This window comes from Carcharodon carcharias, chromosome 25 (assembly GCF_017639515.1).
Source record: "Carcharodon carcharias isolate sCarCar2 chromosome 25, sCarCar2.pri, whole genome shotgun sequence".
In the NCBI taxonomy this organism is placed as follows: Eukaryota; Metazoa; Chordata; class Chondrichthyes; order Lamniformes; family Lamnidae; genus Carcharodon; species Carcharodon carcharias.
Window position 1 is genome coordinate 31,764,099 of NC_054491.1, and position 288,358 is coordinate 32,052,456.

The following is a 288,358-nucleotide window of genomic DNA, read 5'->3' on the forward strand; positions in this document are numbered from 1 at the left end:
AGAGTAATGTCAGGTGATGGGCCTTCTGAACAGAATGATACGTGAACCTTTGGGAATTTACCATTATTAGAGATGTAACTGCACATGTCAAGTAAGTCAACCAATAAGCAGACTAATGTTTGTTTGATAAAATAATGTGCTCAATCCAATACTGATGTGCAGGAATAAAACTATTTCCAATTGTGCTTTTAATTAGTGATGGTTAAGCAATGCTGAATGGAGGATTTACAGGCCCCGTGTATGTGAGAAAATGGGCAATCAAAGTTGTCCATTTTTAATAATTGTGTTTATTATACACAACATCTTTTCCACACTAGCTTCACTCTGTCAGTCTCCTTGTTAATCAGCCTAGTTAAGGGTTAATAACTAAGAACTATTGATCTCCCAGTAGTCATTGCTCTTGGCTAACTACTTTTGTGTTGCTGCATGAACTGTGACCTTCCAGAATTTCAATTAATTCCAGAAATCCCTGACATTGCAGTCAGAAAGTCAATGAAACAAAATAGATTTGAAAAAAAGACAAACACTGACAGACATAGTTGTTCAGTCAGTACCTGTAAAGGGAAAGAATGGGTTATGATGTCTTTGTGTGTTTTCAACTGTTGAGACAGCACGGAGAATCATATGCAAAAAGGATTCATGTCTATCCTCATTTCAGGTGCTGAATGAGGCATGACTCTTCATTCACAACATGGTTTAATGCACTCAGGGAAGTCAGACTCAGGAATATCTGGTAGATTAGAACTCCTTGATATGAAATGGAACAATGTCCTTCAGCCTCTGTGTGTGATCCAAAACCAAGCTGCAAGGTGGAGAACTGATAAGAAGGAGGAATAGTTGTGAGGAAAGGGTGTGTGGCCTATAGCAACCTATCACTAGGACCCTGGCAGGGAGTCAACCATTGAGGCCAGACCTTAGAATAAGTATTTGATGCAAATTGATACGTGGCATTGAAATTCGACATCTATAAGATTGAGTTTGCTAGCTCAGCACACCCTATTCTACGTATATTCTTCCACACTATCTACCATTTAACTGATACGGCAACTCGCAGAATGACATTATCAGGAGGTCAGGTATCAGAATGCCCCATGTGCTCATTCATGGTTAGGTCTGAGTCAAACAGCAAGCTGCTGCCAAAGCTCTGCATCTCTAACTGGTAGAACCACCATTTCTTATAAAATAATGTGGTTAAACCTATCTGTTGGGAAGATGAGATGCTTTCTATTCAGCTTCAGAAAATAGGACACCAAGAAGCTGAGCAATGCTTCATGGTAGTACGATTCCCTCCACCAGAAATCATACTTAAAGAGTCAGTCCCTATACCTCAGTTGTTGCCAACTTGTGTTTAAGGTTCTGGAATGTTTTGCTAAAAAGAGAGAGAGGGTATGGAGAGTTTTAGTTTCACCCCCGTAATCTTTTTTGCACCCGCTTCAATTTCTTCACATCCCTTTTATAATCTGGTGACTGTTTAGTTGAAGTCAGTGCATTCATTTACCATCCCCATGTATGTTTTACAAAATTAATATTTCCTCCATTTCCTGATCCAGAAATGGAAACAAAACCCAACCAAAAAAAACTACCAACAAATGAGTGAAAATCTATCATAAGAAGCCAACTGAAAGAAACTAATGTTCCTGTCTCTTCACACTCCACAGGCAGATGACCTTTAATTTCTGGTGTGATTGAGGGGGCAGTGCCACTGAGTATGACTTCTACCTGAAGACCAGGAATAACTGGGCAACATCAAAAGCCCCTCAGTTGTATTAAGGTGTACACAAAATGAAGCACTCACACATAGCAAGATCACTGTTTACCCAATTCCCCTGATCCCAACTGCCCAAATCCACCAGAGGAAACAATCACACCGTTTGAAAAACATTTGCCTGCTGCTTCACAAATTAGTCTAATTCACCTGGGTAGTTTGATGTATAAATCATAATTTAATATTTTGAAGTATTGTGATAAATACCCTGATGCAAACATCAAGAGCTGTGAGGTGAGGGAGACCTTTCCACAGAGATATTGAACAAAACAGTCTCAGGAGGTGTGATTAGTAAAGCTATATAGAAACTCGATTCTTCATCTTTCAGATTAACCAGAAAAAACATTTTGACAGTAAACCTTAATCTGGAGCTCCCCTGGTTGGGTAATTGCATCTGCCCTCAATCAAACTCCACACACAAATGCGCACATCTTGCACAAGTATACACGCATGCCCATAGACGTATGCACACCACACACTCATACAAAGAAAGCCATGCAAGAACACACACACACACACACACACACACACACACTCATCCAATAGATATCCTGGATGCAACCAGGGGAAATCAATGTCTTCAACTCCCTGGCTAACTGAAGCAGTGCTCACTGTCACTCTAGGTGGGACCAAATAACCCAGCACAGCCCATGGATAAAACTCTGGATTTCTCATTGTGTATTGCTCAGACACATGCCACCTGATAGAAGTTCTTCCAGAAAAATTAAGACCATAGCATTTGCAAAATTTCTAGTTTGGAACCCTTGAATGGGCCATATGTGGTTGTCTTCTGATTGATGATGGGCTTCTGCTTAGATTTGTAGTGAACTAAATACAAAATATTGACTGATAAATATTGTAATTAAACACAAATGGATTCCTATTCCAGCAGACACGATTTGTTCATTCTTCCTTGCTGTAGAGTAATCTGCACTTCTGGTCAAAGGCTGCCAATCTTCTAAAAGTATAATGGACTGCAAATAACAACAGGTCATGTCCGAGAGTAGTTCTGATCCAAATCACTTCTCACTTATTACTATTAAATTTGATTTTAATGTTTCAGACTTTGGGTGGAAATCCCAAGATGTAGAAGTCCAAATGAGCATTACACAAACCTGTAGTATATTTTAAATTTGAGTCTTGTTTTGGGAACCCCCACTTCATTGGGTAAATGTAGCCACTCAGATCATCTTCAACTATGAAGGACCAACACTACCCACCCAGCATCCACATACATATGCACGCAAAAATATACACACAGAGATACACATACTTTCCCCTCCCATACAGCTGGGGCAGGATTTTACCATCGGCGAGTGGGGCGGGGTCCGCTCGCCGACACATAAAATGACGCGAGGTGACATTGGGCGGAACTCCAGACGTCACCGCGCCCCATTTAAATCTTCAGGAAGGCGGGGACGCAGCAAAATCAGCTGCGCGCCCACTGATCTGTCAATGGCCAATTGAGGCCATTGACAGGACAAATAAAGTCATTAGTGGACCAGTCCAACCTTAAGGTTGGCGACAGGCCAGGAGCCCCGGTGGCAACTAGAAAAAACATGAAAACTCATCCACAGACAGGATGAGGTTACATGTAGGGTTTTAAAAATTTTAATAAAGTTTTTTTTGGAAATTATGTGCATGCCCCAACTCATGTGACATTGTCACATGTGGGGACATGTAAGGGATTTTTTTTTTCTATTTTTAATACTTTTGAAAGTAGAGGCTATCTCCCTGAGGCAGCACTTAGCATGTGCAAAAGAGTGCACTCTCAATTTTGGGATTCCCCGCAGCCTGCAGAGGGAGTGCACAGCGCTTCCCTGCGAACGTCACGCTGGGCGGGCCTTAATTGGCCCGGCCATGTAAAATGGTGCCACGCCTCGGATCGGGGGCGCCGATTGGAAGCATGCCTGCACGCGCCCGCCCATCAACTTCCCCTCCAATGATGGGAAAATTCTGCCCCTAGAGTCAGAAGCCAATTTTAACATTACTACTGCTGTTCTGGATTAGATCAGCTAAATTTACACAGACCAGTCATTGAACATGGGTGTTTTGTGGTATGTATGCCTGTATTAGTCTACAAAGATCAGTTCATAAATAACCTTTCAATAGAGGACAGATAAAGGGAAGATTTTGTTACAGTTATCTACAAAATCCCTTCACAAACCCACATACAGTGTCACTGCACCTAGTGATCTAAACAATCTTCTGCCCTTAATGTCAAAGAGGAAGACTGACCCAATAAAATAACCTCCTGTGACAGAAAGGTTCTGACAAACGCTAATTAAACAACTGTAACTGCTGGAAATTTGAAATAGAAGTAGGAAGTCCTGCAGGTACAGAGATGTTATTTGACATCAGAAGAGGAAAAGAAAATATGCCCAGTGAAGACATGTCCTCTTCATAACTTTAAGCATGGTCTGCATTCAGTACATAATTTACTGGAATTGTCTTTTACTTAAAAAATAGACACTAACATGGTGGCCAAAATGGCTGCTAAGGGTCAGGTGACTTTTGCAATTTCTGCAAAAAGGATTAAATCAGGTCTGAAAATGCCTCTGGAAAGTTCTCAAATGCAAATGGATTTCTCAGGTGCAATAGTACCATTCTTATGAGTTTAATGGAAGAGATCGAACAAATGATGGCTTGCCAGGTATGTTGGTGCCATGAGGTTGGAATATCAAATACAGTCTTCCAATGAACTGATCATTGCTGGAATGTTGATGGGTTGCCAATCGTTTCCCCCTTTTGTATCAACCCCTTATGTGGTCAAGGGAAGGCACTGAAACCCGCCATCATGTGACAAAAACCAGCTCAGATATCAAGTCCTTTATTATTCCAAGAACCAGAGAGAAACTGGTTAGTCAATCTCCATACACCACAGCTGTAAGACATTAACAGAAAAGGCAGTAGGCTCATGTCTATTTAAACCTGGAGACGGTTACATCTAAAAAGGTATCTCAATCTGATTTTATCCCAAGCCAATCTGTGAGGAAACTTGACCTCCTAATAAGAAGAAATTACCAGTGACTAACTTTCTGAGCAGCTGAATATCCATCTCTTCGAGGGAATCCCACAATAATCTCTAATGTGCAACTACAATAATTGAAACCATCTAAACTACCTTTTCAGAGTGAAAATGCCACCTTTGCTGGGCCCACAATGGCTGTTTTTCCTACAATGAACCAAACGCTTGAACTATTCCTTTGCCTACAACTTGTAAAAGCCCGATTCTCAGAAACAATGGGGCAGAATATTACATTCCACGGGTGGATGTGCACCCAACCTGATCAGATGTAAAATTGCACGTGATGGCATTGGGCTAGCAACCCAACATCATTGCGCACTCACATGACATTTCGCTCAGCAGATGTGCCCAGCAGTTGGAAGCACACCTGCCGACAATTAAGTGGGCAATTAAGCCCATTAACGGCACAATTGAGTGTGATTTTTCATGGCCCGTCCAACCTTATGGTTGGCAGGCGAGTAAATCGGCCAGGCAGCCTTTGCATTTTTGATGAAACCTCATGCAATGGTGGGATGAAATCTCCATCAGGAAATAAAATAATGAAAAATCCAAGGACAGCATTTTTATGAGGTAGGCTTTCAGGTGTTTGATTGTGCTGCCTGGATATATTTTGCAGCTTTTTTGTGTTTTATTTTAATATTTGAAGGTCAGCAGCTCCCTGAGGCTGTCTGCTTGCAGAGAGCTTTCTTGAATCGCTCACCCGTGCCCGTGTCGCTCTCCCTCTTCTCGTCCTCACCCCGGCAGCGCTGAGCTTTTCAGCATTAATTGGCCAGCCAGTGTGAAATCACGGTTGGGGGCTGATCGCTGTCAGGTGCCTGTTTCCTGACAGCTCCCAGGCCTGCCGATCACGCACGCCCAACGAGCGAAAAATTCAGACCCATATCTTTCATGTGTGTGTGTATGTATGTATGTGTGTGTGTGTGTGTGTGTGTGTATGTGCGTGTGTGTGTGTGTGTGTGTGTGTGTTTGTATGTATATATGTGCTTGAGTGATATAGTGTTTTGGCTTTCAGGGTTAATGCATGAATAAATAATCCTCTTTATTTAAACCCACAAAAGCTTGCTGCTGTTATTTAAATGGACCATACATCCAAGCGGCTAAGAAACACACACAACTTCCTCTCCAAAAACACTCTGATTGGGGAGAGTAAGGGAAAGGGTATATGAGATTCAGTTCTCTCCTAATCCTTTTCCATAACAAAAGGGTTAAAGTTTCAGGTGTGAGACACTTCCTGTGGATGAAAAATGATGGATAATAAAGGTACACCATAAAATAGAATAGAGAAAAATATAAAAGTGTGGAGACAATGGGCAGAATTGTTCCTGAATTGCACTAAGTGCTGTAGCAGCCATGGAAAATGACTTTTCACTCACCAGCCTCAATGGCGGGATTTGGCACCATATTGTCCGCTTCTTGCCTCATTAATTATGCAGCCACAGGAAATACACCATCTCACTGGCAGGCAGCCTTTGAATCACCCGCGATGCCTTACCTCATCGTATCCTCACTATGCGTGCCATATTTAAACTGCAGTCACGCACACAGTTCTCAATGCTTGCAGACCAGAACTGTTCCAGTGAAAACATGGCCCTGAAAACCAAGAAGAGTTCAGTGACCCATCACTAAACGCCTTTTGGAGGCTCACCGAGATGTCCTCCACCCCTGCTCTGGCCGCTGGAGGTCCAGCAATCTCACAACTCCAGCTTGGTCAGTGCCAGCGCTCCACAGAGGAGTCTGGCTATCCAGGGCAGAAAGAAGATGAATGATCTCATCCGTACTGCCAGGGTAAGGCAACCATCTCATCACTCTAAACTCACACACTCACAAGGCCATCACACATTCACTGGCATCTCACTCACTGTCAGCTCAAGGGGTATCACCATTCACTCTCTCACACACACCCTCACACCTCCATCCGGCCCCATCCTCTGGAGACTGCCTCCTCAGCCCTCACCACCTTCAATCCATTTGCACAGATGAACATGTGCCCCAACACACACACTGGGATTCCCTCCTTCCCCAGGATAGCCCTCACCCTGCAGCCTCTTCCCTTGCCTGAGGTGACTTCTTCCCCTTCCTCAAGCAAGCCCTAGCCCTGAATCCATTGAAAAGCCCCCTCCGCCTTACGGCTGATTTGGTAAGTAGAGACCTGCCAGTGAGCCCCCTAAAAGTGATGTAGTGCTGCCTGCGAAGCCTGGAGCTGATGACTGAGAATACTGCCTAAAGCAAGGTAGACAAACAAACCTCAAAATCCCAAGAGAAGCAGCTCACCAGGTGCACTTTACTTATGTACAGTTGTGAAACATGGCGGTGTGCAATCACATCAATGCAAGCTCACGATCTAGTGTGGGGATTCTTCCGGCAAGAAGGGCTTATAAGGAGATGCTAAAGTATTGAAATTAGGTTCCTGATGTGTGGCAGCGAGAAACGCGGCCTGCCATTGATGGGTGGAGCAGAAGATTGCAAACTAGTTTTATAATGACGAGAAACTGATTTTTACAATCTCCCGATATTTCCAGCACCCGCCTGCTATGATACCAGGTGCAAACGGGCACAGACGATTCTGCCTCATCCAAATAAAGAGGTTAATCGGTAGAGTTACCTAAGCATTGCTTTATAGAAAAGAGAGAGATCTGTTCAATGGCATAAAAGATCATCTTGGTGATAAGGAAGATGTGGATGATTTGAATTTATATTGTGCCTTTCACATCTCAGAACATCTAAACCACTTCCAAATCATAGAATTATTTTTTGAAAAATAATCAGCGCTGTTGATAAATTATTCTAGTTTGATTCATTTAAACTCAAATTAGGTAGATTCCTTCCAGAAAATAATATCATTAGGACGCAGTACATTTGTAATTTGAGACATGGCATGTTGTAAGTTTACAGGTGACTTTGGATCTATCATTCCCCAAAACTGGCATTTTCTTCATGTCATTTCTGGACCTGTTTGAATGTTTATTCTAGACTAATTGATAGGGTTTGACCCCAATGATGAGTCAACAACTCCATTATCAAAATATGTGACTACCAGGCTTATAGAAGGCAAGCTTGGCCTTTCTTCATCTAGCAATTCCTATGTAACCATGGCAGCCAGAGTTCAGAAGAGTGATGACTCACAAATAACCATCAAATGAATGACTGATTAATTTGTTTTTAGTGGTGTTGGTTGAGGGATGAATGTCAGCCAGGACATGAGGAGAAATCACTGTTCATTGAAAAAGAGAGATAATGAAAAGAATGTGCATAGCTAAGATGACAAAGAGCACAAGTAAAACCCAAAGAAGAAGAGGGAGCAAGGCAATGGGACAGGTGAAGAAATTGATTAATCTTAACTTTCATTTTTTAAATTTGTTCATGGAACATGGTCAGCACCATAAAGGCCAGTATTTATTGCCCATTCCTAATCGCCCTTGAAAAATTCTTGACCCACTAAGTCCCATGTGGTACAGTTACGGTGTTTCTCTGTCGTTTTTTTCAAATGGTGAAGGTTGACATTGGGTGGAATTTCCCCAGATTTGCACTAAGTGCGGTAGTGGGTGGGTAAAATGGATCCCTACCAGTGATAAAAATAGCAGGTTTTCACACCGTATCATCCCGAGCCCACCTCATTATTTATTCACTCCTGCAAAATACGCCGTTTCCATGGCGAGCGGGCTCTCATTCACCCATCCGCCATCACCCCACTGTTGCATCGTGCCAGCCACCATCTTTCAAAGACAGCTGCCAGCAAAGTGCTCATTGCCACCAGCTCACCACTGCTGCCTGGGACACATAGCCAGTAAAAAAAAAAAGACTGCAAACACCCTGCTTCAATGACGGATCCCTCGAGCGACTGCTGGATGCCGTGGAGGCCCACCAAGATGTGCTGTAACCCCGCTCTGGCTGCAGGATGGGTAGCAAAGTCACCAACCTGGCTTGGGAGGCAGTGGCGGTGGTGGTCAGCTCTGCAGAGGAGGACAGTCACCCAGTGCTGCAAAAGGATGAATGATCTCCTCAGTTCCGCCAGAGTAAGTCACTCTTTTCATCACTCCCAACTCAAACACTCACAAACACATCACACATCCTCAGGGTTCTCGCTCATTGCCAGTGCAAGGGACATCACAATTCACTCTTTCACACACACCATCACTGTCCTCGTCCCGACCATGGTACCACTCACCACCCACATGGGCCAGGCATACTCATAATCTGGCCCGGCAGGCATCCTGATACAAGCTCCCCACCTCTATCAGTGCAGGACAAACTGGCTTACAACATGAGGGAATGGTTGCAGACAAGTAGAGGGATGCCAGAGATCAAAGTTCTGACACTATTCGAAAGCAGAGCCATTCAGCTGGCCAGCGATGACGGGTACCAGCCCTGTGCTGACGGTGAGATCAGCGCTGCTCTACCAAGTGAGGATCCAGCAGTGCAACATCCATGAGACAACCATGCCATGAGTGACGTGTCCTCTTTCACAGGCCACTGCCATGCACTAATTATCTCCCCTCGCTTTTACAGGCACATCTGCCAAACAGGCGAGAGTCCATGACCCAGGGCCTCCAATCAAGCTCCGAAGAAACCTCTGAAGAAGAATCTGAAGGCACCCTCCCTGAAGTCCCATCACAGCGCTCACCTACACCCTCCACCAGCGCAGGGATACACACCTCGGTGGGCTCTAGCTTTAGAGTAGCCTCGGGATCACAATCTGGTGAGCGCGTCACACATTCTGATCCACAGCAAGCAGAGGCAGAGACTTCCTAGGTCCCTGGCATATGAAGGATGCTGAAGGCCAGAACATTGCTGAGTCCGAGTCAAATATCGAGCCTCTGAACTTGGCCATGTCACAGTTACTGGAACTGCAAAGGCAAGCTCAGGAATGTCGGGAAGGGATGTCCACTGCACTCATCAGATTGCAAGACATGATGGAGGAGTCTGTCCATCTTCAGGCTGAGGTGATAGCACCGGCATTGCAATGCACTGAGGTCAACACTGGCAGGATGGCGGCCACCATGGAGACCTTGGTCCAAGATGGCACTCCTGCACTGCTGCGCAGGCTTAACTGTATCACTGATGTCATAGTTGGCCTCCAACAGTGTGTACATGAGAGGAGTGCTGGGCAACTTGATCTCACTCCAGCTACCCCTTCAGCTCATGGAGTCAGCCAGGGGCCCTGAGCACCCATAGGGAGGAGGATCAGCAGGTGCACACTCCGGGGCCCAACCACCCAGATGACTCTGGCAGTGACCGGCCCGTCCGAACCCCCTCTTCCTGTCACCTCCACAGCTCCAGCTTCACAGGCTGAGGAGGGTGCCACTGCCGCACAGCAGGACCCTGAAAGCAGTCCAGGGCCCTCCAAGTCTCGGCCCTCCAGAAGATGTCTGCCAAAGTCATCACGGACAGGGCATCACAGTCAGCAGGCTGCCTCCACCTCTGCTGTCGATGTCCAAGAAGCACCAAGACATAGCGGAGGGTTAGGAAAATTAGGTAAAAGTAGTTACAGAGCCTGGTCACATGTGTTGATCACTCGTGCGTACTGTTCACTGTTGTCAATAAACATCTAAGAATGTTATACAAAAACAGAATTACCTGGAAAAACTCAGCAGGTCTGGCAGCATCGGCGGAGAAGAAAAGAGTTGACGTTTCGAGTCCTCATGACCCTTCGACAGAACTTGAGTTCGAGTCCAGGAAAGAGCTGAAATATAAGCTGGTTTAAAGTCCTTAAACCAGCTTATATTTCAGCTCTTTCCTGGACTCGAACTCAAGTTCTGTCGAAGGGTCATGAGGACTCGAAACGTCAACTCTTTTCTTCTCCGCCGATGCTGCCAGACCTGCTGAGTTTTTCCAGGTAATTCTGTTTTTGTTTTGGATTTCCAGCATCCGCAGTTTTTTTGTTTTTATCTCTAAGAATGTTATGTTGCCTGTGGCTCCTTGTCCTTGTTCATGCTACTCAGGTGTGAAACCTTTCTGCACAAGATAAAGGGCAGGTGTCTCAGTCCAGGGTCTCCTCCCTGTGCTCTGTGCAGCTTTCAGACCACAGTGATGGTCCAGCCTCAAACTCCCTGGAAACATTCCTGATGCCTGCACCTTGGCGGTGCTGGTCATTGCTCCCAGAATGTAGTGGGCAGGCACCACAGAGATCTCTCATTCTCTCAGTGTGCTCTCAGCACCTTTAAGGTGGAGCTGGCCCCCATCACATCAGCATCTGTGACCAGTGATGCTGTGCACCAGCTCCTGAAGGGCTGAGGTGCTGAAGGCAGACACAGCATCAGATGTGTCTAAAGTTTCATGGCTGCACCTCTGAGATGGCCCTGATCATGGAGTGCAAGCGAGCTGCCTTTGGCCAGACAGAAGTCAGGCATTCTCAGAGGCTATATAAAAATCTGTGCAGTATCCTCACTGCATGTTGTCAGCATCCTCCTGCGATCGAGCAACTATTAGGGCCTCCACTGCATCTCCATGACAGGAGTATTCTCACAGAGAGTATTGACACTGCCATAAGCCAGACTGGAGTCAAATGTTCACAACTGTGATGTGAGGATCTATGGGGACACCTCACTGCATGTCATCATCATCGTCCACAAATCTAGCAGCTATGAGGGGCTCCCGAGCCTGCCTGCCTTGCCTAGCCAGTGTGAGAGCAGAATGTAGTGGGCAGGCACCACAGAGTGGCACCAGCAGCTGAGCTGCGGAGAATGTTGCTGCTCATTCACCTCATTTCCCCCAAAGTGAAGGCCACCAAGTGCACGTCGCCTGCGTGCTGTAGTGAAACAGGTCGACTTGCTTTCCCACCAACATGGACGGACGATACGGCAGGGATCTAAGAGCTTGGCAGGACATCCTTTTAATTATATGCTAATGTATTACAATTAGCTCCCCGCCGACCGAAGGCGGGGAAATCAGCCCACTGTTGATGGGCTCAGCGGACGATCATGATCTGCCTTCATGAAGCAGGTCATGCCATATTTTCTGCAAACGCCACATATTGAGCCTGCCTCCAGCGGGCTGGGAAAATTCTGCCCGTTACCATGTAATTTATCTGGGAGAAGTAACTGAGGTGGAGAGCCTGGAAGTTCTTAGTTTGGAGGCACAGTGTGAAAGCAGAGTTGCCTTGCTTTAATGGTTAGATTTACTGCTGTTATAGTATCTCATGAAAAGCTAAAAGGCTTATAGAAACATACTTTGAAATATGTAATCCTGTCAATCAAACATTGCTGCTTACATTTAAAGGTTAAGAATATTCACATTCTGCATTTGGCTGTTCAGTTTATGTATAACAGAGTGTGCAATTAATATTAATGTTAACATGTTCTTCAATTACTCATTCCACATCCTGAATAAGACTTTGAATTTTCCTCTGTAATATTAGTGGCAAAAGGGTCAAAAGTTTGTTTAAAGTTCTTTTGTGTCTTGTTCTGAACAAGGCATTAACCTGTTTATTTAAAATGCAAGAAGATGAAAATGCATTTGTATTGCAGACAAGGAATTTCAACAGTTTGTGTTAGTACGTTCTTTGTTAGTATGGCACAGCACTCTTTTCAACACGACTCCAGGTTGAAAACAGAATACAATGGAGGAGATCGGTTAATGTGCAAGTTTCACCCTCTCTTCCTTGTATTGTCAAATGATTGGTAGGACGTGTGTAATCTGGGTTCCAGATTGCTGAAATTAAAGCAGACTTATTATTTATTAAAGACAAAATGAACCAGCACAAATTTGGTGAAGCGTTATAAATAAAAGATGAGATAAAACAAACATAACCAGTTGATAACAAAACAAAACAAATTCAAAACTCCTGTTTGAGCCTACGGAATGGATTTGATTTCAGGAGTTATTTATATTTTTCAGCTGCGCCCCATCACACGTACGAAAACACATCTAATCAGGCAAGAATTTTGATATCAAGGACATCTTGACAATGTACTTAGAAAATCATTGTATGATCAGAGATTGTGTTTGACAAATTTATTGGAATTTTTTGAGGATATAACTAGTAATGCAGCTAAAAGGGAATATGGATGTTGGATTTTCAAAAGCCTTTCAATAAGGGGCCAGACAAAAGATTAATAAGTACAATAAGAGCTCATGGAGCTGGGAATAACATATTAGCACGGATAGAGGATTGATTAACTGACAGGAAGCAAAGAGTAGGGATAAACAGAAAATGCTTGAGTTGGCAGACTGTGACAAGTGGACTGCCACAAGGATCAATGCTGGATACCCAGGTTTTTACAATCTATATTAATGACTTAGATGGAGATAGAGAAAGTAATAGATATAAGTTCACTGACAATATAAATAGAGTGGGGGGTGGGTGGGGAATGCAAGCTATGAAGAGGCCACAAAGAGGCTGAAAAGAAACATAGACAAGTTAAATGAGTGAGCAACAAGGTGGCAGGTGGAGTATTATGTGGGGAAGTGTGAAGTCGTAAGAAAAGAAAAGTCAAATATATTTACAAGGTGTAAAACTTGTAAATGTTGAGGTTCAGAGAGGCTTGGATTACTCATACAAGGAAAATAAAGTCAGCATGCAGGTAAAGCAAGCAATTAAAAGGCAAATAGCATGTTGGTGTTTCTTGCATTGGAGTAAAAGAATAAGGAAGTCTTTCCACAATTGTCTAGGGGTTTGGTGAGACCACACCTGGACTACTGTGCACAGTTATAGTCTCCGTAACTAAGGAAGGATATACTCGCATTGGAGGTAGTACAGCAAATTTTCACTAGGTTGGTTCCTGAGTTGAGAGTGTTGCCCTTTGGTGAGAGACTGAGTAAATCATTGAATATATTTAAGACTTAGATAGACAGATTTTTAGCCTCTCAGGCAATTAGAGGATATGGGGAGCAAGCAGATAAGTGGAGTTGAGGCTGAAAATCAGCCTTGATCGAATTAAATGGTGTAGCAGGTTTGAAGGGAAGAATGGTCTACTTCTGCTCCTATTTCTTATATTTCTATCTAAACATTGATAGAATTTCATTCTGCTGCCATTAAGAATTACTGCTGAATTCGACTAGTTCTGACACTCTGTTGTTACATTTTGATATTTACGACAGTAATAGGAAACTTTGCACAGTTCCAGTCTTGAACACGGGCTTCAACAAGACCTAATGGTTACACTCAGGAGGTGTAAACACCAGGCTAACATACTGCAAGTGGCTGATAGTAGGGGGGGTGGTCATGATGCTTTGCTGTGTGGGACAGGCCCAATGGATCAGCTGAGCCAAATTAGACACTTGCCAGAAAGGTTTTAGATCTCTGACTTTTTCAGGTTCTGCTGAAAGAACATCAACCATAGGAACAGGAGTAGACTATTTAGCTCCTCCAGTCTGTTCCACCATTCAGTGAGATCATGGCTAATCTGTGACCAAACTCCATTACGTTTTACCTCATGTCTCTTAATATGTAACTTCAAATGTTTTTCTTTCTCCGCAGACGTTGCCTGATTCCACATCATGACCTATGGCACCTATATCACTACTCACCACCACACTGATATCTTCCTTTATTAACAAAGCTACCCCACCTCCTTTTGCTTTTTGCCTATTTTTCCAAAATGTTGGATACCCTTGAATATTGAGTTCCCAGTCTTGGTCACCGTGCAACCAAGCCCCTGTAATAGCTATCAAGTCTATTCATTTATTTCTATTTGTGCCGTCAGCTCATCTATCTTGTTACAAATGCTGCGTGCACTCAGATAAATAGCCTTAAGATTTAACACTTTACCATTATTACTCATTCTAGTTCTAATTTCTGCTGCCCTCCTCTGCCTATATTTTCTGCATCTTCCTGTCACACTTTGATTATCGCTCGCCTCTTCAATACCCTGCACCTCTTCTCTCTCGTTTCTTTTTGATTTTTTAAAGTTCCATTCATTGAACCCTCCCTACTACCCCGTCACAAATTAGTTCAAAGTCCTATCTATAACTCTAGTTATATGATTCACGAGAAGACTGGTCCCAGCATGGTTCAAATTAGGCCTGTCCCAATGGAACTGCTCTCTCCCTCCTCAGTACTGGTGTCAGTGCCCCATGAAGCAGAACCCATTTATCCCACACCAATCTTTGGGGCATGCAATTACCTCTCTAATCTTATTTACCTCATGCCAATTTGCAAGTAGTTCAGGTAGTAGTACAGAGATTATTACCTTAGTGGTCCTGCTTTTTAATTTAGCCCCGAGCTGCCCGTAGTCCCTCAGCAGAACCTCTTTCCTAGTCCTACCTATGTCGTTGGTACCTATGTGGACCATGACAGCTGGATCCTTCCCCTCCAACTCCAAGTTATTCTCCAGCCCAGAAGAGATGTCCTTGACTTTGGCACCAGGTAGGCAACACAACCTTCAGGACTCTGTCTTTGCTGCAGAGAACAGTATCTATTCTCCTAACTATGCTATCCCCTATTACTACTGCATTTTTTTTCTCCTCCCACTTGAATGGTGCTCTGTACCATGGTGTTGTGGTCAGTTCACTCATCCTTCCTGCAGTCAGTGCCCTCACACTGGGAGCAAGAACCTCATACCTATTTGACAAGGTCACTGGCTGAGGCTCCTTCAAAGCTAAATTTTGGATCCCCATACCTGCCTTACTCACAGTCATACCCTCCTGTCCCTGACCACAGTCCAAATTTGATGTAATTCAACTAAGGGGTGTGACTGTCTCCTGAAACACAGTAACTCTCCCCCTCCCTGATGTGTTGCAGTGTCTGCAGCTCAGACTCCAGCTCATCAACCCTGAGCCAAAGTTCCTGGAGTAGCCAACACTTGCTGCAAATGTGGTCACCGTGGATTGCACTGATGTCCACCAGCATCCACATACTACAGCTGCAACACATCTCCTGCCCAGCCATCACTACTCCATTTAATTAATTAATTTGGATGTTAAATATTTTAAAAGTGAATTTATTAACTGTACTCTTAAGCTGTAATAATGCCTCCTGATTTAAACCACTTAGCTAATCAAAAGAGACATGAAAGAGATGTCCACCAATCACTACGTGTTTTCCTTTGACATCACACTTCGGCTCTGACAGGTAGAAACAGGTCCTCCTCTCACACTCTCCTCTAGGTACTGCTGATTGTCCTGTCCCAGGGTCCTCCTCTCACACTCTCCTCTAGGTGCTGCTGACTGCCTGTCCCAGGGTCCTCCTCTTGCACTCTCCTCTAGGTGCTGCTGACTGCCTGACAATGTTGCTAGACTAGTAATACAGAGGACCAGATCAATGCTATGGGGACATGGGTTCAAATCCCACCATGGTAGCTGGTAGAATTTAAACTTTATTAATAGATGTAGAATATAAATCTGGTCTCAGTAATAGTGACCTTGACAACTATCACTGATTACTGTAAAAACCCATCTGGTTCACTAATGTGCTTGCAGTTAGGGAGTTAGTAGGACTGCTACGATTAGCCTCAGTGCTTCTGGATCATAAAATACAACATTATCCAATATTCCTGCTCTTGAGCATCATTTGGTCACGACTAGAAATGGTTGTCACAAAGGTTGCAGGCTTGGGTATAATGAATCCTGCAGGTGGGTAACCTACTAACAATCACTTTAATATAAGTAAAGGCAAACTTTGGTAATGACCCTGGGGGCCCCCAGTAACTATAGTACTGTAAACCAGTTAGAAGCAGCAAATTAACAACAATAGTATCTGAAAAGGAAGAATGTGCAGGGTGATGGGGAATGGCACTAGATGAGTTGCTCAGTTGGAGAGCTGATGCAGACATGATGGGCCAAATGGTCATTTAGGAAGGAAATCTGCCATCCTTACCTGGCCTGACCTACAAACCCACTAACTCCAAACCCACAGCAGTGTGGTTGGCCCTTAACTGCCCTCTGAAATGGCCTCACAAGCCACTCAGTTCAAGGGCAGTCAGGGATGGGAAACAAATGCTGACCTTGCCAGTGATGCCTATATCCTACAAAAGAATTTTTAAAAGTAGAATTCTCTTCCAAAGGAGGCTGGGTCATTGAATATGTTGAAGGCTGAGTTAGACAGATTTTTCATTGGAAAGGGAGCCAGGGGTTATGTGGACAGTCAGGAAAGTGGTGTTAAGGCCACAGCTAAGTCAGCCATGATGTCATTGAATGGTGGAGCAGGCTTGAGGGGCCAAATGGCCTACTCCTGCTCCTATTTCTTGTGTTCTTACTCAAGGGTCTTGCGTTAGCTTGAGGTCATAAGGGGCATGATATAAATATTTTTTTAGATCAGTCTTCCACGGGTGATTTTCACATTCAGTCACTCCCTATGGACAATTCTTTATGCTTTAAATCACCAGCCTCTACAATAGGCCTTTGAATTTTCTACCCCATTTGCAATCTTTTACCTCACTCCTCTCAGTCCTTTATTCACTTTGCTCATTCTTAATTGATCTTCTTTCAATGATTTCTTCTTTGTTGCAGTGATGGGAGATGATGTTTTCTGGCTTCCTCACTTCTCAAGCAATCTCCTCCAATGGGCCAGTGTAGTCTTTCTGAAAAGACCGGAAAAGTTGTAAGCTTACAGTCAGGGTGTGAAAACTATGTGAATAAGTGTCGACAGGGTGGAATATCAATTTTGCCAGGATTCAGGCAAGGATTGTTCAGTGAGGAAGTTGAGCAGAAAATGAGAAGCGTGTGTCTCCAGTCACCCTTATCAGCCCGAGGCCAATGTACTTTATTAGTAGAAAGGAAAAGGTTGCTTACAGGACCCTTAGCAACATGCAGCCAATCAGCTTAGCCAATTGACCTGACATGATTTTCAGAACTATTAGGGATATGCAGTGTGAGACTGATAACGAAACACTAGGAGGTAGAATGGAAACTAATCAACAATTCATATTTTTCATATCTGTGGGGAAATAACACATTTCATGGCAATAACTTGCAAGAAAATGTGTTTCTGCTGGGCGAGATCGGCTGTTGAAAGCCCATTCTCCTGATAGTTCTGTAGGTTTGTACAATGAGTAGCTGAGTGCTTCCAAGTGTATCCCCTGAGCTAACTGCTTACAGTTAGGCAGTTAGTAGGAGTGCTATGATTAGCCTCAATGCAACTGGATCACAAAAGGTAACATTATCCAATGTTCCTGCTCTTAAGCATTATCTGGTAACAGCTGGAAATGGTGTGATGAAAATTGCAGGCTTGAGTATAATGAATCCTGCAGGTGGGTGGCCTAATAACATTCACTTTAATATAAATAAGGGCAACCATTGGTAATGATCCTTGGGGGACCCCCAGTGTCTGTAGTACTGTAGCCCACTAGCAAAAGAAAAAATAGCAGCAAAGTAGTAACAATAGTATCTGAAAAGGAAGAATGTACAGGGTGATGGGGAGCAAGCGGGGAATGGCACTCAATGAGTTGCTCATTCAGAGAGCAAGTGCAGACATGATGGGCCAAATGGCCTCCTTCTACACCGTAACAATTCTGTGAAATATCTCTGAACAGTAGGTTTGCTTGCAAGGATTGCCACTGCCTAACATCAGCATAGAATGTTCACTTAGAATAACTACCCTTCAAAAAGAGATGAATAAATAGTGACAAAACATCATGGTTCTGATTACTTTGTTATTGTCACTGGTTATTCATAGAACAGTAGGATTATAGATTGATAAAACACAAGAGAAGGCCATTCAAACCATCATGACTGTGCCGGATCATTGGTAGAGTTATTGAATTAATCACACTCCTCTCCTCTTTCCTCAGGTCTTCATTAAATTCTCTTTTGAATGTTGCTATTGAATCAGTTTCTATTATCCTTTCAGATAATGCATTTGTCATGAAGCTATTAATGTATATAATATTATTGCAAAATATTTTTCTTTTAAAATAGAGGTTTAGTCTGTGGGTGTGTCTTAATTGGATTAAAGACAGCTAGTCTGGGTGCTCTGATGTGTACAAGCTTTGATATGTATGAGAGATAGCATGTATTTGCATTTTCTGAATAGAGCATTCAAGAATTGGGGTGAAAATTACCACCTAGCTAGCAGATACCAAGCAATATGTTTATATTACTAATAAAATTGGTACTGTGGAAGAGGTTTTATTGTTAGGAAGGTTTAGAAGAGGCTGGTGATTCAATGAGAATTTACATTCAATAGGCAGTAGTAGGTAAAACATCAACAATTTTGTGTATGGAGGACAGAGGCAATGTGAGATCAAAAGGCTGCTGTAAGCCTCCAACTGTTGCCACAGGAACCAAAGTGAAAAGAGCCTCATTTTGAATTTGTAAGGTGAAAATGTTTTGCCTGGTGTTTGGTTAAGTCTATGAGTTACTGTTGCCTTAATGGAGATTAGTTTGGGAATTTGTTCAAAGTTATGATTGTAGTAATTTGAAGTCATGAGTAAATATATTTTAACCTGTGTAAATTAATAAAATGTTTCATTTAGTTTAATGTAAAACCTCGAGAACTGGTGGTCTAATTCCTGAATTTAGAGTCGCAACTCAAACATAACACTTAAAATTATAGTTTATGACAGTTGTTTAAAGTTTCCCTCTGGGAATTTTAAATAACTCATCTTTACAAACTACATAACACATTCCAGATCAACCAGTCTGCTGTGTAAAGAATTGTTTCCTCATGTCATCTCTGGTTCTTTTGCCAATCACCTTAAATCTGTACCTGCTGGTTATTGAGCTTCCTGCCACTCAAAAGTTCTACTTATGCACTCTATTAAAAAAAACATTCATGATTAAAAAAAAAATCTCATCTTACTTCACTGCTTTAAGGAGAAGAACTCCAGCTTCTCCAATCTCTCCACATGACTGAGCTCCTTCGCCCCTGGTTATTAACAATAGGTAATATTCTGAAAAGTATTTAACTTCAGATTTGACATGGCATTAATGGGTTTAATGAAGGGTAAAATTTAGAAATGTCATCACACGAGTGACAGGAGAATGAGTCGGTATGTCAAGGAGGTTCAGTTGGTTTCAACGAATTCTTAAATTAGCAACAATCTAAGTTCTGCAAAACCAGTTTAATTGTGGTTAGGTGATTGATTTGGAAACTTCTCTACTGTAGCTGAAATAGTTCTCTGGAACAAAAGCAAAATATTGCAGAGGCCAGAAATTTGAAATAAAAGCAGAACATGCTGGGAACGGTCCTCATATAAGTTCTGTCAATAGGTCATCAACCTGTTGACTGTGATTCTCCCTCCGCAGATGTTGGCAGACCTGCTGAATGTTTCCAGCATCTTCTGTTTTTATTTGTAATTCTCTAGAGCATGGACTACTTAGAGTTTGCAGCTGAAAAGTTTCACAATGTCGTAACAAAATTAGTATAACTTTAAATGCAATTTACCAACCAGGAGAGTTGGGTGGGTCAATGGAAATTATTTAAGGCATAGTAAATCCAATTTATAACTGCAACTACTGTGTTTTAGAATTCAGACCATTGTTGATTCAGGGGTTTGCTGAACCTCCAGAATCTATTCACTTTCCATCCTTGTACTCCTGCATAATGCTGAAAAATGTTGCCCTTCATTACGCTCAATAATGCCACATCTGAACCGTAATCTTGAGTTGGTTATTAACCATTTTCATTCACTGGGGGAAATGGTTTGCTGAAAGCCATATCAATGGTAATCCTATTGCACTTTCAGCATTTCTGTAGATACCAAACATGCAGCAACCAAAAGAAAACTATTCAGCATAAGTGTAAGGTATCACTAGCTAGCAGAAATAGGGGGAACTTTAATGAACATGATTGATGCAAAGGATATTTTAGCATAACTGTTGGAACCTATAGGGGCACAATTGGGCTGGCAGGCAAAATGGTTGCAGTGACTTCTGATCCTGCTGCTTGAAATCTGCTTGTTTGAGCAGACAAATTGGTGACTTGCAGAAAGGCAGCCATGTCCATATTGACATATGGAGGTTGGGCTCTAATGGCATCACTGAGGCCCAACTGCAATTTTTAAGCTGAGACCTGTGTGAGAAAACTGGGGTCAGAAAAAGCCCAGAGAAAGGAAAGCCATTTTTATCCTCTGGACCCAACAAACAAACCTTGAGTCTCCCCTGATATAAAGGTACAATGGTATCTGCTTCATCTATTCCCTGTGGCAAAAGATCCCTTGCCCAGATAGATCTCTACAGAAAGAAATTCCTCCTAAGGTCTCTCCTGAATCACTTGGTGATAATTCTTTATTGATGGTCTTTCATCGCTGGCTAATTAAGCAAAGGAAACAGTCTTTCTGTGTTCAAGCTAACAATCCTTTTCATAATTTTAAAAGCCTCCATTAAATCTCATCTTAGCCTCCTTTACGTAGTTGAAATAGTGTCTCATGCCTCTCCTTATAACTATAATTTCTCATTCCCAAAATCCAGAATTTAGGATCTGAGGGAGCAATGCCAGCAACAAAGCCAAGCTGGCAGAATTCAAAGTTTGCACACAATCTCTAACAATTCTTGTCACTTTAGTTCCCTCAAGGATCTAACCTTGGCCCCCACCTGTTTCTCATCTAAATGCTGTCCCCTCAGCAACATCATCCAAAAGCATAGCATTAGCTTTCCCATGTAAGCTATTGAAAACCAGCTCTACCTCATCCCCACTTCTCTCCCGACTCCTCGACTGTTGCTAAATTATCGGATAGCTTCTCCAGTGTCTAGTACTGGATAAGCAGAAATTTTCTCTAATTAAATATTAGGGAGACTGAAGGCATTTTTAGTCACACTCAAAAATCCATTCCCTAGCTACTGACTCCATCTTTCTCCCTGGCAACTGTCTGAGACTATACCAGACTGTTTGAAAGCTTGATGTCATACTTGAGTTGAGATGAGTTTCCGACCTCATATTTGCACCATCACTAAGAGCACCTATTTCAACCTCCATTACATCTCCCAACTTCACCCCTGCTTCAGCTTATCTGCTGCAGGAACCCTCATTCCTGCTTTTGTTACTGCTGGAGTTAATTATTTCAATGCTCTCCTGGCTGCTCTCCCACATTCTACCCTCTATAAACTTGATGTCATCCAAAATTCTGTTGGCCGTGTCTTGATTTGTACCAATCATCTATCACCCATGTGCCCTCTGACCTACACTGGTTTCCAGTCAAGCAACATTTTGATTTTAAAATCCTCATCTTTATTTTCAATCCATCCATTGCTTCACTCCTTCCTATATCTGTAATCTCCCCCAGTCCCACAACCTCCGAGATGTCATCCAATTCTAACCCCTTGTGCATTCTCAGTTTTAATCAACACTCCATTGGTGACAAGGTCTTCAGCTGCCTGGATCCTCAGCTCTGGAATCCTCCCTACACCTTTCTGTCTCCCTCCCTTGCTTTTTTTCCTTTTAGACACTCTTTAAAGCCTCTTTGACCAGACTTTTAGTTACATGATCTAAAACCTCTTTACATGGCCTGATGTCATATTTTGTTTTATAATGCTCCTGTAAAATGCCTTGGGACATTTCATTACATGAAAGGCGCTATATAAATATAAGTTGTTGATGATGATACTTTGTTTTGATTTTACCAAAGGGAAAAGTGATCGTGATATTGTGTCAGGAATCAATATCAATATTACACAACTTTTTAAAAAATTCATTCACGGGATGTGAGCATCCCTGGCTGAGCCAACATTTATTGCCCATCCCTAATTGCCCTTGAGAAGGTGGTGGTGAGCTGTCTTCTTGAACTGCTGCAGCCCATGTGGTGTGGGTACACCCACAGTGCTGTTAGGAAGGGAGTTCCAGGATTTTGACCCAGCAACAGTGAAGGAACAATGATATATTTCCAGGTCAGGATGGTGAGTGACTTGGAGGGGAACTTCCAGGTGGTGGTGTTCCCATCTATCTGTTGCCCTTGTCCTTCTAAATGATTATGGTTGTGAGTTCGGAAGTTGCTGTCGAAGGAACTTGGTGAATTCCTGGATTTTCTGGAAAGGTAAGTCTTGAGATTTTACATTTGGTGCTAAAACCACTGTTAAAACTGAAATCAATGCAATTTTTGAGTTTGTGAGATATAGCAAAGTACATTGTTGATTGAGAATTTCCTATTCATAATTGATGAGCCTCCTTCTTGAACTACTGCATGATGTAAGTATTCCCAAAGTGCTGTGAAGGGCATTGTTCCAGGGTATTGACCCAGCAACAATGAAAGAACAGTGATATATTTCCAAATCAGGATGGCATGTGACTTGGCGGGGAACTTATGGTGTTCCGATGCACTCGCTGCCTTTGCCCTTCTGGCAGTAGAGGAGGTGCTGTTGAAGAAGAATTGGAGAGTTGATGCAGTGTATCTTGAAGATGTTGAACTTCTTGAATGTTACTGGAGCTGCATTCATCCTGGGAAGTGAAGAGTTTTCCATCACACTCCTGACTTGTGCCTTGTAGAAGGAGGATTAGCTCTGGGGAGTCAGGGGATCAGTCACTCTGCAAATTACGCAGCTTCTAACTTTGCACTTCCAGCTACTGTATTTATGTGCTTGGCCGAGTTAAATCTCTGATCAATTGTGACTCCCAGTATATTGATAGTGGGATATTCAGGAACGATAATGCTGTTGAATATCAAGGGGAGGCAAATTGATTCTCTATTGTTGGAGATGGTCATTGTATGGCACTTGTGCCATGCAAATGTTACTTGCCATTTATCAGCCCAAACCTGGATGTTGACCAGGTTGTCCAGGCTTCATGCAGGCATGGGCTTCCTTGTTAACTGAGGGGTTGCGAATGGAGCTGCACACTGTTTAATGAACAGCTAACATCCCCATTCCTGACCTAACAATGGAGGGAAGGAGACTGATGAAGGATCTGAAGCTGGTTGGGTCTGGGGCATTACCCTGAGGAACTCCTGCAGCAATGTCCCAGGGCTGAGATGATTGGCCTCCACTAATCACAACTCATCATCCTTTGGACTAGGTATGCCCCCAAACAGTGGAAAGTTTTCCCCCTGATTCCCATTGACTTCAATTTTGCTAGGGCACCTCGATGCCACGCTTGGTCAAATGCCTTGATATCAAAAGCAGTCAAGTGTTGTCAGCTAACCAGCTTTAGTGACATGGGTAGAGGAACAATTGTTGCTCAGTGGAGGCTGCTCTTCTTCATATAGTGCATTTGTACTATATTAGCTTGTATCCTGTTTCTTATGGATTAACACAGGGAGTTCTCCACAAAAGTATTCTACATGGAGATGGAGTATGAGTTTGTTCAGCATTCAAGTATAACCTTTTGCAATCAGAAGTTCTACCCAGCGGTTCCATTCTACAGATCTTTGTTACCATTTTCTATCTTCTTGCACTAAACTGCCAAAAAAACATTTGCATCTATGGACAGCTATTGGTCCAATACTGAGTTGGTGTTTTATGTGCCAGCTTGTAAGCACTTGATTGAGGGTGACACTTCAGCTATCTACTTAAGGAACATTGTTTTATTGGAGGTGCCACCTTTCAGAGTAGATTTTCATTGGTCATCCACATCAATGCAGTTCTCAGCAAGAGCCTTTCAAAAGCAATCAGCAGTAGGTAACATAGCTGTTAGCTTCACTCTAACTCAGCAACACTGAGGCAACTTGTATTGTCCCTGGATTAATGTTTGCTAAATAGACATATGTCAGAGAAAAACATTTCTTTTACTTCACCGGGAGCATCTTCTAATGTAAATTCATCATAGCTAAAAGTATTCTCGTTGCAATCAATATTGACATTAAAACACAAAATGTCCACAGCAAGGAGAAATATTGACAAGTTCAGGAAATGTCACAAAATGTCACTGAGGAAAATACAACACATCATCAAAATAATCAATTTTGAATAGCATGTCAGCTTTGTGTGAATTTTCCAGTTCTTCACTAGAATTTATGTACAGTCTGCTCGTAACCTCAATTGTTTGAGTAATCAGACATTGAAATTGAAAGATAGGTTTTCTGTTTTGACAAAGCAGGCCTAAAGACCCAATTGGCCTACTCTCACTCCTATTTCTTCTGCTTTGTGTATGTCACAGCTCTGAGTCCTGAGGACTTGAACACAGTGATTTTTGTGCCTGCAAAAACAACCTTCCAGCCACCTCTGAAATTAGCTCTAGCTAATTAAATAATCATTGTGTGTGCCCAGCTCAGATTGGGCCTTTTGATTGGCCAGGCAAAGAGCACAAAGAATACTCAGGCAGCCAGCAGCAAAGAATTAAAGAAAAACTTGCATTTATATAGAAACTTTAACAACCACCAGATGTCTGAAAGCACTTTTACAGTTTTTCAAATGTAGAAACACAGCAAGTTGTGCAATTTGTGCACAGCAATGTGATAATGACCAGATAATCTATTTTTAAATTCATTCATGGGGTGTGGGCATCATTGGCTAGGCCAGCATTTATTGCCTATCCCAAATTGCCCTTGGGAAGATGGTAGTGAACTGTCTCCCTGAACCACTGCAGTCCCTGTGGTGTAGATACACCCACAGCGCTGTTAGGGAAGGAGTTTCAGCATTTTGACTTAGTGACAATGAAGGAACGGCGATATATTTCCAAGTTAGGATGGTGGGTGGCTTGGAGGGGAACTTCTGGATGTGGTGCTCCCTTATGTCTGCTACCCTTGTCCTAGATGATGGCAGTTGCGGGTTTGGAAGATGCTGTCTAAGGATTCTTGGTGAGTACATCTCGCAGATGGTACACACTGCTGCTACTGTGCGTTGGTGGTGGAGGGGGTGAATGTTTGTGGATGGGGTGCCAATCAAGTGGGCTGCTTTGTCCTGGATGGTGTCAAGCTTCTTGAATGTTGTTGGAGCTGCACTCAAGTGGTGACTATTCCATCACACTCCTGACTTCTGGCTTGCTAGTGGGGGATTGTGGGGATAGTAGGCGATGGCAATGCCATTGAATGTCAAGGGTTGATGGTTAGATACTTTCTTATTGGGGATGGCCTGGCATTTCTGTGACGTGAATGTTACTTGTTAATTATCAGCTCAAACCTGGAAATTGTCTAGATCTTGTTGCATTGGGCATGGACTGGTTCAGTATGTGAGGAGTTGTGAATGATGCTGAATATTGTGCAATCATTAGTGAACATTCTCACTTCTGACCTTATGATGGAAGGAAGGTCATTGATGAAGCAGCTGAAGATTGTTGGGCTGAGGATATAATCCTGCAGAACTCCTGCAGTGATGTCCTGGAACTGAGATGATTGACCTCCAACAACTACAACCATCTTCCTTTTGCTAGGTAAGACTCCAACCAGTGATGCGTTTATTACCTGATTCCCATTGACTCCAGTGTTGCTATGGCTCCTTGATGCCACACTCGGTCAAATGCCACCTTGATGTCAAGGACAGTCGCTCCCATTTCACCTCTGGAATTCAGCCTCTTTTGACCATGTTTGAACCAAGGTTGTAATGAGGTCAGAAGCCTAGTGACCCTGGCAGACCCCAAACTGAGCGTCAGTGAGTTGGTTATTGCTGAGCAAGTGCCCCTTGATAGCACTGTTGATGACCTCTTCCATTACTTTACTGATGATCGAGAGTAGACTGATGGAGTAGTAATTGGCCTGGTTGGATTTGTCCTGCTTGTGTACATGACATACCTGGGCAATTTTCCACATTGCCGGTAGATGCCAGTGTAGTAGCTGTACTGGAATAACTTGGCTAAGAGCGCAGCAACTTCTGGAGCACAAGTCTTAAGTGCTATTGCTGGAATATTGTCAGGGCCCATAGACTTTGCTGTATCCATTGCCTTCAGCTGTTTCTTGACATCACATGGAGTGAATCAAATTGGCTGAAGACTGGCATCTGTGATGCTGGGGACCTCCGGAAAAGGCTGAGATGGATCATCCACTAGGCCCTTCTGGCTGAAGATCATCGCAAATGCTTCAGTCTTATCTTTTGTGCTGATATGCCCAGCGCCCCCATCATTGTTGATGGGGATATTTCTGGAATCTCCTCCTCCAGTGAGCTGTTTAATTGTCCACCACCATTCATGACTGGATGATGCAGGACTGCAGAGCTTAGATCTGATCCATTGGTTGTGGAACTGTTTAGCTCTGTCTATCACTTGCTGCTTATGCTGCTTGGCATGCAAGTAGTCCTGTGTTGTAGCTTCACTAGGTTGACATCTCATTTTTAGGTATGCCTAGTGCTGCTCCTGGCATGTCCTCCTCTACTCTTCATTGAACCAGAGTTGATTCTCTGACTTGGTGGTAATGGTAGAGTGGGGGATATGCCAAGCCATGAAGTTACAGATTGTGATTGAGTACAATTCTGCTTCTACTATGCTCCATAGCGCCTCATGACTGCCCAATCTTGAGTTCCCAGGTCTGTTCAAAATCTATCCCATTTAGCATGGTGGTAATTCCCTACAACATGTTAGAGAGTATCCTCAATGTGAAGATGGGACTTTGTCTCCACAAGGACTGTACGGTGGTCACTCCTACCATCTATCATTGATGCATCTGCGACAGGCAGGTTGGTGAGGAAGAGGTGAAGTATGTTTAACCCGCTTTTTGGTTCCCTCACCACCTGCTGCAGACCCAGTCTAGCAGCTATGTCATTTAGGACTCAGCCAGCTCAGTCTGTAGTGGTTCTGCAGAGCCACTCTTGGTAATGGACATTGAAGCTCCCACTGAGTCTATATTCTGTGCCCTTGCCACCCTCAGTACTTCCTCCAAGTGGTTTTCAACATGTAGGAGTACTGATTCATCAGCTAGCAGGGAAGTGCACATGAAAGCAGCAGGGGGTTTCCTTGCCCATGTTTGACCTGATGCCATAAGGCTTCATGGGCTCTGTTGTTGATGTTGAGGACTCCCAGGGCAACTCCTTCCCAACTATATACCACTGTGCTGCCACTGCTGTTTGGTCTGCCCTGCTGGGACAGGACAGGACATATCTAGGGATGGTGATGGTGGTGTCTGGGACATGAGCTGTGAGGTATGATTCCATGCCCATGATTATGTCAGGCTGTTGCTTGGCTAGTCTATGAGACAGTTCTCCCAATTTTGGTACAAGCCCCCAGATGTTAGTAAGGAGGACTTTGCAGGGTTGACTGGGCTAAGTTTGCCATTGTCATTGCCGGTGCCTAGGCCAATGCTGGTTGTTTTTTTAAAAATTCATTCATGGGATTTGGGCGTCACTAGCTAGGCCAGCATTTATTGCACATCCCTTCTTCAGAGGGCGTTTTTTAAGAATCAACCATATTGTTGTGGGTCTGTAGTCACACGTCAGCCAGGCCTGGTAAAGATGGCAGATTCCCTTCCCTAAAGTTCATTAGTGAACCAGATGGGTTCTTACAACAATTACAATATTTTCATGGTCATCATTAGACTTTTAATTCCAGATTGTTATTGAATTCAAATTCCACCATCTGCTATGGTGGGATTAGATACCAGTTCTGCAGAGCATTACCCTGGGCCTCTGGATTACTAGTCCAGTGACATTATTACTACACCACCACTATTTTGATTAATGTTGACTGAGGGATGAATATTGGCCAGGACACTGGGAATTAATGCCCATGCTCTTATTTTAAATAGTTCCACAGGTTCTTTTATATTCACCTAAGAGGGCAGACAGAGCTTCATTTTAATGCCTCATCTAAAATACAGCACCTCCAATAGTGCAGAACTCCCTTAGAGAGCGCCTGCATAGAATTTTGTGCTCAAGTGGGACTTAAACCTAAAACCGTCTGACTCAGAAGTAAAAATGCCACTAACTGAGCAACAGCAGCAAGATCAAATGTAGTCTGGTTTGTTCCTCAAATCCAATCTCAAAAACAAACCTCCTACAACACCAATTTGACACTTTTCCCATTTTTTACAAAACATATCCTGAGGTTGTTCCACATCCAAATTAGAACTAGACTGAATCTCCTCAACAAAAACAAAAACAGAATTACCTGGAAAAACTCAGCAGGTCTGGCAAGCCAGACCTGCTGAGTTTTTCCAGGTAATTCTGTTTTTGTTTTTGTTTTGGATTTCCAGCATCCGCAGTTTTTTTGTTTTTAATCTCTGAATCTCCTCAAGCTGGTTTCCTGCTGCAGCCTCACAACCAAAGACAGGGAAGATTTTCATCCTCTAAATCTGAGCTGATTTTGAATTCTAGTCCCAGAGATGAAAAATCGCTGGGGTGAATTTCAATTCATAGCCACCCAGTTAGTCAGGAGCCTGAAATTTAAAATCCAGAAGTTCCTTGGCCATTTTGGTGCCCAAAGTCTCCCTGTGATAGCCAGGTGGGCCTCAAAACAAGTGAGAGCTCTTGTCGTCTTGAAAGAGCTGTAAATAAAACTGCTTAAAGGTACAAGTAGGAGCCCTATGGCAGATGTAGGATGCTGACTGTAAAGGTCAGATGTAAATGGAAGAAGAGTGCAACTTGTACACTCTGCTTGGCTCCACCGGTCGTTGAGAGGGGATTAACCAGTGGACACTTGGGGCTGCTCAAAGAATGGTCCAGGAAATTTGGAGTTTTCGTTGGCTGAATTTTATGCCCCCCTTCCCCCTTGTGACGGGGGCGGGTCCAGGGCCGGGAAATGCAGCATGCCATTCAAAATTCCATTGACTTCAGCGGACCAGAAAGTCCTTCTGGAGGGAGGGTCCATAAAATTCCGCCCTATATTTTTAGTCTCATACAAAACCCATTCTGGCTCATTGTTGCCCCCTTAGGTTTGACCAGTGTAGGAACCCACCAATTTTTGCCCCTTCCACAACCAGCAAGCTATAGAGTGACTCCAATTTGGTGTGTGTGGCTTGCCAGCATCATGTAAATGAGGCTCCATTTGGTTCAGGCTCACTCTGGCACGAGTGTGTCTGCAGAGATGTTCTGCTAACTCTGCACCTGTTCTGAGCAGAAGTCATATTTTTCAGCCATTGCCAAACCCAACTCAATGCCGTGTCTCCATGGCATGTGACAATTAGGGATATATGCCAGATGATATATGGTCTAATTAGATCACAATCTGTTCATTCTAAATCTTTGATACAATTCAGCTCTATGAGCCTCTTATAGGTTGCAATAGGATGTGATGAATGGAAGTGGCCAGCAATGCACATTAATTGCCTATTATATTATGTTAGAGAACCAAGCAAGGGCGAATAAACATCACTCTATATACAAGTGTCAATTAGTTATTGGAATTCTTACCCTGAGCCAATAGATGATGCATTCGAAGCACATTCCAGGATTTTAGTGCATACTGATGTTGACATTTGAATGCAGTGCAGAGGGGGTGCTTCATCCTCTAGAAGTAATACAGTTGGATCAGAATTAAACCTGATTTCCACCCTGCTTGTTTAGGGGGAGACAGTGGGTAATGGTAATTTTGCTGGACTAGTAATCCAGAGACCCATCTAATGCTCTGGGGGCATGGGTTCAAATCTCACCATGGCAGATGGTGGAATTTGAATTCAGCTAATAAATCTGAAATATATTCTCAGCGATGGTAATCATGAAACTATCATTGATTGACATAAGAACCATCTGGTTCACTAGTGTTCTTTTGGTAAGGAAATCTGCCATTCTTTCCTGGTCTAGTCTATATGTGACTCCAGACCCACAGCAATGTGGTTGACTCTTAACTGCCCTCTGAAATGGCCTAGCAACACTCAGTTCAAGGACAATTAAGGATGGGGAACAAATGCTGGCCTTTCCAGTGATGCCCACATCCCATGAAAGAATAAAGGGAAAGAAAAAGTAAGAAATCCCATAATGCTATCAGAAGAAGAACAGAGGCTTGGCCAACATTAATTTAACAACAGCAAGACAAATTAATTGACTTTTGATCTTTTTTTTCTTTTTGTAAGGCCTTGCTGTACACAAGTTGTCTGTTAAGTTTACCTACATAACAGCAGTGACATATTCCTTAGGTAATGCTTTTGAAGCACTTTAGGATGATCTGAGTATTTCACAGATGCTACCTAAATGCAGGTGTGTTTGTTCATTGTTTCTTCCTTGGTTCTTTCATCTCTGAAACCTTAAGATGATTAAACAAATAATCATTACAAAGTCTTATCCTCCTAATCATTTTTTTCGAGAATGTCCCTTCCTTAACTCTGTCAGTTCTTCCTTACTCATCAGAACCTCTGAGCTTCTAGATCACAAGAAACCTAATCTTTACTTCTTTGGTCTAACTTGCTTTTTTTAAATTATTTTCAAGATTTTGCCCTGTACTGTGAACCATGGCTGAAGTCTTTCATCTTGATTCCTTGTAATTTTTTTTAACTGAGTTAACTATATGAGCAAATGTATTGGGTAGTTTTATAAATATTCATAGCACAGAGTCAGGCCATCCTGTCCAACAAAGCCACTGTGTGTGTGTGTCTGTGTGTGTGTGTGTGTGTGTGTGTGTGTGTGTGTGTGTGTGTGTGTGTGTGTGTGTGTGTGTGTTTGTGTATGTGTGTATGTGTGTGAAGGGAGCAGGGAAATATTATATCACTGAGTATTCCTCAGGAATCACCATTGAATTATTACTAAGACTCACAATAAAAACTTAAGAAGTAGAAGCTACAGATGTCAAACCTTTTCTGGTTCAATGAAGAGTGCAGGAGAGCATGCCAGGAGCAGCACCAGAAGTACCTAAAATGAGTTGTCAACCTGGTGAAGCTATAACTCAGGACTACTTGCATGCCAAACAGCATAAGCAGTAGGTAACGGACAGAGTTAAGTGATTCCACAACCAATGGATCAGATCTAAGCTCTGCAGTCCTGCCACATCCAGCGATGAATGATGGTGGACAATTAAACAACTCACTGGAGAAGGAAGCTCCACAAATATCCCCATCCTTGACACCATCCAGGACAAAGCAGCCTGCTTGATTGGCACCTCATCCAAAAACATTCACCCCCTCCACCACCGACATACAGTAGCAGCAGTGTGTCCCATCTACAAGTTGCACTGTAGGAATTCATCAAGGCTCCTTCGACAGCACACTCCAAACCCATAACCACTACCACCTAGAAGGACAAGGGCAGCAGATAAATGGGTAGACCACCACTTGGATGTTGCCTTCCAAGTCACTCACCATCCTGACTTGGAAATATATCACTGTTGCTTCACTGTCGCTAGTCAAAAATCCTGGAACTCCCTTCCTAACAGCACTGTGCATGTACCTACAACAAATGGACTGCAGCGGTTCAAGGTGGCAATTCACCACCACCATCTCACAGGCAACTAGGGATGAGCAATAAATGTTGGCCCTGCCAGCAAAGTCCACATCCAATGAATGAATAGTATGAAAAAAAAATGCTCATGGCTGTTCTTCCATTTCAACTCCTCCGACTTGCACTTTCTCACTATCCCTTAATCCCCTTGTTATCCAAAAATTTATTGTGTTTTTAAAATGTTTCTATAAGTGGAAGTTGATTGATGAAAGAAAGCTGGTGAAGAGCAAGATGGACCAGGAAAAGAACATTGAGCATAGAAAGGAAGATAATAAGAAGTACAGAAGACTGTATAAAGCCATGAAGAAGAACTGCAGGAGAGACAAACAAGGCTGAATAGAGTTAAAAGGCAGGGAGGGAAAAGATGGAATAAATCAAAATGACTTCAAGATGCTGTGGAAGATCATAAACTGACTGGTACAAGAAGCAACACCAGCTTACTAATCAAGGCAAGAATGGCAGGACAGACACTATTGATGATGAGGAGCAGAGGGCAAGGTGGATGCAACACTTTCAGGATATCCTCAACCAGCCCAACCCCAGCTGAGTTTGATGACAACACCACACCACAACAGCTGAATGTCAATCTGGGAGAAATTTCCAGATCAGAGGTTCAAAGAGCCTGAAGAACAACAAGGTGTCGACGAGATACCAGCAGAGCTATTGAAACATGGCAAGAATACCATCAAAATAGAGCTCATGGATCACTTCAACAAGATCTGGACTGTGGAGGATACCCAGGAGATAAGAAGTAATCATCAAACTGCCAAAGAAAGGGAACCTCAGCGACTGCAACAACTGAAGGTACATAGTGCTGCTGTCACTACCTGGCAAGGTCTTCAGCACTGTGCTCCTCAATAGATTGAAAGCAGAATTAGACTGTATCCTTCATGAAGAACAGACAGATTTGCAAGGTGGTAGATCATGCAGCAAGTAGATCTTGATGCTCAGGGGCAATATAGATTTATAGCATTGTAAGCCACTCGTTAACAAATTCTTGGATTTCAAGAAATCTTTTGGTAGTATTCATCAGCAGTCACTCTGGTACATTGTAAGCCAGTACAGCATCCTAGTGCAGTAGGTTAACATCTTCAAAGCCTTATACTGTAAGTCCAGCTGCTGCATCAAGACCAGCATGGGCACCAGACTCCTTCAAGACCATCGCAGGAGTACGACAATGTTGCCTACTCTCCCCATTCACTTTCTTCTTGGTTATCGATTTCATCATGAGGAAGGCAATGGTGAGTGCATACTTTGGCATCCTATGGCAACACCACCGATTGACAAGCCAGGATTTCACAAATGACATTGCCTTGCTGGCTGAAGTATTATGCACACTCCACGACTTAGCCACCAGCATTGAGAGTAATGGCACCAAATGGTTGGTCTATGCATCAGCTGCAGGACAGTGACAGCTGGTCGGCAACAAAGGCCCTCATCACCATCGGGCAACAGAACATCGAGGATAAAAACAAAAAAACTGCGGATGCTGGAAATCCAAAACAAAAACAGAATTACCTGGAAAAACTCAGCAGGTCTGGCAGCATCGGCGGAGAAGAAAAGAGTTGACGTTTCGAGTCCTCATGACCCTTCGACAGAACTTGAGCTCGAGTCCAAGAAAGAGTTGAAATATAAGCTGGTTTAAGGTGTGTGGGGGGGTGCGGAGAGAGAGAGAGAGAGAGAAGTGGGGGGGGGTGTGGTTGTAGGTACAAACAAGCAGTGATAGAAGCAGATCATCAAAAGATGTCAACAACAATAGAACAAAAGAACACATAGGTGTTAAAGTTGGTGATATTATCTAAACGAATGTGCTAATTAAGAATGGATGGTAGGACACTCAAGGTATAGCTCTAGTGGGGGTGGGGAGAGCATAAAAGATTTTAAGATATTTAAAAATAATGGAAATAGGTGGGAAAAGAAAAATCTATATAAATTATTGGAAAAAAAAGGAAGGGGGAAACAGAAAGGGGGTGGGGATGGGGGAGGGAGCTCACGACTTAAAGTTGTTGAATTCAATATTCAGTCCGGAAGGCTGTAAAGTGCCTAGTCGGAAGATGAGGTGTTGTTCCTCCAGTTTGCGTTGGGCTTCACTGGAACAATGCAGCAAGCCAAGGACAGACATGTGGGCAAGAGACCAGGGTGGAGTGTTAAAATGGCAAGCGACAGGGAGGTTTGGGTCATTCTTGCAGACAGACCGCAAGTGTTCTGCAAAAAGGTTGCCCAGTTTACGTTTGGTCTCTCCAATGTAGAGGAGACCACATTGGGAGCAACGAATGCAGTAGACTAAGTTGGGGGAAATGCAAGTGAAATGCTGCTTCACTTGAAAGGAGTGTTTGGGCCCTTGGACGGTGAAGAGAGAGGAAGTGAAGGGGCAGGTGTTGCATCTTTTGCGTGGGCATGGGGTGGTGCCATAGGAGGGGGTTGAGGAGTAGGGGGTGATGGAGGAGTGGACCAGGGTGTCCCGGAGGGAGCGATCCCTATGGAATGCCGATAGGGGGGGTGAAGGGAAGATTTGTTTGGTGGTGGCATCATGCTGGAGTTGGCGGAAATGGCAGAGGATGATCCTTTGAATGCGGAGGCTGGTGGGGTGATAAGTGAGGACAAGGGGGACCCTATCATGTTTCTGGGAGGGAGGAGAAGGCGTGAGGGCGGATGCGCGGGAGATGGGCCGGACATGGTTGAGGGCCCTGTCAACGACCGTGGGTGGAAAACCTCGGTTAAGGAAGAAGGAGGACATGTCAGAGGAACTGTTTTTGAAGGTGGCATCATCGGAACAGATGCGACGGAGGCGAAGGAACTGAGAGAATGGGATGGAGTCCTTACAGGAAGCGGGGTGTGAGGCTGTAGTCGAGGTAGCTGTGGGAGTCGGTGGGTTTGTAATGTATATTGGTGGACAGTCTATCACCAGAGATTGTGACAGAGAGAAGGAAGGGAAGGGAAGTGTCAGAGATGGACCACGTGAAAATGATGGAGGGGTGGAAATTGGAAGCAAAATTAATAAATTTTTCCAAGTCCCGACGAGAGCATGAAGCGGCACCGAAGTAATCATCGATGTACCGGAGAAAGAGTTGTGGAAGGGGGCCGGAGTAGGACTGGAACAAGGAATGTTCCACATAACCCATAAAGAGACAGGCATAGCTGGGGCCCATGAGGGTACCCATAGCCACACCTTTTATTTGGAGGAGTTGAAGGAGAAATTGTTCAGCGTGAGAACAAGTTCAGCCAGACGGAGGAGAGTAGTGGTGGATGGGGATTGTTCGGGCCTCTGTTCGAGGAAGAAGCTAAGGGACCTCAGACCATCCTGGTGGGGGATGGAGGTGTAGAGGGATTGGACGTTCATGGTGAAGAGGAAGCAGTTGGGGCCAGGGAACTGGAAATTGTTGATGTGACGTGAGGTGTCAGAGGAATCACGGATGTAGGCGGGAAGGGACTGGACAAGGGGAGAGAGAAGGGAGTCAAGATAACGAGAAATGAGTTCTGTGGGGCAGGAGCAAGCTGAGACGATCGGTCTACCGGGGCAGTTCTGTTTGTGGATTTTGGGTAGGAGATAGAAGCGGGCCATCCGAGGTTGGGCGACTATCAGATTGGAAGCTGTGGGAGGAAGATCCCCAGAGGAGATGAAGTCAGTGACAGTCCTGGAAACAATGGCTTGATGTTCAGTGGTGGGGTCATGGTCCAGGGAGAGGTAGGAGGAAGTGTCTGCGAGTTGAGACTCAGCCTCTGCGAGGTAGAGGTCAGTGCGCCAGACAACAACAGCACCACCCTTGTCAGCAGGTTTGATGACAATGTCAGCGTTGGACCTGAGAGAATGTAGTGCAGTAAGTTCAGAGAGAGACAGGTTAGAATGGGTGAGAGGAGCAGAGAAATTGAGACGACTAATGTCGCGCCGACAGTTCTCAATGAAAAGATCAAGAGAAGGTACGAATCCAGAGGGAGGGGTCCAGGTGGAGGGAGAATATTGGAGGTGGGTAAAAGGATCCATTGAACGGGGAGAGGACTCCTGCCCAAAGAAGTGAGCCCGGAGACGAAGACGGCGGAAGAAGAGTTCAGCATCATGCCGAGCCTGAAATTCATTGAGGTGAGGGCGTAAGGGTATGAAACTAAGTCCTTTGCTGAGCACTGAACGTTCAGCACCGGAGAGGGGAAGATCAGGGGGTATAGTGAATACACGGCTGGGGCTGGGATTGGAAGATGGGGTGGGGACGGAGGGACAGGCAGGGGTGGAGGGTCCTAGATGGGTGTTGGTGTCGATGAGTTGTTGGAGCTTGCGTTCCTTAGCACTTGAGAGAAAGAGAAAAAGTTTCTTGTTGAGGCGTCGGATGAGCCGAAGAATAAAATGAAACTGGGGGCACGCGCAGCTTTGAAAAAGGGTACGGCGGTGCTGCTGGAGGGAGAGGTCGAGTGTGTTCATATGGTGGCGCATGGCACTGAGTGTGGATTTCAGAATGTGACGGGAACAGCAGTCCGAGAAACATTTTATGTCCCGGAGATACCTATAATCCTGGGTGGGTTCGAAACATGAGGGGTGGAATTTCAGTTGAAATCCACGTGGGGTAAGTCGGAGACGGAGACAGTCACTGAGAAAGGAGATATGGCTGTGAAAGAGGAGGTCGACTACTTCTGTCAACTACGAAGCAACATCTTCAGGGCGATATAAAGATCGACATCCACACATGAATTGACAAAGCAACAGTGGCTTTGGATGGTCTGGGCATCTAAAACGATCAATGCGGCCATTTCCATAGTAGCACCAACTGCAATCTGTGCCAGTGAGACATGGAAGAGAACAGAAAAAGTGTCACGTATGTTGGACGTCTTTCACCAGTGTAAGATTTTGGACATCACATGGAGGGACAAAATCACCAATGAAGAAATACTACAAAGAACTGGCCACAAGCGCTTGTGGGACATTGTGACAGATAGCTGACTGAGACTGACAAGATATGTATTTTACCTCCTGGACAAACAGTCCTTGATTGTGGCAGTAGAAAAGACATCACCAAATGGGGAAAGAAGGTAGGGCAAGCCAAAGAAGACCTGGTTGTTATGACAAAGCAGATGATGTGTGCCAGGTGTATTGAATCCTCAAGGGAAACTCGATCCCACTATCACAACGGTTTTGCAATTTGTATTTATTTTGAGATGCATGTCTTGAATTCAGTAGTAATAATTCCACCAAGACTTAGAGATTTTTTACAAAACAAAATTAAACATTTATTAACAAAACAAAATATGTCAAGCACATGTACAGGTCTATAAACTACTACTATAATAGCTCCTAAAACCCCTAATTAATCTGACTTCCAGTTACACTCCCGTTAAGGCAACAGTAAAACAAAAATAGATTTTAAACAGATTGAGGTAAGTCATCACAATACCCTGGACAGTAGAATTCAAAGTGGCTTTTCCCAGCTTCGGTTTCTATAGACAGCAGCTTAATGCACAAGCACTAGAGGCTTTTCACACTTCTGGTAGATCTTACAATGCTTTCCCTGACACATAGCCTCTTCTCCATTAATCATGTTTCTCCCTTATAATGCAAATTCTATTGTCCCAATATATCTTTGGAACTTTACTTTTCTCATTATAAAAGTCTCTTCGTGGTGCTCATATTATCAGTAACTTCTGGGAAAAATAACCATCCTGCATGGCCTAGCTTCTCTGGTCAGGTGAAATTCAAACTACCTTGATTTATCTCAAAATGCAAATTTTCTTCACCTCACATTCTAAAACATATTTACATATTTAGCATTTCAAACCTAGCTTCTTTTGATGTGTCAAAGCTTCTAGACCAGCTGTCTCCAATTCAATTAAATCCCACCCCCACCCACCCACCCACCCACACACACACACACACACACATACGCACAGATAAACTATCCAAACCCCACTATTATCCTACTTTTATAATAAATCACAATAATATTATGAGAATTATTATATTTTTGTGACACTGGTGAAGTACATTTAAGGAGGACTTTCAAGAGTGGGACAGGAACTGGGCTGAAGGGAACAAAATTGCAATGAACCGGGGGCCTTTGGCAGAGTCTTGCTGCCCATTGTCCTGCACTAAAGGAACTAAATCTAAGTTACAGATGGAGAAAAATTGCCTGAGGAAAGAGTTAAAGAAAGAAAATGAAAATAGGAATAATAATTAATGATGCAAGCTAAACCAGTTCTTGGGAATATGAGTTTACATGTCAGGAAATATTTCATCAGCATAATCATAGTACCAAAGACCATTAATTGTAAGGAAGTAAACAGTAGGTATGAAGCAACATGCTGAACAGTGGGAATCAGGTATGGCATGGCTACAAATTAGAAGCAATTAAGATCGGAAGCAGATGTGCAGGTGGATATACTGATGAGCAAACTAAGCAAAGTGAAGAGTTAGGAAAATGGTATGAGTTTTATAAAGGAGTACAGAAGAGGCTGTAAAGGCAAGGAACAGAAGTGCAGGAGAGTCACATAAACACTATAATTATAGAGAATTTGTAGCTTCCAGTATAATTGATGAGAGATTATTTCTCAATAACCCTGCAGTGATTGTATTGTTATGGCTGATTTGGTTGTGTGACGATGACCATTCATCAGGGGTGGAGGATGCACTGACAGTCAATGTCAGCATGGAAACAGACACAAAACCGAATGAAGCAGAAACTAAGGGAAAGGCACTGAAGCTGCAGGGAGGGTAATCTCAAGGTTCTTATAACAGTTATGAGCCTTTCAAGTTTCACCAGTTCTTGGAATTAATGATACCATTGAATACTTAGTGTTAGTTTGTTGCTTCAGATAGGCATTATTCTCTCTGCAATGTGCAAAAGTGGTATAAAACCACAATAATTTATGTAGTCAATTCCTGATCAGTGAATAATCCAGAATGCTACAGGGTTGTACTCACTTATCATGATTCACAGAGACACAATATAAGTAATTTACAATGATGTGATAGTAAATTATTGACAGCATCCCAGCAGGAGATAACATAGAGTAGACTGGTAAAATCTACAATGGAATATTTCTGTCTGGGTTCAGTGTGGAAAATGGAACATTTTTATTCTCCATTTCAGGCACCCATTGTCAGCATCAAAAACTCCTGGGTCATGTAAGGCACAATTAGATGCAGAATAAATGTTAATTCTCAAGCTCCACATTCAGATTAACTTGTCTCCAACTGCAGTGGTGGGATGTTTTGCATTTCCGCAGCAGCCAACTAGTCTCTGAAGGAAAGTGTTGATGCCAGTCGATGCCAAATAGGGGAAATGAATCATTCTGTGCCCATGCCCTCTAGGGACTGGACTGAGACGACCAACAAGGACAATTCTCACAGCCAACAGACGGAAGGATTTCATTCACAATCTGGTTTGAATCAGGTGCCAGAAGCTAGTGTAGTCACCCAAGATCCCATTTTCCAATTGTTAAACTAACAGATTCACTGTATTTTTAATGGACTTAATCAGCTCCAGCTCAATCACTTTTCCAGGAATATATATGCCAATGTGTATAGTGCTCTAGGGGGAATCAGAGTACCTTCCAATCTCTGGTGCCACTTGAAGCTTGGTAATTATAAGAGCCCAAGAAATATTTATAAAATACCCAACCCAGATATCATCATTGTAGCAATTGATGCAATTTTTGGGCTTCAGTTTCCTAGCTCAGAACCTCATGTGCTGCGAGTGCAGATTGAGAGTTTGGATGTGTGTCAGATTGACCACTGAAGATGAAAATTTGGTAAAAGTGAATGATTCACAATAGCCAAATTCAGAGTCAACCACTTGGATGTAGGACTGGAGTTAAGTCTATGACAGGCTAGGTCAAGACAGCGAACCAGTCAGATTTTAACAACAATTTGACAGCTCCATGGTCATTTTTACGAATATCATATTTCTATTTAAACAAAAATGAATTCAAGCTGCCTTAGGGGGATTTGAACTCATGTTCATCTGGTTACTAGTCCACACTACCAAATTGCTAGCTTTGTAACATTGCCACAACACTACCGTAGCACCAATTGCTGCCATTGACATTTCAATGCAGAAGGCAGCAGGAAAGCTAAGCAATGGTTCACTTGTTCTGTGTTTGATTATGTGAATCTGTTTACTTATTATGTTCACTGTGCTTGATTGGTTAAGCTTGGATGCAGACTCAAGGAAAAGAAAACAAGCTGCAGGAAGAGCTGGAAGCATGGAATGGACATTTTAAAGCGCTGTAAATAAAACCAGTTACAGACGTAGCAGCTAGTATAATCTCTGCATAGATCCAAAGATATAGAATACAAAAACAGGCAGGTTTTTTTTTTACCTTCATGCCTTGAAAGGGATAAATCAGTTGGGTCTTGGTACCTTGATTGTTTTCCAGTGACTGATGTTGGAAGAAGCCTGTGTGTGGCTGCTGGATGGGAAAAGTAACAAGCTGATTTAAACAGCTCACTGTGACTCACTGGGCAGAATCTTCAGGTCGGTGAGTGGGTGCAGGCCCCTCTTGCCAATGCATAGAGTGAAGTGCGGTGATGTCAGGCATGCACCCGGCATTACCACACGTCATTCAGATATTCAATTCAGCGGGCACACACCGGAGTTGGTGACGCACCCACCGAACTATCAGAGGCCTATTAATGCCATTTAAATTCCAATTGAAATAATTAATTGAGCCGCTCATCCAACCTTAAGATTCACGGGCAGGCGAAGAGCCCAGGCGGCCTTCGCATCGATCATGAAGCCTCATCCATGGGCGGGATGAGGTTCCATGAAGGTTTAAAAACATTAATAGAAATTTTTAATAAAATTCATAGACATGTCCCAGCTCACGTGACACTGTCACATGAGGGGACATGTCTTTAAATTTCTTTTTCCCCTTTATTAAAATTTTCAAAAATCTAACTAACCTCTCTGAGGCAGCATTGTGCCTCAATTAGGTTTCTATGCTCTTCCACGTGCATGTGCGAAAGAGCACAGACTCCAACTCAGCCTACTCCCCCCGCCCGCACAGGGAGCACACAGCACTTCTGGGCAGCATCACACTAGGTGGGCCTTAATTGGCCCGCCCACATAAAATGGCGGCATGCAGCCAATCGCAGGTGGCGATTGGCTGCACGCCCGCCCACACCTTCTCCCGCTCAACCCCCCTGACAGGGAGAAAATTCTCCCCACTGTCTCAGATGGCCTGACATGAAGAATGGTCTTCTAGACAAGATATCGGAGGGTGTCAAGCATTAACTATTCTTGGAACTGTACCCCTTATCAGAGATTTAAGGAGAAGAGAAAAACCATCAACCTTTTTGCATGCTGGTGTTGTTCTCTGATGTCAATGAGACAGCAACAGTCACAAATTTACATCAAGGGTTTTTATTTCTCAGACCAATTTCTCACATATTTTGCTAATTAAGTTTAATCAGGAGTCCAGCTTCTCATCAAGTATGATGTAATCAATGGTCATTAGAACACATTGTCGGGTCAAAGGTAAAAGACCTGATTTTAACACAGTGCAAGTGATTTGTTTTGAATAAGTTAAAATCCCACGCAAAACCTTCATTCTCAGACTTCCAGATCAGGAAATTCACCAATTAGCTGCTGGGGCACCATGACTGACCACAATCATCCTGGATTATAAGAAAGGGAAAGTCAGACAACACTCCTTCTCTTGATCATTATATGGAGTTCCTTCTGCAAATGTCTGTGAGAACATGCTGGGCTGTGAAATCCTCCAGTCAAATATCTCACCATCACTCAGTCTAGGTTCAGTTTGAGTGACCACCAGTTGAGCCGAAACCATCAGAGGCTGACCCTGTGCCTTTCAAACTGAGCTCTACCAAGGGAGTCAATGCTTTCAGTTGGGAGAAAACTGAGGGAGGAGAATGTAGCATAATAAAGTGCTCTGCAAAATGAAATTATTTTGTTTTCAAAAGTAAATTTATATTATTAGTTCAGGAAATTCTTGCTGAATGATGACCTGTACTATTAAGGTATTTTCTCAAATATTGTTAAATGTTCTTAACTGTGACTTATCTGTTCTTCTGACCCACAAAATGTTTAGGATATTATGAAGAGTGATTTACCTATGTTATGGACAAGAGTGGCCGTTAATTTAAACAGCCCTGATTTCTCCTTTTATTACCCGTCCATAAAGAGAAGGGTGATTTTGATTTGCTCCCCCCTCTATAAGCAGTGGACTATTTTTCAGTTTTGGTGTGGTCCAATTTCTATAATAACTCCACAGCAAACTTGAGATAGAGTAAACACAGAGGGTTAGTTTATTTGCACATACTCAAATGGGGGAGGAGAATTGCAGTATAGACCCCTGTGCATTCATACAATAAGAGAGGGATAGAGGAAACAAGATTTACAGAGGAAAGACCATAGAGAAAATAATTAATGTTTCACATGTGCCTAGAGTCCAGGATCAATGTCCAATGTGATTTTCCTTCTCAGAGGTCAGCAGGTTAAAAATTGATGCTGGATAATTCACTTTTCCAGTAGAGAAGACTTCCATGATGAAATAGGCATGCAGAGCTGAATTAGTCTTGAAGGCAATGGCACAGAATTTCAGACATTCCAGTGGAAACAGTGTAGATTGGGCGAGGCATTAAAATCTGGACAGAGCCCCTTTTCTACCCTTTCTACAATGGCAGACTGAGCTTTGCAGCTCCAGAAGGCAATATTATAGGTTTCACAAGTTGGTGGGGGGGTGGGGTGGGGTGGTGGTGTGAGAAGGGGTTTTGTCACATGACTCCCACCTCCCCATTTAGGCTTTGACAAAGGGTGTATATCCCTTTGCCTGGGTTCCTGAGATTGTTAAAGTTCCAATCATTAAGAATTTGAAAGGAAGGTTGCAGGGTCTTTTGTCCTAGCAGACTAATAGTCTCTGGTTGGCTAACCTGGGTCCTGAAGTGCAGATAGCATTGCTATAGTTCCCTTAGAATTTGGTCTCTGTAGCCCACAGGTGTCGTTAGGGTCGAAATTGCTCCTATTGTTCAAGCCTCACAGCCAGACATAGCTACAGTAATTTCAAAAAGTCTTTGTATAGTTCTTCATAAAAACTATAGAATGTGAGGCCTTAGCCCCATTACTCTTAATTCTTTCATTTTTCTCTTATTTCCTTTACTTAGCTTTTGAACTGCAGCTATTCAGGATCTTGCCATGAACATCTCCTCCTGACACAACTCTTGTATCTTTACTTGTCCCATTACTACTTCCTTTGGTCTTCACCACAAAACCTTTTGACATATAATCTCTTCCACCCTTCACCCCATGACAGCTCTTACATTTGGTTCTTTTCCCACCTTTCCCATTCCATTTGCTCGCAAAACCTATTCAAATCCTAACTTCTCCCAGTTTTGATGAAAGGTCACAGACCTGAAGCTCTGAACGCTTTCTCTCTCCACAGGTGCTGCCAGACCTGCAGAGTATTTCCAGTATTTATTTTGTTTTTATTACTAAATTCCAGGTTTATTTCTCCGTTTCTCTGATTGTATCATTTAACTCATCAATATCAGAGGGCAAAATAGCCGAACACTATTAGAAAAATAACTAACTGCATTTATATAGCACTTTAATGCAGAAAATAAGTCACCAAGTGCTTTACAGAAGCACAATCAGCCAAAATTTTGATGCTGTGCCAAGGAAAGACATCAGTAGGGTTGACCTTGGTTAAAGATGAGCTTTGAGATAGATCTTAAACAGGAAGAGGGAGGTGAAGATGCATGGGGACAGATTCCCAGACCTTCACATGAAGATGGCTAAAGGAAAGGCTGCTTGTGGTGAGACGAAAGGACTAGTGGATGTATAACGGACCAGAATTTTTACAGGTTATGTTTGAACCTTGGTTTGGAAAAGCTGACAATCACCCATTGATGCAGATATACACTCTGTATTCCAATTACAGAAAAGATAGAAAAGGGTAAAACTTTCATACCCAAAACAGCAAATTGATTCAATACCATCAGGCTCTGATAGAGCAATGGGGAGCCCAATTCGAAATTCACTATCGCTGTGGGGTTTTCCCAGGGATCAGGAAACTTAGCAGTGAAACTGAAGCTGGAGTTGTTGGCTCCATTAGGTAAGTGGATGTTTCAGCAGTCCATGTGGGCCTGAAGGAGCAGGAGTGCTTCCCCCCAGATTCTTCGAGGAAGCTTTTCATTCACCAGCTTCACCCCCAACCTCAACCCCCATGCAACCCTGACCCCCACCAAGCACTCTACTCCCACCAGCCCTCTTGATTATGGGCCTCTTCCCATCCCAGGGTTGTTAATGTCCCTGGCTGCGGCTCCTGCTGCTGATGTTCTCTCCCTCCTGCTGGTCAGTCTGCCTGTTTGGCTGGCTACCAGATAGAATACTGACCAATAAAATGTTAATGAGGTCCCAAAGTTAGAATCAGCTGGACCGCCATGTCTCCAGCCTTTCTGGGTTCTTTGGCCATTAACCATGTTAAATGGCTCCAAGCCAGATGGTGAAGTATGAAACTAGACATAGATCCTTTTCTTGAAAGTAGGTTTATTCACAGAATGCAGCATTAAGTTTCTCTGCTTCCTACCTACAAACCCCCAGTGATCCAGCAGTCCTTCTTTATATGTGTTCAAGACGCTTAATCAGTCAATACCCTCCACCTATTTATCTGTAACCTTAACTAAACAATTAACGTAACAATAACTGCGTACTTCCCTGTACACTCCATATAAATATTGGGGCCTACTTAGGTTTCCGAAACAATTTTGACCAATATCGAATCATGGAATCTTATGAAGGAGGCCATTGAGCCTGTCGATCTCACACTGGCTTTTCACAATTAACTAGGTCCACTCCCCTGCCATTTCCATGTGACCCTGAAAGTACTTTTCCCTTCATCTGCTTATCCCTTTTAAAGCCACAATTGGATTTGCCTTCCTCACCCTTTCAGGAGTAACCACTCGTGGTGTATCTTAAATTTTGGTCAGAAAATGATTGAGGTTGAAAGTGGGAGCATATCTACCTTCTCCCTGTCCTGTGAGTTGCTTTACTCCTTTCACCTTCCTAAATTTAGGAAGCGACTTTTCTGTGGTCGCATGGTAAGCACGTCTCTTCAGTCTGTGAATAAGCAACTATATAAAGTAGAGCTGGCTGTCACTGGCATTTTCATTAAGTTAAATTATACACAGATTAGTTCAGAGGACTGACTGCATAATGGGAGTCTAAACATTAAATGAAACTCGCAAAGTTGATGTAACCATGATTCAATTGTGAAAAGCAAAGTGTTGAGAAAGATGTTCACAGGTGAAATTCCATTTTGTGTTGCAGTTATGGAGCCATCATTTCTCCACGTGTCTGGATCCTTTTGGGAACTGCACTCTATTTAGAAATAAGCTCTTTTTATTCCAGGGTACCAATTGCAGTCCATAATATATTGCAAGCAGAACATCAATGCTAATGTGAAATTTACAGAACTATTTACTGTACAGAATTACTTTTAATCTGCTGTTAAGAAATATATTGTCAGCAATAATGCAGTGCCTTAGGAGGACCAGTGAGCAATTGGAAGCTGATGGATGCCTCCTTAACTGCTAACATAACATGAAGACATTTGACAACAGTGCTGCCTGCATGTTTCTTTTCTCCTTATTATCAAATGAGTGAAGCTTGCACAGTGATGGGTCCGAAATGGTTAACTTCTAGTTAGATTCTTACCTGCACTGAAGAAGCACGTCTCTGAAAGGGGAAAAATAATTCAGTTTTGCCACATTGCCGGCTGACGCCTACCTTTCCCCTGGAGGAGCAACAGCCTTTGTAACTCAACTTGATTTGCTGTTGCACACTGTTAATTATTTGGCTGCTGTGTTGGCTGAAAATACAAAACAGTGCTTAGCCAGCAATAAGAGGTCAAAGAAAAAAATTGAAGAAAAATAAATATATAAGTAACTGCATGTCAAAGAAATCTCCACAATAAGAGATTTCCAGTGTTCAATTCCCTCATGTTTGTGTATTATTGTTTTGAAAGACACATTATACACACTGCCACGGTGATGCATTTTCTGGCTTGCTTTCTGCAGCTCCTCAGTGAGTTCTGTCTGGTTGAACTCACTGTCAGGTGCCGGGGGCAGGAGAGGGTCTGCGATGTCATGAACCCCTTTTCTTTTGATGGATGTCCCTTGAGATGCCTGTTTGCTTAATTACGAGACATGGGAATGGATCAGCAACACAAAAGTGAAAAGCACCTTGATGTTTCCTGTGTCCTTGGTGTGTCATTCTTGAAGAAGATTCATCCGCAAAGGTCATGCATTCATTTCATTTCAGTCACCATATGCTCAAAACATGAACTGCTATAGAGCTGGCAGGTTCAGCTATGGGTTAAATAGAAGTTGAATGGAGCTGTCACACTGGATAGCTAATAATGCTATTGTTTTTAGGCTGGTCTTGCTTATTTTATGGAATCACTCCATGAGCTCCTTTCATCAGAATAAAAGAATTCTGCTGTATGCTAAGTCTCAATGGGCAAAGAGTGCTTAGAGCAAATGATATATAAATCTGCATGTTTGATCAATATGCAGTGGTATTAAAGTCAAGAAATCTTTTTGACCGGTAGCTGCAGCATAAATTTTCTGGCTGGATAGAATCATGGAGTCATTTACAGCAAAGAAGGCCATTCAGCCCACACCCACATGATGGGTTCTAATTCAGCCCACACCCACATGATGGGTTCTAATTCAGCCCACATCCACATGATGGGTTCTAATTCAGCCCACATCCACATGATGGGTTCTAATTCAGCCCACATCCACATGATGGGTTCTAATTCAGCCCACACCCACATGATGGGTTCTAATTCAGCCCACATCCACATGATGGGTTCTAATTCAGCCCACACCCACATGATGGGTCCTAATTCAGCCCACACCCACATGATGGGTTCTAATTCAGCCCACATCCACATGATCGGTTCTAATTCAGCCCACATCCACATGATGGGTTCTAATTTCTGCTGACTGACTGAGGTTGAAGACACATCAGATGGAGTCTTGGTGTTTCTCCACATGAAGAAAGGGAAACTGATAGGATGCATCTAGGGAGTCTGGACAGGAGGTCACCTGTCTGCCCTCTTGCTCAGAAATGGCACTCGAGGTAAGAGAGATGTGGACCACGACAGAATCTACTCGACTACGTGTCAACGGAGATGACAGTAAAGATGCTGCAGCAGGTTCCAATGGCAGAACAACAGAGAGGGGACAGATGGCACTCCTCCACCCGCCCCTCCCCGGAAACCACATCAACATAGGCAACCCGCAGCCATAAAGCACTGCAAAGATCATTAATGAGAGCCGAGTGGGACTTTTACCCCTCAGTGGGGCAGAAGTCCCACCCTCTGGAGCTGTCAGTCAGGAAGGCATCAGTGGCAGTTACCAGGGCTGCTGGTGAAAACAGGACAGCAAGGCCCTGGAGCAGTTAGGATTTAGGGAGAGGGGCAGTGGGCAGGGTGGGGGGCAGGTTTAACGGAGGGGGCGGGAGGAAAGAAGTGTTTTTCAGTCTAAGGCGGGGGCTGCCCCATGATCAGAAAAGGGCAGCCCCCAAAGAGTGACAGAGCCCTTTCTTCCCACCCTTTAAAGATTTCGGTTTAAAAATCGGCCTTCCTACTCCCACCCTGCTGCCCACGTCAAATGTTTTATGGCGTGAGCAGCATATTAACAAGTTCAGTAGGCTTGATAACAAGCCTCATTGACCCTTAATTGTTCATTTAAATATGGCAGCTAGGCTGCCGATTTCAGCACCTACCTGACAGCCATATTATGGGGGTGAGCTCGTGGGTGAGCAGGAAGGTGGTGGGATGGGCACCCACCTCATTTTACATGCCCCCCCCCACCCCTACAGGATGTGTGCCCGCTGGGGGCGCGTAAAAATTAGCCCTATGTCGCTGAGGTAGGGAGAAGATAAATTAGTTGGCATTCCAACTTCAAACCATTATCCTCTATTAGAAGGCACCAGAGGAGATATGGAGTGAAGATGCATTTCAGGTTCAGTTGTAGTAAATCTCATGACTGAATAATTTGTCAATACTCTCTTTATTCCTCACTTGCTAGTTCAGTTGATGGTTAGTGTTTAACAGACCAGAAAGTCACAAATTCAGTTGCCAGTTCATGTGGAGTCAATTGATGCGGCAGCCAGGGTGTAGAGCAAGTTGCACTTCCAGGTAACCAATGATCCCTGATGGGAGGTCATGCATGCATGAAGCATTGGGCAATATCAGGTTTGGGCTTAAGTGTAATGCCCCATATGTCAAAATAAAGTGTCAGTAATTGTATCAGTACTTACTAAGGAAGAGGGAGCTGAGACAATATTGGTAGAAGTGGAGATGGTAGAGGTAATAGATGGGGTGAAAATTGAGGGGCAGGAGATACTGAAAAGGCTGACTAGACGATCACAGTTGATGTTAATACTGGAAAATCAGAATCCAGAGTGAAACTTTGCTTAATAGATCCTAACTTTTTTTTTCAAAACCGTGGAGGTAAGTTACTGAACAAATTCACAGGAGTCTGTTGATGAATGTTTAACACAAAGAATAAAACATTTATTAAAAAGAAAAATGAACTATATTACACCAGACAAAAAAGGTTGGAAAGACCTCAATAGAAACAGAAGAAAATGATTAAAATATTCATTATTCCTTCAAACCTGCTATCTCTTCACAGATATCTGAATTCGGAAAGATAAAACAATTTACCATGGCTGAGGTTTTCCAGCCCTGTTGTGGAGGAACCCGCTGTGGGAGATTCGGCAGCCGAGCCAGAAGTCCATTGACTTTCGACGGGACTGGACAATCCCGGTAATGGGCGGGGCTGGAAAATCCTGCCCCATATCTATGTTATACTCTGATATTCAGGGTAAGTATGCAGTACATGTGTACCAACTGGTGAACTGTGGACAGACATACCGCACTCCAATGTAAAATCGCAGATGCGACCAAACAGATTCTATGGTTTAAACAACAAGCCACCCAGATGTGTGCTATATTGTGGCCAGCTGGTCTCACTGAAGCCCTGGGCGGTATATTCCATGCCCATTGGCATTGGGCATCATGGCAATATGACGAGAAGGCTGTAATTGGTTTCATACCATCGTGAAACCAATTTGCAATCATCCGCTCCGCCCATCAATGGCAGGCTACCTTTCCCACCAGCGGACATTAGGAACTTCAATTTAATACATCTGCATATCAGTATAAGCCTGGACTACTGGAACTATCCCCTCCCAAGTCAAACTTACCACCCACGTTGATGGGAAAACATGCCAGAAGAACACATCTTGACAAGTGTGACGTGCAGAAGTCAGGGCTTAGCATCAGGGCCTTTTTCAGATCTGGGACATCCGAGGAGCAGAAGATACTGGAGCCCTACAGCAACTGCACCCTGGGGGTACACACGTACCTCAGGCTTGGTGCATGTACATGGACATGGCTCGGCCGCAAGGCAGTTCACCAAACATGGAAGGTCATCATTGAGGGTCTGCATCGGAACATCAGAGTCCTGGTCGTGGTCTACTACAAATGATCATCGAGGGGGTGGAGAGGAAGGTCAAGCCGTGAGTGAGAGAAGAAGGTGTATCAAGGAGTGAGAGAGGAAGGCCTAGGTTTGACTTGGAGAGGAAAGTGTACTGGGAGGAGTGAGGTTGGGAGGGGGGGATCAATAATTTCGGGGGGGCGGAGGGGCCGAGGTTGAGGGGGGGGAACTACAGACGGAGGATGGTGTATGGGAGGAGAAAGCGGCAAGCAGGGAGGTAGATGTAAGGGGGCAGGGAGGTGTAAGGGAAGGAGCCAGGGGATGTGGGGGGGTTGGAAGGAGTTCAGAGAGGGGAAGGAGTCCAGGGGGGAGGAAGGATTCTGGGGGGAGGAATGAGTTTGCAGTGCAGGAGGAGTCAAGCGGGGAGAAGGAGTCCAAGGGGAGAGAAGGGTTAAGGGTGGAGGAAGGAGTAGGGATGGAGGAAGGAGTAAGGGGGTTGGGTGTCCAGATGAATGTGCAAGGGAGGGGTCTGTGGAGCCTACCTCCTGGGGAGCGAAATGGTAGGAGGGAATGGTGAGAATGAGAGAGGGCAGAATAAGCCAGTAGTGTTGGAGGATGTGGGTGTGACAGTAGCTGTAGGAGGGACGGCGACGGTGGTTTGTGGGAATCGGAGGCAAACACGGATCCTGGGGGGTGGGAAGGAGAACATTGGGGAGGTCGATGTGAATGGAGTGGGATTCTCAGCAAGGTAGGGAATGTGCCCATTCACCTGGACATTCCAGAAAGAAAAGGGTTCTGGCTGGTAGGTGATTGTGTGAAGGTGGAATGTGATGCCAAGGGTTCACAATGATGGGGGAAAGGACATGTGTGACTGGGGGAGGGGAAAGGATGGGGGAGCTAAAGACAAACTTCAGCAGTATTATTTTGTAAAATTGAAAGTGAACAGAGCCTCATGCTGGGAGGGAACAGGCGATGCATGGGAGTGTGATCAGTGTGTGTGTGGAGATGCAGGTCAGCAATGGACAACTGAAAGAGAACTCCAGCAGGCAGCATTGAAAATGCTCAGGACAGTGAGATGAGTCTTGGGAGAGGAAGAATCTGCTTATGTGGGAGTGTGCTTGCACGATGCTCGAAAGGCCCTGTCACACACATACTTCCCCCTCCAGAATCACTCATGAGCTGGCTGTGTGCAGCTGAACAGTTAGTGGAGAATTTGGGAAGTGGGGGTGGGGGTGGTGGATGCAGGGGGAGGATTTGTAAAGCCTGAAAGACATCACAACACTTTATTCAGTGAAAGTGAATATATTTTCAGATTATAAGGTGACAAAATGTGTTCACCTGAGCAACGAGTTCTAATCAGAATTTTTTAACTTTTCTAGGCTTACCGCTTCTTCTAGGCGCTGCCCTGACATCCGCAGCAGGGGTGGAGACAGCCTGTGCAATGGTTGGCCCTGTTGCCTCTGATGACTTCAGCGTGGGTCCTCTTTGCTTTGGCTGCCCACCTATGGGCCAGCTGCTCCCTCTGCTGTGACAGAGGACAAGGTTCAGGGGGTCAAAGGCAAAGGGGACTCGGAGGGAGAGGACAGCCTCTAAGATTCCTGAGTGCATGGCACAGGGGTGTCCAGCTGCTGCTCCTCCTCCCTTTGGGTGCCCGAGATCCCCAGCCTGAATCTTTGAGGGGAAGGAGCACTTGGAGGGATGTCGAGGTGCCCCATTTTCCTTCCACTTTGCCACTGCAGGAACCTACCCATGGCCACTGTAAAGGGAGTGCAGGTCAGCATGCATCTCCGCATTCTGCTGAACCAGGGTCTCCATGGTATCTGCCGTCCTTTCCACAGAGACCTCCAAACACGCACTTGTGGGCACCACTTCATCAGAGAGTGGGCAAACACACTGCTCCAACCCGTGAGCCACCCTGTTGTGGGCTTTCAACCCTGTTGTGGGCTTTCTGTTGTGGGCTTTCTGTTGTGGGCTTTCTGTGTGATGTTCCCCCGCCTTCTGCTGACTCTCCACAATGAGTTGGAAAGCCGAATCCAGAGGATCATCATCTGACTCAGACCTCACAGATACCCCATCTCCAGCAGTCCCCCAAGTGCTGGTTGCTCGGCTGAACCTGCCTCCTCCCACTGCAGACACGTGTCCATGCAGTGACCACCAGGTTATGAAACCAAGCCTGCTCTAGATCTAGGTCCCACCTAGAGGTGCGTGTCTCTGTGCTGGTGAAGGGTGTGGGTAAGTGCTGTGACGGTCTTCCAGGCTGCTTATTTCCAGCTCTTCAATGGTGGTGGTGAGGATTTGGATAGAGTTGAGGGGCTGAGGGTGTCAGTTGCATGGCAGAGCTCCCTGTGAACCAAACTAGAGATGATTAGCGTGTTTCAGCAGATTCAAAAAAGGAGGGTTAACACTCACTGTTGCATTGAGAGATGGTTGATGTGGTGCAGGATCCTCACATGGGTGTTCGCCGCCGAACACACCATCACTACAGGCAGGGTCCAAGTCCTCACCAGTCAGTCGATGGCGTGCTCCTCAAAGTGAGTGAGGAGCCTATTGAGAGCCATTCCACCCAGTCTGGGATCTCTCCCTGTTGCTTCGAACCAGCTTCTCCTGCATGAAAGCAGATGGAGAGAATGTGAGCAGGGCAAATGGCACTGCATGGAATGTTTGTGTGGAGAGCGGAGCCATGGACAGGATGAGGACATGAGCTCCAGAGGATATGAGCCTGATGGAGATGTGAGGGTGTGTGTGTGAGTTAGTGGTGTTCTCCCTTGAGGTGTGAGATTCCTGTGGATATGTGATTGGTTTGTGAGTGTGTGAGTTGAGTGTGATGAGAAGAGTGACTTACCCTGGTGGAATGGATGAAACCATTCATCCCCTTTTGGCACTGGGTGGCTGCTCTCTTTTGCAGGGCGTTGGCGCTGAACACTGCTTCCCATGCAGGATTGGTGACCTTGCTTGCTGGCCTTTGCCAGAGAGGGGATAGACGGCATCGTGGCATGCCTTCATGGAATCCAGAATGCATCCGCATCACTGAATTGATGGGGCTGCAGACTTCCTGCCTTTCAGGGCCATGTCTTCTGTACAGCAGTCCTGGGCTGGAAGAACTGAGAGGTGTGTGCATGGCTGTGTTTTAAATATGGTGCCCGACGTGAGGAAGCAGTGAGGGGACTGCGTGGTGGGTGAATCAAAGGCCACCTGCCAGCAAAATAGTGTGTTTTCCAGGAATGCATGATTAGTGAGGTGGGATTAGGATGATAGGGTGTGAAATCCTACCATTCCGGCCGGCAGGTAAAATGTCCTATTCCCGCCGCTACCGCACATAGTGCAAATCTGGGACGTTTCTGCTCTCTTGTCTTCCTCACAAGAGTTTCCAATCTCCATATTTGGAAACTCACCTTGGGATTCTCTCCAAACATTGATCCCGCCTGGATGGCTTCAACGAGAATCAACCGCCAGGGTTTCAATCTCGGCTTCTGAGATTCCTCCCCTCTGGATCTCTACGTACACTCAAGCTTCACATTCCAAGCACACTTTCAGATCTTCAGCCATGCCAAGCAGAACACCACTGCTCCAAAAGGGTACCTTTGCCCTTACGGCCCACAGCACGGAGTCACCAACCTTTGGCTGTCCTCTTAGATCTTTTGTCGATCCCAGTTTGCTTGAAGCTTGCTCCCTGCAGCTCTGTCTTTAATTTGGAGCCTATTTTTTGGCTTCTTACTTCTAACCTTAATTAACAAGACCGGTTTCAGATTCCTGTCCTTGTCACTTAACTCGGGACTTCCTTCTGGGACCTCTTTCTATCCGACTCCCTGATTTGGGACACTCTCTGCAATGGCACTCCTCTTCAGGTTGCCTGATCTCTGATTTCACGCCGCTTCACTTTTTTCCTCCCTTTTCTTCTGCCCATGTGCGCAGGGCCAGTTCCCAGCCTAAAGAATGTAAAAACCACTAACTGCCTATGTGTGGCCCCCCCTTTCCTAGCTGGCGCATGCGTGAAATCAACGAACTGTGCATGTGTGGCCATCTCCCAGCCGCACATGTGCAGGAGTCCTGAGGCCCACTGGGAACTATAGCCCCTGGCCTTCGAGCTCCTGATTTCCCACTGTTGATTAAGTTAAGTATCAGAGTTTGTCACATTATGTTTAGGGTAGGTAAGTCGCCTGGTCCAGATAGCTTACATCTCAGGTTGCTAAATGAAGTGGGAGTGGGGATAGTGGAAGGACTTCCCAAAATCTTCCAATTTTCCTTAGATACAGGGGACTGCCAGAGGTTTGGAGGATGATAAATGTGACACCCTTATTAAAGAGTGTAAGGCCAGTCCTAGTTACTACAGGCTAGTTAGTTTAGAATTAGTGGTGGATAAGATTTTAGAAACAATAATCAGGGATAAAAAAAACCAACAAGCATTTGGAGAGGCTGGAGTTAATTAAGAAGAGCAGCATGGATTTGCAAATGGTAGATTGTGCTTGACTAACTTAATTGTTGTTTCGATGAAGTAACAGAGAAGGTTGATGAAGGGAATGCAATGGATGTTGTCCATATGGAGTTTAAGAAAGCTTTTGATTAATTGCCCCATAAAAGGAATATGAGATTCAACATCAGCTTGTATAAAAAATTGGTTCTAGGACAGCAAAGGGCAAATTGTGGTAGGTGCTTATTTTTCAGACTGAAGGGTCAATGCCAGGACCACTGCTTTTTTGATATACCTAGTGACTTGGATATTTGAATATCTCCAACCAATGTTCTCTATGAATAAAACTCCCCTCCCTCTGAAGCATGGAATCGCCTTGTGAATTTGAAGATCACTCTTAAAATGTTATTGTGAATGTGAAACTTTCCAAGACAGTTATGCTTTAAAATGTCTCTTTTAACTTAAGGTAAAACAGAATATTCTGGAAAAGGTAGTCATACTAAACATCTTCCCAGTGACAGGCTCATCTGATCCGGGCGTCATGGGAAAAGAAACACAACTGAAACCTATTGAAAATCAAGTGACAATTTTCACATATTGATACAGAAAAAGTGGCAGTATCTTTCTGGAGACAGAGACACAGTACATGGAGAGAGAGAGAGAGAGAGAGACAAAAGTAGCTGAAGAGCAGAAAAAGGCTGTTTTTGTTTTAACAGTCAAACAGGATTCTCGTGAGAGCTGGATCTCTGTGTGAAAAGAAAAGGTGGGACTTTTGGAAGTTTAATGAACAGGAGTCACCAAGGTGAGCCTTCCTGGTGGAAATAGGCTATGGAATTATTCAGGCTGAATTGAACAATTTTTGAAGGGTACTGGAAAATTTGACCTGGTATGGCAGGGAGAAGTGAGCCTGCTGGAAATCTGGGAACAACTTTGAATTTAATCTTTAATGTTACATATCTGCCATAAGCGTGGCATTAAGTAAGAATATATTTTGGTTGTGTTAGTTAGTCAATGCGAAAGTGCCTTTTCTTTAGTTTTGTGTAGTATTTGCTTGTTAAGTATTGTTTAATCCATGTTGATTATTAATTTGTTACAGTAAAAACCTTAGAACGTGAAAACTTGTCCTTCAATTATTTCCATCACTGGAAAATTCATCTCTTCTTAAAAGTTACTGGTCTCTATAGGAATGGTTTTCTAAAGTTTTCTTCTGTTGTTTCCACAGTTTCAACTTTAGAATTTATTCAGAAACAATGTTTTGAAAAATCACATCCTCAAATCGTTAGAAGTTTAGTCTATCAAGATTGCAGTTGTGATAAATAGTTGCCGCTGTCTAATCCTCTTGGATCTTCTGCCAAGATGTCTCCAACGGAGCAGAAAATGATTATTCGTGACAGAGATACAACTGCTGAAAAAATTACAGCTACCTTGGAGAAAACCATGGAGACTATTTTTAATCCTCCAATTGCTCAACACAGAGAAATCTTAAAGGTATACACCTAGCTATGCTTTGGAGTTCCAATAGACAGTGCCCACTAATAATTCAAGGAGGGTGCCAGTTTCCTTCTTATGTATAGCTCTGTGTTCAGTTTTTAATTCAAATTTCTTATGGATTGAATCTACAGTGGTGCCAATACGTAATTAGGTTTGTTTCGTCAGTAGGCTTCATCCTCTACACAACTAAACTAGCTAGGTTTTTTTTTTGGTTCTGAAGCTATATTTTAAACAGGGTACTTCAGGAACTTTTAAAGGTGGGAAGTTATAGTAAACACTTTTATGAACTCAGCTCGCACATTTTGTCCAATCCACTTTAGGAAGGATGTGAAGACCTTGAAAACGGTGCAGGAGATTTACTAGAATTAATGCCCTCTTGAGGGTTTCCTCCCACTGTTGCTGGGCTTTTTTTCCCAGGTGGAGGAGGTTGATGCCAAAAGTGTCCAAGCCACCAAATGAAACCAGGTGACATCATGGTCGTGCTGGGTGGTGAGCGGATGCCATTTGTTCGAGCACCCTGTGTATTTGCCTCCTGCTTTTCCCCTCTCCCCCACTTAGCTGATTTGGATCCCCCAACCTCCTCACCAGGACCTGCTAGCCTAGCCCTGATGAGACAACTGGCTTACCTTCGTCCAGTCTCCAGGGCTCCTCTTCTTCAGGGCATTGCATGTTGTCCCCTGATTTCTCTTTCTCAGGCTTCTCTAGTAGATCTAATTGCCCCAGGTCTTTTCACATTTGCCACAACCTCCTGGAAGCTTTGGTGTCCCTTTCTCTGTAAGTTTAATTACATTGCTGGGATGCAAACGTTCCTGAGCAGTGCCCAATTTTCTTAATCCACATGCAGATTTCCTTCAAGCTTATGCTAACCTATGAACCGGACAATATCCCACCTTGACTGAGCCCACGCAAAGAGCAAGTTCTAACATGATTCTGCTATGCAAACATACAAACAAGCAGGTGTAGACCATTCAGCCTCTCGAGCCTGCTCCACCATTTAATAAGATCATGGCTGATCTGATAGTAACCTCAAATCTTCATCCCTGATAACCTATCACCCCCTTGCTTACCAAGAATCTATCCACCTCTGCCTTAAAAAAATATTCAAAGACTCTGCTTCCACTGCCTTTTCAAGAAGAGAGTTCCAAAGACTCACAATCTTCTGAGAGAAAAAAAATTGCCTCACCTCTGTTTTAAATGAGCGACCCCTTAATTTTAAACAGTGACCCCTAGCTCTAGATTCTCCCACATGAGGAAACATCCTCTCCACACCCAGCCTGTCAAGACCCCTCAGGGTCTTATATATTTCAATCAAGTCATCTTCTACTCTTCTAAACTCCAGTGGATACAAGCCTAGCTTGTCCAACCTTTCCTCATAGGACAACCCACCCATTCTTCTCTGGACAATGCACAACAGCTGGAAACCAAGGGGTAAATTTTTGTCTGTTCACTATTTAATGTAAATGTAAAATTCTCCACCTTCGCAAATACAAATGACTTTTTAAAATAAAAGCTCTACAGCACAGTGACCTTTGAATTGAAGATCATAAGCCCACAATACTGCAGAACAATAGCAGACACACTATTTGACTGTCTAGCTATGTGACAGCAATCAATGCCTCTTAAATAAAGCAACACATCAGACGCACATGTATATTTCAGTTCAGTTCAGTGTGATCATCACACTGATGATCCCATAGTTTTTCTTATCTGGGGATGGAGGAAATCAGAGTTTAGGTCATTGTAACAGCATCCAGCATCATTGTTTGTGGAGTCGGCAGGAGACTGTCAGCTGGACGTGCACAGGATTTTCACCTGCATGGTGGACTTCTGTCTCTGAGCTTTGTCCTGAGTGATTGTGTGACAGTGAGGCTGCTGTTCCCTGTGATGAGGGAGTGTTCTCAGTACTTTTCACTCTCTGTGTTGGCCGGCCTCTGAGAGGACACAGGTTCCCATGCTCCTATGACCTGAGGGATGGGACAAAAAAACAGGCTCATGGGACCCCAGCTGGCAGGAAAATATGCCCCATGTGACTGGGCTTTGCGAGAGGGAAGAGGTTATGGCACGGTTTTGAAATGGTGAACACAAAGATGGATCTGGGGGCGGGGATAAGAAAAAAGTTACCGTCGCTGCTTCAGTCATTTTAGAGGAACTGATTAACCAAAACCAACCATACAATTCACAGGCCTGTTACTGAGGGTTCAGTAACAGTGATTCTGGGGGATCCACACCATCAAGGCCGTCATGAGTAGAGCTGAGGAGGTCCTGAAGAAGTGCACCATTTTAGTGAAGACCATGTCCTTGAAACGTGCGTTGAGTGGGAGTTGCTGTTGGATGAGAATCAATGGCTCGCGCCAAGAAGAAAAGGAGCTGAAATTCTACCTGAGGAAGTTCAGAGCTTTGAAGGGATTTGTGGCTGAAATGGATGTCACATATACTCAGTGGGCTGCCCAGTAAACCTGTCAGCTCTAACGTTGTAGCATCTACTATTTAGTGTGTAATTTGTAATATATATTCACTGCAAATTTCCAATTAATTTATGTTTAATTTATGTTGATTTTGTTTTTATTATTAAGGTAAAGGTCATAACAAAAGGGAAATCTTGTTTTCCCATTAGGGCATTTGGTAAATTCGATTGTTTTCATTTACTGGTCTCCACGGGACTCATAACATTGCACATCTGTCAATGTCCATTCACAAAGTAGTGTGGAGAGGCCTCAGTTCCACAGCTGTCTTTCCTGTCATTCCCAGAAGGCATGTGGAGCATGGCCAGTTGTACAAACGTTGAGCCACATCTGGCTGATTCGCTGGTTAATATAGCCTGAAAGCAAATCTACATGTGGTGCCCACTTTGCTTGGATCAAGAAAATGGGTACTGCTCAGCAATGTGTGAATCCCAGCAATGTAATTAAATTTATAATTTCTATCCAGCACCCTAACGCTTGGGCTATTGCTCTATCTGGAACTTTCACTGGTTGCTATGTGCACTTTATATGGAAATCAGTTCCCTTCAGCATAATTTTTTTTGCTGAAATGTGCAATAATTATCAACCGTGTCATGATGTATGCCTAGTTTTAAGAAAAATCAATGAAGCTTAAATTACTACATATATATTTTTAAAATCTATTAGACCCAATGTAATTTCACCTAGAAAAGCACCATTATATGAAATCTGTTGCAGGATGAAATGAGATTTGTTTATTAAAGAACAAATGAGCATGCAACTACTTTTCTTCTTCACTCATTCTGCAATGGAACTGGTAAGTCATTAACCAACCAAGAACCCCCGCCCCCGGCATTTCCTTCAAGAATAATTCTCTCTACAAGTTAAAGGCACTTCTACATTGTTAGAAGTCATCCCAGGGAATTGTCACTCATACGCAGGTCTGCTTCTCTGCGCTCTGCTCTAATTTGGCTGAAAAACAAATCAAAAGAGCTTCATCCTGTCTGACCTTTCTGTCCTCAGCCTCCTACGCTGTTCCAATGAAGTTCAGTGAAAGCACATGGAACAATGCCTTTTGATGAGGCTTTTTACAGCCTTCCAGTCTGAACAATGACCATAATTTAAGATCATAACCACTGCTACCGTATCTTCGAACGGTCAGTATTAATTACCATTCTGTGCTTGCCATTTACAGCTCCTTGAGGCCTATCTTTTGGCTTTTTGCTTGTCCCATTACCACCCCTCTTTGCCTTATACCAGCATTCAATTTGTCACTTAATCTCTTCTACCTGCCACCCGGTCACGGACCTTACCTATTGTTCTTTCCTTCCCTCCCTCTTTTCTCTGCCTCTGTACTTGTGTAAAAACAGTTGCACCTCCAACTTCTTTCAGTCCTGATGAAAGGTCATTGACCTAAAACATTGGGCAGAGTCTTCGGGCCCCACCAGCAGTGGTAAGCATGGCAAGCGGGGAACCTTGATTTGGAGTGAGGCCAAAAATCGGTTTCCCGAAGTTGGGATAGACTGTCCGAGTTTTGCTCTTGGTCCTTAAAGGCAGGTTAAAGTCGAGTTTCCCAATAAACATGCATTAACAGGTCATGCATAGTCAATAAAAGGCCACCTCACCGGATTTATCTTCCACCAACTAATTACCAGCCAGTGGGAAATTAAAATGTTCACTTTTATGATTATATATATAAATGGTATGCACCTGGCAAGCTTCACTTTTTCCATGACTTTGAGGTCAGTAGATGCTGCTTTCACCTTTTTGCGGACTACTCACAACTAGACTCATGACTTGGGCGCTGGTAGCACAAGCTGTGTGAAGGCTGGAAGGGGGTCGTAGGGTGAAAAGATGGAGCAGGAGCTGGACCTGGGAGGGAAGCTAAGGGGGGAAGGGAGGAATGCTGTCCAGTTTCCCTTTAAATATGGTGTCCGGACCTTTGAGCCCATGAGGTAACGATGGGGTGGGCGACTTGCTGCCCGCTCCACCCATGAGGTTTGCCATGTTATGTATGGATGCTTAAGTAATAAGCTGAACAGCTTAAGATCCCGCATGTTCTGCTGCCCCACACCACCGTGTACCACCGCCCCACCCCCCACCCCCCCCACACACACACACACACACACACACCCACCAGCGGGAATCACTCCAACTTCCACGTCTGTCACTGAACTTAGACTTCAGAATAGGAGATTCTGCCGGTTATCACTGTTTCTCTTGCCACAGATGGTGCCTGACCTGCTGAGTAGTTCCAGAATGTTGTGGTTTTATTTCAGATTTGTGGCATTTACAATATTTTGCTTCTGTTTTAAAGTAGGTGTATTCAGTACTACTCTGCTATTGTTCAAATCATGGAATTGTATCGTACCTTTTTAAAATTCCAGTACTAAGTGAAGTGAAGGCTTGTGCATGCCAACAGAAAATTGACCATTGACCAAAGTGACTATTTTCTGATGGTCTCATGCTGTGCTGTGCTAACCATCATTTCCCTGTTGGAGACAATGTTTGACCTCACTACACAATCACTGGATCCTGTCTGGCCAGAGCTTTTCACATCATTGTAACAAACTAACACAAAGAGTGCTGATGACCAGTAGAGTGGGCTTGCAAAAGACATTGGCCCCGAGGAAATAATTAACATTAATTAACATACATACCAGGAATCATGCAATCAGAAAGTTACTTGATTCCAAACTGTACCTCTGCCACTGTTAATTAAGTTTCCTCATAATATTTGGCTGAGTAATTCCTTCAGGCTGTTATCATCACTTGCTGTTTGATTAAAATAAGGTGTCAGTTGTGGCTCAGTTGGTAACACGTTCGTCCCTGAGCCAGAATATTGATGGCTCTCCATGGATCTGAGCACAAAATCTAAGCTGACAGTTTAGTTCAGCACTCCCACAGTGCTGCATGGTTGTAGGTTCTGTCATTTGGATGAGGTGTTAAACCAAGACCCTGCATGCCCTCTCAGGTGGATGTAAAAGATGTCATGACACTATTTCAAAGAAGAGTGGAAGAGTTTTCCCCAGTGTTTTGGCCAATTTTTATCCTTCAACCAACATCATTAAAGCATCATTAATCATATTGTTGCTTCTTGCAAATTAATTGCCATGTTTCCTATATTACAAGAGTGACTAAACTTCAGAGGTGCTTTATTGCTTGTAAAGTGCTTTGGAATGTTTTGAAATCATGAAAGACTGCAAAAACTTAAGTTATATCTTCTGTTAGCAAATGTTCAAAATATCTAACTCTTTTACCAATGAAAATATTCGTTAATTTAATTCTAAATTAGTCATATGGAATAGTTAACAGTAGAATAAATAAAAGGTGCTATAACTTTTGGGGATTTTCTATTCTGGATGATTTTGGCTTTTACACTTTAGATCATGGGTAAGTCTCAACTCATATCTTTAAGTGTAAGTATCTTTATCTTGAGATCTATCTAAACTTTTGGCAATACAGAATGTCTGGGGTAAAAGCAGCAAGCATTATCTGGGAATTGCAGGACATACCTTATGCCTCTAAATGTTTCTCTTTCTAGACTTTAAAAGTGTCCGAACAACACATCAGACCTTGTTTTCAAACCTACAATGTCAAATAAACCTTTCTAAAAAATGAGCAAGTACACAAGGGATGTGTTATAGATACACGTTTACAGAAGACTTAAATTCACTTTTCAAGTGGACAAAATAATAAAGATCATGAACTCTAATAGCTTAGCTAACATTTTGTAAATAATGTTTAAAAATAGTGTTTCGGTTTCATATATCTGTCAGTACTGTGTTCACTGAATTAATTTAAATTATTTGAATTGCCCTTCCAGTCTGTAACCAATGATGCAATCAAAATAATGCTTTGTAAATATATTCGGTTTATTGCAACTGTTTCTATTGTGCACAGGGAATGAAACTGATAGCTGTTTAAATCAAATGGGACAGAAATCCTCTGTTTTTGTCACAAAAAAAAATGCAGATTTTGAAAATGAATATATAAGGTTAACTTTCTGCTTTGGTATTCCTGGAATAGCATGGCGCACACTGTGGTAACATGTCTGATAGTTAAACGCAGAGGATAAAACTGATGGGTAAAAAATCAGGCAGGTTGTGTGAGGTCTTAGTTGTGTACTGCCTTGCATTGAGAGCACAGGATTTCCTGTTATGTATGCTCTGCATTTTCTTTGAAGGAAGCTGTTGGTGAATATTTTCATGCATTGCTGTCCCTTCCTCTAACTTGATGGGACATTTGTAAGGATCACATGGCATAATAGGCTAAATTTGCTCGAGGTGGACAATCAAAATGGAATTTAGGCAGGCAAATTATGACCACAGAGATCAACGTCACTTCCTCTACTTAGAGAGTGAAATTAGGCTCTTTAGTGCTCAAGGGGACCCTTAAGGTTCTAAAATGGTACCCATGCGCACTGACCCATGCATACTTCTGACAGAAAGTGCATCAGAGAGCATTGATAAAGGAGTTAATGTGGGCACATTTATAAGTTTGCAGGGCATGCAGATCATGTCTATCAGTGCTGATTTGACACTAGCATCCCAACACAAAATTTAGACATTATTTGCATTCAAATGCACTCAGAAATGATCAGCAATCATTTGACATCAAAAGGTGATATTTGGAATGAGTTTAAACAGTCCTCAATTGCCATCTTCTGACATCAGTTGCCATCAAAAGTGCTCAAAAGATATTAGAAGCAATCACCAGCCATCAGAAGCAGTCATTAGCCGTGAAAAGTGATCATCAGGCAACAAGAGCGATCATTAAGCATCAAAGGCAATCTTTAAACCTCGCCCTCTCCACACACTTACCTATGCCCTCCCTCCCATTCCCATTCACTCACTCATGCCCTCCACCCCAACTTCACTCACTTACTCAAGCCCTCCCATCCCCAGTCAGCTCCACACATTCACTCATGCACCCTATCCCCACTCAATCACTCTTGCCCTCCCAACCCCTCTCAGCCTCAAATCACTAATCCCTTCCTCCTTCTCCACCCTCCTCCCAACCTGGATTTTGCTACCTTGCCCAAATGTGGAGAGCTCTCACCCCTCCCCCAACCCTTCCTACCATACCACTAACTTGGTTCTATGGCAAGCCAACTGCCACCAGACCTGGGACACTGGCTAGACCTCCAACTCCATCACTGACCCTGACCTGCAACATGGTTCCACAGCCCCACCCCAACCCCACATCTCTACCTGCTTTGTTCTCCTGTACTGGCTGATCCTCGTTCTGGAATCTGTACCCCAGTGTCTGTGAAACACACCCCTTTAAGAATCAGTATTTGTGGAACCTGAACCCAAGTGATGGAGAGTCAGCGTTTATGGGAGACGGACCCCAGTGAGGGTCATTGTGTGTGGACCCTGTACCCCAGTGATTGTCAGTGTCCATGTGGAAAGCATACCCTGGTGAGAGTCAGTGTGTGTGTGGAAGGTGTATCCCTGTGAGATTCAGTCTGTGTGTGGAACCCATACAGCAGTGAGAGTGAATTTATGCAAGAACCGTACCCCATTGAGCTTAGTGTCCATGGAACTTGTATTCTAGACAGTGTATGTTGGACTTAAAAGCTACTGAGAATGAATGCCTGTGGAATCCGTACCCCAGTGAGATTCAGTGTACGTGGGAACCCATAACCCAGTGAGTGTCAGTGTGTGCGCGAACACAAACCCCAGTGAGAATCAGTGAGTGTGAAACCCATACCTCAGTGAGAGTCAGTGTGTGTAGAACCTGTACCCCAGTGAGAGTCAGTGTGTGTAGAACCTGTACCCCAGTGAGAGTCAGTATGTGTGGGACCCATACCCCAGTGAGAGTCAGAGTCTGTGAAGCCTGTACCCCAGTGAGACTCATTGTGTGTGTGACCCATACCCTAGTGAAAGTCAGTGGGCAGAATTGTACCCCCGTTGGGAGGAAATTTGATGGGCGGGTGCATGCAGGTGCACTTCCAATCGGTGCCCTCGATCAGAGGTGCGGCACCATTTTACATGCTATGCGCTCCCTGTGTGGGCAGGGGGAATGCCTAAAATCGAGAGTGCGCTCTTTCGCGCATGCACATGAAAGAGCGTATTCATCTCCCTGAGGCTAAGCGCAGCCTCAGAGAGATCGGCTCTACATGTAAAAAAGATAAAAGTAGAAAAATAAAATTTCCCTTACAGGTCCCCTCAGTTGACAATGTCACATGAGTTGGGACATGGCCATAATTTTTACACAATCTTTATTAAAAAATTTTAAAGCCAACATGAAACCTCATCCCACCTGTGGATGAGGTTTTATGTTTTTACTAGTTGCCTCTGGGTCTCCTGACCTACCCACCAACGTTTAGGTTGGATGGGCAGATCCTTTAACTGCTTAATTGATCTTGTCAATGGCCTTAATTAGCCATTGACAGGTTGGCGGGCGCGCAGTTGATTTTGCTGTGCTCCCACCTTCCTGAAAATTTAAACTGGGCGCGGTGACGTCAGGAGTTCCCATGATGTTACCACACATTATTTTATGTGTTGGCAAGCAGGCCCCACCCCCCCCATTTTATGTGTGGGCAAGTGGGCCCCCCCCCCCACCCCACTCGCCAATGGTAAAATCCTGCCCATTGTGTGTGGAACCCATAACCCAGTGAGAGTCAGTAATGATGAGGAATACTAGGGGAAAGAAGTCACTAGTGGGAGTGGTCTACAGGCCCACGAACAGTAACCACAATGTTGGACAAAGTATACATGAAAAAATATCAGGATAAAGGTAATGAAGTTCCGGCAATAATCATGGGTGATTTTAATTTACATATAAACTGGAAAAATCAGATTGGCAGTCGTAACCTGGATGAGAAATTCATAGAATGCTTTTGAAATAGTTTTTTTTTAGAGCAGCACTTTCTGCAACAAACCAGAGAGCAGGTTATATTAGACTTTGTAGTGTGTAATGTGACAGGATCAATTAATGACCTCAGAGTAAAGACATCCCGAGGTAGCAATGACCACAATATGATTGAATTTTACATCCAATTTAAAAGGGAGAAGAGTGGGTCTAAGAATAGTATTTTAAATTTAAATAAGGGCAACTATGTGGGCACGAAAGCTGAGCTAGCTGAAGTGAACTGGGATACCAGGCTAGGGGATAGGTCACTAGAAAAGCAGTGGCCGACATTTAAGGGGATATTTCAGAATACTCAGAATAAATCTATTCCTACTATTAAGAAAAATTCTAAAGGGAGGATCCACTACCTCTGGTGAACTAATGAAGTTAGGGAAAGCATCAAACTTAAGGAAAAAGCACATAACTGCGCAAAGATGAGTGGCAGGTCATTATATAAAGAATGCAGAGAATGATTCAAAAGTTACTCCGGAAAAATAAATTCAAGTATGAGAGGAAGCTAGCTAGAAATGTAAAAATGGATAACAAGAGTTTTTACAGTAATTTAAAAAGGAAAAGAGTAAGTAAAGTGAGACAAAAACAAAAATTGCTGGAAAAACTCAGCAGGTCTGACAGCAACTGTGGAGAGAAAGACAGAGTTAACATTCCAAGTCCAGAAGAAATTTCATACGGACTCGAAACGTTAACTCTGTATTTCTCTCCACAGATGCTGTCAGACCTGCTGAGTTTTCCCAGCAATTTTTTTTGTTTGTTTCAGATTTCAAGCATCCGCGGTATTTTGCTTTTATCTAAGTAAAGTGAGTGCTGGTCCTCTGGGGAGTGAGAATGGGGAGTTAATAGTAGATTAGAAGGAAATGGCGGATGATATTAACAAATAGTTTGACTCTATCTTCACTATAGGTATACAAAAAGCATTCCAGTAATATCTGTAAATCAGGAGGTGGAAGGGAGAGGGGAGCTTGGTGAAATTACAATCACTAGGGAAGTAGTACTGAGCAAACTGATGGAGCTGCAGACTGACAAGGCTCCGGGTCCAGATGAACCTCATTCTTGGGTCTTAAAAGAGGTGGCTAATGAGGTAGTAGCTGCGTTGGTTTTAATTTTCCAAAATTCACTAGATTCTGGAAATATTCCATCAGATTGGAAAGTAGCAAATAAAACCCTTCTTTTCAGTAAGGGAGAGAAGCAGAAAACAGGAAATTATAGGCCAGTTAGCTTGACATCTGTCAGGGGGAAGGTGTTAGAATGGATCATTAAGGAGATTAAAGCTGGGAACTTAAAAAAAGTCAAGACAATCAGGAAGTGTCAGCATGGTTTTGTGAAAGTTAAATCATGTTTAACCAATTTACGAGAGTTGTTTGAAGGAGTAACATGCGCTCTGGATAAAGGGGAGCTTATAGACATGCTGTACTTGAATTTCCAAAAGGCATTTGATGAGGTGCCACCTCAAAAGTTATCATAGAAAATAAACGTACATGGTGCAGAGGGTAATATATTAGCATAGATCGAAGAATGACTTGCTAATAGAAAACAGGATGTGCATAAATGCCTGTTTGGCAGGATGTGATGAATGGAGTCCCACAGGGGTCTGTGTTGGGACCTCAAATTTTACAATTTACATCAATGACTTAGATGAGGGGAGTGAAGGCAAGGTAGCTAAATTTACAGGTGACACAAAGCTAGGTAGGAAAGTATGTTGTGAAGAAGACATAAGGAGTTTGCAGACGGATATAGATGGGTTGAGCGAGTAGGCAAAAATCTGGCAGATGGAGTATAATGTGGGAAAATGAGAAGTAGTTCACTTTGGCAGGAAGAATAAAAAAGCAGAGTGTTACTTAAATGAAAAACAACTGCAGAATTCCGAGGTGCAGAGGGATTTTGGTGTTTTAGTGAACGAGTCATAAGAAGTTAGTATGCAGGTTCAGCATGTTATCAAAAAGGCTAATGGAATGCTATCCCTTATTACGAGAGGAATTGAACATGAAAGTAAGGATGTTATGCTTTAGTTATACATGACATTGGTGAGACCACATCTGGAATACTGTGTGCAATCTTGGTCTCCTTATTTCTGGAAGAATGCAAAAGCATTAGAAGCAGTTCAAAGATTGATACCTGGAATGAACGGGTTGTCTTATGAGGATAGGTTGGACAAGCTGTGCTTGTTTCCATTGGAGTTTAGAAGAGTGAGAATGAGGGGTGACTTGATTGAAGTATATAAGATCCTGAATGGTCTTGACAAGGTGGATGTGGAAAGCATGTTTCCTCTTGTGGGTGAGTTCAGAACTAGGGGGTACGCTTTTAAAATTAGCGGTCACTCTTTTAGGACAGAGGTAAGGAGAATTTTTTTTCTCTGATGGTTGTGCGACTTAGGAACTCTGCCTTAGAAGGCAGTGGAAGCTAGGTCACTGAATATTTTTAAGGCAAAGGAAGATAGGTTCTTGTTAGGCGAGTTTATTGGAGGGAGATGGGAATGTGGAATTCGAAACACAAACAAATCAGCCATGTTCTTATTGAATGACGGAGCAGGCTTGAGGGACCAATGGCCTACTTCTACTCCTATTTCATGTGTTTGTATGTCAGTGTGTGTAGAACCCATACCCCATTAAGAGTCAAGCCACTCTCCCAGCACCTCGAGCTGGTTTGAGCTTTGCACCAGAGCTGGTTTTCCCAGGTCCCTAGCACGTCTGACATTTAAATCATTCATACAGGCGCCGCTTCCCATCTGTGCAAAGCTTTTGAGTCTCTGTTGAGAGTTTCATCCATAAGGGAGACCAGGTGAATGGATTTGCAGCATAAGGTTTATTCACTGTGCACCTGGGACTACACTGCTTGCTGTCACAGCCTGTTAATATCTAAGGAGTGAGCCAATATAGAAAACTCCTGTCATGTGTTGGTAGAAATTGATGAGGATCGATTGAACATGCTGATCTTTTGCATGAGTAGAGGAAGTTGAGGAATTGTGTGGAAGGGAGCCCTAACTCTGAGGACTAAGGTGACAAGAGCAGGAATCTCTAATGTACCCATTCACTTCTCCACCCTATCCTCACCTGAATTTAGCCACATTGCTTAGATACGGGTGAGCATCCACTCGTCCCTCCCCCCAACCCCCACCTCCCCCTCACTGGCCACCAACTCAGGCCTAACACCAACCACCTGCTGCCGACCTAGGTCCCTGGCTGTATCCCAGCCCACCGCCAACTCAGGCCTGCAGCATGAACCACCCTCCTGGTCCTGGCCCCGGCCCCAACTCCATGCACCCACCTGGTATGTGTTCTTGTCCAGGCCGCTCCTCACGGTGGCTGACTGTGAGCCCTGTTGTATGCATGCACAGATACCAAAGATGCTCAGGCAGCTGCAAAGGGGACCCTGAGCACTGCTCCCAGTCACTGCAGAAGGAATACAGGACAAATGAAGTCCCAGGAAGCCCATGCGCAGGACATGGGGCAGCAGAGCAAATTTCAGGAAATCTGGGACAATTCATCAACCATCACTCACCACGACTGCCATTTTGATCCACAGTCTTCACTCACCTTCCCACTGCTCCTCCAACCACAGGCTGCTTCTCTCCAAATGTGTTGTCAGCAACAAGCGCAGGAGAGGAGCAGCCTGTGATTGGAGGAGCAGCTCCTTACTGAATCTGTCACTTCCACTTAGGGGTGCAATTGTTCTCTGATTGGTAGCCACCCCCCCACCATCGTGATTGAATGTTCCAGGACTTCCTTGGGGCTTTTTTTGAATGCTGAAGCAAACTGCTTGTAACAAAAAACTAAAATCATGGAACATGTACTCGTGAATTAACTCCAAGTACATAACTCCAGTGCATTTTTCTCTTTGTGGAGTGGAATGAGGCATTATCAGCTGCATATGCTTGGATGGTCACTTATATACAGGGATTTACACCATACCATATTATTAATGTTATCAGACAGGATAAGGGACAAGCCCTGCCCCCAGCAATCAGGTGGGAAGTAATGGGAGCATGAGGAAGGGGAAATAGAGGAGGAGGAGATGGAGGTGGAAAAGGAGGAAGAGAGAGGGGAGCTGCAACCTAAAAATACTCCTTTCTGCCTGGGCTGGACATGAAAACTAATTCAAGTTCAACCCCAGTAGCTTTAAGTCCAATTCCTCAACAGATCCAGACTCTTTACTTTCCCTCTGTCACTGACCATTGCATTACCCTCGACAATGCAAAAATAAAAGCTAGCAAGTGATCCAAGTTTGTAAATTAAATTAAATAAACTAAATTGAGATAATCAGCCTGTACGTTCCTTTATTTCCTGTCTTAGAAACATAGAACCATAGAAAATAGGAGCCGGATCAGATCATTTGGCCCTTCAAGCCTGCTCCACCATTCAATATGACCATGGCTAATCCTCCACCTCAACACCATATCCCTGTGCTCTGCCCAGCAAGACTTTACCTGCCCTAGTGTTACCCTAATGCTACAGCATGGACAGTGGAATACCGCAAACTTTCAGGGGGGGGAGACCACAGATGGCCTTGAATGATTATCTGGATCGACCTTTGGTCTAGAAAACCCAGCTTCAAACTTCAGTATCTTGGCAAAGCCAGCAGCCTCCTGGGCTGGCTGGCTGACAGGCAACAGGAAAGGCAATGACAGAATGGGAGTGTTGGAAGAGATGGTAGCGTAGTGGTAATATCACTGGACTAGTGATCCACAGGCCCAGGTTAATACTCTGAGGACATAGCAGCTGGTGGAATTAAATTCAATTAACAAATCTGGATTTGAAAGATAGTTTAATTAATGGTGACCATGAAACTATTGTTGATTATCATAAAAATCCATCTGGTTCCCTTTAGGGAAGGAAATCTGGCATCATTGCTCAGTCTGACCTACAAGTGATGCCAGATCCACAACACTATGGATGAATCTGTCCTCCAAAATTGCCCAGCAAGGATACTTAGGAATGGGCAATAAATTCTGGCCTTGCCAGTGATGCCCACAACCCAGGAAAGAATTAATTTTTAAAAAATGAATGCTGTCGTCTGAGAGAGGACAGCAGGTTCATTCTCCATGGCATCACTACCAAGCTCGGGGGACGGTGCCTCAACTATCCTGGTAATATGTTGGAGCACAGGTTGTGGGACTGCTGTGAGAGCCTGGGAGCCCCTTTGCACACCGATATCCAGAGCCATGATAACATTGTTCTAAGTTCTCATTGCAGCACCCAGCGGTTGCAGTGTGTTCTGGAACGGAAACTGAGACATTGACCAGCAATGTTGCTTCCAAGAGTGTATTGCTGAATTCGGTCACAGGTTCCATGCTGGACAACTGGGAGTAAAGGCTGGTGCCAAATTGGTGCTGGACACCTCCATGCTCCTTGACATTGACCATAGGCTTTCTGCAAAGCTTCTCAATGCACCAAGCATTTCAATGTGCTTATCCATTATTGTTCTTTCTGCAGCTTGGCCCATCAACGTTCCCAGACTCAGCCCTCTGCAGTGAGTGACCTCTCTTTCTGGTAACTAGCACCTATGCTATCCTGCCTACTTGTGTCTGGTGCCTCATCACATGATGATACCTCCTCTGTGCTGTCCTCTGGACAAAAGCAGTGAAGGAGTCAAAAAATCAAAAGTAAATTTGTTAAATCCAGAAAGGAAAATAAGCACTGAAACACTAATAAACACTTGCTTTATTGATTGACTTCAATTGAACATAACATTGACTGTATGTGATGGGTCAGTGATGTATAATGACATGTCACTGGTGTATAATGGATAGTCAATGTTATTTAACAGGTGGCTGATGGTGTATAATGGGCAGTTGATGATGTTGGGGGGCGATTTTCATTGGAATCAAAACAGCCAAGCTTGATCATAGCCTCATCTTACATAAAGGTATTAATGGGAAGATATCCGGAAAAGTAATTCTGATTGATTTTTTCCCTCCAGGTCCATGAAGCACTGATGCCAGGTGAAGCATCCCCATTGATCAGCTTACAGGCCACAGACAAGACACTGAACCTTCTGGCCTGTATGGTGCATGGTAAAAAAAACTGCTGTGTTCTTCATGGGGTTAAACAACAAAGAGTGTGTGTATTATTTTTTACTGGATAATATGTACTCTCTTTTGTGCTGTGTGTTCTTCAATCTCATTACACTCAGCAATCTCCTGGGGTAAACTGCAAAATAATTTTGTCTAGTCTTGATAGTTGAATTGATGAGACAGAATACAAAAACTAGAGCTGGCAATTTCAAATGTGATTTATTTAATCTACACACCAAAGGATTCATTAAAGAAATAACTCACACAATAATGGGCTGTTTCCTCTTCACAATATGATCATTTGATAATGTAAATGACAGAATCCTGTGGCGTGCTGACAATATAGACAAATTATTATGGAGTTTATTTTATAATTGATATGTTTTTAAAAGAGGTTTGGGCTGAATGATGAATAATTTCGTTGACTACAGTTCGAACCACACAGGGATTGATTAATTGTTGCACTGTGGTAATAAACCATCTTTGTTCTGAAGTGCAGAGAGTGAGTTTGTAATGAATTGTGTTTGATATGTGATGATATGGCTGAAATCATGTTTATGAGCTTTGGAGTCACCTGCTGTGAATAACGTATCACTGCTGGTTTAAAGTAACTTGTGACTAAGGTCACACCACATCTCCCAATCTCAGACTGTGCAGTACAATGCACAGTTTGGAGACCAGAGTTATACAGCTAATTTACAAGTCCATCCTAGTCACTGTAAAGTCAATCAGAGGCAAATGTGTTGCCCTGCTTCCTACATCAGTTTTGTTTTTAACATTAAAGGTCAGAGGCAATGTAGATTGAAGTGATAAAATTACAGACACATTGATAGATTAAGTGAATGGGTGAAAATATGGCAGATGTGAGGTCATCTGCTCAAGACCTAAAAATGATAGAACAGGGCCCATTCTAAATGGTGAAAAACTAGAAGTAGTGATGGTCCAAAGAAATTTATAGGTTATAGCTGTATCTATATAAAGTTCTGGGCGTCATGTCTAGGAAGGATATATGACATAAGAGCACAGAAACATAAGAAATCGGAGCTGGAGTATCCCATTTGGACCTTCAAGCCTGACCTGCCATTCAATAAGATCAATCAGAACCTTGACCTCAACTGCACTTTCTTGCTACTTCCCCATAAACCTCCACAGTCCTATAGTTAAAAAACCTGTCTAATTCAGCCTTGAACATATTCAATGACTTAGCCTCCACAGCTCTCAGAATTCCAAAGACTAGCGACCCTCTGAGAGAAGAAATTGCTTCTAACCCACATCTTAAATGGGCAATCCCTGATTCTGAAGTTATGTTCCTCAGCTCTAACATCGCCCATGAGGGGAAACATCTCTCAACATCTTCCTGCGAAGCCCCCCTCCAAATCTTTTACACTTCAATAAGATCACATACCACATCTCTTATCTCCAATGAGTAAAGGCCCAACCTGCACCTCATAAGACAACCCTTTCATCCCAGGAATCAAGCTACTGAAAAAGGTTTCACTGAACTGATTCAAAATCCTTAAAGGGCTTGTCAGTGTTGATGCTAAAAGGATGTTTTCCCCAACTGGGGAAATCTAGAAAATGGGCCCACAGCCTCAGATTAAGGGTCAGCAAGTTAGGATGAGATGTGGAGAAATATCTTCACTCCTGTTGTGAATCTTTTTTAATGCTCTACCCCAGGGAGCTGTGGATGCTCAGGCCCTGAGTATATTCAAGACAGAGATTTATAGTTTATTGGACACTAAAAGCTTTGCAACTTGGTGACATTCAGTACTAGCACAACTTCTTGCCGCACTGGAGCATGTACAATGCTATCTGGTAATCGGAGACAACAGCCAGGATGGTGCATAAAGGTAGAGTCATACACAGATAATATCAAAGTCCAATGTGTATTCTTGCTGATGCTCTTGGCGGAATGGCCTTACTCTTACTGAATAATCCCATTAACAGTTTATGGTATATCTGCGGCATTCAATGCTCTTCATTCTAGCTCCTTGAGCTTGAGTGTCAGGTTAACCTCTTCAAATCTGACTTCTGACTTTTTCTTTTCCTGCTTGCTGCAGAGTTTTGCCTTGTCCTTCATTTTGATTTCACAGTCGGCCAAGTTCCTCTCTGGTGAAATCTCAACTTGGTTCCGTTCGGTAGTTGAGCTGCCCATGACTTTGTTATCTACTTGCACCTTGTAAAGTCAAAGAACAAAGAAAAGTACAGCACAGGAGCAGGCCCTTCGGCCCTCCAAACCTGCACCAATCATATTGCCTGTCAAACTAAAATATTTTGCACTTCCGGTGTCCGTATCCCTCTATTCCCATCCTATTCATTTATTTGTCAAGCTGCCTCTTAAACACCACTATTGTACCTGCTTCCACCACCTACTCTGGCAACAAATTCCAGACATTCACTATCCTCTGCGTAAAAAACTTGCCCCGCACATCTCCTCTAAAGTTTTCTCCTCTCACCTTAAATCTGTGTCCCCTAGTAATTGACTCTTACACCCTGGGAAAAAGCTTCTGACTATCTACTCTGTCCATGCCACTCATAATTTTGTAAACTTCGATCAAGTCGCCCCTCAATCTCCGTTGCTCTAGTGAGAACAAACCGAGTTTCTCCAACCTCTCCTCATAGCTAATAACCTCCAGACCAGGCAGCATCCTGGTAAACCTCCTCTGCACCCTCTCCAATGCCTCCATATCCTTCTGGTAATGTGGTACCAGAATTGCATGCAATTCCAAGTGTGGCCTAACCAAGGTTCTGTATAGCTGCAGCATGACTTCCCAGCTTTTATACTCAATACCCCGTCTGATGAAGGCAAGCATGCCATATGCCTTCTGACTATCTTAACCACCTGTGTTGCCATTTTCAATGACCTGTGGACCTGTACACCCAGATCCCTCTGCCCGTCGATGCACTTAAGGGTGCTGCCATTTACTGTATAATTCCTGCCTGTATTAGACCTTCCAAAATGCATTACCTCACATTTGTCTGGATTAAACTCCATCTGCCATTTCTCCGCCCAAGTCTCCAACCGATCTATATCCCGTTGTATCCTTTGACAATCCTCTTCACTATCTGCAACTCCTCCAACCTTAGTGTCGTCTGCAAACTTACTAATTAGCCCAGTTACATTTTCCTCCAAATTATTTATGTATACTACAAACAGCAAAGGTCCCAGCACTGATCCCTGCGGAACACCACTAGTCACAGCTCTCCATTCAAAAAAGCACCCTTCCACTGCTACCCTCTGTCTCCTATGACCAATCCAATTCTGTATCCACCTTGCCAGCTTACCTCTGATCCCGTGTGACTTTACCTTCTGTACCAGTCTGCCAAGAGGGACCTTGTCAAAGGCCTTACTGAAATCCATGTAGATAACATCCACTGCCCTTCCATCGTCGATCAACTTTGTCACTTCCTTGAAAAACTCGATCAAGTTAGTGAGACACGATCTCCCCTTCACAAAACCATGCTGCCTCTCACTAATATGCCCATTTGCTTCCGAATAGTAGTAAATCCTGTCACGAAGAATCTTCTCCAATAACTTCCCTACCACTGATTTAAGGCTCACCAGCCCGTAATTTCCTGGATTATCCCTGCTACCCTTCTTAAACAATGGAACAACATTGGAAATTCTCCAGTCCTCCGGGACCTCACCCGTAGCCAGTGAGGATACAAAGATTTCTGTCAAGGCCCCAGCAATCTCCACCCTTGCCTCGCTCAGTAGTCTGGGGTAGATCCCATCTGGCCCTGGGGACTTATCCACCTTAATATTCTTCAAGACGCCTAACACCTCCTCTTTTTAGATCTCAACATGTTCCAGGCTATCTACACACTCTTCCCTAGACAAATCAACTGCTAAGTCCTTCTCTTTGGTGAATACTAATGAGAAGTACCCATTTATTACCTTTCCCATTTCTTCTGGCTCCACACACAGATTCCCACCTCTGTCCCTGAGTGGGCCTACCCTTTCCCTGGTTACCCTCTTGCTTTTTACATATGTATAAAGGCCTTGGGATTTTCCTTAATCCTGGTTGCCAATGACTTTTCATGACCCCTTTTAGCCCTCCTGACTCCTTGCTTAAGTGTCTTCCTACTTTCTTTATATTCTCCACGAGCTTCATCTGTTCCCAGCCTTCTAGCTCTTATGAATGCTTCCCTTTTCTTTTTGACTAATCTCACAATATCCTTCGTTATCCAAGGTTCCTGAAACTTGCCATGCTTATCCTTCATCCTAGCAGGAACATGCCTGTCCTGAATTCTTATCAACTGACGTTTGAAAGCCCCCCACATGTCAGTTGTTGATTTGCCCTCAAACATCCGCCTCCAGTCTAGATTCCTCAGTTCCTGCCTAATATTGTTATAATTAGCCTTCCTACAATTAAGCACCTTAACCCGAGGACTCCTGTTATCCTTATCCACCAGTAGCTTGAAACTTACTGAATTATGGTCACTTTTCCCGAAATGCTCCCCTACTGAAACTTCGACCATCTGGCCGGGTTCATTCCCTAATACCAGATCCAGTATTGCCCCTTCCCTAGTTGGACTATCTACATATTATCTCAGGAAGCCCTCCTGGGTGCACCTTACAAATTCTGCACCATCCAAACCCCTAGTATTAAGTGATTCCCAGTCAATATAGGGAAAGTTAAAATCACCCACCACAACAACTCTATCGCTTTTACATCTTTCCAAAATCTGCCTACATAACTGTTCCTCAATCTCCCGCCGGCAATTGGGAGGCCTATAGTAAACCCCCAACATTGTGACTGCACCCTTCCTATTCCAGAGCTCTACCCATATTGCCTCGCTGCATGGTGTCCTCCTGTTGTACAGCTGTGATATTCCCCTTAACCAGCAGTGCAACTCCCCGACCTCCTCTACATCCCTCTCTATCCTGCCTGAAACATCTAAATCCTGGAACATTTATCTGCCAATCCTGTCCAACCTTCAACCAAGTCTCTGTAACAGCAATAATATCATAGTCCCAAGTATTAATCCAAGCTCTAAGCTCATCTGCCTTGCCTGTTATACTTCTCGCATTGAAACAAATGCATTTCAGACCCCTAGTCCTACTGTGTTCAGTAATTTCTCCCTACCTGCTCTTCCTCTTAGTCCTACTGGCCATATTCACTGGTTCCCAGTCCTTTATTTCACCTGCTGACCTATTGCTCTGGTTCCCACCCCTCTGCCATACTAGCTTAAACCCTCCTGAGTGACACCAGCAAACCTCGCAGCCAGGATATTGGTGCCCCTCCAGTTTAGATGCAACCCGTCCTTCTTGTACAGGTCCCACCTGCCCCGGAAGAGATCCCAATGATCCAGATATCGGAAACCCTCCCTCCTACACCATCTGTTCACCCATGTCTTTCGCTGCACTATCTTCCTATTTATAGACTCAGTGGCATGTGGCACAGGGAGTAATCCTGAGATTACAACCCTAGAGGTCCTGTTTTTTAACTTTCTGCCTAACTCCCTGACCTCCCACTGCAGGATCTCGTCACTCTTCCTGCCTATGTTGTTAGTACCGATGTGTACCACGACCTCTGGCTGTTCTCCCTCCTGCTTCAGAATGTCCAGTACCCGATCAGAGACATCCTGGACCCTGGCACCAGGGAGGAAACATACCATCCTGGTGTCTCTTTCATGACCACAGAAGCACCTATCTGAGCCCCTGACTATGGAGTCCCCTATGACAATGGCTCTTCTGTGCTTTGAACCCCTCCGCTGAACAACAGAGACAGCCGTGGTGCCACTGCTCTGGCTACTGCTGTTGTTTTCCCCTGATAGGCCATCCCCCCAACAGTATCCAAAATGGTATACCTGTTAGAGAGGGGGGACAGCCACAGGGGATTTCTGCACAGACTGCCTGCCCCTTCTAGCGGTCACCCATCTATCTGTCTGTACCTTGGGTATGACCACGTCTGCAAAACTCCTGTTTATGATGCTTTGCGCCACCTGAATGCTCCTAAGTGCATCCAACTGCTGCTCCAACTGATCCATGCGGGTCTGTGAGGAGCTGCAATTGGGTACACTTCCTGCAGATGTAGTTGTCTGGGACACTTGAAGCATCACAGATTTCCCACATCCCACAGGTGAAGCACTTCACCCCAGCAACTGCCATTTCTAGAACTATTTAATAAATTAATTTAAATCTAATAACTGCTTATTGACTCCTTATTAACTATACGTTCCCTAGGGTTAGATTTCTACTATAAATGCTAAATTCTAAGAACAGTAATCCTCTGCTTCTGGGGTCTAGATACCTTCTACTTATTAATTAAGTTTTTAATTTAAGTCCTATAACTTTTCCTTCCATTGAATCTTTTGATTCATTTAATGATTCTTCAGCTCTTCAGTCTCTTTCTTGTATCTCTTGGCTTCCTCCTGGAATATTGAACATTATTGAGACTTGTCTGCCAACTGTTTCTTCAGTTTGTTCAGAGTGGCACTAAATTCATTTTGTTTCTCTTCATGGTTTCCCAGTGCAACTAACTCTGAAATGAGGGATCCTTGCAGCATGTGGAGGTCCTAACTCATCCTGAAATACATTGTCATATTTCCTTAGCAGTTCAGGAGCTCCTCCTGTTTTCAGGTGAAGTACTTCAGAGCAGTCAAGCTTGACATTCTGTAACCAGTCTCGGCTCAGAAGACTAGGTCCTTCTCTTGTCACTATTATCGCTGGAAGCTGAGATGTTTATAAAAACAAAAAAACTGCGGATGCTGGAAATCCAAAACAAAAACAAAAACAGAATTACCTGGAAAAACTCAGCAGGTCTGGCAGCATCGGCGGAGAAGAAAAGAGTTGACATTTCGAGTCCTCATGGCCCTTCGACAGAACTTGAGTTCGAGTCCAAGGAAACGTCTTAGCTGAGATGTTTGTTGCCTACAAAACACTGGTGCTGTAGCAACGTCCTTTACCTGTATAAATTCTCCAGTGTACGTCTTCAATTTAGCAAATTGTCCACTCCAGATTCAGTGGCTGGGTAGCTTTATTTGGGTATTTAAATGTGTGCTCTCCCATCCCTGGCATTGAGGCTCCTGCATCCACTTCCATTATTAGTGGCTTCCCATAAACAATGGTAGGTTTGGTTTATACAGCAGTGACATTATACAGGGAATAGATGTTGGTATTGGCAGCTTCAGGTCCTGTTGTACATTTCAATTCAGTCACGTTGGTTTGCTGCCTTATGGGCTCTTTTGACTTGGCACTGCATTGACTTACTATGTGACTTTTCTTATGGCAGTAATGGCATTTGGCCTCCTTGAATCTGCAGGTGTCTGGTTCGTGGTCACCTCCACATCTATAACAAATTAACCTTTGAGTTGCTGCTAAAGTGTTTCTACTAGGCCTTTACATGTTTCTAAAAGCAGACTTTGCATCTCACTTCACTGCTGTGTCTCTGGTTTTTATGCCACATCCGACAGTAGGTTCCTACCCCAGATGAAGAACAGCACCATGTCATATGTGTTGCAAAGCCTGCAAGTCTCTCGTGGTACTTTCCATGGTGAGGGACATTTCCAGGGAGTGCTTCAAATTAATGTCGGCTTTTGCGAGTAAATGGTGCTGAGTGGTGTCGTTGTGAACTCCACAAACTAATCTGACCTGCAGTGTATCATTTAATGTGTCTCCAAAGCCACAGTCTTCTGTCAACTTCTTCAACTTTGCTATGGAGGTTGCGATGGATTCTCCAGGGGCCCTAACTCTGGAATTAAACTTAAACCGCTGCATTATTACGGATGGCTTGGGCTGGAAATGCGTTTTTCACGAGGGCCACTAATTCATTAAAGGACTTAAGAGTTGGGCATGTTCAGAGCCGTTGTCATGAAGATATTAATGTATATAATGTTGTTGGAAATTATTTTAAATTGGACTTGCAGTAGGGTCTGTGTCTGTGGGTATGAGTATGTGTGTCTTCATTGCATTAAAGCCAGATAGCCTGAGTGCTTTGGTGTATAATAGTTTTGAGATGTTAAACAGTAAGGTAGAGGGTACATTTGCATTTTGGTGAATAAACAATTAAAAGACTGGGGGTGAAATCTTGCACCTAGTTAGGAGACACCAAGCAATATGTTTATGTTACTAATAAAATTGGTACTATGAAAGGGGTTTAATTGTTAGGAGAGTTGGAGTCCAAAGGGCCTGGTAATACAATAAGAATTTGCATTCAAAGGAAATGCTAGGTATATACAGAAATGAGTTTTTTGTGTGAGTCAGAGGCATGTGAGATCGAAGCTGCCTGTAAGCCTACACCTGTGTGAAGGAACCAAATTGAAAGGAAACTCATTTTAAATTTGTAAGATAAAATGTACTTTGCCTGGTGTCTGTTTAACTCTATGCGTTATTGGTGAAGATTTACCTAATGGTGATTAATTTGGGAATGTTTTTACAAGTTATTATGGTAGTAATTTATAGACATGCATACGTGTTTAATTCCTTGTTAAGTTAATAAATGTTGAATGTAATTTATATAAAAATCCTCCGGAGGCTTGGTGGTTTCATTTCTGAATTCAGAGCTGCCTCTCAAACATACCAATTGAAAATATAGGTTAAGACAATTGTTTAAAGTTTCCCTCTGGGATTTTAAATAACTCAGCCTTTACCAACTGCTGTGTCATAACACCATCAGGCTGTGGCTGAGGTAGTATGTTGTGTTACCACATACACTCAGAAGGATTGCTTTCGGCTTTTCTTCCACGGTAATTTCGTTCGCTACAAAATAAACACCAAGGCGCACCACATGCTGGCTCCAGCCTTCCATAGTCGCATCGTAAGGATTGGTTCTGCTGTAGAGTGGCATAGCTGGTGAGTATTCTTTCCTTTTTTTTCTTAAGATTCGATGTACTCAAGTTATCAAGACAAGGTGCAGCGTCGGAGCTATTTTACCCTCGTCGCTAAATGTGATGACCTGGCGAACAGGAGAGGTTTCAACAAGAAACAGATAAACTTTATTACAGAGGGCTTTTCCAGATGCTACATGCTCGATCAGGACTCTCATCACGAAGCCCCACCGCTCCAGATTCACCCGCGCTTAGGGCTCATTGGTCGGCGCCTCCAAAAACATCATGTGACCCCTGATAGACTGCAGGAGAGGCTATACATTCAGTTACTGCACTAACCTGTTTTATTCTTTATGTTATAAAGAAGAAGAGAATCTGAAAAAAAGCAGTTCACTACAGCAAACTTTTTTCCTTCAGCACAACAGAGTAACCCAACTGACCTTGTACTTTAATTAATCCATTTTATCTCCTGAAGGAAGCTGCTGCAAATGGTTGTCCCTGCACATAATTCACACAAAACTCCAACAAATCTATATGATTTCATACCCTGTACCAGTGGTTCAGTTGATAGCATTCTTGCTTCTAAATTAAAAGATTGTGGATTTTTAGGCATAATCAAAAAGCATAATCTAGGCTGATGGTTTAACGCAATATTGAAATTCTGGTGTGTGATATTCGTAACAAAGTTATGCAGGCATTTGTGTGGAATTCTTCCCTTTCTGTCATAAGAACCTTTAATAAAACTGTGGGCAAAGAAATTTCACACCCACTCTACTAATATCCCAGAGCACAATTTCAACTCCCAAATGCTTTGCAACTTTTCAGCTCTTGCTTTTCTATAATCATGTACATGATGTATAATGTAAACAGATGAGGTTTCAGGACATATAAAGCAATTCTACGGTTCACTAATAGTGAGGGATTTTGTTAGCTCAATCTTCCATAACCAATCTAACCATTTACCAAAAACTAACATTTAAAAAGTACCTTTCACAAAATCTGGCTGTCCCAAAGCACTTAACAGTCACTTCTACAGTGTAGTTACTTTTGTAATGTAATGACATGTAGAATCTTGTTTGCATACAAGGTTCTGAGAGCAGCAGTGAGATGTATGACCAGATAGTTTGTTTGAGTGTTATTGCTTGAGATTTATGTGCTGGCCTGGGGACTGCATTTCATCAGAATGGGCAAATGGGACCTCTGTTTAATGTCTTAGAGTCATTGAGGTCTACAGCACAGAAAAAGGCCCTTTGGCCCATCGAGTCTGTGCCGGTCAAACAAGTACCTAACTATTCTAATCCTATTTTCCAGCACTAGACCCATAGCTTTGTCTGCCATGGCATCACAAGTGTACATCCAAATACTCCTTGATCACAGCTGGCACTCTTTCAATATTATGCTGAAGCATCAGCACAGGCTGAGCATGTTTCTGGGTTGAGTCTGGGATCCATAAACTTCAAACTCAAAAGTATGAGTGCTACTTCTAAGTTAAGGTTTAAAGGTTTATCCAGACTGAACTTGTGACTGTTTTTCTGATGTAGCATAAGATTGCCTCAAGAATACAGAGTGCCACTTCATATATGCAAAACACAGCTAAAGTTGTATGTTGACATGGTGGCACTGCCACATGGCGATGCATTGGGTCTGTGACATGGACTTGCGGATTGATAGTTCATGATAATGGTTCCTCTCCTGGACAATTCCAATCTCAGCTATCAAGTGGAAACGCTGGAGAGTTGCAAGGGCAGACCTCAATAGCTGCCAATTGCCTCTACTGGGAAATGCATGATGCCCGTTCACACCAAAAAATAATAACTATAATAGGTAGAAAAAAAGAGATAGGTTTACAAAAAAAATCATGAAAACCATGGGAAGAATCTTCAGCTGAGTGAGTGGGGGTGGGGCCCACTCGCCGAGGCGTAAAATGAGACACGGAGATGTTGTGTGTCCCGATGTCACCGCACATCATTTAGATTTTCAGTTTGGCGGGCATGCAGCTGAGTCGGCTTTGCACCTGCCGAACTGCCAAAGGCCTATTAAGGTCATTTAAATATCAATTAAACTAATGAACTGAGCTGTCTGTCCTACCTTAAGGTTGGTGGGCAGGCGAAGAGCCCAGGCGGCCTTCGCATTTTTCATGGAACCTCATCCACAGGCGGGATGAGGTTTCATGAACGTTTTTAAAGTGTTTTAAAAGTTTTTAATAAAATTAATGGGCATGTCCCAGCTCATGTGACAGTTTCATATGAGGGGACATGTCCTTAAAATTTTTTTTAACTTTAATCAATGTTTCAGAAGTGAAAGTAACCTCTGTGCCTCAGGGAGATTTCTGTGCTCTTTCGCGCACATTCCCGGCTCAGGGAACCCTCCTCCCCCGCCAACCGCCCCCCCGCCCCCCACCCCCCTCACCACCCCCCACCCCCCCCCCCCCCCCCCCACCCCCACCCACCACCACCCGCACATGGAGCATACAGCGCTTCTGGGTGTGCGTAACGCTGGGCGGGCCTTAATTGGTGCCCCTGCACAACCTCCACACCCCCCCCAACCAACAGAGGGAAAATTCTACCCCATGAGTGCTGAAACTTCATTAAAGAGCAGCCTTGGAAGAAATGCTGCATTCTACAAGTATTTAAACATAATCCTTTCAACATCCCTAGCTAATGGCCTTTGGAGCAGCAAAACTGCTGCATTAGTGAATGAGTTTCTCATTCATATGAAACTTTTCCTATTTAGCAAAGGCGTCAACTCATTACTAATGTGGCACAGGATGGCTTCAGCACCCCCTTACTCTGATTGTGACCCTCATACAGCTGAAGCCAGGACCTCAATTTGGCTATCAATATCAATAAACACAAATATTCAAAAAGATAAAAGGCAGTATTTAAGTGATACTGAATTTAATGTTAATTCACTCTAAATGTTTTTTTTAAAGGAGTACTAATCATGAAATGGTGCACATGAAGATCAGAGAATTCTATTGGGAATTAGCATCTGCTAGCTACCCAATCAAATTGGTTGACTTTAATTGAATATCTACTAATTAAGTAACAGTAAATTAGTATGCATAATACATGCTACATAATGAGGAATTCAAGATGAATCCAAAGTCAAATCCATCCACCTTGCAAATCATTTTCCATTTTGCCGCAATCCATGCAGAATATCTTATCACTCTTCATTCACAAACTGTGCAGCACCAGGTCAATAGATTTATTTCTGGCTGGTTCCAAATTCTATTTCTTCCCCCTCTCCTCACTACCTGTATCAATTACAGCATTACGCAAAAATCTAACCATCCAAATTTCTTCAATCAAGATCAATTATCCCAAATCAAAGATCATATTCAATCAATCTTCTCCAAATAAGATGTGGCTGAATATGTACCAGAGAGAAGTTAGAAAATTCTTCTACAACCAATAATGAGTCTGTCATCAGGTGCAGCTCACTTTTCTGTTATTCCTGCCCCAGAATAAAATAAACTGTGAGGTCACCCAAAACTAGGGGTCATTTCTATAAGATCGTCACCAATACATCCAATAGAGAATTCAAGGGGAACTTCTTTACCCAGAGAGCAATTAAAATGTGGTACTCACTAACACATTTAAGGTGAAACAAGAAAAACACATGAGGGAGAAAATAAGGTTATGTTAATAGGGTTAGATGTCGGGGCAGGGACAAGACTCATGTGGTGTATAAATACTGTGTGTACCAGTTGGGATGAGTGGGTTATTTTTGTGCTGTAAAAACTATGGAATTATATGTAAATTCAAGCTTAGCTAACCACTTCTGTGTTTAATCGTTTTCCAAATGCAATATTAACATAAGGGTGCTAAGCAGGTTGACTGAGAAAGCTGCAGAGTGAATAAAAAGTTCGCTCCTCTCTGCTTATGATTGGGATTACACATGCGCTTGTGTAATGAATGGGTTAATTTTGAATGAAGTTAGATATTTGGTAGATACTCATTTCTTCCCTATGTTGTGAGATGTTTCTCTCTGTCTTGGACTCCAGGCATGGGACTTGGTTTTCAGACAGACTGTAGACATGCTCTGATCTTTGCTTAACACTTGTTATTAGTACTACATCTGAACAGGTTACAGAGTAGGCACATAGCTCCTAGGCATCATTCCGACCTCTCTTATGAGAGCCTAACACATACTGGTGGCAGCTGTACATCATCATCTACGTCGTTCATTAGCATGTCCCATCTGTTAACCCTTTATACTACACCACCACCCCCCAAACATACTATCCAACTTTTTAACGATAACATATGCCTTTAACTAATTACATTGCTTTTTACAACTACAGATTCTAACCACTCCAGCTCCTACTCTTCCCCTCCCCAAGTCATATTGCGGGAGATTCAATCTCCTTCAGTGTTCTTGGTCCTCAGGGAAGATGTCTTGGAGACACAAGAGCTTTCTTCTGCATCTGGTAGTACATCATCATCTTCAGAATAGGGCAACACTTTATCAACAATGCTGGAAAGCTGAGTGTGGGTTTCAGGTTGACTAAGCCGTAAGGACAGCGAAGACCATTCAACAGAAGACTGATTCCAAAGAGAAGCCTGAAAAGAATCGAACTTTGGACCCTCTGAGACTAGAAGAGAAGAATGCTGGACACTCTGAGGAACTTGTTGCTCCCCCAAAGGACTCCCGGAAGAGTTTCTGAAGAGAAATGATCATCAACTCCAGCAAAGACTGTCACAGCTGTATATTCAATAGGAGTATCAAAGACTGAAAAGGCATTGAAGATCTGAGATTTCAATGAGCTTAGATGATGAAAGAAAAAACAACCAACTTCCTATAAGACTGCCAGAAAATAAGAAGAGATGATTTCCCAATAATTTTTCAGGAGGACCATCTACTTTCTGTAGGCAGTGGTAAGAGAGCCTTTCTCTCTGTATGAGGTTGCTCTACTATGGGCAATGGGAAGAATTGCTGAGAATATGGAGACAAGACAGCCTCGTCTTCTGTAAAGAGAGGAATTTAATGTAGATAATCAACTTTGGGACAAGATTGTTGTACAGGATTCTGCAGCTTCAGAAGTGCTAGAGATTCTGTTGCAGCTTCTGTGCTGACCTTGAACTCTGAAGGGAAAGAGGTTTTCAGCTGGACCTGAAGTATGGGTGTCAATTAACTTTCACCCTTGGAAGGTGCCAGCCCTTTAGCAGTGTGATCCTCTATGGACTCTGACTTGATTCAGGTAAGGCATTCTTTGCAGAAGACTCTTCGTGGACAACAGGAGATAAAGTAGGGAATACATTGGTAGATTCAATGGAGCTAAGATCAGAATGCTGTTCAGCCCCTGATTCTTCTAAAAAGACAAGAAATGGCATAAGGTGCATACACCAATGGGAAAGGCAAATCATTTTCTAGGACCTCAGCCTTCAAGAGGCCACTCAGAGCTGAAAGGGGTTCTTCCTCACCACTCTCTAGGAAGAGCCAATTCAGGTCCTGCAGATCTTCATGGGGATGGTCACCCCATCTTCTGCAGTGCCTCCTGTATCCACCACCATGAGTAACTGAGAGATTCGTAACTTCCTCATCTACACTAGGTCTAATGAATGGTGTTTCTGTGAAAGAAAGGAATGTACTGTCAAATGTATAAACTTCCTCAGCTTCTAAAGGCTGAAGTTCCACTGCTTCTAAATAAAAGGATGAAGATTATAGCATGAAAGACAATGAGTTGTCCAAATAGTAGTCATCAGCCGCTTGGTCTGGAATTCCTAGATGTATGCCAACATTGACACTCAACAGGGGTGCACATTCATTTTGAAGAAGACAGAGAGAATCAACAATCTGTCGCCCCTTGTAGCTAAGAGGATAATAATCTTGCCTTTGATGGGGAGGTTCTATGCCACCCGGACCTTGTTCCTCGAAATCCGATGGATGAAGTGAAGTGTCATTAGCTGAAGCCAGTTAAGGTCATCTGTTTATATGTTAACAGCAGCTCCAGTATCGATGTTAAAAGTAGTATTGAAGCCTTGAACTCTAACTGACCAGTAGTCTGGATGAAGACTATCTGTAGATTTGTCTTGTTCTTGACTTTCCATTTCTTGGAAGGAATGTGTTTCCTAAATATTCTGGTCTTTAAGTTTGATTAAAGTTACTGGATTTGCAGAAACATTTGAAATTTCCAGTTTTACCACACTGGAAGCATTTTGCAGCCCCTACTGGGCAGTCTTGGTGTCTATGCTGGGTTTTCATCCACAACGCAAGCATCTCCAAGCGGCTACCAGCATATTGGTTCCTACCCTTTCGGATGGTTTGACGGGCTTTTGTATGGGTGGGGCCACTGTCTGTGTCATGTGAGGCCTCAGACTCACCACGATTTATAGCCCGATTAAACGCTCAAATCTCGGCCTGTCTCACACACTGGACCACGTGATCATCTTTGGTCTGTGGAAAGTCAGAGAGTTTTTCATCCCAGACCCCCATGACTATGCAATCACAGATTAGCTCATCTTTCAGCACCCATATATGCAAGAACTACCTAAGCAATATAGGTCTGTTATAAATAAGTAAATCGATTCACCAGTTTGTTGCGGGCACCAGTTAAAACATGCTCGTTCAATTTACTAAATTTTGCTTCGGGCTAAAATAAGTGTCAAAGGCTTTAATAATGGAATCAAAGTCCATGTCAGATTCCTGCATACTCTGCCTTAGGGGAATGTCATCTGCTATTGGACCTACTGTATAAAGAAAGGAACAAACTTGAAGCTTTTGCTCCTTTCCATGAGGACCTGATGCTGCTCAGTACTGAAGAAAATGATGATTCCATAAATTCCACAGCTGGCCTCTCTGTGGCCCTCGAGGAAATCAAATGGGGATGGGGGGTGGTGGGGGGTGTGCAAGGGTAGGGACTGCTCACCAGGTATAGCCATTGTTACCTCTCTCCAGTTTGACTCATTCCTCTTGAAAATTTCTCGAGCTGTTTTCAAAGGTTTCTTCACTCTGTGCTTCCTTCAATAACGCTGACGTGTTTTTTTACATGATGCCTACACTTCTGCCAGCATGTTGTGAGAGGTGTCCTTCTGTCTTGAACTGTTGTCGTGGGATCTGGTTCTAAGACAGACTGCAGACTTCCTCTGGTTTCTGCTTAAGACTTGTTTATTAGTACTACATCTAAATAGGTTACAGAGTAGGCACATAGCTCCTTGGCATGATTCCAAACTCCCTCTCTCTAGTCTAACAAATGATTGGCTGATGTCAGTGGTATATCATCGTCTCCTTCATATGCATATCGCCTCTGTTAACTCCTCATACTACACTCTATCCCAACTTAATCTCCTAGAAGCGCTGAATTATGTTAGAGTTCAGCATCATATAGGATAAGTGACACAGAAACAGGCCGTTCAGCCCAATCAGCTCATGCTGGTGTTTATATTTGAGGTAAAGTTGAGTGCTATGTACCTTTAAGAGAATGTAATAAATTGACCACGTGACTATATCGACCAATTAATATACAGTGCGGGCTACTTGGGTAACTGTAAGTCTAGAGCTGGAGGTGATTGAAGGTGATCATTGTGTTGGCACTCTGTTCTTAATTCCAATAAACCACCAGGGTTTTTTAAGTAAATCGGTCTCTCTCAGCCTATGTTGTTTCAAGCACGAGTGTGTAGCTATCCAAAAGGGCAGCTTGCATTCGCAGGACAAAGCAAACCCGATAACCTGAAACATAAAAATGTTCCACTCCAGCCTTCTCCCATCTTTTCTCATCTAAATCTACAATCATAACCACCTATTAGATTTTCAAATGCTTATCTAGCTTCCCCTAAGTGCATCCATGCTATTCACTTCAAGCACTCCTTGTGGTAACAAATTCCATATTCTTACCACTCTTTGGGTAAAGAAGTTTCTTCTGAATAGCTTATTGGATATCTTATATTGATGGCCCCTAGTTATGCTTTTCCCCACAAGAGGACACATTCTTTCTGTATCCACTCTGTCAAAATTTTCATAACTTTAAAGACCTCAATTAGGTCACCTCTCAAACTTCTTTTTTAAAGAGACTGGAGACCCAGCCAGTCATTCCTTTCCTGATATGGATACCCACCATTTCTGATATCATCCTTGTAAATCTTCTCTGTACTCTCAGCATAGTCTCCATATCAATTTTATCATATGGCAACCAAAACTGCATGCAGTACTCGAAGTGTGGTCTAACCAAGTTTCAATATAAGTTTAATATAGCTTCTCTACTCCCAGAAATAAAGCCTAGCGCTTCATTTTTTTTATGGCTTTGATAATCTGTGGCACAAATGTTAGTTATTTTTACTCTGAGATCCCTTTGTTCCTCCACCTCACCTGGAGTTGCACCTTCAAGTAAAAAGTGCTCTCACTATCCTTCCCACCAAAATGTACTCCCTCACATTTATCCTCGATGAACATCATTTGTTAATTATTTGCCAATCCTGCAAATTTATTAATGTTCTTCTGTAATTTGTTGCAACCTACCTCATTAGTGACTATCCCCCATTTACAAATTTAGAAATTGTGTTTTTGATTCTGAAGTCCAAATCATTAACGTAAATTGTGAATAGTGATCCTTGTGGAATAGCACTTCCCACCTTCTGCCACTCAGAATAATTACCCTTTACTCCCACTCTCTGCTTTCTGTCTTAAAGCCAATGGGCATCAATCCTTGGCACATTGTCCAAAGGACAAATGTAACCATAGACAATGAGCATTGTCTAGCTCTTCAACTGTGCAATTTTTTTACCCTGAAAAGCTGTACACGTTTTCAAGAAGAGATCATAGGAAGGTAACATGGATTTCGGCTAACTTTTCATTCGCGAAACTAGGGTTTTTAAGGTAGTTTTACAACCACGTCCTTTGAATATTTCAACACATTAGAACAGGGCTAATATTTGAGTGCTTCCACTAGGTGTTCCTATTATATACTGAGGTAGTGGTGGGAGTGAGGAGGGGTTAATGTATACATTTAGATGTACAGCACAATGGCAAAACAAATGAGTTTCCCATTTCATTTTTTACACTGAGTGTTTATGTAAAGACCTTTTCCACTTGAATACACAATTGAGCATGTTTCCCTTCTAGAAAAGCATCAGAATGGTGAGTGGTGTTGTATTCTATGTAAGTATTCAGCAAACTGTACTATTCTCACCTAGAGATGAATTCTTCATGTGTGGAAAGTGTGGCAAATAATGAAAGTGGAGAGATAAAAACAACATTGTTAGGGGTGTGTTAACTATCTATTATTACTTGGAGTGCCCATGTTGAAGTCAGTTTGATAGAAGTAGTTGGATCTATCACCATGGGAAAATCAACTTGAATAGGGTAATATTCTCATCTCAGCAGACCTGCCATTATATTTTGAATAGAGGTCAAACTATTCCAAGCCTCAGTGGAGTACACTATCAGAAGTAATGTGGATGCTTTTAGTTGGGACATCTTTCTTCAATTATAGCTGTGTCAGTACAGGACACTGGATTTCAGTGCACAATTTTGAATACCATCAGCTATCAAATTTAAATACGTGCTTGCAATATTAAAACCTGCTGCACCTACACTATCATTTTTTGCAATACCTTGGTGCTTATCTGCCAGTTGTGATACTTCTTCCTAATCTCCTTCACAACCTTTCAATTTCTGAAGCCTTGTTACCCTTATTATAGGCAATATTCATTTAACATATTCCTAAATATGACTGTCATGGGCCCAAAAACATGACTGTCATTGTCAAAGTTTGTCAGAGCTTTAATTTATTTTACATCAATCCTTGGTCAACTCTGGAACAGGCTCTACTTCTCTAATGAGGGATTCAGAAAGTGACATGCTACAAGGCCTCTGTCTGAGCTGCTCATTTGAGAAGCCTGAGTATTGAGAAACATAGGTGAAGCCCAAGTGGAGAGTGAAGAAGACCACCAATGAAGAACAAGAATGCAATTCAGGCCAAGATAAGAAATAATGATTAAGTGACACAACGCTTTAGGTTTAAAATATCTCTAGACTGTAGTTGTAAGAAAAGACAGGGCAATGAACAATATGGAAGCAGAATAAGGCTTCTGGGGAGTACAAATGTATATTCTGAAGTTACTATTTAGTCGTAGAGACTCATGGATTCGTGATGATAGATATGAGGAAGGGGAGTCATCCCCTGTGCACAATTTGCAATAGAATTGTAAGCCTCTTCTATTGAAGCCTCTTCCATTGTGTTGGATGCAGTTTCAATTGAGGCGTTCAGGAGGGAATTGCATTATTATCTGAAAAGGAGGAATGTGCAGAGTTACAGGGAGAAAGCTAGCAAATGGCACTAGGTGCTTTGCTTATTCAGAGCGCTGGCACAGATATGATGGCCGAATGGCCTCCTTCTGTGCTGTAACAATTCTGTGATTTTTGTTACGATTTCATTACACAGAGTGCACGGAGGAAATAGTCCTGTTTGATTTCCACTCAGCAGTTGTTCCGATGGCGCAGATAAGATCAGGATTGTGTACTATTTTATGTATTCTTGTTTACCCACATCCAATGACTTTAATCAATCATGGATTACACAAATCGAACAAGTTAAGGCAGATCCTATCTGCCGTGTGCTTATCTTTTTTTCCCCATTTCTGAGTCAGCTGTATTGGATTTTGATGATGTATAATTTAAGCCCTTTTATAGTGAATAGCGCAAAGAAATGCTGCAGGCACTTTATTCCCCACCTCCATGAACCATAACGTTTAGGCTTGGAAGACATTTGAATAGCTGGGTCTGCAATTCTAACGCTAGGCTGATGTTCAAATGTATTCGCAGAATGAGGACAGTTGAGAGATACTTCAATTGACCCGAAATGATGTTGATTTTGTTTCATTTTATATTTCAGGGCAGTGACAGATCTTATTTCTATGCAGTTTAAGATCAAATGTATGTCATGTATCTTGCTTGTTGTTTTAGCAATGGTCAAACTGTAGCTATAAATAAATATCTTATCCTTTTATTTTGTTCATCATTATAAAGTATTTGTTGCCTGTGCTATTTTAATAGGGAAATGAATTAATTTAATACTCTAAGTGGGAAATTTTATTAAAGTGGAGCTTAAATGCCTTAACTGTCCAAATGTCTTAAATGTCTTAAATATCCAAACTAAGGTTTGGAGCATCAGGATCAGATTGTTGTGGCCCTACTTTCCAACTCATCTTGGAATTTCAATGTTAAATTTAAAATGAAACATTTAGGATTTAAGCAGGCCTTCAGTTGTCAGTGTGTGACAAGTGAAATGGATCACCATGGAGACTCGGTGTAAAAGTGAAGGATTAACGCGCTGGAATGGGACACCATCTCGGGTCAGCACCATGTAATGTATATTTGATCAGTCCATTAACATAGGCACTGTGATGGGTCAGTGTAGTGAGCTAGGTAATGAAAGAGTCCAGTGATCAGGGGGTAGTGACTGCATTCAGTGTGGTAAGATATGTAATGAGACAGTCCAGTTGCACAATGCAACTGGAGTCATAACACTATTATACTCCCTAAATGAAGTTAATCCTATCTAACAGTTTTGAGATGATTATGTCATCAGAATTCCAATTTCCTTTGTCAGTTAAGCACTCTCTATGGTTACACTTCACTACACAAAAGTAACTCAGTAATCCATTCACAGTGTCATATGCAAATTTTGCATGGTCAATAAGACCACTGAACAAACAAATCATATTTGCATACACAAAGCCAATTTATATATAAAATTGAGCTGAAATATCTTGGCTGGGGAAAGATTGTAAAATCCAGGATATTAGTACCACAACAGAAAATTTTAGTAACAAAACTGTGTCATTTCACAAGTCAATCAATATTGTAATAAATATAAAATGTGATAGTACCCATCCTGACAAGATAATCCTGAAACATATCGTCATTTTATTCTATTTCAAAGCTAATAACATCTAACATTGGCTAAATTGACTGAACTCAAGGCAGATTTTTTTTTTATATAGACATGGAAAACTCAATTTACCGATCTCAGATGTTAATCAGAAATGGAATGAAACTGGGAAAAATCAAGAATAATTTATTAGGTGGAATATTATTAAATTTAACATTCATTAATTTTTTTTCTTTGTGATTGGATCCATTCTACAGAAAATGCTATTACAGAAGAATTGAACACCTTGAGATTCTGTTCCGGATGTAGGTACTGCAGCAGTATGGACACAGTGATAACTTTTGATGGAGAGAATAGCTGTTTTTTGGGCTTGAGATTTCGATGTGCCCTATTTCAGCATCAAACTTGGACAATGAGCAAATAGCTCGGGCCCTATGTACAAGGTTGCCGATAAGACCAATCTTATAGTGTCTGGTGCTGTAAGGATGTAAGGATCCCAATGCGTGTATTGACCAGTGAAGTTTGTGGTAGAAGTGGTGGAGAACCCCATGGCAGATTTCTCAACTAGTACATCAAGGAAGGGGAGTTCATTTGACTGCTCCATTTCAAAGGTGAATTTGAGCTCAGGACTGAGCCCACTAAGACATTTAAGGAGATTATTACATGCAGCTGAATGTTAAACAATTTATAATAAAAAAACTTGCTCAAAAAAGGTCTTTTTTTTTAGAGGGGATCGTTAGAATGTAGGACATCAGTGTTTGAAACAAAAGAGAAAAAGAGAAACTTGTGTTTATGTAGCTTTCATGACTACCAAGTATCTCAAGACACTTTAACAGCCAACTTTTGAATTGTCATCACTGTTGTAATGTAGGAAATGCAGCAGCCAATTTGCATACAGCAAGCTCCCACAAACAGTAAAGTGATAATAACCAAATACTCTGTTTCTGTGATGTTGATTGAGTGATAAACGTTGGCCAGGCCAACTGGGATAACTCTCCTGCTCTTCTTTGAAATAGTGCCCCAGGATCTTTTACATCCATCTGAGAGGGAAGACATGGCTTTGGTTTTAACGTCTCATCCAAAAGATGGCACCTCCATCTAAGCAACAATGCACATGAACATCGGCCTTCATCCTTTTTAGCTCAAGTAGGGCTTAAGCCCATAACCTTGTGATTCAGAGGCAAGGCTGTTCCAACTGAGCCATGGCCAACATTTTTGCTACTATCTCCAACCAATGTTATGTAATTCCAGCTTATGTGTATGCTAAGAGAAGAATGTTGTTACTGAATTCTTTCTACTAATTAGTGAAATAATTCTCATCCAACTTCCTGTTGGCATTGTCCTAATGTCTCAGTAAGTAATAATTCCACAGGAGACAGCATTGTTCCTTGAATAATACTCTTACACCTGAGCTGAGCTGACTGATGGAGGTACATGTCCTACTTCAGGACTTCAGTACATATTCAAGGCTGACTGTTTGGTATAAATACTGGTAGAATGCTGCACTGTTAGAGACCTCAGCCAGGATTTTTTTCTCTGGCTTTCAAAATGTGAGCCATGCACTTTTCTTTCTTCTGAAATGCAGACCGAACTCATGATGGACTTTGTCTGCAATGCTTGTGTTTTTACGCAGGGTTCAGGATTGCAGTGCAGTTTGTGAGCTGCGATAGAGTGCAGGAGGAGTGTGGGTGCGGAGGTGGGCTTGTTAGAAAGCTCCTTGGCTCTTTGATACAGTGGCCCAGCTCCCAACATTGTTTGAAGGTCTCCTAAACCTCATCCCTCACTCCCTCCACCCAACCCTATGTTACCGCATGCCCCCTCAGATCCCCATGCACCCTCATATCTCCCAGGCCTCCACCATGTTCCTTGCATCTTCATGCCACCCCATGTCCCCTCAGGTATCCCCATGCTTCTCCATGCCTCTTCATATCTCCTGTCACCCCTTGCCCCTCCATGCCAATCATGTATCCACTGTAGCCACTCACTCAGTACCAACACATACCAACATCAGAAGCCTTGTAATAGCAATGGGATTTTTTTTCAATGCATGTGTAAAAATAAAAACCTGTGACAATTTAATAAAGGTCTCATTCAGAAGTCTGTTGTTGACACTGTAAAGAAAAAGAAAGCAGTACTCCTATAGAAACAACGTTTAACCCCTTACATGGCCATTAAGTTGTGTGAACAAATAGCCAGATACTCAGAAACCACATCAAAGGCAGAATATGTTATTACAACTTCATTAAACTGTCTATCATTCCCTCAGCAGCTGCATCAATAGGCCACCTGCTGAGTTCAGACCATTCACAGCTTTTAGAAATCAGCCAGGCATTCATAATAGCTGCAGCCAGCTATACTAATCATTATAGCCAAAGACCCTGAAATTGAAAGAACATATGGTGTGATATTTCCATTTTAAAGCATTTTAAAACAAATGCTTATATTTTTTAAACAGTCAACAGCTGGAGATTTTTTTTAAGCCAGAGATGCCTGTACATTTAGACTACAGAACCAATCATGACAGGGGAGTTTACAAACATTTTTTTTTACATTTTGAATGCATTAAGGAACTTTCTCCAATGGAAAATGTACTGCAATGCATGTCAACATTTACACAATTTTGGTCCATGTAATGGTCAACTTAACTTTACAGAATCACAGAATCTTAAAGGTACAGACAGAGGCCATTCGGCCCACCATGGCTGCACCAGCTCTCCAAATGAGCATTTTGACCTAGTCCCATTGCCCTGCCTTTTTCCCATGCTCTTGCACATTCTTTCTATTCAAATAATCATTTAATATCCTCTTGAATGCCTTGATTGAGACTGCCTCTACCACACCTCCAGGCAATGCATTCCAGACCCGAACCACCTGTTGTGTGAAAAAGTTATTTCTCATGTCACACTTGCTTCCTTTGCAAGTCACTTTAAATCTGTGCCCTCTCATTCTTGATCCTTTTACGAGTGGGAACAGCTTCTCCCTATCTACTCTGTCCAGCCCCCTCATGAGTTTGAACATCTCTATCAAATCTCCTCTCAGCCTTCTTCTCTCCAAGTAGAACAGTACCAATCTCTCCAACCTATCCTCTTAGCTGAAGTACCTCATCCTTGGAACCATTCTTGTAAACCTCTTCTGCCTTCTCTCCATTGTGTTCACATCCATCCTATAATATGATGCCCAGAACTGTAGATAATATTCCAGCTGTGTCTTATATAAATTCAGTGTAAACTCCCTGCTCTTGCACTCTATTCTCCTATTAATAAAGTCCAGGAATATGCTTTATTACCTGTTCTCTGCAACTGTCCTGCCACCTTCAATGATCTATGCACATATATACCCAAGTCTTTCTGCTCCCCCTACAAAATGGCACTTTTTATTTTATATTGTCTGCCTATGTTTTTCCTACCAAAATGCATCACCTCACACTCCTCCACATTGAACTTCATCTGCCACCTAACTGCCCACTCCACCAGCTTGTCTATGTCTTCCTGAAATTCCACACCATCCTCCTGGCAGTTCACAACACTCCAAAGCTTCGTATCACCCACAACCTTTGAAATTTTCCCTTGCACACCAAGATCAATATCATTAATATATATCAGGAAAAGCAAGGGTCCCAATACCGACCCCTGGGGAACTCCACTACAAACCTTCCTCCAGCCCAAAAAAATCCATTGACCATCACTCTCTGCTTCCTATTTTTCAGTCACTTTTGTATCTATGCTGCTACTGCCCCTTTTATGCCATGAACAATAACTTTTCTCACAAACCGATTGTGTGGCACTATGTCAAATGCCTTTTCAAAGTCCATGTACACCATATCAACAGCAATACCCTCATCAACCTTTGCTGTTACCTCTTCAAAACAAGTTAGTTAAACATGATTGCTCCTTTAGAAATCCATACTGGCTGTTCCTTAACAACCCATATTTTTCCATGTGACTATTAATTCAATCCCAAATAATAGTTTCTTGAATATTGCCCATCACTGAAGTTAAACTGACTGGTCTGTAATTGTTGGGCGTATCCTTATGACCTTTTTTTTGAGCAAAGGCATAATGTTTGCAATTCTCCAGTCCTCTGGCAGCTCCCCTGAGTCTAGGGAAGATGGAAAGATTATGGCCAGTGCCCCTGCAATTTCTACTTTCACTTCTTTCAATATCCTTGGGTGCATCTCATCCAGCCCCAGTGCCTTGTCAACTTTAAGTACCGTCCGTCTATTCAACGCTTCCTCCGTATCAATTTTGAACCCTTCTAGTGACAGAGTTCCCTCATCTGTCACCATGGCCTGGATAGCATTTAACTCCTTGCTAAAGACAGATGCAAAGTCTTAATTTAGTACCTCAGCCATGGCCCCTCTGTCCATGTGTAAATTCTCTTTTAGGTCCTCAATCGGCCCTACTCCTCCTTTTACCACCATTTTACTATTTAGATGCCTATAGAAGACTTTGGGATTCCCCTTTATGTTGGCTGCCAGACTTTTCTCATAATCCCTCTTCGCTTCTCTAATATGCTTTTGTACCTCCCCTCTGAATCTTCTGTATTCCTCTTGGTTCTCAATTGTATTTTCTACCTGACACCTGTCATAAGCACACTTTTTCTTCTTTATCTTAATTTCTATCTCCTTTTTCATCCAAGGAGCTTTGATTTGTTTGGCGTACCTTTCCCTCTTGATGGAATTTACCTTGACTGTGCCTGAAGCAAATATTTTTTGAAGGTAGCCCATTGTGCAGCTGTTTTTTCTACCAATCATTCTTTCCAGTCTATCTGGCCCAGTTCCATTCTTGCCCCATTGAAGTCTGCTCTTGGACAGTTAATTATTTTTACTCTGGGTTGTCTATCATCCTTTTCTATCATCATCCTAAAACATACGATACAATGATCACTGTCAACTAAAAGTTCCCCCACTGACACCTGATCTACCTGGCCCACCTCATTTCTAAGAACCAGGTCCAACAGTCATCTTTTCTTGTTGGATTGGACACATGCTGCTGTAGAAAATTCTCCTGAACACAATCTAGGAACTTTAGCTCCTCTCTGCTCTTTACACCACCACTGCCCCAGTCTACATTCGGGTAATTAAAGTCCCCCATGATAACTACTCTATAATGCCTGCATCTCTCTGTAATGTCCATACAGATTTGTTTTTCTTCGTCCTTCCCACTTGTTGGCAGTCAGTAGACTACACCGAGCAATGTAATTGCACCCTTTTTGTTCCTTAGTTCTAGCCAACTTGATTCTGTCCTTGAACCCTTTGGGACATCCTCTTTCTCCAGCGCTGCAATGCTCTCCTTAACCAAAACAGTCACCCTTCCTCCTTTCCTTCCTTTCCTATCTCTTCTGAACACCTTGTACACGGGAATATTTAACACCCAGTTCTGCCCTTCCTTGAGCCAGGTCTCTGTTATCGCCACATTATAATTCCACATGATAATCTGCGCCTGTAACTCCCCAATCTTATTTACTATACACCGTGCATTCACATACATGCATAGTAACATTGATTTAGATTTTGTTACTTTCTCCCTTACCTTACTACCTATTAACTTACTATTCTCTATAGTAGTACTATCTGTCCCTCCCAATATTTTGTGACCATGGTATTCCTAATACTTTTTCTTGGTTCCCGCACCCCTGCAGAGTTAGTTTAAATCTCTCCAACAGCACAAGAAAAATGCCCCGAAGGAACTCAGTCCCAGCTCTGTTCAGGTGCAACCTGTCTGGCTTGTCCAGGTGCCATCTCCCCCACAGCCAGTCCCAGTATCCCAGGAATTTAAAGCCCTCACTCCTGCACCACCTTTCCAGCCACGCATTCAATTGCCTTATCCTCCTATTTCTGTACTCACTGGCACGTGGGACTGGGGGTAATCCGATGAATACTACATTAGAGGTCCTGCTCACTAATTTTCTACCTAGCTCCCTAAATTCTGATTGCAGGATCATATCCCCCTTCCTAGCTAAGTCGTTGGTGCCAATGTGGACCAGGACCTCTAGCTGATCACCCTCCCCCAGGAGAATGTTCTGCAACCGCCCCGAGACATCAAAACATTTACAGAGCCCTATGATGAATCATGGCATTAAAAACAAATCTATATTACAATTCAGCATCTAATTATGACATTTGAAGGTGTCAAAACATCATACACTTACCTGCCAGAATGTTCCCAACTCCTCAGCAGGTGGTCACGAACTCTCCGAGGTGATGTTTTTTGGGGGGGTGGTGGGGGATTTGGGGGGTAGGGGGAATGGGCTTCCAAAACCCACATCAGCACACGAAAAGAAACGCAGGAGGAAATACAATTTTCCTGTGGTCCTCACAATGGGGACACAACCCCGGAACAGGTGGGTGTGCATTTTACACCAAGGTCCTTCCTGTCTCATGAAAAGGCTGCACGGAAATGGCACAGGGTTGGGAAAGTGCAAGGAAATTGTTTCTCCTGCAAAAAAAAAACTATATTCTGTGTGTTTTGCCGATTTACACCTGAGGAGACTGATCCCCCATCTGCACTTCATAAAATACCTCATGGCACGATTTGTAGAAGAGCAAGAGATGTTATCCCAGCCTACAACACCATCAAAAATAAGCTAAGTTGTTACTTTACTCATTGGTACTTGGAGAATTTGCGCACAATTTAACCGTAACATCTACCTATATAATAGTAACCACATGTCAAAAATGTTTTGTTAGCTGTGAAATGTTTTGAAAGGTCTAGAGCTGCTGAAGGTGCTGGATAAATGCAAGCTGGGTTGCTTTTAGAATTTTTAGTAAAGTTTCAGTTCCATTCAGAATGATGCAGTTGCTGCAGTGTTTATCTTCCCCTTTTTCTCTGCTGTGTTTTTACCTGAAGCCTGCTCCTATTCCCTTTCCTGTGTGTTTATTACCCTCAGGTAATTATTGAAAAAAGAAACAAATGCTCCCTCTTGCATTTTCTATCCTCTTCCCTTCAATTAACAATAGCTTGGTGCGTATCTTATTTTGCAAGAAAGTTCTTTCCTAACATATTTTTCTCAGCCCTATTTTTCCCGAGGATCCTTCCATGTCACTCCCGCACAAAGCAATTGGAAAAAGAGAAATTAATATGTGAAGCACTCGCAGTAGGTGTGATAACACGAAGGATTTTCAGATTCCCTGATGCTGCAGTAAAAACTGTTTGCAAATGCCGCACTTGGTGGCCTGCCTGTGCTGAGTTAGCTGATCTCAAACGAGGAGGCAGTAAAGCTTCTCCAGTTGTCCTCTGAGTAAGAAAGCAAAAATGGCCTGCTCCTGATCATTATCCACTGATGTTTGCTGGAATTGGCTTGTGGATATGGGATAAGGAGAAGATAGAGCTCAGGCCTGATGCTCCGAAACGTGGAATGGACTATAGACGCTCATTGTCAAAAGTCACACATGAAAAATACCCACTTGTGTGAGGTGGCAGGGGGTGAATAACTCTCATTGAACCATACCCAAGCAAGGGCCAAATAACTTCCGAAGAGGATCATAAAGAATTGGCAAGCAGAGACAAGAAAAATGTATTTAGTTGCTTTTTTTCTGACCAGCTTTCAGTTACTCATTGGAGAATATCTTTTGTGTTTCTTTTCTTTTAGGCATATACACACACACTCAAACACACACACACACACACACACACACTCAAACACACACACACACACACACTCAAACACACACACACACACACACTCAAACACACACACACACACACACACTCAAACACACACACACACAAACACACACTCAAACACACACACACACACACTCAAACACACACACACACACACACTCAAACACACACACACACACACACACACTCAAACACACACACACACGCACACTCAAACACACACACACACACACTCAAACACACACACACACGCACACTCAAACACACACACACACGCACACTCAAACACACACACACTCACAAATACACGCACGCACGCACAAACACATGCGCACTCGCACACACAAACACACACACACACAAACACACACACACACGCATGCATGCGCACACACACTCACACACACATGCAAATGCACACACACAAGCACACTCACACACGCATACAAGCGCACACACATGCACACACATGCACACACACACATGCACACACACACTCACATACACTCACACACATGCACACTCACACACAATCGCTCAAATACATGCACACTCAAACAAATACACACAAATACACGCACACACATACACGCACGGACACGCTCACACTCTCACACACACATACACACACATGCATATACACACACATGCACACACATTTGCAAACACAGGCACACACAGGCACACACACACTTGCACAGACACACACACAAACTCTCACACAGACAACACACACACACACACACACACACACTCACACACATGGGCACACATACACACACATATGCACACATATGCATGCACACACACACACACACTCACACACACATACACACACACACTCACACACACGCACACAAACACATGCACACACATGCACACGCACACAAACGTGCACACTCAAATACATGCACACTCACACACACACATTCAAGCACATGCACACTCAAACACACACACACACAAACACATGCACACACACGCACATACACACACTCTCAGACACACTCACACACATGCACATAAGCGCATGCACAAACGCTCACACTCTCCCATGCACCTGCACACTCACACACACATACATTCAAACACATGCACACTCAAACACACACATACACATACATAAACATGCGCACACTCACACACACATGCGCACACAATCACACTCTCTCAAACACACACTCACGCATGCACATGCACACACATGCGCGTGTGCGCACACGCACAAACACACATTGAATTGTTGATCTACTTTGACATGCTGATAACTTTTGAAACCTTCTTGGTAGTTTTATGAAATATGCCCCTGGGCTCTGTCGGCTTTTCTGTGCACAATTATATTTGTGTACCAGGAAAAACCTGGCAAAACCTGCTGCATTGTTTCACACATATAAATGAAGCAGCTCCACTAAACATGCTTCTTCTGCACTTTTTTCATTCGATTGGAATTTTGCACTTCCACGATAAACGGCATTACACGTCACATTTATTCTCACAAACTACCGTGTTAGAGGTAAAAAGCGTAATGAGTTCTAATGACTTACTGCTGGCACTAAATTAAGATGCAGTGGACAAAACTATGTTCTGCTTATGGTTGCTGAAAAACCTCACCTTACCAGTCACTTTCTGATCGTTCTAATGCAAATAATCTGAATAATTTTTCCTAGCAACTACGGGTCAGCTGACAAAGCAAATGCATCCCTGAATCCTGAAGGGAATGAGTAAGAAAATAGGTCAATATTTCTCAGGGCTCTATAAATATGTACTGTTCTTGAGGACTGGAATATAGTGAGCGTTAGTCTTATATGCAGCAAAAGGATTGACATGAATCAGATGAATTAGTCTAACATCAGGAGAGAGGAAATTATGTGACAGTGCTTTGTTGGATGCTATCATTGTTTATTTCAGAGCACAAAGATAATAACAAATTGTATGGATTCAGAAGCAATAGGCAATACCTTACAGATTTGCAAAAGTCCATTGAATAGATAATGGTGCAAAATTCAATAGCTCCCTACAATCTAGCGCAGGGGTTGTGGTGTGTGATTAATCTGTTCCCATTGATTGCAGTTCAGGCTGTGCTCCAGCTTCATGCTGCCTGCTCATTTTAATGATTTCAGTGCCCAGCCAGTGCTCACCATTCCCCTTTATTGGCTGCGCTCTTCAGCCTGGTGCCAACATCAATGAGTGGCTCGCAGCACCTTAAAGTTAGTCTGTACTGCACAAAGCTAGCCTGAACTTACTTAAAGGAGAGGTGCATTGTGAACTGTGGACTGGAAATGATGGTGGAATCGAGTCTGAGCTGGGAAACATTGAATAATGGCACAAAATAGGAGAGAGAGAGCAGGGCCCAAGTTTTCAGACGCTGCACCCAGAGGCCTTGATGGAGAAAGTGGGAAGAAAGGGAGATGTCCTAAATATATAGGAGCCAGGAGACCCTCAAGGCACACACTCAGAAGGTAATGGGAGCAGCTATCCATGGAGGTCAATGCTAATAGTCAAGTCAAGAGGATCTTGTCCTGACATAAGGGGCAGAATTTTATGGCCCTGTTTCGGCAGGGATGGGGCTGTAAAATGCGGTGAGATAATTTTAACCCCATTGACTTCAGCGAGAACGTAAAATCCCACTGTCATAAAATTCTGCCCAAGACTTTTAATGACCTCACACGAGGGGTCAATGTCAGTGAATGCATCTTTATATCCTGCCAAATGCACGACTAGATTTAGACACTGCTCAAATTAATTCAGGGGAGGCCCGGTAGCCATTTTAAACCAGTGAGAGAGCCATTAACTGATCGCTCACCTACCAACAACAACTACTTATATAATGCTTTTAATGTTGTAAAGTCCCAAGGCACTCGATAGGCACATTATGAAATAAAGTATGATACTGAGCCAAATAAGGATATATTAAGCAAGCAGACCAAAAACTTGATCAAAGACGTAAATTTTAAGTTGTGATTTAAAAGAGGAAATCGAGGTAGAGAGGTGTAGGGAGTATGTTCCAGAGCTTAGGGACTAAGGCATGGCCTCCAATGGTGGAGCGATTAAAATTCAGGATGCACACGAGGCAGAGTTAGAGGAGTGCAGATATCTCGGAGGATTGTGAAACTGGAGGAGATTACAGAGATCAGGAGGGGCGAGGTCATAGATTTGGAAACAAGGATGAGAATTTTAAAATCCAGGTATCGCTTGACTGGGAGCTAATGTATGTGAGTGAGGAGAGGGGCGATTGGAGGTGGGGGTGGGTGCGGGGAGGGGGGAATGATACTTGCTGTGAGCTGAGGCACAGACAGCAGAGTTTTGCATGACATCAAGTTTATGGTGGGTAGAATGTGGGAGACCAGCCAGGAGTGCATTGGAATACAGTTGTGTCTAGGTAACAAAGACAGGGTTTTGGCAACAGATGAGCTAAGACAAGAGGTCAAGTCAGGTAATGTCATAGAGAAGAAAATAGGCATCTTAGTGACGGCATGAATCTGAGATCGGAAGCTCATCTCAGTATCAAATGTGATACCAAGGTTGCAGACAGACTGACTTCATCTCCCAATATTGTCAGGGAGAGAAGGATGGAGTCGGTAGCTAGGAAATGGAGTTTGGAGCGAAGACTGGAAACAATGGCTTTAGTCTTCCTAATATTTAATTAGAGGAAATGTCTGCTTGTCCAGCACTAGATGTTGGATAAACAGTGTAATAATTTAACAACAGTGGAGGAGTCGAGAGAGTTGGGGCTGAGCTGGAGCTGAGTGACGTTACCATATTGTGAAAACTAACACTGAGCCTTCAGAAGGTGTTGTTGAGCAGCAGCATGTAGATGAGAAATAGGAGAAAGTCAAGGATAAATCCTGGGAGACACTAGAGGTAACAATGAGGGAGCAAGAGGAGCAGCCATTGCAAGTGTTAACCTGTCTACCATTAGATAGGTAAGAATGAAACCAGGTGAGAACAGCCCCACACACAAGGTATTAAAGGATGTTGGTGTGGCTACCAACGTCAAAGACCAGACAGGCTGAGAGGGTCAAGGAGGGAAAGTTTACTCCTGGTCACTGTCACGTAGAATGTCATTTGTGATTTTGATAGGTTTTGTTACTTGGGCAGGGATTGCAGGGATCTATACATAGAGTTCCTGGAAAGATGGAAATATATTTGGGAAGTGACAACACATTCAATAATCTTGGGTGGGGGGTGGGGTGGGGAAGGAGGTTGTACCCACAATCTCTACAAATCAGGACACACACCTGATATTCACATTCTCCAATGCAGCCTATCATATTTAGCACTTCTCCCAGACTCACAGCCACATCTCACAGGTTGAATGCACTGACATCACGTCAACCATAACAGCCAAATATTCCAAACAGTTTGCATGATACTCACTGACAGGTTTCTTTATCTCTTGCAGAACAAAGTGTACACAACCGGAGACGGCAAGAGATAACCGAAGAGGGACAGGCACACTTGCATATACTAACCAGCTTGAGCACCCATTGCTGAGGCTGTGACAAGTGGCCAGGCTGAAACCATCAAAGATGACAGTATCCTAATCACAGCACAGAAGGAGTCCATTCGGCCCACCATGTCTGTGCTGGCGCTCTTAAGGAGTAATGCACCTAGTGTTAGTCCCTTGCCTTCTCCCCATGGCCCTGCACATTCTTCCTTATCAGATAATGATCCAATTCCTTCTTGAATGCCTTGAATGGGAAGATGGTGGCGCAGTGTCTGTGTCACTAGACTAGTAATGCAGAGGCCCAGGCTCATACTCCAGGTACATAGCAGCTGGTGGAAATTAAATTAAATTAATAATTAATAAGAATTACTTTTTAAAGATCTCAGGTCAATGCTGACCATGAAACTATCTTCAATTGTCATAAAAGCCCAATTGGTTCACTAATGCCCTTTAGGGAAGGAAATCTGCTGTCCTTACTTTGTCTGATCTACATGTGATTCTAGACCTACAGCAATGTGGTTGACTCTTAAATGCCCTCTGAAATGGCCTAGCAAGTCACTCAGTTCAAGGGCAATTAGGGATGAGCAATAAATGACATCCACGTCCCATGAAAGATTGTATTAAAAGATTGATCCTGCCCCCATACATTCTCAGGCAGTGCATTCTACATCCTAACCACCCGCTGTGAAAAACCATTTTTTTCCCTTGCATCACCATTGCTTTTTTTTGCCAATTACTTTAAATCCGCGTCCTCTAGTTCTCAATCCTTCCGCCAATGGGGAGAGTTTTTCCCTGTCCATCTTTTATGATTTTGAGTGCCTCTATCAAATCTCCTCTCAACCCTCCACTTCTCAAAGGAAGGCCTTCCCAACTTCTCTAATCTATCTTCATCACTGAAGTTCCTTATCCCTGGAACCATTCTCATGAACCTTTTCTGAAATATCTCGAATGCTTTCACATCCTTCCTAAAGTGTGGCTCTCATGCAATATCCCAGCTGAGGCCGAACCAGTTTTCTAAACAAGTTTAACTCTGGACTTTATTAATCGCAATCTGTCCTGCCACCTTTAATTAATTATGCATATTTGCACCCAAGTCCCTCTGCTCCTGCACTCCCTTCAGAATTGTACCCTGTATTTTATATTCGGCCGAAACTTTGGTGGAACGGCAATCCCAGTCAGATTAGGACTCTGCTCCTTTTTACTTAACTTCTTCCAGAGCTCCACATTCATCGCTGGGACTTCTGACCCAGGCCTGCTGAGAAATGTCCAACTCAGCTGGTCCTGGAGGCCTTCAGTGCAGTGCAGGATCGCCAGGGAATTGAATCCACGTCTGCTCCTCATGGCACTAGCTGCCATAAAGCAATGAGTTTAAATTCCCCAAAGTCACTTTGACAGGAGAGAAGGTAAGTGTGTAAGGTAAGTGGGTAGGATGAATCGAGGAATGGTGGGGGTAGGGATCAGATAGTTTGAGGGGGCCTACACAGGGGTAGGGGGGTGTGGGAGGGTAGACGCATGGTCAGGGGCTAGTCAGGTGAGTGAGGGGTGGGGTTTGGGGGTGTAGTCAGTGGCTGGGGGGGGAGATCAGGACAGTGCTCGGAGGGCTAGTTGGAGGGGCTGTGGGGCAGTCGAGTGGAGAGAGGAGGGTAGGCGGAGGTGGGGTGGTCGGGGGGGGCAGGTGGGGGTATGGGAGGTGGGGAGAATTATTGGGTGGCCTGGGGATAGTCAGGAGATGGGGACGGAGGTCTGGGGTTGTGAGGGAAGTTCGGTGGTCGGGGGTAGTCAAGGGGTGGGATGTTAGTCGAGTGATTGTGGGGTAGTCGGGGGGGGGGGAACGGCAGGGTGGAGGTTGTTGTTCGGGGGTTGGGGGTTGTGAGCCAGTTGGATGATTAGGGGGTAGCCCGGTTTGTGGGTAGTTGGTGGTCAGGGTGGGTAGTTGGAGGTTGGGGATTGTTCAGGGGTGATTGGGGAGGTAGTCGCGTGGTGGGGGGTGGGGGGGTAGTAGTATAGTTATCTAAGAATTAGAACTGGTTTAAATTCTTATGACCTTTCCTTGGTAACTATCCTGTTGAGACTACCCAACTATTCTCCTGACCTCCTTGACACCCACAAACCCAACTGCTCCTCTGACTACCCTCCTGACCACCCCACCCCTGACTACCAACCTCTGGCCACTCGACTACCCCACAGCCCCTCCAACTACCCGTCCGACACAACTGTCCTGACCCCCAGTCCCCGACTACACCCCGAGTCTCCGACTTTAAATCAGAGTTTTGGAGGATCCCAAATGCAGGGAAGTAGTGTTGCAATTCCTGTGCAGCCCTTGCCTGGGGATATCCAAAGGGTCCCCCGGAGCATATTTCAGGCGACCACCCAGGTATGACCCTCTGGGGAATGGAAGATCTGGGTTATTAATCTCTTCGCATTCTTTCTATCTAAATGACTCACTTCACACTTCTCTGCATTAAGTTTCAGCTGCCAGTTGTTTCCCTATCCCACCAACCTGTCTTCGTCCTTTTGAACTTCTACACTACCTTCCTCACAGTTCGCAATACTTCCAAGTTTTGTAACACTCACAAACTTTGAAAGCGTGCCCTATACACCAAGGTCTAAGTCATTTTTATATATATGGAAGAGCAGGGCTGCTAACACTGACCTCTGGGGAACTCTACAATAAGCCTCCTTTCAGTTCAGAAAACATCCTTTAACCACTTCTCTCTGTTCTTGTCACTCAGCCAGTTTCATATCTATAATGCTACTATCCCTTTTATTCCATGAGCTATAACTTTTCTTACAAGTTTTGTTGTACGGCCCTTTATCAAATGCCTTTTGGAAATCCATGTACACCACATCAACAGCATTGCCCTCATCAACAATCTCTATTACCTCATCAAAAAAGTCAAACGAATTTGTTAAATGTGATTTGCCCTTAAAAAAAAATCTGTGCTGGTTTTCCTTAATTAAACCACATTTCAACGAGTCACTATTAATTTTGCTTCAAATTATCATTTCGAGAAGCTATTCCACCACCAAGGTTGATCTGACTGACCTTTAGTTACTGTGCTTATCTTTACACCATAATCCCTAAACCTCCTTCTCATATCTCACCTCCCCCTCATCCCACACTCTCTTTGTAGTTATCACAACAGCAGTGCCGGTAAAGGTATCAAAATGTCCCAAGGCTCTTCGCCAGGTATATGCTGAAACAAAACATGAACATCGAGCCACATAAAGAGATATTATGGCAGATGACCAAATGCTTTGTCTAAGAGGTAGGCTTTAAGGCATAGCTTAAAGGATGAAAGCAAGGTAGAGAGGTGGAGACAATTAGAGAGTAAATTCCAGTATTTTGGGCCTAGACAGCTGAAGGCACAGCTACCATTACTGGGACAATTAAAATCAGAGATGCCCAAGAGGTCAGAGTTAGAGGAGTGCTGAAACTCTGGAGGGTTGAGGGCTGGGGAAGATTAGAGAGTCAGTGGAGCACAGGCCATGGAGGGACTTGAAAACAAGGATGACGGTTTTAAAGTTGTGGATCCTTAACCAGGAGCCAGTGTAAGTCGGTGACCACAGGGGTGAAGGATGAATGGAACTTGGTTCAAGTTAGGACTTGGACAACAGAGTTTTGGATGATGTCAAGTTTCCTGAGGGTAAAATGTAGTAGACCAGCCAGGTGCGTTAGGGTAGTAAAGTCTGGAAGCAACAATTGCATGGATGAGTGTATTGGCAACAGAGAATTGGAGGCTGGGGTTGTCGGTGACGTTACAGAGGTAGAAATAGATGGTCTTGGTGATGATGCGGATATTTGGTCAGAAGCTCATCTCGGTTGTGAACAAGTCTGGTTTAGCCTCAGACAGTTGCTAGGCAGAAAGTTAAGGCGGAGGCCGGGGAAAGAAATATGTGGCAGGGACCAGGTTTGTCTTTGTCCTTTGTAGCATTTAGTTGGAGGAAATTTCTGTTACCCGGTTTTGGATGGCAGACAAGCAGTTGAAGACAATAGAGAAGTTGAGAGGGGGAGTGAATAGAACTGTGTGTCATCATCGTACATGTGAAAATTGATGCCATGTTTTCAAAGATGCTACCCCTGTCTCAGCTCGTCTGCTGATGAAGCCCTCATTCCTTTCTTTGTTACCTCCAGGCTTGATTGTTCCAACACACTCCTGGCTGCTCTCCCGCACTGTACCCTTCATAAACTTGATGCCATCAAAACTCTGCTGTCCATGTCCTAACTTGAATAAACTCCCATTCACCTTTTAACACCGTGTTTGCTGATCTACACGGATTCCTTGTTTCAAACTCCATTCCCGAAGTAGTGACAGGGAGCATATTGAAATGTGAAACTGGGAGACAATGAAGTGCTATCTTTAGCAATTGAAGAGAAAATAGATAGTGAATACATAACAATAATGGGAACCAATTGCATTTGAACAACAGTGCCTGAAGGGTAAGTTCGGTACTCTCAGCAATGAATCACACTGGGCAGTAATACAGGCCAGAAAACAATATTTCACATTTTATAGCCCTATCTTTCACACACACTCTATCTAGGCATTTGGCGAATGGGAGATTGCAGCATTTCCCATTGAGTATGTAGATTAGTCAATAAACTGTGAAACAAAATGTTGTTTGATGAGCATAACATAAAGATTATCAAAGCATCTATTAACATTGACAATTTTCATTACCGTTGTATTGCAAAACCTATAGAAAAGAGCCAGAAAACTTCAAAGGTGAAGAGGGCGATCTATGAGGAAGGATTAAAGTAGCTTCAGGTTTAACATCGGAAAAGAAGATCAAAGGGGAATTGATGAAAGTAGAGAAAATATTAAATTAAATAGATAAGATAATGTAGAATATCACTTAAAAACAGTCGGAAAGTAGGATCAAAGATATGAATCTAAATGAGTGAGCAGTAAATTTGAAATGGGTATATCAAGATAAATGCATTCACTCAAAGAATAATAAATGCTTAGAATAAGCACTGCTACTTCTGCCACCAATTGAAAATGCATCAGAACATTTCCATGTGTGCACTTGGCCCATGCTGTGGCCACTGGCACATGCACAATTGCTTCTGACACATTTCCGGTCGACACAAGGAGTAGAGAAATATTTCTTTAATGTACGACACATTAGGTCTATGTTATGAGTGCAGCCCCCTTAAAAGGCATCACTTCTGAAGCTGTCTTTAGACTTAGTACCTCAGAACAAAGCAAGGTTTCATGCATGGACCTCTGGCTAGCTCAGTTAGTTGACAGTAGTGCTCTAAATCCCAGGGTTATAGCTTCAACCCCCATCTTGCATGATGTTCTTTTTCCTCATGTATGTTTTTTCATTATAATTTTAATTCATTTTTACCAATGGTGAAACCCTACATTATCTACCTGTCACTCCAGTAATCTTCTATACACTACTTGAATAACAAATTGAAAATCAGTGTTGCTTTATTTAATAATTTGCAAGCCTCAACGCTCCATCATAAAACTCTCCACCATAAATAAAGCTCCAAAATAAAGCCCATTATAATCAGTCAAATTCTGATCACTGAAGAAAGAAGTTGAAACAAACCATTAAAAAAATACAATAATTACTTTTGCCGTTACAAGAACCTGACCACTAAAATGGTTGATCTGACACTGCATCTGCGAATATGCAGGTAAGTGCTCCCCCTAGTGTTGCAGCACAAATTAACATAGTGCAGAATAATTAACAAGAGGTGTTATCCATGACTCAGTGGGCAACAGTTGTGGATTCAGGTCTCATTCTGGGGACTTGTGCATAAAATCTAAACTGAACACTGCCCATTCAGTACTGAAGGAACACTGCATTTTGAGAAGTGCTGCTTTTTGGTTAAGAATTTAAATGCAACATTGTCTGCCTTCACAAGTAGATGTAAAAATCCCATGGTATTATTTGAAAGCGAACAGGGGTGTATTCCCCAGTGTCATGGCCAACATTTAGCCTTCAACTGACATTGCTCCTACAAATCCTATTTCCTCCATTACAATGCTGTGAATACTTCAAAAGTACTTCATTAGTTGTAAAATGTATTGGAATATCCTGAGTTCTTGAAAGGCACAATACAAAAGCAGTTTTTTTTTTGCAATGTTGCAACAGCAGAACCCTTGAGATTACTCAAGATATAATTCGATCCTGTGATGGATGAGTTATTGATAAGATTTGGCTGTGATAATGACAGTGCAATGGTCAGTGTTCACCATTATTGCTCCACCAAAACTGACAGCAACTTCCAGGGGCTGCAGAAGTGCAGAATAACATGGAAATCCACAAGTAGTTGTCCATGGTTCTATGCTTCTCTAGAAGTGCACAGATGAGGCACACCACCACACCTGCACCCCTGCCCCAGAATATAATCAATGCGAAATCAATTAAATTGATGAGCTCTTCCACTCTTAGGCTATTAGTCTCACCCCAATTATTCTGAAAATTACAATTTGCTGAATGAGGTATAATTGGATTTTTAGGCTGCATTTGTTACCGATGCTGAATCTGCATGGCTTCCACCTTTATTGAGGAAATTTGCAGCAGGGCGTATGTGCAGTCACCACTAGCCCTAGAACTGTAAACATTACAACGCCGGCAGCATCAAGTTAACACTTTTAACAATCCCCTCCAATCACCGCTCACCCAAATCTTATAGACAGGGTTGGAAAGAGCGAGTGGCAAACGAGACCCACTCCGTCCATCCATCCTCACCCCCAGCCCCCGATTAAAATGACACATCATGTTGGTGTCTCTTTTAGAAATTTATTGAAAGATGAAATATTGAAGGAAGTGGCTGGGGAGAGAGAGAGAAAGCAGGAGAGAGAGAGACAGGGAAGTGACGCACAAGTCCCTGCCCGCCGCAGGGCTCAGGAAGTGTGGAATTGTTTGAAATTTCAGACCAGCCATTTGATTAGTTCAGAGGGATGGGCCCACCAGGTTGTGTAATTTTTTTTTTTGAGTGGTATAAATCATTTTGGGGAATACATGGGCAATGAAATAAGATTCATTATTAAAAGTGTGAAGGTGGATTTGTGTCCCCTATAAATGACGTCTTTGGATTCTGCGCGTGCACTGACAAGTGCGTGTGTGCAGACAGGTTTCGATGGCCATCTTGCATTGACAAGAGATACAGTGGTATTTTTAACAGTGTACTAACTTCATAATTACTGCTGAACACCCGCACTCACCCAGAAAATCAAATGTTACATACGTAGTAGTCAAATTGTTCCGCAATAAAAAAGCACATATTAAAAAATAAACTTTCCCTTTTTAAAAAAGTTTGTTTGTCTTTATTTTTGCTTCTACCTTAATCCAACCATAATTTATTTCAGCATCTGAAAATTTAAATTAGAAATGAAGAACATTAAGGGCTTTTCGCTTCCAAGTTTGCTGTGTGTGAATACTTCAATGTGATTGATTGCTAACCCTGCTTATTGACACCGCTGTTAGACTCCAAGGCATCCCCTTGACTTGGGTCCAGGTTTAAAATGTCATCAAGAAAGGGGAAATAGTTGCCATGGAGACTGACAGATCTTTGCAAGCAACTATCTTCGAGGCCAGCAGAGAGTGTCGCAACATCCAGACAAATGTCACAGAAGGTGATTTTTAGAGAGCTGAATTATTTTTTCTCTTCCTGAGCATTCCATATTTTCTTGAAGGTGGACAAGGAAGATTTCTTGTGTGAAAATGTTGTCCATTCACTAAAAGCATCCAACTAATATGGCACTGTTAACAACAGATAATCAAATGTGTGCCTAGAGCAACTGAATGTAAATCAATTGGATTATTATGATCCTGTGCAGCTCATTAGTTGTATAGTTAGAATATCATTGTCCTTTTAGGCACCCTTCCTTCAAGAGAACATTGATGTATTAGCAAGACTGAAGAAAGAGTAGCAGGGTTGATGCCAGACTACAGAGAAGTTTGTTTAAGTTCAACCTCACTTTTCTACCTGAGAAAATAGAATTCCTATTCACCAATTTGTTACCTTGTCTATATACTAAAGCTCTAAGAATCATTATTGTGATAGTTCCATTGACCCTTTTCTCCTCACTGTTCACTTTGTGAACAGCCTTGATAAGCTATTGAAAACCACTAATGAGATACCCAAAGTTGCTGCAATTGTAATTGTGGAGACTTTGAATTTGATTTTTGTTGATGTGTGCTGGGTAGCCACACAATTAACCATGTGGGAGGCATTTTCTTTCCCTCTTCTCTACTCAACATAAACTGAAATTTAAAAATGTTGTTGTTCTGACTGGCTGTCAGAACATTACTCACTTAGGTAATGCCAACTCTCAGTCAGCGGCCCCTAGGAGAGCAGGTAAAACGAGGACCCGGGGGTAGTCAGCAGCCCCTGGGAGACCGATCTAGTCCAGTCCAATCCGTGGCTCCAGAACGGAGAGGCTGCATCCTGAGAGAAATCAAAGTGTGACATCACAGGAAAACAAATAAGTGATTGCTTGTTGAAAATTTTGTGCATTTATTTTCAAAATGCATGTAATCTATTGGTAATTGTAAAGTTTTATTAGTTGTAGTAAGGATAACTAGTGATAGTAAAGGTTATTGAGAGTAGCTGTGTTTATTAATAATAAATCAATTAAGAAAAAAAACTGAATTAACACATGATAAATGTGGCAGGGCAGGTGATTTGTTGTGACTGCAGAATGTAGGCCTCCTGGACGTTGGGATGATCCAAGGCAAACAGGTCAGCAGTAAATGTCTGCAGCTGGAGCGGCTTTGGCTCAGAGTCATTGAGCTGCCAACACTGTGAAGCATCAAGGAGGGGAAAAGTATCTGGAAACTTTGTACCAGGAGGCAGTCACACCCCTTAGGATAGTGTCTTCTGATTTGGTCAATGGTTAGGGACAGAAGGATGTGACTGCAATTAATGCAGGTACGGGGGACCAGAAGTCAGAAGTGGAGGAGCCTTAGCCTTCACAATCGTCTAACAGGTTCGAGGTTCTTTCAGCCCGTATGAATGAAAGCGGTGCCCACAGGCTGGATGAGCAAACTGACCATGGTACAGAAAACCATTTAAGTTGGGGGATCTAATAAGAATGTAGTGGTGGTAGGGGACACTATAATCAGCGGGATAGACACAATTCTCTGCAGCCGAGAGCAGGAGTCCAGGCAGGTGGGTTGCCAGCTCTGTGTCAGGGTTCAGGACATCTGCTCGGGGCTGGAGACAAACTTAGAATGGGGTGGGGGGAGAATCCAGCAGCCATGGTCCACATAGGTACTAAAAATGTTGGTAGAACTAGGAAAGAGGTTCTGCTGAGGGAATATGAGCAGCCAAGGGCTAAATTAAAACACAGAATCTCAAAAGTAATAACCTTGGATTTCTACCTCAGCCACAAGCAAATGGCATAGGGTAAATCAGATTAGAGAGTTAAATGCGTGGCTTAAGGATTGGTGTGTGAGAAATGGGTTCAGATTCATGGGGCGTTGGCACCAGCGCTGGGGAAAGTGGGAGCTGTACCGTTGGGACAGATTTCACCTGAAATGTGCTGCTACCAGTGTTCTGGTGAGTCATATAACTAAGGCAATAGAGAGGGCTTTAAATTAAATAATGGGGGAGAGGTATAAAGTTTAGGAAGATGCAATAAATTAAATAGAGAAGGCAAAGCAAGTGTAAGGGAAATGATGATCAGAGCATGACAGGAAGGGACAGAGTGTACAATCCTAATAATGCACCAGCAGATAAGGGTAGAGGTTACAAAAATAGTAAATAGACAGAATTAAAGGCTCTTTATCAGAATGCATGTAGCATCCATAACAAAACAGATAAATTGACGGCGCAAATAGAATTTAAAATTTATGATCTGATAGCCATTACAGAGACATGGCTACAAGATGTCAAAGACTGGGCCCTGAACATTGAAGGGAACATGGCACTTAGGAGGGACCGGAAACTCGGAAAAAGTGGAGGGTTAGCTCTGTTAATTAAGTATGACATTGGTACAATAGAGAGAGATGATTATAGTTCTGGAGATCAAGATGTAGAATCAGTTTGGGTAGAGATGAGAAATAATAAAGGTAAGAAGTCACTTGTGGGAGTTGTTTACAGGTCGCTCAACAGTAGCCACACTGTGAGATGGGTTATATAGGCAGAAATAATGGGGGCTTGGGAGAAAGATATGGCAATAATCATGGATGATTTTAATCTACATTGAATGAGATTGACAAAGGTAGCCTGGATGATAAGTTCATAGAGTGTTTTTGGGGCAGTTTCTTAGAGCAGCACGTTCTAGCACCAACCAGAGAGCAGGCTACACTAGATCTATGTGCAGTGAGACAGGATTAATAAATAACTTCATACTAAAGGTGCCTCAAGGCAGCAGTGACCATCAAAATTGAATTTCACATTCAGTTTGAGGGAGAGAGGAGTGGATCTAAGACTAGTGTTTTAAACTTCAAGAAGGGCAATTATGAGGGCATGAAGACAGAGCTGTCGAAAGTGAACTGGGAAATTAGGTTAAGGGATAAGTCAATAGAGATGCAGTAGCAGACATTTAAGGAGATATTTTAAATATTCAGAAAAGATACATTCCAGTGAGAATGAAAGATTCTAAGGGGAGGATGCACCATTCGTGGCTAACTAAGGAAGTTCAAGTTAGCATCAAAGTGAAAGAAAAAGCGTACAATTCCACAAGGATGAGTAGCAGGTCAGAAGATTAGACAGAATATTTTTAAAAAGCAACAAACGACTAAAAGATGAATAAGGAGGGAGAAATTAGAGTGTGAGAGAAAGCTAGCTAGAAATATGAAAACAGATAGTAAGATTTTGTACAGGTATTTAAAAAGGAAACAAATAAGTAAAGTGAGTGTTGGTCCTCTGGAGAGTGAGTCTGGGGAATTATTAATGGAAAATAAGGAAATGGTGGATGAACTGAATAGATATTTTGTACCTGTCTTCACTGTAGAAGATAAAAATAATATCCCAGAAATAATTGTGAATCAGGAGGTGAAAGGGAGGGAGGAACTTAAAACAATTACACCATGGAAATGGTAATAAGAAAATTATTAGAATTAAAAGCTGACAAATTCCCAGGTACTGATGGATTTCATCCTCAAGTCTAAAAAAGAAGTAGCTGCTGAGATAGTAGATGCATTGGTTTTAATTTTCCAAAATTCCCTAGATATTGGAAAGGTCCCATCAGATTGCAAAAATAGTGAATATGACTCTTCTGTTCAAGAAAGGAGGGAGACAGAAAACAGGAAACTACAGGTCAGTTAGCTTAACATCTGTCATGAAGAAATTGCCAGAAACAATTATTAAGGATGTTAGGGCAGGGAACTTAGAAAATCTCAGGCAATCAGGCAGAGTCAGCATGATTTTTGAAAGGCAAATCTTATGTTTGACAGATTTAATGGAGCCCTTTGAGGAAGCAACAAGCAACATGGAAAAGGGGAACCTGCGGATGTGCTGCATTTAGATTTCCAGAAGGCATTTGACAAGGTGCCACATCAAAGATTACTATGCAAAATGAGAGTTCCTGTGTAGGGAGTAACATATTAGCATGGATAGAGGATTTGTTAGCTAACAGGAAGCAGAGAGTAGGCATAAATGGGTGATTTTTAGGTTGTCAAGATGTGATGAGTGGAGTGCCACAAGGATCAGTGCTGGGGCCTCAACTATTTACAATTTGTCTCAACGACTTGGATGAAGGGACCAAATGTTTGGCTACTAAGCTTGCTGCTGACACAAAAATAGGTAGGAAAGTAAGTTATGAAGAGGACATAAGGGGTCTGGAAAGGGACCTAAGCAGGTTAAGTGAGTGGGCAAAAATTTGGCATATGGAGTATATAGTGGGAAAATGTAAACGTGTGCACATTGGCAGGAGAAGTAGAAAGCAGCGTATTATTTAAATGAAAGAGATTTCAGGATTCTGAGGTATAGAGGGATCTGGGTGTCCAGCTATATGATTCACAACAAGTTAGTATGCAGGTACAGTAAGTGATTTGGAAGGAAAATGGAATGTTGTTGTTTATAAAAGGGGAATGGAATATAAAAGTAGGAATGTTTTGCTACAATTGTATGGGGTATTGGTGAGGCCACATCTGGAGTCCTGTGTACAGTTTTGGTCTCTTTATTTAAGAAAGTGTAATAAGCAGTTTATAAACAGTTCAGAGAAAGTTCACTCGACTGATACCTGGGCTGGAGGTGTTAAGTTTACAGAATCATAGAATTGTTACAGTGTAGAAGGAGGCATTCGGCCCATTATGTCTGCGCCTGCTTTCTGAGCATTTTAACTTAGTGCCAATCTCCTGCCTTTGCCCAGTACCCCTGCACATTGTTTCTATTTAAATAACCATCCAATGCCCTCTTGAATGCTTCAAATAAATCTGCCTCCACCACACTTTCAGGCAGTGCATTCCAAACCATAACTACTCGCTGTGTGAAAAAGACTTTTTTCACCTCGCATTTGCTTCCTTTGAAAAACACTTTAAAACTGTGCCCTCTGGTTCTCAATCTGTTTATGAGCAGGAACAGTTTCTCCCTATCCACTCTGTCCACACACCTTGTGATTTTGAAAATTATCAAGTCTCCTCTTAGCCTTCTCCTCTCCAAGGAAAACAATCCCAACTTCTCCAATCTTTCCTCATAACTGAAGTGTCTCATCCCTGGAGCCATTCTCGTAAACCTCTTCTGAACTCTGTCAAATACATTCACATCCTTCCTATAGTGTGGCGCCCAGAGCTGTACATAATACTCCAGCTGAGGTCTAACCAGTGTCTTATGTAAGTTCCCACTGTTGTACTCTATGTCCCTATTAATGAAGTCTAGAATACTGTAAGCTTTAGAAACAGCTCTCTCTACCTGCCCTGCCAACTTTAATGACTTATGTGCATATGGATCCAGGTCTCTCTGTGTACTATGAGGAAAGTTTGAACAGGCTGGTATCCATTGGACTTTAGAAAATTGAGAGGTGATCTTATTGAAGCACATAAGATCCTGAGGGAACTTGAGATGATGAATGCTGAAAGGGTATTTCCCCTGTGAGAGAGACTAGAACTAGGGGACGCAGATTAAAAATAATATGCCAAGGCCTTATACTACAAAAACATTGCTTGATTGACAGATCTGGTCCTTTGATCTCTGATGTCAATTTCACAATGTTGACTTACACAAAATAAAGAGGTTTCATGTGCTTACACTTTCAGCTATTGAAACTACTCCTATTCCTAATTGATATGTTCATATGTAATTGATCCAGACATTGATTTCAATTGTGCAAAACAAATAGAGGTTATAGGCTTAAAGTGGCACATATCTGTGCTTTATCAGCAGAATAACACCATATGCGTCTCCCGCAGCACAATTGAAGACCATAAAGAATGTAGCAAAACAGATAAAGGCCAATTGACCCACTCTACCTGTGCTGTCTTTTTGAAAGAACCATCCAATTAGCCTCACTTCCCTGCTCATTCTTCACAGCCCTGATTTTTTTATTTTTCTTCGCTTTGAGTACATATCCAATTTTGTCTTGAGATGAGGTGCTAACTTACATCAAAATGTGAAACATTGTTGAGCACCCAGCCCAAATTAATCAGGCAGGATTCAGTCAAGGTGATAATGCACAGAATGTTGCTGGGAGTTTATTGCAAAAAAAACCATGAAAAGATCCAACATATGCAGAAAAAGAAACACTTTTCTCACTGTATTATAAATCATCAATAGATACAGCAACCACACTGGAGGAGCATTTTCATGAAACATTAACATTTATGCTGTGCATCAACTGAATGAATGGAAAAAAAATAATTTCTGTGTAGATATGGTTCTTACCTGCCCTGTTTTCAATCAAGTAATCTGTTTTCAAGAGATCGCTCCAGAATTTTTCAATATGCAAATTCAGCACTGACATTTTACAGCAATCAAAAATGCATTCCCCATAACAACACCTTGACCAATCAGAGCTAACTCGCCTCTTTTGAATTTAAACTAAAACTTGGGGGATAACCATTCCCTGGTGCACTTTCCATGAATCCACTTGAGCACTGGTCAGCATTCTTTTTCTCACACAGTATAAATTGTTGTTCTCTTTGAAATTTGGTATTCTTGCATCTGTCCAGATGAGTGCAAGACAAAGGCTTTGACAGCGTGTCTCTTTTTCAGCAATAATGAAGTTCTGTACCGTCAAGTGACTATTTGTATACCAGTCAGAAAATTGAGGCTAAAAAGATATTATTTTGCATTGTTCTGCTCTGCCTTGTGATGTAAGGACGTGTGTTTTCAATTAAGTTTCACCATCAGGAAAGCAAATATCAGAACTCAAACCATGACCCCATCCTGAGCACATCACTGTCTGGTTTTGGAGTGGATTTGTACAGCGTGTCAGCTTAGCTCAATGGTTGTTCCCATTTTTCTCAGCTTTCACAGTTGTGGAATTAAGCTTTGCTCTCAGACTCGAACACTTAAATTCAGACTCACACTTCAATGCAGTGCTGAGGGAGCTGTCATCTTTCAAAAGGAAAGAAAGACTACTAGCTATGAAGCGCCATTCACAACCTCAGGACATTCCAAATCACTTCACAACCAATTAAGCACTTTTGAAGTGTTGTCACTATTGTAATGCAGGAAGCCCAGCAGCCAATTAGTGCACAGCAAGATCTCTATCTGGCAAATGGCCAGGTAATTTTGAATGAAATGTGAAATCAATGTATCAGCTACTTATTAAGGCAAATGTAAACAATCCCTTGCCACATTTTGTTTACAAAGAGCAGGGAATTCTCCCACTGTTTTAACTAACATTTGCCACTCAATCCACATCACCAGGACAAAATAACTTGTCATTCCCTCAGGACTATTTGTACAATTGGCTGTTACTTTTGTGCATAACAGTGATTAAATTCCAAAGTTCTTCATTGGGTGTGATGTGTTTTGAGGTGCCCTGGAATTTTGAAAGCCATTATGTGGACTTGGTTTAGCAGTAGAATATTAGTTAGGCAGTAGAAGACAGAAAGTAGAAATATGAGGTATGCAGTGGAATTGGAAGAAAATGATGAGTGGTGTCCCAATAGGATCTGCGTTGCCCTCCACCCCAATCATTATATTTATTAATGACTTAAATATCACAGCAGAGAGCAATATATCCAGTGCCAATGACAGGTGGCTACAAAGATAAGTGGGATAGTGTGGATGGAAGCAGAGGATTAGAAAGGAACATAAGTAGATGAAGTGAGTCAGCAAAACCGTGGCAGCTGAGTTTCAGTGCAGATACATGTGAAATCATTAATTTTGGACCAAAATAGGAAAATTCCAATTATTTTTTAAATGGCAAAAAGCAAAGAACAAAGAGCTGCCCAAAGAGCTTTGGGGTCCATGTGTACAGGTCATTAAAATGTTGTGGTCAGGTACAAAAATAATCATGAAGACTAATACAATGTTACAATATTAGCCTTTATACCGAGACAGTAGAGATATAAAGGGGAGAAACTTTTACAATAATTATACAAAATCCTAATTAGAACATAGCTGGAGTGCTGTGTGGCGATCTGGGAAACGCATTGTATTCAAAATAATATTGTTTTCTTGGAGGAAGCGTAGCAAACATTCTCCAGAACATTACAAAGACTCTAAATGTTCAATTATGAGGAGAGATTACATAAATCGGGTCTGTATTCCCTAAAACATAGAAAGTTAAGGGTTGATTGGATTGAAGTTTTTTTTTACGATTGTGAAAGGGATTGTTCGGATAATAGAAAGATTTTTTTCCCCACTGGTGGAGGAATCTAGGACAAGGGAACATAATCATAATATTGGAGCCAGGCCATTCAGGAGAGAAGTTAGGAAACATTTCTTCACACAAAAGGAGGTAGAATTGTGAAATTCTCTCCTGCAAAAAGCAAAGATGCTAGCTGTAACAATAATTTTAAATCTGTGATTCAAATATTTTGCTAGCAAAGGGCATTAAGAGGTATGGAGCCAAATCAAGAGTGTGGAATTAGGATACACAGCAACCATGAACCTATTGAATGGTGGAAAAGGCGCAAGAGGATGAATGACTTATTCCTGTTCCCATATACAAGTAAATTTTTTTTGTTTGTTTCTTTGCGGATGGTGGCACTGTTACTCCAATCCTGACTATGTGATCCAAGCATTACTGAACAGTTTTAATATAATCCAGCAAATATGAATGACTTATTCAGGATGAGTTTCTTAAGCGCTTTGACATTTTCAAAGAGAGCTGCTGCACCTACATGGTATATCTATTGAGCTGCCGCTAGAAGGGAAAATAGACAAACCCATATTGGAGTGGTAAAATCTAAGCTTTGGTTCTGATCAAATGGGACATTTTAGAACAAAATGACCTGATCAAGAAAGAAATGCTGGAATATTGTGGGTCCAGGGATTAAATAGTGAGCCCAATTTTTCATTTGCAGGAAGAGAAGAGAAAATAAGGTATTGGGTTTGACCAAGCAGCAGGATAGAATCCAACTTGAAATGTATATTGCTGTGTTGATGAGACCCCATTTTAATTTCTGTGTACATTTCTGGAAACTTAATTTTAGCCAGGATGGGCAATTTGCCCTCCTACAATAGTTATGGAGCTTTATCTTGTGTTACAATACAATGGTTGGTTTTTGTCTTTTTCATCAAAATACGTCATCCCCTACTTTTCAGTAAAGAACAAATAAAATTGCCTCCATATTTGTTACAGAGATAGTCAGGCGAGAACTGAAACTCTTGTATGCTTTCCCTTCTGTCCATAATCAGTGTGGTTTGGAGAGGAAGATGTGTTTGTTTCTTAGCCCCCGGAATGTGTGTCCAATTTAAATAACAGCAGCAAGCTTTTGTGGGTTTAACTAAAGAGGTTTATTTATTCAGTCATTCATCCCGAAAGTCTAAAGGCTACAACACACAGACACGCATGAGAAGGATACAATTCAATAGGACAGTGCACTTTTACAAACTGTCAACAAAAGAATAATTCACATGTTTGGCTCATCATAGGAAAAACAGCCATTGTGGTCCTGGTAAAGGTGGCATTTTCATTCTGAAAGGCATTTGAGGTGGTTTCAATAACTGTAGCGCTATACCAGGGATATTTATAGGGCTCCCTCAAAGAGATAGATGTTCATTAGGTCACAAAGTTAGTCACTTATAGTTTCTTCTTACCAGGAGGTCAGGTTTCTTTATGGGTGGGCTTGAAATAGGAATCTGGCCAGGAGACTATTTTAGATAAAATAGTCTCCATATTTAAAAAAGCATGGGACTACTCCCATGCTGCTGATGTCCTGTAGCCAATATTGTGTAGACTGCTTGACTTTTCTCTGGTTGATGGGATAATAGATTTATCTGCAGCCAGTTTCGGTCACATGATGGCAAGTTTCAGTGATTTTCATTGTGCACACAATGGGTTGGAGCCAGGCTGACTGATACACAATGTGGGAATGATTAGTAACCCACTAACATTTTAGCTATGGTTAGTGCCCTGGAAAGCCTTTATTGATGTTCCATCCTCATGGCTCCATCTGGCAGTCATTGTTTGTTATGTCTTTTCCATTGAGCTTGTAAGGGTGGTCTTTTTGCACCTGAAAAATATATTTGCATATGAGAAATTACCAGAGCCATCTTTAGACATGAATTAATTCTTCGTCTGTACAGAAATTGCAAAAGTCACCAGACCATTGGCAATCACTTTAATAGTCTTGTTAGTATCCATGTTTAAAATAAAATACAGCCCCATAAGTTTATAAACTGATTATAGTCTATGTTTAAAGTATTGAATAGGACATGCCTTTACTAGGCCTGACAATATCATTTTTTATTTTTATCCTGTGCCCTAATTATTACCTCAGTTCCTTCCTCATCAATGATTGCTTTGTTTTTACTTTGTTTCTTATATTCTGTGGCAATATTGTCTTAGATAATGACAGATTATCTGCAGCTGAGACAAACTTTACAGTGTAATAGCCATTCACAGGAACAAACACCCATTCACGAAAAACTTGTTTGTGATAGGCAAATTAGCAGGGCAACTTACCATGAGTGAAGTGCAGGCTGCAACATAATTCCAGGCTGTGGAGCACATTTCTGGAGCAGTCAGCTGATGACAAGTCCTTCAGAGAAAGAAATGTGCCATCCTTACTCTGATCTATATATGACTCCAGAGCTGCAGTAATGCTGTTGACTCCTAACTGCCCTCTGAAATGGCCTAACAAGCCACTCAGTTGTATAGGATGCCTCATTATCATCTTCACAAAGCCTGAAGGAACACAATAGCTTGGTAATATCATTGCAGCCTGACATACTAAGGCTGAATAAGTCCTTTTATGCCAGGCTCTATGATGTAAAGCCTGCAGACAGCCCAGCCTCCCAGTCCCCCCTGTCCTCCATCATGAAGGTCTTAGATGACAGCACGCAGGAGAGTCTGGAAAAACAACCAACTCTGGATTAACTGACAGAGGCCAAAGTTCTTTGAGATGAGTAAAACTTCCAGGAGTGGCGACTTACCAACTGATTTGTATTCAACTCTGTGGGACTGGGTCAGCCCAGAACTGCTGGACAAGAATATTCTTCTGATTGGCAGCATGTCAGAATCCATAAGGAAAGGCATCATCACTCTCATCTACAAACAGAAGGGGGAGAAGGAGAAAAACAGAAATTAGTGACCCATTTCACTGCTGAAAGTGGATTACAAAATTCTGTTCAAGGTCATTAACAATCGAGTCAAGCCTGCTCCAGAGTTAGTGATTCAACTGAATCAGACCTGCGTTCTACCCAGTAGGATGATCACCCTTGATCATCTCGGGCTACTCAGGGATATGATCACCTATGTGCGGACAAGGTGGGTGGACACCAGCCTTATCAGGTAAGAGCAAAATACTGCAGATGCTGAAAATCTGAAATATAAACAGGAAATGCTGGAAAAACTCAGCAGGTCTGGCAGCATCCGTGGAGAGAGAAACAGAGTTAACGTTTTGAGTCTGTATGACTCTTCTTTAGGGCCGGCCTTATCAGCTTGAATCAGGAGAAGGCCTTTGACAGAATATCACACACCTATATGATTGACATGCTCTCCAAAATGGGGTTTAGGGAGGGAATCTGCAACTGAATCCAACTGCTCTACACAGACATCAGTAGCCCAGTTTCAATCAATGGGTGGAAATCAGAAAGCTTTCCGATCAAACCTGGGCCAGCAGCTTCTGGTTGGCTAAACAGGGGCGGGTCCCGGTGGTAAAATGATGTGGGGTGATGTCGGGCGTGTCACTTAGATTGTCAGTGCGACGGGCACGCATCTGTCTCGGGTGCCCACCTGCCAACCTGTCAATGGCCTATTAAGGCAATTAAAAAACCAATTGAGCTCATTAATGAACCTGCCCATCTAACCTTAATGTTGGAGGGAAGGCCAGGAGCCCAGGCCGGCCTGTGCAAAAGCATGAAAAATGCAGAATATTTTACAATAAAAGGTATGAACATGTCCCAACTCATGTGACAGCGTCACATGAGGCGACATGACAGGGAAATTTTTTTCTAATCTTTATTCAAAGTTTTAAATCGGAGGCGATCTCCCTGAGGCAGCACTTTGCCTCAGGGAGATCTCTGCGCTCTTTTGTGTGCATGCACGCCTAAGGCTGAGGGAGTTCCCCCCCACTCGCACAGGGAGCGCATAGCGCTTCCTGGCGCACATCACACCGGGTGGGCCTTAATTGACCCGCCCACATAAAATGGCGGTGGGCCCCCAACCAGAGGTGCCAATCGGAAGCCCGCCCACTCGCAACCGCTCCTACACTTCCTCCCCCGATGGGGGTAAAATGTCGCCTCTGGAGTGAGGCAAGGTTGTCCTCTGTCCCCTGTCTTGTTCGTACGTCGTATCAAACATTTTGCCAAGTCCATCATGAAGGATCAGAAGGGTGACAAACCCAGAAAGAGGAGGCACTCATGTCAAAGCCTCCTTGTATATGGACAATGTCACTGTCTTTTGCTTGGATCCACTGTCAGTGCAAAGACTGATGAGCATTTGCAACCAGTTAGAATAGGCTTCTGAAGCCAAAGTAAAGTGCGCCAAGAGCAAGTCTAGGTTCTCTGGGATCTGGGCCAACTTATCCTTTGTCCCCTTCAGGTCAGACCACCTGAAAGTGCTGAGGATATGTTTCAGAAGGGCCAGGGCATGGGCCAAAAACTGGAAGGAGTTTGGAGTCATTGTAAAACAAAAGCTGGACATGTGGAAACGTGCTCCTTCTCCAGTGTCAGTAATAACTTGGTCCAAAGGTAAGGTGAGAATGACTGACCTTGACATCAAGGCTGCATTTGACCAAGTGTGGCATCAAGAAGCCCTAGCAAAACTGGAGTCAATGGAAAACAGGGGGCAAACTCTCCACTGGTTGGAGTCATACATAGCACAAAGGTAGATGGTTGTGGCTGTTGGAGGTCAGTCATCTAATCTCCAGGTCACCACTGCAGGCGTTCCTTAGGGTAGTGTCCTAGGCCCAACCATCTTCAGCTGCTTCATCAATTACCTTCCTTCCATCATAAGGTCAGAAGTGGGGATGTTCACTGATGATTGCACAATGTTCAGCACCATTCGTGACTCCTCAGGTACTGAAGCAGTCCATGTCCAAATGCAGCAATACCTGGGCAATATCCAGGCTTGAGCTGACAAGTGGCAAGTTACATTTGTGCCACACAAGTGCCAGGCAATGACCATCTCCAACAAGAGAGAATCTAACCATCGTCCCTTAATATTCAATGGCATTACCATCATTGAATCAACTTTCTGGGGCTTACCATTGACCAGAAACTGAACTGGACTAACCATATAAATACTGTGGCTACAAGAGCAGGTCAGAGGCTGGGAATCCTGTGGTGAGTAACTCACCTCCTGACTCTCCAAAGTCTGTCCATCATCTACAAGGCACAAGTCAGGAGTGTGAGGTACTCTCTGCTTGCCTGGATATGTGCAACTCCCACCACACTCAAGAAGCTTGCCACCATCCAGGACAAAGCAGTCCATTTGATTGTCATCACTTCCACAATATTCTTTTCCTCCACCACTGACGAATAATGACAGCAGTGTGTACCACCAAGGCTCCTTAGGCAGCACCTTCCAAACCCACGACTGCTGCCATCTAGAAAGACAAGAGTAGCAAATACATGGGAACAGCACCAGCTGGAAGCTCCCGTCCAAGCCACTCACTATCCTGACTTGGAAATATATCGCCGTCCTTTCATTGTCATTGGGTCAAACTCCTGGGACTCCCTCGCTTTCACAGCACTGTGGGTGTGCCTATACCACATGGACTTCTGTGGTTCAAGAAGGCAGCTCACCAACACCCTCTCAAGGGCAATTAGGGATGGGCAATAAATACTGGCCTAGCTGGCAATGGCCACATCCCATAAATGAACAAAAAAAAAACAATCTGGTGCAAGGTGCTCTTGGTATTGCTGCATAAGATGCAGGTCTGGCCCATTCCTCACTCCTGCAGTGATCAAATGAGCCACTTTGGAGATTGAAACAATGTTGACAGTTTGCTCAGGGGACCATTCAACAGGATCCACTATTTCCGTTCTCCAAGGACCTCGAGGACATGACATGAGACGCAATGTTCAAATCTCTGGAGAAGGAGAAAAACAAAACAACCTAGGCTTCATCCTGATGACTAACTTTGTGAATGGTCACATCAAAGTGTGTGTAGTCTTTCCATATGCATACAGCAGGATGAGATTCTGCCTGACCTCGGTACTGCGAAGGATGGGTCTGGCCAAGTTGCCATGGAACACTCCAAGCAGTTGGACCATGCTGTACCACCTGTCCTTCATGGAGAAGTTTATGCAGAAAAACACCTTTGACCATAAGTCTATCAGGCAATGAACCTGAGGCCCTTTGGGAAGATGAGATAGCGGATCCTGTCAGATAGTTCCCTGAACAGACTGCCAGTCATTTGTTGGAATGCCTCATCACCAGAACTTCCAAACACGCACCAAGAAATGGTTTGGCTGGAGATGAGAAAGGCCCTCCCAGTCAGATTGTTTCTGCATGCCTGAAATCTCAACCCCTCTGCATGCTGCCCTTGAGGCAGTTGCTGGAGGGAAGAGATCATTGTCCACCTCCTTCTGGAATCTGCCTTTGCAAGGAAAGTCTGGAAAGAAATGCAATGGATTTCCGAAGTTCATCCCCAGCTGCCCCATGACGCAGGACTCTGTGCTCTATAGGCTGTGCCTGAGGACGCAACCCAAAACAAACATCAACTGCTGCCGGAGGACCATCAACTTGATGAAAGATGCTCTCAGCTGCACAAAACCTGTTGGTCTTCATGTGCAAAGAGTTGTTCATGGACAATTGTTGCATGCTGGCACATTCCAAGGTGCTGTAAAACTTTGGGAGATGCTGAAAGGGCTCAGGTGGGAAAGGACATTGTGTAAGGCCCACCTGACATAGTCTGGACACTGTAAAACCCCTCAGGTAGTGTCACATGCATTATATTGAGGCACCTGAGAGTGCCACATGCTGTATGGAACTGTATTGCACTTTTGGTAATGTCCAATTTGAACCGTTATGGAAAATAATTTTATAATTTTTATATGAAGAAGGTAAGATGAAATGTTTGACCTGTAATGAATATTGTAAATATTGACTGTGAGTGAAGTGAGTAATATGCAATATTGGAAGAAATTGATTTGTTTAACTCTATGTAACATCAACTTTGAACAGTTATGTAATGTACTTTATGAATAAAGTATGTTTTTGCTAATAGGTGTGCAGCTGAAATGTGACATTGACAGTAAAGATGTGAGAGTTATCAAGAACATATATTAAAACAAAATAGTGAGCAACAGTGATGAACAACCAGACATGTTTCAAGTGAAAAGAAGGGTACAATGAGGATCTGTACTGTCACCAAAATTATTCAATCTGTTCACAGGACAAATATTCAGGGAATTAGATGTACTTCCAGGGGTAAAAATTTAAGGCAAGAATGTAACAAACTTGCAGTATGCTGTTGACACAGCACTACCTGCAGAATCAGAAGAGGCCCTACAAAATATTGAAGATCAAGTAAAATATAAAAGCTTAGAATATGGATTGAGTATGAACACCAGAAAGACAAAAACAATGGAAGTTAGAAGGAATACATTAAAGAAACTAGAGTGAAGATTGAAGTGGACGATGTCACACTGAACAAGGAGATACGTTTGGGACAAATGATAACAGAAGATGGCAGATGTGATGCCGAAATTGGAAGAAGAATAGAAATAGCCAAAAGTAATTTTGTGAAGATGAAGGTGTGTTAACATCAAGAAAACTCAAGCTTGGAACAATGAAAAAACTCATAAAATGCTATATTCTATCCACTTTACTGTCTGTCTCAGAAACCTGGGCAATAAATAAAAATCTGTGGAAGAAAATTGAGGCCTTTGCAATGTGGGTGCTGAGACGTATTCTAAAAATTCCATATAAGATAAATGAAGAAGTGCTTGAAATTTTAAGAACAAGAAGAACTCTAAAAAGAAACATCCAGAAAAGAAATTGCCAGTACTGCGGCCATTTGAGCAGAGCTGAAAACTACAGAGATCTCTTGTAAAGAGTGAAGTGGAGGGCAGCGGAAAGAGGGGTTGACAAAGGTGTAGTTGGATGCCAGATGTCACAGAGCAGTTGCAGTCGAGCTACAGTGATGGCACAAGACAGATGAGCAAGACACTCCATGGCAGCAGGTCTCCAGGCAGCTACAGGCAGCAGCAGCTGGAGCATATTCTTTGAAGAATGTGGGATCTCCCAAGATGAGGTGAGCCCATCGTCGACATCTGTGATATCCCAAAATGTGCCCAATACAACTGCAAAATTTGTGATGGCGAGGAATTGTTGTCACCTCATTTTTAGGTCTGCCTGGTGCTGCTCCTGACATGCCCTCCTGCTCTCTTCATTGAACCAGGGTTGATCCCCTGGCTTTGTGGTAATGCCCGGTCATAAGGTTACAGATTGTGTTCGAGTAAAATTCTGCTACTACTGATGGCCCACAGCGCCTCATGGATGCCCAGACTTGAGTTGCTAGATCTGTTCAAAATCTATCCCATTTAGCTCGGTAGTAGTGCCACACAATATGGTAGAGGGTATCCTCAATGTGAAGGCGGGAATTTGACTCCATAACGACTGTGTGGTGGTCACTCCTACTGATGCTGTCATGGACAGATGCATCTGCGGCAGGTAGATTGGTCAGGATGAGGTCAAGTATGTTTTTTCCTCTTGTGGATTCCCTCACCACTTGCCAGAGACCCAGTCTAGCATTTATGTCCTTTAGGACTCGGCCAGCACAGTCAGTAGTTGTGCCACTGAGCCACTCTTGGTGATGGACATTGAAGTGCCCAGCACATTCTATGCATTTGCCACCCTCAGTGCTTCTTCCAAGTGATGTTCAACATGGAGGAACACTGATTCTTCAGCTAAGGGGAGAGGGTGGTACGTGGTAAAAAGCAAGAGGTTTCCTTGCCCATGTTTGACCTGATCGGGTACGGAGTGGATGTTGAGGAAGCCCAGCGCAACTCCCTCCCGACTGGATACTACTGTGCCGCCACCCCTGATAGGTCTGCCCTGCCAGTGGGACAGGGCATACCTAGGGATGGTAATGGTGGTGCCTGGGACATTATCTGTAAAACAATGTCAGGCTGTTCCATGACTAGTCTGTGAGACAGCTCTCCCAATTTTGATACAAGCTCCTAAATGTGACTAAGGCAGACTTTTCAGGGTCGACAGGGCCTGAGTTTGCCATTGTCATTTCTGGTGCCCAGGTTGATATCAGGTAGTCTGTCCAGTTTCACTCCTTCTTTGAGGCTTTGTAGCGGCTTGATACAACTCAGTGACTTGCTAGGCTATTTCAGAAGGCAGTTAAGAGTCAACCACATTGTTGTCTGGAGTCAAATGTAGGCCAAACCAGGTAAGGACAGCAGATTTCCTTCCCTTAAAGGACCTAGATCTAGAGCAGGCTCGGGTTCGCAGTGTAGTGGTCCTCATACAGACACATGGTCTGCAGCAGGAGGAGGCAGGTTCAGTCGAGCTCCTTGGCACTCAGAGTATGTTGTGGAAAATGCAGTTGTGAGGTCCGAGTCAGGTAGTGAGCCTCTGGGTTCAGCCCTCCAGCTCATCGGGGGAACATCACGCAGAGCTGCTGGAAGCCCTCCACAGAGTGGCATATGAGTCGGAGGAGTGTGCCCACCTGCTCTCTGATGAAGTGGTACCCACATGTGAGCACATGGAGGTCTCCATGGGAAGGATGGTGGATGCCATGGAGACCCTGATCCAACAGAACACGGAGATGTGTGCAGACCTGCACTCCATCGCAGTAGCTATGGGTGAGTTCCTGCAGCTGCAACGGGAGAGGGAAATGGGGCACCTTGACATCCCTCCAGGTGCTTCTTCCCCTCAAGGAGTCAGGTGGGGCCCTTGGGTCACCCCTCGGTCATCCACTCAGGAATCTGAGAGGTTGTCCTTTCCCTCTAAGTCCCCTTTGCCTGCGACCCCCTCAAACTCACCGTCTGTCACTGCAGACGGAGCAGCTGGTCCACAGGAAGATAGACAAAGCAAGCCAGGGCCCCTTAGGCCTAGGGTCTCCAGATGATCCAAGTTGAAGTCATCAGAGGCAACAGGGCCAACCATTGCACAGGCTGTCTCCACCCCTGCTGCGGATGTCAGGGCAGAACCTAGAAGTTTTAGGCCTAGAAATGTTACAAAATCCTGATCATAGTTGATTGCACGGGTGAACACATTTTGTCACTTTATAAGCTGAAATTATATCCACTTTTACTAAGTATTGTGCAATGATGTCCTTCAGCTTCATTGACAGGCTTCACAAGTCTTCCCTCTGCATCCTGCCCCCACCAACAGGTCAGCTGCATGCAGCTAGCCCACAAGTGATTCTGGAGGGAGAAATGGGTGTGTGGCAGGGCCTTTCAGAGCCTCATGCAAGCAGCCCTCTCCCATGCGTATGGATCCTTCCCCCCCGCCACCCCACCCCCCACACTTATCTCAATGTCCCGAGCATTTTCAATGTTGCCTGCTGGGGTTCTCTTTCAGTTGTCCATTTGAGCTGACCTGTATCTCCGCCCACCCACTGATCACACTCCCATGCAGCAGTTGTCCCCACCCACCACAAGTCTGCTTTCACTTTCGGATGTACAAGCATTGTGTGTGTAACATTTTTCTTCAACTCCCCATCATTTCCCCTCCCCCAGTCACCCACGTCCTTTCCCCTATCACTGTTGAACATCTGGCATCACCTTTCACCTCCCCATTGTCACCTACCAGCCACAACCCTTTACTTTCGGGGATATCCAGGTGAACATGTATATTCCCTATCTTCCCGAAAATCCCAACACCAGCCACATCAACCTTCCTGACTTCCTCCTTCTCACCTCCAGGGTCTGTGTCTGTCTCAGAATCCCCACCAACCACCCATGCTGTCCCTTCTATCGATACCATAGCATCTTCACCCTCCCACCCTACCGGTTCACTCTGCCCTGTCTCATTCCTACCATTCCTTCCTACCATGCCCACCCTCATTTCTCTCCCCAGGAGGCAGTCATTGGCTCCACGGACCCCTCCCTTGCACATTCACCTGGACATCACCTCCTTACTCCTTTCCCCCTCTGGACTCCTTCCCCCCTCTGGAGTCCTTCCTACCCTCTTATTCCTTCCCACCCCTTCCTTACTCCTTCCTCCACCCTTACTTCTTCCTCTGCCCTTACTCCTTCCCACTTCCTCACTCCTTCATCCACCCTTGCTTCTTCCTCCAGCCTTACTCTAACCCCCATCTGGACTCTTTCCTCCCTCTGGGCTCCTTCCCCCCACTGCGGACTCCTTCTCCTCTCAGAACTCCTTCCCTTACACATTTCGCCCCACTTACACCTCCCTGCCCAGTTGCTGTATTCTCCCCATTACACCCTGGTCCTCTCCTTCCCCACCTCCCAACCTCACCCCCCAAATACTTTTGTCCCCACCCCCAATCTCACTCCACCTCTGACACAGCTTCTTCTCCCAGCCAAATCTAGACCTTCCTCTCCCACACACAGGTGGACCTTCCACCCCACCCCCTCGATGATCATCCATTACAGACTATGGCCAAGACACCAAGTCCCAAAGCAGAGCCTCAACAGTGATTTTCCACCTCCTGCGAGCTGCTTCGCGGCAGAGCCATATCCATGAGAATCCACCCAGCATGCGATGGACTTTCCTCCAGGGTCCCATTGCTGTCAGACTCCAGCATCTTCTGCTCCTCAGATGTCACAATGTGAGCAAGGCCCTAATGATAAACCCTGGCTTTTGCATGCCACACTTGTCAAGATGTGTTCTGTACCGGCATGTTTTCCAGCTGACGTGGGTGGTAAATTTGATGTGGTGGGGGAATGATTCCGGTGAGAAGGGCTTATAATGATATGTGTTACAGTGAAGTTGCCGATGTCCAGGAGCAGGAAATGTGGCCCGCTATTGACGGGCAGCAGGGACGATTGCAAACGTGTTTCATGACGGTGTGAAACCAATTTTTGCCATATTGCCCATTCACACCTGCCCGACACTAGCGGGCACAGAAAATCCCATCCATCTTTGCAAAGTGACCCTGGCTGAAAATTGAATATTCAATGGCATTTGTTATTTTAGAAGGACTGGGAGGAAGAAAAGGAAGAATGGTGTCCATTGTTCCCTTAGATAGGTGGGCTCTGTTAAACAAGAATGAGATCAGAACATTAGTGAGAAATGATCTTGGTTTGGAGGAAAATGTAGAATCAATTTAGATGGAGATAAGAAATAACAGAGGAAAGACACTGTTGGAATAGTTTATAGCACCATCCCCCCATCCCCTCACTGGGGGTAGCTACATGTATGACTGAATATAAACAAAGAAACAATGGGGGCTTATAAGAAAGGTACTGCAATAATCACACGAGGTTTTAATCTTCATATAGATTGGACAAATCAAATTAGCAAAGGTAGTCTGGAGGCTGAGTTCTTACAATGTATTTTGGATGGTTTCTTCAAACAATTCATTCTAGAACCTGACAAGGAAAAGGGAATTTTAGACTGGTAACGTGTAATGAGAGAAGATTAATAAATGACCTCATAGTAAAAGACCCTCTAGGTAACAGTGATCATAATATGATGAAATTTCACATTCAGTTTAAACTTAAACTTAAATGGAGGCAATTAAAAAGGTATGAAGACAAAGTTTTGTTAAAGTGGGCTGAAAAAATAGGTTAAAAGGTAAGGCAGCAGAGAAGCAGTGGCTGGCATTTAAGGAGGTATTCGTAACCCTCAACAAAGTTACATTCTATTGAGAAAAAAAGACTACAAAAAGGATACCTCACTTATAGCTAACTAAAGAAATTAAGAATGATATCCAATTGAAAATAAAGATGTATAATTCTGCAAAGTTTTGTGATAGGAGAAGATTGGACACCAGCAAAAGATTACCAAAAAAAATGAAAAAGAGGGAAAACTTACACGAGTATTGGAGGAAACTGGCTAGAAATATAAAAACAGACAATAAAGGCTTTCACAAGTATATAGAAAGGAAATGAATAGTTAAAGAATCTATTGGTCACTTCGAGGGTGAGAATGGGAATTAATAATGGGAAACAAGGGGCAGAATCATCTGGTCCTGTTGCCAATGGGTGTCATGGTGGGCATGACAATATGGCGAGAAGGTCAAAATTCGGTTTTACGTCATCATGAAACCGATTAGTGATCATCTGCTCCACCTGTCAATGTGGGCCGCGTTTCCCAATGCCACACATCGAGAACCTAATTTCAATACTTTAGCATATCATTATAACCCCTGCTCGCCGGAATCATCTCCTCACACCGGATCATCCAGGCACCTGGCGAGCTGCACTTTGTTCGGGACTTCAAGGTTTGTTTGCAAACCTGGCTTTGGGCACCATTCGCAGTCATCAGTGCAAGCATGCATAGGCATCACCACATCACTTTTAGAGAATGGCTCACGGGCATGTCTCTAACTACCAGGCTAGCTGTAAGATGGGGGTGGCTTTTCAATGGCTGCAGGGCTAGGGCTTGCTTGGGGAATGGGAAGAAGAGGCCTCAGGCAAGGGAAGAGCCTGCAGGGCAAGGGCTGTACTGGGGAAATGGGGAATCCCAGGGTGTGTATGTGTGTGTGGGAGAATATGTTGCTCTGTGCCAGTGGCTTCAAAATGGTGAGAGATGAGGAGGCAGTCTCAGGATGAGATTAGGCCAGATGGAGACACAAGGGTGTGTATGAATGAGTGAGCGGTGATGTCCCTTGAGCTGGCAGTGAGTGAGATGCCAGTGAATGTGTGATGGGCTTGTGAGTGTGTGAGTTTAGAGTGATGAGATGGTTGCCTTACCCTGGTGGCACGGATGTGATCATTCATCCTCTTTCTGCACTGGATGGCCAACCTCTTCTGTGCAGTGTTGGCACTGACCACCACTGCCATCGCCTCCCAAGCAGGGTTGGTAACATTGCTACCCATCCTACAGCCAGAGCAGGGGTAGAGCACATCCCGGCGGGCGTCCACGGCATCCAGCAGTCACTCAAGGGACCCATCATTGAAATGGGGGCCTGCAGTCTTTTTGCCTTTGCTGGTCATGTCTCCCAGGCAGCAGTGGTGAGTTGGTGGCGATGAGCACTTTGCTGGCGGCTGCCTTTTAAAGATGGCGGCTGGCGTGATGCAAAGCGGAGTGATGGCGAGCGGGTGAATGAGAGCCTGCCCATCATAGAAACTGTGAGGTTTCACGGGAATGAGTACATAATGAGGCAGGCTCGGGAAGACACAGCATGAAAACTTACCGTTTTCATCAGCAGGTAGGACTCCATTTTACCCGCCCACTATTGCACTTCTCGCAATTCTGGGAAAATTCCACCCAAGGAAATGGTAGACACTTTTAAACAATTATTTTCTATTTTTCTTCACAGTAGAAGACACAAAAAGCATACCAAGAATAGGAGAAAAGCACAGGGCAAAAAGGGAGAGAGGAACATAAACAGTCACAATCACTAGAGAAAAATTACAAGGAAAACTAATAGGACTAAAGGCTGACAAGTCCCCTGAATTTTATGGCCTGCATCCTCGGGCCTTAAAAGAAGTGGTTGCAGAGAGATTGGATTCATTGGTTGTAATCTTTCAAAATTCTCTAGGTTCTGGAAAGCTCCGTTCAAGAAAGAAAGGAGAAAGAAAGAGAGAAAATATAGACCATTTAGTCTGACATCTGTCATTGGAAAAATGTTAGAATCCATTATTAAGGAGATAGCAGCACGACATTTAGAAAATCATAATACAATCAGGCAGAGTCAACATGGTTTTGTGAAAGGGAAATTGTGATTGACAATCTTATTAGAGTTATTTGAGGATGTTACAAGCAGGATGATTAAATAATAATCAGTTCTGTCGAAGGGTCATGAGGACTTGAAACGTCAACTCTTTTCTTCTCCGCCGATGCTGCCAGACCTGCTGAGTTTTTCCAGGTAATTCTGTTTTTGTTTTGGATACATAATTAGATGTGGTGTATTTGGATTTCCAAAAGGCTAATGACCCTCTGTGAGAAAAAATTCCTCCTCATCCCCATTTTAATGAAGGTGTCAGATAACAAGTTACTGCACAAGATAAGAGCTCAGGGTGTTGGGAGTGATATATTACCATGAATAGAGGATTGGCTACCAAGAAACAGATAGATAGATTTCAGCTTGGAAAACTTTAACTAGTGGAGTGCCACAGGGATCTGTGCTGGGACCTCAGCTGCAGGTGTTTACTGACTTTGATGAAGGGACCACCAATGCACTGTACAATTGTAGCCAAATTTGGTGATTATACAAAAATGGACATGAAAACAAGTTGTGAGTTGGACACAAGATGGATTAAGTGAGTATGCAAAAATTTGGCAGATGGAGCATTATGTGGAAATTGTGTGTTGTCCACTTTGGCAGGAAGAATAGAAAAGCAAAATATTTTCTAAACGGAGAGAGGTAGCAGAATCCTCCAGCACGGAGGAATCTGAGTGTCCTTGTACATCAAAAATCCAGCATGCAGGTACAGCAAGTAATTACGAAGGAAAATGCAATGCTTGCTCTTATTGCAAGGGGGATGGAATATAAAACAAGGAAAGTCTTCTTACAACTGCATAAATCATTGGTGAGTATATTTTTGCCTCCTTACTTAAGGAGGGATAGACTTGCGTGGGAAGCAGTTCAAAGAAGGTTCACTAGGCTGATTTCTGGGATGAAAGAGTTGTTTTATGAGGAAAGCTTGGATTGGGCCTACACTAATTGGAGTTTAGGAGAATGGGAGGTGATCTTATTGAAACATATCAGATTCTGAGGTGGCTTGGCAGGGTATATGCTGAGGGGATGTTTCCCCGTTTGGGGAAATCTAGAACCAGGCAGCACAGTTTTAAAATGAGAGGTCTCCCATTTAAGGGGGATGAGGGGCATTTGTTTTCTTTCAGAAGGTCATTAGTCTTTGGGATTCTTTTGAGACATAGTGAGGAGTGGAGGTGCACCATTGGACATATTGAAGGCTGAGTTAGATTTTTAATTGACAAGGGAGCCAAGGGTTATAGAGGACAGGCAGGAGAGTGCAGTTAAGGCACCAGTCAGGTCAGCCATGATCTTATTGAATGGCAGAGCAGCCTTGATGGGCTGAATGGCCTACTCTTGCTCCTATTTCTTATGATCTTATGAAAGAGCTGTCAACAATTGAGTGTTGCAAACTGGTACATTCCAAGATTCAGGGCTACTTACTGATGGATAGGCTAAAGCTTGTATCAGTTGCCACAAAGGCTCAAAGGGGAAAGGCCACAGTCTAAGGACCACAGTCTAAGGGGCCTCCCGCCATAGCATTCTAAGGGGATGGAAACCATGGGCTGAATTGTCCCAGATTTGCACCAAGTGCGGTAGCAGGTGGGTAAAACACCATCGCCATCACCTCAGCGCTTCATCACGCCAGGCACCACATTTAAAGTACAGCCACGCTCAGTGCTTCCAGCCCAGGACTGCAGCAAAGAAGACATGGTCCAAAAGGCAAGAAGACTGCAGCCCTTGAGCACCAGTTGGACACTGTGGAGGCCCCCTGTGATGTCCTCTACCCCCACTCTGGCTGCAGGAGAGGCAGCTGCATTACTGCTCCAGCTTGGGAGGCGATGCCAGCGGTGGTCAATGCCAATGCTGCTTTTGTGAAACATGTCAGTGTGTTTTCCCGCCAACATGGGCAGATGATCCAGTGAGGTGGGCATGAGTCTAGCAGGCTGGCTTAATAGCGATATACTGATATATTATGATGAGGTTCCCAACGTCTGATGGCGGGAAATGCAGCCCGCCATTGGCAGGCTAAGCGGGCAAATGCAAATTGGTTTCACGCTGTCATGAAACTGATCGTGCTGTATTGTCCGCTCATGCCACCGAACACGCCCGACACTGGCAGGCACGGATAATCCCGGCCCAGGTAAAACCCTTTGGGTTTTATATGAAATGAATATCGCAACTATAACCTGGATTTGTAAATGCAGTGAGGCACCTCAGAGTGCTACATACTTTACTGAACTTTATGCAGTGTTAAATTTAAACTGTTATGTAAAGTATCTTTACAAATTTTATGAATAAAGTATATTTTTCGGGAATAAAAGAGCTCACCACTACTTTCACAAGTTCAAGTAAGGATGGACAATAAATGCTGGCTTTGCCAACAAGCTATCCTGCTAATGAATAAAAATAATGGAATTCTGAAACACGTGACTGTGTGGCACTGTTGTATATTCAATAAGGATACTTTGCTGTAGTGACCACATCATTCTTGTGTCACTGCTTTAACAGTGCAACCACTTCTTCTGAAATCCCTTCACTTTGTACATAAATTTATTTTATCCCGTAAATTGTAAGCAAAAAGGGTGGGTTTAAATTGCAGTACAATTGTACGCATGAAATCTTGTTCTATTTTACTTAAGACATAAACTGATTTATTTTACATTGATTGACGTGTTAACTAAAATAACACACAGGAAATTTTATGTAAATGTGTTAATTGGTCAGCACAAAGCAACTTCAAACAAAAAGGCAGAATCGTCCCAGATTTTCACCAAGTGCAGTAGCAGGTGGGTAAAACGACGTTTTATCTGTCAGCTGAGATGGGGATGGTTTCACGCTGTATCGTCCCAAAGACGCCACGTCACTTACACACTCCCAGAAAACATGACATTTCCATGGCGGGTGGGCTTCTCTTTCGCCCGCCACACCTTCACGCCGAGCGCCATATTTAAAACCCAGCCGCGCGCACACATCTCAGAGCTTCCGGCCCACAACTACTGCAAGGAAGATGTCTGCAAAAGGCAAAATGACTGCAGCCCCCAGGTTTAGTGACGCTTCACTGGAATGCCTTTTGGACACTGTGGAGGCCTGCCGCGATGTCCTCTCCCCCATCTCTGGCTGCAGGTTGGGCAGCGGCCTGACCAACGAGGCTTGGGAGGCGGTGGCGGTAGTGATAGTGCCAATGCTGCACAGAAGAGGCTGGCCATCCAATGAAGACTGATAAAAACAAAAAAACTGCGGATGCTGGAAATCCAAAACAAAAACAGAATTACCTGGAAAAACACAGCTGGTCTGGCAGCATCGGCGGAGAAGAAAAGAGTTGATGTTTCGAGTCCTCATGACCCTTCAGCAGAACTGGGTGAATCCAAGGAGAGGGGTGAAATATAAGCTGTTTTAAGGTGGGGGGCTTGGGGGGTGGGGGGGCGGTGGTGGTGGGTTGGGTGGGGGGAGAGAAGTGGAGGGGGGTGGTGTGGTTGTAGGGACAAGCAAGCAGTGATAGGAGCAGATAATCAAAAGATGTCACAGACAAAAGAACAAAAGAACACAGAGGTGTTGAAGTTGGTGATATTATCTAAACGAATGTGCTAAATAAGAATGGATGGTAGGGCACTCAAGGTATAGCTCTAGTGGGGGTGGGGGGGCATAAAAAATTCTACCAACTCCAGCATGATGCCACAACCAAACACATCTTCCCTTCACCCCCCCCCCCCCCTCTGGCGGCATTCTGTAGGGATCGTTCCCTGCGGGACACCCTGGTCCACTCCTCCATCAACCCCTACTCCTCAACCCCCACCTATGGCACCTCCCCATGCCCACGCAAAATATGCAACACCTGCCCCTTCACTTCCTCTCTCCTCACCGTCCAAGGGCCCAAACACTCCTTTCAAGTGAAGCAGCATTTCACTTGCATTTCCCCCAACTTAGTCTACTGCATTCGTTGCTCCCAATGTGGTCTCCTCTATATTGGAGAGACCAAACATAAACTGGGTGACCACTTTGCAGAACACCTGCGGTCTGTCCGCAAGAATGACCCAAACCTCCCTGTCGCTTGCCATTTTAACACTCCACCCAGCTCGCTTGCCCACATGTCTGTCCTTGGCTTGCTGCATTGTTCCAGTGAAGCCCAACGCAAACTGGAGGAACAAAACCTCATCTTCCGACTAGGCACTTTACAGCCTTCCGGACTGAATATTGAATTCAACAACTTTAGATCTTGAACTCCCTCCTCCATCCCCAACCCCTTTCTGTTTCTTCCCCCTTCCTTTGGTTTTTTCCAATAATTTATATAGATTTTTCTTTTCCCACCTATTTCCATTATCTTAAAATCTTTTATGCCCCCCCACCCCCACTAGAGCTATACCTTGAGTGCCTTACCATCCATTCTTAATTAGCACATTCGTTTAGATAATATCACCAACTTCAACACCTCTGTGTTCTTTTGTTCTTTTGTCTGTGACATCTTTTGATTATCTGCTCCTATCACTGCTTGCTTGCCTCTACAACCACATCATCCCCCCTCCACTTCTCTCCCCCCACCCAAACCCCCTCCCCTTTCCTCACCCTCTCCCCCCCCCACCACCCCCCCACCCCCCCCACCACCTTAAACCAGCTTATATTTCACCCCTTTCCTTGGATTCACCCAGTTCTGCTGAATGGTCATGAGGACTCGAAACATCAACTCTTCTTCTCAGTGAAGACTGAGGCGGATGCAGCCAGGGTATGGCAACCATCTTATCTCACACACTCAAGCCCATCACACATTCACTGACATCTCACTCACTGTCAGCTTAAGGGACGTCACCACCCATTCTCACATACAAAGCCTCACATCTCCATCTGGCCTCATCTCCTCCGGAGACAGCCTCCTCAGCCTTCAGTATCTTGATGCCACTTTCACAGATCAACATGTGCCCCACACACCCTGGGATACCCTCCTTCCCTGGTACAGCCCTGTTGCAGCTATTGAAAAGCCACATGCCTATGGCTGATCTGGTAGGTAGAGACCTACATGTGAGACTCCCTAAAAGCGATGTGGTGCTGTCTGTGAAGCCTGGCGCTGATGACTGCGAGTGCTGACCGAAGCAAGGTAGGCAAACACACTGTGAATTCTCGAGTGAAGTGCTCACCAGGTGCACATTGCTTAAATGCTGTTGTGAAACACATAGGCATGTTTTCCCACCGACATGGGCGGACGATCCAGTAAGGAGGGACAATTTCAGCAGGCAGGTCTAATGATCATATGCTGCTGTGTTACAATGAGGCACCTGACACTGGATGGTGGAGAATGCGGCCCACCATTGGTGGGCTGGGCGGACGATCGCGAACTGGTTTCACACCATCGTGAAATCGACTGCACCATATGGTCCGCTCATGTCACCGAACATACTCGACTGGAACATTTTTAGTTATCTTAACATTTTGAAACATTATGTTTTGAACCTTAACTTTTCTGTACAATCTAGGTCACTACATGTTTCGGGATAAAAATGCTGCAAGTACTGAACAAAATGGCAGAAAAAGCAAACAAAATGGTGGACAATGATGTGCCATATCACAAGCCCTAGCTGTCAGCAGTGACTTACTTCACTTATAAACGAAATAGACTGTGATAGATTGTTGGATTATCACTGAGTTTTAGCTTTAGAATAATGTTTTGAGGATTTTTTTTAAACAGGCAGAAAGACTTTGAAGTATAGCTTTTTGCTTTCATTAGAAATCACACACACACACACACATATGCTCTTAGATTAATGTCCAGATATATTAAGATATTCACTTTGCTATTGCAATCAGCCTGAATGGGAGGCACTTTGGGGTGTTTTTATGTTAAAGAATAGAAAACAGATTATGATGGTTTATAAAACAAAAGCAAGGATTATGCAGCATCCATAAATCAAATCCTGACAGCATTTTGCCTGGTAGCTGAGTAAATTATGCCTCTTGAAGAATAGGTAGGTGGTAAAACTAGCAATCATTCCTGTCAGTGAAGGATACTCTCAACACCACCTGCTGGAATAAAATCCATTTGAATGAACTCAGCTCCACGGCTCCCACCCACTGTTTTCAATTTGGAAATCTCACAAAGCACAGGCATAAGAAACCCACTAAGCATTCGCATTCTCACCGCAGACAAACAACAAAATTCCTGGGTCTTTGTAATTAAGAATGAGTATTTCCTAAATTCCAAGATATTAGAACTCCTTTGGATATCCTTGTTCATTAAAAGCACAATGAAATGCATTTTACTGCTTATCACACAGGTCCAGAAATTACAGCAAAAATAACAGCTACTGTTTATATAGCATTTATTGTCCTGCTCCTCTTTCACCCCTGTGCTCGTTGACTTACATTGACTCCAAGGCAAACAAGGTCTTGACTTTAAAATTCTCATCCTCATTTTCAAATCCCTCTATGACCTTACCCCTCCCCATCAATGCAACTTAGTTTCAGCCCACAACCCTCCAGGATATCTACCCTTCGCTAATATTGTTCTCTTGTGCACCATTGTGGCCCTGTCTTCAGTTGCCTACCATCTCTATTCCCTCCCTAAGCTCTTTGCCTCTCTACTTCGCTTTCCTCTTTTAAAACATTCCTTAAAACCCATCTCTTTGACCAAAACTTTGGTCATCTGACCTAATATCTCCTGATGAGGCTCGGTGTCATTTGCTCTGTGAAGCACTTTTGGATGTTTTGTTACATTAAGGGCAGTACATAAGTATAAGTTGTTCCTGTTGTTGTTCTAATATAGAAAAATGTCCCAAGGCATTTCACAGGAGCATTATCAAAAAAAAAATTGACAGAGTCACATAAGGAGAAATTAGGCCAGTTGACCAAAAGCTGTGTCAAAGAGTTTTTAAGAAGTGCGTTAAAGGGAGAAAGAGAAATACAGGGGCATAGGTATTTATGGAGGGAGTTGCAGCATTAGGGCCTTGGCACCTAACAGTAGGGCAGCCAACATTGCAGTGATTAAAATCAAGGATATGCAAGAGCCTTGAATAGGTGGGGCACAGATATCTCACAGTGTTGTGGGATTGGAGATTTGCAGAGATAGGGAGGGCCAAGGTCTTCAAGGGATTTGAAAGCAACGATGAGAATTTCAATAGCAAGGGGTTGATTAACCAAGAGCCAGTGTGGGTCAGCGTGTACAGCGTGATCGTGACTTGGTGCGAGTTAGGACATTGATTGGCTGCAGAGTTTTGAATGACCTCCTCTTTACAGAGATTATAGGGAGGCCATCGAAGTTCATTCGAATAATTGTCTACAGATAATAAAGGTATGGATGTGAATTTCAGTAACAAATAAGCTGCGGAAGAATCAGAGTTGGACAATGTTACTGAGGTGGAAGTAGGCAGTCATATTGGTGGAGGCTATAAGTGGGTATAAATAGTGTTGAGCACTATAAATTAGACCTCCAAGCTCCCTGTACCTCTAGCGGCAAAGGCATGCCAGAATTTGCTGAAAATTAGAATATGCTACAGTGAACATGGTGGTGGAGCAAAAGCAATGTCTGAATCACATCTAAGGTACCAGGTCTTGACAAAGAACAAAACAACACACTATCTGTTGATTCCATAAAAGTAAGAGCTACACAATTCATGTTGTCTTCTTACTTTCAAATTTAAATAAAAATGCATATAATTGGAGCTAGTTTTCATTTTCCTATTTTTTAATTAAATCTCATTGCTCTAAATTGGAACATAGCAAAAGGGCAGTAATCCATCAAAAAAAGTGCCACTCATTGTCACAAATCTAGGCATCTGGTCCATCTCTGACAGTCTGGTTTGTCAACAGGTGGCTGGTTGCTTTATTCTAAACAACATTACGACATGACACAAAGAATCTTTTGATAAAGAAATACTGATTATGGCCTCTGATTACACCAACAAAACAACATGTATATATATAGTACCTTTAATATAATTAAAATGTCCCGAGGTGCTTCACAGAAGATTTATGAAGTAAAATTTGACATTCAGCCACACAAGAGATATTAGGGCAGATGACTAATACAATATGCCAGCTTATTTCACTCCTGTTCTATCCTAAACAGGGAAAAGAAACTCTTCAAATCTGCTCTACGGTCTTCAATTTTCTTGAAGCACTTCAACCTTTGATAGCTTCCTTAATGATAATCTGTCCCGTGGCCTATTATTATTATCAGGGTTTATGTTTTAAAATTCTCATTCTAGCATCAAAGTGAAACATGTGACAGGTTGCAAAGTAAAGTCTCCCTGCCCTTCATGATCAGAGTCTTGGTATCAAAGCGAAACACAGTAGGACAAGTGTTGTGTTGTGAGATTTTGTGGTCGCTACAAATTTATTTCCTTGCTCATTGATTAGAACATGGAAGAACGAATGACATCAGACTTGCAGCAGTGTGGCTTCAGATCAATAGTGACAAATCATAAAGTATTGCAGTTGTCATGGTTTAATGCCTCCCTTTTCCTTGCTGTTATCTTTACAGTGACACATGAATATATATTGGCAGGTGTGCAACCCAGAATTTCTGCCTCAAAAGCCGCAGACAATGGGCTAAAATCCTAGTTACGGTTTCTTATCTATTTTTTCCTTTCTGTGCCATCCATTTTATTTACTTCAAATTTCAGAATGCAAAGGGAATTCATTCAAGCATACACATTGATTGAGCCAACACTGATACAAAATTGATTCCTCCCTTCACCCCCCACACAACACCAAACAAAAAACAATTCAATAACGCATCTTTTATGATTTTGAATTCTGTGTTTGCTTTTGTTCTTAGGTGAAGTAGGAGCAGCTCAGGAAGATTTGGATGGCCTTCTAGTTATTTTCCTATACATTTGTAGATCTTTCCAGAGCCCAGAGAAGAATTTCCACAGGGGTTCTCTCAATCTTCCCTTCTCAAGTCTGGTGATAAATTAATGCAAGTGCCAGAGAAATAAGTAGCCACACACACACACACATATATATATATATATATATATATATCCAGGGACATGGGAAGAATCCCCATGGGAATACTACTCTGTGCATTCAGATATTTCACCACCTTTCTCTCTCTTCATCCCATAAACATGGGCAAATGAAAATTTCAGTGGGCACATAAGCTTAGAGATTGGCTGGAAAGAAAGGTGCTTGAAGTTAACCTAATGGTGCTATATAAATGCAGGTCATTGTTGTTGTTATTTAACACCTTCCAAATCTCCAGGATGTTGAAGCTATTCATTACATTTATAGTATGCTTACTGTTGTCCTCTAGGCAAATACAGCAGCAGATTTGCACACAGCAAGCTCCTACCAACAATAACAGTGGTGAATGGCCAGTTAACTTATTTTCACTGGTTTGGATGAGGGTTTGATGTTGATAACCCTCAGGGTGTTCTTTGCATAGTGTCATTGGATCTTTCACTTTAATTTGAGCAGCCTTTTGCTTAGTGCCTCATCTGAAGGTGGCACTTCCAACAATACAGCACTCCCTCAGTATTGTAGTGAAGTGTCTATCGAAATTATACGCTTAAGTCTTGGAGTGACTTCAACTCATTATCTTCTGGTTTGACATGTGATCAGCTGAGCCAAACTGAAACTGGAATCAAAGAAAATGTTCACATTCCTGTCACATTCAGGAAGAAAAATTGCAAATACAGTTTTAAACAGAAAACCGAACTGGGGATTATCTGTTTCAAAAGGAAATTAATTTTAGTTGTATTTGTATTTGTGGGTTAAATTTAAACCAACAGTGAAACCTCTATTATTTATGTTCTGGACATTTACCTTCCCAATTATCCATTACAACATTTGAGGGACAAAACTTTGCAGGAAATAATTTGATGGGATGAAGTAAAGTGAGAAGAGGTTTCTGGAAATATTAACACCAGGTTAGATCTATTGGGCCACATGCCCTGTTTCTGTGCTTTAAATTGATATGTAAAGGTTTAATCTGATTTGTGCTTTGTTATTGCACTGGTCTTTATTCCCTTGCCTTTGATATTGCTGTACCATGCATATTAGAATAATAGTTGGGGGAGGGGGGTGGGGGGGGTGGCGCTAGATAATCCACCAATTTCCACTTTGCTCCAGCAAGGAACATCCATTATTACAGATGTTGGAGGTTTTAATACTTATGATTGCTATTAACTGGCATTTAGAAGTACTAACTCCAGCTTTTCGTCACACTTTCTCTCAATCATGCCCAAAGAGCTAGGATTGCTCAGCTAACATCTTGTAAGCCTCGGGAACATGAAGGTGTCGCACCACACAGAACTAACATCTGAAGGAGCTGCCATAAAACTAAAGTTATCACCTTTAAATGGGCTGAGCTTTAAATAGCTCTTAAGCACTTAAACAAATGTGGGGTAAATTATATTGCATTGTATTAGCATATGAGTGCAGTAAGGGGTCGAAAACAATGGGTTACTTCTTCCATTAAAATGGCAAACAAAGGAATTACATCAATATGTCTTAACATGTTCATGTGATAAATTCACCTCAATTTTAACTTTGTAAAATTAAGCAACCAAAATGCCAGTACCCAAAGTACAGTATAATATCCAGATTATGGAGTAGCAAAAAAAGCACAATAAATCAGAGAATAAGTTATTTGTAGTCCCCAGATTTATTTGGGAAGTGAGAGCTGTTATTTCTGAGCAAGTTCAGGATTTCCTAAATCTATTGCTCAATTTCAATCTGTTGTTGTGCTTCTATCAATTCAAAACTTCAATGAAGTTAATTAAAAATAGTGATTTACTAGGCCTATTATTTATTGTTATGGATACTGTATGGCACACCGACAGATATGAACAGTTTAGCATTGATCTCCTTCAGCAATTAACAACCAGGCCTCTGGAGAAAGTAAGAGGGAAAACTTTATAGATGGTTTTGAGCTTTACTTTGAAAACAAGCAGGAGATGATTTTTTTTCGCACAATGGATATCTTCTATGTAGAACTAACTAGGCAGGTTAACATGGGAGCAAATTCGTGTTGACAGATCATTAGGAAAATGGTCACACTTCAGTTCAGAGGAGATCCAAGTGAAATGTTACTGAAAGCACATTGCAGGACATCAAAGAATTCAAAATGAATAGAATCTGTGCACTGTACATTTGCCAGACCTGCACTACACTGACAAAGCAATGTAGGGAAACCTTTAGGAATTCTCTCAAGAGCTTAAACACTGCTAATGGTGGGGTAAACCTTTTCATAATGAATCTGCCCTCTTGACATTTTTTACTAAATATGACTGGCAGATTGACTTTTGTGAAATAAGTTTTGCACATTGCTTAGGGGGATGTTAATAAAGACCATGAATATATTGTTTGAAATAAATATTTCATCTCATGCTCCTTTGCATGAATTATTTTTTCCATTTAAAAAAAAATCTCTCACTGCTAGCCACTTTGGGTACGCTGGTCAAGTAACCATACTTCAAGTGAGAAACTGGGCTGTGAATGTCAGAATGCCATTTTACCATATCTGGCATCACAGCTAATCCTGACCATTGTTTTAAAATGTTAGAAGGATTTGATAGAGTCGAGATGGAGAAAGTACTTCCTCTAGTGGGGAAATCAAGAACAGCATAATCTTACAAATAGAGCTAGGCTATTCAAGTGTGAAATCAAGAAGGACTTTTTCACACAGAGGGTAGGGACAATCTGGAAGTCCATCTTCTCTCGGTCACCTCCCTCATTCCCTCCCCACCACCCCCAGTAAAGACTGTGTATGCTGGGACCTTCGGAGCTTCAGGGCTGAGGTCAATAGATTTTTGTTAGGTAGGGTATCAAGAGATTTGGAGAAAAGGTGGGCAGATGGGTTTGGGGTGCAGAGCAGCCATGATGTAATTGAATGCAGGTTCAAGGGGCTAAATGGGCCTACTCCTGACCCTAACCATCTCCTTCTTCCATTTGCACGTTAATCATTGGTGGATGACCAGGAACAAGAGCCTGACTGGGTTTCCCCTTTCTAACCAGTACTGCTGAGGTCAGTCTTCAAACTCAGCAATCCCACATCTGAAGTCAGCAAACGGTGTGCAATTATTGAATGTGTGACCTGGTTCTGCATGGTACAGTTCCAAGCTGAGCCAATGGGAAAGGGTCTTTACCTCAATCTTCACTTGCAGTTCACATCACTGGAGAATAAGAGAAAAGTCAATGAGCGGCAGTCTTAGAATTTTTCTGTAGCCATGAGAAAGGTTGCATGAAGACAGATGTTGGATACTGCACACAGGGGAGATGGTGGCATACTGGTAATGTCGCTGGGCTAGAAAACTAGACGCCCAGGTTAATGCTCTGGGGCCATGGACTCAAATCCCACTATAGCAGCTGGTGGAGTTTAAATTCATTTAATAAAGCTGGAATTGAGAGCTAGTCTCCATTATGATGACTATGAAACTATCATTGATTGTCATAACGTCCCATCTGGTTCACTAACAACCTTTAGGGAAGGAAGTCTGCCCTCCTTACCTGGCCTGGCCTATATGTGGCTTCAGACCCACAGCAATGTGGCTGACTCTTAACTGCCCTCTGAAATGCTTTACCAATACACTTAGTTCAAGGACAATTAGGTTTGGGCAACAAATGCTGACCTTGCCAATGATGCCTACATCTCATGAATGAATTAGGAAAATTCTGCCATTTTATAAATTGCTGGATTTATGAGTTTGTTGGCGGCTTTTGAGCACATCTCTCTCAGGCTCTTTAAGCCACTTTCGTGGTAAATTCTTCAATTGCACAGGGTCTCCAATGTGAAGCACATAAAGGGGAGAAGAAAAACTATTTTAGCTAAGGCTATTTGCAGAGAAGCATCAGATGAACTGGAAGCAATTCTGAAAATTATTAACTGTAACCCATTGTGAGGTAAAAGGGGGAAAAATATCCTAATTCCTTTCACTGGGCCTCTTCCTCTGAAAGCTTAAGTCAGTAACTTAACAGTGGCAACACAGTAACATTTAACCTGCACCACATATTTTTAATTAATCACTTAATTTGAGAAAGGCTGGCAGATGAGCCACTCTGAGACTTTGGCCGATTCCAAGAATGGCAAATAACATTAATCTTACTTGTAACTGAAACTTTAGCATTGTATGCTGTCGATATGCTTTGAGAGATTTGGTGCTCAGTTTGTGTATTTTGCTTCATGAGAAAAATGGTTTTCAATAGCATGCCTCACTACCAAATGCTGAAAATCTGAAAAGATTGAAAATTTCCTGAAAACATTCAATGCTAATTAACTTAAGTTCTGTCTCTCGCCACCAGGAGCACTTTGAAAACTCAAACAATTATAAAACAAAGAATTAATGCGTTGAATTTTGAACCATGAGAGGCATATTGTTGGTACATGTGCCAATCCTGTGCCCATGGTGTGGAGATACACCTAATGGGAGCAAGCCTGGAGATAGGTTGGTGCTGACTTGCTGAACAGAATGGACTTTGAGTACAGATACCTACACAGACTGATGAAACTTTAAGCAGAATTTTCATGTGGGAGATGGGAAGCGCCAATCCGACTTTCCTAACTCCACAAACACATCTCCATTAAGGAGGTCTTCACCCACCATATTTTTGTTCTGGGGAGGTAGAGGCAGGAAGGAATCCGGCCTCACGCCTCAGGAGGGCAGGGATGGAGGTGGGTGAATGTCAAGGCTGGAAGGCTAGGAGGCCTGCCTCCATTTACTGGGTTATCAGCCCAGTTGTAATTATGGCTGCCAGGCCTCAAGGTCTCAACCCTCACTCGGCTAAAGGCCCACCCAACCCCATGACCCCATGCTCTCCATGCCCGTTCATATCTCTGGGCCTCTCATATCCTCCATGGCCCTTCCATGTCCTCATGGATCATCCAGACCCACTGTCCCAATATCCATTATGCACAGAACCAATGAGCCATTGACTAGTCTGGCAAGTCTTTGAAGCGATCCTGAAACTGACACAAGGGGCTTTGAAAATTTACTGTGAGAAAGAAAATTGCTCATCTTACAACTTCAAAAAGACTTCAATCAATCATATCCATTCATAACATTAATGCCAAAAGAGCTAATATACATTTCACACCTCTTAATCTTATAAGTAAACACACAGAAATTGAAAAACTCTTCAGGTTACTACAATGTAATAAATATGTCAAAAGAAGCTATCACTCCACTGAAAGCTGTGTCAATAATGTCCACTGAGAGCTAAGTGCATTATCCATTCTTGGAGCTCAGCCAAGCATTCATTCTGAGGCCATCTGGAAAAACATATGGTTGGCAATCTGTTCTAACTGTTTCTGCGGTCACAGTTGCCAGATGGACTCATTATGAATGCTTGGCTAAGGTGCCAGTTAGGTGGGAGGAGGGAGCTGAAAGGAAAGAAGTCAAGCAGATCAGGTGGAAACTTAAAGTTGCCATAGTTGAGAGACAACAACAGAGGGAACTGGGAGGAAAAGGAACAAAGATAACCTTTCTTTTGTTTCTTTTAGGACTTTCTATTACTATCACTCAAAGATCATCCATTAATGAATCATTTACTGAGACTGATAAATACTATTCTTCGGACACTAGGTTAGCAAAACTCTCAGAGATAAATCATCCTCTATTGACCACAACAGATCACCATATCTGCCACTGTGCATGTCCCTCCTCCCCCACAGCCCCTCACCCCACCCCACACTGCTCCCACCCCCCACCCCCACCCACCGCCACACACACACACACACCTGCACTGTGTTGAAGATTTTTTAAAAGTAACTTCACCCTTTTTGGGGAGCTGAGCTGGAAGGGAGGGCAGGTTGGAAATGCTCTTTGCTGGAGCCTGATCTGGGACTGTTTTCCTTTGCACTGCACATCTCACAGGGAACACAGGATCGTCACATGTATGTATAAAACACATGGTGCAATTATTCTCTGACTCAATTATTTCTAGGAGCTCAAACCCTGGACCTTCTGACAATTCATTTTACGATTTTAATACTCAAGTTGGAGCTACCTAGTGACTGCTCTTTTATTTAGCTCCTGAAAGCAGGGCAGGTTAAAGGGAGATTTGATAGATGCGCTCAAAATCGTGACAGAATTTGATAGTGTGAATGAGGGGAAGCTGTTTTCAGTAGCGGAAGGGTGAGTAATCAGAGGATAGAAATTTAACACAGCCAGAAAAAGAACCAGAAGCAGGAGAAATTGTTTCACAAATGAGTTGTCGTGATATGGATTTTCTTTCTAAATGTAGCCCTGTACTTTGAAAGGCAAATACTTCTGGGGCTATGTGGAAAGGGAAAGAAGATGCAACTACTCTGGAGAGTGTTTTCAAAGAGCTGGCACAGGCATGATGGGCTAAATGGCTCCCCTCTGTGCCATAACGTTCTAGGAACCCATTTTTTCTCCTATATTTCCCCAACAATGATGGCATCTTGCATTGTGGGTCTCAGGTCCTGTTCAAAACAAAAAAAAAACGGACAGTGTAATGATCAGTAATCCATGCTTCAATTGCAGTGTAATGACAGCTTCTCTGAGTGTTCACTGCCAATTATTGACTCTTGCTACTCCAGTTGCTTCTGAATGTCACATACAGCATTGTACTGCCAGGGTAAATGAACAGGAAATGGAAAGACTCAAATCTGGCACAGCAAAAAAGTGATTTTGAACATATTGTGCCAGTGTTGAATAATTCAAGAACTATAATATGCACAAAGGGTATGGTAAGAGTCCCTTATAAGTCAGAGTCTTTAGGGACACGCAGTAATGAAAGCTGCCTCATGCATTGCACTTTCAATTACTTTCCTAATAATCACAGTAGCTGCTTAATTGTAAATTCTTTCTGGTCGTGAGTGATTGCAATTAAGAACATAAGAGCACTAGACTGTATATGATTGCCTTCAAAGTACAAAATAAATAACCACTTATTTTTATTTCAATGCGTTTCTTGATTGCACAGAACTGCGATGCGCACAACCATACAAGGCATGATCGATCCAAAGTTAATTATTAGAGTTCAGTATAAAGAGATGGTCTCACCATCAGGATCCTTTTCAAAAAAACACTGCAAAGAACTCTATTAGCATTAAAATCTTTTCTTCATTCCATCAATTTGAATTTTTAATACTCTTTTGTTGAAAGTGTGCTGATAAGAACCAGGCATCGGCTGAAGTGTAACCAGGCTTGATTGTGAAGGAGCCGGACTGTCATCAATAGAGATGTGAATGGAGAAACTCCTGTTGATGGTATTGCTGGGTGAATCCTTATGCAACAACTGGTCACACCATTATCTACTGTCTTTGCAGAAACATTAACCAACTTAATGTAATTAGATCCACATCAATGCTAAAAAGGTGCAAAAAAGTCTTGTAAGTGCATAAAAGAGTCATCGCCAAGATTGCCAGCAGAAATTTCTACGCTGTAGTCAGAATCATAGGATACATAAAAAATAAAATGTGCTTTTATATAGTAGCTTCTATGATTTTGGGGTGTCCCTAAGCTTCACAGCTTAACTCTTAAATGCCCTCTGAAATGGCCTAGCAAGGCACTCAGTTGTAACAAAACCCTACAAAGTCAATATAAAGGAATGAGACTGGATGGACCACCTGGAATCGACCTAGGCACTGGAAACGACAACGACAAAACCAGCCCTGTCGAGCCTGCAAAGTCCTCCTTACTAACATCTGGGGCTAGTGTCAAAATTGGGAGAATTGTATCACAGCCTGACATAGCCATCCTCACGGAATCATACCTTACAGATCATGTCCCAGACACAACCATCACTATCCCTTGGGTATGTCCTGTCCCACCAGCAGGACAGACCCAGCAGAGGTGGCAGCACAGTGGTATACACTCGGGTGGGAGTTGCCCTGGGAGTCCTCAACATCAACTCCGCCCCCATGAAATTTCACGGCATCAGGTCAAACATGAGCAAGGAAATCTCCTGCTGAATACCATGTACCACCCCCACTCCCCCTGTCCCCTCAGCTGATGAATCAGTGATCCTCCATGTTGAACACCACTTGGAGGAAGCACTGAGGGTGCAGCAGATACATGGGAACATCACAACCCGGAAGTTCCCTTCCAAGTCACTGGAAATATATCGCTGTTCCTTCACTGTCGCTGAGTCAAAATCCTGGCACTCCCTTCCTAACAGCACTGTGGGTGTACCTACACCACATGGACTCAAGAAGGCAGCTCACCACCACCTTCCCAAGGGAATTTAAGAGTGGGCAATAAATGCCAGCAATGCCAACATCCTGTAAATGAATAATAAAAACGCCACTGAAATACTTGGGAAATTGAGTCACTGTTATAATCTAGGAAATGCGACAGCCAATTTGTTCACAGCAAGGTCCCACAAACATCACTGAGATAATGGTCTGTTTTATTGATGCTGTTTGAGGGAGCAATTCCGGTCAGGACTGCAAGAACTTGGCTCTTCTTTGAAAAAGTTCCATGGGGTCTTTTACATTTACCCAAGGGGACAGAAGGGAGCGTCCATTTACTTTGATTAAAAACCAGCACCTCTGACATTGCAGGAGTAGCTCAGTAAGTCCTCATGGAGCTGACATTTTGCTCTAAAGTGGGGCTTGAACTCACAAATTTCTGAGGGCATCAATGAGCCCCAGCAAAACTAAGTCAATGGGAATCAGGTGGAAATCTCTCCACTGGTTGGAGTTATATCTAACATAAAGGAAAACAGTTGAGTTGGAGGTCAATCATCTCAATCCTGGGACATTGCCGCAAGAGTTCCTGTAGCTGTACTGAAACAGCTTGGCTAGGGCCATGGCAAGTTCTGGAGCACAAGTCTTCAGTACTATTTCCAGAATATTGTCAGGACCCATAGCCTTTGCACTATCCAACAAAAGGGAAGTACACTTCAAACACATTTCTACATCTAACTTCTTTCGATAATTCCAAACTTGCAGTCTATCTGACTCCAAATGTAATTAACTCACACAGACAGACCCAACTATACTCACACCCATAAACCTACTTTACAATAAACCAGAAAAATATTATGAAAATTATTATACTTTCGCAACATCCGTGTCCATACACAACAGGATCGGGAAAATATTCAGGCCAGGGCTGATAGATGGTGTAAGCCAATATATTATTTACTTTCTTCTAATGTATTAATGACTTTTCAACCATGTAACTGTTTCATTATTCCTTTTATATTAATGAATGTAGACTGTTTCCTTGGTGGCCCCTGTGCAGAGTTTGTCTCATGTTGGTAACGTGGAAATCGAAGAGAAACAGTACCCTGACTGAAGACATGTGAAGAACTGCTTTGTGGGTGCAAGGCAGGTCAAGACATAGCCTTGTAAAAATTAACAAAGTCTGCAAACTGTGCAGGAAAACCGGCCTCCAACAATGAGAAAGACAGACCTCTTTCATGCTTGTTAGAGGTAATAAAGAGGTCTGTCTATACCAGCCTGGGAATCAATAGCAGTGTAAACGATAACAAAGCAGAGTCAGGCTGGCTTTATTCCTTCAAACATGTCCTTGTGAGAGGTCCAAGACATAAAGTTAAGGGAAAAGACATTGATGTAATTGAAAAACAATTAAATGTGCTAAAAACACACTCTACTTTATATGGCACAAGGCCATATAAACAGTATAAAGAAAGAATACACAAAGACCAGTAGCAATGACAAATACATCATTGCTGCAGTGATAGAGTGGTTTGGTCAGCCACTCCAAAGGTGCACATGGAGGCCTCGTAGGCGGATTGACCACCGAGGCAAACTCCGACTCACAGGTAGAGGCAAGAACTTTTAGACCAGGTAGAGGGACTTACAGTGATAAATAACATTTGTGCCACACAAGTGTCAGACAATGACCATTTCCAACAAGAGTGAATCTAACCATATCCCCTTGAAGTTCAATGGCATTACCATCACTGAATCCCCCACTATCAACATCCCAGGGGTTACCATTGACCAGAAACTGAACTAAACCAGCCATATAAATTATTGTGGCTACAAGAACAGGTCAGAGGATGGGAATTCTGAATTGAGTAACTCACCTCCTGATTCCCCAAATCCTGTCTAAAATCAACAAAGCACAAGTGTTGAGTGTGATGGAGTACTCTCCACTGGCCTGGGTGAGTGCAGCTCCAGTAACACTCAAGAGCTCAACACCATCCAGAACAAAGCAGCTCACTTGATCAGCATCTTCAACATTCAGTCCCTCCACTACTTACACACAGTGGCTTCAGTGTGTACCATCTACAAGATGCACTGTGACAACTCATCAAGGCTCCTTCAATAGCACCTTCTAAACACATGACTATTACCATCTCAAAGGACAAGGGCAGCAGATGGATGGGAACACCACCACCTGCAAGTTCCCTTCCAAGACATACACTATCCTAACTTGAAACCATATCACTGTTCCTTCACTGTGACTGGGTCAAAATCTCGGAATGCCCTTCCTAACAACATTGTGTGTATACATACAACTTGTGCTCCGCAGCAGTTCAAGAAGGTGGCTCAACAACACTTTTTCAAGATCAATTACGAATGGGCCATGAATTTTATTTCATTCATTCATGGGTTTGGGTGTCGCTAGCGAGGCTGGCATTTATTGCCCATTCCCAATTGTCCTTGAGAAAGTGGTGGTGAGCTGCCTTCTTAAACTGTTGCAGTCCGTGTGGTGTAGGTACGCCCACAGTGCTGTTAGGGATGGAGTTCCAGGATTTTGATCCAGTGACAGTGAAGGAATGGTGATATATTTCCAAGTCAGGGCAGTGTGTGACATGGAGGGGAACTTCCAGGTGCCACTCTAGATCACAGTGGTCATGGGTTTGGAAGGTGCTGTCTAAGGAGGCTTAGTGAGTTCCTGCAGTGCACTGGTAGATGGTACACCCTGCTGCCACTATGTATCAGTGGTGGATGGAGTGAATATTTGTGGATGTGACACCAGTGAAACAGGCTGTTTTGTCCTGGGTGGTGTCGAGTTTCTTGAACGTTGCTGGAGCTGCACTCATCCAAGCAAGTCGGGAGTATTCCATCACACCCCTGACTTGTACCTCGCAGATGGTGGACAGGCTTTGGGTGTCAGGAGGTGGGTTACTCACCATGGGATCCCTAGCCTCTAACCTGCTCTTGTAGCCACAATATTTATGTGGCTAGTCTAGTTCAGTTTCTGGTCAATGTTAATTCCCAGGATGTTGATAATGGGGGATTCAGTAAAGGTAACACCATTGAAGGTCAAGGGGTGATCATTAGATTCTCTCTTGCTTGAGATGGTCATTGCGTGGCACTTGTGTGGCACAAAAGGTACTTGCCACTTGTCAGCCCAAGCCTGGATATTGTCCAGGTCTTGCTGCATTTGGGCATGGACTGCTTCAGTACCTGAGAAGTCGGGAATGGTGCTGAACATTTGTCATACAACTATCATATTTTCACAATATTATTGTGGTTTATTGTAAAGTAGGTTTATGAGTGTGAGTGTATATGATTCTGTCTGTGTAATTTCATTGAATTGAAATCATATAGACTTCAAAGTTGAAATTATCAAAAGAAGTTAGGTGTAAAAGGCAATGAAATGCTAACAAGTAAACATGGATGAGGGCAGCATATAGGGTGTGAAGGAAATTTGCATTTTTAGATAAGTGAATGGTTTGTTTAGGTTTCAAAGGGATGATAGGATGTTTACACGAACAAGATAAGCAAGGCCAAGCAGTATGGTTATTTTTCCAAAGGTACTGACTATATTAGCAACATGAAACATTTTTATATTATGAGAAATGTAAATTTCCAAAGAAGTATAGAACAATAGAATTTACAGATTGAAGAGAGAGAAACATTTATAAAGAAGGATGGAAGGCTATGTTGGGGAGACACATAAGGTCTAAAAGGACCATATAAGACAGCCTTGGGGAAAAGCCTCCAGCCGGTTTTACAGAAGTCTGCTGTGTCCAGTAACCAAAGCTCAAGAAAAGCCTTTAGCATTCCACTGCCGAGTGAGTGCTGTGGTAAACTTGCTGGATTGTCTATCTAAAGTTAAAATCTATCTTGAACTGTTTTCTTAAAGAGATTACACAGTTGGGTGTCAGGTTAATTATGAATATTGGGATTTGTTATAGTATTAAGTAATTGTAATCTTATGTATGTACCTGGAATCTTTTCTTTTGTTAATAAAGGTTTTAATTTATTTTTCAAAGTCTCTAAAGGTGTTAGTGGGCTTATTAATTTTTGAATCAATGCATAAATCTTCTTATAATAAATACACATTGCAAAACCGTTGTGATAGTGTGGCCAAGTTTCCCTTGTAGATTTGTTCTGCCTGGTGCACATTACCTGCCATGTCATAACAACATGAACAATCAATGGAAATGAAAAAAAAAATGGAATTGACAAGGTTGGAAGCAGAGGAAAAGGAAAATGAAAGGGAGAGGGCATTCCAAAGAGAGCCAGCAGAAAGGCAGGAGAGGGAATTGGAATTGGAGAAATTAGCAATGGAAGAAAAAGAGAAGGAGATGGAGAGAGAATAGCAGCTTAAAAAGCTGGAAGTTAAAAAAGATCTCAGAGGCTGAGGGAGGTTCTGAGGATGAAATGATCACTTCCAATATAAAGTCCAGTGAGGAGATGTTTAAATTTGTGTAGGCTCTTCCAAGGTTTGAGGAAAGAGAGGTAGAGGCATTCTTTTTTTCATTTGAAAAGATAGCAAAGCAGATGAATTGGCCACAAGAAACCTGGACATTGTTTTTACAGCCTAAGTTGGTAGGTAAAGCACACGAGGTTTATGCTTCACTTTCAGAAGAAGTATTAGTGGATCATGATGCAGTAAAAAGGCTATTTTGAGAATTAGTTCCTAAGCCATATGGGCAGAAATTTAATAATATAAGGCAACAACCTGGTCAAACTTATACTGAGCTTGAGAGAGTAAAACAAACTAGTTTTGATCAATGGCTATTGGCATTAAAGTTAGAGATACAACATGTGCAGCTCTTAGAGAAGTAATTCTTTTGGAAGAGTTTAAAGATTCAATTCCTTTGTTAGTGAGAAATCATGTGGAAGAAAAGAGGGTTAAAACTCTAAGGCAAGAAGCAGATATAGCTGATGGTTATAAGTTAGTTCATGGATCTAAACCTTTATTTTGTCACCCTTTTAAATCCGAGAAGCAGTGATTAAACCTTTAATTCTGATTCAAGCATTTGAGGAACCTTTTATGGGGGTCAAAATTGATTGTGTAGGGCCTCTCCCTAAGACTAAAAGTGAAAATCAGTACTTACTGACAATAATGGATGTGCCTACAAGGTTTCCAGAAGTGATACCTTTGGGAAATATTGCAGCAAAGAGAACTGTGGAAGAGTTGCCTGATTTTATTTTACAAAATATGGATTACCAAAAGAAATGCAATTGGATCAAGGTTCAAACTTCATATCACAGTTGTTTAAGGAAATAATGAACAGCTTGGGGATACAATAGTTTATGTCATCAGCTTATCAGCCTGAATTACAAGGTGCTTTAGAAAGATGGCATTAAACTTTAAAAACTATATTAGGTGCTTATAGTCAAGATGACCCACTTGATTGGGATCTGGGAATTCTGTTCCTGTTATTTGTTATTAGGGATGCTCCTAATGAATCAACAGGATTTACTCATTTTGAAATAGTCTATGGATATGAGGCAAGGGGATCACTGAAGTTGATTCAGGAGAACTTAGCAGATCAGAATTCGAAAACCACTCTCCTGGATTATGTGATAAACTTCAGAGAAAGATTGAACAGAGCATGTGAGTTAGCTAAGGAACATTTAAAGATTTTGCAGTGGGTAATGAAGGTGAAGGCATATAAGACAGCCATAGCTAATAGTTTTGTTGCTGGGGAAAAAAATATTATAGTTTTACTACCAGTATTGGGTGAACCATTAAAGGTAAAGTTTAGTAGACTTTACAGAATTGAAAAGATACTTAGTGAAGTAAATTATTTAGTAAATACTCCAGATTGAAGAAAGAAGCAGATGGTGTGTCATGTAAATATGTTTAAAATTACTTTGACAGGGAAGAGGACCAAAAGGAGGTATTAGTGGTGGTAGATTAGGCAATGAGGAGTACTTAAAATTTAAATGTAATATCGAGTTACCTTCCAGACAAGTGTCAAACTGATTTGGAGAAGCTATTGAAGTCACACAAACCTATTTATGGGAATAAACTGGGGAGAACACATTTAGCTACACATGACATAGATGTGGGAAATTCATTTTTGATAAGGCAACATCCTTATGGATTACATCCATCAAAATGATCACAAGTACAGAAAGAAATTGAATTCATGTTTCAAAATGTCATTATTACGTCTAGTTGCAGTAACTGGAATTTGTCAATAATGATGGCACCAAAACTGAATGGAACACAAAGACTGTGCATGGATTATTGAAAAGTGAATGCAGTGACAAAAGCGGATTCATCTCTTATTCCACGGTTGAAAGATTGCATTGAGAAAGTTAGACAATCAAAGTTTATCACAAAAATCAACTTGCTGAGAGGATATTGGCAAGTACCATTATCGGATAGAGCAAAGGAGATGTCAACTTTTGTGATGCCAGATGGACTATATCAGTTTAAAGTTATGCCATTTGGTATGAAAAATGCACCAGCAACATTTCAAAGACTGACGAACAAAGTAATTGCAGGGCTGAGCAATTGTGCAGTTTATATTGATGACTTGATAGTTTTCAGTCAAACATGGCAGGAGCATTTACAACATCTGAGAGAACTATTTGATCAACTACAAGAAGCTAATTTGGTGGTGAACTTGGCTAAGAGTGAATTTGCAAAAGCGTAAGTTACATATCTAGGCCATATCATTGGACATGATCAGGTGGCTCCAAGATATGTGAAAGTAAAAGCCATCATGAATTTCCCTGTGCCTACAACAAAATGAGAAGTTTTGAGGTTTCTGGGCATGAGTGGATTTTACCAAAAGCTTGTACCAAATCTTAGCAGTGTGGTTGCTCCATTGACTGAACTATTAAAAAAGAACAATAAGTTTTAATAGATAGTGTCAGAATGCATTTGACAGTTTAAAAACTGTATTGACTATGACACCAGTTTTGGCAGTACCTAACTATGACAGCAATTGAAGTTGGCAGATGACGCAAGTGATATAGGTATTGGTGATGTATTGTTACAAGATGATGAAACTGGAATTGAGAAGCTGATATGGTATTTTTCACGAAAGCTGAATGTACATCAGAGAAGGTATTCAGCCATTGAAAAGGAGACTCTGGGTCTGATGTTAGCATTGCAGCATTTTGAGGTTTATGTTGCAAGTAATTCTTCAGACACAATTGTTTATATAGCCCACGATCCTTTAAAATTCCTGGACAAATTTTGAAACCGAAGTGCAAGCTGTTCAGATGGAATTTATTACTGCAAACATTTAATCTACAGATTATACATTTGGCTGGACAAGAAAATCTAATTGCAGATGCATTGTTAAGAGTTTAAAACTCAAAGGAATTTGGAAATTTAAAATCTGGACACTGGACTAAAATGACCTCTGTTCATACAAAGGATTTGTACATATTGTTACATTAATGGATGCACCTGGTAATGTAGTGGTTTGGGTATGTGGATAAATATAATAAGTAACGTAAGATGGCTTGAGAAAATGAAGCCATCTGTTAAGATTAGGATGGTTCATTTTTCAATAAGGATGGAGGTTTTTCATATTATTATTGTGGTGTATTGTAAAGTAGGTTTATGAGTGTGAGTGTGTATGGTTCTATCTGTGTGATTTCATTGAATTGGAGTCAGATAGGCTGCAAGGTTGAAATTATCAAAAGAAGTTAAGAGTAAAAGGCATTTGAAAGGCTAATGAGTAAACATGAATGAGGGCAGCATGAAGGAAATTTGCATTTTTAGATGAGTAAAGGGGTTGTTTTGGTTTCAAAGGGATGATAGGATGTTTACAACTAATATGATAAGCAAAGGCATTTTTATTTTTCCCAAAGATATTGACTATATTGACAACATGAAAATGTTTTACTTTATGGAAAAAATATATTTCCATATTTATACAGAACAATGGAATTCACAGATTAAAAAGAGAAAAACATATATAAAGAATGATGGAAAGCTATATTGGGGGGTCATGTAAGATCTAAAAGGACCATGTAAAACAGCCCTGGGGAAATGCCTCCAGCCACGTTTGCAGAAATCTGCTGTGTCTTCTAGCCAAAGTTGGAGAAAAGCCTTTGGCATTCCACTGTTGAGTGGATGCTGTGGTAAACTTGCAGGGTTGCCTACTTAAATGTAAAATCTATTTTGGACTGTTGCCTTAAAGAGGGTGTGTAGTTGGGAATAAAGTTAATTAGGAATTTTGGGATTTGTTGTAGTATTAATTAACTGTAATTTTATGTATGCGATTGAAATCTTTTCTTAATAAATATCTTAAATTAATTTTTAAAAGCTCTAAAGGTGTTAGCAGGCTCATTACTTCTGAACTTAGTACACAACTCTTCTCATAATAAATATAAATTGTGTACAGGATGTACCTGAGTAATTTTCTATGTGCCGGGTAGATGCTAGTGTTGTAACTGTATTGAGTTTGGCTAGGGGCGTGGCAAGTTCTGGAGCACAAGTCTTCAATACTATTGCTGGAGCACTGTCAGGGCTCATAGCCTTTGCAGTATCCAGTGCCTTCAGCTGTATCTTGATATCATGTGGAGTGAATCAAATTTGCTTAACGCTGGCATCTGTGCAGCTGGGGACATCTGGAAGAGGCCAAAATAGATCATCCACTCAGCACTTCTGGCTGACGATTGTTGCAAATGTTTCAGCCTTACCTTTTGCACTGATATGCTGGGCTCCCCATCATTGAGGATGGGGATATTTATGGAGTCTCCTCCTCCAGTAAGTAGTTTAATTTCCACCCCCATTCACGACTGTTTGTAGAAGTGCTGCAGAGCTTAGATCTGGTCCATTGGTTGGGGATCACTTAGCTTTGTCTATCGCATGCTGCTTACACTGTTTGGCATGCATGTAGTCCTGAGTTGTGACTTCACCAGGTTGACACCTTATTTTTAGGTAGGCCTGTTGCTGCTCCTGACATACCTTCCTGCACTCTTCATTGAACCAGAGTTGATCCCCTGGCTTGGTGATGATGGTAGAGTGGGGGATATTCCAGGCCTTGAGGTTACAGATTGTTGTTGAGTATAATTCTGCTGCTACAGATGCTCCACAGAGCCTCATGGTTGCCCAGCCTTGAGTTGCTAGATCCATTCAAAATCTATTCCATTTTGCATGGTGGTAATGCCACACAACACAATGGAGGGTATCCTTAATGTGAAGACGGGACTTTGTCTCCACAATGACTGTGCGATGCTCACTCCTACCGATACTGTCATGGACAGATGCATTTGCGGCAGGTAGATTGGGGAGGATGAGGTCAAGTATATTTTTCCCTCTTGTTGGTTCCCTCACCACCTCCCTCAGGTCCAGTATAGTGGCTATGTCCTTTAGGACTTGGCCAGCTCAGTCAGTAACGGTGCTACCGAGCCACTCTTGGTGATGGGCATTGAAGTCCCCCACCCAGAGTACATTCTGTGTCCTTGCCACCCTCAATGCTTCCTCCAAGTGGTGTTCAACATGGAGGAGTATTGACTTGTCAGCTGAGGGGGGACAGTACATGGTAATCAGTAGATTTCCTTGCACATGTTTGACCTGATGCCATGAGACTTCATGGGTTCTGGAGTCAGTGTTGAGGACTCCCAGGGCAACTCCGACCAGACAGAATATCACTGCGCCGCCACCATCTCAGCTGGTTCTGTCCTGCCGGTGGGACAGGGCATCCCCAGGGATGGTGATGATGGTGTCTGGGATATTACCTATAAGGTACAATTCCGTGAGCATGACTATGTCAGGCTTTTGCTTGATTAGTCTGTGGGGCAACTGTCTGAATTCTGGCAGAAGCACCCAGATGCTAGGAAGGAGGGTTTTGCAAGGTTGACAGGGTTGAGTTTGTGTTGTCGTTTCCTGCACCTAAATTGATGCCGGATGGTCCATCCAGTTTCCTTTGTTATGGACTTCGTAGTGGTTTGATACAACTGAGTGGTTTGCTAGGCCATTTCAGAGGGAATTTAAGAGTCACATGTAGGCCAGACAAGGTAAGGACTGCAGATTTCCTTCCCTAAAGGACATTAGTGAACTAGATGGGTTTTTACGAAATCAACAATGGTTTCATGGTCATCATTCGTCTTTTATTGGTTTCAAATTCCACAATCTGCCATGGTGGGATTTAAAACTAGATCCCTAGAGCACTAACCTGGGTCTCTGGATTACTAGTCCATTGGCAATACTGCTACGCTATCTCCTCCCCAGTGGCCTAGCCAGCGACACCCACATCCCACAAGCAAATAACGTTTAAAGAGGCTTAGAGTCCTAACCTCAGAGTGAACCTGACAATTTTTTACATATTAATCGTTCACTGCATTTTTTTAGACAGGAAAAGAAGGATTTCCATGGAAATTATCTTGTTTTGTTGCCATAATTTCCGCCCAATCTTACAGCCGAGGAATGGGAGAAACTTAAGGAAAATCCAACCTTAATGATTCAGATAGAGATAAAAACATAGAGGTAGGTAGAGGTTCCTCTGCGCATGACGTGAAACGGTTAACACAGGAAGGTGAAAATTTATCTTTAATTGTTGTCTTGAAACAATTATCCAAACAATTCATTAAAAACACATAATAGAATTGTGGTATAATAATACTGTCTTATAGATCGAAAATGCTTTAAATTTTGTTAAGGTGCTTGTATGAAATTATTTCATCTGCCCTTTGAACACATTTCATTTGAACAGGTTGATGGTCCAGCCAAAATAGCAGACAGGTGTTTTGTTCAGACGAGCTCCCGATCATGCATATTCACTGCATCACCAAGCCTTCCAACATCCATCTCCATTACAGCAACTGACTCTGACCCTACATCAGTTCATCTGCTGCTGAAACCCTCATTCATGCCTTTGCTACTTCTAGACATGACTATTCCAATTCTCTCCTGACTGGTCTTCCGTCTTCTATCCTCCATAAGCTTGTGTTCATCCAAAACTCTGCTGTCCATATCTTAACTCACACCAAAGCTTGTACACCTATCACCCCGTACTTGTTGACCTACACTGACTCCTTGTCGGACAGAACCTCAATTTTAAAATCCTCAACCTTGTTTTCAAATCTCTCCCTCTCTCTGTAATTTCCTCCAGTCCCACATGCCTTCAAGGTCTCTGTATGCCTCCAACTCTGGCCTCTTGCGTATCTCCAATTTTCAGTGCTCCACCATCAACTATGCAGAGGCCTTATTCATAAGCTCTGGAGTTCCCTCCTTAAACCTGTTTGCCTCTCTATCTCCTCCTTTAAGCTGTTGGTCATCTGTCACGATGATTCCTCTGTAGCTGGGTGTCAAACATGCTTATTGCAGCGGGTCCTCCAGCAACATGTGGCGATGGCAGGAGGCGAGTACCGAGCAGGGGAAATAGCCAGCTCCTCTGGGACACTGAGCAATGTCTTAGACAAGATTAGGGGCGGAGCCGCATGTCATGAGGTGGGGAAGAAAGCAGCCAAGATGAAGCTAAGACTTCTGAGTAGCAGGAGCCTAAGGCAGCCTAAAGCCCCTGAGGATGGCTGAAGAGCCAAGAAGGGGAATTGGGGCCTAATCAGGCTTATTGGCAACATCTCTTAGTCTGAGAAGACTCATGGAGAGAGGGGGGTGACAGGACTGCAGCCAGGAGCTAGGCCACAGAACAAGCCTGAATACGTCTGGTGAATGCTGCACTGAGGCTGAGGTCTGGAGCATTGGCAGTGAATATTCTCTGTAAATAATTGTTTTTTGAGGTTATGTTTTCCCTTGCCAGTTGATATAGTTTAGATGCCTGTGGAATAAAAGAATTTTGCTTTTTTTTTAAGCTTCGTGCAGTCCTGTGCTTAAACCAAGCCACATTATATGGATAAAGCACTCATTATGTGCATTGGGCCATTTTGATGTATTAGAGGTGCTATATAAATGTAGATTATAGTAATAGTCAAAGCATTGTGTTTCCACTCTGACTTGTCTTAAACTCCAAATTTACCCCTTTCTGTATTCCTGATTTATTTTACACACACACACACAAAACCCAGTATAGGGGTTTTGCAGCATCCGGCCCTTTTTGCACTCACACAATAAAAGAGGGATAAGGGAAAGAAAGAGGTACAGTGCAAAACCGCAATAAAAATAAGAGAATCACAGAATTTTAATGGTACGCAAGAAGGCCATTCGGCCCATCGTGTCTGCACTGGCTCTCCAAATGAGGATTATGACGTGGTGCCATTGTCCTGCCTTTTCCCCTTACCTCTGAACGTTGTTTCTATTCAAATAACTCGCTATTTAATATCTTCTTGAATGCCTCAATTGAACCTGCCTCCACCACACTTCCAGGCAGTGCATTCCAGACCCGAACCACTTGTTGTGTGAAAAAGTTTTTCTCACATCACATTAGCTTCTTTTGCAAATCACTTTAAATCTGTGCCCTCTCGTTCTTGATCCTTTTACGAACAGGAACAGCTTCTCCCTATCTACTCTGTCCAGCTCCCTCATGATTTTGAACATCTCTATCAAACCTCCTCTTAGCTTTCTTCTCTCCAAGGAGAACAGTCCCAACCTCTCCAATCTATCTTCCTAACTGAAGCTTCTCATCTCTGGACCAATTCTTGTATACCTCTTCTACACTCTCTCCAAAGTGTTCACATCCTTCTTATAATGTGGTGCCCAGAACTGCACACAATACTCCAGCTGGGGTCTACTGAGTGTCTTATATAAATTCAGCATAACCTCCTTGCTCTTGTACTTTAAGCCCCTATTAATAAAACCAAGGATACTATGTGCTTTTTAACTGCTCTCTCCACCTGTCTTGACACCTTCAATGATCTATGCACAAATACATCCAAGTCTTTCTGCTCCTGCACCCCCTTCAATATTTCACCCCTTATTTTATATCGTCTGTTCTTCCTACCAAAATGCATCACCTCACATTTCTTCACATTGAACTTCATATGCCATCTATCTGTCCACTCCACCAACTTGTCTATGTCCTCTTGAAGTTCTACATGTCCTCCTCACAATTTATAACACTCCAAAGCTTTGTATCATCTGCAGACTTTGAAATTGTCCCCTGTACACCAAGATCTAGATCATTAATATATATCAGGAAAAGCAAGGGTCCCAATGTCGACCCGTGGAAACTTCAATACAAACTCTCCTCCAGCCTGAAAAACATCCATTGACCATCACTCTCTGCTTTCTATTTTTTCAGCCAGTTTTGTATCCGCATTGCTACTGTCCCTTTTATTCCATGAACAAAAGCTTTTCTCACAAGTCCATTGTGTGACGCTGTATCAAATGCCTTTTGAAAGTCCATGTACACCACATCAACAGCATTACCCTCATTGACCTTTTCTGTTACCTCTTCAAAAAATTCCAGCAAGTTAATTAAACACGATTTCCACTTTTAGCAATCCATGCTGGCTCATCCTTATCAATCCATATTTTTCCATATGACTACTAATTCTATTCCAAATAATTGTTTCTAGAATCTTGCTCACCACAGAAGCTAAACTGACTGGTCTGTGATTGCTGGGCTTATCATTACAACATTTTCTGAACAAAAGTGTAATGTTTGCAACTCTCCATTCTTCTGGCACTTCGCTTGAGTCTAAGGAAGACTGAAAACTTATGGCCAGTGACCCTGCAATTTTTACTCTCACTTCCTTCAATACCCTTGGATGCATTTTGTCCAGTCCCAGTGTCTTGTCAACTTTAAGTACCGACAATTATCCAACACTTTCTCCTTATCAATTTTTAACCCTTTTAGTGATAGAGTTTCCTCATCTGTCACCATGGCCTGGGTAGCATCTACCTCTTTGGATGCAAGGTATTCATTTAATACCTCAGACATGGCCTCTTTATCCGTGTGTAAATTCCCTTTTAGGTTCCTAATCGGCCCCAATCCTCCTTTTACCACCCTTTTACTACTTATATGCCGATAGAAGTAATTGGGATTCCCTTTTATTTTGGCTACCAGTCTTTTCTCATAATCCCTCTTTGCTTCTCTAATATACTTTTCACCTCCCCTCTGAAGCTTCAGAGCTCTGAAAAAGGGTCATACAGACTCAAAATGTTAACTCTCTTTCTCTCTCCATAGGTTCTGTCAGACTGGATTAGTTTTTCCAGCATTTTCTGTTTTTATCTCAAAATCACTCATTTCTTTCATATCCCACACATAGAGAACAATTGCTAAGAGAGCGGCAGTTTTGCATTTATGTGCTGCAGATGGCACCGCAAAAATCTTACTAAGTAATACTGGTTTTTAATGCTGATCTCAAACTATTGTTGCTGCAAAGCAAGGTTTCCATTGATAAGGACAAAGTTGTGTTAAGTACCAGTTTGAGATGGGTACTTGTTTAGAGTTACAGCAAAGACCCGCCGTTCGCACCTTCCTGGTACACGTTTTCACTTACCCTAGCCTTGTGCTCTGTACATTGCTTCACCCATCTTATGTGATGGTGATTTTGAAATGTTTTGGAATGTTCTTCCAGATATTTTATGAATAAAGTATATTTTTCAAAAAAAAAACATCGCTTTGCCCATCATGTGAGCAATGTTCGGATATCCGCGGTTTTTTCATGCTGAGCCAGCCTCTCTGCAGCACGAACGGGCTGTTCCCACCTCAACCAGAGGGGCTGCCAATACGTCAGGGCTGGAGGGACCCCTCCAGACTTCGATAAGCCTTCCCACCATCCTTAGTCGGACGGTGAACCCCTCCCTGCCATTAATTGGCTCGGCCTTTTGAAAATACGGGGTAGGCAGGTCAGGAACACGGCGCATGGGGATGAGATCTTGAACCGAACTGGCAGGCAGCTTCCCGACCCCAGAATTGAAAATCCCGGCCATATTCTCAGTGCGTTTAAACAAATGGGACATGTTTTTAGTTTTCTGCAGTGATCGGGCATGTGGTGTACATACAGCGAGAAGCTCAAACCAGCTTGGTGGTTGGGCCGCATTAACATCAACCACATTAACAAGAGGCTACAAGTGCCCAAGAGACTCTGAGGCAGACCATCAGTCATGAAGGGAGTGAATTCATCTGGCTGCTATGTCGAGTCGGTAGACAGTAGAAACCAGGGTATTGGTGTGGGGATAGTGGGTTGGAGCATTTTTTAGATATATATGTCCAGGCAAAATACTTACTTGTCATTTGTGGTGACACCACTGTGATAAAACAATATTCAAATCCTTTGGGTCTTCTGCTTTCCCTCTAACCAAAAATGTCATTTGCCAAAAGATCTTTCATCAAAATCTGATGAAATGATTGGAAATCTTCACTGAGGTATTGCTCAGAGGCTCCCGTGCCTGTTGTATACAGATACTGCAACACAATACTGCCCAAACCAAAACAAAAACAGAATTACCTGGAAAAACTCAGCAGGTCTGGCAGCATCGGCGGAGAAGAATAAAGTTGACGTTTCGAGGCCTCATGACCCTTCAACACAATACTGTCCAAACCAATGCTGCCCTCACATGGCTGGAACTTATCTAATTGAGTCCTATTTGAAAGCATGTTCCCCATTCATGATTTCGCCGCTTGCGAGATGTTGTGGGAACGTAACCCCCATGAACAGTAGGGCTTGATACAAAGCAAACTGACCTGAGTTATACATGCAGATCTGCATTTAACTTTGGCTGGGGAAGTACGACTCTATGACTGCATGCGAGGAGCTCCATTTACCATGGTCCGCAATTAAAACTAAATGGGCAGAACTTTACCACCCACGGGTGTGTGCGTGCCCGACCCACTTGGGCGTGAAAGCGCACGAGATGACGTCGGGCGAGCGTCCCGACTTTATCCAGCACCCGCGCAATGTTTCCCTAGGCGGGCACGCACGGGCATCAGAGTTGCGCCCACCATCAATTAATGCCATTAAAAAGGCAATTGATCAAGATTTCATGTTTGCCATGCAATTTCACGCTCATCTCAAGGGCAAATTGGGGTGGCGGGCATCAACTTTTTGCAAAGCCCCATCCAAGGGAGGATAAAAAGGATCAGCAGCATTGCCAGCTTGAATAGTGAGGAGTTCTGGAGATAGTTTGCTGCTGGTTGCTTATTGGTACTTGTTAGTTTCATCCCTGTTTGGGGCTTCAATGTTAGCATTTCCTGGCTTCATTTCAGGACCCATTGTTGTCTTCAAGGCCCCCGGAGGATTCAGATCATGTGGTCACTTCCAGGAACTTCTGCTACACTGATAATGGGGATTGTGTTCTCCAGTGGAGGCACCTCCTCTGAGGAGGAAGAGAGGGGCAAAAGGGAGAGGAGGCCAGGTATCCCAATGCAGCTTCCAGGGAAGCGACCTGTGGGAGGAGAGGCGCAGGTACAGGGGGAGCAGGGCCAACAGGTAGTCCAAGGTGGAAGGGCCATAGAAGACACCATTACCCTGCTGCCAGGATTTACAGGTGGCGATGCAGCTACCTCAATAATGCCAAAGGAGGTTCCACCTCTCTAGGGAGACTATGACCTCCAATTGTCATATGATTGGGCTTGAGATCAGCTCCTACTGTGTGGGTGGACCCCACATGCCAGTGGTTCTGAAGGTCACAGCTGCACTCAATTTCTATGCCTCTGGCTCTTTCCAGGTGTCAGTGGGGGATCTCTGCCAAATGCCCCAATTAGCTGTCCACAGTTACATCAAGCTGGTGACTTTTACTCTGTTCAGGCAGGGAATGACATTTATTCATATTTCACCTCTTTTCTATTTTTACTTAGTTCTGTTGAAGAGTAATACAGACTCAAAATGTTAACTGTGTTCCTCTCTGCAGATGCTGCCAGACCTGCTGAGTTTTTCCAAGTATTTTTATTTTTATTTTGGATTTCCAGCATCCGCAGTTTTTTGCTTTTACATTTACTCATAGTTGTACGGACGAGGCCAGCCAAGCAGAGCGAGCCAGAGGTTTTGCAGCAATTGCTGAGTTTCCCCGTGTCCAGAATGCCACCAACTGCACATGTGGCCATCAAGGCACCAGATGGTCAGCCGGGTGCCTTCGTCAACAGGAAGGGATTCCCCCCCATGAACTTGCAGATAGTTGGTGATCACAATACAGATATTACGCAAATCCTGTGCAAGGTATCCTGGCAGCTCGCATGACGCTTACACCCTGAGATGCTCCCAGGTGCCAAGGCTCTTCAGTGCTCCAGCCCAGCTGGATGGATGGCTGCTGGGTGACAATGGCTATCCACTGAAAAGTGGCTTATGATGCCTCCCCATCACCCAAGAACAGAAGCAGGGAAGCGTTATAATAGGAGCCATGCCTCCAAAGGGCAGTAATAGAGAGGACAATAGGTCTTCTGAAGATGCACATCCAATGCCTGGACTATTCAGGGAGAGCACTACAATATCCCCCGAGCGATTGTGGTTGCATGCTGCGCTCTGCATAATCTGGCTCTCGCAAGGGGGGACCCACTGGAGGAAGAGGATCTTGAGGCAGCTGCTCAGGCCACAGAGGATGAATCCAGTAGTGAGTCTGAAGAGGAGCATGGTGAGGAGAACACTGAGGGTGTGGAGGCAGACCTCAGTAACCGCCAGGGAGGCAGGGACACCTTGATCCAACGGTCCTTCAGCTAGGCTGCCACCTCATGCCAGAGCTGCCACCTTCATCCAGGATGTCCGAAATGCCCATCATGTGAACCCAAAGTCCACTCAGTGCCTGTGCAATAAAGTTTAGAGCCACCCATGTCCAGCATTACATACTGGCGTACCCTGCACCAAAAAAAAGGTGAAGCATATTCAGGCCATTACATCAAAAGCAAATTTAATGTTTTTATCACATTCAAATCACAATTACATGACCATTACTGGTGCTGATGTGCACATCAGTAATCATATGAACCAAACATAACTGAACAGAAGATCACCTGTGAACAGTCCCTCTTGTGCTCGTGGTGCCTTAAACCTACGTTTGTGAATGTTGTGTCTTGGTGCCCCCCTCACTGGCAGTGGCATTGTAGGCAGCCTGCTGGTTCTGCTGTCTTGTTGGCCTTGATGACCTTGGCTGTCATCCTCTGGTCAGCGGAGCCTGTGCTGGCCCCTCCCTGATCACCATTGATTGACGGGCACCTAGCTGGGATACCGTGTGCCTCATTCATCTCCCACACTAGCACTGACCAGCTGAGGTCAATGCCTGTGTAAGGGCTTGGAGGCCTGACTGCAACTCTGATTCTGCCTCTGGAGCTGCCTCTCCATGAGAGTCGCCACTCTCTCAGTGGATGAAGCAGTGCACTCGGCCATGAAGGTCAATGCAGTGCTTAAGCTCTGTATGGACTCCTCCAACAGAAACCATGGCACGCAGACCCTCATGGATCTCCACCAGATCCTCTCACACATCCTGCTAGATATCCAGCATCTGCCGCCTAATGGATGATTACAGAGGCTCTTCATTTGCTTTTGACCCAGCATCGTCCTGGTCTCCAGCAGTCCTCCAACTGCCAGTGCCTTTGGCACTCTCTGCCTCCGCCTGCACCTCAAGCAGGTGTGAAGTGCCCTCACCAATGTGCACCAACAATGTAGCCGAAGATCTAATGCCCACCGAGGTGCTGGTATCTGCACCGGTGCCTGATTCAGAGTGTGGGTGTGATGCAGATGCAGATGAAGCCAGTGGTCCTCTGGCACCAGGGGTGGCTCTTCAGGGTCCCGTGAGCGATCACCTGCTGGCAGGTCTAAGGGAGGACAAGGACATGTTATTAGTTTAAGTCACTGTCATGCCAGGTGTCCTGGTGAGACAATGGAGATCTGCATCACGATGCCATCGCCTTTCAATGATCAATGGGGACTCCAGTTTTGAGGCTTTCATCAATGAAGAGACTACACTAGAATGGTTGCACAATCTGAAACCCTCACCTCTGTGCACTGCACTCTTACCTTCGTCTGACACGCCCAACCCTCCATGACCAGCTAAATGGGGAGTGTGTCGGCTCTCCAGCTCCAAGACATCCTGCTGGAATCTGATGAGCAGCAGCAGGTTGGATGGGCCTCCTCCTGTCCGTGATCTCTCCAATTGATTATGGCTCGTCTACTCCTGAAAGGACAGAGGAGCATTGATTTGTCCATTCTCTACCTGCAGCGCCATCGCAGCCTGGACAACCCCACCTGAGGAACACCTTGCAGGGCACATCCAGATCTTTACCCTTGAGCCGCAAGGCACTCAGTCCATGCTGCCAGGGCTAACCCCTTTGGCCAGCTCCGACGTCATTGACAGTTGGCACTCTGATTCTAACACATGGGGCAACGACCAGCCCTTAACCCTTCACCACACTGATCCATGCCAACGTGGTACTCAACCTTCCCGGGCACAGCAGGTCATTGAATCTCTTGCGGCACTGCACCCATGAGCGCCGAACGACATCATGGCTGCTGACCTGGCTTTCTTCAACAGGTGTATTGACCTCCTCCTTCTGTCCCTTTGTGCAAGGGTGTCCCTCCTGGCATCCACCTCATCCAGGAGCATGCAAGGCACTCATCTGAAAAGCAGGGGGCTGAGTGACCATTTGACCTGCCCTCCTGCCTGGCATCTCCAGCCGCTGCCAAAGCATAAGTACCATCTCCACAACACAAACTGTCTGCTTCTTCACCGGCAGCCTTCAAGGAGCTGCCTGTGCCATTTTTAAACCGTCTGCTGGGTTGCCCTTGGACCCAGCACCCGACACACCCCTGCCATCGCCCAGCCCTTCCCGGCCATTGGGAAGCCGTGTTTCATGCTGTTCAGGCCTTAATTGACTGGCCAGTGTGAAATTGCGATCATGGGCCGATCACGGTCAGGGGCCCGTTTCCTGGCTGATCCCGGGCCCACCGATCGCGCCCGTCTGCTGAGCTGAAAACTCAGACTAATGTCAACAAGTGGCCAGGGAGAGAGTGTTAACAGTTAAATACCATGAAACTCTCAGCTTGTAAATAGAATTTAGATTGATTTATATAGCCCCTTTTCACAATCCAAGGGCTTCCCGAACTATTTTATAGCCAATTAAATACTTTGAAGAGTAATCACTATTGTAATTTGAAAAAAACACATTCAAACCAGATTCCTCTTTGAATAGTGCCATGGCATCTTTTACATCCTCGTAAGAGGGATAACACGGCCTCATTTTAACATCTCATCTGAAAGACAGCACCTCCAACAGTGTAACACTCCTTTAGGGCTGCACTAGAGCATTAGCTTATATTTTGTACTCAAGACTCTGGAGTGAAACTCATATCCACAACCAGTTAGAGTTATCTACAGCTCCTATGAAGCCAAAGTATTGCTAGGGTAGCTTCTCAAGGTTGTCTCATTTCTTGCCCCAATTGCAATTATTCTGATTTTACCTGTCAATTACCCATCAATTAAGCGACACATTGAGGTGAATCCAAAATCACTTTGTTGTAATATGTAGTATAACTGGCTTATCCCTATGCAGAACAAAAAAATACCTTATGGCCTACAACAGAGTAATCTGACCAGAGGGAATAATTACATTGTGCATTTTCATTTAGTGGAAGTGCCTCTCTGTGATTTAAGGTCATCTTTGTATCTAGTATCCCTCTCATGGCTGTATCTTGGGAGGAAAGTCATCAGGGAATGAACAAAATCCACAAGGAATGGGTGACCTGAAGAATAATCTGACATGCCAAGTATTTGAATCATAGGGCGGGAAATTGGAGTTGAGGCCGAAATGAGATCAGCCATGATCGTATTGAATGGCGGGGCAGGCTCAAGGGGCTGAATTGCCTACTCCTGCACCTAGTTCTTATGTATAAAATAATATTCAAGGGCAACAGCTGACTCATGAACTGGTGATCAAAAATGTAACTTACCAAAGAAGGTGATACCAGCAAAACAGAATCAGTTGTCTTCTGTACTTTTGTCTAGTAAAATGATTTTGAGATATTAACATTCCTTTTTTTGAAACATCGGAAGACAGGTCTTTAGTTTTGATTCTGGTTATCAGTAGATAGCATGTCTAGAGGGTATTTTGTATCACATCTTGAATGGTAATAATGATCCCTCAAACTGAATCATTTTAGCTGTAAGGTATAATTAGAGGATGTTGCTTCTACTCAAAAACACATGCAAATGTTTAAAATTAGAAAGCTCTAAGGGGGACTGACTCTGAATACATTAGAACTGCAAAAAGACTGAAAGATGGGGATAGTGCCGAACATCTTTCATGTCTGGAATTTGATTCCAGCCCAGATAGATGTAATGGAGATGTCTTTCCTCTGAGGCTGTAAATGCTTTTAATATTCACACCTATTGCAAACAATATCTCACAACTTACAAATTCTTATTACCTGTCAAATACAGGTACCATCAATACTACACTGAACCCATACTTCACTTTGTAATGGATAACCATTGGGTAAGAGTGTTGAGGGATACAAGTGACAGCACAATATAGCAGTAATTAGGAGATCTGCGATTATGTTTTGTGCCTCATCGTGTCTACTTATGACTATTTAAGGGTATTTTTTTAATCAGTAAGGCATGGGTGAGTTTCTGGTAGATGGGCATGAGAAATAATTGGCCGAGTGGTACAGGCATTGGAAAGTCAACATAGTTTGGTAGAATGCCCAACTAATTATATATGTACACATGGCGAGTTCTTGATCTCACCCCCTTTTGAGAAAGAGCAAGTTTAGTTATTGGACTTCTCCTTCATCAGTGTAAAGCCAGAACCACATCACAAACAAAATAGCGAGTAAGGCAACGTGTTCCTAGACATCGAACTATTTCAGACCAGACATCAGGATTCATAATAGAGTGGTAAAGATAAATTCATTTCTTGATATCTCTACTGCAGGGAGATGCCTCTTCACTCAGCCTCTACCATGAGGAGCTCACCGAGGAACCAAGATTGCAAGTTTGACAAACTGGGCTGAATTCGCTACAAGGCAGGTAGGCAATTAGGCTCATTAAGAGCCTTTTTAAAGGCAAGTTACGGATGCCGATTGAGATGTTCCAGTCAGCCTTCAGTTTCTTGATGCAACAGGGAAACTGATCGGCTTCATGGAGCTGAGCACCAAACATCAAACTGGAATGCCACTTCCCCTGGAACTCCTGCAAGCCATCCTTGCCAGCCAAGGCCACCCTGTAGTCCTGTTCCCAGCACCCCCAACTCCCCCCCTCTGATCCCCCTCAGCCCCTATAGTTGTGGCCTAGCTTGCTTTTTCTGTGTTTTTATTCATGTTTTTTAAAATGTGGCTGAGAGGGCACCTAAGTGTTGAGTCAGCCACCCAGTTCATTACCTTCTAATGCAGCCAGGTGCTTGACTCGAAGTCCCCTGATTGACTCTCCAACTTTGAGAGCCCACATGCTGCCTTCAATTTGACAGGGACCTTGTCACCATGCCAAATAAGAGCTCACCCATGTGGAAAATCTCAGATCCTCCCCTGGGGCGTGTTCCTGACACAAAAACAAATTAAGCACCCATTTCCTTCCCCCATTGTGAAAATTTAACCCATTATTGCTAAGGGGAGTCAAGGTAGCTTGCCACAGGATGAAATGTAACAAACCAAAGGATTAAAAAGCATATTATACTCTTCCACTATTTGGGCTCTTCCACATGCTCGGCCAACACCTGCTTCTCAGTATAATTTTTCTGGACAGTAAAATAAGCAAAGGGTAAACCAATTAAACTCAAGATATCAACCTACAGCTGCTGAATGAATTTCCAAAAGCACTCAATGTGGTAAGTCAAAGACTACAGCTGAAGGGACAATGGGTCATATTAACAGCACACATCATGTTGGAATTCCTCTTTCAACAGAAGGACAAAAGACAGGGACTTTAAGCAGTAATTCCCAACTTAATTAATTGGGGCTATTCCTCTGTGAATGGTCACCCTGATCCACAGGGTATTGATAACCAATGTAATAACCAATTGCCAATATAGGACCAGAGGGCATAATCTCAGAGTAAGGTGAGGAGGAATTTCTTCTCTCAGAGAGTAGTCAATCTGTGGAATTATTTACCGTAGGGGGCTGTAGAGGTTGGGTCGTTAAATATATCCAAGGCTGAGATAGACAGATTTTTAATCAGTAAGGGATTCAAGAGTTATGGGGAAAAGGCAGGAAAGTGGAGTTGAGGATCATCAGATCAGCCCTCATCTCATTGAATGGTGTAGCAGACTCAATGGGCCGAATGGCCTACTTCTGCTCCTACATTTTATGGTCTTATGGATTTATTTAATCCTATCTTTTGCTTCTGGTGTTCTGTGTTGAAAAATTTCGGCAAGTTTTTGGGTATTTCACTAAAAGCAACAAATTAAACTGTTGAATGGTGTAGTATTCAACCAAATAAGAACTCCCAATTGTGAGGTGAATACGGAGGTCTGATCAAATAAACTAGTCACAGACGGCGGCGATTCATTGCTAAGTTATTGATTAACAATCACAAACTCCATTTGGCACCAGTGTGTTTATGACATAATTCCTGTACTTTGATTAAATAATTTAAATATTCACTCTCGTTAATACTCAATGTATTCTGGGGAGATGGAGGTGTAGTGGTAATGTCACTGGTCTAGTAACCCAGAGGCCCAGGCTAATACTCTGGGGATGGGTACAAATCTCACAATGGCAGCTGGGTGGAATTTGAATTCAATTAATAAAATCTGGAATTAAAAGTTAGTTTCAGTAAATGTGACCATGATAACTGCCATCAATTGTCATAAAAACCCATCTGGTTCACTAATCCTTTAGGGAAGGGAATCTGCTGTCCTAACATGTGACTCTAGACCCACAGCAACATGGTTGTCTCTTAACTGCCCTCTGAAATGGCCTAGTAAGCCACTCAGCCTAAGGGCAATTAAGGTTGGGCAACAAATGCTGACCTTGCCAGAGACACCCACATTCCATGAAAGAATAAAGAAAAAAAATAAAAGAATTTGAGAAGAAAAAGATCAAAAATAATGATCTGAGTCACATTTCTTTTCTTCTCTAGAAAATTGGCTAAATAAATTCAGAATTGACTTTGGTGTGGGGAGTTAATGACCATTTATACCAGGAGCATTATCAGCAAACGCTGAAATGCACAACAGGTCAATCAGCATCTGAATGGAGGGATAGGTTAACACTTCTGAATGATCACTATGACATTTTAACATTTCTTGTATCTTCCTTTTAACCTATTTTAGGTGTCAGCTTTGTCCTTTTGGCGCCCTGTTATCATTAACCCGCCCTCTCCAAATCCCCACCAGCAAGGATAAACATTCCCTTTAAATCAAAACCTTAATTGAAAAGAAATTCTAAATATCGCAGGAGCTTAATCAGCCATGTTGGTCTTAAGATAAATGGCCTTTCTTCTAGGAGTTTTTAAACTAAGTTATCTCAGGCAGAAACATACATGGTACATTAAAATAGATATTTCTCTCTTAAAGAATCTCCTCTATCAGAAATTAGAATCGTATAAGTCTTCTAGGATTCTTAATTATTGGGTTCATGAAGTTTACAGATTGAGGCTACAACCTTTTTAATGGTTATTATATTATACTTTATTATAAGTTTAAATCTTGCATTACATTATAATATTGTTTTGAGTACTACAGAGTATAAATAAAGATAAAGTAATTCATCTAAGAACACTAATTTCAAATCTTAAATCCACTTAAGAATGAAAATAAAGATGCCCAAACAAATAACAAACTAGTTTATGCTTACACTCCGAAGTATAAAGTATAGCTTTTGTTGTCTTTATCTCAATTTATGGGGAGACCTAATAAGATCTCAACCCTCTAACTGCAAAGATCTGACTTCCTCACAAATTTTGCAGATCTGACTACTTGTTTACTTAGGAACATGGGAGCAGGAGCGAGCCACTCAGTCTAGTGAGCCTGCTCCACCATTCAATACGATCATGGCTAATCATCCACTTCAATGCCTTTTTTCCAAACTATCCCCATATCCCTTAATGTCATTGGTATTTAGAAATCTGGCAATCTCTGCTTTAAACATACTCAATGACTGAGCTTCCATAGCCCTCTGGGGTAGAGAATTCCAAAGATAAAGTTAGGTATAAGTATAGATTAAGTAAAAACTTTAGTTTCTTATATAAAGAAAAACTGTTACTTTTCATAATAAGACCCTTTGGTGTGCTTAACTGTTAGAGCCCCTTTATTCTGGCAATTACTGAGAATCAAAGTAACTTGCTTTTCTGAAAACACTGTCATGTTATCAGTTTGAGCCTGGTCAGCTATCTGGAAAAGCTTCACTTCCAAGGCTTCTTGTCTGGGAAGTAACCCTGTGTCTTTGAAAGTAACATATATTTCTTACAGGAGACCTTTAGTTGTATTTTATTTGAGGGCCAGAATTCTTAACTTGATGGGCGGGCGGGCCCCACCAGCTCGGCAGCAGGTGGGCAGCCACACCCCGCTGCCGAAACGGGGCCCGCCGCCATTTTGAGTGGGCGGGCCAATTAAGGCCTGACCAGCGGCCTGCCCCACAGGAAGCGCTATGTGCTTCCTGTGTGGGGGTGGGGGAAAGGGTGCGCGAAAGAGTACACAGCAATCTGAGACTAAGGGCTGTCTCAGGGAGATCACTGACAGTGTAAAAATCATTAAAAATAGAAAAATATATAAATTATTAACATGTCCCCCTCATGTGATAATGTCACACGAGATGGGACATGTTGCTAAAAAGGAGATAAACTTTATTAAACTTTTTAAAAACGGACATGAAACCTCATCCCGCCAGTGGATGAGGTTTCATGTATTATCAGAAGCCCACTGGGGCTCCTGGCCTGCCCACCAGCCTTAAGGTTGGACAGGGAGGTCTTTAATTATCTTGATTAGCCTGTCAATGGCCTTAATTGTCCATTGACAGGTTGGCGGGCGGACAGCTGATTTCACTGCTCGCCCACCTTCCTCAATACTTAAATGGGGTGGGATGACGTTGGGGGTTCCTCCCAACGTCATCCCGCATCATTTTCCTGTCAGTGAGCGGGCCCCACCCCCAAATCGCCGACGGGAAAATTCTGGCCGAGATAAATTTTTAACCTCTTCATAGGCTGACGGTGGGATTTTCCACCTCTGCCTGCCGTCACGATCTTCCGGTCCCACCACAAGTCACTGGACTTCTGGTTGCGGCACCGCCTCGCCTGCAGCGGCTCTCGCCTACGATGGGGCTGGAAAATCCCAGCCTGAGCCAATTCCTTAACAGTCCTAATGGCACTCAAGCCTCTGAGTCAAGAGGTTGTGGTTGCAATACCCAATTCAGAGATTTGAGCATATCAAATTGGGCTGACACTGCTGTGCAGTACAGGAGGGATGCAGCATTGCTGAAGGTGCCACCTTATGGATGACATGTTAGGTTAAGGCCCAATCTGACCCTTCATGTGGGCCACAAAGAACTCACGGCACTTTTTGAAGAAGTTTCTCCTGATTCCTGGTCAATATTTATTCCCATCAGGTTTTGATGGGCTGAATGACCTCCTTCTGTAAGATTCTATTCTGCCCAACACCTAAAAATACAGATAGCTTAGTCATTTATTGAATTGCTATTTGTGGCATTTTGCTATGTACAAATTGATTACAGTCCGGAGTTACTTCATAGGTTGGGACATGGAGTAATTCTGGCCTTTCGTGCACACTCAATTTTAATTGCTGTACTATTGGAGGCTCAATCTTCAGCTACCAAGGCCCTAAACTCTGGAACTCGCTCGTTTAACCTCTCTCTACCTTTCTTCCCTGCTTCAAGGCCACTCCTTAAAACCTACCTCTTTGAGAAAGCTTTTGCTCACATGTCCTAATATCTTTTTTTTAAGTGACTTGATATCAAATTTTGTATTATAATGTTTTTGTGAAGTGTCATGGGATGTTTTATTACATTGATAGGTGCTATATAGACACACATTGTTATCCTGAGGTTGTGAAGGGCACTATGTAAACTCAAGTTCTTTCTTCCTTTGAGTTCTAGCATTTAAAGCTTGTTTTACCTCAGCAATTTTGTGCCCTAGCCCTACTTTTGGGACAGATATGCAAAATTAAGGAGCCCTTGGGCTGATTTAATTATCTCAAGGATCACTGTTTTGAGAAAATTAAAGAAAGAATTAATGATTCTCTTGATTTAAAAAAAATTAAAAAATAAATATTTCTGCAAGGCTGAAGTGACTTAAATGAAAGTGCACATTTTAGGAAGAATCATTGTAAGCACAATAAGAAACTTTGAGTGCAAATTACTCTATAAATCATTTTTGATGTGATGGAAAAGCTACATTATAAAGCTGAGGCAGTGGAGAGATGCTGCAATAAATTCTTGCTGTTAAAACCTGTCAGATTTTTACCACCATGGGCTGAATTTTGTTCCTAAGTGGGGGTGTGGGAGGGTCCTGCCGATGGGCTCATCTTGTCAGCTGACTGTCAAAAGGTGACTCTATTAAAGATGGCTGACGGTCTCAGGAGTGGCCAGCCATTCGGAGGGCCAGCAGCTCAGCAGTCTCAGTGGTAGCCGCTGGTGGGACTGTACCTGGAAGAAGAGGGCACCATGCCATGGCAGTTTGGCACCTTTCCAACCACATAAAGTGAGGTCTGGTGGCACCAGGGTCAGTCAGGCCTCACCCAACAAGAGATTGGGGTGCGTTGAGGGCCAGCGGTGTTGTTGCTGCAAGCTTGACCATTTCCATCATTGGGGCGGTTGGTGGTGAGGAGGGGGCTCTGTAGGCCAAAAGTGCCCAAATAGGAAGTATCCCCCTTTAAGCATCAAGAAGGATATCAGGGCTTACGTGGTATTTTGCCCACATGGCAGGGGGCCCATTCCTCACCGCTGAAATGTCAACCAACAGTGGGAAGAGGCCCTTAATTGGCCATTTAAGTGGCTCAGTTTGTCTCTGGGCAGGAGGGCCATCCATCACCTACCCCTTCAGTGAAAGGATGGCATGGCAGTGGAACCTGATGGGCACTCTGAACCACCCCCTCCACCCATGATCCATTAGCATTTTATGCCACCCAAACGCCCCACCACCCAATCTCTCATTCCAATCTCCATAGGGCTGCTAAAATTTAGCCCCATGTCTCCAAAGCCAATAGCCTATAGCTCAGCTCTTCCCTACTGAGTACTTGACTTTGTTCAGTCTTCCCCTCCTTTCTTCGTCATGCGAGACGTGAAAATATTTCTCAGAAATGCAGGTTAATTAGAATTTATCCATCAATTAATGCCTGACTAACATGATTGAGCTCTGCGATAAAGTAATGGGACAGGTTGATGATGGTAGTGTGGATATAGAATTTGAAAAGGTATTTGATAAAGTGTCACTTAATGGGCTTGTTATTAAAACTGAAATCCATGGGGTAAAAGGGACTGAGGCAGTGGGGGTCAAAAAGCAGAGAATACCGCTAAACGATTGCTTTTCAAGAAGTATACAGTGGTGTTGCCCTGGGGATATTGAAGGCACACTGCTCATTATGATATATATTAAAAACCTGAGCTTGAGTGTAAAGGGCATAATTTCAAAAGCCTGCAGCTGACAGAAAACTTGGAAATGTAGTAAAAACAGTGAAGGGGATGGTAGCAAAATTCAGGAGGACATAGGCTGGTAAAATGAATAGGCACATGCAAATAGGATTTAATGCAGAGAAATGTGGAAATATGTATGTGGAGATGAATGAGGAGAGGAAATATGAACTAAATGGTACTATTTTTAAGTGGGTGGAGGAGCGGAGAGAGGCCTGGAAGCATACATACACAAATCTTTGAGGGTACCAGGACAGGTTAAGAAAGCTATTAAAGAATGAAAAGTCATCCAGCACTTTATAAATAGAGGCACAGACTACAAAGCAAGGAGGTTACACAAAATGCATAAATAACTGTCTTTGCCTCAGCTGAAATATTGTATCCAATTTGGGCATCACACTTTTGGAAGGATATCAAGAGATGGAGAGAGTGAAGAGGAGATATACTAGAACGGTCCCATGGATGAGGGTCTTCCATTTTTATGGAAAAGTTAGAGAAGCTGGGATTTTTCTTTTACTTAGGGTAGAGAAGGTTAATGGGAGATTGAATAGAAGTGTTCAAAATCATGAAGGGTTTTTATAGAGTGATTAAGGAGAAGCTGTATTAAGTAGCAGAAACATGGTAACCGGCAGACACGGATTTACAGAACGAGAGCCTGAGTGGAGATGAGCAGAGTTTGTTTTTGCATGAGTTGTTCTGAACTGGATTGCACTGCCTGAAAGGGTGGTGGAAACAGATTCAATGGTATATTTCAAAAGAGAACTGGGTTGGCAGACCTGAGGTTCAGGCTGTTATACCTCTTTGTTCCTGCGACATTTCAGAAAAGGGTTATTTTTTTTAAAGAATCTCTGTCTGCTTGTGGAGAGCAAGTCCTTACGCCCCGAGCCATACAGCAGGCTCATAAAATTCAGTGCAGGGTTCCAGCTATTCTTCAGTAAATCTTTTGATTGTGGAAATCATGAGGAACGACAGATCAAGAGTGATTGTGTCTAAAGCATCTAGGAAATCTAAATGGCTTGCAGCAAGATGAAGTGGAAATAATCATGACGGCCACCAATACAGAACAAGTCAGTTGACATTTTCAACAAGATTCATACAAAAATAGATCCCATAGTCATTAGCATCTGTTGAGAGAGCTCTTATTCAATGGGGCAGCAGTTACTATAAAATTCACTTAGCCCTTTTATGTCATTCAATTTTATTATTTTAATCTCAGTAGGCCTGACAGTTTTGAATGCAATCTGATGGAATTTGCAATATAATTCACAGACTGTGTTGTTACATGCAACATTATTGTGCTCTTCCCAAAGTTATACACATTACATCATTTGTAAAATATATTTTTATTATTTCATGGGATATCGGTGTCACTGGCTAGGCCAGCATTTGTTGCCCTTGAACTGAGTGGCTTGCTGCACAATGCAGAGGGCAGTTAAGAGCCAACTACATTGCTGTGAATCTGGAGCCACAAGTATGTGAGACCAGGTAGGGATGGTAGACTTCCTTCCCTGGAAGGGCATTAGTGAACCATGTGGGTTTTTTTTAACAACAATCGATGATAGTGTCATGGTTACCATTATTAATTCCACACTGATTTTTTTCATTATTAATTAGATTTAAATTCCAGCAGCTGCCAAATACCCAGAGCATTAATGATAAAAACAGAAAATGCTGGAAAAACTCTGCACGTCTGGCAGCATCTGTGGAGAGAGAAACAGGGTTAACATTGTGAGTCTGTATGACTCTTCTTCAGAATTCTCATCAGGGACTTAGCCTGAGTCTCTAGATTACTAGCCCAGTAACATTACCACTACACCACCATCTCCCCGTAATTGAAATCAATTATGTTCCATAGACTTTTATCATGCCTACAGATAATGATAGTACAGTTTCTTCTGCAATGAGATTCAGGAACACCAACTAATAATGATTTGTTTGTTAATTTGCAAATGTAAAATTATGTTTTGTCTTTTGCATCTTTCTTCCCATTTCTCTAGAATGCTCTAACTCTCTCTGAGGTCAAGATCCTTGGCATCATGTAGTACATCACTAAAATGGACATTTATCTTCTGGGAACCCAGACAGTCAACATCAGCAGAATGTCCCAACTTGGAGGGCATGAAAGCCAAGCTGTAATAGATGCATACATCTAGCTGGGGTCTCTGTTTAGCAATAATTAGGGACATTGACAGCTTTTTTCTCTCCTTGGCCGAATGACAATAGGCCACTCTTTGTTAAAATCACTTCATTCCGCAACATGACTTCAATTTCCAATGTCAGGGTGAGTAGTGGGAGTTGGGAAAACTCACAGCTTGGCCCACCCACCTTGGGAGAAATATTATAACAAATCCTAAAATTCCTAATTAACCTGACTCCCAGTTACTCACACCCTCTAAGGCAACAGTCAAAAAATAGATTTTAAAACAAAATCAGCAAGTTAATACAGTGCCAACTTGACAGTGGAATTCAAAATGGCATTCTCTAACTTCACTTATTGGACATAACAGACTGATGCGCAAAGGGCTAGAGGCTTCTTGAAGGCTGTTTCACACACTTTTGTTAGATCTTACATGGCCATCTCCTCACAGAACCTTTCATTCTCCTTTATATATGTTTCTATTCTTTATTAGGTAAATTCTATTGTTCCATATTTCTTTGGAATGGTACCTTTCCCATAATATAAAAAACTTTCAAGTTGCCAATATTGTCAGTAACTTTTGGGAAAAATATACACACTCCTTAGTCTTGCTTATTTGGCTAGCTGTAAATAGACTAACATCCTTTTGAAATCCAAACAATCTCTTCAATTATCTAAAAATGAAAATTCTCTTCACACCTTACAAGCTAAGCCAGTATCTATTTTCACTCCTTAGCTTTTCAAACACATTTCTACACCTAACTTCTTTTGATAATTCCAAGTTTGCAGTCTATCTGACTCAAAATGTAAGTAAATTACACAGACAGACCCATCTATACTCATATCCATAGATCTACTTTGGAACAAACCAGGAAAATATAATGAAGATTATTATACTTTCGTAACAGCTCCATCCTTACAGAAAAATGAACCGTCATAACTTAAAAAGACGGCTACATTTTCTCAACTCACCTTATACTACTTATTATACTTATCTATATACCCATTACCATAATATTATATATACAAATACTTGGTATTAACAGAGGTCAGTTTAGTCCAGTGTCCAGGTTTTAAATGTCCAATATCCTTTGAGCTTTAAACTCTTAACAATTCATCTGCAATTAGATTTTCTCATGTAGCCATATGTATAATCTGTAAATTAAATGGCTGCAGTAATAAACTCTATCTGAACAGCCTTGCGCTTCAGTCTCAAAATTTGTCCAGAAATTTCAAAGGGTTGTGATCTGTAGTAACAATTGTTTCTGATGAATTGTTTGCAACATAAACCTCAAAGTGCTGCAACACTAACACCAGACCCAGACTCTCCTTTTCGGTTATCGAATATCATCTCTGTTGTGCATTCAGCTTTTGCGAAAAAATACCCTATCAGTTTCTCAATTCCAGTTTCATCTTCTTGTAACAGTACAGAAGCAGTGCCTACATCACTTGCATCAACTGCCAATTTGAAAACAGCTTGGCATAATTAGGTACCGCCAAAACTGGTGACGTAGTCAATACAGTTTTTATACGCATTCTGACATTCCTGTGTCCATTGAAACTTCTTGTTATTTTTTTAATAGTTCAGCCAATGGAGCAACCACACTGCTAAAGTTTGGTACAACTCACTCTTGCCCAGAAATCTCAAAACTTCTCATTTTGTTGTAGGCACAGGGAAATTCATGATGGCTTTTACATTCACATCTCTCGTAGTCACCTGACCATGTCCAATGGTATGGCCTACATATGTAACTCATGCTTTTGCAAGCTCACTCTTAGCCAAGTTCATCACCAATTCTTGCAATTGATAAAATGATTCTTCCAGATATTGTAAACGCCCGTCCCATGTCTGAATGAAAACCATCAAGTCGTCAATATAAACGGCACAATTGCTCAGCCCTGCAATTACTTTGTCAATCTTTGAAATGATGCTGGTGCATTTTTAATACCAAATGGCATAACTTTAAACTGATATAGTACATCCGGTGTCACAAAAGCCAATATTTCCTTTGCTTTCTCTGATAATGGTACTTGCTAATATCTTCTCAGCAAGTCAAACTTCATGATAAATTTTGATTGTCCGACTTTCTCAATGCAATTTAGTGATATAGGATATGAATCCACTTTTGTCATTGCATTCACCCTTCAATAATCCACACACAGTTTTGTGTTTCATGTGATTTCGATACCATTACAATAAGCGAACTCCAATTAATGCAACTAGACTCATTGATGCCATTTTGAAGCATGAATTCAATTTCTTTCTGCACTTGTGATAACTTTGCTGGACTTAATCAATAAGGATGTTGCCCTATCGAAAATGAATCCCCTACACTTAAATCATGCGTGGCTAAATTTGTCCTCCCAGCTTATTCCCACAAATATCTTGGTATGACTGCAATAGCTTCTCCAAATCACTTTGACATTTGTCTGGAAGGTAACTCAATATTACATTTAAATTTTTAAGTACCCCTCATTGTCCAGTTTGATTAGAGGAAAATCATTTTCAAAACCCTTCATTTCTACCTCCTCCTTATCTACCATCATTAATATCTCCTTTTGGTCCTCTTCCCTGTCAACCTACTTTTTAAGCATATTTTCTCCTTTCTTCTAACTGGAGTATTTATTAAATAATTTACTTCACTCAGTTCCTTTTCAATCCTGTAAGGCCCACTGAACATTGCTTTTAATGATTCACCCAGTACTGGTAACAAAACTAACACTTTTTCCCCAGGAGCAGAATGACGAGCTGTGGCTCTCCTATCTACCTTCACTTTCATCACCTGCTATGATATCTTTAAATGTTCCCTCGCTAATTCACAGGGCAGAATTTTCCCGCCGTTGGGGGAAAGTTAATGGCCGGGCGCATGCAGGCTCGCTTTTGATCTGCGCCCCTGATTGGAGCTGCGGCGCCATTTTACGTGGGCGGGCCAATTAAAGCCCACCCAGCATGACGTCCACAGAGAAGCGCTATGTAGGTGGGGGGGAAATGCCTAAAATTGAGAGTGCGCTCTTTCACGCATGTGCACGAAAGAGCGCACTTATCTCCCTGAGGCTAAGTGCAACCTCGGAGAGATCGCCTCTACTTTCCAAAATATTAAAAATAGAAAAAAAAAAATTCCCTTACATGTCCCCTCATGTGACAGTCACATGAGTTGGGACATGTTCATAATTTCCAAAACAACTTTATTAAAATTTTTAAAACCTTACGTGAAACCTCATCCCGCCTGTGGATGAGGTTTCATGTTTTTTCTAGTTGCCACCGGAGCTCCTAGCCTGCCCGCCAACCTTAAGGTTGGACGAGCAGGTCCACTAATTACTTTAATTGATCTGTCAATGGCCTCAATTGGCCATTGACAGGTCGGCGGGCGCACAGTTGATTTTGCCTTCCTCAGAATTTAAATGAGGTGCGGTGACATTGGGAGTTCCGCCCGACATCACCGCATGTCATTTTACACATCAGCGAGCAGGCCCCGCCCCCACTCGCCAATGGTAAAATCCTGCCCACAGGATTTTCTTTCTCTGAAGTTTGTCACATAATCCAGGGGCGTAGTTTCCAAATTTTGACCCACCAATTTCTCATGAAACAACTTCAGTGGTCCCCTTACCTCATGACCTTAAACTAATTCAAAAGGACTGAATCCTGTCAATTCATTAAGAGCATCCCTAATAGCAAATAACAGGAATGGAATTCCCCTATCCAAATCCTGTGGAGAGTCTTACTTATAAGCCCTCATCATGATTTTTAAAGTTTGATGCCATCTTTCCAAAGCACCTTGTGTTTCAGGATGGTAAGGTGTTGACTTAGACTGTTTTATCCCTAAATTGTTCATTACTCCCTTAAACAGACGTGACATGAAATTTGAACCCTGATCTGATTATATTTTTTTGGCAACCATATCTAGTAAAAAATTCAGTCAACTCTTCCACAATTCTCTTTGCTGTAATACCTCGCAGAGGTATTGCTTCTGGAAACCTTGTGGACACATCCATTATTGTCAGCAAGTACTGATATCCACTTTTAGACTGAGTGGGGCATCATACACAATCAATCGGGCGGGGGTGGCATAGTGGCATTGTCATGGGGTTGGTAATCCAGAGACCCTGGGCAATGCTCTGGGGACCTGGGTTCGAATCCCATCACAGCAGATGTTGGAATTTGAATTCAATAAAAATCTGATGATGGCTATGAAGTGATTGTCATAAAAACCATCTGGTTCACTAATGTCCCTTATGGAAGGAAATCTGCAGTCCAAAGACTTACGACCCTTATTTCTGTCTTAAATTGGAAACCCCTTATTTTTGAACTGACTTCACTAGATTTAGTTTCTCCCACAAGGGGAAATATCCTTTCAGCATCCGCCCTGCTAAGTCCCCGCAGGATCTTATATTTTTCAATAAGACCAGCTCCCTATGTTCTGAACTCCAATAGACTCAGGCCCGGCCTAGCCAACCTTTCTTCATAGGATAAGCACCCTCCCCACCCCACCACCCCGCCCATCCCAGCAAAATACCGCCCATATCAGTCGAGTGGACCTTCTCTGCTTCTAATGCATTATATCCTTTATTAAATAAGGAGGCCAAAACTGCACATCAGTACTTCAGGGGCAGGATCTTCTGGCTGGCAAACAGGGATGGGGCCAGCTCACTGACGCGTAAAATGAAAAGGGACCAGGCGTGCCCGCTGACCTGTCAACAGCCTATTGAGGCCTTTGAAAAACTAATTAAAGTCATTAATGGACCTGCCCGTCCAACCTTAAGGTTGGCGGGCAGGCCGGGAGCCCTGGTGGGCTTCAGAAAAAGCATAAAACCTCATCTGCCAGCAGAATAAGGTTTAATGAGGCTATTTAAATTTTTATTAAAGGTTTCATTAACAGTTATGGACATGTGACAGTGTCTCAAGAGGGGACATGTCAGGGAATTTTTTTTATCATTTGCATTACAAATTTTAAACCTGAGCTGATCTCCCTGAGGCAGCACTTGGCCTCAGGGAGATCTGTGTGCTCTTTTGTGTGCATGTGCAAAAGAATGCACTCCCGGCTGAGGGAATTCCCTCCCCCCACCCGCCCCCCACAGGGAGTGCGTAGCGCTTCCAAGCGGACATCATGCTGGTAGGGCCTTAATTGCCCGCCCACATAAAATGGTGGCACCCCCCCAGTTGGGGGTGGGGAGGGCGTCGATCCAAGGCACGCCCGTTCCCACATTTGCCCCCACTCCACCGCCCCAATGGGAGGAAATTTTTCCCCAGATGTGGTCTCACCAATGCCCTCTCCAACTGTAGAAAAACATCCCTACTTTTATATAACATAATCTAGAGTTAACATTTTGAGTCCCTATGATTCTTCAGAACTCTGAAAATTCCCTAAATTCTAAAAGGTCCCAGCCGACTGTAAAAACAGCAAATGTAGCATCTCTGTTCAAGACAGGATGGAGACAGAAAACTACAAATTATAAGCCAGCTAGCATAACATCTATCATTGGCTAAGTGCTGGAATTCATTAAGGAAGTATCGGGACATTTGGAAAATCATAAATAATCATGTAGAGTCAATATGGTTTTATGAAAGGGAAACTATGTTTAACAAATTTATTTGAGTTATACATACGAACATACGAATTAGGAGCAGGAGTAGGCCATTTGGACTCTTGAGCCTGCTCCGCCATTCAGTAAGATGATGGCTGATCAGATTGTGGCCTCACTTCACATTATGCGTATCCCCGATAACCTCTGACTCCCTTGTTAGTCAAGCATCCATCTACCTCTTCCTTAAGAATATGCATTGACCCTGCATCCTCTGCCCCCTTGGGAGGAGAGTTCCAAAGATTCACGACCCTGTGAGAGACAAATTTCTTCTTATCGCCATCTTAAATGGGAGACTCCTTATTTTTAAACTGTGTCCCCTAACTCTATTCCCTCTCACTGAGGGAAACATCCTTTCAACATCCACCCTGTTAACTCCTCTCAGGATCTCATATGTTTCAGTAAGATCATCTCTCGATCTTCTGAACTCCATAGATACAGGCCCAGCCTGTCCAACCTTTCCTTGTAACATAATCCCCATCCCAGGTATCAGACAAGTGAACCTTCTCCAAACTGATTCTGATGCATTTTTCTTAAATAAGGAGACCAACACTGGCGGGGTCCACTCGACGATGTGTAAAATGATGCACGGCGACATCAGGTGGAACTCCCGACATCACCGCGCCCCATTTAAATTTTCGGGAAGGCGGGGGCTCAGCAAAATCAGCTGTGCGCCCGTCGGCCTGTCAATGGCCAATTGAGGCTATTGACAGAGTCATTTAAGTAATTAATGGACCTGCCCGTCCAACCTTAAGGTTGGTGGGCAGGCCAAGAGCCCTGGCAGGAATTAGAAAAAGCAATAAACCTCATCCACGGGCGGGACGAGGTCCATGTAGGTTTTTAAAAATGTAATAAAAGTTTTTTTTTAATTCTGGACATGTCCCAACTCATGTGATAGTTCAAAAGAGCGCGCTCTGGGCTGAGGGATTCTCCCGTGCCGGCACAGGGAGCGCATATTGTTTCTGTGCAGACATCATGCTGAGCGGGTCTTTACTGGCCCGCCCACATAAAATGGTGGCGCGCCCCCGATTGGGGGAACTGATCGGAGGTGCACCTCCGCGCGTCCGTTCTTCAACTTTGCCCCCAATGGGGGGAAAATCCTGCCCTAGATGTGGTCTCATCAACATGCTGTACAACTCTAGCAAAACATCCCTACTTTTATATTCCATTCTCCTTGCAATAAATGACAACATTCCATTTGCCTTCCTAATCACTCGCTGTGCCTACATACTAACTTTTCCTGATTCATGTACAAGGATACCCAGATCCCTCTGTACCATAGAGTTCTGCAATCTCTCTCCATTTAAATAATATGCTGTTTTTCTATTCTTCCTGCCAAAGTGAACAAGTTCATCTTCCCCACACTATACTCGAGCTGCCAAATTTTTGTCCACTCACTTAACCAAGAGTACTTTTAGCAATCTAATGGATTTCTGGGCTCTCAGCCAAAAATACATAATGAAGCTTGGCTAAGAGTCCAGATATGGGATGAAGTCAGGCCCTGCCGACCCCAGAAGCAGATGCAAAGAACAAACGTGGCTGTGCGAGTGCTGGGGCAAGCTGTTGAGGTGGCCATGTAGCCCTCATCTCTCATACCCACTCATCCCCAAGTCAACTCATCACCACACCCATCCCCCTGTCCCTCATACTTCCCATGCCAACTCAATGAGAACTCACCCAGTAACCACTATGGGCAGACTCCAAAAGACATGTTGAGATGAAAGCCAAACTTCTAAAAATCTACTACAGCTCTCACTATAAATAATTGATTGTGGAAAAAAAACTCCCATTCACAAAAGTATCAAAGCTATTAAATCTCTTCACCTGGTTAATCTCTTCTTCATTTCTCTGCCCAACGACAGTTCTGACTCACAGCGCCATGATTTCCATACAGATAAGGCAAGCAGGCAGGTGCCTGATCAATCCTAGCTGGAATGGGGAAATCAAACTCTATGTGGCTGGCACAAATCTGATCTACACCAGCCATCTGCCCCCTCTAAGGGGTCAGAGTTACTGTGGCAACATACATTCTTGCATGCATGTTGTAGTTTGGAGCTATGAATAGTGATGGTAGAAGCACCAATTTTCTTTCCATCACATGGCTAACCAGGAATCTTTCATACCCTTAGCACCTACATTGGTGTATGCTGGAAGGAGTTACAGGTTGATACTTAACCTACTTTGCCATGTTATAAACACAACTTTCTTGGCCATTAAGCCCTGAAGTAGTTCTTGAACCTAGAGCTTCTGGCTCAGAGGCAGGGATACTAATCACTGCACCATAAGATCTCCATTTAATTTCCTACAATAACAAACAAACTTTTGTTCCTATCCCTAATCTTTTTACAGCCCCTTTAAGCTGTCAATCAAACTATAAACTCATAAACCCCAGCTGAAATAATTGTAGCATTTGAAATTCAGCCAAACATTCATGATGAATAGTCCTTAATGAAATGTCAACAAATAACTCTATTGAAACAGTTTGAACATATGCCACACTAGCTGGCTGTCAATCAAAGCAGTCCAACAGAGATTTTATTTTTTACCAATTACTGACAGCCAGATTTTTTTAAACAATTTAAGATATAGCAGATATCTTAACTTTCTAATTGTCCTTTGCAGCTCCTGAGCTGATAATTGATATTTCACAAAAATGAAACCTAAGATGTTTTTCACTGGTTATCACAACATTGCATGTCACCACATTCCTCAAATAATCAAGCACAGCTGTCATGACAATTCTCACCAGCTCAATTTTTAATCTATACAGTTACGGAATAGATGCTAGTGCTACCTGCCACCTAATTCCATGCTAATGCCCACATTAACCAGCACCCAACCCTATTGCTGAAGCATATCTTAACAAACAGCCAACATCACTGCAAAAAGCCTACCTTACCCACCAGTCAAGCCCACTTCAAAGGTTCCCATTACCCATCACCTGATCCATCCTTGTTATATTATCAATTCAGAAAAGTCACAGTTTTAGTCTCAGGCCTCTGTTAAGTTAACTGATCTCGGCTGATTTAACTGTGAGGATTCATTAATTGGCATCAATCTGTCTGAGATAAGGCAAGGCGGGGGCGGGGGGGAGTGCAGAAATCAGCCAAGATCCTTGTTTCTATTTGCAATCCAGTGCTCCTACATATGTAAACATTAAGCCAGGAAAACATTACGTCCAGCAGTAGCATCTCCTCAAGTCAAATAGCTCGTCTGTATTCATTGTCACAAGTCACATCTGAGTAATAATCACTGAGATAAGATACCAACAGGCACCAGCTGCCTATGTATTTATGTCCAGGCTGAAGGAAGCTTCTTCAAAGGAGGAAGAAAGTGGAGAAAACTGTCAGAGAATAGGAACAGTAAAAACAAAGGGATAGATTAAGTACGGCAAGTAAGGTTATTTGCTTTAACAGAAATTTGTAGGCAGCCATGAAATGATACTATCAGATAAAGCACTTCTCTCAGGAAAGGAGTGAATAAATAAACTTTGCAAAGTTGGGGAGCATCATCACCACCAGGACTCCTGGGGTTAATAGAAGGAGGAACACCATTCTCATTTTGAGGAATAGGCAACAAAGTAAGCCCACAGCCTGAGAAAAAATAAACAGAAGGTGACAATCAGTCTTGCATCAATGGTAGTACTCCTGCCTGTGAGTCACAAATTCAAGTCCAAAACCAATAAATAGACCTGAGCAGGGAATCTAGGCCGATACTTTAGTTTTGACATGCATGTTCTAGTTCTGGAATGGGACTTGAATCCACAACCTTCCAATTTAGTAGCAACAGTGCTACCATTGAGTAACAGATGACATACATGAGTAGTGTCTTTAAAATCAAGGGCATACCCCTTCATATTTTGCTTTAAGAAAACAAGAGTGGAGGTAAAATGAGGCAGAAATGTTTCATGGCATGCTACATTCATGGCTGATACCAGAAGATCGGAAGGTAAGCTGTTACAATTTTTTTAAATAAAAGGTCAAGAGATAATTCTCGGAACTTGTTTATTTGATGTTCGAAATGGGGGGATAATAATGAGTACTGTATTATTTAACAAGGGTAAAGAAAGCAACTTCAAATCAACATGAATTTCTGAAGGATATGTCACATCTAACAAACTTATTGAAATTCTCCTAATGATGTGTAAGACCTGGCGGAAGATGGTGATGTTATGTCTCTTGATTTTTAAATTGTGTTTCATTGGATGCATTAGAAGGGCAATAGTGTAAAAATGAAAGGATCCTGAATGAAGCAAGATCACCTAAATGATATGAAATGAAGCACCTTGATCAGTGATAACAGCGTTAATTGGATAGCTGTGACCAGAAGAGTGAGAACTTGCAATATAGAATAGCAAAAGGCCATTCAGTCTGCTCTTTGGGAAATCCTATAGTCATAAAGGTGCTACATGAAAGGAACATAGAAACAGGAGAAGGCCATTTAGCCCCTCGAGCCTGTTCTGCCATTCAATTAGATTATGCCGATTATGGTTGACCTGTACCTCAATTCCAGTTACCCACTTTGGCTCAATATCCCTTAATATCCTTACCAGCCAGAACTCCACCTCAGTTTTAAATGTAACTGTTTCCTTTTTTTCTTAATGTTTTCCTTAGAGCAGAAAGGGAAGATTTAATATTGAGGTTTTGGAAAATTATGTGGTGTTTTGATAGAATAATTAAGGTGAAAATGTTTCCAAAGCTTGTGGGTCAATAACCAAATGAGACAGATTTAAGATAATTGGTAAAAGTACCAAAGGAGAGCTGTGATTCTCATCCTTAACATCCACAGTCTGACCTGTAGCTTAACAGTCAAATCATCACAGATCAAGCTATTTTAGGTTTTTCCAAGGCTTTTGATTGTACCACACACTAAGCTACTGGACAAACTAGCTCATTATGGAGCCCAAGGAAATATTAAACAATGGATAAGGACATTGCTTACCAAATGGCAACAAAGAGTCACAGTGAATGAGGAAGGCTCAAACTGGAAACCAGTCTAAAGCAGCATGCCCCAAGGTAATATCGTGGGCCCATTTTGTTTCTCCTCTTTATAAATGACATCCAGGATGGAATATGAAACCAGGTCCAGACTCTTTTCAGATGACTGCCATGTCCATGGAGCCAATACTGGAGCAGATGAGGTTAGCCTTCAGGAAGATTTAAATAATCTCATCAAATGGGCCAATATATGGGGAATGAAATTCAACACAGAGAAATGTAACATCAGCAATGTTACAGCAATGTCCATCAGTACCCAAATACACAATACACGATTCCCCCACTGAAGTTACTAAAGATTGCCATTACTCAGGGATCCAAATCCAAAATAATTTAAGGTGGAATGTACAAAGTCAATACACAGCCTCCAAGGCATCCAAAATACCTGGGTTTATGAAATGGAACTCCCATCACTCTTCAACTACAGTAAAGGAAACGCTGTGCCAGACATTAGCTAGACCACACTGAGAGTATGATTTAGCTGCTTGAGGCCTATATACTGCTAAAAACATTACCCTACTTGAGAAAGCTCCAACTTCTCATTTCAATACAAACAAGAACTCACGAGATTTGGCTGGTCACTTCACTACATTGGCAGTCTCCAGAACCAAATAAGTGCCCACAGGTTTACATGCCTCTATAAAATTTTGAATGAACAATTAAGTATTTCTAAGAAGCACATTAAACGCGAGCTGGAAGAATTCATAATCAGCAGCTCCATTTGTATGCAACCCTTCCTTTGCTAACTCCTTTTTCCCCAAGAACAATTAAGGACAGGAACAATCTTCCAAAAACCTTAATCTCCTTGCCCTCTAAGGATTAATTTAAGGGAGATCTGTTGAGCTTTTCTAATTAATATGATCATCGACAGCATTCATTGTGCATCTCCTGTGAAAATTCGCTGGTGAAAGACTACAGAGCAAAGCCTTACCAAGTATCAAGTGAATACCTAGGAGATTTTGTTTCTACACAGTGTGTTGTGATACGGAATGCATTGCCTGAAAAGGTTCATTGTGACTTTCAAGATGGAATTGTATATATACTGTACTTGAAAAAGTGAAATTTATAGGGCTAGGAGGAAATAGCATGGTAGTGGGATGATTTGGATAGTCCTAAAAGGGAACCAGCAAAGCTACATTAGGCCAAATGGCCTCCTTCTGTGCTGTAAGATTCTATGGCTTCCTATATATCTTCTGCATCAGGATGGAATATTTATCATCTTGCTGAATGTAATTTATTCCATGGACAACCTCTAACACACTTTTTCCTAGATTAGGCATGGACAGTCAATGCAGCATTGTACTCAACTTGTATCCTCTTGATTGATCACACAGGCCAATGTTACTCTCCTTATAATCAATAAGTATCCCATAGAGTGTTTTGAGAACCTCTAGCTGGATTATTTTAGATATTTGCACAGCTTTAATCAATACACAAGGGATTGGAAATTGTAAAATTCGCTGGAGTATAGATTAAGTGGTTTCAGGCAATTGGCATTCAATCTCTCTGCTTGGCATGGCACAGAGTTTCTGCAACAATTTGTCCACTGCTGAGTGATTGCCAAAAGAGCCTGAGGTTCTTAAAAAGTGAATGATTTTGGATAAATAGCAACAGCAAAAAAATCAAATCTGCTTCAAGCACTAAACTTGAAGAGAGAGAAGGCCAAGTTGTGACCTATGAGAGGGCTTTCAAATAGACACAGAGAATGTGTTTCAACTTGTAGGGAAGAGCATAACTAGGCACCATCAATATAAGATGGTTACCAAGAAATCTAATAGAGAATTCAGAAGAAACTTCATTATCCAGAGAGTGTTGAGAATACGGAGGTGAATTTTACAGCCTCCCCATTACCCCACCCCAACACCCACCCAGTGTATTTGAAAGCAGGGAAACATGTAAAATAAAGTGAGGGGCCAGCTCACTGCTTTTCCACTGAGCTGCCCCCCATAGTATGTGGGGTCAGTAAGCATTCAGGCAGCCCACATGCCCTTAGGCCTATTGAGGCCCTCAACTCGGCAGTTAATGACCACTTAAGGACTCATTTCACCTTCACTACTATAATACATGTGGTTGGGGAATGCGAGCAGCCTGGCAGCTTTCAGGGGCACCACCCACCCCCAATATGGTACACCACCTTTATGCTTCCCCCTCCACTGACCTCTGATACCTAAAAAGCCCCAACCACATCATCCCCCTCCCAGGTTGGGATTTCGAATATCTAACCCCCCCCCCCAAATGCCATTGTTCCCCCCTCCCTGGTTGGGGTCTCCCTACTTGACCAAAATGCCTAGGCTTCACGTCTGGGAGACATCTGTAGCCCCAGCAGTAGCCGCTACTCTCTCCTGGTGCTGCTGGGACTACAGAACTGCTGGCCGATCATTTGTGATAGGTAAGGCATCCTTTGGGATTGTTAAAATTAAACATAATTATGGAACTGCCAAAGCTGTCAAAGAACTGTCAAAGCTATAAAAGCTGTCAAAGAACTATCAAATGATACCAGGTAAGTTGGCATGGAGTGGGTAAGGGAAAAGAGTGAGGGCATGGTTTGGCACGCTACTAAAGACCATGGGGATGTGGGGGACATAGAGTGTATGAGGGCCGAGGGGACTAGGTAGAGGAGCCTGGGTTGGATTAGGAGTTATGAGGGGCTATTGTGTGTGGGTGGTGGGTGGGGGGGCATGAGGTTGCATAGGTTTGCATGGATGAGGCATGGGAAGTAGATGGGGGGGGGGTAAGAGGTTTGAGGGGAAATGGCTGGAGAGATATTCCTTGTTTCAAATTTTTTAAAAAAATAATTAATTCAACAAAGTGCCGGAGCACAGAGGCACCAGACTCTCTGTGCACCCAGCAGCCTCTGCATTCGTTCAGTGAGCGGCGGGCCTGATCTCTAATCCAGACCCACTGCCCCTCTCCCCGGAACGAAAACCTGACATTCGGGTGACATTATTAAAGGTTAGGTTCACAGAGCTGGGAGCTCCCTCTTCTCTGTCCACCCAATCTAGGACTGAAAATTTAACCCTAAACCCTTGACCACGATGGAAGTTGATTTTTAGATAAATAAACCTTTGATGACAATGATGATAATTAATAATAGTAATAATAAAAGTGGAGCATAAACACTGACATGAACTGATTGGTCTGATTGGCCTATTTCACTGCTATTCCATGCACTCTGTCAAATGGTATGAGCCTGAAAATTACTGTTTACAATATTAGCCGGCACTCAAAAAGTTCATATGATATTTGGTTGCCCATTATTTTAACAGAGCCATTAACCTGTAACCTAAAATATATGGGTTTGCACTTCTGTTAAAACTGTGCATTAGAACTGTCATTTCTAGGCTATTTTTAAAATGAATTATCTTGAATGCTTAAAGAAATATCTTGGGCAACTAGAGCAGAGCTTACACTTTGATTATTGTTAATGATAAGCACTGCTTTGAAATGGATGAGGAAAATGTCCTCCTTATGTAATTTGGCTGCTTATCAGATATACTTCCCCGTTGTTTGAATGTCTGTCTAAAAATGGGCTAAAAGTTTTAAATTATAAGGACAGGTTGCCAAGGACCTACTCGCTTGGGTATCGGATTGAGCAGTTTTGAGGTGTTTAAGTTGATTGGAATAGGGTAGATGGAGCAAAATTATTTCCTCTCTTGGGGGTAGTTCTAACCTGGAAGTTAGAGCTAAGCGATTCAGGGCTGTGGTTAGAAAGCACTTCTTCACACAAAGAATAGTGGAAATCTGGCACTCTCCTCCAAAAATAAGTTGAGCCTGGGGATCAATTGGAAATTTCAAAATTGAGAGGATAGATTTTTGCTTTGTAAGAGTCTTGAGGGATCTGGAACCCACATGAATAAATGTAGTTAAGATACAAATCAACCATGATTTAATTGCAAGGTGGGATAGGCTGAGGACTGAATGGCAAATTCCTGTTCCTATGTTACTACAAATACCACTTTGGGGAATGTATTACATGCACACTAACTTTTTGGACACGTGTTGCCAGTCAGGCAATAGCCGCCCTCAACAACAACAAATTTTGTTTATATAGTAAGTTTAATGCGCTAAAATGTTGCAAACTGTTTCACCGGACTGATATCATACAAAATTTGACATTGGGATATGTAGGACAGGGAGCCTTTATCAAAGAGATCATCTTAAAGGAGGAAACTTAAACTATTCTAACAGGCCTGTGATCCTGAGTCTGATTGGTGTTGAGGTTGCCACTTATCTCATTTTGACCAGGTCAGTGCAGTTTTAAGCGATTGTTTTGAACATTTGGTGATCCAGTCCGTAATGTGTATGCTTTGGTTTTTACTGCATCTCACAGTAAACTGAGCTCCATCTATTCCCTCAGGCCTGCCCCTCTCCCACTGCCTTTTCAATAGTCTGGCAAAAAGTAGCAACAAGATATAATGTAGATCTCAGGAGGATTTGTTAAAGTACTGTGTAACAAATCCTGCATTGAACAATGGGGCAGATCACTATAATTATAATATGACATTTAGAAAAAACAATAATTATGGATGGCAGGGTGTGAGTGATAAGACTATAATTTACGCTGGAGGTTCAGATAACATCATAAACCATGGGATTGAAGGTTGAACAGTTGTTGGACACCTCATTAATCATGTGACTAAACTGCACTCATATTCATTCTCTACCATCCATAATTTTCATGTTATGCACTGGGGTCTCATTGGAATAGGAACAATATTAACAATTAAAAGGAACATTGATATGACGTTAAAGCATAATGTAGCCAAGTGAACAATTTAACATGAAAGCCTAAATTTTCACATTAGCTGCTAAGCAGCATGGAAGCTCATCAGTCCATATCAGTAAGTCATGCGTAAACTGTTCCAATAATTTTTCCTCTGTTCAAATAAATAACCAAAAATGTGTGGGTTCATTCACTGATATACTAGTGACGTAACCAGAACTGTTATAAGGGTTCAGGCTTGAGTAGAATAAATAATGACTCTGGCAAAGGTATAGGATTATAAAATTCTTGAACTAATTTTATTGAACTATGTTTTAAAATTGCAAGGATATAAATAGTACACTGATAGCTGTTGAACAGACAAATAATATCATGCAGAATCCATCAATGAAAATAAAACCTACAAACTGTTTTCTTTCAATTCAATTGCGTCCTTATGTTACAATTATCCCACAGAAACTGAATCCTCCCAATCCAGTTTGTATTTTCCCTTTTAAACTAAAGGACAAGTAACCTCTCATACAGTTCTCTGTCTTACCTTAAATTATGAGATCAAATGTTTACACATCCTGTTGTCTGGACAATATCCACAAAGCTGAATCTTTCACACCATCCCCAGCCTCACCCACCAACCTTTTTATCTCTTTACATTAACCTACAGAAAAACTATTGGTCTCTTTCACCCAGGCCTTCTGTTTTTAAATCAACCAGGAGACTAAAGGTTACACATTTCCTGAACAATACTCACAATACCCTGGTTCTTGTTCACACCTGGAATGCTGATCAGACACCCAATGGAAAAATGTAATTTCTGATGTGTTGGCCTACAGTGAGGAACAAAAGAAAGATACACCTTCCCTTATGCCCCTCTGTACATGTGTTCAAAACCTGTGGCGATCAGGGATTTGACAGTCACAAGACATCCAAACATTCCATATGTTTGATAAGTGTTACAAAGGGGTGTTCCTTGCACTGTTTCAAGGTTTCTTGCTCCCCTGACCACAATGGCGACCCCATGAAATCAGAAGTTTCAAAATCTCCCTGTGTTTCTTCTTTCGGGTGTCTTGATAACCATTGGTGCTTGTTGACTGAAATGTCTGCAATAAAAACCGATGTGTACCTGACCTTATAAATACATTACATATATCCTGCCTATAGGAATGAAGCACACAAAACTCTTCATACTGATTAGCTGTTAAGTGCTTGCTTAAACAGGTAAATTGACCTTTACTATTTTTTCCACCACCTTAACTCATGTGTTCCCACAAAGATCAAGCTAGCAAATTTCACTTAATCTGATTGTGCATTATGTACATTCTCTTAGCATAACAGACATAACTGTAGTCATAATATGGAGCCAAAAATTAAAGTTATATCATCATCATTTCAATCTTTTCAGTCTATAGCACAGTGAAACGGCCTGGAGAAAGAGAAAGAGAAGAAATAATTTACATTTATATAGAGCTTTTCATTGTCTCATAATGGCCAAAAGCATTCATAATCAATGAAGTACTTTGAATCGTGGTCACTGTTGTAATGCAGGCAAGCATGGCAGCCAATTTGTACACAACATGGTCCCACAAAAAACCATGAGGTAAATTAGCAAATATATCATTATTGGTGGTCTTGGTTGAGGGGTAAATGTTTACTAGGATATTGGGAAAGATCCTCTGCTCTTCTTCAGTTATCATCCTGGGATTTTTAGCGTTCCACCCGAGCGAATAAATGGGACCTCAGTTTAACTTCTCATCTAAAAGATGGCATCTCCAGCAATGCAGTGTTGGATTGAAATGTTAGCTCAGTGAAGTGCTCAAGTCTCGGAGTAACGCTTGAACTCATGACCATCTAGCTCACTGTCAAGAGCACTAGCACTGAGCCAAAACTGACACACAGTCATTCTACTGGACAGCAAGAACATTTGTAGCTGGCGAATAATGCTTCCCATAGACTGAGTATGTTCAGGAAATTGGCTCCGAACCTCTATAGCTCTTTTGGGTTGAAACTTTGCTGTTTAATATCAGCAATAAATCCCGTGATACATGCATTTTTATTAAATCCTTCCCTCTGATAAGTTAAAAAGAATTTCATAGAATATCCATTTGGTCCAATTGGGCTATGCCAGTGCTTATGCCCCATATAAACATCCTCTTACATTAGGTCATCTAACCCTATCTGCATAGCCTTGTATTTATTTCTTCTCCCTTATGCACTTATCTAGCTTCCCCTTAAAAATATCACCTCAACTATTCCTTGTGGTAGTGAATGCCACATTCTAAACTCTGCAGATAAAGAAGTTTCCTCCAAATTTTTATTGGCATTATTCATGACTATTTCATTTTTATGGCCCCGGTTTTGGCCTCTCTCACAAAATTAAAACGTCTTCTCTACAATCACGCTATTGAAACCTTTCATAATTTTGAAAACCTCTATTAGCTCAGCATTACACTTCGCTTTGCGAGAAAAATGAGCCCCAGTCTGTTCTTTCAGTCCTGACAGTTACAAGCTTTTTAAAACTGTTAGAAATAGATTAACTGAAACAGTGTCACTTTCCTGCCACCTATTGAGGTCTCCAATACTAATTTCACAAAGCAAACTATGTACTTCTTCAATATTTCTATTGGCTGTTACTACTTCCTGCACTGAATTCTGCCATTCCAAAGAGAACATTGTCCTGATTTATAATTATTATATAATGCAACCTAATCAAGGGTAGGACAGTCTTTTAAATGGATCCGGATACAAACAAAATATCTAGGATGAGAGGAAATGAATAGATGATGGCAGCATAATAAATCTAATCATGAACAATGATTAGAGGGTAAAAATACACAAGGTCAAAAAGGATGTAAGGTTTTCTCCTGGAATGCAAGGATAGATTTTACAGCCACCTGCCAGGCGTGTTTTCGGTGGAGGGGAAGGAGAGACACATAAAAAATGAAGGATGGCTAGCCCACTCCTCCCATCTCACCCCCTCATTCGATGCCAAAATCGCCAACCCGCCTGCCATTTAAAAAAACAAATTAACGGGCAATTGAGCTTGTTAACAAGCCAATAGACTCAAATATTACACTGTCCACACTATAGTAGTTGGCATGGGAAGGTGGGCAGGATTCAAAAAGCTGTTTTTTAAAATAACTTTACTGAAAAAGAGGGAAGGAAGGGGGTGCATCATTAGGGATGTGCCCTGTGAGATTGTGGGCACCCCCTCACTACAACGTGATAATCCCCCACTTTTGTGTCTCTTTGCCTGGCTTTCAAAGGCACCCCTCTTGCTTCCATCCCTAGGTCCTCCAATCCTTTCCTACCCCAAAGTCCTTACCTTTACAGGATCCATTTCTCTCTTCTTCCTGGGCTTGCTTGCAGTCCCAGCAGTGTCCACTATTGAGTTTAGACACTGCTGAGGCTGCTAGAGCTGCCAGCTCAATGTTTATGTATGGCCAGGATTTTCCTGTTGGCGGGAGGTGGGCCCGGGGGGTGGGGGGGGGGGGGCTATCAATGGCCAATTGAGGCTATTGACAGAGTCATTTAAATAATTAATGGACCTGCCCGTCCAGCCTTAAGGCTGGTGGACAGGCCAGGAGCCCTGGCAGGAATTAGAAAAAGCATGAAACCTCATCCACGGGCGGGCTGAGGTTTCATGTAGGTTGTAAAAAATTTAATTAAAGTGTATTTAAAAGTTATGGACATGTCTCAACCCATGTGACAGTGTTACATGAGGGGACATGTCAGGGGATTTTTTTTCTATTTTTAATATTTTTTAATGTACAGCTGATCTCCCTGAGGCAGCACTTAGCCTCAGGGAGATGAGTGCACACTTTCGTGTGCATGAGGGATAGAGCGCACTCTCGGCTGAGGGACTACCCCACCCCCCCACCCACTCCCCCAACTTGCATAGGAAGTGCATAGCACTTCCGTGTGGACATCACGCTGGGCGGACCTTAATTGGCCCACCCACATAAGATGGCAGCGCACCCCCAATCGGGGCCGCTGATCGGAGGTGCGCCTCTGCACGCCTGCTCATCAACTACTCCCCTGACGGGAGGAAAATCTTGCCCTATGTCTCATTACATCTCTGCAATGCCTTGGTATCTTTTTAATGCTAAAAGTGCTATATAATATAGGTTGTTATAACGTTTTAACAGAGTCTAATAACTCTCATACAATACAATGTTTGCTGTATAAGAGCTTTCTGTCATTTGTAAATTAAGGTATGTACAAACTTCAAGCCTTGCTGTTGATGAATTTTATAGGCATCTCCCAAGGAGTTTTATATTACATTCCTTTGCCTTTTATTTTAATCAATTAAAATCATTTGCGCTGCCTTCACTTTGAAGATACATGATCCTTCAGAATTGCTCCTCCAGCATTAGAACTATTTGTTCAGCTCTTCAGTTGCACAGTTTGTCTCCTCTGCTGGTGCAAGCATTCATATAGCTTGGAGAACAGATGCACTATATATAAGCTCAACCATTTTGTATACCGATGCCTCCTACTTTCAATACACAGTCAAGGCGGGAGATAAATAGTTCATACACATCTGCTATTATATGGTTGAATCTACCTCAGTGTGAACTGCTGTATGCACAGAGAATATGAGTTGTTAAACTTCCTAATATGGCAAACATGGTATAGAAACTGATAATTGAGTGTAGTCATGCTGTTCTGGGTAGAAATTGCCCTCTATTTGCTACTGCTGTTTCTGAGAGGCTCTCAATCATAAATCACTTATGTAACTCCCGTATTCTGTATTGTGTGTGTTGTTGTATTATCTGTCCATTCTCATTATCTTTGTTTCTGTAATTAGTGCTGCTATTTTGTATATCTGTTAATAAGAAAAATTATAGCAAATACGAAAAGCAGAGAAGATTGGAACAGCACCGCAGGTCTGTCAGCATCTATAAAACTGAATCACTTAGCCTGCAAGTGTATCTATGTTCTCCTTTTAAAGAGATTAGATTTGATGTGTATTTCCAATGTTCTGTTTCTACATTAGTCCTGTCCTCAGTGCATTGTGTTTATGTCACTCTGCTGATGTTACTCTGATTGACTTTTACACCACTTTTCTCCCCCTTCTTTCATCCTTTAATTGGGATTGAATGCAATCCAAAATAAACATCGAATTCCTGAGTAAAAACAAAGAAATTGCCCAAATATCCTAAAACAAGTCAACAGAATAGCTTATCTCCAACAAACACCATTCTTTACTTTTCTAGCCAGTTTGCTCCATGACTTCCTCTCTTGCTGACCCCTATGTGGGTCACAACTCCATAAGTCCTGGTACCTCATCAAAATCACCAGTCTTCATGCCATGAGAATTAGCAGGCTATTTGACTACAGGAGGCAATGCAGGCAAGCCTCTTTCCCCACCCATTGTCTATGGCACATACAGGCATTCTCTCCACATATTAATGAGTAAACAGGAATTGATTGATGAAAAAATATCATATAAGTTCAACCAATGTCCTTTGTATAGGATATCAATTCTTTCCCAGGTACCCAAACAGTGAGAATGATGGGAAAATAAATTCAGGAGTATAACAACAATGACTGGCATTTATATGGTTCCTTTGATGTCAGAAAAATGTCCCAAGGTGAATCAAAGCATCATAGACCAGAATTTTACAATCCCCTTGGGCACTAAGCAAATGGCAGCGTGTTTGTCACCAACCTGCCTCCATTGGAATTTTGCCCACGACAAGGAAAGAATTGGGCAGTCAGTATGAGGGTTAATTTGAGGCCTTTAAGTGGCCAATAGATGGCTACTTAAGGGCTTCCTCCCTCCGCTGCTGGGATTTTGCCCACAGCAGGAGGTGACAACGCCATTTGGGCTTATGGGCTGAGGGAAGGGTGTTAGATCCCTCCTATTTGGGCAACCTGTGCCCAAAGTAGGCCACCCCCAAGGTAGCCTCCATACATTCCTCCGCCCCCACCCTGATGAACCTAGCCCCCTAACTCTATTTCTGAAGCCCAAATTCACGTATGCTTTGCTCTCTCAACATTACTCACTATTCCCTCAATATGTCCTACTACACCCAAAGGTCTATGGACATAAACCCCCAAGTCCCGCTATCCCTATCCACTCTTAAGGGCTGTGCCATTTATTTTATATTGTTGCCCCCTATTTTTTCTGCCAAATTGCATCACCTCACATTTCTCTGTTTTAAATTCCAATTGCCACTCGCCTGCCCATTCTACAAGCTGATCTCTGTCCTGTCATAGTCAACTGGCATCACCCTCACTGTCTGCCTTCAAGTTTTGTATCATCCGCATATTGTGAAATTTTACTCAACAAAACCAGTGATCCTATCACTGACTGGCTTTTGTAGTTCATGGATATCTGCCTCCTTGCTTGATGTGGAGTGGTGCCCTTAAGTTATGTAAACACTTGTCTCTCTGTAACAGAATGATGCCTATGGCTTCTCACGGACTATGAGTAATTAGCTTTGAAAGTGGCAGGACAAGTTGAGATGGCTGATAAAGAAGGCACACAGGGCCCTTAGGTCTTTTGAGAGAGGCTTAAAGCACAAAAGCAAGGAGGCTATGTTAAAGATTTATAATTTCACTGGACTATTGCATCAATTCGGATGCCACACTTAAAGAAGGAATTCAAGGCCTTGGATGGAGTGCAGAAGAGATTCACTAGAATTGACCCAGGGATGAGATACTTCAATTACACAGAGAACAGAAAAAGCTAGGATCTCCTTGGAGCAGAGAAGGTTATGGGAAGATTAAATAGAAATATTCTAAATTATGAAGGGTTTTGATAGGGTAGGTAGAGAGAGCTGTTTCCACAGGAAAGAGGGCCGATTACTGATGATGTGGATTTAATAAAAAGGGAAAAATACTAAGGTGGAAATGAGGAGAAACATATTTGCATAAGTTGTTATGATCTGTAACGCATTGCCTGAAAGGGTGGTGCAGGCAGATTGAAGATCAGCTTTCAAATATGTGATAGGACAAAATTGCAGGGCCATGGGGAAACGGAAGTGTGAGTATAGGATATATCTTACAAAGAGCTGACACAGGCATGATGGAACGAATGGCTTTCTTCCATTCTATAAGATTAGGGCGGAAAAGGCCTTTCAGTCCATTTGGCCTCATGTTTCCTGAATCTCAACGCTACTTTCTGGAGATTATTACTGCAAACCCAGTGCACACAGTGACAGCAGAACAAGTTCACCCTCACATTCAAATAGTTTGCTGGCATTCACCAGGCATGGGCTATGTCCATGAGCATGGGCCCAGCTATGCCTGTCTCTTTATGGAACATTCCTTGTTCCAGTCCTACCCCGGCCCCCTTCCACAATTCTTTCTCCGGTACATAAATGATTACCTCTGTGCTGCTTCATGCTCTCGTCGGGACTTGGAAAAATTTATTAATTTTGCCTCCAATCTCCACCCCTCCATCATTTTCACATGGTCCAGCTCTGACACTTCCCTTCCCTTCCTTGACCTCTCTGTCTCAATCTCTGGTGATAGACTGTCTACCAATATCCATTACAAACCTACCGACTCCCACAGCTAACTCAACTACAGCTCCTCACACCCCGCTTCCTGTAAGGACTACATCCCATTCTCGCAGTTCCTTCGCCTCCATCGCATCTGTTCTGATGATGCTACCTTCAAAAACAGTTCCTCTGAAATGTCCTCCTTCTTCCTTAACCGAGGTGTTCCACCCACGGTCGTTGACAGGGCCCTCAACCATGTCCGGCCCATCTCCCGCGCATCCGCCCTCATGCCTTCTCCTCCCTCCCAGAAACATGATAAGGTCCCCCTTGTCCTCACTTATCACCCCACCAGCCTCTGCATTCAAAGGATCATCCTCCACCATTTCCGCCAACTCCAGCATGATGCCACCACCAAACACATCTTCCCTTCACCCCCCCACAACCGGCGGCATCCCGTAGTGATCGTTCCCTCCGGGACACTCTGGTCCACTCCTCCATCAACCCCTACTCCTCAAACCCCAACTATGGCACCTCCCCATGGCAAAAGATGCAACACCTGCCCCTTCACTTCCTCTCTCCTCACCGTCCAAGGGCCCAGACACTCCTTTCAAGTGAAGCAGCATTTCACTTGCATTTCCGCCAACTTAGTCTACAGCATTCGTTGCTCCCAATGCGGTCTCCTCTACATTGGAGAGACCAAACGTAAACTGGGCGACCGCTTTGCAGAACACCTTCGGTCTGTCCGCAAGAATGACCCAAACCTCTCTGTCGCTTGCCATTTGAACACTCCACCCTGCTCTCTTGCCCACATGTCTGTCCTTGGCTTGCTGCATTGTTCCAGTGAAGCCCAACGCAAACTGGAGGAACAGCACCTCATCTTCCGACTAGGCACTTCACAGCCTTCTGGACTAAATATTGAATTCAACAACTTTAGGTCTTGTTCTCCCTCCTCCATCCCCACCCCCTTTCTGTTTCTTCCCCCTTCCTTTTGTTTTTTTGCAATAATTTATATAGATTTTTCTTTTCCCACCTATTCCCATTATTCTTAAATCTTTTATGCCCTGCTAGCCTTTCCACCCCACCCCCACTAGAGCTGTACCTTGAGTGCCCTACCATCCATTCTTAATTAGCACATTCGTTTAGATAATATCACCACCTTCAACGCCTCTGTGTTCTTTTGTTCTTTTGTCCATGACATCTTTTGATTATCTGCTCCTATCACTGCTTGCTAGTCCCTACAACCACACCCCCCCCACTTCTCTCCCCCAACCCAACACCCCCCCCCCACCTTAAACAGCTTATATTTCACCCCTCTCCTTGGATTCACTCAGTTCTGTTGAAGGGTCATGAGGACTCAAAACGTCAACTCTTTTCTTCTCCGCGGATGCTGCCAGATCTGCTGAGTTTTTCCAGGTAATTCTGTTTTTGTTTATGGACTATGTCCAGTTAGTCAGGGTACAAGAAGGCAGCCATGCCCATGTAACTGAACCATTGCGTGAGTCACCGTCTCTGGAAAAGGTTACCACTCTTCCATTGTTGTTTATTTTTTGTTCTATTGAATGTAAAGTTGCTCCCATTGTCACTTTGGCCAGCTGAAACATGTGCAAGAGCTTAAATTGCCTTTTCATGTTGTCAATTAGGAGGGAAGGGTAAGGACAGCCTGTCCACATGGTAAAGAAATAACCCTTCCCCAGTGGACAAGAAACAGTGGCAAGTATGTTAGGAAAGTTGCAGATATACCCTGATATCTTAAATTATTTAACATAGTGAATCTCCGTTACAGCAATCTCTGTCCAAAGGCCTCTAGTGGCAATATCTTCACTTTGCTCTTATTCATCCAGAAACTACTTATATTCTGATCTTAACAAAAACAAGCTACAGACTAGGCTAAGAGGCATGGATAAGAACTGTTGCCATTTACTATACAGATCCATTGCTGTGTGAAACCATTTATCTTGTTCCCTCCATTAGGTTGTCAGCGATTTGACAAATTGACACACAAAATAATTCCAGCACGAGGGAAAGAATCAAAACTAGTGAGGCAATCAAGCTCAAAATAAAAGGTAAAAGCTAAAGAAAGGAACAGAGCAATCCTTTAAATGTAACCATCAAAATAACACCCATTTCTGATAGTTTGGATTTCTCATGTAACAAAGACAACTTATTTCATTGTGGATGTTCTTTGTTCAATGGATTGTGTTGTGTTTGTGATTTTAGGTCTGCCTTTTGCTCAATTTTTCATCTTGTTTGCTCCTCACAGTATTCTCACTGGTACATGATCACTGAGGTGCACATAGATGTGTGAAAACAACCATCAAAATGACTTAGCCTACCTGCTCTTGCCAACTTGATTCACATTTTCTCTTTGCCTGACTAGTAAGGTACAAGTTTCAGATGTCAGACAGACTGGCCAGAACCTTTGGGTCAGCGTGCGGGGGGAGGGCGGGTGGGAGGGTGGGTGAGAGGGCAGGTCCCGCTTGCTAATGCATAAAATGAGGTGAGGTGACATCGAGTGTGCGTCCCGATGTCACCGTTCGTCTTTCCGACTCTCAGTTCGGCAGGTGCGAACCGGAGTCAACTGTGGGCCCGCCAAACTATCAAAGATCTATTAAGGCCATTTAAATATCAATTAAAGGAATTAACTGAGCTGCCCGTCCAGCCTTAAGAGCCAGGTGGCCTTTGCGTTTATCATGAAACCTCATCCATGGTCGGGATGAGGTTTTATGAAGGTTTTTAAACTTTAATAAAGATTTTTAATAAAATTCATTGACATGTCCCAGCTCATGTGACACTGTCACAGGAGGGGACATGTCTTAAAAAAATGTTCTCTTTATTTAAATTTTGTAAATCAAACTAATCTCCCTGAGGCAACTCTACCTCAGGGACAATTCTGTGCTCTTTCACAGACATGTGCGAAAGAGCACAGGCCCCGACTTAGCCTTCTCCCTAGGAGAATCAACTGTGGACAACTGATTGGGAGACTCCATGCTGATCCCCCACTGACCCCTAGAAGGAGACAGATGCATAGAATTTGAGGGCCACTGTGATCTTCAGAGCCACTGGCATGGGGTGTCCACCCACACAGTCGGAGCAGATCTCAGGCCCAATCTTGTAACAAATGGAGGTCAGAGTCTCCCTGGGGAGGTGGAGCCTCCTTTGGCATTGCACCTCAGACATATTGAGGTAGCTGCATCGCTGCTTGTAAACCCTGGCAGCAGGATAGTGGCCTCTTTTGCTAACCGTTCTGCCTTGGACTTCCTGCTGGCCCTGTGCCCCTTGTGCCTGCCCCTCACCTCCCACAGGTTGCTCCCCTGGAGGCTGCACACGGCCACCCGGCCTCCTCTCCCTTCTGCCCCTCTCTTCCTCCTCAGCGGAGACCACAATCCCCATTACCAGAGTTGGGGCACCGGCAGCGTACCAGAGCACGGGAAGCGCTTCCAGGTGCGCATCATGCTAGATGGGCCTTAATTAGGCCGCTCACGTAAAATGGCGGCATGCAGCCAATCGCTTGCGGTGATCAGATGCGCGCCTGCTCCCGCCCACTCCCGCTCAGCCCCACCCAACCGGGAGAAAATTCTCCCCTGTGTTTTATGCCAAAGCAAATAAAGATGAGAAAAAACTGACACCTTACTTCAGAATACCTCACAGTACACGAAGGAGCAATGTGATGGGCAAAATTACAAACTTTCACATATTTCTGGCATTTAAACAAACATATATTTTGCTCCCTTTTAATTTTCTTCCTTCATGTGCTGACTCATGAAAACCATCAACTCAGGGGTCATTTGATTTAGGTTTATAAAATGATCAGGGAAATAGATTGTGGTCCAGACTTTCACCATGATGGAGGCAAAAATAGCAGATGTGCCTGAAAATCCTAAGTCCTGCCCCCAAACACGTCACTTCCCATTTTCGCGGGGGCGAGAATGGGGCCGCGGTAAGTTTCACACGTGTGAGCTTTATGGATGCAGCTGACCATTCAAATCATCAACTGCCTCCACTCTAACCAGATTTTGGTAGCCGGAGAATGTGGATCGTGAAGTGTGTAGAGGAAGCCTAGTAAGAGCACTCTGAAACTGGGGCAGAATTTTAAACTGATTGGGTGGGGTGCTCCCCGAACGATCGGAGGTGAAATAACACCAGATGATGTCAAGTGAGCGTCCCAATGTCATCCCGCGCACATGCGACATTTCAGTCAGCAGGCATGCACAGGTGTCAGGGCTGTGCCCGCCACCAATTAAGAAGCCAGATAAGGCCTTTAAAAAGTCACTGACAAAGATGTCATGTTGTCCGTGCAATTTTGTGCTTATCACATGGGCAAAACGGGCAGGCGAACAGCCAACATTTTGCCAAACCTCATCCAAGGGCAGGATAAAAAGGGTCAGCAGTATTGCCAGTGTGATTAGTGAGGGGTTTAGGAGATAGTTTGCTGCTGGTTGCTTACTGGTACTTGGCAGCTTCATCTCTGTTCAGGGCTTCATTCTTAGCATTTCCAGGCTTCTTTTCAGGACTCCAAGGACCGCGGAGGATTCAGATCATGTCGACACATCCTGGTATCAGACAGCCTCCAGTAACCCTGGTAATGGTGATTGTGGTCTCCGCTGGAGGCACTTCCTCTGAGGAGGAAGAGAGGGGCAGAAGGGAGAGGAGCCCAGGTGGCCCTGTGCAGCCTCCAGGGGAGCAACCTGTGTGAGGTGAGGGGCAAGCACAAGGAACACAGGGCCAGCAGAAAGTCCAAGGTGGAAGGGGTAGCAAAATATGCCACTATCCTGCTGCCAGGGTTTACAAGCAGCGATGCAGCTACTTCAGTATTTCTGAGGTGCAATGCAGAAGGAGGCTCCACCTCTCCAGGGAGACTCTGACCTCCATTTGTTAGAAGATTGGGCCTGAGATCTGCTCCAACTGTGTGGGTGGACACCCCATGCCAGTGGCTCTGAAGGTCACAGTGGCCCTCAACTTCTGTGCATCCGACTCCTTCCAGGGGTCGGTGGGGGATCTGTGTGGAGTGTCCCGATCAGTTGTCCACAGTTGCATCAAGCTGGTGACAGAAGCTTTGTTCAGGCTGGGTAATGACATTTACTCAATTCAACATAGAAGAGGCCAGCCAGGCTGAACAAGACAGAGGGTTTGCAGTGATTGCTGAGCTCCCCACATCTAAGGCGCAATCGACTGCACACATGTGGCCATCAAGGCGCCAGCGGCTTAGCAGGGTGTGCCTTCATCAACAGGAAGGGATTCCATTCCATGAATGACCAGATAATGTGTAATCACAAGATGCAGACTCTGCAAGTCTGTGCAAGGTACCCTGGCAGCTCCCATGACGCTTATATCCTGAGACACTCCCAGGTGCCAAGGCTGTTCAATGTTCCAGCCTGATTGGATGGATGGCTGCTGGGTGACAAGGACTATCCATTGAAAAGGTGGCTTATGACGCCTCTCCGCCATCAAAGAACAGAGGCACAACAGCGTTATAATAGGAGCCATGCCTCCGCAAGGTCAGTGATAGAGCGGAGCATAGGCCTTCCAGGGGCAGCACTACAATACCCACCAGAGCAGGTGTCACTGATAGTGGTTGCATGCTGCGCTCTCCACAATCTGGCACTAGCAAGGGGGAGCCCATCGGAGGAACGCACAGTTCCACAGGCCACAGATGATGAATGCAGTGATAAGTCAGAAGAGGAGCACAGTGAGGAGAATGCTGATAGTGTGGAGGCAGACCTCAGTAACCTCTATGGAGGCAGGGACACCAGGGACGCCTTGATCCAACACTCCTTCAGCTGGGCTGCCAAAGATCAGCTTCAACTTCATGCCAGGGCTGCCACCTCCATCCAGGATGTCCGAAATGCCCCTGTCATGTGAACTCAAAGTCCACTCGGTGTCTGTGCAATGAAGTGTAGAGCCACTTATGTCCAGCATTACATACTGGTGTACCCTGTACCAAAAGCAAAAGGTGAAGCATACTCAGGTCATTACAACAAAAGCAAATTTAACATTATTGTCACATTTAAATCACATTGACATGACCTTTACATCAGTAGGCATATAAACCAAACATAGCTGAATAGAAGATCACCCTCTTGTGCTCATGGTGCCTTAAACTTAAGTTTGCAAGTGTTGCGTCTCCAGGGGGTGCCACCCCAACACTCTCCCCCCCCCCCCCACCCCCCACCTAACCACCACCTTACGGGCAGCAACATTGGAGACAGCTTGCTGACTCTGGTGTCTCGTTGGCCAGTGGAGCCTGTGCTGGTCCTGATCGGGAGAGAGCAGCCAGTGCCACAGCTGGGATCTCCCCAGACATCGCTGTCTCATCGGATCCCACGGTCACTGGCGGAGGGGCGGAGGAGCTGCTGCCATCATTCAGAGCACCCTGACAGGAGCCCACAGAGACGACAAGCAGCTCATGCGCCAATGTGAGGTTGCTCTGGGCCTCCCTGCTCACCATTGATGGACGGGCAGCTGGCTGGGGTCCTGGGGATCTCATCCATTTCCCACACTGGCACTGACCACCTAAGGTCAATGCCTGTGTGAGGGCCTGCAGGTTCGAGCACAACCCCAGGAACCCTGATTCTGTCCCTGGAGCTGCCTCTTCATGAGATCGCCACTCTCTCAATGGAGGAGGCAGTGTACTTGGCCATGAGACCATGACACACAGATCCTCATGGATCTCCGCCAGATCCTCCCACACATTCCACCGGACATCCAGCATCTGCCACCTAATGGATGACTCCGAAGGCTCATCATCTGCCTTCAGTCCAGCACTGTCCTGGTCTCTAGCAGTCCTCTGACTGTTGGCGCCCTGGGCATTCTCTGCCTCCGCCTGCACCTCAAGCAGGTGTGAAGTGCCCTCACCAATGTGCACCAACAATGTAGCCGACAATCTAAGGCTCTCCGAGGTGCTTGTATCTGTGTAGGTGCATCTGGAACCTGTCAGTCCCCTGGCATCAGGGGTGGCTTTTCAGGGTCCTGCAATTGAGTCTGTGCTGCCAAATCTAAGGGAGAACATGGACCTGTTATTGGTTAAGATCATCACACTGTTGCTGTGCATGCCAGACACCGGTGAGACCATGGAGATCTGTATCACGGTGCCATCATCTTTCAATGATTATTAGGGACTCCAGGTTTGAGGTTGCCTCATTGAAGAGATTACACAAGATTGTTTGCACAATCCGAATTTCTCACCACTGTGCACTGCGATCTTACCTTTGTCTGACAGCCCAGCCTCTCCATGCCCAGTTGAATATGCAGCATGCCGGCTTTCCATCTCAAGTGCATCCTGCTCGAGCCTGGTCAGCAGTAGCAGGTTGGCTGGGTCTCCACCTGTCCATGACCTCTGCAATTGGTTATGGGTCATCTTCTCCTGAAAGAACAGAGGAGCATTGATTAGTCCGCTCTCTACCTGCAGCGCCATTGCAACTGGCCAACCCCATCTGAGGAACGCCTTGCAGGACATATCCGAGTCGTGGCCCTCGAGCCGCAAAGCACTCAGCCCAAGCAGCCAAGGCTCACCCTCATGGCTTGCTCCGGCATGATTGACAGTTGGCACTCAGTCTCTAACACCCCTGAGCTCCACTGGGGGACAGCCAGCCCTTAACACTTCTGCACATTGCTCCATGCCAACATGGTACTCACCCTTCCTGAGTGGCACACGTCATTGAACCTCCTGCGGCACTGCACCTATGTGCGCTGCATCATGTCATGGCTGCTTACCTGGGCTGCCACCTCTTCCCAGGCTTTCTTCACCAGGTGCAGTGACCCCCCTCCTTCTGCCCCTTAGTACAAGGGTCTCCTTCCAGGCAGCCACCTCCTCCAGGTGCACATGAGGCACTCATCTGAAAAGCAGAGGGGCCGATTGCCCACCCGATCTGTCCTCCCACTTGGCATCTCCAGCCACTGCCAAGGCCATAGGTGCCGTCTCCGCAATGCAAGCTCCATGCTCCTTCACCAGCAGCCTTCAAGGGCTGACTGCGCCGTTTTTAAACTGCCCACCGGGTCGTCATTGGACCCGGTGCATGACATGCCCCCGCCCCCCACCCCCGCCCAATCCTTCCTGACCATTGGGAAGCCATTTTTCATGCTGGGCGGGCCTTAATTGCCCAGCCAGAGTGAAATCACTAATGAGAAAAAAAGCAATAAAAAGTGAGGAAGGAAGTCAAGTGAACAGAAATTGGGCCATACGTCGCACGATAATTTTAAGTAGAATTTCCGTCCTAATTGTTGAAGTAGTCCCCTCGAAGCATGCTGCAGTTTGAACGAGTTGATCCTTTCGGCCCAACTGTGGACAGTTGGTCTCATGATGCTGAATGCCTTGTGCTCTTTTTCCAAGCTAATGACATTGTGAGGGAGGAGAAGAGGCGAGCAATCCTCTTATCCATGTGTGGGAGTAAGACCTATGGATTGATTCAAAGCTTGACGGCACCCAATACCCAGAATTCAAAAGGTTTTGCTGGTTTACTAAACATTGTAAAGAGTCATTACCATAATTCTCAAACACAGAGAGCCACTGCCTTTGCCCAATTAGCAGGCTTCCTTCAGGTGAAGTGTATTATGGGTTGCACCCAAGTTGCTATAAAGGCCCCAGTTGAACATTCGGACAGCTTTGTCACCTGCAAGTCCTTCCACTCAATGTACAGACAGTTTGTGACCGCAGCAAGGTCTTTCTTCATGTGTGTGTAATGTTCCTTGGCAGCTGCCATGACTCCTCATACTAAGGAGTTCCAACCTACCTCTGCTATTTCAGCAGGTCTGTGGTTGGCTTCTAGGGGCCAAGGTTACCCATTAAGAACTTTAAAATGACCCCTTTTATGAGCCCACAAACCAGAGGGAGAGTGCACTACAACAGCAGCCATGTCATCACCAAGAGTACAAGCGAGCAGGCAATTGGCATTTTAAAGATGTGCTTCAGTTGCCTCGATCGCTCAGGTGATGCTCTGCGATATGCCCCAGCAAGGGTATCAAAAAAATAGTAATGGTGCGCTGCATTCTGCACAATGCACATTGGAGAGGCATAAAAATTGATGATGATGAGACTGTGGGCAGAGCTCCAACCTCTTAGGAGGAAGAAACCCCTGTGCATTCAGAAGATTCTGAAACAGATGAGGATGAGGAGGTTGCCATTGGCAGAGCAGCTGGGAGACGTGGCCATGTAGCCTGGGCTGACTCTGTGCAGGAGGGGATCATTGCTGGACCCAGTCCTTGTGTAAAATTGATTTTCATAAGCTCCTCCAATATCCTAATTGCCATCAGCCAGTCCCTTGTGACATACTTCCACCTAAAGATCCTTGTACACCGACTCCATAATTACTCAAGGACTGCCCATCTCCCATAAGGGAGACAATAAACATCAATGATTTGGACTCTGTCATATTCATATGGCTGAAACACTCACTATCATAACCATGGGCCTCATCATAATGCAAACACACATGGTGATAAGTCATCATGTTGCCTTGGAGGAGGTGGACGCAGGCTGCTCACTTCTCTGTATAAAATAACAATGAGGAGAGTGGTGGCCTGCCTTGTCATGCAGGCATCTGTTGGGGACTTCCTTCAGACTATAGCCTCGGCATCTCTGCATGGGCAGCCACAGTCACTGGCACATTTGCAGGATATGAGGGTCTGCAGAGGTGGAGGAAGATGAGGGTGCTTGGGAAGATGAGGGTGCTTGAAGGTGTTGGCCAAAAGTGCAACCATCCTGTTCAGGGTATGCAGCTCCTCATGTATTCCATGGATGTCAGCGCTCATGCTCTGAGCGGACTCATCCAAGCTATTGAGGCAAGCTTGCAACCTTTCCTACCTGCTCTTGCATTCACTCCAAGTGTTGTTGAATGTGTCTCTTCATGACAGTGGTCAATATCTCATGGTCAGCATTCATGTGGTTGAGCCCTTGGGACAATCAATATGGAGCTCATGATGGTGATGGAAACCTCCATTCATAGCACGACACATCCCATGGCCACAGGGAACTCCACTAGATGTCCGCATATCTGCTGCTGATTATCGAAATACTGTTCCCCAAAAGGTGCCTCCCAAGGCTCCACGTTCCTGCTCACCGGAGCACTGTTGTGACTTTCCCCCATCCTCAGAGGGGACTGTGCACAAATGTCTCTGATTTTGACACCCCTCATGCACTCTGATGCAGTGACTTTCACCCTGTGCCACTGAATCTACGTGTGTGCTACCTCCAATCCCTCCAATGTGCTGGTATGCTGGTATCTGAGTTGGGGGAGTGTGGGCTAGTATGATATCTGTTCCTCTTCTTGATGCTTGAGGGATGATCTGGCCTTGAGAGGGGGGTGGGGCAGAGTGGGGGTAGCTGCAGGGGGAGTTGTGGTGGGTGGTTGGTAAGGGGGCAGAGCTGGGACCTTTATTGGACACAAGAGGAGTTATTTAGGTATCGCCCATCTCATTGTGAAAGCTCTGATACATGCCATTGCCTTAACCATGCTCATACTGCCTTGTGACTCAACCCTATCCTTGCACTCCTTCTCATGTTAACATCCCATTGTGCTCAGCAAAGTGACAGCTTGACATCCACCATTACCACAATGTGCCAGGTTGATTTCAACAATTCCTTTATCACATACTAATGGTGATTCACCATCACCAACAAACAGCTGTTCAGGCACCCTGGCAATTTCCATGGTCATCTGTTCAACTGGGAGAATTGTTCAGGCTGACCCATCCCCTGCCCAGGCCACCTCTGTGGCATTCTTCACCCTTTCAACTGAAATGGCAACGTGAATTTACATTAGCCTGATATATAGCACATGGAGGTATATTACTCTTCGCTGTGTGTGTGCATCACAGTGCGCATTCACATGTGCATGCCCTCATGAGCTGTGTACATGTACAAGCCTCAATGCTGAGGCAGAGGTATGTGCCATGTCATGCAGCTTAGCTGCAGCATGCAGATATGACCCTTCCCTTGGAGCTCTGTGTGGATGAGCCAAGCTAGTCACCTTGCGGAAATGCAGCAGGCCATTGAACCTTTCCTCACAGTGAATCCATGAGCTGTTGGTCTCCTGCTATGCTCACCAGAGCCACAAGTTGAATCCAGGCCTTCTTGGATGCTGCAGGTGAATTATGTCTGAATGGCTGCATGAGGGCTGAATGTTTGACGTCGCGTTCTTATTATTTTTCTCGGGTTTGGTGGTTAATCAATTTGCTCTTTTTCTGACTCAAGAAAACCTTGTTTGATTGGCTCCTTATTGCTCACAGATTAAATAGTTAAAAACATTCTGATTTGGAAAAGGAACTCATGAAAAAGAAACTTAAACCTTTGTTGTGACCAACCAAGAAGGTTGAATAGAGGGGAGCCAGTTATTCCCTTCTCACCTGGTCATAATAATGCTTACATGGCCAAACTATTTTCACCATCTCGTCAATGATTACTGGTAAAGTGTGATGGAGAAACTGGCTCTGTGCAAATGCTTAGAGTCATGTATGCTGTGGCTGTGACTCCAAGATAGCATGCTGTGTTCCATGACTACTGACGGTCCTACTGGTTTACTCCCTTAGTCAAAACAAAAACAGAATTACCTGGAAAAACTCAGGTCTGGCAGAATCGGCAGAGAAGAAAAGAGTTGACATTTCGAGTCCTCGTGACCCTTCCACAGAACACACTGTTATATCGTAATAGTGTGCAGCTGTGAGTAGCCTTGTCAAGGGTCAACAGTATGAGCATGTCCTGATAGATGGGTGGCAAGAGGGTATGTGGATAGGATAATAACCACGAACTGTTCATCATTCATCCACCCACTGAGTCTTGGCAGCTAACTATATGACTGCACAATATTCGTAACAAGGGTCTGAAATGTCCTTACACTGCATCACAATAAAACATTTATACACTGCTGAAATCCCAACTTCTACTTGATTGAGATCAACAATATAAAAGTCATGCAAAAATCCCATGCTGATCATTTAGTTGAGTTACGCGTGAGCCAACTCCGCACATTTGGTTATTATTTGTTAATAAGCAGCTTATCAAAATGTTGCAGGCTGTTTTGAGAAGCTCAAAGGTACCTGCCTGTTCAATCAATTGTCAAAAAATGTGAAAGGAAATTGTCTTGGGACAGAAGTTTTGGTATTTCTTCTGCGTTTGTCTTGTATTAAGGATTGTCAAGATACAGAGCACAGTTTTATAAGGCTTATTTATTCATATCAGCACATAGTTTCACTTATCATGAAGGTGACTAAGAACAATAATTACTTCAGTTCATGCATTAGTTTCACCTATAGTACAGGGGCATAACATATGCCTGAAAATGGGCCCAGTTGCTATACTTATGATGACTGGACTTGAAATTTTCAGGCTATCAATCCAATAAATCAATCAGCTCTGTTCCAAACCATCATGGCTTAGAAATTACTTGTGCTTCTTAAATTAAGCAAAGCCGATGATTGACTTTTCTTACGCATCCTTAATATCAGTGGATCCATTGTATCCAGGAACAGAACAGGTGTGATGATGTGAGCACATGAGTATGACTGATAAACAGTGCACTTGGCAATCCTTTAGAACCATGAAATTAGGAAGCATTTTCAACTAGTAGTGGGTGGCATTAGCAGGAAAATGCTGTATATCTTATTCTAACATTCCTTTGACTGCTATTTTAATGTCGCCATTAACTGATTCATTTGAAGTAGATTTAACAACTCAAGTAGCAGGAATGCTATAGAAAAATAGTAAATGCTCATCGACAGAAATCTCAATGTTTACTTGCTGGCACAAGAGGACAGTAAGAGCCATGACTTTGGATTGCAACTCTTTTGCAGAGAGTGCAAGCAGCAACTAACACTACTGTACAACCCCATGTTTTTAGTTATAATACCATTTTTAATACACCCTCAGTATATGGGCGTCACTAGCATGGCAATTGCAGAATCACAGAATCTTACCAGTGCAAAACGCAGCCATTCAGCCCATCAAGTCTGCACTGGCTCACTGAAAGAGCATTCTACCATCCCATTGTGCTGCCTTATCCCTGTAAACCTTGCATATTCTCTCTTTTCAGATAGTAATCCAATTATATTTGAATATCGCGATCAAGCCTGCCTTCAGTTCGTTCCAGACGCCAACCACCCTCTGGGTGAAAATATTTTTCCTCACATCACATTTGCTCCTTTTGACTTTATTTTGAATCTGTGCCCTTTAGTTCTTGATGCTCTCTTGAGTAGGAAGGATTTCTCACTATTTATCCTGGCCACACCCCTCGGGATCTTGAAAACCTCTATCAAGTCTCCTCTCAGCCTTCTTTTCTGTAAAGAAAACATTCCAATCTCTCCAATCTATCTTCATAGCTACAATTATTCATTCCTGGAATCATTCTTATGAATCACCTCTGTACTCTCTCCAATGCCTTCACATCCTTCCTCAAGTATGGTGCCCAGATGCGGTACTCTCGAAGAGGCCTAAATAGTATCTTATACAAGTTCAACATGACCCCCCTTACTCTTGTACTCAGTGACCCTATTAATAAAGCCTAAGATGCTATATGCTTTGTTAACTGCTCTCTCAATATGTCCTGCCATCTTCAATGACTTGAGTATAGATACAGGAAGGTCCCTCTGTTCCTGCACCTCCTTTAAAGTTTCTCCCTGTATTTTACACTGTTCTTTCTGCCAAAATGAATCATCTCACACTTCTTTGCATTGACCTTCTCCTGCCACTTGTCTGCCCGATTCACCAGTATATAGTCTTGGTGCTGAACTTTACGTCCTGTGGGTGGACACGCGCCTGACCCGATTGGGAGTAAAATCATACGAGAGGATGTCGGGTGAGCATCCCGATGTCATCACACAGTGGCGTGATATTTCACTTGGCGGTCGCGCGCAAAAGTCGGAAGCGCACCCGCTGACAATTAGGAGGGGCAATTAAGCCCAACGGCGCAATCGTCTCCAATTTTTTGTGGCCCGCCCAACCTTACGGTTGGCAGATGGGCGAATCAGCCAGACGGACTTTTGCATTTTTCATCAAACCTCATCCGAGAGCGGGTTGAAGCTTCCGTTATAAAATAAAATTAAAATAAAAATAAATACCTGTGGGCAGCATTTTTATCCGTTATATTGCCAGGTGATTGATTGTGATGCACCGACAACTTTTTTTTCAGCTTTTAAGACGATGATTTTCGGGCCTGCAGCTCCCTGAAGCAGCTGTCTGCCTTCAGGGAGCTTTCTCAAAGCGCTCACCTGCACCCATGGTGATGTCAATGCCTGCCCCCCTGAGCATTTCAGCGCGTGTTTCACGCTGGCTGACTGTTGATTGGCCAGCCAGTGTGAAATCACAGGCAGGTGCCAATTGCAGTCAAGGGCCTGTTTCCCAACCACTCCTGGGTCCCCCAGTCGGGCACGCCCACCAAAGGTAAAATTCAGGCCTTGAGCTTCAAAAGAGCATCGACACGTTGGTGCAGATCTAAAGAGATTCAAGGATCCATGTAGACAGACCATTAAAATGGTTAGGTACAAAAAAAAACAAAAAGAATAATCGAATGTTAGCCTTTGATCTGGAGGACTAGGACATAAAAGAGAGGAAGTTGTGCTACATCTGTACAAAGCACTGGTTAGATCACATCTGATGTATTGTGTACAGTTTTAGATATCAATATCTCGAAAGGATCCTTGCAGGGAGGGCAGGGCATGTCCCTGAGAATGTTACTAGGCCCCAACCTCTTGAATTATGAGATTATATAATTTAAATTTGTATTTCCTGAAATATTGAATGTTAGGAGTGATTTGATTGTGGTATTTAGGAATTTGGAAGGTATTGATAAAGTAGAGAGATATTTTTTCTGCTAGTAAAGGAATCTAGGGCAAGTGATCATTACCTTAAAATTAGAAAGAAGCCATTCAGGAGAGAAAAGCAAAATACCGCGGATGCTGGAAATCTGAAACAAAAACAGAAAATGCTGCAAAAATCCCAGCAGGTCTGACAGCGTCTGTGGAGCAAAAAAAAAGAGTTAACTTTTCAAGTTAACACTTTTTTATTCTCTCCACAGATGCTGTTAGACTTGCTGAGTTCTTCCAGCATTTTCTGTTTTTGCATTCAGGAGAGAAGTTTTTACACAAAGTGAGTTAGAAGTGTAGAACTCTCTTCTACAAAAAGCTGTAGATGCTAGATCAATTCATAATTTCAAATCTGAGATCTGTAGATTTTTGCTAATCAAGGATATTAGGGAAATGGAACCAAAGATAGGTGGAAGAGTTATGGTGCAGATCAGCCAAGATGAGGCTGAACGGCAGGCTTGAGGGCTGAATGGCCTACTCCTGTTAATATGCTCCGAATAGTTTTCTAAAGTATGTCCAATTTTGATGGAACAGGCTGGAAGATCTTATGTAAATACTTTAGGTCATGGTCCCTGAAATTAATTGGCATCTTCTCTATGATAGAACTTAGAGCAGAGCTATTTCACTCTCTAAGTGTTACTATCTAGAATTTCACAATTTCACAAACACTTAATGATTCAACTCTGTAGCAGCCACATCACAGGACTTTACTGTGGCTATCTAAAATGAAAGGCCCTTGAAGAAAGATCCTTCAAATAAATTAGATGTTTTTCAGTAAATAGGCCCAAATAAATAGCACAGCAGTGTTGTCCGAACTGCGAAAGGTACTCATTATTCTGCACTCAACAATTGAAAATAGTAGAGCAACACATTTTTTGTTTTCATATCCCTTTTAATGATATGGGCCTTTTTAATTTATGAGAAAAGGTCCCATAAACTAGGCTGGAATTCCCTGAGGTATAGAAGTTAAAGGATGATTTGATATTAGGGATTTTAGGATTTGTAAAGCAACTCATCAAGCCTCCTTCAACAGCACCTTCCAAACCCACGACCTCTACCATTTAGAAGGACAAGGGCAGCAAACACTACATGGTAATGGGAACACCACTACCTGCAAGTTCTGTTCCAAGCCACACACCATCCTGACTTGGAACTTCACTGTTGCTGGTCAAAAATCTGGAACTCCTAACCTAACAGTACCTACACCACATGGACTTCAGTGGTTCAAGATGACGGTTCTGTATGTCACGAGAAATTAGGGATGGGCAACAAATGCTGGCCTTGCCAGTGACACCCACAGGCATTAAAGAACAGAAAGAAAAATGTTATAGAGAGAGAAAGAAGTATTCCACTGGATGGCATCTAGGGCAAGTGGACCTCACCTTAAAATCAATGTGTTTTACAGGTCAAATTGTGCTGTTATGCAGTAGACAAACTATCAAGGGTGATTGGTAATGCATGAACCTTAGAAGACTGCAAGCAGTTATGTACGAGTTAGCTCCTCACTAACAGGGAAATAGGCAGAGAAGTTTGCATTGACGTTCAGTGGGTTCTTGCAATGTTACCATGAAGAAAGAATTTGTGCCTTTTTCACAGAACAGTTTATTTATAATAAAATAGTTTATTTATTTCATGGTCCACTTTCTAGTTAGGCCCTGGTTTGGGATAATAACAAAATAATCATTATTATTAAGAGCTTTGAACCAAAAGTTTGTATATTTAAGGCATCTTCTCACATCTATCAGGAACAGGTCAAAGTACTACACATACAATAAATTACTTTGAAGTGACTATTGCTACGTAGGTAAACACTTACATTTATGACTTAAATATCTACAGAGAGCCAGCTTAGCATGATGGGCAGAATGGACTTCTTTTATACTGTAAAATGTAACAATCTGAAAAGAACAAAAATAAGCTCCAGTACAGGCACACACCCAACATGGTATGCATTCTGGACAAAACCTTTGAATCCGCAGTTCATAAACACTTTAAAGAACTGTTGTTATTCAGCTATTTTACTACTATAGAAATGTATTGGGTTAACATGCTCTGAAAATATAATTGTTAGAAAATACCCAAAATTTTGCAAATCTGTCTAACAATCTACCTATTGGACACTGGACCAATAGGTAGATCGCCTTCTTGCACCTTGGTAATACTTTAAGTGGTGCTGTTTACAATATCACATTATACTATTATTGTATAACATGGATTCTGCATTAGTTGGTAAAATAAGTATATTAGAGATTGGGCGGAATCATCTGGTCTAGCCAATGTGTGGCTAGTGTTAGAAAAATAGATTCTGTAATGCTTCAAAACTATTTTATTAAAAAGCATTGCATTGGTTATCCCAAAAAAAGGCGGGCATCATGACAGGTGTGAGAGGACAATATGGTGAGAAGGCTAAAAAGTAGAGTTATGCCATCGTGAAACCAGTTTGTGATCATCCACTTCACCCATCAATGCTGGGCAGTGATTCCCACCACTGCACATCGGGAACATAATTTCAATGCTTTAGCATCTCATTATAAGACTCGTTCAGGATTTGACTGGGTTTGGAGCGAAGGGGACATGGAGGGTGTCCACTGCCAATGGCCGGGAAAATGACCACAGCACTCAATTTTTAAGCCAGTGGCCCCTACCAAAGCTCCACAGGTAACCTGTCTGGGATCTCACAAGTCTCCAAGCATAAGTGTGTCCAGGAAATCATGAACGCCAACTTCGCGAAGACACAGAACTTTGTGCATTTGGAAAACCAGGAAGCAAGAGCGCTGAGATTTGCACAGATCTCAGATTTCCCACAGAACAGATGCAGGGTGCCATCGACTGCACTCACATGGCACTTAGATCACTATGGCATTAAGCAGTCAACCACGTCAATCACAAAGACATCCACTCCTACAGGTCTGCGCACGATTCTCAGGGACCGTCCATGATTCCTACATCTTTAGCAGTTCTTAGATTCCTGACAACTTCCAGGGTCCAGAGAGGCTGCAGGGTTGGCTTGTTGGGGCAAGGGCCATGCTCAGAGGACGTGGCTGAAGACAGCCCATGCAGCGGTCTCGGACTGCAGCAGAGCAACAGTATAGTGGGGTTCATGCCATGACCCAGACTTTGGTGGAGCAAACAATAGGCATCTTGAAAATGATTTTCCGGTGCCTTGACAGGTCCATTGGAGCAATGCAATACAGTCCACTGACGGTGTCACACATCATCATCGTTTGCTGCGCGCTACACAACCTGGCACTGCAAAAGGGGAAGACCTGGCTAAGGAGGAGATGGAAGTGCTGCATGTCTCCTCTGTTGAGCAGGACTTTGACAGGAATGATGGCAATGAGGTCCTCGAAGGCGAGGATGCCAGCACACTGGCCAGATGAGGCAGGCATGCCAGGGAGGCCCTCATAGCCGCAAGATTCATGGAGGATGATGACGAGATGCAATGAGGACAGTCCTGACATCCTCACCATGCATCTGTGAATGTCTGACTCCTGCCCGGCTGAAGGTAGATTGCTTGCCCTCTGTGATCAGGGTCATATCATGCAGCCGTGAAACTTTAAATGCACCCGATCTTTCATCCGACTTCAGCACCTGTCCTCTTCAGGACACAGATGCTGAAGAGTTGGAGGGCCAGCCCCACCTCGAAGGTGCTGAGGGCACACAGAGAGAATGACAGTACTCTGTAATGCCAGGCCCATGACATTCTGGCAACAATGACAAGCACCACTGAGGTGCAGGCATCACTAATGTGTTCAATGAGTGTGAAGCCGAACCATTACTATGATCTGAAGGTTGCACACTGCACAGGGAAGAGGCCCTGGACCAAGAAACCTGCCTTTATCTTGTGCAGGAACCAAGGTTTCACATTCTAGTGACACGAACACTGCTCATCAGAACAAGGAGCCATAGGCAAGGAAAAATTCTTGGGAGTTTATTTACAATAGTGAACATTATGTACATGTGATTAACACCAATGCCCAGGCTGTGCAACTACAATTTCTTAACCTTCCTAAACCTGCCACTAGATCTTGGTGCTCCCCCAACACCCACAGTGGAGGTGGAGGCATCCTGCTGATTACAACACCCTGTCAGTGACATGCAGCCTCTGGAGGGCTGAGAGCTGGAGGGCCCTGGACTGCTTTGGGTATTTTGCTGTGAGCAGCTGCTCCCTCCTAGGCCTGTGGAGCTGGAGCTGTGGAGGATTACGGGAAGAGGGGATTCGGATGGGCCGGACACTCCTGGAGTCACCTGGGTGGATGGTCCTGGGGTATCAAGCTGCTGGTCCTCCTCCCTATGGATGCCCGACAGCCCCTGGTAAACTCCATGAGGAGAAGGGGAAGCTGGAGTGATATCAGGCTGCCCTGCACCCCTCTCACCTGTTGACACTATTGGAGGCCAACTGTGGCATCAGTGATGGAGTTCAGCCTACGCAGTAGTGTAGGACCCATGTCCTGGACCAAGGACTCCATGGCAGCCGCCATCCTGCCAGTGTTGACCTCGGTGAGTTGGCATGCCAACTCTATCACCTCGGACTGAAGGCAGACGGACTCCTCGATTGTCCTTTGCAATCTGAGGAGCGCACCAGACATCCCTTCCTGATGTTCCCATGATCGTCTTTGCAGCTCTGCCAACTGATTGAGGACTGAATCCAAAGGCTCATCATCTGTCTCGGACTCAGCAGATTCCTGGCCTCCAGCAGTCCTCCAAATGCCAATGACCAAGGATGTCCCTGCCTCTGCCTGCTGTGGTACAGATTGTGTGCTGTACTCACCAGATTGTAATCTTGAGGCTGCTGTACATCGAGGTCCCACCACTGGGTGATCGATGTGGCGGGTCTTCAATGGTGCTTCTCTCAGGGTTCTCATCCGAGGTTCTCAGCGTTGGGTTTGGGCTCAAGGTTGCCTGAGGGCGACATGTCAGATGTGCCTAGGACAGAAAGTGGAGGTTATTAGTGCTTGGCAGCCACATTGAACACAGAACAGTGAATTCAGGGTAGCGTTGAGAGAGGGATCATGTGGTGCAGGATCCTCACCTGGGTGCTCACTGCTGGTCTCACCGTTGCTGCAGGAATAGTCGACATCCTGTCCGGCCAGCTCCGAGGCGCGACACTCGTTCAGAGTGAGGACCTTGATGTTCGGTCTTCCACCCCGCCTGTCTGGGAAGTCTCCGGTGATTGCGTGTGATCTTGTCCTGCATAAGGACAGATGGAGAGAATGTGAGCAAGGCACATGTCAGGCCAAATGAGAAGGATGCCAGGCATGCGTGCATGCTGAGTGGAGCCATGGACAGGATAAGGAGGCAGTCTCCAGCGGAGATGAGGCCAGATGGAGATGTGAAGGTGTGTGTGAGTAGGCGAGTGGTGATGTCCCTTAAGCTGGCAGTGAGCAAGATGCCAGTGAATGTGTGATGGGCTTGTGAGTGTGTGCGTTTAGAGTGATGAGATGGTTGACTTACCCTGGTGGCATGGATAAGATCATTCATCTGTTTTCTTCACCAGTTAGAGGACTTCGCTGCAGGCCTCCACAGCATCCAAAATGCATTCTAGGGATGTGTCACTGAATTGGGATCTGCGCTCATCTTGGCTTTCAGGGCCATGTCTTCACTGGAGCAGCCCTGGGCTACAAGCATTGAGAAGTGTGCGTGCGGCCACTTTTTAAATATGGCACCGGCATGAGGTAGTAGTGAGGTAATGGCATGATGGGCCACTCAGAGGCCTGCCACCAACGATCAGGCATGTTTCCCGTGACTGCATAATTTATGAGGCGGGAAGGGGATGATAAGTCGCGAAAACCCGCTCACGCCCGTTACCACGCTCAGTGCAAATCTGGGATGACTCTGCCCAATGTTTTACAGCATCTAGTGCATTTGTAATTCATAATTTTCCTCAATTTCCTCCTATTCTATTCTGGTGGTGTTAACATTGTGAAATTTGCAGTCCGCGTGGAGTGAGGCAAGAATGATCCTCTGGGCAATCTGTAGTCTTGGACTTGCGCTGCTTCTTTAAGGCACTTTAGGATATATTTTCCATCCTTTGCTGATGGACATGTAAGTTGGTTGGGGGAGTGGGCAGGGATGGTGGGGTCTGTTGATGTACTAGAGCCCTTGCACTCTGATTCACAAAGAGTGTGAAATGTTCTGGGCAGCTTTAAAATGTATGAGCTCTTAATTTCACAAATTGACTTTAATAAGGTACGGCAATATTTCCATTCATTTAGAACAGGACCATTCTGTGCATTCTAGCCACTAGTGGAATGAGTGTAAAAGGGAAATTCAGTCTGCAGTGAAGCTCTTAATGGGTCAGATGTTTGTTGCTGTCATTTTTTAAAATTTAATTTCTCCACCTCTTTTGCATTGGAATTTGTGTATTTTTGGGGGGTTGATCTTAGCTTTGGAATTTATTTATTTCAAAAGGTGCAGAACACACTGGATAGTATAACCTCAATGTTATGTTCCTTCTGTAGAGTCACTTTGCTCAGCAAACACAGTTGCATGCCTATCTACCAGTGTGTGAGTTGGAAAAAAGATACTGCAGGAACAGAGACCAGTGTAAGATGGAGTACATTCTGTTTATTAACACAAGTAACACAGCACTAACACAGGCGTGCTTCTGAAGCCAGGCCCTGTTCTAAACTACTGCTTAACATTGTAGCCCACGCTACACAGCCATTGGGTAATGAAGTCATGTGGTCAATCTGCTCACAATCTCTTAAGGGTGTATTGCATCTAAGATTATCACACTTGACAACCATTGAAAGTGCCATACCTATGTCATAAGTAGGGTGCACGTATCCATTTAAAGCTCTGTGACTGGTCCCGTCCTGAGGCAGCTGTCCTCAAACGTTGTCAATTAAAGGGCACCTGAGCCTACTGGTTAGGTCGGTGGCACAATGCCAGGTGTGCCAGTGTGTTTAAGAAACCCACTACCTCTTCCAAAAACTTTCACATGGGGAACTTTCTTTGGATACGTTCTAGACTGTTGAATGATGCGCACAGTGAATATTTTCCTCAATGGATTGAAACCCTGCTGTGTTTCAATAATGACGATTTTAAATCCTACTCTCTACTGTTTTTGGAAGGGAGCAGTGAGGCAGCTGACGGAAAGACAACTTGGGGATGGACAGCAATGCATCAAGTGACTCATTCATTCACTGCTTTTTTTTATTCATTCATGGGGTGTGAGCTTCGCTGGCTGGGCCAACATTTATTGCCCATCCCTAATTGCCCTCTAAAAGTGGCCAAAGAAAATTCCCCATGTGAAGGTTTTTGGAAGAGGTAGTGGTTCCTTAAACACACTGGTACACCTGGCATTGTGCCACTGACCTAACCGGTAGGCTCAGGTGAGGTGGTAGTGAGCTGCTGCCTTGAACCGCTGCAGTCCATTTGGTGGCAGGTACACCCACAGTGCTGCTAGGAAGGGAGTTCCATGATTTTGACCCAATGACAGTGAAAGAATGGCAATATATTTCTAAATCAGAATGGTGAGTGACTTGGAGGGGAACTTCCAGGTTGTGGTGTTCCCAACTATCTATTGCCCTAGTCCTGCTAGATGGTAGTGGTCATGGGTTTAGAAGGTGCTGTCTAAGGAGCCTTGGTGAATTCTAGTAATGCACCTTGTAGATGGCACACACTGCTGCTACTGTGCATCGGTGGTGGAGGGAATGAATGTTTGTGGTTTTGGTGCCAATCAAATGGGCTGCTTTGTCCTGGATGGTATCAAGTTTCTTGCATGTTGCAGGAGCTGCACTCATCCAGGCAAGTGGGGAATATTCCATCACACTCCTGACTTGTGCCTTGTGGATGGTGGACAGGCTTTGGGGAGTCAGGAGATGAGTTACTCATTGCTGGAGTCCTAGCCTCTGACCTGCTCTTATAGCTACAGTATTTATATGGCTAGTCCTGTTCATTTTCAAATGCCAGAGGCTGGGAAACCTAATGGATTTGTGTGTTGCCATTTCACCAATGTGACTCTGGTTGAAATGTGTAAAAATCTTGTGAAAAACCAACATCACCTGGGAAAAATGTGAAAAGACTGTGATCCCTCTATTGGTTAGTTTTGTCAGTATATTTTAAACTTGGCCATGACATTATACTCTCTGTGGACTTGGACTAGCAGATCTTAGAAAAGGTACTAAAATTATCAGTCAACAAAATGTTTTATATAATCATCATTAGCTTGATGTGTTCTAGCAAATTGCTCACTAATTCCTCAGTGAACCTGTATGCAAACTTCATGCATCTTCTTAATAGCCCTGCCATGAAGGCCAAGTTGTTTGTGAGCAATTATCTGCCCCTTGTTGAGTATGCACTGCTTGCACTTAATAAACAGCGCTTAATCCTTCCAATGACAGCCTGTGTCAGTCAAACCCTGTGAGGCATCCAAGATCAAAGTAACTCTATCATAGATTTTAGCTTTCCCACTGCAGTAATTGTCCACTGCAATCTCTGTGTCTTCAGAGTGTGCATCCATTTGCTTGTAGTTGATAAGAGATGTCAAGGAATTAATGTGTGTCTGAGATAGTTTCAGAAGTGGCAATATACAACAGAGCTTATCGGCAGCAATCACAGTTTCTGAATACAGAACATGTAAATGTGTTTCAAAATGTTCTTTGCAACGTTTCTGTGCCAATGGATTCCAATAGTGGTAAATGTTCTACCTGGTGCAAAACTAAGCCACAGAGGCCAGAAAGATCCCTAGTTAACTTGTTGGTGCTATAGTAACTGACCTCAGCTGATGGCTGAAATATTCGTTTTGCCAGGGATAGGGATAGGAAATGTCAGCCAGAGTCTCCCTTCTTTGTTGCTCGTTGTGGAGGGAGCCATTATCAGGCATTATCAGCCCCATATTGTCTATCAGTGCTCACTACTTAGGATGATACATAATGAGTGGCAACTTGGATGAAGTTAATATTTGTGTAATTACATCTGGGTCAATCTACAGCAAGAAGAAGAAAAAAATTTAAATGATTTTATTTTTTAAAAATGTCTTCAATTTCAAGATCACACATGATATAAGCTGAAAATCTTCTTCACTCAACACACAGATTTGCTCTGGTGTGTCGTTTCTCAGTCTGCAGCAGATTCTAATCCCATTTTAGTAAACATAATTGCCTCATCCCCACCCCCTTTCCAATCCCCTTTTTTCCAATAATTTATATAGATTGTTCTTTTTCCACCTATTTCCATTATTTTTAAATGTATTTCCATCCATTGTTTTATCTCTACCTTTTAGCCTATTTTGATCCCTTCCCCCCACCCCACCCCCACTAGGGCTATCTGTACCTTGCTTGTCCTGCTTTCTATCCTTAATGTCACCTATTAGCACATTCCTTAGATAATTTCACCACCTTCAACATCTCTTTGATCTTTTGTCTATGACATCTTTTGGCAATCTCCACCTATCACTGGCCCTCTATCCTGCTCTACCTGTCCCACACCCCCCTCAAACCAGCTTATATTTCACCTCTTTTCTATTTTTCCTTAGCTCTGTTGAAGAGTCATACGGACTCGAAACGTTAACTGTGTTCTTCTCCGCAGATGCTGTCAGACCTGCTGAGCTTTTCCAGGTATTTTTATTTTTGTTCTGGATTTTCAGCATCCGCAGTTTTTTGCTTTTATAATTGACTGAAGGCTGCATTCACACTTAGGGTCAGTGGTACTGTTTGCCTACAAATACACATATGTTGTTCTTAGGTGCGCTACAGTGACAAGATTACAATTTAAACATTTGAATTCAAATGAGGAATTTCAATTTATATATTAAAATATTTAGTGTCATTGGAGTAGGAATTGTCCTGGGCAATGGTGCAAATTGGATGAACTGGCCACCTGATTTAACACTACATGGAGAAAGAAATTGGGTGGAATGTAAAATGGGTAGTCGATTCATTTGTGCTACTGCACAAGTTACGTTTCCACCTCATTATGCCTTCATGTCAATGGGCTTGTGATTGGGACAGCATTACCTGAAAAAAGTTCCTGTGCAGTTGATTTAAAAGAAAACTATTTGCATTTATATCGCACCTTTGCTGGCCTCAGGGTGATCCAAAGTGTTTTGCAGCAAATTCAATATTTTAGAAATATGCTCACAATATTATAGGTGAAATATAGCCAATTTGTGCACAGCAAAATTCCATCAATAGCAATGACATTAATAACCAGAATCAGTTTCAGTGACATTGATGGAGGAATAATAATTAATCAGGACACTGGAGAAAACCCCTTTGCTGTTCTTCAAATAATGTCGTGGGAACTTGGATGTTCACTTGTCAGGATGGAAGACGGCATCTCTGACTTTGCAGCGCTCCTTTTGAACTGCACTGAAGTGGCAGACCTCATTAGGTGAAGTTTTGAAGTGGGACTGGAACACATGATTTTCCGACAGGTAAGTGTGCTGCTGTTGATTCCTTTAAAAACACATTAAAATGTAAACGAGAGCATTCGTTTATATGATCTTTCATGACCTCAGAATCTCTCAAACCAATTCACAGCCAATGAATTAATTTTTGAATATAGTCACTGTTACTGCATTAGCAATTTCTTTTCTGTGGTGCATCAAACTGTAGTATTTCCATTGTAAGTTTAGACTCACACTTGCAATATTTATCCTTGTATTTAGAGGAATTAACCTCATTACTCATTTTGACCTGAGTGGAAGCAACAACCACAGAAACTGGCATCAAAATTAGTACATATAATTGGTGAACAACAATTAGGAACAGTTTGAGGTAAGTACATACAACTGTGGAATACGGTTCAGAGTGCAGGTTAATCGAACCATTATCCTGAAAGAGTCAGGATAACAATTGGCCAATCAGAGGGAACCCTTTTGCTGTACTTTGAAAAGTGCTGTGGAATCCTTGACGTCCACCTGAGAGGGCAGTCAATGTCTCAGTTTGTTGCACTTGATTTCCTCCCTTTACGCAATTGGAAGTGAGCCTGATCAATACTTATCAGGAGATATTCTTTGTCGCCCTTTGTGGCTGCTTGCAACTGTATAAGGAGTCATTTTTCCCGCTTTAACAATTCTGGGGAAGTTGATAAAGTTACAATCATTGTGACCTTGTTCTGCATTTGATTCCTAATATGGTTATCTTTTAGCAGCTGACAAAACCCAAATAGTTTTAGTTCATTGTGGTTAACGCCACAGGATTATTGTTTCTGCAGCAGTAACCAAGAGTGTCACTTGGCCTATTGCAATGAATTCTGGACTCTACACCATTTTTTAGCTAACATCCATTTTCAGATATGGTTCCTCAAGTGCAGACTGTCTCTCAGTAATGCGATCATGTGCCTATTCTTTATCTGAGGAGCTGATACAGGGATGCTGATATAATTGTAATGTCCATCACAGGACATTGTTTACACTCTTTTTTTGAAAGTACTGCAATCGTTCTCCTGAAAATGCACCATGGCCTATTTCTTTTCTCTCCCTGCCTTTGCAAAAAATGGAAATGACATTTGTACAGAAGTCTTCAACCTCAGGGATTGTTGTTGGTACAGCTCGGCGATCCTGTGGTAGGATGGCACTAGTAATTTACTGATACCTGCCTGATTATCCATAGCTGGGTCTGGTTTCAATCTTCATTTTAACTGTAGATTTCATTCAGGGGTCCCCTTCATCCGGAATTGCTTTTCAATTTGGTCCTCATGTATGTTGTTATTCTTTTGTCCCCATTGTGAAATGAGATGCACTATTAAGAGCCTGGTCAGGTTGCAGTTTGGTAACATTTAGTTGTGAATAGTAATTGAATGCAATGCATGCAGAAATATAAGAAAGAAAAGTAATTGTATCAACATTGAATATATTTCCCTATTGTCCTATATCTTTGTGTTTTACATATGAACATACGATCGAGGAGCAATAGGCCACTCAGCCCCTCAAGCCTGCTCCGCCATTCAATAAGATCATGGCTGATCTGACTGTAACCTCGACTTCACGTTTCCACTTACCCCCAATAACCTTTCATCCGCTTTGCCTTTTTAAGTTAAATGCATGCGAATTCATTATATTTGGCCACTCAGATAACAGTTGTGTCAAGTATCACAAACTGGTGATTGAACACAATATGGGAACATTATTGTTTATATGTAAAATAATTCAGAGATTTTTCTATCACAAGTTGGGAAGAATTGATAATTCCTTCAATGACAAATTCTGTACAAAACTGAGCTTATCCACAATAACTCAGGCTGGTATCATTGTGGAAAGGTAGCCATACTATCTGATTAGAAATGTGGTCATCATAATTCAGGAGAAACTGTTCATAAGATTGAATGAATAAGTAAATCCCGATATCCCAATCAAGATGTGTTACGCAAAAAGAAAATATTACGGATGCTGGAAATCTGAAATAACAGAAAATACTGGAAAAACTTAACAGGTCAGACAGCATCTTTTGAAAGAAAAGTTCAGGACAAAGACCTTTACATGCCTGCTAGAGTGAGATGCCTACTTGCTTGTATGAAAGTCAATTTAAGTTTGCTCTGCATAGCTGTATGAATAGTGGATGCTCCAGTTATTAATAGATCTATGATGGTGTATTAAAGCTTATTTTGGTATCTTCTTGTTAAAGTAACTCATTTCATGAGGGACAGCATTTACACTTAAAATACTACAGATAAGTTTATTCATAAGCGTATATTATATGTCTTGGATCTATGCAGAAATGACACTAGCTTCTATATGTGTAACAGGTACTATTTACAGTGCATTAAAATGTCTACTCCCAAATGGCTACAGCCATAGCTTTCATCAACTTCCACAGTTGGTTTACTTTTCTCTGAGTCCACGCCCAGGCTTAACCAATCAAGCACAGTGAGCATCAATAGCCAACAGACTCAATCAAACGCAGAACAATTAAACACTACAAAAAGGATATGATCCGATATAGTCAAGAAGTTAGCTGCTTGTCGGCAGCCATTCCTGTTTGTGCACATCTAATGGTGGTACAGCGTACAGTCACTTTTATTTTTCAAACTGGCCTTTCAAGTGCCCTCTCGGGCCAAAATTTAGCCATAAGTTCAATCTCCCATCTGCAAAGTGGACATTGCAAATTAGAAAGAATAAGAAAACAAGAGCAATGGCAGCTTGCACCCTGCAATGCTTCGCTTGAAGAGACTTGAGTAGACTTTGACAAGATAAAGGCATGTAGATAGTAAGCACAGGGAAAGAAGTAGTCAGTGAAGTGGCCAAAATAGTGGACCAAAGCAGATGGGAGGGAGGGTTTTGAAGAGATTTTCAAAAGCAGTGATGGAGGTAGCAAGCTGATGGGAGCTATGGAAAAAATTACCTTTGGGCATGATTAAAGTAGCTGAATAAGTAGACATGAACGATGAATGAGAGCTATAAAGAGCCAAAGAATTGACCAGGTTACTATAGCCTAATGGCTTCCTGGGATACTAATGGGCAAATATTTAACACAATCATACAAAATTCCTCTCTACTTTAACATGAATACTTCCATTTAAAAGCAGCAGAGTTGGATTTTGAGTTTTTTTTATTCTTTCACGGAATGTGGGCTTCACTGGCTGGGCCAACATTTATTGTCCATCCCTAGTTGCCCTTGAGAAGGCTGTGGTGAGCTGCCCCCATCCATGTGGTGTAGGTACATTCACAGTGCTGTTAGAAAGGGAGTTCCAGGATTTTGACCCTGCGATAGTGAAGGAACAGCAATATATTTCCGAGTCAGGAAGATGCAGTATTCCATAATATAATTGCTGGACCTGTGAGTGATGGCATGATGAATACCTTTTGTTTTGAATGCATTTATGATGAAGCTATCAATAATAACCAGGGCAACTCTTTTCCCTCTCTGTAGGATGTGATAGTTATTGAGCTACTGAGACTGCAGAAGTGTCTGTCCAAGGAAAGCAGCCAGACAGGTAGATGATAAAAGAGGGGAATGGAAAATTTGAGTATGTGTCCACCTGATATACCTTTTAGTCGGGAGGTGGTGGGGGGAAGTTGAAGCTAGGAGACAGTTTTCCTGGCTTTGCTAATGTATGTGAAAGGGTAAGGGACATCCTGTCATATTGACTGTGGATGTCAGAGGCTTGGCAAGCTAGATATTTTTTTTTAATCCTGCACTCTAGATCATAAACTGACTACATTAGAGATTGGGTATTTGCTGCAGAGGTTTTGTGGTAGCGATATACATTCAATACACTAAATGAATTGATTGTGGAAAAGGTTTGGGGAAAAGTTGCAATTGCCTGTTAAGAGTTGGAGGAGGAATATGGGGCCAATTCTCTTTGTAGAATGGCAGGCCAGAGCGACTTCTATTTGTTCATAGGATCTGAGCATTGCTGGCGAGGCCAGCATTTATACGCCTTCACTATTTAACCTTGAGAAGGTCATGGTGATCCATTTCCTGAACTCTGGCAGTCCATGTGGTGTTATACACCCACAGTGCTGATAGGTAAGGAGTTCCAGGATTTTGACTTGGTGATGGTGATGTTCTAGGCGGTAAAGGTCACAGGTTTGCTGTCAAAGAATCCTTAGCAGGTTGCTGCAGTGCATCTTGTAGACAGTGCAAACTGCAGCCATGGTGGGCTGGTGGTAGCAGAAGGGAATGATTCAGGTGGTTAATGGGGTGCCTGAAAATAACTTGAGCAAAAAAAGAATAACTGGAGATAAGGCTTCATCCCCTCGATCTTTGACCTTATAAGTGGAGGAGCAAGCAGTCAGGTTTTCTTTAGTTGTGTCGCTCCTGGTGACTTGTTATTGTTCTCATATCTTCTCATGGAGAATATTGTAAAGTAGTGGAAGGATTCACAGCTGATTGTTTGACGACTCGCAGCAACATGGACTCTTCTCCCATGACCTCAGCCATCCTTATATCAGTGCATAGGCTGATTTAACCTGTTTGGTGGATGGTTTCCCTAACCATAAACATGCCTACCAGACATCTCTACCCCACTAGATGTCAAACCAGAATTCAGAGCCAGAGCTCTGGGTCTCCACTCACTAGGACAGGCTTGGACGATGCACTTCCTAACTGAAGAAGTGGGAATGTTACTAAAGCTAAACACCAGTCCCTGCTGGATAGCTGATCCTTTTTAGCTATTACTTTATAGAGTTCAGATTAACATACCTAGCTTGAAAATTAATCAAAATTAATCTTTAATGCTAATATCTAGCTTATGCTTTCTATCTCACAGTTATGGTAACACTGTGGTCTGCTTGGCTGTAGATGTGTTTAGTGTTCTTTTGTGTACAATACACAGCTACTGCATGCAGATGGTGCCTGTGCCAATGGCTAATGGTTTCCTCAGCAGCTGAACAGCATTCGGTTAAGCTTGGTTGAAGTTCTGAGCTCCCCTAACAATCACGTGACATTGAAATGCCTTCATGAGAAAAATAGAAGGATGTTGGGATTAATTGCCAACAATCCAGATCACGAGGGAAAGCAGGAAGAGCATAGCTGGTGGGTCAGTATCTTAAAAATAGATGATCATTTTGAGTGCATTCCTAATCAGAACTGTGAGTAATCATTAGGGAATTTTACCATGGCATAGCACTTGCCTGCTGGGATAATATCTCGGGAATTTGAATGTTTCCACGCCCCACTTAACTTGCTATCATTAAAATGAGTGAATAAAAATGGAGGGGAGGGGGAGGGGTTGGTGGTGGTCCGTAGCCCCCAAATTCCTGACATGTGATCCAGGAGAGCAAAACCCCATGCTGGAACCTCATAATCTGAAGCTTTACTCTAGAATGTATATCCAGCTTTCTCTCTCAAATGCAGGCAACTCATGTCCAGCATTTACAATTCTGTTATCAGCTTTGCAGCAACAGGGCATTCTTTTGGGGGAGGATGAACAGCCAGAGGTCATGGTCCACATTGGGACTAATGACATAGGTAGGAAAAGGGATGAAGTCCTGAGAGCAGATTTTAGGGATTTAGGAAGGGAATTAAAAATCACAGCCTCAAGAGCATAATTCTCAGGATTATTCCCAGTGCCATGGGCTCGTGAGTGTAAGAATAGGAAGGTTAAGCAGTTCAACATGCAGCTGGAGAAATGGAGTAGAAGGGAGGGCTTTAGATTTCTGAGGCATTGGGATCGGTTCTGGGGTAGGTAGGACCCGTACAAGAAGGACAGGTTACACCTTACACAGGACTGGGACTAGTACCCTCACGGGGAGGTTTGCTCATGTTGTTGGGGAGGGTTTAAACTAGATTGGCAGGGGGATGGGAACATGAGGGGAAATTCAGAGTGCGAAGGAGAAAAACTGGCAGTGTGAAGTAGTGAAGTGTCAACTGATAAAGAGGCTATATCAGAGAATCGTATCAAGGTATATAGAATCCTTGGAGAGGTTGATAGAATTAGAGTTGGCAATAGTAAGGCATTAGATGTGGCCAGAATAAGGGAGAAAGTAAAAATACCTACATCAAGGCTAATATGCATGTATGTGAATGCACAAAGTGTGGTTAATAAGATTGGTGAACTGCAGGCACAGGTTGACAAATTGAATTATGATAGTATTGCTATAACAGAGAACTGACTCAAAGAAGGGCAGGACTGGATGTTAAATATTCCTGAATACAAGGTGTTTAGGAGAGACAGGAAAGGAAGTAAAGGTGGGGAGAGAGTGGCAATATTGATTAAAGATGGCATTACAGTACTGGAGAGAGAGGATGTTCCAGAGGGATCAAGGAGATGGGATCTCTCTGGCTAGAGGTAAGGAATGAAAAAGGTGCAATAACATTGATTGGTGTAGCATATAGATCACCAACTAGTGGAAGGGATATAGAGAAACAAATATGCAAAGAAATTACAGAGAGGTGCAAGAAATAGAGTAATCATAATGGGGTACTTCAATTACCCAAATGCAGGCTGGGACAGGAATAATACAAAGGGACAAGAGGGGCCAGAGTTCAAGGAATGCATTCAAGACAATTTTCTGTAGCTGTATGTTCCCAGCCAATGAGAAGACATGCACTTTTGGACCTGGTTCTGGGGAATGAGCTGGTCCAAGTGGATCAAATATCAGTGGGAGAGCCTCTGGGGGACAGTGACCATTGTATCATAAGGTTTAGGTTAATCATGGAAAAGGACAAGGAACAATCCAGAGCAGGGATAATTAATTGTGGGAAAGCCAATTTCGATAGGATGAGAATGCATCTGAGTTGAGTGAGTTGGAATCAAATGTTGACAGAAAAGACAGTGGCACCTTCAAAGAAAAGGTGTTGCAGGCAACATCAAGGTATAATCCCTTAAAGGAGAAAAGTAGGACAAATAAATCAAGAGTGCCCTGGATGATGAGAGAGATAGGAGTAAAGATCAAAAGAAAGAAGTGTGCATACGACAGATGTCAGGTAGAAAATACAATGGAGAATCAAGCTGAATATAGAAGGATCAGAGGGGAAGTGAAGAAAGTGATAAGAAAAGCAAGGAGAGAGCATGAAAAAAGAGATTGGCAGAGAATGTAAAAAGGAATTCCAAGGTCCTCTATATAATGCAAATAATAAAATGATGGTAAAAGAAAGAGTAGTGCTGGTTAGGGACTCAAAAGGGGACTTGCATGTGGAGGCTGGAGAAATGGCGCAGGTGTTGAACGCATACTTCACCTGTCTTAACAAAGTAAGAGGACACTAACCACCTTCCAAACCCATGGCCACTACCATCTAGAAAGACAAGAGCAGCAGATAGATGGGAACATCACCACCTGGAAGTTCCCCTCCAAGTCACTCACCATCCTGACTTGGAAGTATATCGCCGTTCCTTCACTGTCACTGGGTCAAAATCCTGGAACTCCCTTCATAACAGCACTGTGGGTGTATCTACACCACATGGACTGCAGCGGTTCAAGAAGACAGCTCAACACCACCTTCTCAAGGGCAACTAGGGATGGGCAATAAATGCTGGTCTAGCCAGTGAAGCCCACATCTTGTGAATGAATAAATAAAAGGCCAAAATGAGAGAGGAGGTAACTGGTACACCAGAAGAACTTACAATTGAGAGGAAGGGGCTGTTGGAAAGACTATCTCTACTTAAACTCGATAAGGTACCACGACTGGATGAGATGCATTAAAGGGTACTGAGGAAAGTGAGAGTGGAAACTGCAGAGGCACTAGTGATAATCTTTTAGTCTTCCTTAGACACAGGCAAGTGCCAGAGGACTGGAGAATTGTGAATATTACAACCCTTGCTCAAAGAGGGGTGCAAGAATAAAGCTGGCAACTACAGACCAGTCCATTTGACCTTAGTGGTAAAGAAACCTCTGGAAACTATAGTACGAGATAAAATCATTAGCTGCTTAGGCAAGTGCAAGATAATTAAGGAAAGCTGACATGGACTCATTAAGGGAAAATTATGTTTAACTAACCCGCTGGAATTTTTTGAGGTGGTAACAGAGAAGGTTGATAAGGGAAACACTGCTGATGTGGTGTATATGGATTTTCAAAAGACATTTGATACAGTGTCACACAACAGACTTGTGAGCAAAATTCCAGTTCGTGGATTAAAAGGGAAAGTAGGCACCTGGTTAAGAAATTGGCTGAGTGACAGGGAACAGAGTAATGATAATAGCTCAGTTGGTAGCATTCTTAGCTTTGAGTTAGGAGGTTGTGGGTTCCCACATCATTGACCTGAACACAAATTCTAGGTTGATATTCCAGTACAATACTGAGGGAGTGCTACACTGGCAGAAGTGTTGCCTTTTAGATGAGAAGTTAAACTGAGGCCTTGTCTGACATCTCAGGTAGATGTAAAAGATCCCAAAGCACTATTCTGGAGGAGATCAAAGAAGTTCTCCCTGGTGTCCTGTCCAATGCTTTATCCCTCAAGCAACATCCAAAAAAGAGAAGACCAGGCCATGATCACATTGCTGTTTGTGGGAGCTTGCTGTGCATACATTGGCTGTTGCATTTCCTACAACAGTGACTGCACTTCTAAGGTATTTCATTGCCTGTCGAGCACCCTGTTCTGTCCTGGCATCAGCAAAGGCATCACAGAAATGCAAGTCTTTCTTTCTTTATATCTTTCTAACAGCCTACATAACAATCATTGTATTTTACACTAATTCTTTGTGTGAAATGCTGTGAGACATTGCCGGGAGATTTGATACGGTGCTGTAGATATGTGAGTCTCTTTTGTCTGCTGCTCATTGAAACACAAGCTTTTTATGTCATAAATAATTATGATCTCCCCCGATGGTTAGAACGGAGCAGAAACTCCCCTAGACTGATTCAGTCTCTACTGAGTTTGCTGATTTCAGCCCGAGCAGCAGTTCAAACATTTTGTTTACTGTTATGTTCCTTAACTTGGAGAATCAGGAAAATCACCAACCAGGAATTATTCCATCTGATTACCACCCAGTACCCCCAGTTAGAACATGCAGGTTGGACAAGGACAGGAACACTATGTGCGTGCCGACGTTAAATAATAACCTTATGGGGATGCATGGGTGGGCCACGAACAGGACAGAATGAACCCTAACAAGTACCTACAGCTTCAGTCAAAGAGAGGAATGGTGGGTTAGACATTATAAATTATTAAACTAATTTCATAGCAAACAAAAATGAATCTTGAGGACTAAAGTGCTAAACTACCTTCCTGAATATTTTAAAAAGCTCTTCTAAATTATTTAAAAGGAAGTAAATGAAATACATGAAACCATGGTGGAAAAATAATCACCATCTTGGTTAATGCTAATAAACTGACAGTTTTATAGATGTTGCATTCTCTTTACATCCATTCTCTTTAAGTTGCCTTTCTCCAGTATAATTTTCTTGTTTAAGATTCTGGTGAGTCATTCTTTTTATCCTCCACCAATCTTCTCAGTGTGTTTTGTTTAATTTAAAGAAACCAAGTTGAAGACTCATGTCCCACTGTGGAGGTCCCCAGGGTGTAAAAGAGCAAAATAAGAAGGCATCAGAATTGGTTCTGATCATGTGCTGCCCCCCAGCTCCCACCCCCACCACCAACCCTCCCACCACCCCCCCCCCCCACCACCCACCCCCTCACCCCCCCCACCACCACCACCCCCCCCCCACCCCCACCCCCACCACCCACCCCCTCACCCCCCCACCACCACCACCACCCCCCCCCCACCCCACCCCCACCACCCACCCCCTCACCCCCAAGTCTGTCACTGGGAGGCCACTGCACGCAGCTAAATTGTCCTCCACCACCTGCAGGGACCTGGAGACCAGTGGGAAAATCCAAGTATGCCAGAGACTTTAATAGGCCTTTAAATGACTTAATAGGCTATCCATCGCTTGGGGTTGGCTAGCCCTACTGCACCCTGCCTCTGGGAAAATGGCCCAGGTGGATGGTGGGAGAACGCAGATGGAGCCAGGAACCGGCACACAGGCCAGTTATGTGAAATTCTGTGCCTACCCGGCCCCCTTCCTGCTGCTAATGGGGGCTATTCTCTTAACTAACCAGATTGAAGTATCATTAGGAAGTGGAGCAGAATCTGAACCTAGAAGCATCAGAAACCATAATTAATTCAATGTCAAATCAGTTATAGGAAGTAAAATATACGAAAGGAAAGAAGGATAGGATTAAGAGGGAAAGTAAAACAGAATGTTCCATTTACATGTTTTAATATTTAAGAATCTCCAACAATAATTAAAGTCTTAAGGAATGAGACTACACTTATAAGAAGTTAATTTGCAAGGCCAAAGAGTTTGTTGGATGATAACTAAGACTTATGATACAAAAATACTTACTCTTGAATGGGCAAGCCCTAACTTTTTTCTGGCATGTTTAATGTTTATCTTTCTTTTGGTCAAGAATATTTTTCAGACATTATTGTGTATGAAATCAATTGAAAGAAAATGCAGTGAACTGGGGTTGGGGGACGGTCAAGGAAAGGGATTCCAAACACTCACGCATACATATTCCCTTTTAAATTTAGAAGTTTGGATTATTGTGCAGCAAGATGATTCGAGTATAATTTTTAACCAATAAGGGTGGGCAAAAGGTGCCTTTTCCTCAAACCGCCTGAATTGTATAGCTTAGCCTTAGAGACATGCCCTTTGCTGCACAACTCTGATCTTTCCATTACACACACCAGCCATTTTTCTTCTCTCAGCCAGGCAATCAATTTTTAGCTCATTGGTGCTGAATTATAGGCAGACCTATTGTGCCTGTAAGAAAACAGATTTGAACACCAAACTATTTCACCAAGGTCATTTAAGTAACAGCATTGCCAAAATTTATGATTTAATGAATGATTTGTTCATTTGTATTTTTGTTTTGGTGCTCATGATTCATGGGGGAAGCAGAGGATAGGAGAAAGAATTGGAAATTGAATTGTATGCATTTACATAATAGTGCATATACTACTGCCAGCTCGGGTTGGATGTAGTTCCGGAAGTTTCATCCCACCTTTTTCATGCAGTTCCAATATTTATGTAACTGACTTTGCAGAAAATGAAAGCAGCTCACTATTTAATGTCCCTATCACTTTTCTCCCACAGCAGCAGCCAGGGAATTCACTTTTAGTTCACAGAATTTCTAGAGAATCCTGGAGGGTTGGCAGCCCTAACTGAAAAAGAAACAAAGAGCTGATTTTCATTTTGGGAGAAGGTGTGAAATGGTTTTTCAGATTGGCCAGTTGAACACGGCATACTTTATTCCCATGTCCATTAAAATCATCAGAAAGGAAAATGATAGGAAAAGAGAGAAAGACTTGCACATGCATTGAACCTTTCATGACCTCAAAGGTGTCCCGAAGTGCTTTACAACTAATTGAATACTTATAGCAAACATTGCAGCCAATTTGCCCACAGCCAGCTCCCATAACAATGTGATAATGACCAAATCACCTGTTTTAGTGATGCTGGTTGAGAGATCAATATTCCAGGATATTATGCCCCTCCTCACTTCAAAATAGTGCCATGAGCTCTTTTACATCCAGATGAGGGATTTAATGTCGCATCTGAAAGCTGGCATTTCTGACAACGCAGCACTCCCTCACTGCTGCATTTGGAATGTCAGCCTGGATTTTGTGCAGCAGACTCTGGAGTGGAGTTTTAACCCATAACCTTCTGACTCAGAGGTGAGAGTGTTACCAACTAAATCACATTCTGGGGCTTATAATTGTGGCAGATTTGTATCTGTTTTTCTGCTGGCACAAAGATAAAATCAGTCCTCAAGTGTTAGCATGGCTTAGCTAGTGGCTCAAGGTTGTGGTATCAAGACTTGCTACAAGACTTGAGCACATTGTGCAAGTTAATACCGCACTGTAATATTTAAGGTGCCCTGCATTGTTGGGGGCAATATCCTCTTTGTATTCCTGTGGTTCAGGTAAATGCTAAAAACCCCATAAGTTAGCCAGTGAAGAACAGGGAGTTCCCTTGATATTCTGGCTGACATTCCATCCACAGCCAGCAGCACCAAAAGCAGGTGAACTAGTCACCAAACGCAGTTTTTTTTTTCCTTACGCAGGATGTGGGCATTGCTGACAAGGCTCCCATCACTCATTGCTTTTGAACTGAGTGGCTTGCTAAGCCATTTCAGAGTCAACCACACTGGTGTGGGTCTGGAGTCACATGAAGGCCAAACTAGGTAAGGATGGCAGATTTCCTTTTCTAAAGGGCATTGGCGAACCAGATGATTTTTTATGACAATCAGTGCATCTCTCTTTACTGAGACTCAAATTCCATTAATTCAATCTGGAATTGAAAGTAATTCCACCAGCTGAAGTGGTGGGATTTGAACCCATGTCCCCAGAGCATTAGCCTGGACCTCTTGATTACTGGTTTAATGACATTACCTCAGCACCACCTTAGCGGGTCACCCATCCAATTTGTGAGATTGTGCTGGCTGCAAATTGACTGCACTGTTTGTCTATGTAACAATAGCCACTCTGGTGAAGGGTAATTTAGTGTCAGCTTTAGCACTTTGGGATGTTTCTGTGAAATGTGATTATATGCTATATAAAGGCAAGTCTTTCCCTCAAAAATCAACAAACCATGAATGCCGGCAACACTGTAACAAGTTTGCGTGCTTTCACTTTGCCTACTCCATTCATTATTTTAATAAAAGTCTCGCCCTCAGTTTTTACTCTGAAGATGAATGTGCGCTCCTCTAGCCTGTCTTCTATAATGCACTAACATAAATCTCTCTAGCTCTCCTTTAAAGCCTCTCCAATGCATCATTGTCAATAGGCAGCCCTGACGACAAAAAAGAACTGAAAGCAGTATTCTGACCATAATCTCAATAATTAGTAAGAATCGGAGAGGAAAGGAAAAGAAGGTGCATTGACATTTTTTTTTATTTTCGCCCTGAAAGCTAAGGTGTAACTTGTAAACTTGACCATCTTTTAGTGACTCATGATCAGAAACAATGTAGCCTGTGGAAAACTATTAGAGGGACTGGATCCAGGAGAATTGACTAAATAATGTCAAACTGATTTAACTCTTTAATGTATTTCAAATTTGTATTAATGATATAGCTCTCACACCTGAAATTAGTTGTAGGATTTTAGAATGTAGATTGATGTTTTGCTGACAGGAAGTTAAGACACCCAGATATAAAAACAAAAAAACTACGGATGCTGGAAATCCAAAACAAAAACAGAATTACCTGGAAAAACTCAGCAGGTCTGGCAGCATCGGCGGAGAAAAGTCGAAGGGTCATGAGGACTCGAAACGTCAACTCTTTTCTTCTCCGTCGATGCTGCCAGACCTGCTGAGTTTTTCCAGGTAATTCTGTTTTAGTTAAGACACCCAGTTAGATGTCAATTGACATTTAAATTTACTGCCGCACCAAACACATGACAAAATTGCTGACCTAATGGAGGATCGTTGGATGTCAGCAGAGATAAAATGGAGGCCACCGTTCAAGCACAAAAGTAACCATATCTTTCAGGGACTGAGTAGTCTTTCCTGATCAAACATAAAGATGTTAATCTGGTCTGTCCTTGCAACTGTACAAGAACAATTTGGATCACAACTCTGCATGAAGCCAACAGATATCTTTATAATTCCATGAACTGTTCAGAATTTTCATAAACACACCAAGAGCCATCAGCACCTTCAACTATTTTGTCCCCTTCCCCAAATATGTCATTATCAGAAACTGATCCTTTGTTCACCATGCTCCTCTTCATATCTCCTGAACAAGCTTTTGGTTCTATGCTACCACTGACTCCCACCCCATTTTTTTTTCTTGTTTCCCTAGCTTCTCAACAATGAGCTTGTAAATCCCCTTGTAAACTTCTTTGAAATGTTTTATATGAGGGGTAATATACAGATGCAAGCCTTAGCCATTGTTAGAAAGAGTAACAAGAAAGTGGAATGTAGTAAATTATGACCAATGGTGATGCTGTTTATTTCGTATCTCAAAGTATGCAGAGATGTGTGTAACAGGCTTTTTCTACAATGCTTTAAAATGTCTACCCATGCTACAGCTCTAGCTTCCAGCTCTTTCTAAACTTTGTTTACTTTTTTGTCTTGAGTCCATACCCAGGCTTAATCAATCAAGCACAGTGAGCATCAATAGTAAACAGACTCATATAATCAAATACAGAACAATTGAACCACTAAACACTACAAGCGTAAATGAAGGAATGAAAACCGCACAAAATTGAAAATAAGCCAGCCTAATTATGCACAAGCTTGATAAACTCCAGAACAGGGGAGGCACCACCCCTCCAGACATAGTACCACCCCCCGAGATACAGCCCCTTACCAATGACAGTTCCTCCTCAAGGGACAATATTTCCCCAGGAACAACACCTCCCCAGGGGTAGCATCCTCTGGGGCTTTCTGGAAACCTGCAAAAGTTGTCCCAGGGAGAGTGGTGCAGAATGGATGCACATAATGTTATGTTTAATTGATTTATTGATCCCAATTTAAATACATTTAAAGTTCTGTGCCCCTTATGGGTTAGGTGCTCCCAAATGTTGTTAGCCAAGAATCTTGCAGACCTCTAGGTAAAATAAAGATACCAGGTCTTGCCAAAATATATTTGAAATATATTTCACAGCAACAGTGTTCTTGCTGTTTCATTTTTTTCCTTCAGTGTATGTTGGCCAGACATATTGCAGGAGTGCTTGAAGTATGTGAACAACTCTGTTCTCTATATCATGAAAAGAACACAGAAGCACTAGATAGGGTGCAAAAATGATTCCTGAGAATGCTGCCAGAGCTGTGAGGTTATAGTTGTCAGGAAAGATTGAATTAGCTGGGGCTCTTTTTTCCCTCAAGGGAAAGGTAGAAGTGACCTGATAGAGGTCATCGAGGTTCTGAAAGAGTTCGATAGGACAGACATAAAGAAGATGTTCCTACTTGTGGAAGAGTCAAGAACTAGGGAACATAGAAAACCCAGCCTCTGACTGGCTTTTGCAGACATAGTATTTATGTGTCTGGCCCAGTTACGTTTCCGGTCAGTGATAACAACCAGCATGTTGATGTTGGGGATTTGACAATTTTAATACAAGGGAAGGTGATTGTACAATTTTTTGTTGGAGATGACCACTGCTGGGCCTATATGATTTTTTAAAAAAATTTGTTTGTGGGATGTGTTTTGCTGGCAAGACCAGCATTTCTTTCCCATTCCTAATTGCTCGAGAAGGTGGGGGTGAGCTGCTTTTCTGAACTGCTACAGTCCATATGGTGTAGGTGCAACCATAGTATTATTAGGAAGGGAATTCTAGGATTTTGACCTTGTAACAGTGAACAAACTATGAAATAGTTCCAAGTCAGGATGGCGTGTGACTTAGGAGGGAACTTGCAGGTGGTGGTGTTTCCATATGGCTTACTTGTCACTTCTCAGTCCAAGCCTGAATGTTGTCCAGGTCTCACTGTATGTGGGCAAACATTACTTCCTTGTCAGAGGAATTTTGAATGGAACTGAACGCTGTGCAATCATCAGTGAACATTGCCCCTTTTCGTATTGGAGGGACAATCAATGGTAAAACAGCTGAAGAAGATTGGGCTTAGGAAATTACCTGTGAAACTCCTGCAGTGATTACCTAGAACTGAAATGTTAAATGCATTATAAGTAACCTTTTATCTTGTCATATTCATTGTTCTCAATCCAAAGCAAGGTGCCTGTGCATCAGAAAGGGAGAGTTTGAGCAACAGTTTAAAAGTGGTTGGTTTCTGCCCAGCAATTTAAAGTGCCACTGAACATTGCATGGCAATATTTAGTCATTCAATAATGTTAATAGCCAGCACAATGAAACCACATCACAAGGAGGTAAATCAGAAGGAAAAAACAGTGGGCAATCTGACACAAAACAGATCGATACAACTGATGTAAAATGCACAGAGCACATACAATTGGGATTTGGCAAATGCAGTTTGAGTTCTCCATTTGCTTGGTTATCACAGGCAGTGATTACAGAAAGGAAAATTGTCTAACCCTATGTGTCAGTGAATTAAGTTCAAGAAGAACTCAGGTGTGAGGTAGAATGACAACACTGTGGTGCCAGTATTCCTTCCCATGCCCCATTCGAAAATTACTCCCTACACAGAAGCATGAGCTCTGGAATATTTACATTAAAATTATTTCTACTGCATGCATTTTTATTTTAAAATACTTGTGAAAAATTAATTGACCAGCCATAACTTTCTGCTTATCAAATGTCTTCATGCCACTTTCCACCAAATCTAAACTGACATTGTTCAGCTGATCTTCTGATTGTAAATTACTGACTGTCTTCTTAATGCTCCCCATATTTAGAGTCTCTCCAACCTTGCCTCATGTGACAACCTCTTAGAGCCTCATCTAATCTTCTTCCATTTCCTCTCCCACCTGATCCACCTTCGTCTCCAGTATCTCTTTCCTCTTTCATTTTTGTTTTCAAATTAATTCTGTGTGGTTACACAGTGAAAATAATTAGCCATTCTACCACACCTTTATATAAAAGCAAAATACTGCGATGCTGGAAATCTGAAACAAAAACAAAAATACCTGGAAAAACTCAGTAGGTCTGACAGCATCTGTAGAGAGGAACACAGTTAACATTTCGAGTCCGTATGACTCTTCATCAGAACTAAGAAATATAGTAATGAGGTGGAATATAAGCTGGTTGAAGGGGGGTGAGACAAGTAGAGCCGGATAGAGGGCCAGCGATAGGTGGAGGCAAAGAAGAGATTGCCAAAGATGTCATTGACAAAAGGTCAAAGGGGTGTTTATGGTGGTGATATTAGCTGAATAATGAGCTAATGGTGCACCTTTAACTTAGTAAAGTGTCCCAAGGTGTTTCACGACAGCATTTTCAGGCCAAATTTGACACCGAGCTGCACAGGGAGATGTTAGGGGAGGTAACCAAAAGCTTGGTCAAAGAGGTCAATTTTAGAGGAGAAAAGGGACTTGAAGTGACTGAGAGGTTTAGGGAAGGGATTCTGGAGCTTAGGGCTTAGGGAGCTGAAGGCATGACAGCTAATGATGAAAATCAGGGATGCCAAAGAGGCCAGGATTGGAGGACGATAGAGATCTCAGATGGCTATAGACCTGGAGGTTCCAGAGATAGGGAGGAGCAAAGCCATTCAGGGATTTGAACATAAAGTCTTAGAATTGTAAAATCAAAGCATTGATTGCTTGCCATCTTGGGATACAATGATTAATATTCTGGAATGCTCAGCCATATGCATCACTCTCTTATGCAGTGGCGAACCAAAGAGTAGATGACTTTTGCTAGTTGTACCAGAACCTTTACTTTCCCCATTAAATGCTCTGTTTGCATCCACCCTTCAGGATGTTCATTCAGGAATGCAATCTGATGCAACAAGTGTATATGACACATGTAACAGTGGTGGAAATGGTTAGCAATAATATTTGGGGTTTGCACAGGCTCTATGTTACAGATGCCCAGTTGTCAAGGATAATTCAAATCATGTAAGTTTTAGACTTTTGGTATTGTTCAGGTTACTCTGAGCATTACTGAAAGCACCAGACCACTATGTGCCATGTCTCACTTGCTCTTTTTAGTTCAGAATCATAAAATATCTACAATGACCTTGGAAATAAAGTCATAAGATAGTGAGAATTCTCTGACTGATGCTCCTTTTGAAAATTGCTTCCATGATGGGTGTGCTGGATTTCTAAATTTATTCTATTTTCAATCTTGTGTTAATATTGCTTAAAGCATTAATGAAAAGTCAAACATTTTAACTTGTCGGTTAGTTGTAACAATAATTGTCAAGAATTTACTATAGGTTTTCACTATTATCTTTATATTCCTGAGGAATTTTTGTCCTCCTCGCTGTATTTTTAAAAATTATTCATTCATGGGATGTGGGCATTATTTATCGCCCATTCCTAATCGGTCTTGTTTTTAAGAGTTTTTAAAGAGTCAACTGCATTGCTGTGAGTCTGGAGCCACACGGAGGCCAGACCAGTTAAGGACAGCAGATTTCCTTCCCTAAGGACATTTGTGAACCGTTTGGGTTCTTACAGCAATTGGCAACGGTTTCATGCGGGAGAACTTTGGGCTCGGCGAGCAGTTGTGGGGCCCGCTCGCCGAGACATAAAATGACGTGGAATGATGTCGTGTGTGTGTCCCAGCGTCACCAAGCGTCATTTAGATTTTCAGTTCAGCGGGTGCACAGCTGAGTCAGCTGCTGAACTGTTAAAGCCATTAATTAACTAATTAACCCTATTGAGAAAGCTGCCCGTCCAACCTTAACATTGACAGGCAGGCGAAGAGCCCAGGCGGCCTTCGCATTTTTCATGGAACCTCATCCACAGGCGGGATGAGGTTCTCATGAACTTTTTTGAAATCTTGGAAAATGTTTTAATAAAATTAATACACATGTCCCAGTTTCTTTTATTAAACTTCAGAAACTTTAAACTAATCCCACTGAGGCACCTCTGCACTCCTGACTCAGGGAACCGCCCCCCCAACACCACCCACCACCACCCTCCCCGCCCCCCCACTCCATTGCCCGCACAGGGAGCGCTCAGCGCTTTCGGGCACACGTGATGTTGGGCAGGCCTTAATTAGCCCGCCCATGTAAAATGTCGGCGCAGACCCAATCAGGGGCGCTGATTGGGTCCGTGCCCACCCCCGCACAACCCCCCTGCCCCCCCCGCCCCCCCAACTGGGGAAAGCTCTACCCATGGCCATTATTAGGCTTTTAATTCTAGATTTTTATTGAATTCAAGTTTCGCCATCTGCTATGGTGCGATTCAAACTCAGGTCCCCAGAACGTTACCCTAGGTCTCTGGAATAGTGATGTAGGAACAATATCTGCTATGCCACCACCTCCCCATGACATGTTGGTGAAATTCGGATCCTTGTTTCATAGAAGCCACATCACATGTACAAGGGTTCCAGGTTCCAATCATTGTTTTGTACCTTTGTTTAGATTTGCCGTAAATCTAATATTGTTGGGCGTTTTGAGGTCCTGTGTGATCATATGCTGTTCAACTCACCTATAATTTCTCCCTTATGTCAAATGTGTATAACTGAGCTATGCAAACCAGAGTGGTCCCGGGTTCAATCCCTCATTTGTTCTAAATTGTCTTCAGTATTTCACTTTACAAAGGGTTTAAATATGCTAGGGTTCCATCTTCTGATGAGTGCCCGGTGTGGCTAATGAGTGAAGGCAGCACTGGGTTTGGCTGTCTTATTCCTCATGGTGGAATAGTTTCCCAACACGCACTGTATCCTCCCACACATGAAAAATTATTTCTTGGACAATAATGGGAAGTCCCCAGTGCTTGTGAAATGGCGCTCAGCATATGGACCCAGCTTTAGCAGCGGAGGCTAGAAAAGTAAAATGGCCAATAAAAGAAAAAATCCAATGGAATTCATTTTGTTTCTATAACAGGAGCGAGCACAGTGTTATAAATCAGGGAAGATGAAGGTAGTGTGTCATAAGGCAAAAGTGAGGGAACAAAGACTGCAGATATCAAATAAATATATCCCAGAAGGTGACATTGAGAGGTTAACGTCTCCACATTTCTCTGTTGAATAAACCTTTTCTGCTTCATGTTCCTGGTCTTGACATTAATTTTCAAAATAGAAAGGCTCTGCTGGTACCTGCCTAAATTATTCAAGGGTGCAACAATTGAATTATTATGCAGAAAGATTTTTAAAACTATAAAATTCTTCTTTATAAAATCGTGATAATCCACACAGTATTCCTAGAAGGGCTGAAAACAAAGCATAAGGCACTTTACAACTTGTCACACAAAAGAAACAACAATTCTACCGCTATCTTCAAAAAGTTAAAGGTCATCTTCATACAGTGGGCACTTATTTCAAATCATCCATCTACTCCCAACCCCTTGCAGCAGCAATTGTTGATGGAAATGAAATCTTTTACCTATAATTAAAAATAAGCTGATGAGGGGTAGAGATAATTTGCAGGGGATGAAGGTTTAAAACTAATCCCGCAGGTTTAGCTTTATGGTTTGTGGGTGAGTTGAATTAATTTAATTCAGTTTCAAATTGCCTTGTGTTATAATATCACACACTGCTATCTAGTGGAAGATAAAGGAAATTAATGAGTAAACAGACAAAAGAATCATTTACATTGAGCAGTATTGCATAGTAGCTACACTGTGGACTATTATGCAAATACAAAATATACAGATATAAAAGTGACTATTTTAAATATTGCTGAAAACAGAGGTACATTGACAAAGCTTTCATTTTGCGCCATCAGGACAAATGCAAGAAGTCAAAATTTCAAAGGACCACAACAATTTATACCACAGGAGAAAAGGGTGCTGCTGGTTGACATGTCGACTCTGATTAGTTGAGGCATTGCTGTGGAGAATGTCCTAGTCCCCTCAAGCTGCCGTGTAATTCAAAAAATTTGCAAGGTTTGAACATATTCCTTTAGCTTTCAGAGAACGGGTCCCTACATAGGAATGTATATCACTTTTAGCAAGTGTAAATGAGCCATATTACAAGCTTGACTAATTATTTTAAATTGGTTGTTGGTGTAGCTACTAGCACACTCAGGATTGTTCAGCAAATGCTGCCCAATTGCAGAATCACATCTAACAATAGATGTTTTGTCTTGGACTTTGCAAGCGCTGGCTGGTTGAGTGCAGTCTGTGTTTTGCCGATTACAAACAGCTAAAGGAGCATGCTGTTTGATTCAATCAGCCAATCGCTTTGGCAACATGACTTTCTTTCCAGCAATATTTAAGTTCTGTAATGCCAAGTGAAAGAAAAATTAATAAATTGTGCTAAATTTTCTGTAACTGAGTCATATGGACCATCACAGACTGAAGTTCATTTGATTGTCTGTGCTGATACAAGATCTCAGCTACAACAGCAGCAGCTGCCAATTACTTGTGCCAGAGGTGAAATCAGACAGGGTACCTCCTCCTGATTTCTGAACAGTGAACCCTAGTGGAACAAGGAAGATATTGCAGTAAGGGTAAGGCCCATCACTGAGCGAAGGCCACTGCCACTGAAGCTGGATCCCAGTGATGGATTCAATACCTGCAGAGAGAAATGTGAACGGCAGTAAAGTCTATGTATCGATGTCTTTGAAATGGAGCTTGAACCCATGACCTTTGAAGTCAGAAGCAAGAGTGCTACCTCTAAACCAATGGCTAACAGTGAAGAAAAGACTTAGGCAACCCTGTGATGAAGAATAGCCACTGTTATCAGACTTAGAGAAAGGACGGAGAATGATTGAGAAGTGGCACACTGCAAAGCAAGCTGGGAAATTGTTTTTTGCATATACCTCTGAAAATCGAGGACACAGCGATGGAAAAAGATCTGGGGAAAAAAGTATTGAATTTACACGTTCCTTAAAAACATTGCAGCTGGTAAGGATGCAATTAAGTTCCAAAGCACTGTTGGAGAAAATTTTTAATTATGAACAATCAAATCAGTATTGCTGGCCAGTAGTATCTCCAGCTCTTATTAAACAAGTCACTGGAAAATTGTAATGTGTTGTCTGAGTGAAAATAGATCCTTGCATGTTTATTACGAGAAAGCAATTTGCCTTTCTACACAGTGACATCCTCTAATCTTCTATTATAAAATCATCAATTGCACCTACACTATGAAGCCAGCCAGTCAGTGAAAAATCAAATCAGTACAGATATTAACCCCTTCTCTAACACAGCTGGATACAAAGGAGAGATGCTTGGCCTAAATAGCCAAGTGGTTATGGTACTGGGCTTATAACCCCAAGATCAAGAGTTCAAATCTCACCATGGCAAATTATGAAACAATGTAATTTCATCTGAATAGGAACAGATGGAAACGTGTTTGTACTCGAAAGAGTTACAAAGGAGAGATTGTCTCATTATTTCCTGCCCTTCTCTCTCTGATTCACTTCTCTGGACCATATGAGGAGATTTATTATGGTCTGGATCAATGCCAAGTATATAGACTTGTCATGTGCAAAGCCAGACAGTGACAATTAGCAATCTATTCAAGCTTGCAAAACAGCACAATAGAGTTTACTCCTGTCCTCATTCAAGTATAGTAACCAGGAAGGAGAACTGTGGCTGATTATCCACTTGCTAACCCAGAGGCACCAACATGAATAATAGGACCCCCTAATCATCACCCTTAGCTATCAATGAACCAGGAATCAAAGCACGGGGTCCGTGGTCTGCATTGTTATATATTGTGTTATTAACTAAGCCCTCGAGTGAGAATTATGACTGAATCATTTGCACCGTGCTATCATCTGTTAATCCATTCACCACTGGATAACTGGATATTGGGGGATGAAGAGATTACTTTTTTGAGGAGACTGTACCATTGCAGGATTTGCTGAAGTATCTGACCCCAAGATGTGAGCACGTGATCTTCTGGATAATTTCAGGTGGCACAGTACTGGATTGTTGGGAGTACCAATGTTCTAAGGTGATGTTAACCCAACTATATTTTTGGGAGGATAATTTTCAGCATCATATAGGGCCACTTCCTGCAACATGACCCCCAACTCTTCAGCATCAAAGAGAGAAATAACAACTTGCATTCATGTGGTGTCTTTTCACAGGGCAAAGTGTTCCAATTTGACAGGGGCATTATCAGGCAAAACAACATCGAACCATACAAGGAGATCTTAGACAGATCGCCAGATGCTTGGTCAAAGAGATAGGCTTTAATAAGGATCTTGGGAGAGAGAGGTTACATATGTACCTATTGTGCCACTGCAAACAATAAGTGAACTTTACTATAACTAATAAAGCTTCCCCTCTTTAAAATGAATGGCAGCCCTTTAAGGAATGCTGCATTGTCACATTTTCCACTCCCCAGCCAAGTAGTCTTTAGGCCAAGCCCATTGGGAGTTTTTCTTGTGCCCATATCCTATTCAGAAAAGGAGGTAGGGCTTCTATCGCTAAATCAAGCACAGGCTTCCCCTGAGATCTGGTGACAAGCAGGCTTTCATTACCCACAACACAAATTCAGGGCTACAATAACTTTGAAAAATGAAATGAAAATTTCAATAATTATTGTATCATCATCGCAAGTGGAATGTTTTACAGGGCACGGAGATTCAGTCTGCATCTCCAATGATGCAGCCCATTCCACCCACAGACTAGCTTGAACTAGCTTTACTGCATCAATTACCATGATGCTCACCATCAATCTCGCAGCTTCCAGGAGCAGATGTGACATTGACTTTGTACCTATGTAGGGCTGAACAACAAGTGAAACTTCACAACCAGAAGATTTTGCAAAATGAAGCCAGTCATTTATTATTTGACTGTAATTTCTCAATTTGCATGAACAGATGGTATGTAAAATATGTAGTTAATTGAATCATATAACTAAAACCCTTGAGAAACAGATTTTGCTCTGTGTAGCATCTTTTTAGTTGTTATTATTGGCAAAATAATGTGTACACTCGCATTATAATAGAATTAAAAACAAAGAATACTTATCAATGGCATTTGTAAGAAGGTTTAATATTTGCTAATCAGTTTGTTATGTTGATTACATAACAATGATTGCACTTTAATTTATATAAAGCACTTGATGTATTTCTAGAATATGTGAGAAGATGCAATATCAACCTACCTCACTTTTTCTGCAGAATCCTTTTAGGTATCTTGCCATGGATTTCACTAATTATCATTAAACCCGGGTAAATCTAGGTAAATGACTGACTCCTGAAGTTGGATAATTTTGTTAGTTTTCAGCTAATATAAGCAACAACACTTGCATTTCTATAGCCCCTTTAACAGAATACTACGAGGCAATTTGTAGGAGTGTTATAAAACAAAATCTAATACTGAACCACGAGGATTTTATTTCATTCTTTCATGGGATGTGGGCTTCGCTGGCTGGGCCAGCATTTATTGCCCATCCCTAATTGCCCTTGAGGAGGTGGTGAGCTGCCTTCTTGAACTGTTGCAGCATTAAAAGGAGTTTATGTGGAGGTGATGGCGTAGTGGTATTGTCACTGGACTAGAGATCTAGGGTAGTGCTCTGGGGGCCTTAAGTTCAATTCTCTACCACAGCAGATGATGAAATTTGAGTTCAATAAAAATTTGGAATTAAAAGCCTCATGATGACCCTGAAACCATTGTCAATTGATTCAAAAATCCATCTAGTTCACTAATGCCCTTTAGGAAAATCAGCTGTCCTTACATGTGACTCTTAACTGCCTTCTGAAATGGCCTAGCAAGCCACAAGTTGTATCAAATTGCTAAATATTAGGCCAAGCAAAACTTGGGCAAAGAGTTTTTTGGGAGCTTCCTTAAGGTGGAGGCAAAGAGGCTTAGAGAAAGAATTTCAGGGCCTTGGCAGCTAAAGGCATGACCACCAACTGTGAAGCAATTAAAATCAGGGTTTATCATTAGACAAAAATCCGAGGAGTGTAAATATCTCAGAAGTTGTGGGGTTGGAGGATGTTAGAGCAATAGAAGTGAGGCCATGAAAGCATTTAAAAACAAAATTTTACAAGCCCTAAAATTATTGCCTTTAAGCTACTGAAATGTAATCTTCAATTAGAAAAATAAACATCTAAAATACAATTGTAATTTCAAGAAAAGCAAACTGTAAATGCTAGCTCTGCTCATTCTACTCCTCTTCCTTCCCCACACCCTGAGTTTCTCTCTCTTATTTTTCAGCTTCTCATGATACCTTTTCTTTACCAAAAAAACTTTACAACAGATTGGGAGCTAAGCTGTATAGCTCCCGAGGGCAGGCTCATGAATTGTGATGCGGTATTAACCAATGCCCAGTGCTGCTGAATCTCACAGCCTGCTGCTGAGTGGCTGCACTCCTCACCATAGAGAGAGCCCCAAAATTGTGACAGTCTAGCATCAGTTAAAGCGGGTCTGTGCTACTCTGAGTCGACCTTCATCTCTCAAAAGGGAGACGTATTGTTGCTGAAACAGTCTCTGGAACTCACTCTATAACTAAGCCTGACCTTGGAAAGACATTGGGATGCTCAAACATGGGAGAGGGCGGGGTCAAAGGTCTTCTGATGATACTCTAGAGGGCCTTGATAACGGTGGTACAGAGGAGGAGGCATGCACCCCATCCACACCACGACCATTAGGTTATCCAGATTGTCCAATCACATTGCCTGGCAGCTCTCCAGTTGCTTCAGGCATGGTGCTGCAGTGGCTGGAAGAGACACTGCACTGCAGGGAGCAGCCTGGCACTAAGCTGCAGGATCTGGAGGGCAGGATATGTGGCAGGGGTCCCAGGGCAGGGAGGGTATGGAATGCCCATGGTTGCCATGGGACGATTGGGTCTCGGGAATAGGCCGGGAATGGGGGGAGGTCACTGGGCCTTAAGGGGAGGGTGCCCCCAGTCAAATGGGAGCTTCTGATGGAGGCGGACTCTCTTCTTCCCGCCTGAGATGCAACTATCTTTATTTTTGGCCTTCCCCTCACTGAGCTGAGCTGTCATTGACTGTCTGCCTAAAAAATGAGGCTGAGCGATAAATGGCCCTTAAGTGGCCATTAAGTAGCCACTGAAGGGCCTTAACTGGGGAAAGGGTGGACTTCCTATCGGAGGCCCTGCCCACTTCAGTGTAAAACCATGACTAGATCAGGGCAGGCTGGATCCTGGAGGGATCCCATCTATGCAATTTCACACTCCCCCCACCCCACCCTCTCAGAACCCACCAGGGAGGACAGGGGAGTGTAAAATTCTGCCCTTGGAATTCAATTCTATTATGATTGCTAATTACCAGTGGATCTCGACTATGACATTCTTTAACCCTATCTCATTACACTGTTCTGTAGCTTCAACTTTTCTCTTTGTGTTTCTAAAGCTTCCTTCAATGAAACATCCCACCTCCCTGTCTCTCTGTTAATTTAACAGTCCTATCTGTATGATTCACCAGGGCACCGCCATCACCATCCCTGACACCATCATCATCATCCCTGGGTATGCCCTGTCCCACAGGCAGGACAGACCCAGCAAAGGTGGTGGCACAGTGGTATACAGTCTGGAGGGAGATCCCCTGGAAGTCCTCAACGTCAACCCCAGACCCCATGAAGTCTCATGGCATCAGGTGAAATATGGGCAAGGAAACATCCTGCGGATTGCCACGTACCCCACCCCACCCCCTCAGCTGATGAATCAGTGCTCCTCCATCTTGAACCCCAAATGGGGGAAGCACTGAGGGTGGCAAGGGCACAGAATGTACTCTGAGTGGGGGACTTCAATATCCTTGGCCTGACACATGGCAAGTAGCATCCGCACCACACAAGTGCCAGGCAAGACCATCTCTGACAAGAGAGAATCTAACCATCACCCCTTGACATTCAATGGCATCACCATTACTGAATTCCCTACTATCAACTTCCTGGGGGTTACCATTGACCAGAAACTGAACTGGACTAGCCATGTAAATACTGTGGCTACAAGAACAGGTCAGAGGCTAGGAATCCTGTGAGAAGTAACTCACCTCCCCACTCCCCAAAGCCCATCCAATATCTAAAAGGCACAAGACAGGAGTGTGATGGAATACTCACCACTTGCCTCGATGAGTGCAGCTACCACAACACTCAAGAAGCTTGATACCACCCAGGACAAAGTTGCCCACTTGATTGGCACCAATCCACAAACATTCACTCTCTCCATCATCAACATGCAGTAGCAGCAGTGTGTACTATCTGTAAGATGCAGTGCAGGAATTCGCCAAGGTTCCTTAGAGAGCACCTTCCAAACCCATAGCCACTACCATCTAGAAGGACAAGCACGGCAGATAGATGGGAACACCATCACTTGGAAGTTCCCCTCCAAGCCACTCACCATTCAGACTTGGAAACACATCACTGCTCCTTCACTGTCGCTAGGTTAAAATCTTGGAACTCCCTTCCTAACAGCTCTGTGGGTGTACCTACACCACATGGACTGCAGCAGTTCCAGATGGCAGCTCACCACCATCTTCTCAAGGACAACCAGGAGTGGGCAATAAATGCTGGCCCAGCAGTGAAGCCTACATTCCATGAATGAATAAACCACACAGCTAAAATAATAGTAAGTCTCCTACTTTGGAAATACTCAACAGCTACTGGAGGCTGAAAAAGAGTTTTAAAAAGCAGAGCACCTCTTTTCCCCACTGCACTGAATTCCCATCTGTACCAAATTCTCTAAATTAGAACATGTTCCTCATTTCAATCAGTCCTCATCAAGCCTCAAGGAACTGGAGGTCATGCTTTAAAACAATCGTAACCCCACAAGATTGGTCAAGGTCTGTGAATTCATCTTCAAATGCCCCCACCATTTGCATCATCAACCTTAGACACTGCTCAATGCACCACAGCCCCATCACTTGCCTACCAACAATCTCTATCAATCAGGACTCATGCCTCACGTTCAGAGCTTCACTTTACCCTCACACAGTGCTACAAGCCTCACACCCACATTTCATAACTTGGGTGAATAAATTGCCAGTTATTTAACCATGACAGACACATCACCCAAACCTATTACCCCATGTTCACTGACAAACTTCCCTCTCTTTTGCAGAACAAGGTGGCACACAATCTAATCACCCAACAATTGAGAAAATGCCGCATCATGCCGTTTACAGCTCCAAATGCAGTAAACTGGCTAGCTTGCAATCTTTCCAAACACATGGTCCAAAATAAAGTAATTTGCTCAAAATTCAGGACAATGTTAGAACAATAACTTGCTATTTAATAAGTCTGGTGTGTAACTGTGGGGATAAGTATGGTAGGTCATCCTGTTAAAGTAGGAATCAATATTGCCTTATAATTCATAACTTTCCAAGGAAAATGAATGTGACTGACTAGAACATTTTGCAGGAATTAATATGGTTAATAGAGCAGAATGAGCAAAGAAAGAACAAGGAAAGTATGAGACAATATACATTTTCAATGCTGGGATATAAAATTTGCTAATATTTCATTAGACTTTATGCCCATTTTCACAATTTCTCACTTGTCATCGAGTGACCCACTATATATACATGCCAGAAAAAATGTTCACCGATTAATGCTTCACTATTCCCTAATCCAGAATTATTCTTGCTCTATTATTTCTCTCCCTAGGGGTTTCCCCCCCTGATTCAGGTTATCTATTAAATGATACCTATAATTTTTCTTTTGTTGAATATTTTGCTCAAGGATATGCCCATTCTATTTTGGGCACCCAGTGCCAACATTATTATTTTTCAATTCATTTTTGGGACGTGAGTGTTGCTGGCAAGGTCAGCAATTATTGCCCATCACTGGTGACCCTTCAGAGATGGGAGTCAGCCTTGCTGACCTGCACCTTTGCAACCATTGATATTATTGAGTTGCTTGCCAGGCTATTTAAGAGAGCAGTTAAAAATCAGTCACATACTGGAATCACACATAGGTCAGACTAAATAATGGACAATAACTGAACCAGTTAAGCTTTTATGACAATCCAAGTCATGTTTATAGATACCAGTGTCTATTTTGGGAATTTTAGAACTGAATGCAATTTCCATATGGAGACTCATAACTTCTGAACTGATAATTTTTTGAATTGCTACAAGAGAAACTTTGATCACATCAGTTCAGTCTATTAGATCACAAGTCATAACACGTAGCCCAACGCAGCAGTACCTGTATGTCTGTATTACCGCTACTATTGGGAGTAAAGATTCTCATTTAGTCAATGTGTTTTTTTTTTACATGTTTATTTCTTGTTTAGATTCTTGGTCTTCACAATGCACTTGAACACATGTTCCTGACTTTAAAATGCTCAGCACTGGAAGAGGCCTGGAGAACTATAAACTTCACAACCAAAAGATTTTGTATTTAAGTCATTTATAAATTTACTGTAATCCCCAAATGTTAAATGAACAGCTGTTATGTAAAATATTTGGTTAATTGAATCATTGATTGGCCTGTTGAGAAATTATTTTTAATTATGTAACATTAATATAGAAAAGGCTGATGGAAACTTACATTATTGATAACAATGGAGATCTCATTATGGTTATAACTGGACGATCCAGCTGACCAGTACATTTCGGATTATAAATCATATGTTTCACTCATTATGTTTTTGGGCTATGTTGGAAACTGAAACCTGTGGGTCACATCATTCTGAACTGAAAATTGAGTTACAATATTTTACAGCTTTGAGGAATTTCAAAGAAACGGAGAATGGAATCATCATGTACTTTGAGAGGGAAAAAAATTCCGCTAGACCCATTCCAAGTGAGCACTGAAAATGAATATCAATATTACATATTTCTTTGCTGTGATTTTATAACTTTTAATGGTAATTAAATCTTAGGCTGGATGTGAAAGCATTTTGTGATCCATGTTCCTAGCTCTGACCAGGAGCAGCACAGGGTACTGTTTACACTTAATGTTGTTTCTAATTTGAGGTAACAATATTATTGTCAGGTCAGAGGCTGGGAATCCTGTGGTGAGTAACTCACCTCCTGACTCGCCAAAGCCTGCCCACCATCTACGAAGAACATGTCAGGAGTGTGATGGAATACTCCCCATTTGCTTGGGTGAGTGCAACTTCAACAACACTCAAGAAGCTTGACACCATCCAGGACAAAGCAGCCTGCTTGATTGGCACCCCACCCAAAAATACCCACTACCTCCATCACCAACACACATTGGCAGCAGTCAGTGCCATCTACAAGATGCACTGCAGAAACTCACCAAGGCTCCTTAGACAACACCTTCCAAATCCACGACCACTACCACCTCAAAGGACAAGGGCAGTAGACACGAGGGAACACCACCACCTGGAAGCTATCCCCGAAGCCACACACCATTCTGACTTGGAAATATATCCCTGATCCTTCACTGTCACTGGGTCAAAATCCTGGAACTCCCTCCCTAACAACACTGTGGGTGGACCTACACCACATGCACAGCAGCAGTTCAAAAAGGCAGCTTACCACCACCTTCTCAAGGGCAACTAGGGATGGGCAATAAATGCTGGCCTCGCCAGCAATGCCTACATCCCAAGAATGAATTAAAATGAATTTGTAACTTAGCGGTGCAGCCTATTAGTGCACCATTATGCATTACTGGGATAAGGATCCCTAGTCTTGACCAGATTACTTGGAGAAGGTGCAAAATGGAGGGCACATATTATTCTTTGAGGACAATTATCTCTATTTTATACTCCTTCCAATATTCTACCCTGCCCTCTTCATGTTGGTGTACAATTCCAAAGGTACCAGCCAGTAATACAAACTTACCCATGTGTGCCTAGATAGTTTCTGTTGCCAGGATAGATGATCATAGGATGGATTCCTCAACAGAATTCTAATCCTGCATTCACATGACATCCCACAATACTAACTGTCCAGCTGCATTCTCTGGATAAGAATCAGGAGGGTCAGCTTGACTGAATTTTTTTTTCCATCCTATCCAATGATGCACAGAACAGGAATCACATCATGACCTTTTTATAACAAGAATTTGCATTTATACAGTGCTTTTTGTGTAGTAAACTTTCCTAAGTGCTTCATAGGTGCTTTATCAGGCACAATTCGACACTGAGCCACATATGGTGGAGGCTGATGACAAAATGATTAGTCAAAGAGGTAGGTTTTAAAGACTTAAAGGAGGAGAGAGAGGAGGGAAGAATTAGGGAGAGGATTCCAGAGCTTAGACAGCTGAACATATGGTCACTGGGAGTGCAGCAAAGGAAATTGGGGATGTGCAAGAGGCCAGAATTGAGGGATCACAGAGATCTCAAGTGCTACAGGGCTGGAGGAAATTATAGAGATAGGGAGGGCCAAGACTATGGAGAGATTTAAACAAAATAATTTTGAAAATGTTGAAATCGAGGGCATTATATTTAGCTAATGTAAATTAGTGAGAATAGGTGGTGATGGGTGAACCAAACTTGGTGTGAGTTTGGACAAGGGACAACAGTATTTTGGATGGGCTCATGCATGACAGCAAGACACGGAAGAGAACAGAAAAGTTGATATGCAAATTTGACGTCTTTCATCAGCGCTGCCACTGTAAGATCTGGGGATTACCACATGGAGTTGCATTACCAACAAGCAAGTTCTGCAGAGGGCTGGTCAGAGGCACCTGCAAGACACCATAACGGAGAGATGACCGATGCTGGCCGGACATGTCCTTCGTCTCCCAGATGTACCCTTATACAAAAGTGGGAATAAAATGGATGCCACCAGGTGGAAGAAGATAGGGCTGGTCAAAGAAGAACTGACAAAATACATTTAAGGAGGACCTTCAGGAGTGGGTCCCAACCTGGACTGGAGCAAAAGTGATTGCGATGGATTGGATCCAATGGCAGCGTCTTGATGTCCATTGTCCCGAATGGGACTGGAGGAACTAAGTAAGTTTATGGAGATAGAATTGAAAATATATGTCTGTTTTCTTCTATATAGACAATCAGGTCTAATATGTTTAGATGCAAATTTTTTTCACAGTACTAATGTTTCCTCCTGTTTTAAAATTTCAACACTTTTTAGCTAATTTTGATCAAAGACTCTATAAGTAAATTCCAGATATGTGATAGAAGAAATTAATTGAATGACTAATCACTGGAAGATGCACATTTAAATGCAAGTCAGCGTTAAAATGTAGAAGGGAGGATTGAAATACATCAATGCATATCTGGGTTGATTTTCAATTTTGGCATATGTTTTGATTTTAAAAGTATGTCACATCATAAAATCACGGCTGTCAAATTAATTATCCTCAATTAAGAATCATTTGACTGTCAGGTAATTTTACTTCATAGAAATCACTTTTAAGTATTCTGGCTTTTAAAGGGGAAAAAAATGTTAATTCAGGAGACACATGCTTTCACATGCTCAATTCTTCCTTCCTCCCTCCACTGCCTTGTTAAGCAAATTCACAGCAACTCTGAGATCTCGAATTCTACAAAAGAAATAGTAGAGAATATTTTTTGAAACTCTTACTTTAAGATGAATCAAGGAATTATGGGCCAATTTATCTGACTTCTGCTACTAGAGTCCTCAACGTAAAATACATTGAATATTTTGGAAAACACAGTTGATTCAGGGGAAGTCAACATGAACTTTCAATGGGGAGGTTCTGCTCGACAAGCCTCATCTAATTCTTTGAAGAAAGAACAGTGAGGCTATGCAGTGAAAATACAAGTGGTTAATCAGGGTTTTCAAAAAGCATTTGATAAGGTGCAATAAGGAGATTGATGACATAAATAATGGCACATGCTAAGGAGAATATGGTTAAATGGACAGAGGGTTGGTTGAGGAGCAGACAGCAAAGGATATAAGTAAGGACAAGTTCCTCAGACTGGGGGCATATGGAGATTGGTGTTCCATTGTTGGAGTCACTTTTCTCTGGATGTGGCTGACACTGACAAAGCCAAGTTTGTTGCTATGACTGGTTGCCCTGGAAAGTTGGTGATAGATCTCCCTGTTAAACAACTGTAGTTCTTGTTTTGATGTTGTCCCCATGTTGGAGGTAGGTAGGTAATTCCAGGATTTTGAACTGGGAACAATGAAGAAACAGCAAAAGTGACCTAGTGAGGCTATTTTTCTTGGCTAGAACATGGGTAGTCTTAGGATAAGGGATCAACTATTTAGGATTGAGATGAGGACAAATTTCTTCAGTCAGAGAGATATGAACCTTTGGAATTCTCTGCCACAGAATGTGATGCTCGGTCATTGAGAATATTCAAGCCTCAGTGAATAGAATTTTAGGGACAAAGAAAATTAACGAATATGGGGATAGGGCAGGCAAGTAGAGTTAAGGTAGAAGATCAGCTATGATCTTATTGAATGATGGAGCAGGTTTGAAGGAGAGAAGAGCCCAGCCCTTCCCATATTTATTAAGTTCCTTATACATGTGACTTGAAAGGAATCTTGGAGGTGATGGCATTGTTCTGTGATAGAAATTGCAGGGATACGAGATGCTATTGAATAAGTAAGCTGCTGCAGTGCATCTTGTACATTGTAACTCTCTCAAGTACAAACACGTTTCCATCTGTTTCAGATGAAGTTACATTGTTTCATAGCTTGCCATTGTGAGATTTGAACTCTTGATCTTGGGGTTACAAGCCCAGTACCATAACCACTTGGCTATTTTAGGCCAAGTCATCTTGTACATTGTAACTCTTTCGAGTACAAACACGTTTCCATCTGTTCCTATTCAGATGAAGTTACATTGTTTCATAGTTTGCCATTGTGAGATTTGAACTCTTGATCTTGGTTACAAGCCCAGTACCATAACCACTTGGCTATTTAGGCCAAGCCTAATGGAGTTGAAGCCTGAGATCAGCCATGATCGTCTTGAATGGCAAAGCAGGCTCGAAGGGCCATGTGGTCTCCTCCTGCTCCTCTTTCTTGTGTTCTTGTGTAACTCTTTCGAGTACAAACACGTTTCCATCTGTTATCAGATGAAGTTACATTGTTTCATAGTTTGCCATTGTGAGATTTGAACTCTTGATCTTGGGGTTACAAACCCAGTACCATAACCACTTGGCTATTTTAGGCCAAGCCATCTTGTACATTGTAACTCTTTCGAGTACAAACCCGTTTCCATCTGTTTCAGATGAAGTTATATTGTTTCATAGTTTGCCATTGTGAGATTTGAACTCTTGATCTTGGGGTTACAAGCCCAGTACCATAACCACTTGGCTATTTTAGGCCAAGCCATCTTGTACATTGTACATATTGCTGCCACAGTTTGCTGGTAATTGATTTGCACACAATAGCTGTAATTAGTCTTTTGCCTGGGTCAGGTGTCTGAGTGAACAGCCAGGCCATTCAATTCAAAAACAACAAGATTATTGTGCCAGTTCTGGTCTTCACACTTTAGGAAGGATGTGAAGCCCTTATTTGTTCATGGGATGTGGGCATCATTGGCCAGTATTTATTTTCCATCCCTAGTTCAGAGGGCATTTAAGAATCAACCACATTGCTGTGGTTGAGCTGGAGTCACATGTTGGCCAGACTAGGTAAGGATGACAGATTTCCTTCCCTAAAGGACATTAGTGAGCCAGATGGGGCTTTGCGACAATGGTTTCATGGTCATCATTAGACTTTTAATTCCAGGTTTTTTTATTGAATCCAAATTCCATCATCTGCCATTGCAGGTTTCAAACCCAGGTCCCCAGAGCATTACCCTGGATCTCTGGATTACTAGTCCGGTGACAATGCCACTGCGCCATCACCTGTGTGGCCAGAATGGTCCCAAGAATGAGAGAATTTAGCCAGAAGGTTGGGTTGATCATGCTTAGGTTGTTCTTCTTGCAACGAAGGATATTAAGGGGAGATTTGATAGGAGTATGCAAGATTAAAACAGGTTTCGATAAGGTAGGCAAAGAAAAGTTGTTCCCATTAAGTACAAGGACTAGAGGAGACAGATTCAAGCTTTTGGGCAAGAGGTACAAGAGCGATGTGAGGATGAACTTTTTTTAAGCAGCAAGTGATAATGACCTGGTTCTTGCTACCTATGAGGGTATGGAAGCACAGAATGATTTCAAAAAGAAATTGGATGGGCACTTGAGGCAAATTAACTTGCAGGGTTAGGGGGTAGAGCGGAGGAATGGGACTGACTGGATTGGCCAACAAAAAACTGGCATGAACTCGATGGGCCAAATAGCCTCCTGATGTTCCCATAGCTGAATAATGTTTCTATGAGCCTGATGGGGGTGAGCATGGAGGTGGCCAAGCAAGAAATTTCACAGCATCATCCAGTCTGCAGTTCCCAGCTCCATCCTACTCCCGGGCCATTATCACAGAGGCTGAATGGGAGAGCACAGGGCTACCAGCCCACAAGCTGCAGGTAGCCAATTCAGATCGTTAATGGCCATTAAAAGACCTATTTGTTGGAGTTCAGCTGGGATTTTACAGTCAGCCTCCTGGTTCCCATAGACAGTGGAGATCAAGGTAGCTGCTTGGAGCTGGCCTCCCAGTGACAGACCAGGGAGCAAGTGCTCTAGGCAGGAGAAAGAGGCCCTCCTTGCCTGCCGGGGATCAGAAGCAACTACAGGAAGCCCTGTGGAGGGGTTTCTCTCCGCAAATAGCAGCCTGACCACGAAGGCCTTTTTTTTTTAATTTCAGATTTAAGAAAGTTGGAAAGCAGGCGCCTCCATCTTGAGGACACCCTCTTCCTCACTTACTGCCTTCCTGTTGCTGCTTCCAAGCTAGAAAGTATTCTATTGACCCTCCTGCTTAAGCATGCCTGCCATCCTTAATTGGAGAACAAACTCACCCAGTGGCCACTAGTTAGTTATTCGGGATAAAATCACAGGTGAGCTACCTTTCCCCACACAGGATGGACCCCCATTTGGGCTTGATAGCAGTGTCATGAAGCCCACAAGAAAATCCTGCCCTATGACCATATGACTATGATTCTGAAATATGTGTGGGACTGCTCTGGTTTTATATTTGATTAGAAGATCTTTGGAGTTGAACAGATGGTTATTTAAAAGCAAAATACTGCGGATGCTGGAAATCTAAAACAGAAACAGAAAATCTTGGAAAAACTCAGCAAGTCTAACAGCTTCTGTGGAGAGAAAGAGTTAACGTTTCGAGTCCGTATGACTCTTCCTCAGACTCTGAAGAGGAGTCATATTGGCTCAACAGGAGCTCTGTCTTTCTCTCCTCAGATGTTGTTAGATGGTTATTTAAATTTATTTGACCCTCGTCGTTTTCTGTAAAATATTTCTTAGCCTTTACAATTAGTCACGGCAACTGCATTAAATATATTCTTATGTGGCAGCTTTCTCTCTGAAGGCAACCATTGGTCTTCCCAAATTGACCATGACAGGCTGTGAAATATTTTTGCACATTGTTCTCTCCTGCCGAGGACAAATTTCACTCCATAACTGTCTCAAAGAAGTTAAGAAGAGAGGGTAGACCATCTCTGCCCAGTGGTCGCATAACAGAGCTATACAGTCCCTGCTAACTACAATTTTTGAGGGCCTGAAGTTTGTGACTGTTGAATAAGGGTATCTGGCATAGCAAGGGTTAATGTGGGGCTGGTAAACAGAACTACCAACAACATGATGTAGAAAGACACATCGCCTGAGACTTGAGTAAACTGTGGACTAGACAGAGACCTGTATAGAAGCAAGCATGGAGTTAGCTCATACTTGGATTTTATCCTGTATATATGTACATATTATGTATTATCAATAAACACCAATGTTCAACCATATAAGACCCAGAACCTCTTGTGAGACTTACTGAACATCCAACAGTGTCATCTTTTAGCCCTGTACTCTCTACCTAATATGTCCATGCAATAAAGACAGAAATCCCCCTGCCATGTTGTCATCCTGGAATCATGGATGGACTTTGCTTCACTGTCATTATGTTTGTACAGATAGCAGAAGCAGGTGGGAGCAGGGGGTGGGGTGCAGTTGGTGGGGGTGGGTCAGTATGTCAGAGAAGCAATTCCAAAACATAACAGGTCTTAAGAAGTCTACTGCAGCTAAAAAAATTTCTAAATTTTATGTGCTGCAATTCAGAGCTGATGGAAAACTGACTGCACAGCAGCAATTGCAACTCTTAAGTCAAATTTAATTACTTTTTCCCGGGTTTAATGCTACAGTAGTTGCTAGAGTGAATCTGAATGGGGATCAGGCTCCCAAATTTTAAACTTACTGTTGCCTCCCACTCCCTATTCCCCCCTTCCTTTCCTGGAGACTCTCCCCGATATTGTTGTAAGGCTGGCTAGCACAGGTCACCATCGGATACCTTGCCCAAGTAAATATTATTCATGTGTGAACATAATCAGTGAGCGTCTACTGAATGTTCCATTATAGATAGCACCGCAACCAAACTATATCCTGTCCTCACCCATTGCCCACACTCAGGTTTTCTAGCAGGATCAGCAGCTGGTAATCAGTAACCAAAGTCACATGGCATAAACGTACTACCTGAGACATTCACTTCACCCAATAAGGAAGGTCCTTTGCTTTGAAGAAGGCATCATCCAAAACTGTTAATGGAATAAAATGCAGATGATGCATATCCACGATTCTCATCAAATACCACTAAGTGCTATTTTTGGTCATTTTGTGTGTATGGTGAATGTGGTGGGTAGTGGATAGCCATTACCTTGTGATTTCCAGGCTGACCCTCACAGCCAGCGGGTAGAATATTGCCGTCATCATGCGGGGGCAGGCCCAACACGCTGATGCGCAAAATGACACGAGGTGATGTCGGGCGTGCGTCCCGATGTCATCCTGCTTCATTTCAATATTGCATGCGGCAGGCACGCACCGGAGGCGGATGTGGGCCCAGCCGAACTGTCAACGGCCTGTTAAGGCCATTAAAAAGGCAATTGACCTTATTAACAATGCTGCCCATCCAACCTTAAGGCTGGCGGGCAGGCAAAGAGCCCAAGCGGCTTTCGCGTTTTCCAGGAAACCTCATCCACAGGCAAGGATGAGGTTTCCTGAAGGTTTTGTACAGTTAAAAAATAAATTTTGTGCACTTCACAAACATGTCCCAGCTCAGGTGACACTGTCACATGAAGGAGCATGTTTAAATAATTTTTTACTTTATTTTTCAGAAACTTTTATTATCCATTTAGTCTCCCTGAGACAGCTCCGTACCTCAGGGAGATTGCTGCGCTCTTTTGCATGCACACGCAAAAGAACGCAGGCCCCGAATCTCCCTCCTCCCCCAGCCCGCACAGGTAGAGCTGAGCACTACTGGCCGCATGTCATGCTGCACAAGCCCCAATTGGCCCACCCGCATAAAATGGCTGCACGCAGCTGATTGGGGGCGGCGATCGGCTTTGCGCCCAATCCTGCCTGCTCCCGCCCAGCCTGCCCGCCATAGGTAAGATTCTACCCAGTGCCAACTTTGGTTTTGTCTGGTCAAGAGACCAGGAATGGAAGGATTAAGGTGGATTTGTGCGGGTATGCCCCTGCATGTAGTTTGTATCCTGTTCATTCACCAAGGGATCAGATTGTTTTCAGTTTGTTTAGCCCATTGTGCTATTAAAGGAAGGAGAGTTAGCACTGGCGAATGGAACTCTTCCCCTTTTAGGTTTTCAACATCAAGCACAGCCAAGTACAGAGCAAAGTTCGCCCAATATTCTTCAGCACAACAGTGGAAGAGAAACACCGACTATGTTATTTACCATTTCTCACACCATCCTGTGACCTCTGTGTGAGATTGTCAGTTCGTGCCAAATTAGAACCAGTTTTGTGCTGTCGACTCATGCAGCACTGAGAATTGGACTGACATTTCTCAAATTCACTTTACTTTGGAATCTGACAGCCAGAGATAAACTTTCCTTCTATCAATCTGCACCGGAATTTTACAGCAAGGCCCCAGATGAAAGATTAGTGTCAAGCCAGCATCCCTTTGTTTTGTTCCACATTTTGTAAGGAAGGTTCCAATGTATATTTATTTTTCTGTTCAATTAACTTGTTCTTTAACACTTTGAACCATCTCCAGACCATTATATTTGAATGAAGTCAGTAACTTGTTTATACTGCAGCTTCTATAAAGAACTAGAATAAAACAAATTTAAAAGTATAACCCATTACTAAAAGAGTCAGATATGAAAGATATTATCCATTTACTGAAATTAGATAACGCAGAGTGTAATATCTATATGCTATTCAATAGCAATCAAGGGATTAATTGATTATCTAGGGTTCACTATCCCAGATTACGTCACTCATACAGTAATTTTGCAGTTTATAAAGAGCAAAGTCCTGTTTGTGGAAGTGCATTTGCTTGTTTTCTGTACATAGTAGAAGTGTGTAGGCTTGCTTCATGACACTTGACTGTTCTTATCACTTCCTCCTAATGACACAGCTATGATTAGGAAATTAGCTTGTGTGGAATTATTAATGCTGCTGTCCTGAAGCCATCAGCAGAGCTGCGTGTTGCAATGCAGTGCTTGAATAGTGGTTATGGAGAAACCTACATCCATAACTATGCAATCCTCCCATCAGCAGGAGCAGAATGGGAAAGTACGAGTGGTTTGGCTTCCCTTTTGAGTGAGCATTTCCTTTGTACTTCGATGGTCCCCCAAAAATTCAAAATTAGCAGAGTAACAACATAACTCTTCGTTTTTAATGTGACCACTGTGCAGAGATGATTTGCTTTCTCATTAACATCGTTGCAATCTCTGTGACAGAAAACTTGAGTCTAATAAGGTAGATGAGATTGATGAAGAGTTACACCACTTAAATTAGGTGCTGATTTCAACAACGAGAACAGTAACTAGATAAATACTTCGGGTTATTTAAATTTTTTGCATTTTATATGAAGGCAAGTTCTCAGGTCTGACAGCAGTTGTTTGCAAGTGTCCCTTAGTGATTTACTGATGTATGCAAAATTAGGCATTCATTTCAAAGTGTCGAATTCTCTGACCTTGTTGAATTATACAGTAGCCAGATTTGTAACTAAGGGACTGTATTTACATTTATATAATTGTTAATTACACATTGCTGAAAAGGCTTAAGTTTAATGTCACTGCTGTGCTATAATGGCTGCCATGTTACTTTTAGCCTTCATTTAATTTCTTGTTTAATGTCGAATAGAGTAAATGGCAATGACTTACGTTAGGTGATTGCACATTTTAATGGACTATGGGTCAGTGTCAATGTAATTACTTTAAAATTTCTGAAGCAGTTCAAATGTTTTTAAAGGAACCACATGCCTAATTGTCTCCTAATTGCTCCTGTTTATTTATTTACATAAAGGGCCCTGTCTACCTCAGATTACCATGGAAGGGCAAGGTATCTCAAAGGTTTGAGCAACTGGTGAAGCTAGCTGTTTCACACTGCTATTATGCAGTAGCAACATGAATAGCATTCATCACTAACAGGATGCTACCATCAAGCCAAAAAGATGTTCTGCCTATCACACAAATGAGTAATGTGGTATATGAATTTCAGTGCCTGTGTGATGCTAAGTATGTTGTCCGTACATCCCAAAGACTGGCAGGTCGTACCGAACAGCATGTCCCTTTCATTGTTCACAACGGGCAAGCTACAGAACATACCCAACCAGCCTGTGCTTTCAAAATTCAGGCTGTGATTCTGCGATTGGACAACATTTGCTAAATAATCCTCAGTGCGCTAAAAATTACGCTGACAACCAATTTAAGAATGTCAGTCAGGCTTGCAGTGTGGCACATTTGTGTGTACTTGAAGCTACACATATTAATACACAGGGCCCTGTTCTTTGCAGATAGAAAGAACTTGTTCACACATCGCACCTATTTCAGCTAAACTAACTAAATGATAGCCATTCACTAGTTCATTCCTCAGGGCAATGCCTTGACCAATCAGAGTAAAACTGCCTGGTTTAAATTTCAAGCAATACTTGGCAGTTAACTGTCAGTCACCATTAACTGATGCGTTCTTCATGGCAATGCCTCTACCAATCAGAGTCCACTTGTCCACCAATCAGCGCTCTCTTCTCATATAGTATTAAGTTGTTGCTTCCTTTGACATTGGTATTCTTGCGATTGTCCTGATGAGTTCAAGACAAAAAGCTTCAACAAAATGTCTTTTTTCAGCAATACACACTTTCTGTACTACCAAATGACAATTTATTTATTTTAACGAGTTAGTGATTTGTTTGTAAAATTCCAGGATTTTAATTCCAATTTCAGCATGATAGATGATGTAACTATTAATATCTTTCCCTGATTACTATTGTTAAATTCAATTGCAATCGCCTGGCTGAGTTCAGTCACTTCATTCACATTAGCTAATGATTCAGTTCTTTGCCACTGTCATCCCACTTTGCCATATTATTTAAATTGCCTCATTCAAATTATTGGGTAACTCAAATGTTTTAGTCTGAAAATAATCACTTTTTTGTAACAGTAGATGGTGTCTGCAAAAGCTAAGATGAGGGTGACACCAAATGTTGTAGGTATTTAGCTGATTCTATTAACCTCATGGGATCAGTGACCTCATTGGATCACATTGTATTGTCCTACTGAACAAGGATGGTTTGATATGACTTGAGTGATGGCACTGACAATGAGGCTGTGACATTTTGCAAAAATGGTTGATGAAAGGAATGGACTCAATGGTTGCCCACTTTCAGCCTATGGTTATATACAAAAGATGAAGAGGAGAATGGGAATTCTACACTTCTGTATGTGTGTATTATATATATGATTGTTGCTTGTAGAAACTTCTGACATGATATTTATAGTGAGGAGGAGATAATTTCTAAACCTAGGAGTGCAAGGACAATTGGATTTCTGTTATGAAAGTTAAAGCTTTTTATTTGCAAAGGTAGAGTTCACTACAGGCTGTCTTTCCTGCTGTAATCCTCAGAGAAGCCTTGACTTATATCTTTGTATGTAAGAAAATTAAGACTTTTATTTGACCGACAAGATTATAAACCAAAACTAGCCCCAATCTTTCATATGTTCATGCAGGGAAGCTGTCACTCTGGACAGGGATAGAAGAGACATAATAAAGTGCACATTGATTTGCCAACTATTGCTCAAGACACCAACTCGCCATTATCATTATCTTTATGCATTGGAGTGGGAAAGGCTGTATATACACTAGTTGTGCTGCTTTGTCAATTCCACAACTTTTAAGGACAAGGATCATGAACATGAGAAGAAGCCACAGCTATATGATTTCACTGTTCAGTGATCTCAGAAAGCACACAAAAATACCACACCTTCAGATAGTCATACCTGCGGGATCAATGTAAACCGACAATGAGAAGGGGATATGGGATGGTTTCCCCTTCTATTGTGAGGCACAAAAGAGAGAGAGAGAGAGAGAGAGGGAGCAAGACATTGAATCCCAGTAAATATGACAGTTGGAGCTAGATCCCTTACTTCAGCAACACAGCTTAAAATAGCCTCAGGTAAACAGCAGGTATCCATCACAGGGACAAGAGATCCTTGGACCAAATAGTTTTTATGATCCCCACTGTTAATTTGTACTGTTCAAAGCGCGACGTTCATGAAATATGGAATAGAGAATGGAAGATGTTGGTGTATGCTTTGAAGCTTTGAAAAATCCCTCCAAAAATGGGGCATTGATTTATATGCTGAGTATAAAAGTGAGCTGCCATCCTGGGCATGGGTGGGCATCATTTTGAAATGTCATCGGCATTTGAAATAAAGAATGGGCCTGTCTTAAACTTCTGCGCATCTTGACAACACGGCCTTCTTGATCCCTTAATGGTACCTAAGAACTGGGTGTAAGTAACACGTCCATTTGTGGGGTAAAAAATTGAGGCTGACTGCTAATGTGAACTAATGTGAGTATAGCATGTCATTTCTGAAAAGAGGAGGTCAACTTATACACCAGATATATGCAAACACATGACTTTTGGGGCCGAATAAAATGTGTCATCTTATAGCCAGGTTGACTGAGACTCTGCAACCTGTGGTACCTAATTACTGCTGGGTGGTCCAAGCCAGAGATGGAAATAAATTTCAATGAACTGTTGTATGCAAAATTTGCTGTGAAGTCCTTTTCGTTATTTCGAAAGCAGCATCTGTTCATACGGGAGAGGAGGGGGGCTATTCTGGTGGAGTGTACCTGGATCTCTCTTGCTTCATCAAGGTTATACTTTTCACTATTCATTCCATTTTCAGGGTGGGCTGGGAACAAGTGGCTGCAGCGCCTCAGAATCACAGCATTGTTACAGAGCAGGAGGAGGCCATTCAGCCTATCGTGTCTGCACCAGCTCTTCGAACGAGCAATTCACTTAGTGCCATTCCACTGCCTTCTCCCTGTAACCCTGCACATTATTCCTCTTCAGATAACAGTCAAATTCCCTTTCGAATGATTCAGTTGAAGCTGCCTCGACCACACTCTCAGGCAGTGCATTCCAGACCTTAAGCACTCAAAACATAAAAAAAAATTTCCTCATGTCGTTAATATATATCAGGAAAAGCGAAGATCCCAATACTAGTCCCTGGGGAACTCCACTATAATCATTCCCCAAGCCCAAAAAACACCCATTAACCACAAGTCTTTGTTTCCTGCCACTCAGCCGATTCCATATCCATGTTGTAACTGTCCTTTTATTCCATGAACTGTAGCTTTGGTCACAAGTCTGTTGTGTGGCAATATATCAAGTGCCTTTTGGAAGTCCATGTAGGCCACATCAACAACATTGTCCTCATCAACACTCTCTATTACCTGTTCAAAAACCTCCAGAAAGTTGGCTGAAAACTATTTCCCTTTAAGAAATCCAAAACAAAAACAGAATTACCTGGAAAAACTCAGCAGGTCTGGCAAATCCATGCTGGCTTTCCTTAATTAACCCGCATTTAACCATTCAACTATTAATTTTGTCCCAAATTATTGTTTCTAGAAGTTTCCCCACCACTGAAGTTAAACTGACTGGCCTGTAGTTGCTGGCCTAATGTTTGTACTCTTTTTTGAACAATGGTGCAACATTTGCAATTCGCCTATCCTGGCACCACTCCTGAGTCTAAGGAAGGCTGATCACCCGTCCTTTTTGTTGGGGCAATGCCTGGTATGGGAATACTAAAGAGAAAGAAGGCAAGGAATGTCCTGGGTTATTGCTATACTGTAGCTACCAACTCAAATCTTCTTCCATTGATTATGCATTCAGCAGACCAAATTTATACAAAGGACTGACCTTGCTGGAGGTCACACTGAGGTCAACTGCAAAGGAACTCGGAACATGTACCTATGGATGTTTGCAGGAATGGAGCAAATTTGCAATGTTACAAGAAACCAGTGATAAAATCCATTCTCTGATAAATTCCAATTCTACTAGACTAACTGATCACTTTTAAATTGCAACTTCCTGAACAATGCTGTGACTGACAGTGCTCCCTGATTTGATAGATTGATTTATTTTGAAACTGTTCACAGCATGGTCAGTGATTTTGCAATAAATTATATTAGGTAACACAGCCTCTTAAATTTCAATACCTTCTCTTCTGCCTCAACAACACTGAATTCCATGATATTTTAAGACCCAATATTGCTAAAGCACTCAGGATGGGGAGTAGCTCAGACCAGGTATTTGTACCATTAGTCTGTCATTTACATATATCCTTCCAAATACTCATCATCTGCCACTCCAGAAGTGGCAGCACAGGCTAGTGAGTCAACAGAATACTTCCCTGCCACATTCCCTGTGGGAGAAGGGGAAATACTGTTATGTTTTTCTTCTCCTTACTTAGTAGATAAAAATCAAAGCACCAACTACGCATAAAGGGATGGTTAAATGTATTGACTGAGCAGTTTTCAGCTCCTGGTTTTTTACTGCATACCAGCTTCTTCCATCAGCATTGGCACCACGTAACGCATGCTGTGCATGAAAATGAAACATTGTCCGCCGCTGGCACCATGTGGTGTTTTCATTCTCCTTGTGCTTATTTAGTGGATAAACATCAAACCATCAACTATGCGTAAGGGATTGGTTAACACAAAAATATGTAGGTTCATTTATTAAGGACTTAAGAAGTTAATGGCAATATTACACAGTTGGAGAACCTGTCTGAGTTGATAGTCTCAGTTTGTTCTGAGGAGGCTAAGTCAGAATCACATGAGATATTGCATCATATCCCCTCAAGTGATGAATACTGAAAACATAACCACACCCACTTAAAGGCATACACATCCCATCCAGTGTACTCTTATTACCCAAAGCACGAGTGTTGTAAGAAAGGAGACCATGAACTATTGTTAACAGTAAAGAAGTCCATATCAGCCTTGGCTCAGTGGTAATATTTATGCCGGAGGTTTGTGGGCTCAAAACCCCCCCAGAAATATGTGCACAAAATTTATGCTGATACTCCGGTGTAACACTTTTACCCACATCACCTTCTGGTCCTGCAACATTTAAAAACAAGCTCTTTCGGGCCTCTGCTACTTACCCATAGGTTTTACTGAGGAAGCTACCAATTATGGACATCCCATTCAGTTGACCAACTGTCCTGGATTTTACAGAACTGTCCCTTAATTGAGGTAATTGTCCAGCATGCTGGGCTGTTTGATGTCAAGACACTGTTTATCTTTTATTTTTGAATAAATCGGTTTGGACTCCACATCTGACTTTCCATTTCCTGGTTTCTGAGTTTCCTTGATTTGTGCATATGCGCAGTACATGCCTGCACATGTGCCTTGAGTTCTCCTCCTGCTGGCCCACTCCAGAGTCTGGACAGCAAACACCACCACCCCCACCTCCCCGCCACCCCCCCCACTCAATTCACCGCCATCCTCGCCCCCGCCCACTGGTCCCACAGTGTGGACAGCAATTCCCCTTGCCACACCCTCACACCCCACTGGACCCACAGCCTGGACATCACCCCTCCCCATCCCCTCCCCCAGCTGTATGGTTCCCCATGCCAAAGTGTCCGTTTTGGATTCCACGAGAGTGGGTCACCCTGATTTAGAGCACTATTAAAATGTCAATCATGTTCTACGCATATTATAGAACACCAATTAGCATATGTTAATGAGGAACCCACAGAAATCAGGGTGACCCCTAGCCTGGCAAAGCCACGGCACAGAAATGCAGCACCAAATAGAACCATGGTCTTAACTCCTGATCATCACGACAGAGGGTGTTCATATTCTCATTACTTTCTCGGATGCCTTTCTCATTTGCTCAGCTAACTCCAGCCCAATTCTTGGCAGTTGCTGAGCAGTGTACTGCAATTTTTAATTTCCCTCCCTCAGTATCAGAGCTTTCCTTCCAAATAGTTCATGTCTTCAACTCACCAGGAGCTAATTTATTTCTTCATTAAATTCATATCTCTTCTTATCAGCGATGCTATTCACCCTCAATCTATTTTTCTTATCCCTTCTAAGCTTTCTAAATACTGCTGTGTGAAAACATGTCTATCCTCAGGCTTTAGCCTAATTCAGTAAAACTAACCTTGCTCTTTTTTTCCATGAATACCATTCATACCTGTCAACTCCTGCCCAATTTGGTGTAAAGAACCATCCGCCTCAATTTTAACCCACCAGCCCTGTCCTACACCTGCTTCCCAACCTAGCTGTCCAGTAAGGTCAGTCACGGGGTTAAAATCTTAAAAACACAGGGTGGGCTCATCCCAGATTTGCACTAATTGCGGTAGCAGGAGGGACAAAGAATGTCTTACCCGCCGGCTGCAATCGCAGGTTTTCAGGGCGCATTCAATCCCGCCTCACTGATCATGCGGTCCTGGGAAACATGCCACTTCCGTGGCAGATGGGCTCTCATTTGCCCACCATGCCATCACCTTGCCGCTTCCTCATGCCGCATCCCATATTTAAAGTGCAGCCGCATGCACACCTCCCAGTGCTTCTAGCCCAAGACTGCTGCAAAGAAGACATGGCCTCGAAAGGCAATAAAACTGTAGCCCCCGATTCAGTGATGCGTCCCTCGAGCACCTTTTGGATGCCGTGGAGGCTTGCCCCCACTCTGGGCGAAGACCAGCAAGCAAGGTCGCCAATCCAGGATGGGAGGCGGTGGCAGCAGTGGTCAGCACCAATGCCCTGCAAAAGAGGGCAGCCACCCAGTGCCAAAGAGAATGAATGGTTTCATCTGTTCTGCCAGGGTAATCCATTCTTCTCATCACTCTAAACTCACACACACACACAAACCCATCACACATCCACAGGGATCTCCCACCTCAGGGGACAACACCACTAACTCTCACACGCACACCCTCCCATCTCTATCAGGCTTATATCCACTGGAGCTCATGTCCTTGTCCCATCCATGGCTCTGCTCAGCACACAAACATTCCACACAGTGCCATGTGTCCTGCTCACATCCTTTCTTTTTGATTTCAAGCAGGAGAAGCTGGCTCAAAGAAGCAGGGAGAGGTCCTAGACCAAGGGTGGGGTGGACACATTAGGCCCCTCACTCACTTTGAGGAGGCTTGCCATCGTGCTGGCTCGTGAGGATGTGGACCATGCCTGCGGCAAAGTTGGTGCCAAATATACACCTGAAGATGCTGCATCATCTCTCTCTCTCTCTCCTGCTTTTGACTCTGCTGCCATGCACTAATTATCTCTACTTTTATTCACAGGGAGCTCTGCCAAGCGACTGATGCCCTCAGCCAGCCAATCCCTCAGCTCCATCCAGGTCCTCACCTCCATTGAAGAGCTGGAAAAAAGCAGCCTGGAAGATCCGTCACAGCACTTACCCGCACCCTACACCAGCACAAAGACACATACCTCGGTGGGACCTAGATCTAGAGCAGGCTTGGGTTCACAATCTGGTGGTCACTGCAGGGAAACGTGTCTGCAGCAGGAGGGAATGTCAGCCGAGCTCCCCAGTACTCAGAGGACTGCTGGGGAAGAGGTACCTATGAGGTCCAAGTCAGTTGCTGAGGCTCTGGATTCAGCCTTCCAACTCATCGTGAAGAGTCAGCAGAAGGTGGGGAAAGATCACAGAGAGCTGTTAGGAGCCATCAACAGAGTGGCATGCAAGTCGGAGGAGTGCATCTGCCAGCTCTCTAATGAAGTGGTGCCCACATTTATGTGCGCGGAGGTCTCCAAGTGGAGGAAGGAGGGCACCGTGTAGACCCTGGTCCAGCAGAAAGCAGAGATGCGCACAGACCTGAACTCCATTGCCATAGCTCTGTGAGTTCCTGCAGTGGCAATGCAAGAGGGAAATGGGGCACCTCAATGTCACTCAAGATGACCCTTCCCCTCAAGGAGCCAAGCCAGGGCCCTTGGGCACCTGAAGGGAGGAGGAGCGGCAGCTGGACATCCTGGGTCAGCCACTCAGAAACCTCAGAGGCAGGTGCACCTCCTGCAATCCTCACTCTGTCACTCCACACTAGCAGTTCAGCTGCGCACAGCTGGGCCACAAGTGATTCTGGAAAAAGAAGTGTGTGTGTGGCAGGGGCTTTCGGAGCCTCCGGCAAGCACTCTCCCACGCACGCAGATCCTTCCCCCATCGTTCACCTCAATGTCCCGAGCATTTTCAATGCTGCCTGCCGGGGTTCTCTTTCAGTTGTGCATCTGACCTGAGCTGCATCTCCGCCCGGCCACTGATCACACTCCTATGCAGCAGCTGCTCCTGCCCACCATGACTTTTGTTCCATTTTCGGATTTGCAAGCATGTTTTTCTACAGGTCATCCATCCTTTCCCCTCCCCCAGTCACCCATGTCTTTTCCTCCATCACTATCACTGTTGACGCCCCCCGGCATTAACCTTCCACCTCCCCTCTGTCACCTACCAACCACAACACTTTTCTTTCAGGGACGCCCAGGTGAAGGTGCACATTCCCTACTTACCTGATAATTCCATCCCCATCCACATTAACCTCCCCGACGTCCTCCTTCCGCGCCCCCAGTGTCTGTGTCTGCCTCCAACTCCCCACCAACCACCTTCGCCATCCCTTCTACTGCTAGCGTCGCACCCTCACCCTCCTGCCTCACTCTGCCCTCTTTCTTACCATTTGCTCCTACCATGCCCACCTTCAGTTCACTCCTCAGGAAGCAGTCATCAACTTCACAGACCCCTCCCTTGCATGTTCACCGGGTCATCCCCCCCAACTCATCCTTCTGGACTCCTCCCCCCTGGACTTCTTCCCCACCACTTAGTACTTCCCCCTTCCTGCCTCCTTCCTCCGCCCTTACTTCTTCCTCCACTCATTCATTCCCCTCTCCAGACTCCTTCCTTCCATCTCCAGACCTCCTCCTTCCCTTGGACTCTTTGCTTGCTCTGGACTCTTTCCTCCCTCAGGACTCCTTCCTTTCCCCTCTCAGGACTCTTTTCCTTAAACCTTCCTCCCCCCTTACACCTACTTCCCCAGTTGCTATTTTCTCCTCCTCCTCCCCTTGTACTCCCTCCCCCTCCAACCTCACCCCCCAGTATCTTCGTTCCTCCCCCAACCTCACTCCCCTGACACCTTTGTTCCCCCACTACCAAACTCACACCACCACCTCCACCCCGCCCAGCCCCCACTGACACACCTTCCTCACCCAGTGAAACCTAGAAATTCCTCTCCCACTCACAGCTGGACCTTCCTCTCCCCCGCCCTCGATGAACATCTGTTGCAGACCATGGCCAAGACGCTGAAGTCCCAAAACAAACTCGCAACAGTGACCTTCCATCTTCCGTGAGCTGCTTCGCGATGAAGTGATGTCCATCTAAATCCATCAAGCATGTGATGGGTGATCCCCCAGGGTCCCATTGCTGTCGGGCTCCAGCATCTTCTGCTCCTTGGATGTCCACAACATGAGCAAGGACCTGATGGTAAGTCCCAATTTTTTCACATCACATTTGTCAAGACATATTGTGCACTGGCATGTTTTCCCACCGATGTGGGCAGTAAATTTGTTGTGGGGGGATGATGCCAATGAGCTGGGCTTATAATTATATGCAGATATATTGCAATGAAGGTCCCAAAGTCCGATGGCGGGAAATGCAGCCCTCCATTGATGGGTAGAACGGATGATTGCAAATAGGTTTGATGACGTTGTGAAACTGATGTTTGGTCTTCTCACCATATTGTCCACTCACACCACCAATGCACACAGACAATTCCACCCAGAGATTTTGCCTCCAGCCCCACCATATTCCTGTATGCCATAATATTAACGGTGGAAATTCAAGCCATCATGGGAGTCCCACACTGTCTCTATGCCCAACAACCAAACCACATTGAGAGGAGCTGATTGACCAGAAGAAATTTCCTTCTGTTTGAGCTGTGAGCCAAGAATCCTCCCCAACTCCCTACACAAGGAGGCTTGGACATCCCCAACCTTGGTCTTTGTCCGACCACCTTCCAACCATGAGAGAACCCTCCCAACCCCATCGCTGATGGTTGAGTACCTCCAACGGCTGCCAGCGATCAGCCCCATGGTTCCCAGCTGTAGCCTCCTGCCTCGAAATTCATGCTCCTGAAAGTTCCCCATAGGTGAATCTAGCCGGGTGTTTGGCAGAACTCCCAAGATGTTTATACAAATGGTGTGCAGACATTAGGATCAGCAGAGTCTTCATGTCTGCAAACTCTCTGGATGCACCACCCATGACCGGACTCCCATACACTGTTCCTGGCACCCCATTATAATGGCGGTCATATGTTTTTGATATATATCACTCAGGGTCACTCTGTCATCACATCATTGTCCTCATGTCGGTGACTGTGAGCCTCAAATCTGTTCTTGTTCCCTACATTTTCCTTCGCTTTATGAATTAATTTGCTATTTTCATCTAAAAAAAACTAAGTTTAATACTAAAAAAACTATCCTTTCTATATGAAAGACTTGATGATGCAAAGTTTTCAAGCCAGCTGATGACTGGGATATGTTTTGCAACAAATCTTAAAACCTGACAGAAGGTGGACTTGGAGATAAACATTTAGCTTTGGTTGCATGGTTACTGGTCAGACAACAAATCAGTTGCATGGCTACTGGTCAGACAACAAATCAATTGGAAACAATCACTTCTTACAACTCCATGCATGGGAAAATTTAAGAAATAGCACTATGTGGGGGTGGACAGATACGAAGGATTGCACCAAGATAGGGGGGTAAAATTGCCCTTGGGCAGTAACACAAAATGGACATTTGCACATTGGAAGCCTGTTTTACAACCTGCCTGACTTATTTTGTTTTCCCCATTAACTTCAATGCCACAAGGACCATATTCAAAGGACCATCTTGCCAGTGCTTCTGCCCCATGTACACTATAGCTCAATATTCATGGTGCTAAACTAACAACTCAAATGTTACAAGTTCAAATTTGATCAAATTTGATTTCCATAAATCTGGTAATTTTTTGGGCTAGCACCAGTAAGTGACCATAAATTTTGCTGGATTCATAGAATCATAGTTACAGCATCATCAGGAGGCTTAGGCCCATTGAGCCTATGCCAGTTCTATGCAAGAACAATTTAGCCAGTTCCACACCCCCACCCTTTCCCCAATAGCACTAAAAATCATTTCTTTTCAAGTGCTTATCCAATTGCTTCTACCTGTTGCATTTTTTCAGGCAGTGGATTCCAGATCGTAAACACTCGCTGCTTTAAAAACATTTTGCTCATGTCGCCTTTGATTCTTTTACCAATCACTCAATCTGTGTCTTCTGGGTCTCGAGCATTCCTCCAATGGGAACAGTTTCCCTCTATTTCCTCTAAATAGACCCTTCATGATTTTGAGCAGCTCTATCAAATCTTCTTTCAACCTAATCTTCACTAAGGAGAATAACCCCAGATATTTTGGAGATATTCATTCATGGGATGTGGGCGTCACTAGCTAGGCCAGGACCTATTGCCCATCCCTAATTGCCCTTGAGAAGGTGGTGGTGAGATGCCTTCTTGAATCGCTGCAGTCCATGTGGTGTAGGTACACCCAGAATGCTGTTAGGGAGGGAGTTTCAGGATTTTGACCCAACAAAAGTGGAGGAACCATGATATAGTTCGAAGTCAGGATGGTGAGTGGCTTGGAGGGGAACTTACAGTTGGTGGTGTTGCCATGTGTCTGCTACTCTTGTCCTTCTAGATAGTAGTGGTTGTGTGTTTGGAAGGTGCTCTCTAAGGAGCCTTGCTGAGTTCCTGCAGTGAACCTTCTAGATGGTACACACTGCTGCCAATGTTTGCTGGTGTGGACTGAATGTTTGGGGATGTGGTGCCAATCAAGTGGGCTGTTTTGTCCTGGTTAGTGTCAAGTTTCTTTAGTGTTGTTGAGGCTGCACTCATCCAGGCAAGTGGAGCGTATTCCACAACAGTCCTGAATTGTGCCTTGTAGAGAATGGGCGGGCTTTGGGGAGTCAGGGAGTGAGTTACTCACTACAGGATTCCTAGCTTCTGACCTGCTCTTGTAGCTACAGCATTTGTTTGCCTAGTCGAGTTCAGTTTCTGGTCAATGGTAACCTCCAGGATGTTGATACTGGGGGATTCAGTGATGGTTATACCATTGAATGTCAAAGGACGATTGTTAGACTCTCTCTTGTTGGGAATGGACATTGCCTGGCACTTGTATGGTGCAAATGTTACTTGCCGCTTGTCAGCCCAAGCCTGGATATTGTCCAGGTCTTGCTGCATTTGGACATGGACTGCTTTAGTATCTGAGGAGTAGCGAATGGTGCTGAACATAGTGCATTCATCATCGAACATACCCACTTCTGACCTATGATAGAAGGAAGGTCATTGAGGAAGCAGCTGAAGATGGTTGGGCCGAGGACTCTACCCTGAGGAACTCCTGCAGCGATGTCCTGGAACTGAGATGACTGACCTCCAACAACCACAACCATCTTTCTTTGAGCTGGGTAGTACTCCAACCAGCAGAGTGTTCTCCCCCTGATTCCCATTGACTCCAGTTTTCCTAAGGTTCCTTTATGCCACGCTTGGTCAAATACCGCCTTGAAGCCAAGGGCAGTCACTCTCGCTTCATCTCTGGAGTTCAGCTCTTTTGTTCATGTTTGAACCAAGTCTGTGATGAGGTCAGGAGCTGAGTGACCCTAGCGGAACACAAACTGAGCATCAGTGAGCAGGTTATTGCTAAGCAAGTGCCACTTGTTAAGCACTATTGATGACCCCTTCCATCACTTTATTGATGACGGAGAGTAGACTGATGAAGCGGTAATTGGCCAGGCTGGATTTGCCCTGATTTTGGTGTACAGGACACAGATGGGCAATTTTCCACATTGTTGGGTAGATACCAGTACTGTGATTGTACTGTAACAGCTTAGCTAGAGGCACAGCAAGTTGTGGAGCACAAGTCTTCAGTACTATTGCCAGAATATTGTCAGGGCCCATAGCCTTTGCAGTATCCAGTGTCTTCAGCCATTTCTTGATATCACATGGAGTGAATCGAAATGGCTGAATTCTGGCATCTGTGATGTAGAGATCTCTGGAGAAGGCTGGATATGGATCATCCACTTAGCACTTCTTTCTGAAGATCGTTGCAAATGCTTCAGCCTTATTGATCCACATTTCAATCCCTGAGACCGTTCTCATAAATCTTTTCTGCACCTTCTCTAAAGCCGTTACATACTTCCTAAAGTACAGTGCCCAGGCTTGGACACAATGCTCCAGTTGAGGCCAAACCCAGTGTTTCATTATAACTTTCTTGCTTTTGCTGGGATGTCTGCATGGCTGTCTCTCCTGCCTTTGATCTGGAAAGTCCTGGGTTCAAGTCCCACTCTAGGACATGCTGGATGAAAGAATCCAGCCACTGGCAAGCCAGCGTGAATCAGTATCTGTCCCCAGCCTGAATAAATAGGGAGAGTTAGCGGCAGAGAGAGAGGACATCCAGCTACATAAGCACTGGCCATATCCAAAAATGATGGTTGATATAAAATAGCGATCAACAAGCATTGTGGTGACCCCATGTAACATGGAAAAGGAGAAAGAGAAAGAAAAGTATAATTTCCTTTCTTTTGTACTGCATGCTTTTATTGTTGTAAAAACCCAACTGCTTCCTTATTGCCCTTCAGGGAAGGGAATCTGCCTCCCCTATATGACCGGAACCTGACTCCAATTCTACAATGTATGGTTGAACGTTAGAGCAACTGTGAATGGATGATGAATACTATCTCACCAGTATCACCCACGTCCCGGAAACAGGTGAACAAGTAAAATCGATGAGGTAAGCAGCTGCTGACAAGATAAACTATTTTAAATCGCAGAACATTAATAAAACTGAGGATCTCACACAATCTTCATTGAAAACCATAAACTTTACAGTTTACTTTCCTGTGGAGGGTGAGCGATGGTCAGATGACCTTTCAAGCATCTTGATGCCCATGTTTCTCCTGACAAATTTTCAGGCTTGACATTCTCAGGAGAAAATATCCCAGAATGAAATGGAGGAAAGCTGGAATTTATTTTGAGAGCAAAAGAGAATGAAAAATGATCACCTCGTTCTCATAAAATTGAAAAATTGTGAGGAAAAAAAATCCCACAGGAACCCTGTTCTACATTTATACCTGCTGGAAAGCATCACTCTGTTAACAGGCTTGGCCTGAATATTTAAAAAGGTTACATCATTCAACATCTTTAATAAATTGGGGAGCCAAGGATGAAAATTCTGGTCTGTATCGGCCATTAGCAGATGTTACATTTTTAGGATGAACAGCTCAATGAGGATTAATAATAAAATGCAATATCCCTTTCCGAAGGTAAACTCAGTCCAATATCCAGCAATCCTGTGGTAGCAGTTCGAGCGATGCACCTGTGAAGAGATTTGCTAATGCTGGCTTGTTCCTATGGTAATAACTTCGGGGCATCGGGTTCAATCTGTGGCCAAGTCGATCGGTTAAAAAAAGTAATTTGTTCTTTTTGGATGGAAGAAGCCTGCAATGGTGAAGGAGCTATTAGTTTGATCAGTCCAGGTTGAAACCTGTAGGAGTTGGGATTCAAACAATGCAAGGTAATGACCTGTCACGATTTCAACATGTTAAAATGTTAATATTACTCCAACTCTATGAATTATTGCTGAGTAAGTCTGAGGAATGCGAATGCGGCTGATCACCATGCAGTTAGCTGAGGAAATGCAGCCCAAACGTTGAGTGAGATGAGAAATGGGCAATTCTGGAGATCAGGAATTTAAATTTGTGAAAAGTTAAGGAATGTGAGTTCTTGTAAAGCAAAGAAAAACAATCCTTGATGTGGTGAAAACAGAACTTTTCAGTGTTACGAAAGAAAATGACATGACTGATCAAAGGAATTTATTTACTGTGGTGAAAAGAATCAGACACTGGGGGGAAACCAGTGTAAATGGGGAAGCTGTGAGTGAGGGGAGAGGCCAGCCAGAACGTCTTCTGCCTGAAGGTTCACAGAGTTGCAAAAGTAGTTATGGAGAAGATCGCTCAAGCAGAGTATGTAGCTTTATTCATGAGAAAATTTGACAGCCAATTCCCTGCTGCTGTGCTCCAGGGCTGTAGCCAAACAGTAGGCAGGCCGAGGCATTAAAATCCAAGTTCTCCAACAGAAAAGCACCTCAAGCAGCTAAAATTGTCCACAAATCCCCTAAAACTGCCTGCATACATCCCTTAGAACCGTCCGCATACATCCGCTAAAACAGTCCATACACATCCCCTAAAACTGTCTGCAAATCCCCTAGAACTATCTGCATACATTCTTTTATGTTTTTGCTTATCAGGTTCGCTGTGTCCGGCGAATGCTAGCTGCGCCCTTGATATTAACACATTAGCTGAAACTATATAGGCAGAAAGACCTATTAACTGAACAAACACCGGTGATTTATTGGAACTAAGAACAGAACACTAACACCATGTGTACTTCTTCAGTCACCCCCAGCACTCGTTTTCCAGTTACCCAAGAAGCCCGTGCTGTGTAGCAATTGATCAATACAGTTACATAGTCAATTAACTACATTCTCTTAAAAGGTAAATAGCATTCCACTTTACCACATCCTTCCCCATTTACTTGAAAGTAGAATTGACAAGCATCACAATATCCCAATTATTTACATGAATAACTATTTACAAGTTAAGTCTCTCAGGAGACTTCCTTGGACATGTCAAGCGTCGTAGCTCAACAGCTTAGGCTAGTTTTTTCCAAGACCCCTTCTCAGGGGTCAACTGTCCACCAGGCTTTTTGGTAAAAGTGGGCAAGTTCCTCTTGGGTCCAACTGGCCCCACCAGTACTTCCAAATCATGTGACATTTATTCCATGTGTGGTGCACACTCAAACTCAAATGATTACGGCATTCTTTCTTGTGGGGCTGTCTCTCTTCTTCGGAGATGACCCACGTGTCATATAATTATTTGGTCATTTACCGACATATTTTCAGAAAGGTCCTGTCACAGCACTCACTTCGCCTAATAGCCAATTGGGCCCATCTCTAAAAATCTTCACAAGAACTGTGTCTCCCACCATGAAATTTCTTTCATGATTATGACCGTCATGTCTAGCCTTCTGGGCCTTTTGGCTTCTCTCCACCCTACCCCTAAACTCGGCCTGATAAGAGTTAGACGGGTGCTGAGGCGTCTCTTCATTAGTAATTTAGCTGGGGCAATACCGTTGGCCGTGTGTGGCATTGTCACGGTTCCTGTTCGCATACCGGACGATCTGGTGGTAATGTCTTTTCCAGTTTTTTCATCCCGTCCAGCTTTTTCATCCCAGACTTAAAAATTTGGAGCGCCCACTCAGCCAAGCCATCAGAGGTGGGATGGTAAGGCAAGGTTTTGATATGAGTTATTCCATTGAGGGTTGTAAACCTTGGAACTCCCTGCTGGTAAATACAGTCCCATTGTCTGACACGAGCAACTCTGGTAACCTGTGTACTGCAAAACTCTGTCGCAAACAGTCTATGGTAGCAGCAGACATGGGTGACCGGACCTCATAGACATCCATCCACTTGGAATGGGCGTTTATTTAGTAAAAGGAACATCGTGCCCAAGAGGGGCCCCACGTAGTCGACATGGAGACACAGCAATGGCTGCCACTGCCTTTCCCAGGAGGAGTGCAATGGAGCTAACCTGCTGACATTGAAGATGACTTTTAACTATGGTTTCCATCACCACCACAAGTAGCTGCACGCAAGCATCTTTATCCTATTGATGCCAGGGTGAGCGCTATGTAATTCGGCCAGTTATGGCCTTCTCCCTCTCGGGGGCACGATAACCCTTGCTTCCCAGAGCAATATGCCATCCTGGCGGGTTAGCTCATATCTGCGATTGAAATAAGGCTTCATGACATCAGGTTTTGGCTCACCTGACCTTCCATTCAAGACCGGCTCCTGGACATGAGATAAAAGTGGATCTTGGCTTGTCCACTCATGGATTTGTTTGGCCTGGACAGGGGGAGAATCCAAATACTTTAGTACTAAGACAAGTTCCTTGTGAATTGGAACCTTCACGTTGTTATCTGGCAGGGGGAAGCAGCTCAGTGCATCAGCATGTGTGATCTGGCTTCCCAGTCGGTGAATAAAAGTGTCTTTGTAAGCAGCCAATATCAGTGCCCACCTCTGGATGCGAGCAGATGTGAAGTGGGGTATTGCCTTATCCTCCCCAATAATCCCAGCAGAGGCTCGTGGTCAGATAAAATGTGAAAATGGCAACCGTGGAGGTTTGATGGAATTTCCAAACACCAAACAGAACAGACAAGCTCTCCGTCTCAATTTGAGAATATCATCGCTCTGCAGCACCGAGTGTGCGAGATGTATAACCAATGGGTCGATTGGAGCCATCTGATGTGAAACTACAGCCCCTAATCCATAAGTCAATCCTTTCTTTGGGTCAAAGTGGACCAGTAGGGCCAATGATCTTAACAATTGCTTTACCTTCAGAAACACATCCTGGTGCAGAGCTTGCTAAATTCATTTATGGTTTTTCTTAAGCAATGCGTATAACAGAGCCAGTACGATTGATAGATTTGGGAGAAATCGCCCATAGTAGTTTATCATGCCTAAGAAAGTCTTTGGTTCTGTAATGTTTCTCGGTGTAGGTGCCTCTTGAATAGCTTTGACCTTTTCTTCCACGGAATGCAGGCCCTGCGCGTTGACCTTATGGCCCAAGTAACCTATCTCTTTAGCTTGGAAAAGACATTTTTCTCGCTTCAAGTGCACCCCCGCTTGTGAGAAGCATTTCAGCACCTCCTCCAAATTAGCTAAGTATTCTTCATCAGTTCATTTAGTGACTAAGATATCATCCAGATAAACAATGACATGGGGCAGCCCTGAAGCAGTTTTTCCATGGTACACTGGAAAATGACATGCCAATGAGACCACTAAGGGTAGCCCAGTATATTGATACAATCCTCAATGTATATTGATGGTCATGAATTCCTTAGATCCTTCTTTCAACTCTACCTGCTGGTAGACGTGGGTCATGTCAAATTTTGAATATGCGATGCCCCCTGCCAATTTCAAGTATAATTAATCAATCTTCGGTATCGGGTGTCTACCAAGTTTAACTACTCTGTTTACAGTTAAATTATAGTCACCGCATAAGCGAACACTTTGGTCTGGCTTCAGTACGGGTACTAAGGGTGCCGTCCACTCGGAAAATTGCAGCGGTGTAAGGTACCCAACTTTTCAAGCCTATTTATCTCAGTCTCAACTTTGTCCTGTAGAGCATAAGGGGGTGGTCTGGACCTGATAAATCTGGGATTGCGTTGGGTCTACATGGATTTTGGCTTATAGCCCACGAATCCTTCCTAGCACGTCACTGAAAATGGAAGTGTATTTTTGTAACAATTTTTGTAAGTTTCTCGTTCTGATTTGAAAAATCTCAGCCCATTGCAATTTAATCCTTTTGAGCCAGTTGTGACCAATTAAACTGGGGCCTGCCCCAGCTACAACTATAAGGGGTAAATTTCCAGACTGACCCCCATACTGCGCCAGGACTTGACATATCCCTTTCACTCTTATTTCTTCGCATGTATATGCTTTTAACTTAGTGTCCGATTGTTCCAAACTTAAAGGATGCACTGCTTTATTCAAGTGTCTGAACGCATGTTCTCCTATGATAGACATTGAGCTCCATCTTGAGGGATTGTTCATTAACTCTAATGACTACCTGGATTGGCTCAGTTCTCCCCACTTTCATGTTGCATAATGAAAAGATGTCCGGTTCTGCTTCCTCTGGTTCTTCACGGAGACAGATTTTATGATTTCTATCTCGGTTTTTAAAATGCTGTCTTAGCTTATCTTGACCATTGTGACCATTGTGGTGGCAGAAAAACCATTCAATATTTCTGAAGTGTCGATCGCCTGCAGGCTGCCTGGATGCATTTCTCTCATTAATGTTGTGGTTTTTCGCTGTAGTACTGTTGCTCTTCAATGGTTTGTACATAGTGGGTATTCCCCTCCTTTCTGTGGAGTCCAATGTTTTTGTGCCTTTTGTTACCGGTCCTTCCCGCCCTACAAGATGTGTATCTTTTATTGTCTCCGAGTCTCAAACAGCCTCTCCATGGCTGTTGCCAATTCTGATGCCTTACTGAAGTCTAGATTTGTTTTAGAAAGTAATCGCTGTTGAATAGCATCATCCCCGATTTCTCTCAATGTGTCATTAATTGAAGTTCCAAACTCACAATATTCCCTTAATTCCCTTAAAGCAGCTACATAGCCAGCGATTATCTCTCCTGGAAGCCTATTCCTCGAATTGAATTTAAAATGCTGCATAGTGACTGAGGGCTTTGGCTTCAGGTGGTTTTTTCACAATGTTTACTAACTCTTGAAAGCCTTTGTATCGGGGGTGTATGGTGATGTGAGGCTATGGATCATCCCATACGTTTTGTTCCCGCATATGGACAAAAGAATCGCTAAAATAAAGAAGAATGCTAGACGTTCGACAAAATGAAACCAGTCATCGGAAATGGGGTTGAATGGTTCAAGATGCCCAAACTGCGGCATACTCAATGACTAAGGAGTCTGTGCTTTCAAAAGGCTTTCAAGGCAGTGGCCAAGTAACATAGCTGGCTTAACGGGGCTTTCTTGATTGCCGTCAATTGATCCAGTTTATCCTCGTCATCAGTTTTATGTTTTTGGTTATCTTCACTGTCGCTGAGTCAAAATCCTGGAACTCCCTTCCCAACAGCGCTGTGGGTGTACCTACACCACATGGATTGCAACGGTTCAAGAATGCAGCTCACCACCACCTTCTCAAAGGCAACTAGGGGTGCACAATAA